This window comes from Acipenser ruthenus, chromosome 4 (assembly GCF_902713425.1).
Source record: "Acipenser ruthenus chromosome 4, fAciRut3.2 maternal haplotype, whole genome shotgun sequence".
Lineage (NCBI taxonomy): Eukaryota > Metazoa > Chordata > Actinopteri > Acipenseriformes > Acipenseridae > Acipenser > Acipenser ruthenus.
Genome location: NC_081192.1, coordinates 81,154,201 through 81,436,784, shown reverse-complemented (window position 1 = coordinate 81,436,784; position 282,584 = coordinate 81,154,201). Strand labels below are relative to the sequence as shown.

The 282,584-nt window shown below is 37.9% G+C and overlaps 4 protein-coding genes across 9 annotated transcripts; 3 read left to right on the top strand and 1 right to left on the bottom strand.

The window, feature by feature from the left end:
• Window positions 1-23,927: 23,927 nt before the first annotated feature.
• Window positions 23,928-29,676, bottom strand: LOC131736953 (zinc finger and SCAN domain-containing protein 29-like). Its single transcript, XM_059022930.1, has 2 exons — window positions 27,992-29,676; window positions 23,928-24,212 (listed from the first exon to the last, which is right to left on the bottom strand). The coding sequence occupies exons 1-2, from the start codon at window positions 28,977-28,979 to the stop codon at window positions 24,202-24,204; spliced, it is 999 nt and encodes a 332-aa protein (XP_058878913.1). The 5' UTR covers window positions 28,980-29,676; the 3' UTR covers window positions 23,928-24,201.
• A 55,892-nt stretch (window positions 29,677-85,568) lies between these two features.
• LOC117399530 (ubiquitin-conjugating enzyme E2 E2) lies at window positions 85,569-218,195 on the top strand. Of its 4 annotated transcripts, XM_033998788.3 has the most exons (7): window positions 85,569-85,769; window positions 86,162-86,262; window positions 88,175-88,357; window positions 90,102-90,152; window positions 200,990-201,122; window positions 209,972-210,119; window positions 217,489-218,195. In XM_033998788.3, the coding sequence occupies exons 3-7, from the start codon at window positions 88,182-88,184 to the stop codon at window positions 217,584-217,586; spliced, it is 606 nt and encodes a 201-aa protein (XP_033854679.1). In that variant the 5' UTR covers window positions 85,569-85,769; window positions 86,162-86,262; window positions 88,175-88,181; the 3' UTR covers window positions 217,587-218,195. The 4 variants fall into 4 exon arrangements, with proteins under 4 accessions (XP_033854679.1, XP_058878911.1, XP_058878912.1 ...); XM_059022928.1 differs by lacking the exon at window positions 86,162-86,262 and having other exon boundaries at window positions 85,569-85,819; XM_033998787.3 differs by lacking the exon at window positions 86,162-86,262 and having other exon boundaries at window positions 85,572-85,769.
• A 6,446-nt stretch (window positions 218,196-224,641) lies between these two features.
• Window positions 224,642-259,101, top strand: LOC117400440 (ubiquitin-conjugating enzyme E2 E1). 3 transcript variants are annotated; one of them, XM_034000414.3, is made up of 6 exons: window positions 224,642-224,786; window positions 225,647-225,824; window positions 226,437-226,487; window positions 251,768-251,900; window positions 253,797-253,944; window positions 258,651-259,101. In XM_034000414.3, exons 2-6 carry the CDS (start codon window positions 225,673-225,675, stop codon window positions 258,746-258,748), a joined length of 582 nt encoding a protein of 193 aa, XP_033856305.1. In that variant the 5' UTR covers window positions 224,642-224,786; window positions 225,647-225,672; the 3' UTR covers window positions 258,749-259,101. The 3 variants fall into 3 exon arrangements, with proteins under 3 accessions (XP_033856305.1, XP_033856307.1, XP_033856306.1); XM_034000415.3 differs by lacking the exon at window positions 224,642-224,786 and adding an exon at window positions 224,974-225,103; XM_034000416.3 differs by lacking the exon at window positions 226,437-226,487.
• Window positions 259,102-268,209: 9,108 nt separating this feature from the next.
• On the top strand, window positions 268,210-275,761 carry LOC117400519 (large ribosomal subunit protein eL15). Its single transcript, XM_034916175.2, has 4 exons — window positions 268,210-268,292; window positions 269,243-269,424; window positions 269,876-270,012; window positions 275,403-275,761. Exons 2-4 carry the CDS (start codon window positions 269,253-269,255, stop codon window positions 275,706-275,708), a joined length of 615 nt encoding a protein of 204 aa, XP_034772066.1. The 5' UTR covers window positions 268,210-268,292; window positions 269,243-269,252; the 3' UTR covers window positions 275,709-275,761.
• Window positions 275,762-282,584: the final 6,823 nt, after the last annotated feature.

Sequence of the window (282,584 nt, the reverse complement as noted above, 5' to 3'; positions counted from 1 at the left end):
ACAAAGCTATTGTTTGGTACCTTGTCATGTTACAAATGTACCCAGGTTTGAAGTGTCGTTTCGTGTTGCGGGTCGTTTATGACCTACATACGTTAGCAGAAGGGCTGTAGCGAGAGAACGTGCATGCGAGACCAGATTGTTTTACTTGTTGAAATACATTTGGATGGTTTAGCAATGATTTATGCATCAATATGGGTGATAATCATGAACAGGAGACGAGACCTTGTGATGAACCCTCTCCAATTTTCTCACCATATCGGCTGCAGCATATGTCTGAATGCTCATGAGATAATCAAACAATTTGCCCTGAGGCACTCTAGGCTATATTGGGAGCTGTAAGTGCATGTCATGTCTGAGCAGAAAGCGGCAATTGCTATTTCTTGTGGAATTTGAAAAGCAGGGTACGTTTCTAACATGCCTAGGTACTAAATGATAGCTTCATCTAAACCAGGGTACACTTCGGTATATCGAAATGTACCCAATCTGCTTAACTTTACCTACAATCTGAACTGTAAGAAAGTACAGTACCCACATTTTGAATGTCTCTGATAACTGAAACCAACACAAATAAGTTTTTTAGTAGGTTGTGAATCCAGTTCTGCTTCTTACAGTAGTGGTACGCAGATGTAGACATTTAAAAGGATATGCTTTTGCCATTTGTTTAAAATACATTTTCACGGTAAAACCACCCATAAAAGAGGAATGATAAACTACAATAAAAGATCAAAAGAAAACAAACATTGTGCCAACACCACCATGTTTGTTTTTTTTTTTTAATATATTTTTTTTATAACTGCTTGGTTTTGCTGTTGCTAAGGGTCAAAATACTAACATTTCTATTGTGTAACATAAACTCCTGTCAAGCTGTAATGAAAATTCAGCCAAATTCAGCCTGAAGACTTAATTAAAGACAGATCGAATAAAGTTTTACACCAATGTGCACAGTATTTATGTGAAAAGAAACGGGCAAAGTTTTTTAAATGGTTATATTGGTGTTCCTGATTTATTTAGAACTGTGGGGTGCTTAAACGTCTGAAAAAACATCAGTATTTGATCAAGTGAAAATAATCAAAAGTGAAATACACTGCTAATGATCACTCTTCTTTCCTGTTTGAAGATTACAATTTTATATATGAGCCTAATGCTTCTGGCAGAGGATGACAATAACAACATGTACATTTAGGTAGCAAAATAGCTGAATCACATCATACAATTAACAGTTTCTAACGTTAATTAAAAATCTCACACAACTCAAAAGTAATTCATTACATTTTAAATGAGAGTAGAAAATTCAACATTTTCCCTTTACAAGGACATGCATTGTACATTCAGCTTTAAACTCAAGAGAGAAAACTGACAAAGCAATTGCAGAATGTTGGTTTTAATTGGAATGATTGGAAAGAAAAGGAAGGGGAAGAGGGGATGGGAAGGGGAGCCTGCCATCAAAAAAACAACAGAGTACCAATGTCATATAAACACAGAGGCATAAGAGAAAGAAAGTGTTTAACACTACATGGTGCGATCTCCTTGTGACTACACTCAACAGAAAAAATAATCCGACTTGCAGTTCAACACTAAGGCTATTACCTTTAAACCTGTACATCTCTCTGTTTAGTTTATTAGAAAATACATAAACTATAAACGCCTGAATAAATAATGGGAAACTGTTGTATGCCTTTGCAAGGCAGTGACTGATACTGACTGGAGATCATCTACAGTAAGGGTTTTTTTTTATGTATTTTTTTTTGCTTACAATGGCTACACCCTTTGTTTCACTTTGACTGTAAATGTATCAACCTAAATATTTAAAAGTGGTTGATACTTTTCAATCGGTGCTTATAACAATTACGCAGCTAAATTGAAAAAGGAGACTTCGCTGTGATGGCCAAACAAATATCATCAACAATAAGCAAGCACAAATAGTGTCTCTCTAAAACAATGAAAGAAAGGTTTTACAGAACCAAAGGCTATGCACTTCTTTAGTGTGACGTCACATCCGCGGTGATTGTTGCTAGGTGGTTACAAACAAACAGGCTAGTCTATAGTAACAGTAATTAGTGCGTTTTAAAACATCTGTACAACTGTATAGTAGAGGTTGTTTTTTTTAATATAAATCAAATTATAGCTAGTAAACAGCATGGTGCAGTGTTTTGCGGCAGACTGCAACCACCATTTACAAAGAAAGAACTGAAAACAGCCTTGTCCTCTGGCAGCCATATCTGTAAAACATTTAACAATTCAAGGATGAAAATAAGATGCCCATTTCATAGCAATATGAGCCATTCAAGATTGTATGGTAACCTTAACCATTCATACACAATTAAGTTTGTTACTAATTAATGTATCTATTATTCAGGTCTGTTCTTCGCAATAGACTATTGTAAATCTGCTTCACGAAAACAAGAATATCAATTTAACAAAGGTTTTCCACTCAAAACATGTTAATAGCATTACTTTCACTATGGGGCAACTAAAATACCTGTCCTAACCCAGTTTCCCAGGATATTTTCAACATGAGCTTAAACGGTAACCACTTTATGGGGCACTACTACACCTTTAATTAAAAACATATTTCAACTTTCGCATAAAAAAGGATTTTGCTTTTTATTTAAACAAAATACAGAACATTTATTTACAATATTCTGAAGTAATGTGTCTATATGGAGAACAACGAAGTGAAACTGCTAAAATGTATAGCAGACTAATAATTCGATGTCAGCTATTGCACGTCTTTTTCATTATCTACGACTATTATTATTCTTGTTTAAAAATTGTTTTTTAAATAATTTTATATCAAACGATAAAGTCTGTCAATTTAAGCAGGAAATTTACCTCAACATTGTAAGTTTTAGCCTTCATACTGGCATTAACTTTGGCTTTCAAGACACCAAGTGTACCATCATTTAAGAGTTTTCTCACTTTTTAATTAGTTGTTCTTCCCTTTAAAAAAAGTGAATGCCGAAAATAGTGCCATGTTGTTTGGAACCAGGTAGCAACCATCTCTAAGGAAGCGAGTGACGAAAGCACTAAAAGAGCCATATTATTGCTATGGCTACAGATATCATGTTATACCAAGCAACAATTTCTATAAACAGCATCATTATATTATTTACATTTTTATGCTATCAGTATTGCATTCTGTACAACATACTGTAAATGGGTACATTTATGAGATGTTAAATCGAATTTTACACCTCATTTAATTGAAGTAAATTAGCTCTTAAGCAGTTAGCAGCTTTCCTACCTAGAATAAAGCAAGCAGAGACATTATAGAGTCAAAGCCCTTCAAGGAACAATCTGATATGAAACTATATATTACATAGCATAGTAAACCCATCTTTTAGCACAGCCTCTCAACTATTTATTTGCTAAAAACTCTCAACATTTTATTTTCATTATTAGTAAGCACAAGTTCTAAGTCCTACTTTTATAAGTGAAAAATACAGTATTGCATATGTCTCTCTTTTTTAAGACTTAAGTATGTAATAGAAGTATATCTCCTTTGAAACACTATTACTTTTGATTTCAGTAAGCCAGGTTTCTTCTTTCTCTAACCTTGATTTCCTAGTGTTCTGTATATACAGTACTGTGCAAAAGTTTTAGGCAGGTGTGAAAAAATGCTGTAAAATAAGAATGCTTTCAAAAATAGACATGTTAATAGTTTATATTTATCAATTAACAAAATGCAAAGTGAGTGAACAGAAGAAAAATCTACATCAAATCAATATTTGGTGTGGCCACCCTTTGCCTTCAAAACAGCATCAATTCTTCTAGGTACACTTGCACACAGTTTTTGAAGGAACTCGGCAGGTAGGTTGGCCCAAACATCTTGGAGAACTAACCACAGTTCTTCTGTGGATTTAGGCAGCCTCAGTTGCTTCTCTCTCTTCATGTAATCCCAGACAGACGTCGATGATGTTGAGATCAGGGCTCTGTGGGGGCCAAACCATCACTTCCAGGACTCCTTGTTCTTCTTTACGCAGAAGATAGTTCTTAATGACTTTCGCTGTATGTTTGGGGTCATTGTCATGCTGCAGAATAAATTTGGGGCCAATCAGATGCCTCCCTGATGGGATTACATAATGGATAAGTATCTGCCTGTACTTCTCAGCATTGAGGAGACCATTAATTCTGACCAAATCCCCAACTCCATTTGCAGAAATGCAGCCCCAAACTTGCAAGGAACCTCCACCATGCTTCACTGTTGCCTGCAGACACTCATTCGTGTACTGCTCTCCAGCCCTTCGGCGAACAAACTGCCTTCTGCTACAGCCAAATATTTCAAATTTTGACTCATCAGTCCAGAGCACCGGCCGCAAGTCTTCCATGAAGGCCACTTCTGACCAGACTTCTCCGGACAGTAGTTGGGTGTACCAGGGTCCCACTGTTTTCTGCCAATTCTGAGCTGATGGCACTGCTGGACATCTTCCAATTGTGAAGGGAAGTAAGCATGATGTGTCTTTCATCTGCTGCAGTAAGTTTCCTTGGCCGACCACTGCGTCTACGGTCCTCAGCGTTGCCCGTTTCTTTGTGCTTCTTCAAAAGAGCTTGGACAGCACATCTGGAAACCCCTGTCTGCCTTGAAATTTCTGCCTGGGAGAGACCTTGCTGATGCAGTATAACTACCTTGTGTCTTGTTGTTGTGCTCAGTCTTGCCATGGTGTATGACTTTTGACAGTAAACTGTCTTCAGCAACCTCACCTTGTTAGCTGAGTTTGGCTGTTCCTCACCCAGTTTTATTCCTCCTACACAGCTGTTTCTGTTTCAGTTAATGATTGTGTTTCAACCTACATATTGAATTGATGATCATTAGCACCTGTTTGGTATAATTGTTTAATCATACACCTGACTATATGCCTACAAAATCCCTGACTTTGTGCAAGTGTACCTAGAAGAATTGATGCTGTTTTGAAGGCAAAGGGTGGTCACACCAAATATGGATTTGATTTAGATTTTTCTTCTGTTCACTCACTTTGCATTTAGTTAATTGATAAATATAATCTATTAACATGTCTATTTTTTAAAGCATTCTTACTTTACAGCATTTTTTCACACCTGCCTAAAACTTTTGCACAGTACTGTATATATATATATATATATATATATATATATATATATATATATATATATATATTGTAACCCGACCGGCACTCACGGTCGTTGGTTTGCCCCTTTAAAAGCAGACCCAGGACACAGGAAATTGAGTTTCAAGCACGGTTGCACTATTTTTAATAAACACAAAAATAAACACAAACACAAAACAAAACCTAACTCTGTTTTGGAGTACTTACTAAACGGGTTATTCCCTGACTAACTTGCAGGACGGCTAAGCCGTTTACCTGGCACCACGGAACATAAACCAAAACCACACAGGTTTAACACAGCACGTACTTCTTTTCTGACTGCTCGGAAGCAGAGCACCTCTCTTCTGCTTCCTTCTACTCAGCAGCCCCGTGCAGACTGACTGCACATCTTAAATACCCCTACACCTAGTACTAATTGATAATAACTACCAGGTGCGGGTGATAATTAAACAAATAAAACAATTAATTTAAACAAAATGTGCATTTGCACATTTTTTTGGCAGGGAAGATTTTAACCCCCTCCCTGCCGTGTTACTATATATATATATATATATATATATATATATATATATATATATATATATATATATATATATATATAATTTTACCAGCAAAAGCCAAAGATTTCAATAAGTAGTTTTCCCAAAAATCTAATTTAGCAGAGCACTTCATTGAGAGAGTAGCTGTTTGCAAATGACCAATTTCAGAAGACAATGCACCTGTCCACTGGGCTACACATGGGGAGAGGTTTGAAGAGCATGATACCATCTGAACTCACTCACGTCTCCTGACTTAAACCCTATTGATGTTTGGAGTATGTTAGGGTATGCTGACATCACTTTTTTGACAGTCATTAGGATGAACCATATACCGTATGACAATAGTGGTGTCCCAGAAGTACATGCATACTGTCCATGCAGCATATAATGCAATGGGCTAAATTATCAAGGCTCTTATCCCTGTTGTTATTATCACAATATATCCGTGAAAGAAAAAAATAAATTACAGTTCTAAAACTAAAGCCTGTAAACTGAACACATCTTATCAGTGTATGTAGTGAATAAACAGTTTATAAAGAGCCTCTACTATAATGGTATCAATTCTAATGCTGTACTATTATATCCTTAAGGAATGGTAACTGTTCATACAAAAAACAGCAGCAACAAAATAATAATATTGATAATTTGCTAAAGAACTTTTAAACAGCAAATGTGTATTTTTGTTCACAAACACAAACTACCTCCCATGTGGTGACATGATATATTACAAACCAGAAAGCACCGGTAGATAATTCTTGCTGAATTGAACAAATTACTACTTCAATTGAAAAAAATTACTGCTTAACTAGTCAAAATGTAATTGTTCCAAGTCTTTAGAAATTGATGATTAAGGGTTACCTATAAAACCTGTTGGATTGTGGCGCTCCAGGACCAGGGTTGCCCACCCCTGGTTTAATCAAAACGTATTCATAAAAAATAAGCGACAAATCGCAGACTTCGAACACAATCACAAAATGCTTCGTCAACATTACACCATGTCACCTTACATATGTTAGGCTTTGTTGACATGAATGGAGGTCACATTGTACAAAAAGATATAGAGAATTCTATGTCCCCAGCTACCTTATTACTAGATCCTACAGTACACTGATTTGGAAAAGATCAGATATTACACTGTTTCCAAAAAAAGACAATGAGAGCTGCAGAAAAAAAAAAAACATTTTGAAAGGTACAGTGACAAACATTGTGCTTCCCCAGGGATAGTTGTTGCAACATTATTACTTGAAAAAGGGTTAGAAAGAGAATAAAAGAGAATGTTGTTGCGGAGGGGTCTTTAGGTTACTAAAGGCAGTGCAGCATTTTGCCTGTGGCTGGTGAAAAAGTGTAAAGAGTTTCCAAGATATAAACATTGAAACAAACAGTTAGCTGAAAACAACATGTGAGTAAATAACATTGTATTTTTGCACCTCTTTGTTCCACAGAATCCAATTAGGACTCATCTTGGACTGCCTAATATCGTCTTAGGATAGGAAGTACAAGATTAGTGCTAATTGTGGTCTGTGAAACCACCTGCTAGTGTTTAGTGTTTACGATTGTTTAAAACAACTTGACGTTCTTTGAAGTTATACTAGGAATGGAATTCATTCTAAATCTCAGTAATCAAATTAATTAGAATTATGAAATGTGTTGACAAATTATAGTCAACCTTGGTGGAGAAATTGCAGTTTGTTTAAAAACCTCTAAACAAACATGCTTTATAAACACAGTCCATTACATCAGACATATTTTCATTTATGAGATGAATCCTTTGTCACTAAATTATACGCATTATGAACTGTGAAACTGTGATCTGAAGAAGCATGTATGAGGTAATCACTTGACCTTGGTTTTCTTTCATTATGTGGCAACACTGGCTTTTCATTTTCCCTTTAGGACCAAAAACAGCACAATGAGAACATCATATTTACCTACTGTGACTGATCTAGGGCACTTGCTATCTAATTGACCTGGCAAGAATGACTGGTCAATGCACCTTGGAGCAAGTGAGTACATATTATACTCTTTTACATCAATATTTGTTTTTATTTCTGTACTTTTTCCTTAACTGTGAACCTGTCACATTTATTATCTATGTTTCAATGTCACTATAAGTTGGTGTGATACCCGAATTAGGGATGGAAAATATTTACCTGCTAACACTGTTGTTATATTATTGGTAAAATATGTGACTGACCCATTTAAATAAATAATTTATTATTGTTATACCATATAATTCACTTAAAGAGTAAGTATCGCGGTTCCGAAGAATATAGCGTTACACGTCCCCACATTACTTCAAAGTCTGTTTCAAAGATTTTTTCAAAATGTCCGCTCTAGTGCACTGATAGTGTTTTTTTTGTTTTTCTATCGCTCTTCCTGCAGTGATTCAGAGGACAGATCTCAAACCCCTGTGCACTACAGCAGACATTTTGAAAAGAGCTTTGAAACAGACTTTGAAGTTATGAGTGTAAAAAGTTGTCAGGATGTTAACAATGAAAAGAAAAATGACATGTATGTTATTTATACAGTTGTAGCAACATGTGGGGACGTATAATGTTATATTTCTGAGAACCCGGCTACTTACTCTTTAAGCTATGTTATTTAAAAAAAAAAATTGCAACTAAAGTTGACAATTAGTTATTGGGTAAAAATGGTGGATACATCTACACAATGATATACCAAAAACTGTAAGAGATTATCACACAATATATGTAAACCTTCCCAATGGTTTTCTATTTTCTATTTCTATTTATGACCTGATGTACAGCAAGAGACAGTCCGGTCAGATTGAATTAACTATAAAACTGCATCAGCAACACATTAGAAAAGGGTGACAGACATGTACACTGCTTAGATTTGATATATATACTGTGTAATTATATATATATATATATATATATAAGCAATAAGACCTGACACAGAGGGAATTATAATGCCAATGCCCAACGTCGTATAATGCCTGGTAATGCCCGATGTGGAGGCTCTTATTGCTTATATACTTCAATGTTACAGCACAATTATCTATAATTTTTATTGATTTTAACTGAATTTATTTAAGTTTTCCTTTTTTTTCTTTACTTATTCTTCCACATAAGCACTCTAAAATGAATGTTCTATAAATATAGTCCTCCACAACAACAATCTTCTCTATAAAATGACTGTCCAAAAAAAACGGTATACTTTTATTTGAATAAACAGAGAACAAAAGATTGTGAAAAAATGTATTATTATTATTATTATTATTATTATTATTATTATTATTATTATTATTATTATTATTATTATTATTACTACTACTACTAGTACGCGGTTCTTAAAATGCTTCTGTGAAAATAAACTGAGGATAAAGTTTTAAAAAAAAGTTAAAAAAAAAAAAAAATTGTGCAATTGTAATAATAGTAATAATAATAATAATAATTAGTTCCTTGGCAATTGATTTGAATATTTCAGCTCTCAAAGAAATATAACTCGACATACCGTACTGTTGTCCCTACAGTTGCATAAAATTCTCTGATATTCATTTAAACTCTGGCAAGTGTTTTCCTCAAAATTTGTGTTTTTATTATTTTCCTTTAACCAATCTCAAAAAACATTAATTGCCCAAGCTGTTTGTTTTCTGGTATTTTTTTCAGTTATTTCTATTTCAATTAAAGCAAGTCACTGTTGGGCAACGCTCCCATGTCTAGCACTACTAGTAGTACTGATGGTTTTTCAGTTTGTCCGACAGTACTTCTCTCTATACTACTTACAGTGACTAGGTGCTAGTATTTTCCGTGATGTTTTGATTTAGCCATTCCTCAATTGACATCTTATTAAAAAGGCTGAATTTACTTTACATTTTGTTAATAGCTGACGGAGTGATCTTGTTTGATTTGTTTTTGTGATACGGTTACAAAGATTCTAAGGGCATATATCAGGGATTATATCCCTCTAGCTCACCCGTATTTAGAATGCATGGATCTTTCCATTGGGAGGTCTAGATTGGCTGGGGGCTGTGCCCCGGGACACTGCGTGCAGCTCAAGAAATGTCTGTGCCACAGCTCGGGGCGACTGCACCACAATGCTACACAGACGGGCACTTTGTTTACATAGAGGAGGAGAGTGTCCGCTCTGTAGGATAACTACTACGGAACATAAGAAAGTTTACAAATAAGAGGAGGCCATTCTCGTTTGGTTGTTAGTAGCTTATTGTTCCCAAGGGTGTCAGCTTCAACAACATTACTGGGGAGTTGGTTCCAGACTCCCACGATTCTCTGTGTAAAAATGTGCCTCCTATTTTCTGTTCTGAATGCCCCTTTATCTAATCTCCATTTGTGACCCCTTGTTTCTTTTTTCAGGTCGAAAAAGTCCCTTGGGTCGACATTGTCAATACCTTTTAGAATTTGGAATGCTTGAATCAGATCGCCTCATAGTCTTCTTTGTTCAAGATTGAATAGATTACATTTTTTAGCCTGTCTGCATATGACATGCCTTTTAAACCCAGAATAATGCTGGTCGCTCTTTTTTGCACTCTTTCTAGAGCAGTAATATCCTTTTTGTAGCGAGGTGACCAGAACTGAACACAATATTCTAGATGAGGTCTTACTAATGCATTGTAATGTTTTAACATTACTTCCCTTGATTTAAATTCAACACTTTCAACTATATATCCGATCATTTTGTTGGCCTTTTTTTTATAGCTTGCCCACATTGTCTAGATGAAGACAATTCTGAGTCAACTGAATACTTTCTGTTTTCTACATGTTAACCACTCCCTAATCCATGTGCATGCATTTCCTTGAATCTGTTCAGTTTGAGAATTAATCTTTTATGCAGGACTTTGTCAAAAGCTTTCTGGAAATCTAAATAAACCATGTGTTTTGCAATTATCCATTGTCGATGTTGCAGTCTCAAAAAAATCAAGCAGGTTAGTTAGACATGATCTCCCTTTCCTAAAACCATCACAGGATACTGTTAACATATAGGTAATTTTCCATTTTGGATCTTATTATAGTTTCCATAAGTTTACATATAATAGAAGTCAGGCTTATTGGTTTGTAGTTACCTAGTTCGGTTTAGTCTCCCTTTTTGTGGATCGGTATTACGTTTGCAATTTTCCAGTCTGTCGGTACAACCCCTGTGTTAAGAGACTGTTGCATGATCTTGGTTGGTGGCTTGTAAATAACTTCTTTAATTTCTTAATCTCTTATCCGGCCCAGGGGATTTGTTTATTTTAACACTTCTGCCTCTGTTATGCTAAAGTTATTTAAAACTGGATAGGAACAGGTCGACATGTGGGGCATGTTGTCCATATCCTCCTTTGTAAAAACTTGTGAAAAGTAATTATTTAGTATATTTACTATTTTTTTCTCTTCATCTATGATTTTGCCATTTGCATCTCTTAGACCTTTTACCTCCTCTTTGAATGTTCTCTTGCTGTTATAATATTGGAAAAACTTTTTGGAATTGGTTTTAGCCCCCTTAGCAATGCTCATTTCTATCTCTTCTTGGCCTTTCTAACTTCCTTTTTGATTTGAGTTTGCAGTTCCAAGTACTCTTTCAGTGTACTTTGTTGTTGGTCCCTTTTAAACACTCTGTAAAGTGCCTTTTTTTCTCTGAATATTTTTTTAATTGATCTATTAAACCATTTTGGCCATTTTGTTTTAGATTTTGATTTGTCTACTTTTGGGGTGTAATTGTTTTGAAAAATAGCCATCCTTTTTCTGTGGATGTTTTCTCTATTTTACTCCAGTCTACTTCTGTTAATCTCTGTTTCATTCCTTCAAAGTTTGTCTTTTTATAATTGTAAACCTTAGCTTTAGTTGTTACTTTTGGGGTTTTAAAAAGCACTTCAAATGAGACCATGTTGTGATCTGAGTTTGCCAATGGTTTCTCTGGCCTCTGTTGTAGTTATTCTGTATTCATTATTTGAAAAGACTAAATCAAGGCATGCCTCCCCTCTAGTTGGTGCCTTGACAAATTGTGTTAGGAAGCAGTCATTTGTCATTTCTACCATTTCAATTTTGTCTATCGTGCTCCCCACCGGGTTTTCTCATTTTATACGGAGGAAGTTGAAATCCCCCATGAATATGACTTCTCCTTTGCTGCACACATTTCTAATGTCATTGTATAACAGATTATTTTGCTTAGTGTCTGAATTTGGTCGTCTATAGCATGCCCCTATTATTATGCCCTTTGAATTTTTGTCCATTATTCTGACCAATATTTATTCTGGGCTTCAAGACTATTTTTGATGTATAGCGCTACCCCTCCACCTCTTCTGTCCTGCCTGTCTTTCTTATACAGTGTATACCCACTAATATTATATTCGTCTCCATCACTCTCGGTTAACCAAGTTTCTGTAACACCTATCACATCGTAGTTACTTGTTAGTGCAGTAGCTTCAAGTTCTAACATTTTGTTTTTTGAGACTTCTACTATTTAGATAAATACATTTAATGGCTATCTTACCTGAGTTGTTGCCCTTGTTTTGATGTAGTCTCCCGTCTGTTTTTTTTGTTGATTCCCCCCCCCCCCTTCCTTTCTAGTTTAAATGCTTCTGAACATCCTTGAGGATCCTTTCTCCGAGTTCTTTTTTTGTTTAAGTGCAGTCCATCCTGCCTATATAGATAGTCCTTTTTGTAGAATGTGGACCAATGTTCAAGGAAGGTGAAGCCTTCCTGTGTGCACCATGATTTCAGCCAAGCATTTAGCTTATTTATTTCCAGCTGTCCATATGGTCCTTTGCAAGGTGAGACAGTATCCCAGAAAATACCACAGTTTTGGTCTTGTTTTTTAATTTCCTTCCTAGATCTCTGAATTTGTTTTGCAGGGATTTTGGTCTGTCTCTGCAATGTTGTTTATACCGATGTGGACGACTACTACCGGGTTGTCTCCTGTTCGTTATAGGAGCCTGTCCACATTCTCAGTGATGTGCGTGACAGAGGCCCCTGGAAGGCAGCAGACTGTTGTAGTAAACTGAACTTGCTTTGTTTCTCAATATGGAGTCCCCAACAATAATGACCTCCCTTCTTTTTGCTGCCTGTATATTCATTTTTTTAATTTTCCTTGTTATTTTATTTGAGATCCAGCATATGATTTAATTTTGTACTAACCGGTACAGGTATACACAAAGAAAACACTTAAGCTGCGTGCTTGTAAAATAACTAATAACCCTGCTTTTAATTTACTTTGCATATACAAGCTATTATCTGTTTTGCATTAACTTTTAAGAAGACATATTCTTTATGGCAAAGAAATGTTCTATGAGTTGTATCAAACGTTTTTTTTTCCCCCCCATGAGTTCTGTGCGTTGTTTAATGGGCCATATATTGTTTCATCAGAGATGCATCGAATATCACTTTCCAGAGTTTTAGGAAAGCATGTGTGTTTGTGCATCTTTGAGGCTGCAGGTTCAATAAGCAGACATAAGCCTAATTGTAAGAAATAGTCTTCTTTTTTTGTGCATAAGCACTTATCCATCACACTAAATATGTAAAATCCCGAAATAATACTAAAATAATAAATGGTATGTCTTGCAGATGTGTTGTCATCTCTGATTGATCACATCATACTTATCTGGTCCCATCATACTATGTATGTACTGTACACAAGCTGATTTCTCTAATTAGGATCATTTGGACATTTTCACACTTTATCACACCAAACTCTTGTATAATAATGTGAACCAAAACAAATTTAATTATTGACCATAATGAGAAAGGCTTCTAGTCAAAACAAGTTTCTTTTGACATTATTATAGTCTTCAAGACATACACTGCAGTTATAAGGTCAGTTGGCAACAACACACTACTGTTGTGGAGTAAAACATTAATGGAAATTATCTCATAATTTTATAACTTTCAGAGGCATTGTTAAAGCAAATTGGCCTGTGTTGAATGAAAAATAAAAAAGATTCAACACACCTAGGACACAAGAATGCCAAGTCATAGCTAACAGCCTGCAAGTGACAAATAAATAAATAAATAAAAACGCTACATATTCTATCTAATTTCACCACAGTAATGGCATTCTGCCAAAACAGCACCAAAGTACAAAACTTTACAGAGATGACTTTTAGAACATATTTGCGTATCAGCAATTTTATCAGGAAACATATTTCCATCATCTGGCACACTTATCTATTCTGTGTCATACACACTGGAATTAATTTAGCAGCAGATTGCATTCCTGTAGTTTGACAGCGATTTTATACAGTTTGAAGGCTTATGGATATGGTCTCTTACATCCCAAGTTTTCAAGGCTATCACCGATACCAATGCTACCACCTACAGGCATCACTACAGGGGTGCACTGTGGACAATATCAACCATTATCCCATGTTCTGTATGCTTAAAATATTCTATACAAGCTGTAAATGGTAGAATTCCCATGTACTCATAAAGAGCAATGGAAGAGATCCAGAGACATTATTAGCGAGAAGGAGTAGATTTTTATTGACTAGATGGACTCAAACTACACTTTTAATGACCTCCATGAATCCCTGAAAAGACATTTTAATGATCAGACTGGATGATCTATCGACATTGTTTGGACATAGATTCAATTTATATATAAAAGAAGTGGATTGGAATACAATTCCCATTAACCTGGACAGGCTCAGAAAGGACTATGACAAATAAATGTCACTGAATGCCTGCAATATTTATAAGGTCATCTGGGCTTGAGTCCTAATGGTAAAGATAATAGCTTAGTTCCATATTACTTTTTAAGTTCAGGTCAGTTCTTGGTCTGAAATCTAATGCTGTAAGCATGTAAAATCACAACTGATTGTATTTATCAGAGATTTACAATAAAAAGAATATCTGGTAGTTAGCTAGAATTTACTCTAAAACTGCAGGGGATTTATTATTATTATTATTATTATTATTATTATTATTATTATTATTATTATTATTATTATTATTATTATTAAAGTTCTAACTTAGGTTAGGTATTCACACATAGGACTCAATTTTCAAAAGGGGTTTCATTTTCAGTGGAAATGGCAAAATCTGCAGAATCTTTCCACCTGTTAATCCATTTAAAAATATCTGCCTATTTTCTAACGTATTCCCTCGTTTTATTCGCCGAATTAGAAACCCCCTGAATCCTATGGATGAAGCGTTGGTAAGTAAGGATAGATCATGAGGGACTGAGATGAAATCATTGTAGAATAATGAGAGGCCGTTCCAGTGCTGCAGCAAGGTTGACCACATTTTTATATCTTTTCCTGCTTCTGAGGAGATTTTTACATGAGAATCCAGGTTTCTTGCAGTTGAGACGAGAGCGAGAAGGCAAGATATGAATGTCTTGCTTTGGGGAGTAATGCGAATTGCAAAATTGAAGTGGCCGAGGAGAGATAACAGGTTGCCTTTGGAAAATGATATTGATACTTGGAAGTTGTTAATGAGTTGATGAATGCGCTCCAGTTTGTCGAGTGGGAGGCTGGCTTCAAATTTAACGGTGTCCAGGGTGATTCAGAGGAATTCTAGTCGGGTTGCTGGGCCGATGGTTTTATCTTCAGAGAGTGAGACTCCTACTGAAGAAAACAGGGATCGCAGATTGGAGATTGCTTGAGCAGGGGGGTCCAAAGTGGGGGATATAAGAAGAAAGTCGTCTAGGAGATGGAGAAGGAAAGGCACTCGGTACGTGTTGAGAAGAATCCAGCAGAGGGCTTCAGACAAGGTGTCAAATATTTTAGGGCTGCTGTGGCAGCCGAAGGTAAGTTGGGTGGCAAAATAGTATTTAGCCTCCCAGCAGATCCTGAACAGGTGGCGGAGGGAGGGATGAATGGGCATGACTTTAAAAGTGTCTGAAATATCCGCTTTTGAGAGCCAGGCACCTTGGCCTGCTGTTTTAATGGATTTAATAGCGTCAGAAACCGTAATGTAATGAAGGGAGAATTGGACGTGGGAAATTAGGGCGTTGAGACTGGAAGTGGAAGTGCCTCTTGGGGAGGAAAGAGTGGTGATGAGGCGCTTTTTTCCCGATATTTTGCGGGCCCCTATTCCGATGGGGCTAATCCTGAAGAGGGGGAAAGGAGCTGGGAAGGAGCCAGCCATGAATCCTTTGTCCACTTCGGTTTGGAGTAGAGACTGTGATTTTGGGCTCGGAGGAAACTGAACGAAGATTTTTGCATATGAATGGGACAGAGGGGAGATTAGAAAGGCCGGTGGAGAAACCAAACTGCAGGCCATCAATTAGATAAGCAACGAATTGCCTATATGGGTGGTGTTGAAGTGCATTGGCTAGAGCTGGGGTGTTCATTTATTTGCCTTCAGATCAACGGGGAAAGGGCGTGACGTCGGATAGTTGATTGGGAGCCTGAAGTAAACACTGTAGCCATGTTGTACTCTGGGATGCTGATAGATGGGTAGATGGGACCGGGGCTGGGGCTGAAGCTGCCTGGGCTGAGGCGAACAAGGGAGCCGCTGAAACAGAACATGAGAACATAAGAAAGTTTACAAACGAGAGGAGGCCATTCAGCCCATCTTGCTCGTTTGGTTGTTAGTAGCTTCTTGATCTCAGAATCTCATCATCAGCTTCTTGAAGGATCCCAGGGTGTCAGCTTCAACAACATTACTGGGGAGTTGGTTCCAGACCCTCACAATTCTCTAAAAAAGTGCCTCCTATTTTCTGTTCTGAATACCCCTTTATCTAATTTCCATTTGTGACCCCTGGTCCTTGTTTCTTTTTTCAGGTCAAAAAAGTCCCCTGGGTCAACACTGTCTATACCTTTTAGGATTTTGAATGTTTGAATCAGATCGCCGCGTAGTCTTCTTTGTTCAAGAGTGAATAGATTCAATTCTTTAAACCCGGGATAATTCTGGTTGCTCTTCTTTGCACTCTTTCTAGAGCAGTGATATCCTTTTTGTAACAAGGTGACCAGAACTGGTCTTACTAATGCATTGTAAAGTTTTAACATTACTTCCCTTGATTTAAATTCAACACTTCTCACAATATATCCAAGCATCTTGTTGGCCTTTTTTATAGCTTCCCCACATTGTCTAGATGAAGACAGAAGATGCGGTGAAGGTGGGGGCGGAGATTGGCACGCGAGGCAGAAGGAGAAAATGCAACGGTGGTGGAGCTATTGTCGATTTGGATCCCTTTTCAAATAAGGTTTTTAATAATATGGCGACGGGCCAGTCCTTAAAGAAGAGCTGGGCAGGGAAGTAATCCTTCCACCATTTCCTTTTGGAACAGTAAGGCTGGGAAACCTCTGGGTGAAGGGCTGAAGAAATGGATGCCGCTGGAGGGATCAGGATGTTCCATGGATTCTCGGGGTCGGAAGAAGAAGAGGTAGGTAAATCCATGTTCAGTGTCGGGTCCGGTCTTGGTTCGATAATCAGTCGGGTAGTTGTGTTGCAAGGTCAAAAGTCAAATCATGAAGTCGTATGAAATAGGGTCAAAGCCGGATCGGGTAGTCAAAGGTTCAGGAGTCGAAAATGGAATTGGGGAAGTCAGACAGGCAACGTTTCATTCACGATAATCAATTTAATTTTCTCTCTCTCTCTCTCTCTCTCTCTATTGTCAAAAAGCAAACTCAATATATGTAAGGTATAAACCACAATGGGCCGTGCAGTTCCCATGATATATACCACGCCTGGGGTGGTGGCCTTTAACCACCCCAGAAGTGGTATATATCATCGGAACCGCACGGCCCAAAATGGTTTATACTGCTTATAACACAGCTACCTGTCATTTGTGGGAAGACAAATAATTAAAATAATTAAAACACATTTAAATTAAGACAAAACCAGAAACTTTTATTTAATTGAATTTAATTAATTGTTAATTTAATTAAATTCAATTGAATTTAATTAATTGTTCACTTATTAAAAATAAATTGCACATTTATTGTTCATTTATTGTGAATTTCTGCATCGAAAGTGCCATCTCACCAGAAACTAGAGGACTGAGCACAGGCTGTGATGATGAGCGGAGTTTCAAATGACACTAAGGAAGTAAGGAGAGCAGCTGCGATGGAGACCGAAGCCGGATCTTGAGGTGAGTTTGTGTCCTCGTTATATGCGAGGCACACATATTCTGGTAAGTTTTCATCCTTTTGGACCTCAAAATATGTTTTTCTTAGTTGTCGGACACCCTTGCGTCCAAGTCGTGCCAGATTAAGTTGACGATCGAACCAGACTTTACGCACCAATACGACCGCGGTGACGGGAAAATACCTCAGTTTCCCGGAGACACTGGCCGGTATCCAGGCCAGTAATTCGGGGGGTGGTGTCTGGCCTTGTCTTTACCTGCTTTTCTAAGAGTTTTCCTGACTGACAGGAATACATTATTGCTGGTTTTAAACTCGCTGTCAACAGAGATGTTAAAACTTCTACTGTTAAAATATGTATTTAGTCCAGCTCAGCGTTATAAAACTGGAGACTGAATACTGGTCCCCAGTTGAACTTCTTGCACTGGCATGAAATTCCCTTAATGTTGTTGAGATTTTTTGGACTTATTTTCATAAAATGAATATCCTTTTTTTTTCTTTAAGTACATTAACCAGCCCATGCTGTATTTGTTTTGTGTGTGTTTTTTTCAATCTTTGTTTTCTTCTATTTAATTTAGCTTTCCTCATCTACTGTTATGTGTCTACTGTTGCTGGTGCACTTATTTTATTTATTTATTTTTTTCAGATGGACTGCTGTCTTCACTCAGAAAGTTGGTGTTGTACCAGTTATGTGGAGTGTCATCCCCAATATATTAAAGGAAATAAGTCAAATGCCACTCATTTTTGGCTGTGGTTTTGTAACTAATAACAAATAAAATGGCAGTTTGTCATGGAATTTAGAATGTAGTGGTGCGTAGTGATTTATTCAGTGTGAAGTGGCTTATTAGAATGCAAGTCATGCTATACGTAGTATATACGCACGGTCATGTGATGCTGTTTAACCAATCATAGGTCGTTATTTTTCCAAGCCGTGTTATAATATCGCTTAAGCCAATTTACATAAATATATATATTTTTTCAGCAGTTCAAAGGTTACAGTCTGACTATAGTTTCAACCTGTACGCATGCATGATTTCGATTGAGTGGTTCCACTTTGATATTAGGGTGGGTGAAGTAGGCGTCTGCCAATTCTGCCCTTGGAGAGCTAGGCTCAGAGGTCTTTGTGCTACTCAATCAACTTATTGCATATTTGAATACTAATCAGAGAAGCACAATCGACCTGCATTTTAGGCACAGCTGCATTTTAGTAACAGTAATAGCGGCTGGTTGAATTTGTTTTTGGTGTTTGGTACAGTATTGTACATCTAGATTATCCTGTGTATCATTTCTTGAGTCAAAATTTGATACATTTCTTACTTGCAAAAGAAAAAGGAAGGAAGAAAATGCAAAAGAGTCTACAGAAATTGAAAAACAATGGAATGTTATACTAAGTCACCTTGAATAATTTATATGTTGGCTTTATAAAAAAGTTATTACAGTTTTTACTTCAGGTTAATGTTTTTGATGTTGTAATGGCACACAATTATGCTGAGATGGGAAGTAAATGGTAACATTTTAAACATTTACAGTGCAGACTATTTTAGATTATTAATAACAACTTTGCCGAATAGAAAGTGAATATGTATGTTTCTGAAGAGATTCCCAAATACTGCCTTTTGATTCTGTGCATAATTTAAAGTTTTTAGAATGTTTGGTATTCTGTCCTAAACCAGCAGTTTGTCTGTCCCAAACTGTTGTGACATAAATTGTATATTAAATAAACGGGGGGGAAATGAACTTGTTAATCAGATTATTCTACCTTTTATAACAACTGTGGTAACGTTTAGTAGAGTGAAAATTGTAAAGGGGTACTTGAGCTGAAACCTCCAGAAAGAAGGGGTACAGTTTTAATTGACAATGCGGTCTGGCAAGGTCTATTTCTTGTATTGGTAGACTGGGGACCAACATACATTTTTTGTCCTGGACTGCTTTTCACAAGTCACTTGACTATTGATCCTTCTACTTAGCGCTGCTCATTGACTGAACCTGATTTCACAGAACAGCTCACATGCTGCTTCAGCAAACTCACTGCCAATTCCACTGCTGTGCAGTTTCACACACAGAGGCACTGAACCCTTTTCTCTCACCTTTCTCCAATGCTCTTTTCATGGTCCTTTCCTTTATAGAATACTATTGCCCTAAGGTTTAGAGTAAACACTAAGACATTGGGCCCGATTTTCGAAAGGGGGTTCATTTTCGGTGGAAACTGCAATTTTTTCCAGGTTAATCTGTTAAAAAATATTTTCTAACATGATCCTCCATTTTATCTGCTAACGGATCACATTTCATGCAGAATTTTCGGAGGTTCTAAATTAATAAGTAATGAGCATTTAAGCAGTTTTATCCGCTAATATAATACTTCCGGTTCAATTGTGTTAGCAGATGCTATATAAACGCAATAGAAAATTGTACCAAACCAGCGGCAAAATTAGTCAAAAAGCAAATGTGAACACAAGGGCAAATTCTTATTTCCATTCAGTCTTACCAAGCGCTTGTTTAATTAGGACAACATAAAACAAACAAACAGTTTGAAAGGGGGTATAACTGCAGTGTACAAAAATGAAAATTAATGAAAACTTTGTGTTTTTTGGATGTACACAAAAGGTTTAAATTATTATTATTAATTTCTTAGCAGACGCCCTTATCCAGGGCGACTTACAATTGTTACAAGATATCACATTATACATTATTTCACATTATACAGATATCACATTATTTTACATACAGTTACCCATTTTTACAGTTGGGTTTTTTACTGGAGCAATCTAGGTAAAGTACCTTGCTCAAGGGTACAACAGCAGTGTCCCCCACTGGGGATTGAACCCACAACCCTCCGGTCAAGAGTCCAGAGCCCTAACCACTACTCCACACTGCTGCCCTGTAAATGTATCATTTATCATTTATTTCTGGACGCTTAATTGTTTCTCTCTACACAGATGAAGATGAGCTTTAGTCTAATACGTCCAGAAATACAGAATTTTTTTAATCATGTAAACTTTTGTTTTTTTCATTTCTATGTTATGATTTCAATACGACCCCATCGGGTTCAACCCCATCGTCTTGAGGACCGTTCATTGACATTTTTAGAAAGCCGAATCGTATTCGTCTTGTGAAGACAATTTTCTTTACCCAAAGCCGACCTGAATAAGAACAAATACCAGAACAAGATCTGACCACCCGGTTGTGTCAAAGTGAGACTAGTTTGAATTATTTTCCAGGGCAGCTAAATGTGTCAGACTATACATTGGAAATAAAAATGATGTAATGTTTGATTGTTAAGTCAATATTGCAACAAGCATAATATCAAAACATTCAAAAATTATAAATATGCACTAAAAAAAGGAACAGTGCTAAAACAAAATGGTACAGCAAGTAGTGTATATGCATTGAAATACTGAATACTGTATTGTTAAACTGAAGACGGTCCCTGAAGAGAAATGAAAGCTAACTTACTTTAAGGAATGTATGGTATTTATTGTATGTTCATCCACAACTTTAAACACCCAATTATAAATCCTACTTAAAACTAAACAGCAACAGGAAAAGTCAATTTAACAAACCATTCTGTTGTAAAGTCACCTGTCCATGTTTACTACTTTATTCTGCACTGTACAGAAAGCACATTTTCCTTGTTGAAGTTTTTATTTCTACTTTTCAAAGGTAAGCCCCACGTATATCTGAAGTGCAAAGCAATGTGTACACTGTATCATTGTTGAACATCAATCTCTACCCTTAAATAACATTTTTGTTCCGTAGTATGTTGATAGACCTTATAGTTTCCTCCAGAATGGTTTGTTAAATTGACTTTTTCTTGTTCAGGTCTGTGTGAGTACGCTATATTAAATGGGGAAAGCACGAAACTGGATTATTAGACAAGATAACAAACTAAAGCAAATTCCATATTAGACAGGGAAGAATACATATGGATAAGAAGCTGGCCAAATAAGAAGCCAACTTCAGCATCATCCCATTAACGTTTTTTTTGTTTTTTTTTAAGTTTGTGCGTTTTTTTAAATTTTGTAACACATTTGGTGCTACCCTGGAGAATAATTCAAATTAGTCTCACTTTGACATGAAGGGATGGTTGGATCTTCTTCAGATCAGCTTGAGGTAAAGAGAATTGTGTGCATTGCAATGGGATTGTGTTTAGAAAATACTGAATCGATGGGAAAAACAGGGGTGCAGAAAAAAAAACGGTTGAAATAATGCGATCCTCTAGCAGATCTCCTTTGAAATGAACCTCCAAAATGTCTAAAGTGGAAGTCTACAAGCATTTTTGTCCACTGCTGGTTACTTTTCTACAGTTGTGGTTTATGTGGTTGTGGCAGGGCATGGCTCTGCTTCTAAGAAAACCTTCAATAAGTCCCTTGACTATCCCTGAGAGGAAATAACATTTCACAAAAATGTTAAACTAAAGCCTATATTTGTGTAAGTCAGGAAGCACCAAGCTATGTCCTTTATCACGGTTCTTAAATTTAAAAGTGTCTTACCCAGTCAACATATACCAGCATAATTGGTATCAAATACAATATAATGCAAAATTGAAATCCAACTTCCACTTCTGGGGTGATTATGTAATTCTGATATTTGTAAAACCTGACTGTAAAACCTAAAAGAGTGGATCACTATTTATTTAAACCTCTGCTCTTATGTTGTTTAGCCCTGTCACTGTGTTTGTGGCAAAAGTTCAATTACACACTATTTATTATCAGTCTGTTTCAGATAAGCTCTAAATGTTTATTGTCAGAGGAAACATGCTTGAAACTGTAAGATGCTGTAATCAAGTAATAATCACTCTGAGCCACTTCCAGATGAATTCTCAGTAGTAATTTAGATTAACTGTCATAGCTCAATCCAACCCCTTGACAGCACCACGTTTAACAAGTCCAAGTCTTCAAAGCTAGAGAAAATGCATCTGACATATTATAGAGGAAAAGATATTTATGCACACACCCAGCTCACAGGAAATTATCAATAGCATGGAATAGGTAGGAGCTCCTTACAAGAACTGATTTTTGAAGACAAAAACAAAACTAGACTAAAACTAGAATGAAAATGAAGAAACATTACAAAAACTATATAAAAATGTCACAACAACTTTTAAATAAATAGTTTTCGTCGCTTGTCTAGCTTTGCCAAATCATTATTTAACTGTAGCTGTACAGAACGTCAGATAGTCTTTTCTACCATTAATGAGTGTGAAATAGACTGATACCGGTATGAAAAATGGGAAATTTCAATGACTAATGTGTCACCGATGCTCAATTTCAAACCAGGTGGGCGTCCTAGAACCAGCAGTAAGCAGGGAGCTCGTTAAAACATGCATGACTCCCTCTATCTCCTCCACACCACCACTTTGTAGGAAAGTGAATTTAAGGGGTTAAACGTTATGGGCTAATATTATTGCACATATGTTCTCTCTTCTCTGTTTATCTGTCAGCAAAATAAGCTTGAGATAGCAGTGCCTAGTAACCAACTCCCTAAACAGGAATGTAAGATAACTAGAGGGGGATGTGAAACAATTGCACCCTGTCTCAGGAAAATAGATGTTTAATCACAGATACTATCAACAATGTTCTGAGGAAATAGGGTGGAGGACTGTAAAATAGATTGTTAAAATAAGATGTAAATAAGTTGTAAAGTAAGCTGAAAAATGAGTTTAGGTCATGAAGTTACATAGTGATAGGGTATATAAGAAGTGAGTTAGGAATAGATTAGTGAGCAGTGATAGAAGGTCCATCTGTTCGTGCCTCCTATGTGACCCCGCCCTCGCCGAGAAAGTTAACTGCATTTGTTTTCTCTGTACTAGATTGCTGATGCATGTACATTCTATAGCCCCTTTCACACTGGTATGCTCTACAATGGTTGGAACCTACCCGGGTCACGACCTGGTGTCATACGGGTCAGCTACGTGAGTTCACACTGCGTTTTGATAACGCAGGGTTGACCTGGGTGACAGACGCAAGAACACAATGAAAATAAATATATATATATATTTTTAAATATGTACTTTCAGATATAATTTATAAAACATTGAAATGCTAAATCTTTATTTAAAATATATATATATATATATATATATATATATATATATATATATATATTGTGACAAAGTGGGGGGAAGTTTTGTCACATACTTCCTGTCGAACCACGGTCTTCTAGTGTAAATAATTGATTCCTTTGACAACGCAAGTTTGGTTGAACGAGACGGCGCTCGTATGTTTATTATTAGTCTTTGTTTTGGCAGGTTGTTCAAACACTGACATACATATGTGTGATCAGGTGCAGTGGTGCAGTAAATAAATCCAGTCCACACAATCCTTTTCTCCCAAAACAGTCTGTGGACTTTAATAATAATAAAAATAATAACAACAAACACAAAATAAGTCCACCCCTTTACCAGCGATGGTATTGGGGGGGGTACACGGCAGCTTTTCTAAAAATAAACAAAAACGGGACTTTGTCCGTCCCCGCGTTCTCTGTGCGCGCAGTGCTCTCGCTCCAGAGAAGCGTGGTGCCGTGAGTGGTGCTGTGCTGTGCTGTGCTGTGCTGTGCAGTGCAAGGACGTGCTCTTTATCAATCGCCGGTCCGCGGCTCACTCCTCCTCTGCAACACAAAACACACGTAATCCAAACTCATAAAAACAATACAGGCTCCGGCCGTTTGCATTTCATTCTCAGCGCAAGGGGAGGTTTTGACATAGCTGCTTCCCCTTTGTACCCAGCAAACTCCTCCCTGCAGCCAACGCGTCGCCATGATTTCTCCAATAGAGGGCTGCCCCGCAGCTGACTGCAATGGAATCGTCCTGAGTACTTGCAGCTACGCGCCCCTCCTAATATGGTCACCTTCCGGTTTCCACCTACCACCGAGGTGGCAGATCTAGGCGGCAGCTTACCTTCCCCCTTACACAGCGCCCTTTCTAATCGGGAGGGAGATTTGCAGCATCGATCCTTTCTGTCTCTATCACATATCTCACCCCTCAGAGTGATGCCGAAGGAACACTCGGCCAACACTACATTCCCCAATGGTCCCCCCTCCCTTGAAAAAAAATCTGCATTTTGATGCTCCTTACCCGCACGATGTTTCACTGTATAGTGGAAGGGTTGCAGCGCCAGATACCACCGAGTTATCCGAGCGTTATTGTCCTTCATCGTGTGTAACCACCTTAAAGGAGCATGATCAGTGACAAGAGAGAAAGAACGCCCCAACAAGTAATAGCGAAGAGCATGAGTAGCCCATTTGATGGCTAAACACTCCTTCTCAATGACAGAGTAGTTAATTTCCCTAGGAGCCATTTTTTTGCTCAAATAAATGATAGGGTGTTCCACTCCGTCAACTTGTTGGGACAGGACCGCCCCCAGACCAATGTGGGAGGCATCAGTCTGAAGGATGAACTCTTTGCTGAAATCTGGTGAAATCAGAGCGGGAGCTTGACAGAGTCGCTTCTTAATCATATCAAATGCTTCCTGACACTGCCCTGTCCATTTAACTAATTTTGGAGCAGCCTTTCGGGTGAGATCGACCAGGGGGTTGACTATGGTGGCATACTCGGGGATAAAACGGCGATAATAGCCGGCTAACCCCAGTAGTGATCTCACCTGTGACTTGGTTCTCGGGATCGCCGTCTCCACCAGCGCCTGGACTTTGGAGGCGATAGGCTTTACCCGGCCATTACCCATAATATAGCCAAGATACTGGGTCTCCTGTTTGCCAAATGCACACTTGCCCAGCTTGGCTGTTAGCCCAGCCCCCCTTAGAGACTGTAGGACGGCTGAAAGCCTAATAATATGCTCCTTCCAGGTGGAGCTAAAAATCACTACATCATCGATGTATGCGGCTGCGTACTGATGATGAGGAGCCAAGACCTGGTCCATCAGTCTCTGAAAGGTGGCGGGAGCTCCATGCAACCCGAAGGGCATGGTCCGGAAATGGAACAAGCCATCTGGGGTAGAGAAAGCAGTTTTCTCTTTTGAGCTCTGAGTGAGTGGAATCTGCCAGTACCCCTTCGTCAGATCCAAAGTCGAAATTAACCGCGCCTTACCCAGTCGGTCGAGGAGCTCGTCCACTCGGGGCATTGGATACGCATCAAACTTAGAGATGGCATTGACCTTCCGGAAATCCACACAGAACCGAGTGGAGCCGTCCTTTTTGCCCACCATCACGATAGGACTGCACCACTCGCTCCGGGAAGGCTCAATGACTCCAAGCCTGAGCATATCCTCCACCTCCTCGTGAACGGGACCCCTGCGACTCTCCGGGATCCGGTACGGTCTCTCTCGGACCCTGACACCTGGCGGAGTAATAATAGCATGAGAAATAACATTAGTCCTGCCGGGCAAATCAGAAAAAACATCACTAAACCTTTCCACCAACTGGAAGAGCTCACGTTCCTGATCCGGAAGTAACTGTTCTCCCATCGGAATGTTAGTTGCAGCTAATGGATTGACAGTGGGACCAAAATCCTCTTCTAAACTGTCACCAGCTATAAACAGGGCCTCCCTTTCATTCCAGGGTTTTAGCAAGTTAATGTGATAAATTTCTGTCTTATTTCGGCGATTGGGTTGTCTAATTTCATAATTCACATTACCAATTCCCCGTATCACCTCATATGGCCCCTGCCATTTAGCATACAACTTAGACTCTGATGAAGGAAGTAGCAGCAGTACTTTATCACCTGGCCGAAAAGTCCGAATTCTTGCTTGTTTGTTGTACTGCTGCTCTTGGCGATGCTGAGCTAGTTTTAGGTTTTCTTGTGCCAAACGACCAACCAATTCCAGGCGGTCTCTTAACAGGATTACGTATTTGACTATGTTTTTGGAAGTTTTTGTTTGCTCCTCCCACCCTTCTTTCACAAGATCCAGAATGCCCCGTGGTTGCCTCCCATACAGCAGCTCAAAGGGAGAGAACCCAGTCGAGCTCTGAGGCACCTCTCTCACTGCAAACATCAGGTAGGGGAGGAGTTTAGCCCAATGTTTCTGCTCTTGGGTGACAAACCGCTTCAGCATCTGTTTTAAAGTCTGATTAAAACGTTCCACCAAACCGTCCGTCTGCGGGTGATAAACAGAGGTTCGAATGGACTTAATTTGCAACAATTTATACAATTCTTTCAAACACTGTGACATGAAGTTCGTTCCGTGATCAGTGAGGATTTCTTTTGGAATCCCTACTCTCGTTATAATCTGTACTAACTCTCGAGCAACTGCTGCGGCACTAGTAGATCTCAATGGTACTGCCTCTGGATATCTGGTCGCGTAGTCCACCACTACCAAAATGTGCGTGTATCCAGAGTCAGACTGGCTCAAGGGACCCACTATGTCCATAGCAATGCGTTCAAAGGGAACTGAGATCAGGGGCAGTGGGACCAGCGGGGCCGGGCGAACCCGCCCCGGCGCTACTTGCTGGCATTCCGGACACCCCGCTACATATCGCGTCACCTCACTATAGACTCCCATCCAATAAAATCGAGCCAATATTCGTTCCCGAGTCTTATCGCTACCTAAATGGCCCGAACATGGGACATCGTGAGCCAACCGCATGATCTCACGTCGAAAAGACTGAGGAACGAGTAATTGTGTTACAATCTGGCTTGTGCTCGTGGCTTGGGATACCCTATACAGCAAATGCCCGACAATAATGTGGTGAGGATATGTAAGCGGCCGGTTATCCTCTACATCCTTCCCCTCGATAGACCGAACCTGCCCCCAGATGTGTGCCAGCGAAGGATCATTCTTTTGTTCCAACGCTAGGTCCACATCTCGGTCCCAGAACTTCGGGATATCGAGCGGAGCTACAGTAGCTTCAGCACTGGGGGCCCCAGTAACCTGCCCCCGCAGGTCACACTGAGTCCCAATCCCCTTTCCCTTACATTTAACAGACTCTGAAGTTTCCCCCACCAAACCCCAGCCTTGTCTTATTGACATTCCTTCCCATTTTTCGACCCTTCGCTCTTTTTTTTGTTTTTTTCGGGCGAAATCGGGAATAGAACAAATCAGCTTGCAGCGGGAATATTTTCCCAATAGTTTCCCCCGCTGCTCCCATGGTCTTACCGGAGACTGGCGTTACCGTTTTATTAATCATTGTTTCAAAATATGGCCAGTCTCGACCTAAAATAACTGGATATGGCAACTTTGCAGCCACTGCCACGATTACGCGGCGGGAATGACATCCAATCGTCACATCTAATTTAGTGAGGGGGTAGTCCTTGTTATCCCCGTGAATACAGGAAATGACCACGACCCCGCGTGACCACCAAGGTACCCCCGCCAACAGAGCTTCTTCAATTAAAGTCTGCCCACATCCTGAGTCCACTAACGCGTGGGTACTCACATCACCAACCCGTACATCAACAATGCAAGGCCCCTCCCAATCATTACCCCTGGACTTACCTGGTGCTGTTGGTAGGTAATGGGAGGCCGCACCACATTCCATCGCCGCCGGACAATTCCGCGCAAGGTGGCCGACCTCATGGCACCGGTAACACGTGGGGTGAAAGGGCGCCCACGGAGCTTGCGTGTCCCGCTGCCGGTTCGGCAGTGGGGAGGGGTTCTCTGCTCTCACCCCGCTGGGGGTCGACCTCGCCCTCCATTGGGGTGGAGGAAGGCCACCCGTGGGGTGCCGATGAGAAGTAGCCCCGTGGGGGGAGGGGGTGAAGTGCTGTGGGGGTCCTGTCCTTGGAGTCGGTCCTGTCCGGGGTCGGTTGGAGGGAGGAGCGGGGGTAACGACCACAGGAGCTGATGCCAAGGCATCCTCATACCCCTCAGCCAATCGGACTGCTGCCTCTAGCGTGGTGGGTCGATGCCTGGTGACCCAGTTCTGGGTGTCCGGCCCCAGCACCTTCACGAACTGCTCTATGGCAATCAGCTCGGTGATCTTTTCTGCATCGTTGGTGCCGGGGCAGAGCCACCGGGTCACATGATCCACTAGTTGCTGGGCCACCACGCGGGGTCGCAGTCCTGGGGGGCGCTGGTACTCCCGGAACCGGCGGCGATGTGTCTCCTCTGTGATGTCCAGCCGCTGGAGAATGGCCTGCTTCACCTGGTCGTACACCAGGGCTTGCTCATGTGTCAAGGCTTGGTAGGCTGCCTGGGCCTCTCCGATCAAATTGGGGCCCAACTGGGTAGCCCACCACTCCCGAGGCCACTGAGCTGCTGTTGCCTGCCTTTCAAAGGCAACTAAGTAAGCCTCAGGGTCATCCTCCAGCGACATCTTCACTACCCTTACCCTTGGTAGGGGTACTGCTGGTTGAACCGCCGGTTCCCTCCCCCGATTGGCCTCCAGGAACAAGCCATGCATCCTTTCCATCATGGCCGTCAATGATTCCTGATGCCTCCGCTCCTGCGCCTCCAACAGCGCTGCCAATGCGGTTGGGTCCATTTATAATCCCACTTCTTGACACCAAGTGTGATCAGGTGCAGTGGTGCAGTAAATAAATCCAGTCCACACAATCCTTTTCTCCCAAAACAGTCTGTGGACTTTAATAATAATAAAAATAATAACAACAAACACAAAATAAGTCCACCCCTTTACCAGCGATGGTATTGGGGGGGGTACACGGCAGCTTTTCTAAAAATAAACAAAAACGGGACTTTGTCCGTCCCCGCGTTCTCTGTGCGCGCAGTGCTCTCGCTCCAGAGAAGCGTGGTGCCGTGAGTGGTGCTGTGCTGTGCTGTGCTGTGCTGTGCAGTGCAAGGACGTGCTCTTTATCAATCGCCGGTCCGCGGCTCACTCCTCCTCTGCAACACAAAACACACGTAATCCAAACTCATAAAAACAATACAGGCTCCGGCCGTTTGCATTTCATTCTCAGCGCAAGGGGAGGTTTTGACATAGCTGCTTCCCCTTTGTACCCAGCAAACTCCTCCCTGCAGCCAACGCGTCGCCATGATTTCTCCAATAGAGGGCTGCCCCGCAGCTGACTGCAATGGAATCGTCCTGAGTACTTGCAGCTACGCGCCCCTCCTAATATGGTCACCTTCCGGTTTCCACCTACCACCGAGGTGGCAGATCTAGGCGGCAGCTTACCTTCCCCCTTACACAGCGCCCTTTCTAATCGGGAGGGAGATTTGCAGCATCGATCCTTTCTCTCTCTATCACAATATGACTTTTCCAAACAAAATAAATTCAAACAAAACAAACACCTACCTCCTTCATGGAGGTCTACCTAAACTTGTTAGAGACTAAACTGAGTTCTCGGACGGCTAAGCCGTTTACCGAGTCATAAACCTAGTGTTTCTACAAGAGAATTACAATCGAAAACAATACTTTCCTCAGCAACACGCCACGTCTGTGTGCAGGACTGAGCCTTGTCAAAAAGCCCCGCCTTGTTGCTTCAGCCCAGTATAAATACCTGTGCTAATTGCCAACAGGTGCCTAATCAAATCTGGCACTTGTTCAATTAGAACCTGTCTTTCAACCTGGGAAGTGTAGTTCAGTAGGCCACGGACACTGAACTACATTTCTCTTAGAATCCAGGGTTAAATTGTACAAATCCGGGCCGAATGTATATCCCATCCATTACCTTGCCCTGTACTTTGTTACAATATGTATATATATATATATATATATATATATATATATATATATATATATATATATATATATTGTAAAAGATCTCACCCACTCGGGTTCGTTGCCCCTTTAAAAATAGACCCAATACACAGAAATGGATTTTTTTTTAAGTGCGGTTGCACAATTTTTAATAAACACAAAAATAAAATACAAAATACAAAACAACACCTAGCTCCTTTGGAGCGCTAACTAAACCTCAGGAACACCCTGACTATACAGTGGGACGGCTAAGCCGTTTCCCCACAACAGAAAACACATACACACAGTATTTTTTCCAAAATCCTTACTTTTCCCGTGGCTGCTTGGACACAGAACCCTCTACCTGTCTCCTTCTATAGAGCAGCCCTGTGCAGACTGACTGCACCTCTTATATAACCTGCACCTGGTCCTAATTTACAATCACTACCAGGTGCAGGGGATCATTAACAATAAACCAATTAACAAATTAAATTAAACAATTAACCAAACTAAAAGGTTTTTCCCTCTGGGAGACGTAGTCCCATTCCCCCAGGACTACACTACCTTACAATATATATATATATATATATATAATTTTAAAAAATAAATATATATCTATATTAAAAAATAAATATATATATATTTTTTTCTTATTAAATATTTATTTTGAACTTAAATACTGCATTTAACTAAATCTTAAATCTCTTAACAAGATATAACATTTACCTAAATATTTAACTGGGCAGCTAAATCTGAAGTTTGTATGCAAATGAGGTCCGCCGCTTTGTGCTTTACGTCAGCATTCTTAGGAGGGGCAGATGAAATACTGTATATCCACAGTCTTCGGTCAGGTTCACGTTCAGACAGACATCATGGCCGATTCCAATAATTTACATGAAATTATCGAGCGTGCAGTTGCTGCTGGTGTAAAGGCCATCATACACGACACATGGCACCCCATACTTTTTAAGAACAGTGTATCACTTTTATGTTGACTATAAACATTAAAATAAATATTTTTATGGGGTGGAATGCGAAGACGGCTGCAGACTGTGACTCATGGGCAAATATTTTTGCATTGGATGCTATGCAGAGCTATCACTTTCAATTATATTTATAATCTTTGAGAATCTTTGTAATAATGAAGAATGTTATAACTTGTTGTAAGCTAACAGTATCAAGTGAGACCATGCAGGCTTCACATGATTTGTATTCCACGGTTGCAATGGGCACATTTTCTAAAAGGAATACAAAAAATATACCAGTGTACAGTAAACTAGAGATGAATTCTTCAAAAAAGTTAACGTTACCCTTGTACTCATTGCTAAATAAGAGTCCTCTATCTATCCTTGAGGACCACAACTTTTCTTGATCTCCAGTACTAGCTACTAGGAACCCTTTGAGCATAGATTGGTCAACTGGTCTCCTCTCGTTTTGTAAATGATTTTATGTTCAGTTTTCAGTTTACTAGCTTCCTCTCCCTATTCATCTCCTGTGTTCCTGGAGACACGTACCTGTCCAAACATTGTTTCCAATGTACAGTATGGTTTCCTATGCTGTAAAGGTATATTAAATGGTATTATATATTTAAAGTACAGCAGTAGTCAAATAACCTTCTATGTCCACATTGTCTATCAGCTCTGGAATATACCAAGAAAAAGAACAGCATTAAAATGCACAGTCGTTATTGCCTTGGAACTTTACCTTGGGGCTACTTAAAATTGATGACAGTGGGTGATTGTGACGAATCATATTCAAGTGCTCAAAATGAAGATTTAGCTGTTGATACCTACAATTTTGAAGTACTAACCTTGTGAATTAAAAATGTATATTGCTTCATTGAACTTCATCTTTCGTTTTTACGGATTCTGATTTTCAGTGGGAATGGAAAACGCAGTGCATTAAAAAAAGAAGCCAGATATGTGAAAAATGGATGAGATAGAGGCACAACTTGCCAAGCTACAAATATAACTGGAAAAACACTGCAGGTTGTTTGAAACCTCTTTAATGTTTGGAGATTAAGAAAAATGACTATCTATCAGAAAAAAAAATCATTAACTATAAAATAGCCTTGAAAATTAGCTTGCTTAAAGAAAATCCTATTAAATATAAATCACAAAATTCAAGAGCGAATCTGTTACAATACATTGCACTGAAGCAGGTGATTTGAAAATGTGCATTATCACAGCAACAGAACTCTACTCCCCTTTTCTGTATCATAATACAGACTGCAAAATTACATTGGCTTAGTTTACATGAAAAAATATAAATAATTCTCACCTTTCTGCCACACTATTTTGATAGTATCCTTTCAGCGATTTAGGTTAACATGTAGTTTTCTTTTATGAAAATAAATTGCCCTTCAAAATACAAATGGCCCAAATAAATTGAAGCGTATATTTAAATGTGTCTGGTGTCTAGAAAAGTGTTGAATTTAAATCAAGGGAAGTAATGTTAAAACTTTACAATGCATTAATAAGACATCTAGAATATTGTGTTCAGTTATGGTCATCGCACTATAAAAAGGATATTGCTGCTCTAGAAAGAGTGCAAAGAAGAACGACCAGAATTATTCCTGGTTTAAAATGCATGTCATATGTAGACAGGCTAAAAGAATTGAATCTATTCAGTCTTGAACAAAGAAGACTATGCAGCGATCTGATTCAAGCATTCAAAATTCTAAAAGGTATTGACAGTGCCAACCCACGGGACTTTTTCTACCTGAACAATGACACAAGGACCAGGGGTCACAAATGGGGATTAGATAAAGGGGCATTCAGAAGAGAAATTAAGAGGCACTTTTCTACATAGAGAGTTATGGGAGTCTGGAACCAACTCCCCAGTAATGTTGTTGAGGCTGACACTTGGGATCCTTCAAGAAGCTGTTTGATGAGATTCTGGGATCAATAAGCTACTAACAACCAAATGAGCAAGATGGGCCGAATGTTCTTTGTGGGACGAGGTGGTGGTCACGTGCTCCAACCTTACTGGGACCCACTGGACTGGGAGGCAGAACAGGAGCAGTGTAGGACTGAAGGTCCCCCTTTTGCGGCATGTGTGGAGATTTTGGGCACGACCAGGAGGACTTCCCCTACGGAGACCCTTCCTTCAAGGAGGCGTGGAACAAGGGCCTAATTGGGGACACTGCACAGTCGGTCTGGGCTGTAAATCAGACCCGCCATCCTCAGCACCCAAGAGGAGGAGTTGATGCTCCACCCCCTGAAATTTTTTTTTGGGGGGGGGAGAAGGACAACCCACATTAAACCCTCAGAGGCCACTGAAGGCGCTACTGAGGGAAACAGAAAAAAAGAGTCTATAATCCCGAGAGCCAGAAAAGGAGGAGCTGCCTGACCAAGGGCCACAGAAGGAGAAACTATCTGCCCCAGAGCCACAGAGGGAGGAGTTGCCGTCCTACCTGTTAAAGAGGGAGGGGTTGCCGTCCTTTGTGCCCAAGGGGGAGGATAGCCAGAGTGACAGGAGCCGCCATCTGTAGGAGCAGTGGCGCTCTCAGCAGCCCCTGCACATGATGCTGAGGGGAGCACGACTGAAGCCAGTCATGCCAACGCCCATAGCATCTACACATCCAGAGGGGACAGTGCCGCTGCCGGACCCACCTGTCCATCTCAAGGACTATCTTAAGTAGACATGAATCAGGTGTATCAGAATAATCTCCAGATAGTCTACCCTAGTCACCATAGGTGACATGTTCATACAGTAGTTCATACAGTAGTCCGTTGCGTATCCAACTGCGAATATGTATTTAGTACAGTCTCAGTTTATTATAGAAAACTTCTCATGTACACATTGGATGCAGATGTGCAAAATACAAACAGACAGTTTCAAACAGTTTAGATTTATAAATGTATGCATACTGACATACCTAATTATTTTGCACATTGTTTATAAGAATGCTGTAAAAAGCAAAGACTGCACATAAGTCTATTATGGAATTAGTAGTAAACAATGTGCATCTGTTATTTGTATTTTAGCGTAACATTTACCATTATATTGTGCTTTAAACACATCTTCATATTGATTGCACTTTCTTTCATGGTTTAGAGATAATCAAAGAACCACTGGTCATAATTGTTCAAATTGAAAAAAGATAAATAGGTAGGCCTATACCTTTTTATATTGCTTCTAATGGGAACTTTTAATAAATCCAGTAAACCAAAAAGAGACTTATTAATTAAATCTGCTGTCGACATCATCATGAGTAATGTTTTTTCCTATTATCACAAGGCACAGAGGACATTTTTCAAATAATGCTTAATGCAAAACTGTCTTTAATGACTGCAAAGCTGATGGGATGCTGTATCTTGCTGAAGACCTCCTCCGTATTCAAAACCACAACTGTTCACAGTTGTATAAAAACAAAGAGCTGTCATTAGCAATTGGTGAATTGTCAGATGAGTTGGATTTGCCATTTATCAAAAGAATGAGATTTTGTCTGATTAATTCACAAACAATGGTTGCAGTTAAAGGTGTATAGAATATGGCTTAATTCTCCTCCACTTTCAGCTGTTAGTATTAACGTTCTGTAGCGCTGAGTCAAACGCAACCAAAGACTGGAACTTTGTGTGTTCTGTGTTGAACTTGAGGGGGGAATGGGATCATCATTTCTGTGAGTAGGTTATTTTACTGTTATATATGAATGAGCTGTACTGCCTGTATTTTTGTGAATAACGCCCTGCTGCTGATTCTATGGGTGCTCCGCCCACGGCGGGCTTACTGTGCGTGTGAATGGTGGGAGGTTATGTAAATTAGTCACTGTAAATACCAGCCAATGAGCAGTAAGAAGGAATCTATAGAAACACGGCCTGCGCGCTGCATGTGTGTGTGTGTGATACCAAGGAGTGTACTAGAAGGAGTCACTAGAAGCAAGGAGCTGAAACTAGAGATACTACTAGATCTGGAACTCGAGGAAAGAGCTGACTACTGAGTCCCTTTAAGGGCTCTGAAGAGGCGGTTTGGAGAGACCGAGTCCTACCTCTTACTTCAGGACCAGTTGCAGAGCTGAAGACGAACACCTGGAGAGCAATTGGGAGCGCTGGGAGCAGACATTGCCCGCCTAGCAAGGAAGGCGTACAGCAACGAGGACAGCAGCTTCATCCACCGCATTGCACTAGATGCCTTCTCCCAGAGCTACATTACCAAGTTCGGCTTACAGCACCGACATCCCTGGACGTGGCAATTGACCGTATTACAGCCATTGAAGCAGTGTTTCCTGACCAACCTGCAGCAGGCCGCCCGGTCAACCATCCATTTCCTGGACCAGACCGCTGAACCACGAGAGGGCGCGGGAAACAGAGAGAATCTGCTGTCGCTGTGGGACCCCGGGGCACCTTATGGCTAACTGCTGCCAGCTGGAATCCAATATTGATAATTGCCAGCCTATGGGAAACAAGAGTAGGTCCACATAGAGAGGGAGATTCGGACCCCATCTAATGATCCCCAAGACGCCACTTTGTCACCCCCGCCTGCCGCTATAGGGCGCACAGGAGAGGGAGTACCGTGCACGGCTCTTATCGATACAAGCTCTTCAATCGCGATCGTCCGTTCCGACCTCATCTACCAAGCCAACACTGACTGGAGAGTAAGTGTGGCCGACACCCAAGTAGAGCTTTGGACTGTGACTGGCGATCTACCCCCCATGAAAGTGTGAGGCTGGTTAAAGATCGAGCATGGCAGTCACCGTCCTAGACCCATGCATCCTTGGCCTAGACTTCCTACAGTATGCAGGCTCACTGTTAGATCTGAACCAAGGACACATGGCACTGGCGATTTGGTCCCACAGATGTTCTATTGGACTCAGGTCAGGAGAAAAAATTGGTCACGGCAAGACCTCGACATTGTTTTCTTGAAGTCGTGCAATTGTAATCCTAGCACTGTGTGGTCTTGTATTGTCCTGCTGAAAAATCAACACATCCGGATTGGCTTGTAGGAACGGAAAAACTGTTGCCTCAAGAACTTCGTCAATGTATCGTTGAGCAGTAAGGTTTCACTCAACCTGCACCAAAGGCGTTCTTGCGTTAAAGGAGATTCCTCTCCATATCATCACACTTCCATTGCCCCACCAACGCAACAGTCAGCATAACAGTCCTGGGCCGGAGTGGTGACCCTCTGCTTTCCAGGACATGGCCTGTCCCTCACAGAGCTGGTTTCCTGGTTTCTCTGAACTAGTCTGCTGATTGTTGAAGGAGAAAATCACATTCTTCGGGCAACTTCTCTCACAGACAGGCTGTCTTCAATCATGCCGATAGCAACCAGGCGATCTTCATTACTCAAGCGGGGCATGGTTGTATCTTTCGCTGTTCTTGTGTTAATTAAAATCTATTTATACAGATTCTTAATCAACTCATTTTGACAATTTTAACTCAACTCAAATACCAAACACTGAGCACCTGGCATTTTTATGAAATCACATGACTTGAGCTCAGTATTTTGTTATCCCAAGGATAATACTACTCAAACAATCAACAAACCTATCTGCTCACTATTTAAAATGTAAATAACATTATGTATGTGCCCAATGAGCTATTGATGTAAAATTTACACTATTGTGTTTTCATTGTGCGTCGGTGTATGTAACAAGTGACTCCTTCTAGTCACTTGTTACATGGTGTATCCATAATTTGCTTCAAGGAAATGCATTCACATGGATTAGGGAGTGGTTAACAGGTAGAAAACAGAAAGTACTGATTAGAGGAGAAACCTCAAAATGCAGCGAGGTAACCAGTGGTGTACCATAGGGATCAGTATTAGGTCCTCTGCTATTCATAATCTATATTAATGATTTAGATTCTGGTATAGTAAGCAAACTCGTTAAATTTGCAGACGACACAAAAATAGGAGGAGTGGCAAACACTGTTGCAGCAGCAAAGGTCATTCAAAATGATCTAGACAGCATTCAGAACTGGGCAGACACATGGCAAATGACATTTAATAGAGGAAAGTGTAAGGTACTGCATGCAGGCAATACAAATGTGCATTAGAAATATCAGATGGGAGATTCTGAAATTGAAGAAGGAATCTATGAAAAAGACCTAGGAGTTTATGTTGACTCAGAAATGTCTTCATCTAGACAATGTGGGGAAGCTATAAAAAAGGCCAACAAGATGCTCGGATATATTGTGAGAAGAATTTAAATCAAGGGAAGTAATGTTAAAACTTTACAATACATTATTAAGACCTCACCTAGAATATTCTGTTCAGTTCTGGTCACCTCGTTACAAAAATTATATTGCTGCTCTAGAAAGAGTGCAAAGAAGAGCAACCAGAATTATCCCGGGTTTAAAAGGCATGTCATATGCAGACAGGCTAAAATAATTGAATCTATTCAGTCTTGAACAAAGAAGACTATGCGGTGATCTGATTCAAGCATTCAATACCCTAAAAGGTATAGACAATGTCGACCCAGGGGACTTTTTTGACCTGAAAAAAGAAACAAGGACCAGGGGTCACAAATGGAGATTAGATAAAGGGGCATTCAGAACAGAAAATAGGAGGCACTTTTTTACACAGAGAATTGTGAGGGTCTGGAACCAACTCCCCAGTAATGTTGTTGAAGCTGACACCCTGGGATCCTTCAAGAAGCTGTTTGATGAGACTCTGGGATCAATAAGCTACTAACAACCAAACAAGCAAGATGGGCTGAATGGCCTCCTCTCGTTTGTAAACTTCTTATGTTCTTAAATACCGCCTACACACTAGAAACACCCTAGGATAGCCTATTATACTGAAAGAGCCCCTTCTGTGTGTTAATAGTCAAGTACTGCTTACTCACATCACTCAACTCCACTTGCTGATAAGCCTGCACTAGATGCAACTTACTGAACTGTTTACCATTAGCCAGTTGTGCAAACAGATCTTGAGCTCTAGGGATTGGATAAGAATCCATCTCTAACCATGGGTTAATGGTGACTTTATAGTCACCACAGATATGGACACTCCCATCGGTTTTGGGTACACATACTATTGGCATTGCCCACTCTGACAGAATGCCCTGATGCACCAAATCATCCCATTGTTTATCTACTGCTTCTCGTAACGCATATGGAACAGGTCTAGCCTTGCAAAATTTTGTGACAGCTTGTTCCGCTACATACAGTTTTGCTTTAATATCTTTTACTAAACCTATTCCCCCTTCAAAATGGCAGTGTACTTGTTGCATACACTTTCTATGGGATCAGTTATTTTGTGTACTTTTGACCAGTCTAGCTGCAAGTACTGTATGTGATCCAGTTACGCCCTAACAAGGAACACTCTTGACCATGAACTACCAGAAACATCAGGGGTATCACATTACCGTTATTCTCAACTTTTACATCCAACCTTCCCAAAACTTTCAAGTTTTCAGTAGTGTAAGTCTGCAACATTACCTCAGTAGGTTGCAATTTAAACCTTTTAAATTTGCTGTTGTACAACTTCTCTGAAATTATCGACATTGCAGCTCCAGTAGCAATTTGCATCTTAATTTTAACTGTGTTAACCTTAAGCAACACATTATACGGTTTTACACAGTCACATTGCTCATTCTGTACCACAAACAACACATGATTTTTATTCAGAGTAGTCCCGGCTTTATTCTCAGTCCCTTTATGGTGTTGACGACTAGAACTTGAGTGCATTGAAACACCGTGGAACTTCAAGCTGGAACTTGGGTACGTTGCAATATCTTCTTGCTGTAACGGGACCATGCTGTGACTACTGGGCGCCGCCATGTTGTTTACATTTGTTACAGTCACGTTGTCTTCTGCTGTCCTGATGCAGTGTAGTTTCTGGCCCTCGGTCTGCATGGCTGGGGTGCCTTGACCTTGTGTGCGTTGGGTTGACGCACCGCCTACGTCACTGAGTGAAATATTCTCACTCCAGCAAGCCTTCCCAGGTGTCCCGCCTTTACGCAAACTAGGCAATAGTACTCCTTGAAACACAATTCCCACGCTTCATGTGTTGTTCCGCAGCATCGGAAACAAACAGCCTGAGACTTGCCGTTCTTGGGATCGGCGTGGCCTGTCTTTGACTTTGAGCCGAGGCTGCCAGTGCTGTAAGCCAACATCGACTGAATTTGTTTTAAACTTTCAAAATCTTTACACATGTCCATGGTTTTATTCGTTTATTTAGCAGACATTTTCTCCCAGGTAAGTGTTTCCACATAAGCAGCCCCTAACAGACAACTTCTCAATTCTCTGTTGGTTATTCCGACGATCAGTTGGTCCCTTAACTACTCGTTTAAAGTAGTACCAAACTGACATGGTTCAGCAAGTCCCTTTAGCGCCACTATGTACTGTGACACGGACTCCGACTGCATTTGCTTACGGCTACAAAATGCATATCGATCCGCCACTACATTCCTCTTTGGCTCAAAATGTCCCCGTAGCACCTCCAACAACTCATCTAGTGTCAAATCCTTGGTACTTTTTGGAGTTATTAAGTCTTTTAACAAGGCAAAGTTTTTCGTGCCGTTTACAGTGAGAAAAACGACCTTCTTCCTTCTGTGGCGATTTAATTCTTCTACAAAGAAATTATCTAGACATTCCTCAAAATTTGTAAACCGTCAAATTCCAGAGTCGAGGCTGTATTTCCGAGGTATGCCATTTTCTTCACTTCGATCCAATTTATATTCCGGGTTATTAACAGACCTTTCGCGTAGATCCCATTGTCGTCACCAATTTCTGTTGCGTCTCTGAGTGCACAGATTTAAGAAAACTTCTAAGCATAAGGCTGTTAGGAAGCTGGTTTCTTTAGAATAATAACTCCAGGAAAACCAATTGTAATTTAAAAAGGATGACACTTTTATTAGCAAAATAATACAGCATAACATCACTCGCTCCGCTCCCAATCCACTCTGCCTGCTTCTTGCACGGTTTGACCTTATCTGGTGTCCCGGCCAACCATCGCCTTTCAGAACAATTGGCACAGTTTATTCCTAATATGGAACTAATGTCATTTATTAGTACTTTTTCTAATATCCCACATTAACCACTGTACAAAAGGCAGATTTTAACCTCGCCTCACCTTCAGCTGGGTCATAAATCTAAGTACCAGTGCATCATACAATATTGCCTGTTCCACTGACTGGGTTTATATTTGGAAATGTATTTAATACAACATCTGGGAATGTGAAAAACTGTTTGATGTTTTTTCACATTCTTTCAAAAGGATCTATCTACAATATTTCCAAAATAAATAGATTATCCAATATGTATAGCTATTTTTCAGAGTTAGAATTAGTACCATTTTCCTTGACTTCACAAAGTGTAGCAGAGAATAACATTGCTCTCTAGCCTTTTTCACACAGATCCATTTTGTTAAAAGTTCTTTTTTTAGTTTTTGTGAGTCACCAGACTGTAGGCACTGTTGACTTTGTCACCCTTCAAACTGATTAAATACTGTTTTGTCACTTTTCTTTTTTAGGAGTGCTGCAAAAACTGACACCTCTATGACATGCTTCTTTCACTGCTGGTGCTAACAAATTACATGTGTTTCAGTAACTCCCTGCTTCTATTCAATAGTTATTTCTATGGTATTTATAAAGGTTAGCTTTCAATGCCAAGGAAACCTTTTTGTACAATGAAAACATAGTTAATATAATTGAACAAATTAAAAAGTGTAGCTACATAGTTGATGGACTAGGATGAAGGATATTGTGATGAAGCTGATAAGTGGCAGTACAGTGCACCTCATTCATGTCAATGGGAAATTAGGGGAGAATATTGGTTTGCTCCTGGATCAGGATGCACATGGGTGCTGTTTTTTTTTAGTATTTGGGGAGCTAAGAGGGGCAGAACCGGGTTTGGGGGTTGCAATTAGCAGGATACATAGGCCCAGCATTGGGTGGGGAATTGGTAGCATGCAGGGGGGTGTTTTGCTTGTTGTTTGGCAGTGTCCCCCGTTGTACCATTGAGTCCTGGTCGGGTCTTTGTTGTGTAGCAGCCTGTAAATAAAGCAGTTATCTAAAACAAGACTGACATTTCCTAGTGTATTATTACATCACCAACACACTACAGTATATATTAGCATAACACCTGGTTAGAAAGACTGAATCATTGTATATTCTGTTTAGTATCGAGATATGTTGATGTTTTTGTAGAGTTGAGGTTTGACTGTGTTTCCTTAATGTAGGTGTTCCTTTTGTTTGACCCCTTTTGTGTATAATGGTGGGATGTTGGGGGCCTAATAGAGGTAGGGTTTAGAACACAAATGTTATGAAAGCTAATGGATGTTACTGTCTGCCACAATAAAATTGGTTGTTTGCTGAGGCAGGATCCTGGTGTAATTCACTATCTTCTGCAATCTGAAATGATGTCTGAAAAAAAACAGCACAGTTTGTACAATGTAGCACAGATCTAATGAATCTTAATGGTTTTCTGCAGCCGCCTCTGAATTCTGCACCCTTGTGTGAATTCAGCATTGATTTCTTTAATTGCAAAACTATGCAATCACACAATGTTCTGTTTCACTTTAACCATATATTGTAAATTATTATTCATTCCACTGCAGCATTATCATTATCTCATAGCAAGCAATAGTCTCCGTTTGATGAGTATGTCAAGAATGGACTACTTGAAGGTGCAGAAAGTACTTTGCTGTGACTATGAACAGGTATTGTATTGTTTTTAAGGGCTGTGTTTTTGCAGCAGCAACTGGCAAAGAAAGAGTTGAGATGTTATTCCTGATCATCAGCATGTGATTAAAATGAAGTAGTGCAAGTATATTATTTAGGATAGAAAGCAACAAAACAGATCATCAAAATTCCTGCATGAACAACATATTGATTTGCATTTAAAACAGTCAAAGACCTAGCAGACTTGCAAATTAAAACTGTCAAAATAAGAACTTGGTACATTTTGTGATTGGCTATCTATCTCTTGTAAAAGATCATTAATTTTTTTTTTTATGATTACACACCATATTAAAGCAGCAGAGACTGTGTTATAAGACTGCATATTCCGTGATTCTCTAGTGAAGGCCAAATTTGATTGTGGGTATTGTATAAGAACAATTAAGCCTTTTATGGCAGTAATTATGTAAGTTCATACTAAAGGTGTGGGTGACCTTGACCAATGAGCTAATATGACTGTATGTTATTGTAGCACCCGGGAGGGGCACTCGTTCTTTTCGATCGGGGTGGGATTAGTCAGGCACAATACCAGAAGGAAATAAACTAAGACCACAACAACACGCAGGGCAATGAACATCGTTTTATTAAATACAGGTGGTTAACTATATTTAAACAAATAGGACAAGTCTGGAATGCACTGTCATGGAATGGGGTTTGCACTGTTCAATAAAAACAATACATGGTTCATTATAATTAAAAACAAAATGCGGTGCTGCTCGAAACAATCGCGGAGACGGGCCTTACTAAAAACAACAATAAAATCAATACTTTAAAAACTCCCCGTCTCCCTATGCAGGAGTATTACATTTGGCAGTCAAGGCCCTTTTGGTTTTGCTAATAAAAATGTACAGTTAAACTTGGCCATAGCAATGACACGGATCGCTCTTGTTCACAATCCATTTTACTTAATAGTAACAAACCATTCAATTGTCATTCCCCATTCAATTACAGATGCCATTATGCTTTCTGAAACTGCCCTTTCTGTGAAATATGCTCATGTCACTCTTATAAGTGACATGTATGTACACTTACATTTTTACATATATCTAGAGAATGGCTTGTCCAATGGAGTTGAAACTTGCTAAGATCCTTATTTAGCTCAAGCAGTCTATCATACTCTATCATAATTTGGGGGTGTATGCTGTCTGTCTGTCTGACTGCTAGTTTGACTGCCTATCTCTATGTCACACTTCATTTTTTAATTTGTTAAATTCTTATGAAACTTGCTATAGACCAGAGATGGGCTATTGGCTGCCAGCGGGCCGTATCCGGCCCACCAATTTATTTGATGTGGCCCGCCAACAGTTAACAGATTATTCATTCTGCCACTACATTTTTATTTTGCTGTGATAAACATACATCACTGCGAGTATAAAGTGACTGTTTCAATGTGGAAGAACAATTAGGGGGAGGGGTTGTGTGTATGCTGAATACAGCAAGGAAATTCAACACCTTAAAATGTTAGGTCTATATCTGCTGTGCCACGAATGAGGCGGGAAGCAGCGCATTGACAATCATGTGGTGGATTCTTCTTCCATTACACTTACAGTTTCATCATGAGTAAAAGAAAGGTAGACCGAAAAAAACAGTGTCTTTTATTATTTTATTATTATTTATTTCTTAGCAGACGCCCTTATCCAGGGCGACTTACAATCGTAAGCAAATACATTTCAAGTGTTACAATACAAGTAATACAATAAGAGCAAGAAATACAATAGCTTTTGTACAAGTACAAGTGTGACAAACCACAATTCAATAATACAGCAGATAATAGTGATAGTTACATCAGGATGTGATTAAATACAAAGTACTAAAGGTTAAACACTTGGCAGATTACAGTATTCTGAAGTACAGGATTAAATGCAGTAAAATAGGGGGCAGATAAGAGCAAAATAAAGCACATTTACATGAAGGGTGATAGTGTCCCAGGATACAAACAGAGGAGTTCTACAGGTGCTCTTTGAAGAGGTGAGTCTTGAGGAGGCGCCGGAATGTGGTCAGGGACTGGGCAGTCCTGACAATGTACAGCAGCGTGAATATCTTTTTTACTGAATATGGAGGCAAGTCCCAAAGGAATATAACTTGAACCATCACTACAGTACCAATCACAAAGCAAAGTACGACAAATATACTGGCGACCAGCCTTCTGAACTGCAATCCTAAATCTGAGAGAGTGGGCACTGAAATGATATTCTATGTTTGGGAACACTTACCTTTGTGAAAGTAAGTTCTCTGCACTGACTCATTTGAAGTCAAAGGAAAGGAATCGACTGACAGTTGAAACCATCTTATGTAGGTTGGATGCACTAAAATTGACATAGATGTGCTCTTCGTATTGCACAAGCAGGCTCACCCTCAAGTTTCAAACTGACTGGCAATATACTGTAACGATGAAAAGCAGGAGAGAAAAAAAGACGTTAAAAATAATTTTTTTGTTATTTTAATGCATTAATCTCCTGCTCTTCTGCACATTGAAAAAGGTTTGTAAAATATGTCTATTTAAACTGCTTTGTTGTTGTTGTTTTGTATTTGAAGGCTGTACAGTTAGGGCTTTTGTATTTTAAGAGCACTTCAGTTTTACACTGTTAATAGACAGTTTATTATCTTTTAACATGCTGTATTGTAGCAAACACTTCTCAGTTACGAATATGTAGCCTCAAAGAAATGTGCAGCCTGTTAAAGGGTTTTAGTGGATTTTGTGGCCCTCTGTAATCTGGGGGTATATGGAGGCTGTCTGTCCGGCTGTCACACACAGTTTTTACATTATTTAGAGAAGCACTTACTCAGTTATGAGGAACCTGGGACTGCACATACTTTAGCACAATATCTCTTTCTACAGAAGATATCTATTTTTTTTCTTTATTTAAATATGAGCTCCACATCACCATGAACTCTTTTTGCCTGTCCTACTTTGCTAAATAAACAGTATGGGGGTATTCACCAGGTTAACCCTATTAAAATGAGATGACATAGTCTGTTCACTGTGGAGACATTAAACATGTCATTTGTAAATAAGAAAATCCTATTAAATCGTCAACTGTACTGCTTTGCTCTGAGCTGCTGCTGACGGCTTTAGTTCATTCTGTGGTCTACAAGATATAGATAATGAACTGTGCGTGTCAAGTGAAATCATGTATAATCATATTTTCCTATTAATGTATGACTTTTTGCTGCAGTTTTATGTCTTACATTTTAACATAATAATACTACAAGCAATTTACAGTAAAATGTTTATTATTGTATTCTTTATGCAGGGACTGTATGTGCAGTGTTGTATTTTAGTTTTAAAGCCAGAAATATACTGTAAGCAAAAAAAAGCTTTTGTTTAAACACATTGGGCCCAATTTTGATGAACACTAAAAAAATAGATGGCAATGTTCAAACTAATGAATACATGCAATGTGTTCTAAAAATATCCCTCATGTTGTGATTTTGAACAGAGCAAACTGGATACTGGCTTTGATTGGCCAATCCATGGAAAGTGGGAGGCAGAAAGGGTTAGCAAATCAGGAGAAAGTGACTTCCCCTTTAATACCGTATGAAATATTTCTTACTGTGTATGCGCTTTCTTTTATTTCATTTTTTTAGATTTTTTTTTTTCTTTAGTTAGGAAGCTGAAATTTGACTCCATCGGTATTATGTTGACCCCATCATCTTGGGGTTGATTGACATTTTTATAAACCTGAAATCTTTTCGTGTTTGGCTTGTCTTGAGTATAACCCCATTGTGATGCAGAAAATTCATTTTACCCGAAGCCAATCTGAAGAAGAAGATCCGACCATCCCATTATGTCAAAGTGAGACTACTTTGAATTACCAATATGAGTTTTCATCCATTCGTGTGAAAATGAGACGTTTGAATTATTCTTGAGGTAGCCCCAAATATGTCAAACTCGGCTACTTTGGAAATAAAAGGAAACAAACAAAAATGTTAATGTGGTAATAAATAGATTGCAGGCCTATGCTTTTAAATAAATGTATCAAACCATCTGATGGTTTATGTATTAATATTGTATGAAACTGAAGGTGATCCTGTATGAAGAGAAATGAAAGGAACGTACTGTATTGTATATTCATCCACAACTTTAACACTCAATTATAAATCTTACATAGAACTATAAAAAAAAATGTACAATTCTTCACATAGACCATGTTTATTTAGTTTTCATCCCTTCTTGTAAAAGCGAGACTAGTTGGAATTATTCTCCAGGGTAGCCCCAATTGTGTCAAACTATTTGGAAATATAGTTTTACGTAAGATTTATAATTGAGTGTTTAAAGTTGTCAATTAATCCCATGCCGATGGGGTCGACCCGATTCCAATGGGGTTGTATTTCAGCTTGGGGTCCTAACATATACAATATGAAACGAGACAGACACAGATATATAAACTAGTTACAAAAAACAAACACAAACAAAAACAAAAAGGATGGAGAAGCTAAAAAATGTCAGAATAAATTCATTATAGCAGTGGAAGCGGTTGTTCAAGCCCTCCCTGTCTTAGCACTGGCATTGTGCAATCTGGCTGTCGTTCACTCCAGAAGGACAATATCTCCAAAGAACTGTAAAATAACCATCTTGGCTACAGACAAACTAGCCAACAAAAGGTTACGCACACTAAAGGTCAGATGGAGCTAGCAGTCATTGTTAATCAACTCGCATTTCTAATAATAAAATACACATTCATTATGTCCATTCTAGTAAACATCTCCCCATGGGAGGTTTTTTATTGTGTACAGTGCAGAAACTGTATCTTTACGCAATAAATGTTATTGTTGCTGTTATTATTGTATGAAACTAAATAATTTTATTTAGAAATAAACACTTCATACTTCATAATTACTAGAAGTAATTTATTGTTAAGCATTTTAATTGTGAAAAACAGTTTTTATTTTAATGTTTGATTTTTCAGAATCTCCACACAACCCAAGAAATTGTGAGAATTACTTCACACAAGTGAGTATGGGCTTTATATAATTTTGTGGCAAAGTGGTTTGCAGTGCGCAGGTGTAGAGGTGATGCAGTGCTCAAGACAATGACAAACAACAAAGTACTGGTGAAATGGTGGTTTATTTGTAATTCAAACGTCACTTGACAACAGTAAATAAATGGAGGACTGGCAATACACAATGATCAATGATGTGTATTGTACAGTTAAATAAACACGGGGTTCAGTCCCAAAATAATAGACATGGTATTTAAACACACACAGAACACAAACACGATCACAAGTCCAGAGTGAGTGCTGCAGTGCAAGTGGTGAAATACAATTTATTCAGTGAGAACAAGTGCAGTGAAGTCCAGGTTGGGTGCTGGCCTTAAGCGACTGCTCCTAGATGTGTTAGCTGTCTATAAATCACAAACAGTACAATTAACATGGCAAAGAAAACAAACATGAAACACACACGGTACATACACGGTCCTTCAGCGGTTCGTCGAAAACCATAACAATCCGAGGTTGCCACATCGCTTCCCTTCCGGGTCGATGACTTGGTGTACGTAGCTCCACCCCCTTTCTAGATGGCCGACTACTACCTAACCTGGGAATTAATTGTCAGGTCATCCAGTCCGGAGCACCCTGTTCCCTTTATACAGCGCCCTCACAGGTCAGTAGGGAGATTTATAACCAAGATTCATTCTTTCTCTGTCACATATCCCACCGCTCAGAGTGGAACTGAAGGAACACTTGGCTGAATCTACTTTTCCGATTACTCCCCCCTCCCGGGAAAAATAATTTTGATGGTCTTTCCTTGCACGGTGTATCATGTGATACATGTAGGGCTGCAACGCTAGATACCACCGAGTTATCCAGGCATTGCTGTCCTTCATTGTGCTTACCCATCTGAGTGGGGCGTGGTCTGTGACGAGATCGAATGAATGTCCCAGTAGGTAGTATCGTAAAGAGTGAGTAGCCTATTTGATGGCCAAACACCCCTTTTCGACTACGGAGTAGTTGCGCTCCCAAGGGAGTCTTTTTACTAATGTACAGGATGGGGTGTTCTACTCCATCTACCTGTTGAGACAAGACCTCCCCCAGACCAACATCTGAAGTGTTGGTGTGGAGGATGAATCATTTGTTAAAATCTGGTGAGATAAGGGCAGTGGCCTGGCATAGTCTCTGCTTAATAGTATCAAACGCTCCCTGACATTCTCCTGCCCATTTAATTAAATTTGGTGTGGTTTACTAGTGGGTCGACCACTGTAGCATACTCTGGTATAAATCTTCGGTAATAACCAGCCATTCCCAATAGAGACCTCACCTGGGACTTGGTTTGGGGGATTGCCGCATCCATCAAAGCCTGGACTTTGGTGGCTACGGGTTTCACCTGCCCATTTCCCATAATAAATCCTAAATATTGAGTTTCTAATTTGGCAAATGCAGATTTACTCAAGTTGGCTGTCAGCCGGGCTACCCTTAGAGACTGTAGGACGGCTGCGATCCTAACCAGATGCTCTCGCCAGGTGGAGCTGTAAATAACCACATCGTCAATATACGCTGCTGCATACTCACAATGTGGTTGTAAAACCTGGAAAAATCAGTCTCTGAAAGGCAGCGGGCACACCATGTAGCCAAAACGGCATGGTTATGAAATAGAACAGACCATCAGGAGTAGAAAATGCATTTTTCTCAAGTGAATTGCGGGTTAAAGGGATCTGCCAGCATCCCATCATCAGGTCCAAAGTCAAGATGATCCTCGTCGTTCCCACTCTGTCGAGAAGATTGTCGACCCAAGGCATGGGGTAGGCATCAAACTTTTCAATAGCATTTACCTTACCGAAATTAACGCAGAAGCGGTTGGTGCCGTCCTTTTTGGCGACTATCACAATCGGACTGCACCACTTACTTCTGGAAGGCTCAATCACCCCAAGTTCGAGCATTGCCCGCACGTCTTTGCTAACACCACCTCGTCGACTTTCTGGGATCCGGTAAGGTCTCTCTCGAACCGTGATACCTGTGGGTGTGTTAATAGCATATTCAACAAGGTTAGTTGCTAGGTCCAAATCCGTGCATTTTTATTGTAATTCTGCTGTTGCCGGTGCTGAGCTGATTTGAGATTGTCCTGGGCCAAACAACCGACCAGATCCAGGCAATCTCTGAGTAGGAGCACATGCTGCACTACATTTTTGGACAAGCCTTTGTGCTCTTCCCACCTCCCTCTCAACAGATTGAGGATGCTGCGAGGCTGTCTGCCGTACAAGTGCTCAAAGGGGGAGAACCCTGTTGAACTCTGCGGCACCTCACTGCAAAAAGGAGGTAGGGGAGAAGCGATGCCCAATGTTTTTGCTCTTGGCTCACAAATCGTCTCAGCATCTGCTTTAGGGTCTGATTAAAGTGCTCCACCAAACCATCTGTCTGTGGACGATAAACAGATGTCCTGATGGGATGATATATATATATTTTTTTTTCAAAATGTAGTCGTTGCCAATTATTTTTTTTATTATTTTCTCCCAATTTGGAAATGGTCAATTATTTTTAGGCTCACCGCTACCACCCCTGCGCTGACTCGGGAGGGCGAAGATGAACACATGCTGTCCTCCGAAGCGTGTGCCGTCAGCCGACCACTTTTTTTCACACTGCGGACTCACCATGCAGCCACCCAAGAGCTACAGCGTCGGAGGACAACACAGCTCTTGGGCAGCTTACAGGCAAGCCCGCAGGCACCCGGCCAGACTACAGGGGTCGCTGGTGCGCGGTGAGCCAAGGACACCCTGGCCAACCTAAAAAAGGTCGGTAGTCTGGGAGGTCTCGGTCCTGTCACCGGTGGGATCGTTGTAGAGGAGGGAGCTGATCTTTTATTGTCCCGGGGTGAAGGAGAGGTCAGTAGGCTGGCCTTGGAGGATAGAAGGGAGTCCTCGAAATCTTTCGCCAGTTAAACTGCCCGTCTGGGTTGTGGCGCCGTATCCATGCTCTGGTTTCGGCGCCGACCACATGGCAAAACTGCTCGGTAACCATAGCTTCGCCTACCTGTACCCCCGTCTTTTGAGCGGGGTTGAACCAGTGTACCATGTGGTCGCACAAACGCTTGTGTCTGGTGGCTAACTCTTACTCAGCTCCTCCTACATGGCACAAGGCAACCCCAGCTCAACGGAGGAAGCTGGTAGTCAAGGTGTTAAAACCAAGCCTCGCCCAGGACAACTGGAAACTGCTAGAGACTGGAAAATGCTGGCAGATGTTGGTCAACGGCTTATTTTTCCACCTGAGATTGCCACCACTAACCTTCGACCAGACATTGTCTTGTGGTCTGGATCAGCACACCTTATTCATCTGGTAGAGTTAACAGTGCCAAATCATATCAGTTCAAATCAGCATGAAGTTTTAACATCTACTGTCATGTAATGGAAATCATTAGTAGTACAACACTACAGTTACTATGAAACACCTACAGCTATTCTGTAGCGATTTACATCAGAAGTTGCCTGTGATAAAATCCAATAAAGTAAATAAAGTAAATTGCATTTTCACAAAGTCATAACATTTATTTTAGTACAAGTGGATAGAAGTTGTTTTAATATTGTAAGGACATGTGAAACTAAGGTGAGAGAGTGAGATTAATTTGATTATTAGTCTCAGCTTCAACACCTGTGCGAGTTGCCCTGTCTCACCTTAGCCTTATTAGCAGCAGCAATTAACTCAACTAGCCCATCACAACACAATGATCAGTAGGGCAGCTGGCACAGGGGTTGCAGCTGAGACTAATAATCAAATTAGTCTCAATCTACCTTTAATCTCACATTGATGACCCTTATAGCCCTTCTCCACTGGCACATCCAACCTGCAAGGGCTCGGTACGGTACGGGTACAGGTGGCTCTCCACTGGCTATTTGTCAAGCTGAGCGAGAACCAAACTGTGAAACTCACAAGACATGGCCTCACAAGACATCTGAAAGCTGGGCGGGGTTAAGGATTTTCGTCATTACGTTGCATCAGTGAGTACACTCCAGAAAGACAAACAACATGGCGGGCAGCGAGTGTGATGAGAGAAAAGTACAGCCTTGGGACGCTGAGGAAGTTCAGGCTCTAGTTTTCCAATGGGCAGATAGAAGTGTTCAGGAAGATCTAGAGAAAGTTTATTCCCAAATTTCTGACGATTTGAAGCAAATGGACATAAACCGTGGGTACGGTACACTTAACTCACAAACTCAAAAACACAATTCTACCAAATTTCTCATCTTTGACCTTTATTATGTTAATATAAAGAAAACAATTCTAAACTTATTTACAAAAACATAGTTAAACAGAATACAGCTGTACCATACATATAAAATACAGCTGTACCATACATTCAACTACGGCTCTCCTTGTGCGTGCGCAGCTTCTTTTTTAAAGCACCTAAACAAAAAAAAAAAACATCCTTAAACGGGATATCTTTGGCAACTCATATTTTTAAAACCTTCTTTTTTCCCCTTCAGCAGCTACCCGGTCACAGTGGTAAATAAGACATACAGTAGATGTCATCAGGCAAACACATGGGGTGTTATTATCAACTACTTGTGTTCTCAAGATACATGTAAAACTGTAATTGTAACAAATAGACAGATTACAGACAAAGAGACACCTCCATAAATCCCCACAATCTAATATGCCTTATAACTTACATTAAATAATGTCAATACCAGGTTTTGTCACAATTTAGTAAGTGTAAAAAATAATTATTAGGTGTAAATAGATGTGACAAACAGTGTATCATCAGACATCCGCAGTACTTGATGAAAAATGTTAATGTGTTCTATAACACTGTATTGTGGACATCAGTTTATTAACTTTCAATAAGCAATACTTCCTGATGTGTGTTTATATCAGTACTGTAGCTGTACATTAACCTATGATCTTGCAATAAATTCAGCCAAAAGAGAAGTAATTCCAGTCAACAATCATCATAGGAATTTCAGCCAGGTGTCAGCATCTATCTGCAGTACCTGTGATGGGAGGAAATATACTGTATATATATTTTATATATCTGATTTATTTCTACTTGTAATTATTTTTTTTTTTACCTTCTTACAAAAGTTTTTGATTATTATTTTATATCTGACAGAGAAAAAATAAAATATTCAAAGAGACAAATACAGTACTGGATGCTTTTCATTTATCACAAGATAAAAGCATTAGAAGTACTTGTGTGTGCGTGTGCTTTTTTTTTTTTAAATGCAGGAAGAGCAAACGGATATTGCAGTCCCGGAGAGACATACATAATCAGGAATTAAATTCTATTTTATGGTACCATTTGATCTTACATATATGTGTTCTTTCAGATATCTAAATTCTCCGCTCTCTTAAGTACATTCCAGTAAAAAAATGCATCTTTCTTTGATAAGGTATATACATGTTCTCTGTGACTAACACTGAGTAAAGAAAATCATTTTGAAAGGATAAGTAGAAGATATGATATTGTACTCCTGAGATGGGATGTTAAATCAAGGTCTGATACAATAAATACTATATTACCCAATTTGTTTTTCAAAATTCCCCAACAGTTAATAAATTACAATCATGTTATGCAGCTAGATAACTGTAAAATAATTTGGGCCTACGGAAAAGGACAAATACATCTACTAACTTGGCAATGGCAGTCATGGGGAACACCTTTCTTTTAATATGAAGTCATGCTTCAATTTGTTTCACTTCACAGGAGTAATACCTCAATAAAATCTGCTATTCCTGCTATCTCAGCGATGCAGAGGCCACCGGGGGAAGATTCTAAATTGAGAATTTGTACTTTTGTATAACATACAACATTCAGCAGGGATTTCGGTTTAAAATACCACACGTGTTTCGATGGAAGTAATTCAAGCATGTATCAGTTTCTTTCTACTTTTTTTTTTCCTTTAGATGTGAAGCCCTCCTCTTGATAAAGAAACATTAAAAAGAAAATGTTTTTGCAACTCCGAAGAGGCTGCCTTTTTCAGCATGACTGAGCTTTCCATTTGCTGCTCTATTTCATAATAACAGGTCAGACAAATCTGATATATGGTAAGATGCAGAAGACTTACATGTTTCTTTTTTGGCGACTTGTCCACATGGATGCCTTCTCTTCAAACCAAGTGGGATTGCCTTAAATTATACCCAATTGACAAATACTATTCTATTCCCTAAGCTATGCCTTGCACAACCTTTATCAATTCAGTGTCATTTAAGAGTATAACAATATATTCCTTTCCAAAAGCCAGCCACTGATTGTTCTGCTTTTTAAATAAGACTCAGTTATGACATTGTATTACAGGATTAAGAACTAATAAACTCTGACTTACACCTAAATCGTGTCATTCTGATAATACGATTGTGGCAGAGCAGGGCTCTGCCCTTGTAAATATTGGCAGGGATGGGGTTAAATTCCCCTCCCTGCCCAGGTTTATTGTGTCAGGTGACTGGGGGTTGATTGGAGTAATTAACAACCAATCGGCACCCAGCCACCTGACAAAAGGAGGCTGCAGCTCCTCATTAGAGAGAGGTAGCTGAGGAAGCAAGCTGGTATTCTGTGTTGCTTGCTGGTTTTTTTCTTTGTGTGCTGTTTTTTTTTAATTTTTGCAGTCCAATGAAGGCAAAGCGCAGCCTGGAAGATTTATTTTCTATAAGTTTTACTTTGTGTTTATTGTTTGTGTTTTTAAAAACCTTTTGTTTGGCCCTCGTGCCTGTTTATTTTGTGTCTTTTATTTAGTAAAAGTCTTTTGTTTGAACTGCAGTCTGTCTCTGGGCCTCATCCCTTGCGCCACCCTGTCACAATGATATAGCAGGGCAAAAGCCCTGCTTGTGTAAATAGTGTGTATCAGAATGTAAGCGCTGTCCTGTCACAGGCGGTGTTAGCAGTGAGATAGCGCTGAGGCCCAAGATGTTACCGGCAGGAATTAGAGACTCCGAGGCAGAAGCTGCAATGAAGCGCTGCTGTGCACATTTATTCACACAATAAACAGAACAGGGCACGGGGCCAAAACAAAGATTCAAACAAAACAAGCAAACGTAGGATGGGCATTCACCTACGCTGCTAACAAAACACAGTTACACTCACCTAACTCCCTTCTCCCAAACAGGATTTCTCCCTGCTTTTACACAGGTGTCCATTCTGCAATTAGCACTCAATTACCTAATTGGAGAATGGCCACACCTGTGATTGCTGGCAGGGACAGAATTAACCCCATCCCTGCCAACCTTACAATCTCACACACACACACACACACTATTTACAGCAGCAGGGCTTCTGCCCTGCCACATACTATCTCACTGTTTTTCAAAAATAGAGCCTTTGCAGTTTTTATTTGAGTAATACACATTTTCATTCATGTACAAATCATAGGACTTAACAACATCTGACTCGCTGAACCATTTAACATACTACTGTTAGTAACTATTTTATAATTAGTTGAATCATTAGGTGTAAATACCTGAGGCATTTGTTCTGATTCTGTTGTACCCTTGAGCAAGGTACTTTACCTAGATTGCTCCAGTAAAAACCCAACTGTATAAATGGGTAATTGTATGTAACAATTGTAAGTCGCCCTGGATAAGGGCGTCTGCTAAGAAATGTAATAATAATAATAATCAATGAAGCTAAGGCAGCCATGTTTTTGAAACCTAAACATGACGATATTTGGATATTGTATTGAAGAAACTGTTCTTTTGAATGACTGGGCTGCATGAACAATTCTCTTGGCTATATACAGAAAATCTAACAAAATAATAATAATAAAAAAACATTTTAACACAGTGTTCAAATTACATTATCAAATATTTTACAGTATTTAATCTAAACAAAATCTTGGATGGCCAAGCTGCCTCATGTTGGTTGATGTGACACATGACACAAGCCTATTCCAAAACAGATTTATTTGGGGATTTATTAAATTTGTCTTAAATACAGAAATAAACAATAACTTATTTACAGTTAAATAGTTACATTGTTCAGTCCTGCTTGGAAAAGGAACCCATCCGTATAATAATGTATTTAATTGCTTACAACATATATAGCAAAACTGTTTTAATCAAAGCTATTTTCACGCTAAATAATATGACGTTTAGCACTTACAAAAGGCCATTATAATAGCATTGCTTTTATAGAAACTTGCAGTTTATAAGTTTTACTTGTGTATGTCTTTGACCTTCTCAATGTATTAATATTTATATTAGGAATACAGTTTGAATGTTATTATTATTTATTTATTTATTTGGCAGGTGCCTTTATCCAAGGCGACTTGCAGATGTTACAGGGCAGTACAGGGTTACAATGCAAGCTAAATATATAATACAGTATAGTTTACAGTAAGTTCAAATAATACTACTAAAATACAATATGAAATAGGATGCAGCAAGTTAGGATTACAACAATTATATCAGCGATTACATAATAGTAGTGCGATAGTGTAAGGATAGTGTATTAGCTGAGGATCCAGTAACATGGTGCGTAGATCAGGGAAGTCCAGTGCATAGCAGGAAGAGAGCAGTCTAAATAGGTGGGTCTTGAGGAGGCGGCGCAAGGCAGTGAGAGGCAGAGCAATCCTGAAGTTCTCCGGTAGCTGGTTGTACCACAGAGGGACTAGGGAAGAGAAGGAGTGGGCACGGGAGGATGGAGAGTGAAGGAAAGGCATGACCATTCGTCCAGTAGAGGAGGAGCGGAGAGGGCGAGAGGGGGTGTAGAGAGACAATAGGTAAAAAATAAGCACAGAAAAATGAAATTTGAAAACCAAAAAACAGCAGCCCTTTTTATAATTAGCAGCACCAAATAACGCTAGCCCCAGTTAAAATACTAAAACAAACAATAAAATACTAAAATTTACAAGACGCCCCTCTAAAAACCCAATCCTATAAAATTATAAAATTAACTAAAAGCAGGCAAATCAGAAAAGTTTCAAAGTCTAAAATTATGAAACCTTTTGTAAAAAAAAAAAAAAAAAAAAAAAAAAAAACATCATCAGCAATACTTAAATACTTAACCCTTTCCGGTCCATTGTCGGACCCTGTCCGACATCATCAAAAAAACGCAAAAAACTGGTTTCTAGTCGTTTTTTCTCCGGAAAAAGACGAGAAAACCATTCAATGGCCGAGTGGGAGCAACAGGAGCCGAGACAAGCCGATAAAAAAAAAATAAAAAAAAGTGTATCTCATGATTAGTCATACTTGCCCCTGGCATCACATAGGGGCAGTCATAAGGAAACAAGCTGGCTGTTACTGTATCAGCACACAGAGACTATCACAGACATTTGCAGAGCTTTTTTGAGATGTTATAGTAATAAAATAATGACTTGGATTGCATTATTGAGGAGTTTGGTGATAAAACGAGTGATCAGGAGATGATTGATCGGTATGTACGACTATTATTATTATTATTATTTATTTCTTAGCATATGTGAAAGCGATAGCGAAAGAAAGGGTGGGGCGGGGCTGGAGATGCCTAGTGAGTGCTTTGTTGATATGCAGGGCCTTTTAAACCTGTTTGACTGTGGAAAAAATACTTTTAAACAGCGCGTCTAAAATTAACTGCACGTGTGAAAATAAATTGGACCTGACGCGCACTTAATAAATGGACTGCAAAAGGTTAATACTTAATAGCTCTAAGTACTTAGCCGGGTAGATATGTAACTGGAACTTCAGTATGTTCGGATTCAGCAACCACTTCAGTAAGCCCCGAATTCAGCCAGAGTAGGGTGTCCAAGGAAAAACACACAAGAGAGGGCGTCTTCCGAGACTAGCTGTGAGAGTTGGTTGATGAGCGGGAGACGGAGATCGAAGTCAGAGCGGAGTGCAGAGGGAGAGACCAGCGGCGACCAGCAAGACCCAAGTGGTCAGCAAAGAACAAGTGAGAAGTCGAGAGAACAGCCAGGTGGAATAAAGATCCCGGGATTCGCTGGCACCAGCAGCTGGGAAGCCTTCGCAGTGCAGCTGGAGACACTGGCCAAGCTGCATGGCTGGAGCAAGGCAGAGAAGATGAGCCAACAGGACCAGCTGGGTATCGCCAACAGCACTGAGGGGCAATACCCAACTGGTCCTGTTAAACCTTCCCCCGACAGCCTGGGAGAATACACGGCTCTGAGCAAGGCTCTCGCGTGTCGCTTCGGTAGTCTGGTTGATCCAGAGGGGCTCAAGTTGAGGCTGCGACACCGTTAGCGGTGGCAGAAGGAGAGCCTGGCCAGTCTTGTGCCGAGCCAGGCTACAATTCACAGAGGCACTCTGGAGCAGAGAGCTGCTCAAACATCTGTGACTGCAATGCCCTCAGACCCAGCAGGCTGCACTCCGACTGGCAGAGGAGTGGGAGGAAGTGGAGGAGGAATCAATAAGGAGCAAGCCCAGCTTAGCGAAGGGGAACCCGACAGCGGTACGCCTACACCCCCCTTGCTCCCCAAAGTCGACGCCCTTGTGCAGGCGCTTACCACCAGTGGCCGCCAGCATTCCAGCTCTCAGATCCAGCTCTGGACTCTGGGTTTGCATAGTTGGGAGACTGCAGACCCGGCTACAGCGCACCCCTAGAAACAGCTGACAGCAGACTTGCACACCACATCCAGACACCACAACCAGGAGGGGCCCAGCAGTACAACCGGCGGAGTGACGGCCAGCTCCCCCCAGAAGTAGCTGATGGCAAGCCCGCAACCAACACCAACCTGTCAGGCCCAGCCGTAGTCATGGGGAGGACGACTGTGGGAGACTGTGACAAGGAAAGCTTGTGGTGACGTCAGACCAGGAAGAGAGACACAGTCAGTACTGTGAGGTATGAAGCACTGTTGCACGTGTTTATTAAAAATAAAGTATTTAAACAAACAAAACAAAACACTTTGGAAAAGCACGGTGGCCAAAACAGACAGATAAAACACTGAGCAAACAAGTATCGTGCTGGTCCAAATCCAGCACAATTAGCAGTTGTTTACGTTTCACACGCGTCTCTCTCCTGTTCTTTCTCCCTGAACACCCAACCCAGAGTGAGAGATCTCCACCTCTTTTATGCAGTTGTGCTTGGGCTCAATTGCTTGTTAATCATTCAATCGAGCCCAGGCGGTTTGCACGTGAACTGCTTTGGCAGGAAAGGCAATTAACCCTTCCCTGCTGACCTTAAACACCCATGCACAAATACATACATTTTAAACAATAATTACACTTAACACAAAACATAAAGTACGCACAGGTATGACACTGGTGCAGCCCGATATCTGCCAGCAGACCACTGGGAGTCAGCAGCACCGCTTGGACCCCACCGCCGATGAGAGGGAAGCAGGCCATGAAGATCCAGGTTAGGGGCCTTACATGAGGTCTGGGTTACGGCAGTGCAGGACCCTTGTATCCAGGCGGTGGCCAGCTGGACCTACAGAAGGGGTTTCTTTGGTTCCAGGGAGGCCCGAACTTTGCGCTAACTATCGTTCAGCATGCTAGCAGTCGCTGCTTACTGAAGGGCCCGGTCGCTGCGGTGGGCAAACTGGTGGAATCGGCAAAACCCCCAGGACGACACCACAGAGACTGGCAAGCTCGATAACCAGCCGTTTCCCACCCACGGTCAGCCCGACCTCAGCTAGCGACTCATCAGCCTGCCAGTCCGTTTGCGGCTTAGTCATCTGCCCACCAGGATGCTGCTTCAGTGGCAGTGAACACAGTCTGGCGCCATAGCTGTGAGGGTCTTAGCCCAGAGCAGCAGGTTCAGCTGTGGGAACTGTTGCTGGAGTACAAAAATACCTTTGCAAACAGTCCTGAGGGAACAGGCCATACTCACCTAGTGCAACACGCTCTTCTCCCCATAATTTGCATAGACTAATGGTGATGGGTATGACTCATACCACTTTAATGTATTAGGGCTATAGGGATTCACTGTTGCATGATTCTAACAGTGGAACAGTATTTCCAGAAAAAGACCATTGGCCGTGAGTGTACTCATGAGTAAATAAAGTTGACATCCTGATATAATGTAATAGGGCAGCCATCCCAACTGGAAGAGTAGCCCAAAAGAGTTTCCTAGGAAATAATAGATGAGAAAGAAAACAGGGACCACAGTTGGATTAAAGAGTAGAAAATGTACCAAAAAATGTTGTATGTTATTTTAGAAGTTAACGTTACTACAAAAATGGATTGTATTAGTTTTATACGCTATTTTACACTATTTTCCAGCAGTGGTTAATTATTTCCCAGCAATGCCTATGTAACTGCTAATTTCCTGTCATTTCCTGGACTGTCCAAATATATGAAAGAATGAATTAGCTATGAGGAAAACAACCGCATTCTGCACAATGCATCGCATTGCGTATATTGTGATTAAATAAGCAATATGCAAAGCAGAGGCTTGTACCCTGCCAATACATTATTATAACAGATTGTCCCACCATCTATAGCCACCCCACACACACTCACTGATTCTGACATTGTCTAATAACCTAGTAGACATAATTTGTTGATCAAGCAAAAATATTTCAGACCTATTCCCTGGAGCATACACCACATGTTGATTTGTATTGATCAGGGCACTATAAGCATAACATTAGTACCTTTCTATAAAACTGATGAAAATCCACTCAGTTTAATCTTTGCTGAGAAGGCTTTTTATACACAGAAGTTCCAGTCAATTATAGCCAAACAATGTAGTCCCATTCCCTTAACCCACTTGCATGCCAACATCATTATATAAAAGTGCAAAGCACTAGTGGTTTAGAATTGGAATGGAAATTACAGTCCAGATAAATATTTACTGTATGCAAACATAGAAGCGGGAGCAAAGCTTGGTTGAAATACCCTTCCAATAACTGAAGGTCACCTGAATGCTTGCTTTCTTACCTGAAATTTGTTCAGATATTTTTTGTTTCAAGCATGCGGTAATTTATATTTATGAAAATATTAGAATGAATGAGGTATCCACCATCATCTTTAAATTTCATTTCAGGACTGTGAACAGGATGACTTGTGGGTGACATCAGACCAGGAAATAGACAAACTATGGGTACTACGGCTATGAAGTGCTGATGCTCGTATTTAATAAATAATAATAAATAAACAAACACTAGACAGAACACAGAACAAAAACCATTAACAAAATAACCAGCGCAAGGGTCAGAATAAAAGGACTATACAAAACACTCACAGACGTAAATAATACACGACGAACGGCACAGCACAAAATACGAAAAACACTCACTACTGTAGGGGGTAAAATAATCCAACAACACATGGAGATCTTTTTATTTCAAAGCACAGCAAATCAGCATGAAAAACAGCGATCTGGGAGGCAAGTTATCTCAGAGTTTTAAACAAAAATTACAATTTATATTTCATTTGCAAACACACCCACAACCAACCCCTTGTAAGTTCGTCCCCTTGTTTTACCCAATTACGTTAAACAGCACCATATTAACCCACACCTTTAGCCTGCCTCTCAACTAGCAGTGTCAGTACTGCAGATTTATAAACCCAATCATAAACCAACATACAGTATATTGTTCAGCAACATTTAGTGACCTTCTTAGGCATCTTACGTTTTGTACTGACTCTCTAAGGGAGGTTTTGTTCTAATCTCACAGCTGCAGACATTGCAAGGTTGAGAAAAGTTTTTCTACCAAGTTTTCTTTTCACACCCCAGTTGCAAGCAGTTTCTAGCGAGCTATTATTTATAATTAAAAATTTAACCCTTCACCACATACCTCTAACACCAACATTACCTCAAACACACTAACCATTTCAGCACCCGTGGTCAACTTGTTTATACACCAGTGGCTGGAGCCTTATTTAATCATTTAAACATGTATTTTAATCATTTAATTAATCATTTAAACATGTGTTTTCAGGGAGGATTTTAACTCCCTCCCTGCCACCCAATACTTTCCACATATACAACACTGCCACAAGGACAAACTACTGAAACTGTAGGCATACAATAATTCATCATACATGTTGCTCTGCCCATTTGTACCAGTGTTCAATCAAGAACTGGTCTGATTAGGAAGGGGGATCCAACAAGGTCTCATTTCAGTGGCTGATATGCAGTAAAGCACTGTTTCCTTAGTAGATTTGATATTAGTACTAAAACAGTAAAGTTTTAACTGAGTAGGGAGGGGTATAAGCTGCCCCATAACCAAAAACGTACAGTGTGTGCAGTATATGCAGTACAGTACGAGACAAGGGTGTGTATGATGAGATGAAGGTATGGCATAGTTGTTTTCATCATGCTGACATTTTGCTTAGTACGGTACTGACTTTACGTGTTCTCTCTGTTGCTTGAAGATAATGGTATAATCTATTCTATCATACCATTCTATGCCATCTATGTCAGCAGGAATCAACAACATTTATACATGTTTAAATTTTCGGCGCATTAATAGTTAGTGACAGCAGCATTGTGGTATTTTCTATTCTTTTCATTAAACTCACTTCTCCCACTTCTAAAGATTATTCATCTCTCTGTCATCTCTAAACAGTATAATTCCCAAGATTCTATGATACATCATTTATTGTGTAAATGCAACTTATGAAAAATCCCTGTTAAGTGAATGTGATGGGGTGCTAGCTCGCCCCTATAAATTTGTGTTTTGTTATTGTTGTTGTTTTTACTGTTTTCATTATGGTTTTTGTGATTCTTGGTTTGTTTTGGATTGGCAGGGAGGGGGTTAAATTCCTCCCTGTAAAATGCATGTGAGAATGTGGCTGGAGCCTTAAGTGTATAATTGTTAATTATTAGTTAATTGGGCTCCAGCCACAGACTATAAAAGACAGCTGAAACCCTTTGTTAGAGAGAGGAGTTTTGGGTGAGTTTGTTTGTTGGTGTGCTGTGCTGTTTAGTTTTGGTAAAGAAACTGTAGTGAAGGCTAATGCCCAGCCTACATTTCTGTATTTTGTTTAAACCTTTTGTTTGGGCCCTTGTGCCTATTTATTTGATTATTTTTGTTTAATAAAGATCATTATTTTGCCTCTTCCACTGTCTCTGAGCCTCAAACCTCTGTCATCCTGCCACAGTGAAATATACATTTTTGCATTTACTTGTAAACAAATAGATCTTACATGGAATAAGGTTATGATATACAGTATAATACGATCTTTTTTTTTAATGAAATTAGTATATTAAACTTCTATTTTTCACCTGATTATTTTTCTTTTTAACAGTTTTATTTATAATCTCAGATGGGGAATCTAAATCATACTATTTTTAAAGCAATGTAAGTACCACATTTGATACAGAATCATGCAGGCAAATAATGAGCATAACACATCATTAGTTGGAATATATTACCCCTGCTGTTATTTTTAAGATAATTTTATAGTTCAAGATAAATGCCTTATGGCATTCCTAAATCCATCAATCAATCAACTGACAAATCTGACTAATCCTCTCAATATAGAAGGTTCTCAGCATTCCTTTCTTCCCTGCATCTCTTAAAATGTGTTGTAACCAGAAAACAGTAACAAAAAAAATGGAAAACATAAATCAGAACTGCTAATTATGTGTTAATATGTATCTGTGCCATTGACCTCAGCAAACAACATTGGAACCTGCCATGGCATCTGCCCCACAGACAAAACAAAGTATTTTGTTGATTGCCTTAAAGCAAAATTGCCACCCGATTGTGATCTGTCTTGTACCACACCGTCATGCCTCATCACAAGCCTTCTCCTGTCTCCATCATTCACATCGTCGTATCCATCTCTTCTTTCCACTACTTCAATATGGCAATATTGTTCATGCCTTGACTGCTTAGCCTTGTGATTTAAGTTGTTGAGGATCACACAAGCTGAATAGGGTCCTGTGACAGAGAGCAAATTAATCCTAGTCAACAATCTCCCTCCCGACCTGTGAGGGCGCTGTATAACAGGAACAGTGTGCCTCGTACTGGATGTTCTGGCAGTTCATTCCAGGGTCAGTCGGAAGCCAGCCATCCAGGAAGGGGGCGGAGTCACAATGCCCGAACTCATCACCCTAATGCGGTATGCGATGTGTCAGTCATGGATTGGAGGAGACGTGATTGAACTAGCTATCGCAGGGGGGCGTGACTAAGGCTATAACTGGGGGTGTGACGACGTAATCTGTTCCTTCGTTATGGTTACTGAGAGGACCCGTTTAGGAAATGGAAGTAATTAAGTATCGTGAGAGTTTCATGTTTTGTTTGTTTGATTGTGTTAGCTGTTTGTCTTTTGTCACTGTTAGTTGGCTAACACAAACCGGGAGCTGTCACTACTAGCCAGCACCAAAACCCGGACTACACTGCACCACTGCTTCACAAACTATTGTATTTCACCCCATCTGCACTCGAACACTCACTGTCTGGAGAAGTAATCGTGTCTGTGTTTGGTGTTGTTATAAAGTGTTGTATTACTTCGGGACTGAAAACCTTGTTTTGCATGGAGCGATACACATGGCTGTGTAGAGCCTGTGCTTATTATTTAAGTGTTGTTGACACGCAACTCAGCCAAATAAAGGAGCTGTTTTATTGAACTGTCACTGTCTTGTGTGTGTTATTCCTGAGCACTGCACCAACTACACCTGTGCACTGCAAGCCACAGGTCCTTAATCAAAAAGGACAAATTGGACACAATGTATGATTTATTTCAACTTAGAGTAAACATACAGCTGTACTTTCATTAAAAATGTAGTATCAGTTTAGACTATTTCAGCCTTTAATTTTCTAGTATAAATATATATTTTGCCAGTGTGCTATAAAATTAGTCTATGTATTCAATGAAATGAAGAGTTATTTTAAAAAGAAAAATAAAGTATGTATTATTATATGTGCTAATGTAACACTGGTTACTGGCTGTGATGTAATGTGACCTCCCTACCTAAAGGGGGTGCACCCTTTAGTCCAACCACACCACTTCCGCATATAGGACGGAAGACCTCCAAATAATATAAAGTTTCCTGCTAGGTTCTTTATTAGGCAAAACAGGTCTGTGTCTGTGTTCCCCTCCCCCACAATGCACCAGGCAAGAGACAGATTCCAAAAATAACAATATTGTATTATTATAAAGTAAGAGACAAATTATTAGCAGGTGCTATACACCAGCTCTTCTGTACTTCCTTATCCAAGAAGATAAGGGCAAAAAATGAAGCATATAGGTCTTTACTTTTACTGCAATTCAATTAATCAAAAGGAAATCTAACAATAAAATATTAGCTTTAAACAGGTGCACCTATTCACTAAAGAATATAAAATACCATACAATTAAAAAGACAGTAAAATTGTTTCTACCAGCAACACGGAAGCAAGAGGATTTACAATACAAACAGGCAGCACAAGGACCACAACATTGCAAAAGTTATTAGACTGCGTATATACGGTACCTATTTAACAAATCTCATGACGGTTGCCTCAAATCAGCAGGCAGGTATCTTACAAACCCAGAGCCGTTCAAAGGCTGTACCAGATTCTATTTCAAAGCTACAAACTCACACTCTACAGTGGAATGGCTCTGAAGCCGACGCTTGCTTGCGTGCTTGTTGGTGCTCCTTGTGCTGCACTGTGAGACCCTCTCTGCTTGTCGAGGTGAGTGACCGTGGACTATTTATCAGGGAACGCTTCAGCTGGAAATGAGAGACAGAGGTAATGAGGAACAGGTGCTGTTGATTACTTAAACCGGAGCGTTGTGACGATACAAAATGTAAGTAATTAAACAAGCCAAGTGAAAATTAAGAAAGTATTAAACAAGTAAAACACACGTTAGTTATACAACAATTAAACTAAATAAATAAGCACACATTATTATAATCATCAACTTGAATAAACACACTCGTTACACTAACAGTCATTCTTTATCATAATATTTCTTCCCCTTAATTAATGCAGTGACTGAAATTAGCTTATTTCATATCAAATAGACAGGGAAATATTTATTTGTCCTCCCTGTTTGAAGCAAGAGGCACCATATTGTAGGAAAAAGGCACATTAGGCAGAGTTCAATGGAGCGCTGACTTTTTAAAGATAAAATACAAATTGCCTTTGTTTGTTAGTTGACCTTTCTTAATGGTTAACAGAGAATAAGCTGGGATGGGGTGAGTTCATTATTTTAACCTAAAGGTATCCGGCGGCTCACAAACCGCAAACCTGGGGCCAAAAGGACACTGGTGGCTGGCAGACCTTTTTACCAACATTCACAGTTCCAGCAAAATACGAAAGAATGGAAAACCGCCATGGTCATAGCCATCCTTGAGCCGGGAAAGAAGGTTGACGACCCCAAAAGCTACCTGCCAATATTGTTTCTCAACACTTGTTCCAATCTGGAGTGACTTCTAGACTTCTAGCCAATCCTAGAGCAAGTTATCCCAAAAGAACAAACTGGTTTCAGAGCCAGTCATAACTGTTGTGATCAGGTTCTGGCCTTGACATGCCATATAGAAGCTAGCTACCACGTAACTTGAAAACAGCATTTCCTTTCATTGATGTTTCTTCGACCTACGACACTCTATGGCGCAAGGGCCTGTTGCTGAAGTTGTCAATGGCCCTCAAGTGCTGACCTACCATTAGGTTAATCAACAGCATGCTGAGCAACCAAACCAGCCACACAACAGACTCCCACAAAAATCCATTCTCATACCAGCACTCTTTAATCTCTACACCAGTGAAATTCCACCCACATCTTGCAAATTAAGCTATGCAGACAACATTGTGCTGGCAGCACAAGCACCTTCTACTGTAGCGACAGAACGGACCCTCAAAGTGGACCTCCGAAAACTGGAGTACTTCAAGGCCTGGTAATTTTCCACATGAACAATTTTGAGGCCACAGAACCACTCAATGTGGTGTTCTGTGGTGCTCTGTTTGTGCACAACTACAAACCAAGGTATTTAGGAGTCACTCTCGATCGAACCCTCAGCTACCCATCACTTCGAATATTTTAGCAACAAGACCAAATCTAGAGTCAACAACATCCACAAACTTGCAGGGACTTCCTGGGGTTGCAATGCTCATACCCTCCGGACATCAACACAAGCATTGGTCCTAATGACAGCTGAGTATTGCTCGCCCGTCTGGTGCAGAAAGGTTTGTCGACATACAAACCAGCACTGCTCTGAGATTGGTCAGTGGTGCACTTCAATCAACACCACTACTGTGACTACCAGTACTCTCCAATATCCTGGCATCGAACATCAGGCGAGATGCTGCCATACTCTGAGAGTACAATAAGATTATAGCCGACCCGGACCTACCGACACATCAAGACATCAAATAGCCTTCACCCAGCCATCTAAAGTCTAGGAACCCTTTTTGGACCTATGCCTCGGTGCTTCTGTCAGCCAGGAAAGACACCGACACAGGGCTAGATATGTGGTCAGCCTGCAATGTCCCTAACAAGATACTTATTGAAGATCCAATGAAGGAACTACCTGACTTCTCCTTGTCTCAAAGATACTGGACTGCACTTAACTATGTTAGAACAACACATAGGAGGTGCATCTCCCTCCTCCATAAATGGGGAAGGAGTCACCTAATGGTGACTATGGTGAAGGGAAATCACTTGTATCATCGATCACTGCCCAATACAAGTTTTTACAAGAGGTTTCCAAACAGCATTTTGGCATTAACTGAACAGTTTTAGCACACTGGAGTCTATTTATTGTGGTGGATCCATTTTTAAATCTAAATTCACCCCCAGTGTATTCCCCCAATTACCCCCTTATTAACATCACTAAAGACAATAAAAATTGAGTAGGTTTATACACCTGCCTTTTTTTGATGAGGTGTCTTAAATATTTTTTGAGGACCACAAATATTAAGTTGGACTCGAAGATACTGTACTCAATAAAGACATATATTAATATATATGGATTTTAGAGGTTAAAGGACAGGTATACAGAGTGTCGAAGCTGGATGCACAGCTGATTTAAAGTGTAGATCCCAGAGGGGTTCACCAGCCCTTCACAGGTTGTCAGAAAGAGCAGCATTCCTTCTGGACAGAGTATGTTTGAGCTCCCTGACCCCTGTAGAGATACCCTAAGTGTTGCTATCCATCCTGATGGGTTTGGTCAATAGTTCAAGAGTTAATGTGAACAGCCCTTCTTGTGCCTGACCTTCACTTTATAAGACATCAATTGGTAAAAAAAAAAAGGCAATTGGAATTATTTGACAAACTTAATGCTGGAGTTAAGAAGGCTGGTCTAGATTGTGGATGCTGATTCATTATAAGTCACATCCCCATTGATAGCTATTAGCAGCAACTACACTTACAGTTTCACTGAGTGCAGATCTAGCACTCAAAATGCCAGTGACAAAGCTGAATATATAAACCACCACAGGTCATATATAATAAGATTAAATACAAATTGTCTCATGCACTCTTTGTATGACAGGTCAAAGTTTAAACATACAGTAAAGAGGACCAAGAATTCTTATTATTATTATGGAATTCATTACAAGTATAATAAACTTGTTTTATGACATATAATAGACTGTTGAGGATCTTTCAACCAATCAGAGGGCATGTTTTGCTCACTGTATTCCACAACACATTACAAAGAAACACCTTTCATGATATCCACCATACCATATTGGATTTCTGTCGTGCTTTATTCCCTCATACACAGCTGTTTGCAGTCTTATAACCCTATATTACCCAATCCAAGATGGGTCCTCTTGGCCTCTGATTGTGTGCACCAGACAGAGCTCACATTACATATCACCGCACTAATGTCTAACAATATGGTCTACTATTCCAGCCTCTAATAAAGAATGCAAGAATGCAAGGGAGTCTACTTTCCACAATTGATGTCAACTGTCTTTGATTTTGAATGGAGGAAGCACAATTGAAGCAGTTGGATCTTGGCTGTGCCTGTGTTAAGTGTGTCTGCTTTTTCTCAAGCTTCAGATGACATCCAAACCCAATGGAAAAGACAACTAATGGAAAGCCATAGAATAAACTAATTGAATTTTGTTCAGTTCAAGTATGATGTACTTTTTCCATATTGCTGAAGGGATGCTCACACAGTATAAAACGTTTGATCAGATGTGCTTAAGAAAACACAATAATAAAGTCTTACATTTAAAGAAGCTTTTATGATAGGCTTGCAGGTGAAGAGATACGGCTGAATTATAAGAAACTAAGTCAATTAGACAGTTCCAGCTTGTGCCTTCTTCAGTGTACCAGACTACTCAAGAAGTCACTAGTTGATACTTTTGTTGTTGTTTTTTTTTGTATAGTTTTACCTTAGAATTCTGATTGGTCTAGAGGTAGGATCACTTAAAAGCTATATATATAGTGATGGGGTGTGGGGCACTGTGGTTGAGGGCCGGTATTTTGGGCCACGGATTTTGCGCAGTCTGTACCCTTTTTAAGGAAATGTAGTCCTGTTGGTCTGGCGCAACAGGACTTCAATTCCCAGGAGGCCATGGGACTGATGGGCAGCCATTTTAGATGGCATAATTATAAAATAGGTGATTGGGTAATTGATTCAACCGCTGCCTTCAATTAAACAATTGGGAGCCTTTTAAAAAGGGCAGGGTCAACCTGTTGGTAGAGGAGAGTTGGAGAATGAGCTGTGAGTTGTGTGAAAATGGAAACAAGAACCGAGTCTTTTGTGCAAGGTAGGACTTAAAAGTCCTGGTGTTTTGGAGCCGGTAAGCAGCTTAGCTGCCTGGACTGTTATTTAGGGATACTTGCTTGTTTAGTTAGAAATCAATAAAGGAGTTAGGCTTTTGTTTGTTTATCTTCAATGTTTTTATTTTAAGCACTGTAAATAATAAACGCACAGGTGCCGACCTGTTTGAACCACATTCCTGGAAGTTTGACTTTCTTTTATGCTAGAGGACAGTGTAAAAGGTCCGGAGGAAGTGACAAACATAACACACATTTTCAGAGTTGTCACTATATATATATATATATATATATATATATATATATATATATATATATATATATATATATAATCATAGGTGTTTTGCATCACACAAGAACATTTAACATTGGTCCCTATTTCAATAAGCAGTACATTGGGCAAATCATAAAATAAACACTGTCTAAAAGATGCAACGAAGCGGAAACGTTTTATAGTAAATGGTTCTGCCAACCACTAAGTTGATTTCAGGCACATACAGTGGAGAGAAAGTTTGTGAACCCCAATGATAATTATGGAAATTCCATAGTTTTACCATGATAGCCTTTTTGAATCAAAATAGGGTTAGGGTCCAATAGGGTTTATATTAACAATTTCCATGTCTTTTGAAACAAAATGATGTATGAATTAGACAAACAATTAGTAATTAAGATTCAGGGTATGTGAAAAAGTAAGTGAACCCCTGGTTTTATCAGCTCAATTAAGGGGATAATTAGAATCAGGTGTTTAAATAATTAGATAGATCTTCAGGGGTGAGTATGGGAGGCCCCACCCTACATAAAGATCAGAAACTTTGTGAGTTTGGTCTTCACCATACAGGTGTGTGGAAACACGTCATGCCACGATAAAAAGAAATCTGAGGACCTCAGAAAAACAGTTATTGATGCTCATCAGTCTTGAAAGGGTTACAAAACCATTTCTGAGGATTTGGGGCTCCACCAATCCACTGTCAGACAGATAGTCTACAAATGGAGAAAGTTCAAGACCACAGTCACTCAACCCAGGAGTTCCCAGGGGTTCACAAACTTTTTCTCGGCACTGTACATGTTTGTGCATTTGGAAAGTATTAAAATTGGAAGGTATTAACAGCGTGTAAAATTGAATTGTTATAGTCTAATCTGTTCCTAGTACTGCACTACTGACGGTTTATAGTTTTGAAATCACTGACTGTGCTTTTAACACTTCCTTATGAAGAGCTTCAGACAAAAGCTAAATCAGTCCTTTTATCACCACTGTTGGTCCTCTTCACAGCCCACTCCATTAGCATCCTCTAAATAGCATGGCTCTGCGATTTATCCTCCAATATCTCCACACCCTAATTAACTACTTCACAGACCAACCTTCAATGACAATAGATCCCAAACTCTCCCCACAAAACATGCGGACACAAGAGTGAAACCCAAAGCAACCCATAAAATCACAAAGCAAATCATGCCACAACAATCATGCAAGTCTAACAAACACCTTGAATCCCATCCTATCCCATCCCCCCCCTCCGCCCCCCCCCCCCCCCCCCCCCTCCAGGGCCTTATAAAAGATAAATGTACCTTTTATCTGGCAATGGGTTCATGTTCCACATCTGTAATCCTGAAATGAAAGTCACTCAATCTAATTACACCGTCTTGACATGTTATATCATATGATTGATGTCTAATAATTGTCATCAATAGAATACCCACAACTTCACTTGGACTGCATTCATAGACTGCACAACTAACTTCAAAATAGATTGGCCTGCTTCCGATTGTAAAATATTAGATTTTCTCCAGAAGGCAAAGACAGCTGTACAGGAGTGTTCATAAGGGAATTTTACCACAGATCGGTCTGTCTTCCAAAAAACACAGATTAGCTAACCAGAAACAACCTTGCTAGCTGGATGCATTAACAGCCTCACTCCACACTATGGATTTCATTAATCAGACCAATGACTTGTTTCAATGTAAATCTTCAAAAAAACATTTAAAGTGTAAGTTTAACACAACATGGAGAAGGGCAGATGTCATTGATAAGATGTATTTGAACTGGTTTCAAATACCGAATTAAAGAACATAAAACTATATAATTCACAGCTATACAATTACATTTGTGTTGTTGTATGTCCTGTATCACTACTGTACTATATGTATCACATACATTTTTCATACTAAATTATAAAGTACCTTCTGTTAAAGGTGAACTGGTAAGGTGTCTATTTAGATAAGAAGAAATCTGCTGAAATGGTATTTTATGACAGTTTGAATCTCTGTATATTAATGTTAACTAGAGCATAATTGGTTTGTCAACAAAGGGTGACTCAAAAGGGACATTTTCTACTGAATTAAATCATGCTACCCTCAGGGTGGACAATGCTACATTCAACTGGAGGGTTGTTAAGTGAAGTGTGACAGTACATGTATTAATTTAAATAGCAGTTTTATCTAATTATTGACCAGATTCTGTATAGCTCCAGCTTAAATTCTTCTATTTTGGCCCTACATCCCCTCCACTACTTACCTGGATTCTACGTTACCTGAAAAGTAAAACGCTACTATTATGTCATATATAATATATCATGTTTGTCAATCATTTTGTGAGCCTAGTTACTCGATAGGCTGTAAATATATACATTTTGCATTGTAGAGGGTTGGGCAGCATGCTCTGGGCCTTTCCCACCTACTTACAAATTTAAGCTGTAGCAAAGGCTTGGCACTGCCTGTGCCACCTAAACATGAGAAAGTGGACCAATAACTCTGCCATAGGGTCCTGTTCACTAAGCTTGTTTCTCCTCATAACGCTAAAGCGAACCCTGCAGGACTGGCCTTTGTCCTCCGGAGGTCAGTAGGCACACTAAATAAAAATACAAACAAAAATGTAAAGCTACGATAACAGACTGTACATTGCCTCAGCAATATTGAGTGCATGGTGTACTAACAAATTCCATAACTGTTAACTCTCCTTGCATTGGCTGACTACAACTTTAGTTATGTAAGCAATAACACACAAGTGATGTAGTGATGCAGCTGAGTGCATTCAACCAACTGAGAAGTGGTGCCTTCACGTGTGTTATTGTGCTAGATTTTAAACTTTGGCTGTAGAGGGCTACTAACTAGAATAACTTTTCAATGCTGAATTAATTGTTAATTTACTTTGTATATATGCAAATGTGTTTACTTATTTACTTAATACAGCATTTATCTATCTTTATTCTCGGATATAGTAGCCTTCTTCCTTATTCTGTGAAAGTGATTCTTATCTAACTGGACAACAAAGGGAACTGCTGACAATACAAACGTTATCCCAGCTCACTGTGCTAAGGATGGTGTAATCGCCTTTTAGCATTGATTTTCTAATGAAAAGTGATTTTCTGGCAGGCTGAAGAAAAGCCTGCCTAAATAAATCAAGCCAGTTGCTTTATTTACAGATAATTGGTTTCAGATAATACTCATGGAAAAGTACCAGAAAAAAAACGAAATGTGGCTAAGTGTCCTTTATAGATGTTAGACAAATTAGAAACGTGATGGACATGGCAAACATTTGATAAAAGCAATGACTCACTAAGTCAAATTTACTGTATGGTTCTGCTACATAAAGAGCAGCAATAGCAATTTTAATTTGATTCAGGTATTTGACATATAACTCTTATCAGACCACAGCAATTTAACCATGGGGGGGGGGGGGGGGATTCTAAGATTTTAACAAAAAAATAAATAATAACTGCACAAAATACCATAAAGAAATAACAGTTGTAATTCACTATACTATTTGAACAGTTTTACTACACCATCATATTATTAAACTATAAAAACTATAGTTTTGACAGTATTTCATGGCCAGTTTATAAAGTCATTTGAAAAAAAAAAAAAAAAGGCTCTGAAATGGTAAAGCCCTCTTTTGGACAACACTTTTGTCCCTCAGGAAAGAAAAAAAAAGAAAGTTAAACCTGATATATCTCTCTTTGCTGAAGGAGAATTAGATTAGCTTTATTGATCAAACAGCAGTAGCAGGTTATGTAAAACTGGATGTATACTGTATCCAGCACCACCAGTCTGAACTGCTGACAGAGCTGTTATTCTGATCAGGGTGAGTTAAAGTCACCAGAGTCTATCTGCAAGGGGAGATAATATTTCTTGAATCAGAAAAAAAAAAAAAAAAAATTCCAATTAAAAGGAACTATTAGAATATTATTGGGATATATTTAAATATGTCTGACCCGCTTACCCATTAATAAGTGATATAATTGTAAATGTTATGAATAAATATATTTAGGTTAGTTAGATATTTACAGATATAATGTTTCTCATCCTATGATTAAGGATTACAAATTCTAGATTGTAGTTAAATTGTTGTTATTACGAAATAATGAGTTCAAAAGCTGTACCATTTTCTGGGGGGGTCAATTGATTATTGTAAATAGTTATTTTATTTATTCAAAATATTTAATTGTTTGGTTGTAAACTTTTAAATGAAGGATTAAAAAAAAAATCACATGCATTTCTTATGTTTCTCATTTATACTAACGTTATAGAAAAATAAAATATGATCTGATCCCAATGATTTAATATAATACAAGTCCATTTCATGTCTGTAAAAATATGTAAAACATCAGGGAGGGTCCCATTATTGATTTGAGACGGCTTAAATCAATCAAATAGACATGTAAAAATAAATAAATTAAAAGGACCACTTATCAAAAGTGACCAGTTTATATATATATATATATATATATATATATATATATATATATATATATATATATATATACACACACACACACACACATACATACATATACACACACACTGTGTTTCCATGATAAATCCTTAGAAATATAGACTTTTTGCTTATACCAATGTGTCCATATAGCCATCACTGTGTCATCTTTCAGTCATCATCTATCACCATTGACGTTACTGCAGTAATTGTACTTAAAACCTCCCCTGTTTAAGAAAACAAGGTCAGTAGTCGTTATGATGACATCCAAGATACATGAGCATATAGTCTCCCAATTAACTAGGATACATTGCCACCTGGTGTCTAATGTTATATCACACTATAAACTTTCTTGAACGTGGTTTGGGAAATTTCTGGAAAATTCTTCACTGTAACCAGTTTTTATGGGATAACCTGCATGTAGGGTTTATGATTATGGTTTTTGGTACTGTATAAATGTACACAAATAAATACAAATAATCCCAAATAGTTTTTTGTCTAATGTAACACTAATAACACTTTTGAGAATGCAGGAGTGGAACTGTGCCCATGACAAAATGCATTACACTTAATCTAACACCCTTTTACAATGATCAGTTTATAGTAGAACCTGTGTGTATGAAAGCCTAAGCATTTGAAATTGTATCTGTGCATTTGCAAATATTGAACACTGGCTCCCTCTTGCGGCCAATCTGAGATCAGTCTAAATGAAACAGACACATGAAGGTGTCTCATTGTAATTTGGTTAGCAAAACATTTGCTTGCTTGTGAATTGATTTATTCCTGATTTTATGTCTTCCCCATGTACCCAATGGTCACTCATTCCTACCTGCAAGTAAAGTCCGAGTGGAATTTATGAATGACAGAGACACGCTAAAGTAGTAGCCTCAAAAATACATTTAACTGACTTAACTTTTCAGTTACCAGTTTACGCTTGTAGTTAAATTCCAGTCAGCTACCATTTAACATTTATGTTACATTCACAGTGTTTTGCAGTGCGTCAAAAAGCCATTGTATTAGTTGATGTAGTTCACATTAAAACATGTATATGATGTCACCCGTTGATCTTTTGATTTATTAATTCTATGAATATTCTAACTAAAAGTGGCTGAGTGGCTGAAGAGAAGTGGCGTGCGTGGCAGATATAATGTTGATTAACGAATCGACAGAAAACTGTTGATTCATCAACAAAACCAGTCGGAACAATTCAACAGAAAAAACGATACCATTTTTATTTCGCAACAATCTTTTAAACAATTATATTACACATTTCAAACATCACACTTAGTAAAGGGCTTGCGATTTCAGTTTAGCATTTAATATTGTTTGCTAAAAGTATTATACAATTATACATTATACATTTTCATAAAATTACAAACTGTAACAAAGCTTATTTATAACTTTGAACACAGCACTGGGTTCCTAACACTGTCTTCGGTGGATAAAGCACTCTAACAAAGGATGGTTTTATTTGTTATGAGGCGTCGTTTGGGACATGATTCACCCACTGATATTCACATACACTATGTACTGAAATGCATACACTGTATACTGAGACACATACACTCTATACTACTGAGACGCATACACTGTATACTGAAATGCATACACTATATACTGAGATTACTTGCTCATACACTCTATACGGAGATCAGTCATGCGAGTTGTACTTCGTTGTACTTTAGAAAATTGCTTGCTGCACATGCGCTATTTTAATGATTACAGGCGCGACGACAGGTAGAAGTGCGTATTTTTCTTGACGAGAGTTCTTTTCAAATATGAAGTTTCATTCTCTATTATTTTTATTTGTTTTTATTGCTAATCCTTTTGTTCAATTCAACGATGAGGATATCACTGAATATGTTGTTCAAGGTCGTTATAATTGAATAAATACATATGTGTAAAATCTGTTTAAAATCAAGTTTATCAGATTACACCCAAACACAACTTTTAATGTCTTAAAGGTCTCAAGGAATCTAAAAGTCTATATGATAACATTTGTCACCATGTAGCATGACAGACATTTTGAATGAGGACCCCGATTATGAAAGGATCTGACTATTTTGACATAGACATTGTAGTAAAAGATACAGCTACTTATTTTGCAAATACAAGTCAATTGAATAAAAATGCTAAAAATCAATGACATGATAAATGTGTATATCTGATCATTTAAAATATTGTTTTAACTGTATTCCTTTAAATGTCAAACAGCCATAACATCTGACTTAATTAGTTAGTAAAAATTAACTGATGGCTAAGTTTAACATCCAACTGCGCCGTTTCAAACCTCAGGCTCCCTTACAAGCCATATATATTCATGAAAAAAGCCACATCATAAACTGGCTTCAGTTGACTACAGTCAAATATAGGTCATGGTTTGTTTGCTCAAGAGGATGGTAATAAATGTACTCTTAAATGCTCTTATGTGTCACACACATTTTATGCCTGAAGCACAGTGCCAACTCCAGTATTGAACAACTGACTCCCAAAAGCCATGTTGTGGTTATTAAACGTTTTATTCTTGCACTGATACACTATCTCAAATGCTGTTCAAAGTTATGAATTACTGTACTGACAATTATTCTAGGAATGTAAAGCCATTTTCGACCATGCCAATTTATTAAAGGGGGCGATTTATAATTATTTATTACATTTAGTATTCAAAGCCACTAGTACCTCTTATTAGATTTACATGCTAGAAAAGTTTCATTTTGGTACTACTAGGTATCAAAAGCCCTCCCAACCCCTCTACTCAAAAACATTTTCAAGGAGACTGCACAGAAAACACTATTTGGCATGTGTCAGGAAAAATGCTACATAGAGATGCATTTGGCATTACAATTGGACAGCTGATGGAAAGCTACTGTTTCATACTGATTTGTACGAGAGGTGCTAGTTCTTTGTTTTTCAGCACTTTCACAAGGCTCATTCTTTTGAATCTGATTATAGTAATCAAATAACTTCTCCAAACATATTTTTGAACTAATACGGTATATCAGAGGTAGAACCAACTGTGTGAACAAAGCCAAATCTACACTAACTGGACACTTTATTAGGACCAGTCTACCCAAATGGATTTGGAATCACCCTGGTGTGGTCCTTGTTCTCCTGTTATACTCTGGATTACTGGAGGACTGAACAAACGCTGTTGTTTACTTAAGTATCGTTGTGGATCTCAAGTTTACCCATCAATGCTACACTTAAGAACATAAGAAAGTTTACAAACGAGAGGAGGCCATTTGGCCCATCAGCTTCTTGAAGGATCCCAGGGTGTCAGCTTCAACAACATTACTGGAGTTGGTTCCAGACTCCCACAATTATATTCTGTTCTGAATGCCCTTTTATCTAATCTCCATTTGTGAGACCTGGTCCTTGTTTTTTTTTTAGGTCGAAAAACTCTTGGGTTGACATTGTCAATACCTTTTAGAACTTTTAGAATTTTGAATGCTTGTGTGAATGGGTTGAGGATAATGACAGCAACTTCTTCAATGGCCACCACAATCCCTGGATCTCAATCCAACTGAGTATGTTTGAATGAACTTGAATGACCTGTGTGTACAAATAAATATTTATGTCAATGAATTAACATGCCTAGTGTATGTACTGTATGTGAGTGACTTTTGTTGAGGGACGTCAAACAGAAAAATGGAGGACATGCAGATGTAGTATAAATAAAAAAATATTTAGTGTATTTCCACCAAAATCCAATCCCCAGTTGATTGTAAACATTTCTGTGTTGCCTAGTGAACTCGGGTGATGCAAGCTGCATTTTCTTTTGATTGGTGCGTTTTGGTCACGTCATCACCTCTGCACCCCTCAGTCAGTTGTGCTCTCGGCTGAGTGGAGGAAATAAAAAGGGCCAGAAAAACGTGGAAGCTGCCAATCGGCAGTGGACTGTCTCAGTGTCCCTTACTGAGCAATGTAACTCAGCTGGTCTAGCATGGGCAGGGAAACATGTCACCACACCTTATAACACAATCCAGAGTTGCATAGAAGTGGTAACCAGCACAGAGAGGAGTGCTGGCTTGCACAGACAGATGCAGACAAAAAATGATGATGTAACAATTGAATTCAGTGATTTTAATACAACATTAAGTCTGAGTCATAAAGCTTCCCTTTTATGTGTCAGTTAACTAGCTTTAGCGTTCATGCTAGCTAGTTTGTAGAAGTAAAAATAAACACAAAAATATACCAACTCAGTAGTTTACAATGGACTCACTGGCATGATAATTTTGTTTCTTCTTTTGACTGTACATGAAAATGCTTTTTAAACATGAATAGACCACAATAATTTACTTTTGTGATAACATTTATGTTGCCAAGCACTAAAAGGTGATGGATTAACAGCACTGTTAACTGAAGCACTCTAATTATAGTAGACAAAGTATCTGAAATGATTCAATCTGACCTGACCTAAGTATATTCTGCATCAGAAAGGTGATCTAAATCTGTATTCTCCCCTTGGTTCCTTGAAAAGACCTGTTTCAATCATGGTCTCATAACTTATTGTACATGTTCAATCTTTCCCCACAATAACAGTAGAAACCTAGTATATGTATTGTATAGTAGCCTAAGCTATTAAATCCAGCTGCCAAGGCAACCATGAAACAGAACTAAATAAATCATTTATTGTACAAATAATTAAATTCCACCATTGAATCACAATTCAATTGTAAAATGTCTTAATCATATCTAATTTAGAGAGTTCTGTTCACATATCACAATGGTGCCACCGATGGTATGAAACAGGCTATCCGGGGAACACGACTTACTTATTTTTTTACTGGCAAAAAGTGGCAGATCTGTGCTGTAGGTTTCTTTCTGCTGTCAAATGTAAAAACACCTTTTTTTTTTTTACTAAAATGGAAGCACTGTTTACAATAGTCAGAACAACGATTAATTCTGTATTATACAATTATGTTATCACGGCAGGTGCTCTTAGCATTTTCTTAACTGAATCTTAGTAAACGAGGTATACCATTTTTAGAACAGTTGCAACAACAAAAAGTTAGTTTTGTTTTATATTCGTAATAATCATCTCCAAATGGGTCAGTTTATATTAAGGCATTGAATGACAAATCATTGGGCACTTAAGTTATTGTATGATACACTGAAGTTTTTTGAAGGTGCAATTTTATCAAAGTAATGATTGTCTTGTTTGATGTATAACATGACTTTTCAGTGACTTTAATACATCTAACTATCAGCCTTTGGAACCACACTCCTGATAAAAGCGCCTATATTAGAAAACATGGTGATAGTAACATGTTCAATATGTAGTTGATCATTAGCATGTATTGCCTTTGTTCTAGTTCTATTCAATAGACAAAAGAGAAACTAATTATGGTTACATGACAGATAAAAGCTAATAATTTTGGCATAAAAAAGATTATACTGCTAGTGTAAAATGAAAAATGTTATGGACCTTGTGTAAATCAACATATTGTATGTTATGACAAAATGCACATGTCATAATGCATATTATTCTATATTGCTATTCAAGTGCAAATTAGGTCAAAAGTAGAAGCACTAAACTCGTGGTGATTCTAAAATGACAGAGGAAACCACAAAAGCCACCTGCACCAGATACAGCAATAAACTGTGCCTTGTGATATTCTCACTAATGTTGCACAAGCCAAACATGCACTATTAGTTTCCATGAAGGAGAATGCTTCTTTAGGGTTAGGTCACAAGTTACTATTATGTTTTATGTAGAAAATGAATAGATCATTTAGAGCAATTACAATGTACAATGGAGATGGAAAAACTATGATAATTTATGGTACCCTTTTAAATCTCTCCCTGTATGAATTTGCTGGTAAGTGACCTGCAGTGCATTGTTACATTTGGTTTATGTTCATTGAAAAGCAGACATAATATTTCTGGCTATAAATAAATGGTTTAAGTCAGTAATACCAAGTCAAATCCAGTGACTATCACTCATGTCTTACCAACAAACTACTGTATTTCAGTGCCAGTGTAGTGCATCTGTAAGTGAATTTATTTTATTCATAAGAAACATAGCTGCATGTGTACTATCCTTGTATTTTAGGTTCCTTGTTACTTTAACCTTACTGATCATTTTTTTATTTGCGTAAAAAAAAAAAAAAAACATTTTCAGTATATATGTAAAGGATAACACACTATGTAGTGTATTGATGATTTATTAATCGAACTGTGCTGCGGCAAAAGTAAGTTCCGCCATGCATTGTACTATTTAACTGCACTGTAAAAAAAAAAGTCAATTAGCGTGCAGCATTCAAACATTCCGTTTATATATACAGTCACCTCAAATTATTGGCACCCTTGATAAAGATGAGCAAAAAAGGCTGTATGAAATAAACACAGGTAATTAGCCATATTTTATGCTCAACTATATGGGAAAACCATATTATTTTATTCTAGTACAATTGCTCAGAGAAAAAGTTTATTAACAAGTAATAAAAAATGTTCTCAAAAAGATAGGTGTCAGAATTATTGGCACCCCTTCTTATAAATAAAATCAAACAAAATTAAATCTGCATTAACATTCTACTTCTTTAAGTTCATCTCAGTCTTAAGGAACTGTATTGTGGCCTTCCATGGCTTCCTGTTTCACTGGGGTATAAAAATGAGGTAAAGGCAAAGAACTCACAAATGAAAAGAAACAAGTGGTTGTTGACCTTCATAAATTAGGCAATGGGTACAAAACAATAGCTAAAAAACTAAATATACCACTTACCAATATTGTGGAAATAATTAAGAAGTTCAGAACCACTGGAACAGTGGTAAACTTGCCTGGTAGAGGACGCAAGTGTATCTTGCCCACACGCACAGTGAGGCAGATGGTTCAGGAGGCAAAGGGAAATCCAAGGGCCACAGGTGGAGAATTTGGTTGCATCTTGGGGTCACCAAGTCTCCAAATCTACAATTAGACGCCACCTCCATGCCAATAGGCTATTTGGAAAGGTTGCCCAAAAAAAACCTTTATTGAGAGCAACCAACAAAATGTAAGTGCCTGGAGTTTGCTAAATGGCATTGGCACTTCGATTGGAACCGGGTGCTATGGTCAGATGAGACGAAAATAGAGCTCTTTGGCCACGTACACCAGCGGTGGGTTTGGCGTCGAAAGAAGGATGCATGTGCAGAAAAGAACCTCATACCTACTGTAAAATATGGTGGTGGATCTTTGATGTTATGGGGCTGTTTTGCTTCCACTGGTCCTGGGGCCCTTGTTAACGTCAAAGGCATCATGAACTCTACCCAGTACCAGGACATTTTAGCCAAAAACCTGGTTGCCTCTGCCAGGAGGCTGAAACTTGGCCGCAAGTGGATCTTGCAGCAAGACAGTAACCCCAAGCACACATCAAAATTCACAAAGAAATGGTTAATTGACCACAAAATCAACATTTTGCAATGGTCATCTCAGTCTCCGGACTTGAACCCCATTGAAAACCTGTGGTTTCAATTGAAGAGGACAGTCCATAAGCGCAGACCGAAGGATATCAAGGATCTGGAAAGATTCTGTATGGAGGAATGGTCTAAGATGGTCTAAGAATGTGTTCTCCAATCTCATTAAACATTATAGAAAAAACAATATAGCTCAGTACTGGTATTATTTATTTTATAAGTCTTTTTTGATCATCTTTTTCAAGGGTGCCAATAATTTTGACTATATATATACACACACACACATTTTAAAAAGGTAGCAGGTAGGTGTGTTTGATTTTTGAACTTTGGAATTAGGTGGGTTGTTCTGTGCACAGGGTTGGTTGTAATTCTCTATGTTTGTGACCTATAAATTGTTTGATAACTTTAAGACTTTGACAACTATTCAATAAATGTAAAAGATACTTTTGACAACTCGCATCAATTGACCTTCCTAAAATACCAGTTTTACATTGTATTATACAGTGTGTCAACAGGTTGAGAAAACGTGACTATCTTTAAAGAATGAGTGATAAGCCTGCACAGTCCTGGTGTTCCATCTGTGAATGCACAAACATGCCTACAGGGTCAGTATGTCCAGGCCATTGGGTTGAAGTTGGGACAAAGTAAATCGAGTAACCACTACCAGGAGTGGAATAACCTATTATTATTGTATATCATATTCTTATGTTGAAGGGAAGACAGTTTCTCTTTCTAAATATAGCACCTAGTTTAGAATTACACTGAAAGAAATATGGTCACCATAGAGACAGGTTCCTCCAAAGAAACGCAAAATGCAGTACATGGTTAAAAGCACAGTAAACTACAAAAAATTACAGTCTTAGCAGTACTCCAGTGTCAGCAAAAGGTCAAGTAAGGTTTCCTGATTAAAACATATGCTTAAAGGGTGATTTAAAGTTCTGTCTGACATGTTTTTGGCAACAATTTTGTATTCTAGAATTGCCAAAGCTTTGGAATGCATAGATTAAATTATTTAAATACCTTGAATAAGGCAGAATCAGGCCAGGGCATATTAATCTTACAGAAGCAAGGTATGAAGGCCACATTAACTGGCAATTACAGATTTGTTATTCTGGTTGCAGTGGCAGCATTGCATTTCCTTTACATTGTGCAACCCCTAATTAGTCTTTGACATGAAAGAGAATCTCCTGAAGGAGGATGTTTTGGTTTATAGAGGGCTAAGGAGTTAAGGCTCTTTTGCTAACACTTTACAAGCAAAAGGGGGGAAATAAAAAAAACACAACTATTAAAAGTAACATTTGGTCACCAGTTCCAAAAAGGCCCAAAACTCTAAAGTGGTAATAACCAAGTCCTTAAAATCAAATTAACAAAAGCATAACATTTTTACAAATCCCTTCTTTGTTTCATGCTTGATCTTTTCACAATTAAATACACTTTGATTATCCTGCCACAATTCTACAAGTTTAATGAAATAACTCTCCTTTCAGTTATGTGATAATTTATGTGTCTATTATTTATTGAAACTGAGTGATTATTAAGCACTTTGACAAATCTGTGTATAGAAAGCCAATTTGAAAGCAACTTTTTTTTTTAGTTCTGAGGGAATTAATTGCATTCCATTAGTACTCGTATTATTATCGAGGAATTCCAGGGCTGGAATGTGTTGGTTCAATATCAGAATGACCTGAACAAGGCAGACTCATTCACACTACTGCATATTTACATATAAGCAGGAAATGAAAGTAACTGGTAATTATAGATTTATTAACTGGTGGTGAAAACAGTCTGGAAAACATCAATATAAAGCCTATGCAAATGAAAGATAGGAAAACAAAATGTGTCCCGCTAACCTATCAGCCCACTAAGGCAACAAATAATTTTTATAAGCATACCATTTTTTATTTTTTTTAGTGTATTGGGTGTATAGAGCTGTGTGTATTTGCAAGTGTAAACATTGATACTTTAACTTACAATATTTAAATACATTGAGAAAGTGCCGCTTTTATTTTACTTAAATCAGCAGCCCTCACAAATACCATGTTCATTATATAGGACACGAGGCAGCAGGTAAACTGAAAACACAGTAGCATGTCTTTATTATTTACAAAAACAAACAAACAGAAAAAACAAATCAAAACTTTACCCTTTTTCAGATCCTAACTAAACTGTAATTGAGTTGTCTCGTCTCGTCTCTTCTCTTCTCTTCTCGTCTCTTCTCGTCTCTTCTCGTCTCGTCTTGTCTCTTCTTGTCTCTTCTCTTCTCGTCTCGTTTTTCAATTCAAATACCAGTAAGGTCAGGGGTTTTTAAAACCTGAGTCTCCATTGTACATATTCGTCAAGGCCTTTATGCCAGACTGTCATTTGCACCATTTGTGTTGTGAATGTAATAACTAACTCAGAGTGTGCCTAAGTTTGTATTTGTTCAATAAACAATTGTGCAAATTACATTGGAATTATTAAAACTATTTTTTTTGGCATTTTTTTAGCAATTACTTTGCCCCTGGGTTTCTGACGGCCCTCAGCCAGGATCAGCAGCTCAGCATTTGAGCGTTTGGGTGAGACACTGGGGACCTTCTATCACATCTAATTATTAGTAACATATTGATTGTGAACAATAAGCAGCATACACATCTTTAGAAAGGTTACACATGCACAGAACGCTAATAATACAGTACACTAATAACACAATGGATTTACCTGTGCTTGCCATAACATATTTATTTTTATAATAGATCTGTAGTAAAGTTATTTCTTATGAAAAACGGTAATAAAATAAATATTTTGTATCAAAATAAATCTAGAAATATATACTTGGCACTTGATGGTGAGCCTATATCTTTGTGGTTAGTGACCTAGTAGGCTGATTTAATATGGGTCCTTTTAATAGAACACATCCTTGACACAAATGGTTGGCCATTAATAAACACTGCACTGTTTTGCAAAATGTTAGCTTACATCACATACAAAAGGCATTGATATAAGTTATATAGAATTTTTTGAAGCAAATATTTGGACTGGAATGCCTCTTCTGCACTACATTAAAATGGGAATACACTGCATTAGATTTTATATTCGGAAGGCCTTTTCAAGAAAGGGTCAAAATAAGATCTAGCCCACTAAATATTATTTTTAAAATCTAATTTAGGTAACTAATATCTTGTTTCACATTCCTTGATTAGCAGACATCTTAAACCCCAAAGCTATCATTTTCAACAGGAAAATGTTTGTATTGGAGTCTGTTGAAAATTATATTATTAAGGCACACACCTTTTGTTTAACTATTGATGTCTGGTTAATAAAAGCAATTTATAACTTGTTTTTGTCACATTTATAGAAGAAAAATCCACAAAAACAATCCTTTTTTCTCATAATTGGAGACACCTGATCGAAAACACTCAATAATTCTCTGCTTTTATACTCCACCTTTTGTGTTTGCTAAAGTTCTTGAAAACTACTGTGTTATTTTAATTCACACTGGATGTACCTCCCCTTAGAAAACACTAATTTTAAATTACTTCAGGGGCCTGCGTGGCGTTGCAGACCTACTCTTAAGCCCCTAATGCTTTTCAGAACTCAGGTTCGAGCTGTTCACATTTTGGCAACATGTCTCTGCAGCCAGTGCCATTTAATGCTGTTGAAGCTGACCCCCTGGGATCCTTCAAGAAGCTGCTTGATCAGATTCTGGGATCAATAAGCTACTAACAACCAAACGAGCAAGATGGGCTGAATGGCCTCCTCTCGTTTGTAAACTTTCTTATCTTCTTATGTTCTTATAATCTTTCATCAGCACCAAATTCTCAAACAATTGCAATTGCTAATGTTGTTCCTGACAGGGAGTTTTGATTCATTCATCCATGTGAAAATGTTGCAGAAATAAAGTCATTGATTTTTGAACATGTGCTGCTGATTACACCTCGATGTCATAAAGATGGCAAGTACAAAACTGAAGCATAGTGCACTTTAAGGTCAACATCTTTTCTACATCTGGACAAACCACTTGCAAACCACGTGTGCAAAGCAATGGCATAGTTTTCAAAGATAGTGGACAGATGATTAAATCACCCATTAATTATTTTGCAGCTACCTCATTAACCAGGAAATCCCTTTGTTTATGCTAGAGCCTAAATAATATAGCAATACTATATAACTGTAACACTAATTCAGCTAATGCTACCTTTCATTAATTGTAATGTATCTACAAGGTATCTATAAATATAGCAATCAACGTGGCTATAATTATAAACAGATGAACTGTGTCGCTTTATATTTGCAGGCTTCAAGACATCATCCATCTAATCCTGTACCTTATAGGGTTTATATACTGGCTGCAGGTGTATGGGATTGCAAACTGGAGGCTATGGTAAAAATACACCTGGCTGAGTGGGATGTAATTATTTTAGGTAGGTGGCTGCTGTGATGATGTATGTGTGGAGATCAATTGCACATGTACAGTGGGCTTAGAGGGGTCTGCATGAAACAAAATATAAACATATGTGTTGAGTGGCACCCCTATAACCTGAATTTCTTGGACACCCTTGGTCACTGGACAGGGCTCTTCCTGCTGCCCTTGAGGCATAATTTTTTTTAGCACAGTTTACATTTTATCTACCTGATTTTATATACATGAGCAACGGGTAACAAGCTATGGAAACATGCCCCACTTCCTACATATAAATCAACCACAGTTGCTGTTATTGTTAAGGGACCACAGCAGCACAAGGCAGCTATAGTGATAGAAGACTGAATACCACAGTGGTAACATTTTAATATAATGACATAGCAGTATTATCAAAATAAGATGAACCAAATATACAGTGGTAATCATTCTCCACCTTTTGGTTTCCAACAACACCAGAAAGGCAGCCTATCTTGCCAACTATATTTCAACCAATAGAATCATATGTTAACAAAATCATTCATTTAAACGTAGTCCTTATTGTTTTAAACACATCTTCATTAGAACAAAATAACTACATTTATTAATTTGTTGTTCATAAAAACAAGTACATACAGTATTGCTTAGCAAAGTGTCCCTAGCGATGACTCGGTATGTTGTGACTTGGAAATCCCCGTTTTCGCACGTTGCTGACATGCTCCCTGTCAAAACCTTCTCACACACTCAGGTAGGCTCTTCACGTATAGGTACAAGACGCGCTCCTGTAGCCCCCTGTTTATTTTTAAAGATACAGATTTTTTTTAATGTATTCTCAGTATTTTCTGTACTCAACATTCCCGCCTCTCGCACGGCAGAATGCGGAGCGCGCTGCGCGCACCCTATCCATGTCTCCGGAACGCGCACGGAGGCGGTCCGGTTGCTTCAGTTTCTCTCGGCTGTTTCTGTCTGTGTACGTTCCAGTACCGAAAGAGAGTGAGAGATACGGGGATACTTAACATCAGGGTTAACAACGGCGAATTTTAGCACGGACAACCACATACCCCGATACTGACAGGTAAATTCATCAGCTTTACTTCGTGGCTCCGCTTTGAAACTGCCTAAAAAGTAAGGAAATGTCCCGTGAAAGTGACAGTTTTTTTTAGGGGGGGGGGGGGATGTGTTTAGTGTCTTTGTGCTGAAGCAGCTCTGCCTGTGGTCACTGTAGAAACCTTGCATATTTCACACATTTACAAGCAGCTCCTTTTGGTGCTGACTTACAGACAATTCCTTATTTAGAGTTCACGTTTCTGAAAAGAGGACAATCTTGTAAAAGAATAAGGCAAAGAGGGTTCACTGCATTTTTTCACGGGCATGTAAGGCCTCTTTAAGGCATCATTATTGACTATATTACTGCACTAACTGGAGCTGATTTTGTGCAGTTACGATATTCCTCTCGGTGTATGACAGGTTTGCCAGAAAAAAAGGCATTTATTTACTCAACAAAGAGGCAACATTCTGTTCCATAATTCTGTTTAAAGACCAGACGTTGACGGACGCTGTGGCCAAAGGTAAAATACACCATCCTGTTATTAAATAGTACTGATATCACTCCGTTTGTATGAATTACATAATCTTGTCTTGTTTGATTTTTTTCTTCTTACTAAAAAAAATGCAATGAACCACTACTACCATTGTTAAATTTAATATGCATGACTTTGTTCTAAGGTTACATTGTAACATGTGACAGTATATAATTGTAACATTTTCTTTCGAAGTTATTTACTTTATTAGCCAGCATTTGATTGCTTTTGCGCGATGATGAATTCGCAATAAGAAGAGCTGTAGTATTTTATTTAGGAAGTACTGTATATGCATGATTGAGTAAGCATCATATAAATCAATTTCTTCAAGTGCGGTAAGTAAAACTAACATTGTGGATGAAAAACACAAAACATTACACACAATAAACAATAAATAATGGTGCCTTGTACCGTAATAAAGAAATGCAATTTTGAGAAACCAAGTATTGCAGGTATATAGAATTTCAAATCTGTAATTTCAAGACAGCACGAAATGAAATTGTGATTATTACTGATCGAGTTTATCCATAATTAAACGTGAAAAATGTCCTTCACATATTTAAAAGTACCCTGCATATTTATCGTTTTATTTTCCCCATATTCTATAAGCCTTAGTTTTATTGCTTCATTTACTGTATGTGAAGAGAATGCCTATTTTAACACTTGCCATTTACAGCCTGCTATGTAGCCGTAATCATCTGCACATTGCAGTAATTAAACACATTTCTTGGTAGAACGGTTTTAATTGTAACAGTTTTTTTTAACACCCTATGTTTTTATTCACTAATCTAAAATGTTATTTTCAATGAAAACCCGTTGTTTTAAAACGTACATATGTATGTTTGTTTCTACCATTGTCTTTTTTTTTAGGGACGATGTTTATTACATTTTTAAAAATCATAACTATTTTGCACAACCCGTCACATTTATCAAATTTCAAAACAAAAATAACATTAAGCCTCCAGGCTAGTAAATGTAGACATCAAATATTAAGATACCTACCTGGTATTATTTGTCTGCAGTCTAAGGCGTGGTTTGCTAATTTTCTTTAGAAAGAAAGTCAATTAAAGTTATCCATAGCTTTAGCAGCTCTATATGAAACCAGACTCCTATTTTACATCAAACTGAGTTCGTATTCTTTGCTTTTGTCACCTCAGTTATTTGGCTGGACACTTGAGTTTGACATAAGGTGTAAAGTTAAATGTGGCTGTACTCTGACATCAAAGAGGGAAGTGTGTAAACATGGTTCACATGATTCCCTTATTGTAAGCATGTAAAGTAACTCCTGCCTATTAGAGAGAGAATCACAGCAGATTAGAACATTTTAAGACATGATTGGGATTTTAAACTACTGTAGATTGTATCTAGAATAAAACCCACCTTTAGGCTGCACTCTGCAATTTATATCGTTTTAATTTGATTAAAAATACTGGGTATAAGGTTTGCAAAGACCTGTTAAGTACATACTTTTGTAAAGCTTTTAAAATGTTAACCAATACCTTAACAAACAAAACAATATGATGGTAATGGTCAAAAGAATAAAATTGATTTTTAAGAATTATTGTGATACCAGAACTTGACTTGGACCACAATGAAAACATCACATTCACTGGTATCTGCTAGTTTAAACTGTTATGATAACTGGTTCTTCTATTCTAAATTAGACCTCCACAAGTCTGTGGTTGTTGACAAGGTCTCAGTTGAAATGCCTTAAATTAGACAGTGGACTGAACAATGTTTCCATTTCTTTCAAGGATATGATGAGTACTAGTTATGCTGAATTGCATTATTTTACTGGACCTCGAGGCTGAATGGCACAAGCCAGGGTGGTCACGTTTGAGAACTGATAATAGTGTAATAGCAACAGCTATCAAACTGGGTTTTGTTTTGTGATTCTTAGGACCAAGATGTCCAGTGAAGTGCAAAGACCTGACGACAGCCCCAGTACAAGTGGGGGGAGCTCTGATCTAGATCAGCGGGACAGTGTTCAACAAGAACAAGAAAGAGAACAAACGCAGCCGAAGAAAAAAGAGACAAAAATCTCAAGCAAAACCGCTGCAAAGCTTTCAACAAGCGCCAAAAGGTAAAAAAATTAAAATTCCTAAAGTGCCTGTATTTTACTCTGTAATCTGTTTTTATGTTAAAATGTGATGAAAGTATTCGTGTAATACTCATTAAGTGAAAATATAATTATCAAATAATGATAACCTTAAGGGTTGCATATCATTGCTTGTAATCTAAAATAGTTGTAATCATTATAGCTTAGTGCATAGAGATGAAGACTGGGAGCCAGATCTGAAATCCCAGCTGCACGATTGACTTGCGGTGATGTACTGTACAGTCCTGGATGACCTTGGACTGAATATATATGTGACTCAGTCCCTGCCAGCTGTAAAAGTGGACATGCTTTATAGCACCTCTGTTGGGCAATCCTGGGGAAAATGCAGTAATAACATTATGAGAGAATATATTATGGCTCATCTAGTCTCAAATATTATGTTGAGGAAATGAAATAGGCCTAACAGTAATTGAAACTGATTTTGTTTTACATTTCTAAATGTGTATCATTCCTTAAAATAGATGACACTTTCTAATTAGTTCTCCGGGAGGATTTTTCGAAAGCTTAATTAATTCTTTAATTGCATGAGTGCCAAGGGTTGTGCACCTTTTTTTTTTTTTGCAGATTATTAAAATGTTATTTGACTTTTTTTACATTTAACAATGAGATTTAGGAGTTGGGCATATTAAAGCTGCAGTGTACACGAAAATTGAATTCCTTGGGTCGGTTTACTACATTTGCCCATACTTTAGTCTTCTGTCCACTACAGTATTGGAGCCGATATATCTTTACACACAAATTTAAGCAGAAAATATTAAGGGACATATTAAATAAAAGGAGGATGGCTATTACGTGCATTAGGCTACATTGCAGAATAATTCATAACACATAGCATTTAATAGACAGATGTTTTATTAACTGTGTACTGAAATGCTGTACTTAACAAACTAAAGAGATGTGGGGGAGTACAGAAACAAGCCTCCTAATATTGATCTATTTCGCGCAATTAACAATAATTGGAATCAACGTTTATATTCCTCCAGTTATAAAGTGAAGTGAAATGAAATGAAACAAATGAAAACCACATTGTTATTTGAACCCCTCTGGAAAAAGAAATTCAGGATTTCTCAGTCTTGTGATAGTGAATGGAGAAGGTAATTTAGTATTTTAAGAATATCTCCTTTTCTTTTTTAGAATAACAAACAAATCCTACCCAAAGTATGTCAAGGATACCCAAGACCATTTCACTCCAGGTTTAATTGATACAATCAGTTAAAACAAGTAAATTCTTCAGGGCCTGGATAGAGTTATATTTGGCATAATTAAACCATTTAGAATATGCCTGGAATAAAGATGAAATGGAAGGCCTAGTATTCCACCCTTGACGTACGAACTGTACCACTATACGCCTGTCTCCAAGTCAGATTAAGTGATAAATTACCAGTCCGAAAGCAGAGACTTGACAGTGTTAAACCCCAGCTGAAACATAATTTGATGTTAATCTTGTGAATTGGCAGCTGATTACATATTACTTCAGGCTTTTTATACAGTAATTGTAAATAGATTTCCATTACACCAGATAAAACTGGTCTTGGTGAAAGCTTTCCTATTAAACCAGAACTGGGTAACAATACTTAATGGAAATCACAAAGTTTACTTGACTTTTATTTATTGATTTACTGCATTTTTTGCAAAAAGTTAGAATAAAATGGTACACTGTGCTGCATATATTTCAGTATTTACCGAAAATATTTCCCTTTATCTTTAGGATTCAAAAAGAGCTAGCAGAAATAACACTGGACCCTCCTCCTAATTGCAGGTAATTTCCTTCTTATAACAACTGCTGTTTGGGTGATTAAAAGATCTGAAAAGTTTAAAAATAAGTTTTAAGTCCAGGAATGGCATATTGCCTGGGGGTTGGCAATTGCAGTCCTAGAGAACGTACCACTCCAGATGTAAAATGTACAATGAACTAATACCTAATTAAAGACTTAGATAGAGGTTTAATTGCTTCAATTAATCCATTTAGAATGTGGTTGGAACTAGGGCTGTGTGCGAAGGTTCGTTCACTGGCCAGGGATTCGAAGATTGTTTTAAACCTTTGAAGGAAACTGTTTGACAATGTGTGGATACTATAAATCACACATTAAATGTCACTCACATGCAAAACAAATTATGTTGTTAAAATCCGCTACCAAATTGTTATACGTAGCAACTCTAGCGCCGCTGCCGTGTATGGAGCAGGGTATAGTATCTAGTACCTCTAGTGGCTGTATTGCTTCAGTAAAATATGTACTGAATGCCTAGTGCACGGTAGAATATGTTTGAAACATACAAAATATATGCTAACACTAATCATTTTAATTTAGAAAACTGAGCACCGCCCGCCCCTCCATGAACCAGCTTGTGTTATCCAGAGGCAAACCTTTAATTTCTTCATTCACCATCTCGACAGCAAAGAGTTGTATAGCGTAAGGCGTAAGCTGTATTGAAAGAAATGTCTCGAAACCCCTCTGCTGTTTGGGGTTGTAAATGCCCAGATGACCAAAAAACAAGTTGAATGCAAACAGTGCAAGTGACTCGTATCATGGAGGCATAACTAATCTCTGGGGTCACTTGACAAGCGTAAATTCATATTATTAGTAGTTTTATTAATATTTTTAGTAGTAGTAAAATGTAACTGATAACCAGCTTGAAACGGTGACTGTTAAATAAAGTTTTAACAGCTGGTGCTGCTGCAATGCAAGCTTATTGTATATATCGCAAGCAGGCTCAGTTATGTGTAAATAAACAACTTATATTCTTATTTAAATTATAAAAACATGATTACTGTTCTATATAACATATTTTTAAACTACATGTGAATGTGTTTTATTCCATTGTATATGGATTACCTGTAAAATAATAGGATTCATATTAGAAATATAAACAAGTAGCTGCGGTGACGTCACCAATAAACTATGCAAATGAGTACCATCGAAGATTCGAACCTTCCTTCGGTAATGTGTTCCGAACCTTTGAAGGTCAAAATGTACCCTTCGTTGCAGCCCTAGTTGGAACAAAGATCTAGACTGGAAGGACCAACTTTGCCCCAGGGCCATCATTTACAGGACTTCTGTTGGTTCTTCAAGTCCAAGTGTCTGCACCAGACCTGATCAAAATAGTTATTTAAACTAATAAAACTTGTGGCTGCTCATGGTATTTGATTGCCCTGGTGCATTTTGATGCAACATCTTTCTGATCTACATTAACCATTTTGTATTGGTCTTCAGCAGATGGTAACAAAGCCTATGGATTTAATTGATCTGGCTTTGTTTTATGTGTATTCAAGGTGATATGTGTGCTTACAGGAAAGAGGAAGTAGTGTTTTAGGTGGTACCATGTCTATTATTGGAGTTGAATCTGGATTACTTGAACAGTTCAGTTGTTGTATCATGACATGGTTACAGAAGATCAAAAGTGCTGTGTCTTTTAGAAGCATGCACACGTTTATGCAGGTAGTGGATAGGTATTACACAATACCGTGCACCTTAAAATGACTGTAATTAAACTCAACAATATGATTACAATAGAGAACTGAATGGATGTGAGTTTGTAGGTTATAATGTGTTAATACTTTTTGTTTTTTGCTTCTGTGCTGTAGCCTAGAATAAGCTCACCCCAATTAATTTTAATTTTGTGTAAATCTATTAATATTATTAATTGCAGTAAATATTTGTACTTGTTACATGATTGATTTATAATGAACAGTAATCCCAAGGTGGTATAAAATAATTGTCCTCCCACTGTATCAGTCAGCTCTAGATCTGTACAAGCATAGAGTGTTTTTTTCTTAATGTTTTCTGTGTCAGTATAAATTGAAAAACAACTTGCTGATGGGTTGTGGGTTGTTTATTGTTTTGAATACTTTATAAGAAATGCAAATTTGCTCCACTTTTGCTAGACACTGATTACAATGATATTAGGATATTTGTGTGCAGCTTGTGGTGTTCAGTATAATTGTATTCGATTTGAGCATGTATACAATTATTTTTGATGACTGTAGATAACATTTTTTTAGTCAATTACGTATTGACATGATAAGAGTGCAGCAGGAGAGAAGCAGAGCCATTCCATAAAGTAGACGGAACTTAACGAATCTCTTCTGCAAAAGTGATTTGGAACAGCGGAGGTGAAACCAACAAAACATTTACCTTGACCAGTGGCAATTCAGCACCCTTCAGAAGTGGAGTTGAATTTCTATTGTAAACCAGGACAATTATTTGACAGCAGGATTCTCTAACATTGTTCTACGGATTTGAGAACTTGGGCGTCTTGCATCTCACTGTCAGCATGCTTGATGAATGACCAAGGTTTGGATCATCTAATCTTTTTATTTCTGAAAACAGACGGTGTGAGTGTGTGTGTGTGAATTAGTGCCTTTAACTCATCAAATCTATAGTGCATATTTATGTGAAAGGATACCAACTTATTTGATATTCTTAACATACAATATAATATTGGGTCATTGGTACTCAAGATAGCCCTGTACGTTTTCATGAGATGTTAAAATCTATCCCCATTTAGAAAATGTTATGCTATTTGGGATCCCAAATGTTGCTGGTCAATCACTTGAACATTGGTTTTAACTTAACCATCAGAAACAATTTGAAAAGAATCCGTCAAAACTATTTAAACTACTAGAAATAAACACTACCTGCTTTACTGGCAGAAGGCTCCCATTCCTAAAAGCAGAAGGTTCCAAATGGAATAACACATGTGAAATCTACAGAACAGGGGCCATTGTAAGTGGATTAATGACCTGTTTATATTGCTGCAGGCCTGTGGGTGTCGTGACATTTCTCTCTCTCTCTCTCTCTCTCTCTCTCTCTCTCTCTCTCTCTCTCTCTCTCTCTCTCTCTCTCTCTCTCTCTCTCTCCCTCCCTCTTTCCCCCTCCACTACTTTCCATGGACTTAATATTCCTTTTACTAACATTAAAGGCCTTCTACTTCCACATTGCATATAACTGTTTCTTGTAAAATATGTAAACAATGTGTGTAGCCTATCATAGGAAAGGTCCTGTGTCAAACATGGTCAGCAGAAAACAGTGGTTGTGCTGCTATTCAGATTTATCGCTACCTTATTGTGGTCACATTAACCCCACTATGTCCAAAACCTTTTAAGCATCTTTACTGTAGTTTGCTGATCAATAACCTTTTTTGTTTGATTCTCTTTATTCGATACAAAAGTCTGCTCCAATGTAGCTCCTGTGCAAGTTTTTGCCCCTTGACTGTACCATAAAATTTTACATGCAGAATTTGCTATTTGGAAGTTAATGGCACAGTAACTACAGCATCTGCAAGCATTTCAAGAGTTTTAATGCAAATATTCCAGCAGTATCACAAATTCAGTTGTGGTAGGCAAAATGTTTATGGTATGTTTGCCATTTGTCATACCTCACACTGATAGTCCTTCGGATGAGACGTAAAACCAAGGTCCTATTGTAAGTGACTCTGCAGCAGCAATTGTGATGCATAGTTCACCTGCTAGTCTCTGTAAGTTGCTTTGGATAGAAACAACTGCTAAATGACTAATTCAGAGGAAACACACATACACACATCATTCTGTATATTCTACTATTCTAGATTTGCAACACCAATTTTCATTGTAGAAACCATTTAAGAAATGTTGCTGATCCATGTATTAAAAATACACTGAAATGAGGTCCGTGAAATAATAGGTTTTCAATTTGAGTGGTACGGTAGTATTAAAATCGGTCACTGTTTAGTTCATAAAATAGATCCCATAGTGTTGTTGACATTTTTAACTCCAGATGTATGTTGTTAAAGGTAAAGAAAGCATATCAGATCTCCTTGAGTTGGTCATGTATTAGACAACCAAAGCTTGTTGTTTGTAAGTAATGAGATTTCTCACATGTTTCAGAACATTTAATGATGTGATGATATACTCCATGTGTGAGTAAATGACAGAATGGCATGTTCTTGGCTGTTAAACCTTAGAAAATGACTTAAGCTCTTTGGATCAGGTTTTTTTTTTTCAGTGTGCAGGAAAGCTCTCATTGAAATAAGCAGTTTATTATTAGAAGCACAGTTTACAATGCTGTAATTTACTTATAATGACTACTGTATCTGTTGGTGTGAGGGGCATAAATAAGATTTAAAAGTTGCCTACCCTGATAGTTATAAAAAGCATTACCAGCAGGAGGATGGAGCATGTAAATAATTGCTTTAGAAGATAAAAAATGCTTCTGGTGTTATTTATACTTTTGCCAAGTCTGGGAAGCGTGGGTGAAATACAATTTAGCTCTCTTTCTGCCTCTGCATAGTGTTTTTTTTTTTTTTTAAAAACCTTGCTCCAGTGTATTGTAATTCTCAGTTTCAAAGTCTTTGTTTTTATAGTGACTGTGGAATTCACAAAATCCTTCCAAATTAAATCCTAAAAAAAAAACCTTTAGCAGAAGCAGATTATGCATCATTACCTTTTTGGTTTAAGATACCTTATTCTATTTAGACAGGATAGAAAAAGCGCTCCAAGGCAGCAAGATTGTACAAGTTTTCTTTTGCTTGCAAACAAACCTTAAAGCTTTCTGCACATTCATGTATAGATCGAGGAATGGAGTAGGGGTGGGAATTTCGAATAATAAGATATTCGAGTATACCAGTAATAAAAATGTTGAGGGCCCGAATACTCGACCTGTAATTATTCATAACAGTAAAAGGTCCTTAGAATGTATTTGCAGTAACCACAGGCACACATTAGATAAATACATCAGCAGTAACAGCGAAGAAACATCTGAGGCATCTAATGTAGTAAAACTAAAAAAACTATTTACTATAAGACATAAGACTACACATCAGAGGGGTTTTAACTATAAAACTTTATAAAAAGGACCTTCAGAACTTTCAGGTGCATTTTTAACACCCTTTCACAAGTCATATAAAACGCACATTACTGCTTACTAACAAAGCACAACAAAATATGTTTGCTCAGGAACATCTATGTTATGAAATATAACATAAAAACAGAGATGTACTGTATGGCTGATTCCGCAGTCAAGCCGATATCAGTAGGAGATCGATAACGGCAGAACTCAAACAACAAAAGCATTATCCAGCTAGTTTGCAGTCAAAACACCTGTTTTTTTCAGCCTGAGACGCATCACATCGCCGACCACTGCGCACAGTAAAAGATGCAATGCTTGTTTGTTTTTTGACAAATTCTGTGTTTTCTTCCAAAGTAGCAGATGGGTGCTTTAATGTTAGATGATTGAGATTTGAACACGTTGATTTATGATACAAAATACTTGTGCTGCAGAGATTACATTGCACGTGGTCTTGTTTAACTTTTTAAAATACTTCCACGCGTTGCTTTTTTTTCAAAATACCATTTTGATACTGTGTAGGAACACTGCTCATGTACTCCCTTAGCCAATAGCAGAGCTAGGTTATGAATTGCACCTGCCTCCCTGTCAATTATCAGTGAGGTGAGAATTGTAGTGGCTGACCACTTTTAACTTCCTCCTCTCTTAAAAATACCGTGGCAAGTTTTTTTGGGTGGAATTAGCGCATTTTTCCATTTGTTTTAGAAATGAATGAATATTCATTCTAAAACAAATGGAAAAATGCGCTAATTCCATCCAAAAAAACAAGAGGAAAACTTTACCCATGAATTTGGTGCAGTCCGGTACTGGTTTAAATCAAGCTTTAAAATAAGCTTTAAATTCAGCTTTACAATAAGTATTTACCTAAAGCATTTGAAAATGATTTGAAACACATTGCCATAATGGTGGCTGGTGATACAAAACTGGCTATTACCATTGATGAAAGCCCAGCGATTCATGGTGATCCAGCTGTAAGTATCCTGTTTACTTTCCACTATGAACATAACAAAAATTGAAGGGTTACGGCAATGGCTGATCTTGAAGTTGTGCAAGTGTGCAGTTCTGTTTCTTTAGCAGCACTGCTTGGAACAGTTCTGCACAAATTTGGGAAGTCATGGGCCAATGTATTGTGCTTATGTTCAGATTCTGCAAGCTACTTGGTTTAGCTGCATAGTGATCTGAAAGCAACTTATCCTGATTTTAGTGAATACATTCATGGGACCCCTGCCACTTTAGATACAGTTATGTAAGCTGGACTCGATTCAGATTCTTTTAAAGATCTTATTGATTTTGTAATTCATGCTGTTACTTTCTGCAAGTACACACGAGAGATAAAGCAGGCTTACTTTTTTTACACCAAAAGTGATCCCCTCTGTCACCATGTCCCATTGATTCTCTTTCACTGAAGCTGCTGAGAGTTCAGTACAATACTGGAGACCACTGACTACATTTCTGCCGAGCAATGAGGAAAATTTGTTTTTTATTTTGCCAGTTCGTAACAGAAAATGTCACCCCACTGATTGAGTCAATCAAAATTTTATAAAGTGAAGCGATACATGTTCACCAGGTTTATGCCATCCTCATATCCTCCAACTGTACCGATTTGACCGGTACAATACCAACTTATTTTGGTACTGGAACCTCACAACTTAATAGTGTGCACTGAATTTTGAAATCCACTCTGTCCTGTTTAGAACATTACAAACCCTAGAAAGATATCTAATTTTCTTTTATATTTCTTGTATGTTCCCTTGAGAGGGACAATATTAATACATTTAGTAATTTAGGATCCTGTTTGTTTTTAGAATTGGATTTTATATAATAAGTGTTATTTCAGATTTTTTTTTTTTTTTTTTAAATAATTGGTGGTGCACAGCTGTTACTGACAATCATTAGGTATAATAGAAAGTGTTTCTGTAAACACAAGATAAGATTGTTTTGCATTGATATGGAATAAAACTAATAAAGCGTTTTAATATGAATTGGCATGCATCCAGTTTCTGCTGTGTTTATGTGGTTAACCAATATTAATGATGTATAGAGATTAAGGCTGTGAACGAGGGGGAAGGGACTAAACAGTGTTTCAGCTTCACCTCTTTAGCAACTTACAAACATTCTAAAAGCACTATTATGACATTTCAGCTGGCATTACTTTTAAAGTTAGCACTGCAAAAGAACAAATGCGTCATTTAAAAAAAAAAACACTTGAACTGTAGCTGATTTGCAGTGAGTGAATTACCCAAATTGCAAACTTTCTGGATTTTTTTTTACCACAACACAACACACAGGGAAGCCCCTCTTGTAGAAGATTTGTGTTGGTCCAGACCACTGGTACTAACTTGTGGCTCTCTTCAATCCATTCTAGTTCAGGACCTTGTTACAACAATGTCCTTAATTATTGAATTGAGTAGTCCAGAGCTCTGCTCCTACTAATGTTGTTTTTTTTTGTTTTTTTTTAATTAAGCAATTATGGACCAGATTGGAACAGTGCACTGATTTGGAATGGACTGAAAGAGCCACAAATCAGTTCAATTGGTCTTGACTTTCTATGGGGAAATACTGTCTGAGGTTGCTGTGGTGAATCAAATAGTGCAGGAAATTGGTATTGGTTTCATAATGTGCAAGCCATTACACTGCCTGCCCATTTGTCAATTTTAGGTCCAGAAATTAGGATGAGACCACCGGAATGCATACAGTTAACTGTACCTTTGAACCGGGCTGTATGAACTTCACATATCCCATTGCCAGACAGCAAAGAGAAGTTCCCAGTATACCTTGCTTTCCTTTATAATAACAGGCACTGCCTTTAGATTCCACTTAAGTCATTGTTGTTTGGATTTATTATTCAGATAATGCAGATCAGGGGACGTATTACAAAAGCATCCTAAGTGGCATTTCTTATCTTCAGAGATAGAATGTCCTAACTACACATTTAGGAGAGTTTATATTACAGAAAATGCTCACCTAACTTATTTTCCTATCTTAATTTAAGATAGAAAATAGCATATGACAGAACGTTCCTAATTTGGTCATTTCCTAAGTTTCTTTCCTAACATTTAGGACTCGGGAGGGAACCTTTCCTATCTGTCGGTTAGAAAAAGAAAATTGTTAGAGTGCAAGATCAGAACAAGATAGGGGGAGACACTTAGGAAATTGTAGACACTGCTGACTTAGGAAATGCTTTTGTAATACCAATTTAGGAAAAATCCTATCCTAGCCATGAAAGGAGATAGGTAAGCAAGTTAGGAAATTTGTTCTGTAATACAGCTCCTGGTTTGTATATCTAACATCTAATTATGTGAAACTGCTGAATAGAGCCCAGTTACTGTAGTTCTTTTTGCGGTGTGTGGGCTTAAATAAATTGAAGTAAAAGAATGCCGCCTTCCATGATATGTTTTAGCTGTCTCGCCACAAAATTTACAACACAATTGAAAGTATATCTTATCTACATTTTAACAGTTGTTCTGATATGACTTGAATGAATAATTAAGTATGTGGCTTGCCTGGTGTAACTGAAAGAATCCAAATTAGTAGGCTTTGTTATAAATATAGCATATTGCATTGAGTATGGGCCTACATACTGTGTGGTGCTCGTTTTAACCCTATCAGGAAAATATAAAAGAGCTGCTGGAGTTTGTGACAGGTGCGAGTGGTGTGGTGAACAAACATATTGTACTCCCAAAAATGTCTGTGTTTATTAAGGCGACAGAAAAGGACTGCCCCTCTACCAGCAATGGTATCGGGGGACAGTAATAACAAGTAATCCCCAATCCACAGTCCCATGCACGAAAGTGTGCTTTCCAGTCCGCGGAGTGGTGGTGAGTGCTGATATTGTGAGGTGAGTGTAGTGCTCAGTCGTTTGGGCTGGCTCCGTGGCTGCAGCCCCTGGCTCCTTACTCCTCCTTTACAAAACAAACAACACATAACAAAACAAACAACACATAACAAAACAAACAAACACTCAGGCCGTAGGTTCACATCTCAGCGCAAGGGGCTGTACTGACATAGGTGCTTCCCCTTTGTACCCACAAACTCCTCCCTGCAATCAACCCGTCACCATGGTTTCTCCAATAGAGGGCTGTCCCGCAGCTGATTGCAATGGAGTCCTTTCGGGTACATGCAACTACGCACTCCCCCTAATATGGTCACCTTCCGGTTTCCACCTACCATCAAGGTCCATCTAGAAGGCAGTATACAACCATCCTTACACAGCGCCCTTTCTGGTCGGGAGCGAGATTTACAACATTGATCCTTTCTCTCTTTATCACACAGTTGGATCATGGTTATTGTATTCGGTCCTGAAAGTTTCAAATAGAGCTCAGAGAGATGCTTTTGATACAAATAGATTTTGCTGTAAGGGCATATAGATTTTGCTTTAAGGGCATATAGATTTTCCATTGACTTCTACTATTTTGTGGTACTAATGGCTCTAGATATGTATTTATAGTCTTTGGTGGGGGGTGTACAGTACCATATGTTCCTATGCTTGTTTAATTTCAAGCCAAGCCTAACATAATAAAGCTGCATGAAGGGCAGCCCGCTGGTTTGCTAATGTTCTATTTAGCAAAGTATATGAGCGTGGAACTACTCTCCTCCTAGACAGAAAACATGAATATATTTTATTTAAAATGTTTTGCCAAAATTCTGGCTTAAATATTATTCACCACCTCAGTCAAAAAAAGTACAGTCTAGAATTTTAAAACATTTTAAATATATATTTTCAAAGATTCAATTTAATACAAAAATCAGTTTTCTTTTACAGTCAGCACTCGGATATCCGTCGCCTAGATACAGTGCCTATAGAAAGTCTACACCCCCTTTCAAAATGTTCATCTTTTGTTGCCTAATAGCCTGGAATTAAAATGCATTAAAATTGTTTTTTTCATTTATCTACACATCCTACCCCACAACTTCCAAGTGAAAAAAATATTCTAGAGATTTGTAGAAATTTAATTAAAAATAAAAACTGAAATAGCTTGGTTGGATAAGTGTCCACCCCCCCTGTAATAGCAATCCTAAATTAGCTCAGGTGTAACCAATCGCCTTCAAAATCACACACCAAGTTAAGTGGCCTCCACCTGTGTTAAATTGTAGTGATTCACATGATTTCAGGATAAATTCAGCAGTTCCTGTAGGTTCCCTCTGCTGGGTAGTGCATTTGAAAGCAAAGACTCAACCATGAGCACCAAGGTGCTTTCAAAAGAACTCTGGGACAAAGTTGTTGAAAGGCACAGATCAGGGGATGGGTATAAAAAAAATATCAAAGGCCTTGAATATCCCTTGGAGCACGTTCAAGACGATTATTAAGAAGTGGAAGGTGTATGGCACCACCAAGACCCTGTCTAGATCAGGCCCTCCCTCCAAACTGGATGACTGAGCAAGAAGGAGACTGATCAGAGAGGCTACCAAGAGGCCATTGGCGTTTATGGCCAAGACTGGTCAAAGTGTGCATGTGACAACAATATCCCAAGCACTCCACAAATCTGGCCTGTATGTTAGGGTGGCAAGAAGGAAGCCATTACTCAAGAAAGCCCATCTTGAAACCCGTTTGAAGTATGCAAAAAAAACTCAGGAGATTCTGTAGCCATGTGGCAAAAGGTTTTGTGGTCTGACGAAACTAAAATTCAACTTTTTGGCCTAAATTCAAAGCGTTATGTTTGGCGCAAACCCAACACAGCGCATCACCCAAAGAACACCATCCCTACTGTGAAGCATGTTGGTGGCAGCATCATGTTATGGGATGTTTCTCATCGGCAGGGACTGGGGCACTTGTCAGGATAGAAGGGAAAATGAATGGAGCAAAGTACAGAGAAGTCCTTGAGGAAAACCTCCTGCCCTCTGCAAGAAAGCTGAAACTGGGACGGAAGTTCACCTTTCAGCATGACAACGGCCCAAAGCACACAGCCAAAGCTACACTGGAATGGCTAAGAAACAAAAAGGTAAATGTCCTTGAGTGGCCCAGTCAGAGCCCCAATCCAAAATCCAATCGAAAATTTGTGGCATGACTTGAGGATTGCTGTCCATCAACGCTCCCCAAGGAACTTGACAGAGCTTGAACAGTTTTGTAAAGAATGGTCAAATATTGCCAAATCTAGATGTGCAAAGTTGGTAGAGACCAATCCCAACAGACTCACAGCTGTAATTGCTGCCAAAGGTGCTTCCACCAAGTATCATCTCAGGGGGGTGGAGACTTATCCAGTTATGATCTTTCAGTTTTGTATTTTTAATATATAATTTTTTTTCTCAATAAAACCTTTTTCCCCTTAATAGTGTGGAGTATGGTGTGTAGATAAGTGGGGGAAAAAAATCCTCATTTAAATGCGTGAAACTCTGAGGCACTGACACAACAAAATGCGAAAAAAGTTAAATGGGGGTGTAGACTTTCTATAGGCACTGTACACGTCAGTTAGCGTTTTACTGCCCTTGTATTAAGAATAAAATCAATCCCCATTATATTTACAGTATACGTAACAAATTAATGCACTTACCCGTCACGCGCGATTTCCACCTATCTCTCCAATGTTACAATGTACTTCTTTATCCGTCACAGCCTGCAATTGTTTTTTAATCGTATGCCAAATCAGTCTGTCTTGATTGTGCAGTTACACAGCGCTTGCTCTAATTTCACATGACGAAAATGCAGCAAAAAGAAAGTGAATGAGACAAGGCACGGTGATGTAAAAGTGAATCATTAAACAGTTTTAGGTACTGTGATGAATTTTTCTTAAATCTGTGATCTTTAGTTACTTTTGTGCATTTTTATTTGTAAGTGAACTGTGACATTAGGGCCTTATCGAGCACTATATTCTGCAATTTTGAATACTGACTTTGGATACTGTTTTAATTCTGGAAACTGGTGTTGTTTTTTCAAACTTTGAATAAATTGCATTGCCTTTACATTTACGCAGTTCTGTGCATGGGTAACATTTTGATTTCATTTTGCTGTTGTTGTTAATGGGGAATTTTACATACTGATAAAATACGTACCAGATTTAAAAGTATGTACTGTATTACAGTACTCACAGTCGTCTCTTTTGGCAAGTGATATTTTCAGAATCATATCGTTCTGAATTAAAATACTACTTCTGTTGAAAATATAGTACTGTACCAACAACACCATCTACAGTACATCTAAAATAAAAAGGAGGTAGGTTTGTTAAGATGGTCTGCCAAAATATAATTCTTACTTCTAGAACGTGAAAATATGTTGTGCGCTTGTGTGAAGAAAATATAAAAATGATATAGAAAGTTACAGGTCATTGGTTTTGATTACAATATAACCAAGGTCTCACAACAGGATGTGGCTAGAGATAGAGAGACTTTGGTAAGAAGTTGTTCTTTACCACCAACTCCTCTTGGGGGTGAGTGACATCAACCCTCTCTGAATGAATGACCCACCCGCAGATTACAAAACTGTGGTCATTGATTAATCCACGACACCAGGCCTCGGTCATTGATTAACTACAGTAAATAAACTGCAGGCATTTATTAAAGATGAAAGGAAGGGTTTGTCCTTCAGGGTGTGGGCGTCTAACCAACTCAAATGAATGAAATGCAGAACATTTCACTGTTAGCTGGTTAATCTTACAATAAAATGTAATGCAAATGTAACACGGTCAATTTACATTACCATATATTTGAATTCAGGACAAAAGGTATTATCCTGTATGTTTCAAATACTGTTATTAATGATGAAGACTTACAGTTGAAACATATGTCATTGAATTTAAGTTTATTTAATGTTATAAATTACCTGTTCCATTAATAGGTCATACAAACCCTCTTCCTCGCACTGAAAAAAATAATAATAATTTGACTGCTTTTTAAAATGCAACAATTGAATAGTTTATTTTTTTTGTTCAATTAATGTTGGCATCTAGCATGCAAATGATGGTTGATTATTGCCAGCAACAAACAAACATTTGATTTAAATTTCCTTTCCTCAAGTATTTGCAATCATCTTTCTTAATTAAGTACACCCTTTATTTTGTATTCAGTTTGGCAGTGTATACATTCACCTAAATAAAAGGAGTATGATTAACAATTTGGCTTTCTGTGTTCTACTTTTATTTCCACTAAACCTACAAAATGTAACAAATAGTTTAATAAACCAATTTGCATACCTCCCAATTAAAGGGCACATAAGGACCTTTTTATTTTACTGTTACCATGTGTTGTTACAACAGTTTACATAAGGTGTGTTTTTTTTTTTTTTTTTGGTCACTTTTTTTAACTTTTACATTGCATTCCCTGCCTCAAGATGGCTTCCCATGTACCCACATGGACCTACATTTCCATTCATCCTCCTGCTCACATATGTAACTGAAATGGATTTACCAGTGAGCAGGAGGATGATGGGAAATGTAGTTCTGAGAGGTCCATGCGGTTACACGGGAAGCCATCTTGAGGTAGGGAGTGCAATTTAAAAGTTTTTTAAAAAAGTGGTCAATGTAAAAAAAAAAACAACAATACACACACCTTACGTAAACAGTTGTAGTAACACATGGGAACATGTAACAAAATAAACTAAAAAAAAAAAATCCTTATGTGCCCTTTAAGATTCAATGTTCAATTTTGCCGGCACAGGAACAGATGTGGTTGAGATGCCCAGCATGGCATTTATTATTCACCTTGAGGCCTACAGACACCATGAATTTGTGTGTTAATGAATCAGCAATATTTAAAGAAGGAATACTGTATACAAGTCACAATTCCCAACCATCCATTTTTTTACTTAATTAATTTTTTAAACTTAGATTTACCATTAAGAACTGCCCCATACTGCGTATTGCAGAAATTCATTCCTATCCCTCCCACTACCCCATCTACACCTTTGTACTATAGCTATCCCTCTATTATGGTGGGGTCTACTGCTGGTGGGTCCTCAACAGTAGATGATGGGAAGGTTTGTGGATGTTAATTGAAAAGACCCTGCTAAGTGAAAGATCACTTGTGTACTGTGGCTTTATGTTCAATAATATGCTGATGTTTCCTATTCATTTAAATCATGAACCCAGCAGTTTATCGTAGAGCTGTTGTACAATGTGGTCAATCAGGATTGTTCAAATAGAACTGCAGGGTACTGTACTGTACATTATTATTATTATTTATTTCTTAGCAGACGCCCTTATCCAGGGCGACTTACAATCGTAAGCAAATACATTTCAAGTGTTACAATACAAGTAATACAATAAGAGCAAGAAATACAATAACTTTTGTTCAAGCAGAGTACAAGTGTGACAAACCACAATTCAATAATACAGCAGATAATAGTGATAGTTACATCAGGATATGATTAAATACAAAATACTACAGGTTAAACACTTGGCAGATTACAGTATTCTGAAGTACAGAATTAAATGCAGTAAAATAGGGGGCAGATAAGAACAAAATAAAGCACATTTAAATGAAGGGTGATAGTGTCCCAGGATACAAACAGAGGAGTTCTACAGGTGCTGTTTGAAGAGGTGAGTCTTAAGGAGGCACCCTAATGTGGTCAGGGACTGGGCAGTCCTGACATCTGTAGGAAGGTCATTCCACCACTGCGGAGCAAGGGTGGAGAAGGAGCGGGCTCTGGAGGCAGGGGAGCGTAGCGGAGGTAGAGCCAGTCTTCTAGTGCAGGCGGAGCGGAGAGGTCAAGTGGGGGTGTAGGGAGAGATGAGGGTCTGAAGGTAGCTGGGTGCAGTCTGGTCAAGGCATCTGTAGGCTAGTACAAGAGTCTTGAACTGGATGCGAGCGGTGATCGGGAGCCAGTGGAGTGAGCGGTGTAGTGGAGTAGCGTGGGCGAAGCGAGGCAGAGAGAACACCAGGCGGGCAGCAGAGTTCTGGATGAGCTGGAGCGGACGGGTGGCGGACGCAGGGAGGCCAGCCAGGAGGGAGTTGCAGTAGTCTAGGCGAGAGAGTACCAGGGCCTGGACCAGGAGCTGGGTAGCGTAGTTGGTGAGGAAGGGTCGGATTCTTCAGATGTTGCTCAGGAAGAATCGGCAAGTGCGTGCCAGAGTGGAGATGTGCTGGGAATAAGAGACGCAGGGGTCCAGGGTGACTCCGAGGTTCTTAGCGGAGGAAGAGGGAGAGAGTGTGGTAGATTCCAGAGGAACAGAGATAGAGAGATCAGAGGAGGGGGAGGAGGAGGGAAAGAAAAGGAGGTCAGATTTAGAGAGGTTGAGTTTGAGGTGATGCGAGTGCATCCAGGACGAAATATCAGACAGACAGGTAGAGATACGGGAGGAGATGGTGGAGTCAGAGGTGGGGAAGGAGAGGAAAATCTGAGCATCATCAGCATAGAAATGGTATGAGAAACCATAGGATGCGATGAGGGGGCCCAGGGAGCGGGTGTAGAGAGAGAATAGGAGAGGACCCAAGACTGACCCTTGGGGGACTCCAGTTAAGAGAGGGTGAGGTGTGGAGGTTGCTCCACGCCAGGTTACCTGGTAAGTGCGGTTGGAGAGGTAGGAGGAGAACCAGGCCAGAGCAGTGCCAGAGATCCCCAGGTCATGTGATTATGTGATTAGAATACAGTTTGCACCCTCCTTGTTTTTTTTGTTCTTTCTTTGTAGATGTAAGTGTGTTCATAAAATACTCAAGGCTGATTTTTCTATGTGTTGCTGTGAGTCTAAGTAAAGTAACCCGAGGATGTGAAGCACATTGCTTTATTTGTGTGTTCATTGAACAAAAGTTATTGTATTTCTTGCTCTTATTGTATTACTTGTATTGTAACACTTGAAATGTATTTGCTTACGATTGTAAGTCGCCCTGGATAAGGGCGTCTGCTAAGAAATAAATAATAATAATAATAATAATAATAATAATAATTGAAGGCTCTTGTGATATAGAATCAGTGAGCTGTCAAGACTACTCAGCAGTCATTAAGAAGTTAGTTTAGTTGGTGCAGCAGGGAGGCGTGGATGCTGCTTGTAGTCAACAGTTCTGTAATGCTTTGTCATTGTTGGTAGTTTGTTAATCATTTCTTTGTCAGGCCTTTTGAATTCTTGTTCTTCTTGCTCTACTGGAAACTGGGAGTTCAGAGGCCTGAAAAGATATCCTAAGATATTGTAACTGAAGAAAATAAGCAATTACAGTGATATATGGACAATTCCAGAGTTATGGATGTGACATTTGTACACAAAATGTAAATTTGTTAACATACATAAGGACTCCTATAATGAATTAAAGAAACATTATAGACTATTTAGATAAAGTGCTTTTTAAACTGTGTCCTGTTAATTCCATGGCTCAAAGTCTCACAAAAAAAAAAATATGTTGTTGCCCAAAGAAATTCACGTTATGGATGTGGAGAATGGACAAGCATTTTGTAAGAAAGACTTGGCTGCTCCCCAAAATCTCATGAAATATAAAGAAAAAATATGATCACTTGATTTAGTTTGTATTATGTACACACTACATTTCGCACATGGGACACAGACAAGATGATAAGGTTTCAGTGAAAAAACTGTCTGGTAATTCAGTCAGTAGGACTAACAAGATTAATAAACATTGTATTGTATTATTTAATATTAATAATTAAGAATATAAATAAAATATACCTCTAATGAGGTTTTCTTAACAATGTTGAATGTAGAAGGATCTTCTGTGTAAGAATGCCGTATTCTCTGAAAACTTTCTGAACTGCTGATAAATTACCACATAACCTGTCAGCAATGACGGAGTGAGAGACAGAAAAACTAAAACAGGAAGGCTTTATTTTATTTATTTTTTATTTTTTAACTCTGCGGCCAATCAGATTACAACACGCACCTTTCCCCCTTCGTTAGCTGTGAACATCAGTTCAGACAAAAACAAAGTGGACACGTGCTACAAGTAGTTAAAAACTAAGACAAAACTTGAATTATTAAATAAAAACATGTAAACTGATAAATAAATAATACAAAAAAGCCAATAAACTTTTTGAAGTGCGTCCTGAATTGTTATAATAACGAATGAATTGACTGAACGAACACCCTGATGTCACTTCAGTTTAAAGGTACGTGTATTTGGGTGATCTTAAATCAATTAAAATGATAGAACATTTAAAAGTAAACTTTGCATATAGTTACAGTATACACGTATTTTTAGCACATTGCCCCTAACTTTGTCAATTTAACTAGCGGCACTGCACAGTGCTGGACATTTTACTAAGGAGGAGCGCTAACATGAACTGAAAAATGTAAGGGCACTAGATGAAAGAAAACACTTTAATCCCCATTAAAATGACCGACACATTTTTTTGGTATTGTGATCTGTTTATATAGTCTCATGGCAACGTGCTATGGTGCCCTTTAGTGATTACAATTAACATTTTGCTTGTGCATGATAAGACATGTGATTTCTTTGCAGTCTCATCAAGCTTACTACCAGTCATCCATAACTGTCATGTCCATAACGCTAATTTGGGCACTTATTATTAGAAAAATGTCAACATTTTTATTCCATAACATACATTTTAAAAAGTTAGCTTTGCAGAGAAAGTTTGAAAAAAAATATAATGTAGTGTACAACTTTTATAAAAACTTTACCAAGAAAATGTTGTGTATTTCACCTTGTACTGTAACAAAGCTAAAGAAAGAAACAGTCATCCATGGCTATAAAATGTGTGACATATCTAGTACATTTATTGAAGATTTAATTTTTTTAAAAATCCATTTTAAAGCAGGGGATTCCTATCAGATGCGTCTTAAATAAGTAGAGTCAATGCTTCCACCTACACCATGTAAAACTCAATCCCACCTCTTTCCAACATCGAACTGGGACTGGTGCCCTTTCTATCTGCAATCCTATAATCCAATCGGCAACCAGTTGTTACACAAAGGTCAAATGTGGTATATGTTTAAGTAAATTCACTACTCTAACATTTCCCCTGTATTATCATTTACAGCCCTCTGTTCTGTGTATAAATTTTTTTCTGCAGTCCCAGGCCTTGTGCATCCTTTGCAGTGGACGCACCAGCAGTCCAGATAAGATGTATGCCTGCCATTTTTATGCATTAAAAAAATCTGAAATTCGCACTAAATTTAAATTTCATGCGTAAAAATATGCATAGCAAAGCAAAAATATGCATAGCAAAGCTTGTCTACCTCCCCTAAAACTTCCACTAACAACTAGATCTCCCAGAATACAATGTCTTCAGTTACTAGGAAACTGTACACAAGAAAAAGCAACCCAACAAACATTAGCCAATCTCTGGTTAGCCCTGTTGTTTTTGCAGCCAGTCACAGTAAGAATAAGAGAAATTTGAAGCTACACGGATTGAAGCGTAAACACCCCAGTCCAGCTACAAATCCAACTGGAACCATCGTCAGAGGCAACCGCTAAAAAAAGGTGCTTATAATATTAAACTAACTGTTTTATAACTTATTATTGCATTTCCTTATGTTATTTATCTGTATGGCTTTATGTTGATGTTTTAAGATGTTCACTGAGTTTAAGAATTTAATTTTAAAATTAAAATATAATTTGCAAAGTCAGTGTGATACATCGAAAAAATGCATAGAACACATGTGTGGTTGTATAGTACTACAAGATAACACTGCAGTTAAAGCCGACCCCATTATTAATATTATTATTATTATTATTATTTATTTCTTAGCAGACGCCCTTATCCAGGGCGACTTACAATTGTTACAAGATATCACATTATTTTTACATACAATTACATTATTATTATATATATATATATTTTTTTTTTACACATTATTTTTACATACAATTACCCATTTATACAGTTGGGTTTTTACTTTAGATTGTACATTATTTAGCGGGATTACTCACAAATTCAAGGTAATGTTGCATTTCACCCCCTAAAAATACGTTTTACACTCTGTGTTAAAATTAGATGGTAAGTGGGCTCCCGAGTGGCACACCTAGTAACGGCACTCTGCGTGGAGTGCAGGATGTGCCCTATAGCTTGGAGGCCGCTGGTTCAGGTCCAGGCTATTCCACTGCTGGCCGTGGACAGGAGTTCCCAAGGGGCAGCGCCCGGAGTGGGGAGGGCTTAGGTCGGCCAGGGTGTCATCGGCTCACCGCGCACCAGCGACCCCTGTAGACTGGCCGGGCGCCTGCTGGCCTGCCTGCATGCTGCCCAGAATTGCGTTGTCCTCCGACGCTGTAGCTCTGAAGGAAGCTGCGTGGCGGGCCTGCAGAGTGAAAAGAAACTGGGGTAAAAAACAACTGGCGATTCCAAATAAAAAATAAATGAGGGTAAGTTACTCCCAGACCCCAAACCTTATCTGGAGCACTGGGACACATATTAAGTGTGCAATATGGAGAGTTTTGCCAGACCGCAATCCTAACTGAGGCTTACCAAGACCCAGTTAAAAATGGTTTGATCGTGCTCTGCAGCTGATGGAAAAGAGCAAATTTCAAATTCCTTTCAAGTTAGTGTTAGATTGGTTGATGACCATTTATTCATGACCATATCTTTGGCTATTTTCTATAATGTTTTGACATTTGCTGTTCTCCATTCTGTGAGACTGAAAGCTCTAATGTATTGTTTATATTTGTGGGCAATATGTATGTTTACTGAAATACTTTGTTATTTTCATGTTTAAAAATTGGGCCTTTTTTTAGCTTTTGTCAACAGTGCGGTCTTAAATTCAATTTTAAAGCTTACTAGAAAAAAGGTATTCTCTTTACAGTGTGACCCCAAGGGTATTTACCCTCATAACACAGAGTAAAGCTGTTTATGAAAGTTTTGTCTACTTGATTTTGTGCATGGCTTTTACCTTGAGGAAAATATCTAAGATTTGTCATTTACTGTAAGCATTGCCAGTTAAATACATTGTAAGTGACAGAAATGACACTGCTCACAAAAAGTTTAAACATATTGCGTTTTCTTAGATTCTCGGATATTCAAATAAAAAAATGGCAAGTAATTTAAAGATTCTGTACTGTCCTTGCTATAAGGTCATTGCCCTTCTGACCATGTTCGGTGCACGTGTTCCCATTTACTGTCAAGTGAAGGCCCTTGAGGCAGAATGATCTGCACAGGAAAATGACATTGAATGTGTAAATGTAGTTACTGTATAAAATGTCTGTTCACTCCAGTCTGACACCACAAATCAGAATGGGTGAGCAAAGGAGACTCTCAGGAGAGGATCAAATGCCATGTGGGCACCATGTTAGAAATACTAAGCACTAAGCAAGCTGTTGCAGCACAGACTTTGGGCATTGCGCAGTCAATGGTTAGCAGATTGTGGGCGAAGTACAGGCAGTTGGACAGTCAATAGTTCTCTGTGGAAGGACTAAGTGATCAATGGCAGACAGGATAGAAGACTGTCGATCTAGCCCTGAGAAATAACAGTAGTAAGTAGGGGTGGGCACCAATATTGATATTTAGATAACATATCGATATCGTTTGATAACAATGATAATTTCCATATCGCGATATCGTGGGATTAAAAAAAAAAAATTCACGTACGCTCACAGTCATACTTTTTATTGCTACTACTGATAAAAATACAAACGCAGTATAAACAAGTTTATTTTATATTAAGATCCAAGAAACCCTATACATACCAGTCATTGTTAGTCTCATAGGCAAACACCACACATTATTTAACCCTTTTATTCCATTGGCAGTTTTCTTTTTCAAAGAACCCGATTTAATAAATGTTTTTCAAACATTCAATAGCTATAAAGCAAGAAAAACAACAAATCCACAAACTGTCACAAACTGTACCCTTGTATGCTCTACTCCCGTTTCTTCACCTGTTTCCTCTCACCGGCCAGTCCCTTACCAAAAACTATATCATGTTTTCAAAGATTGTGCGTATCAACTAATTAAGAAACAGGATAATCTTTTTTTAAAGGGGTACACACCTAAAAACAAACTTAACACAAAAAAACAAAATAAACTGGAAAATCGGCTTAAATAAACACAGCAATCAAGCTATATATATATATATATATATATATATATATATATATATATATATATATATATATATATATATATATATATAATATATATATTTGCTACTGATTCTTCATTATCCTTTTAGATCTTTAAATGTGAGCAGTTCATTAATAGAAAGGTGAAACACTCCATATTCCAAAACAAGAGTAGTTTTATTGTTTAAAAAAATCATCGCCGTAGCAACGCATTTCGGCACAATGTGTCACATTCCTTGTCGAAACTGGTTGCTACGCTGATGATGATTTTTAAAGATCTAAAAGGATAAAGAAAAATCCTTTGGGTGTGTGGCCAAACCTGTTCTTTGCAGTTGCTATAATTTTGATAATTATACCACTGCTGATCAATTTTTGCTAATGCAGAGACACTTGTTTAAACATTAAGTACCTTTTGGCCAGCACAGAACGTGTTTTGCCTGACCAGGCATATATTGCTGTTCAAATTAAAAACAGCAGGTGGAACATTTATGGTTCCACATTATGTGGCACTTGAAGGTACCAAATGCAATTTGCATGCTGCATTAAGCACTTTTGGCAATATTTTGAGATATGTGCATGTGTCAGTGGTTCATTTTGTTCGTGTGATTACTTACACTATTAAAGTATTTTTAAAATGTGACTTTCGGTGTTATAAATGAGATGTACTTTTAAAACATCAAAACACATCTCAAAATATAGCAAAATTCAGCATGACACTTTTAGAGGTGTCGTGAGTCAGGATTTATACGCAGAGAAGATTCAATTACTTCCAGATTAGCTAGTCTGTGCGCAGTGAAGTATAGAAATATTTAGGTTTTGAGGTGACTGATGATGGAATAGTAAGACAGTATAACAAGACCTTGTTTTTCTCCATGGATATTGTGAAGCACCACTAAGTTAAAGTAAGTTATTGCTTTTCATATGTAAATATTTAATATATATGTTTCATATTGCAATTGTGTTGTATTATATTTTATGTTTTGGAAGACTTCGATACTATAGATATTGATATCAAAGTATGTGCATGATATCAATATACAATTTTCATATTGTTGGCCATCCTTACTAGTAATTAGGCCCTATATATTTATTTATTATTTATATATTTATTATATATTTATTTATAGCGCCTTTTCATTCAACAAGATCTCAAAACGCTTTACAAGTCAATAAAAACAAATTACAATAAAATGAAATAAAACAATTACAAAATATGAACATGAAAAAGATAAAGCAAAACACACAAAACATCAATATTAATAGATAAATAAAAAAAGAAAAAACACTTCACATTTTGTATAAAATGATAGTCTAAAAAGTGAGTTTTTAATCTCGATTTAAAAATATTAAGTGACTCTGTCACTTCTGTAATATCAGATGGTAGTTTATTCCATAATCTGGGAGCATTGCAACTAAAAGCTCTTTCTCCTTTCCTTTTTGTCTTAATCTTTGGGAGGGACAGAACACCAGAACCAGCCGACCTTAAAGCACTTCTAGGTACCTATAGGGACAAATGCTCTTTTAGATAATCAGGTGCCAGGTCATGAAGTGTTTAAGTCAAAAGTAGGATCTTATAATCAACTCTAAATCGTACTGGAAGCCAGAACCTAGAAATGCAATTTAACTCTGTTAAGATGCTGCCAATCAGAAATCGTCTACACAGCCATGGTTTGTGTGCATGACGCCCCTACATTCCAATGAGGAATCACCAACATCGGGCTCTACCATCTGGGATGGACAGCAGCAAACTGGGCCAAGGTCTTGTGGTCTGATGAATCAGAGTTTCCTCTCGGAAACGTCACACTGACTGCAACATGGTAGGCCACAACAGGTATGGAAGAGGGTCGGTTATGGTGTGGGCTGGGATCGCCACGACTAGTAAAACTGAGCTGCACATCCTGGAAGGGAGAGTCACAGGCTAGGCCTACCTTGACAACATCATCAGATGAGTAGTCTCATTTGAGCAGCATCATGGATTTGGTTTCATCCTCATGGATGACAACGCTAGACCATGTCGGGCTCAGGTGGGGACTGATTTCCTCCAGCAGCACCTAATCAATCATTTACCTTGACCTTGAATGTCCCCCGACCTACCTCTACAGAACTCCTGTGGGACTCCGTTGGTAGACATCTTTAGGACAATTTGATCCCAACTCTGTTGAGATTCTATGTGAAATACAGAAGAAGCATTCCTTTCAGTTAATTCACTACAAAACATTACAAATTAAATTGGGTTTTAACATGTACTCTTTTGGTTTTGATTAGGGATGCACAGAATCCAGGATTCAGTTTCGGATTCGGCCTGAACACCTACTTTTTGAGCAGGGTTTGGATTAGGCTGGATACTTAGGGTTCAGTAAACTGAATCAGAATCCTATATCCGCCCAGACGCGCATCCATTTTAATACATCCCTCCAATATGTGCAGCTCTTCTGTAAATAAGACACAAATCCAGTATTGAACGTAACTGTTGTATTTAATAACAAGAACACATTTGTTGAACTCTGTCACAGCTCTGCTGTTGAATGCAAACATACCCCCGTATCCAACAGCACATTCACATCACACTTTTCATAGAGTAAAGTTATGCAGTAAACCTGTAATATATAGTAACGCAAACTGTTGTAGACTTTTGTGCTTTGTTGCTTTGTCTGTCAACCGTGTTCTAGATATTATACTGAGATTTAAAAAAAAAAAATCATCAGTGCACAGAAATTTTTTTTTTTTTTGTAACTTTACAACTGTCAGATGTGCAAGACGTTGTTGAACAATATGCTTTAGTAAATTAAATTACGTTATTGCAATGTGCCAATACAAGTTGAACCATTTGGGAACTGCTGTGTTTTATAAAAATTAATTTTTAAACTATTTCATAGCCTATTTGATATGTGTTACACACATGGTGCATTTAAATCAACATGGGTTTTATTTCGCAGGGAGATTCAGGTCACTCATCACGGTAATTTTTTCCTCATAGCTCTCAGATAGGGTTGTCAACAGGCTCCACAATCTCAGGACACTTTCAGGCAGGTCAGGTTTTTTAACTCGCCTTTCTAAACTGCAATGTATTCGAAATGTAAAGTGAGTGTGAATTGCTTGAGCAGTTTAGTAAATGTATTTAATTGTATAATTGTGGTGGCGATTCTATCCGGAGAGCCTCATAACAACGAGTAATTGTATTGTTTGATTTTTTTTATACAGTAAACAATATCTATCAAAATAGCGCAACACAATTATTATAGATAGCTTTGCACTCACCTGCACTCTTTGATTTAACATTGTGGCAGCAGGTAAAGTTTCTATTTGTTTAATATTTCTTGCTTCACACAGTCTCATTCAGTTAGAGACTCAGAAAGCCAGTCAGCTGCAGTATAGATCTGATTGATGGAAACGATCCTCGCAGGCAGGTGTGTGCTTTTGGTAACAATTAAGTAAAACAATTCAATTTAATTTAGCTACAGTTCACACAATTCACACTCACTTTACTGAATACATTGCAGTTTATAGAGGTGAGTTACAAAACCTGACCTGCCTTAGTGTCCCAAGATTTTGGAGCCTGTAGGCAACCATACTCTCAGATCAGATGACACAGTTTGAAACGTCATTAAAGAAAATGGTGGGTTATGGCAAAGATGCAGCTCTCCTTTCTTGTAAAGGTAAAGTAAACGGTTCTGTATTTTGACGTTTTTGTTGCGGGGGGAGGGGGCTAGTGGTAAATTGTGTAAGTTTCAAACTGAAATCTTATTCAGGCATATACAGTGCCTTGCAAAAGTATTCAGACCCCTGACCAATTATCTCATATTACTGAATTACAAATGGTACATTGAAATTTTGTTCTGTTTGATATTTTATTTTAAAACACTGAAACTCAAAATCAATTATTGTAAGGTGACATTGGTTTTATGTTGGGAAATATTTTTAAGAAAAATAAAAAACTGAAATATCTTGCTTGCATAAGTATTCAACCCCCACACTTTAATATTTGGTAGAGCCACCTTTCGCTGCAATAACAGCTTTAAGTCTTTTGGGGTAAGTATGTACCAGCTTTGCACACAGTGTCGGAGTGATTTTGGCCCATTCTTCTTGGCAGATTTGCTCCAGGTTGTTCAGGTTGGTTGGACGACGCTTGTGAACTGCAATTTTCAAATAGTGCCACAGATTCTCAATGCAATTGAGATCAGGACTTTGACTGGGCCACTGTAGGACGTTCACCTTTTTGTTCTTGAGCCACTCCAATGTTGCTTTGGCCTTGTGCTTGGGATCATTGTCCTGCTGAAAGGTGAATTTCCTCCCAAGCTTCAGTTTTTTAGCGGACTGAAGCAGGTTCTCTTGCAGTATTTCCCTGTATTTTGCTCCATCCATTCTTCCTTCAATTTTAACAAGATGCCCAGTCCCTGCTGATGAGAAGCATCCCCACAGCATGATGCTGCCACCACCATACTTCACTGTAGGGATGGTGTGTCTTGAGACATGGGCAGTGTTAGGTTTGCGCCACACATAGCGCTTTGGGTTTTGGCCAAAAAGCTCTATCTTGGTCTCATCTGACCACAAAACCTTTTCCCACATCGCAGCTGGGTCACTCTCATGCTTTCTGGCAAACTCCAGACGTGCTTTCAGATGGTACTTTTTGAGTAACGGCTTCTTTCTTGCCACCCTCCCATACAGGCCAGTGTTATGCAGAGCTCTTGATATGGTTGACTGGTGCACCATTACTCCACTCCCAGCCACTGAACTCTGTAGCTCCTTCAAAGTGATTGTTGGCCTCTCTGGCTTCTCTCATAAGTCTCCTTCTTGTCTGAGCGCTGCGTTTTGAGGGACGGCCTTTTCTTGGCAGCGCCTGGGTGGTGTGATGCAGCTTCCACTTCCTGATTATTGATCCAACTGGGATGCTCACTGGGATATCCAAACACTTGGATATTATTTTGTACCCTTTCCCTAATCTATGCGTTTGTATTACTTTATCTCTAACTTCTGTAGAATGCTCTTTGGTCTTCATTTTCCTTCAGATTCACAGCCTGACCAATGATCCTTCAACAGTGGGGTTTTTATCCAGAAAATGTGACAGCACTGTATTTCCATTAGGTAATAAAAATACTATTAACTAAAATGCTCAAAACTATAGATTGTGAGCATCCCTTGTTAGTAGCTGCCAGTCTGTTTTTCATTCAACAGTTTCCTTCAGTTTTCTTTTCCTTTATAGTTTCGGTATTCGACCAAATCTTTTGAGATGGATTCGGTATTCGGCCAAATCCCCAAAATTTGGATTCGCTGCACCCTAGTTTTGATTATGCTTTTTTGTGAGCAGTATAATTATGCCTATTATTTCTGCTTCCACTGACAGTAATGTTTGTCAATATTTTAATTGTTCATAGTACCTACAAATGTATTGTATTTTAAAATGATACAGTTACTCACATACCTGTCTGTCAAAATGTCCTTATCACAAAACTACAGTAGTTTGGTTTCAAGTACAATTTAGTTGTGTTTGAATAATTAACAATTAACAGTTTAGCCTTGAAGCTCCAGTGTAACAGCAATACAGTTCTAGCAAGCAGGGAAATCTGTTTATTTGTTTGTTTGTTTGTTTATTTATTTATTGTTATTATTAAATCATGATTTTTCTTATTCCTACCATAATTTCTTGGTGTTTATGGATTATTGAGAGTTAAGAAAGACCTACCACCAGACCTCACTGGAAACCTTTTTTGGACAAACCACTTGAATGAATGAATGAATGAATGAATGAAAGAAAGAAAGAAAGAATAAAATAGTGTACAGTACTCCCAGACAGACATAGGCCTATTACAAGAATCAGCTGTAAATAGTGTACTGTATACTGTAGATTCATCAAAGCATACAGGACAGCAGGGTTTCTTTTCAGTCACAGTTTATAATTCGATCCATCAAATAGCCCAAATGTCTCTTAAGCAATCTCAAGTTGTTTGTAACATTAATGTAAATTGTTTTCTTTCAGAAAATAAATTAATTGAAGACTGAAGTAAACATTTTGAAAATATGCCCCATTATTTTTTTTTATTTTTATTTTTATATTTGACTGAACTTGTTAAGGAATTTAGAACATATTAACATTCCATTATTTATAAGAGTACATATGAATGAACAGAGTATTAAAATAAACAGCCTAAACTGTATTGTTACACTGCATTCTATAAAAAACAGGGATCTGTCTGGGAGCAGCTGGAAAGACTGCCCCCAACATTGTGGTGCCACTTGTACACACAGAATAGCTGATAAACTGCATAGTCTATTGAGTCTGAACAGTTAACAACAGTGTATTTTGACTGTACAACTTTCCTCTTTATAAAAAATACTTACCAGTATATAAGCCGACAAAGTTCAGGAATGCAACAGAAATGGAAAATGATGTGTGTCGGCTAAGGAGAGAATTTCTTGTAGATCAATGAGATAATTTAGTAAAGTAGACCAATGTAATAATGTGTATGAATCCTCAACATGGTATTCAGCTTTCATGTGACTTAGCTGTTTTAGCTTGTATCCATGATAATGGTATATGTTACAAATGTATAATAAGGCCCACTAAATATGTAATGTTTTGTTTTATATTAATAATCTAAACCACCTCCCACAAGCAGCCAGCAGCAGTGAAGATATGTGCATGCCTTACTGTCACTCAGCGTGGGTGCCAGGTTATGTGCCAGTTGTTGGAAGCGTGCCAGGCACTGTCTTGCTTTGCACACTCAGACTTTCATTACATTAGCGGTCGTTTATATTTTAGAAATGTCATACTGTGTAGATACAGGGGGCCATATTTTCAAAGCGTTTACTCCAGTCTTTAATTAACTCCTGTCTTTTGAAAGGAGAAAATTCCATGTTCAGTGATATAAAGCTGAGAAGCAAACAGGCTTGTGTATAAAAGGCCATGAATAGCAGTACTTAAGTTGTTTGGTTCTAGTTTTATAAAATCAGCAGCTTTTTTCTTCAAGTAAATAGGAGTTAATTAAAAACTGGAGTAAACGCTTTTGAAAATAAAGCCCAGTTTCTTATCAGTAAGCACATTTACCTTGATGTTTTTTTTTTTTTTTTTACTGAATTTGTATTTATTTTTTATATATAAATAAGAGTAGTAACCACTTCCTATGTCGGTTCTTCTTTTGTTGGGAAGCAATTTATGCGCTGTACATGTAATCCATTCAACAAATGGATTATTTTACAATATGTAATCATTTTATAATTTTAAATAATTCAAATCGATCAATTACCACAGCTCTTCATTAACTTCTGTTAGGTGAAATTCTCCCTCAGAGCAGCCATCCTCAGTGACATTACTTTGTTCTATTGACTGTGTCATTATTACATATTTGTTGAGAGAAAATAAAGAATACCACCTAGGGCAGATCTATTACCCACCATTTATGGTTAGTTGCTCATACTTAGCATTTCTCTACCATAAATCAATTGATTGCTGATGGCAATGGCTCTGACAAGTGATACAATTCTATTATTGTATTAGTCTAAATAAACAGAAAATCTCGGCTACCCATAAATATAATGGATCATTTAATTAAATGCACCTCATATTAATACTTAAGTTTATCTTCAGCTTGGTTATTAAACTTTATACAAACACCCTCCCCCCCACACCAGTACATTGATATACAATATATTTGTCTAAAAGCTAGCAAGCAAGAAAGCCTTATAATAAAAATCTAATTATGACACTAGAATACCAAGACAGACATTTACTGGAAGATATATTTATGACTGTTGCTTTTAAAATATAATGGCATTACTTACATACCTTGCACTAATTTACCACCTCACCAGGAGCCATATTTATCAATCATGCGTAAAACCGTTACTGAAATTGTTTGTATGCACAGCAGTTGTTTGTGTGCACTCTTTGTCCGGTTATGTCTTGGATATTCCACCACAAACTCCGGCACTGCTAGCTCAATAAATTGAATATATTTCAATTTATGTCGACTTCAAATGTTCATCTAACTCTTTCTCCGGTGATCAATTGGGGCTAAGTTAGAGATTTGATTACAAGTACTTTTAGGATTTTAGACATCTTACGCAGCGGACTCCCACACCAAGGGAAACACTAGAATAGTTATCTCGTATTAGAGTGTCTGAAAACGGTATCTCTGTAACAGCTAGCTGCAGGCTGGATCTCCAGATTGTCACAGTTCAAACACTTGTTTGTGTATCAGAACCTTGGATTTCGTGTCAGGAGCCCTGTTTGAGTGTCGCACTCATACTTTTGTAATTATTTGTTTATTTAGCAGACGCCTTTATCCAAGGCGACTTACAGAGACTAGGGTGTGTGAACTATGCATCAGCTGCACAGTCACTTACAATTACATCTCACCCGAAAGACGGAGCACAAGGAGGTTAAGTGACTTGCTCAGGGTCACACAATGAGTCAGTGGCTGAGGTGGGATTTGAACCGGGGACCTTCTGGTTATAAGCCCGTTTCTTTAACCACTGGACCACACAGCCTCCTTGTTCACAGGGGTAATGTTCTCTTTACCCCTGTGATTGGATAGTTTGGTTATTTTGGGCGATGCCTAAGTCCACGTGGAGTGTTTAATCATTGGTGGTTCTCCCTTGTTCTCCATTGGTCCGCTATTCAGCCCCCTGTCGGCTGGATTTATGAGATGGACTGGTTTCCTGTCTTAGGTGTCAAAGCACCCAGAACTGTCTGGGTTGAGGCGCCAATGGAGTTATTCAGCGATCGTGAAGATGAGCCATTTATTCAGCAGTTAGTTTATGACTCTATTTAAAAGCATTCTTTGTCAGTGGGAGAGTTTGTGACCAAAAACCAAGAAGACACAGAGAATGGTTTAAGATTCTCCTCTGCATATTTCAATTCTGTTACTTTCACACACAGAATGATATTATGACCCACTCTGACGCTATAACAGCAATATCCTTTTTGTAGCGAAGTGACCAGAACTGAACACAGTATTCTAGATGAGGTCTTACTAATGCATTATAAAGTTTTAACATTACTTCCCTTGATTTATATTCAACACTTCTCACAATATATCCCAACATCTTGTTGGCCTTTTTTATAGCTTCCCCACTTTGTCTAGATGAAGACATTTCTGATAAACTCTGAGGTCTTTTTCATAGATTCCTTCTTCAATTCAAGTATCTCCCATATGGTATTTATAATGCACATTTTTATTGCCTGCGTGCAGTACCTTACACTTTTCTCTCTTAAATGTCATTTACCATGTGTCTGCCCAGTTCTGAATACTGTTTAGATCTTTTTGGATGACCTTTGCTGATTAATGTAGATTAGGAATAGCAGATGACCTAATACTGATCCCTTTGGTACACTGCTGGTTACCTAGCTCCATTCGAGCACTAATCCATGTGCAGCATTTCCTTGAATCCCCACTTCGTTCAGTTTGAGAATTAATCTTTTATGCAGGACTTTGTCAAAAGCTTTCTGGAAGTCTAAATAAACCATGTCATATGCTTTGCAATTATCGAAGGTTGCATCCTTAAATAAATCAAGCAGGTTAGTTAGACATGCTCTCTCTTTCCTAAAACCATGCTGACTGTCTCCCAGGATACTGTTACCTATAGGTAATTTTCCATTTTAGATCTTATTATAGTTTCCATAAGTTTACATATAATAGAAGTCAGGCTTATTGGTCTGTAGCTACCTGGCTCTGTTTTGTCTCCCTTTTTGTGGATCGGTATTACGTTTGCAATTTTCCAGGGTCAGTACAACCCCTGTGTCAAGAGACTGTTGCATGATCTTGGTTTGTGGTTTGTAAATAACTTCTTTCATTTCCTTGAGTACTATTGGGAGGATCTCATCCGGCTTAGGGGATTTGTTTATTTTTAGAGCTCCTAGTCCCTTTAACACTTCTGCCTCTGTTTGTTAAAGTTATTTAAAACTAGATAGGAACAGGTTGACATGTGGGGCATGTTGTCCATATCCTCCTTTGTAAAAACTTGTGAAAAGTAATCATTTAATATATTTGCTTTTTTTTTTCTTCGTCTATGATTTTGCCATTTGCATCTCTTATACATTTAACCTCCTCTTTGAATGTTCTCTTGCTGTTATAATGTTGGAAAAACATTTTGGAATTGGTTTTAGCCCCCTTAGCAATGTTCATTTCTATCTCTGTCTTGGCCTTTCTAACTTACTTTTTGACTTGCGTTTGCAGTTCCAAGTACTCTTTCTGTGTATTTTGTTTTTGGTCCCTTTTGAATGCTCTGTAAAGTGCCTTTTTTTGCTGAATATATTTTTTTAATTGATCTATTAAACCATTTTGGCCATTTTGTTTTAGATTTAGATTTGTCTACTTTTGGGATGTAATTGTTTTGCGCCTCCAGTACTAAATGCATACTTCTTTACTCCTGGGGTATTTTTCTACTTTAATGTGTTGCATAGTGTAACGTCTTCTTGTAAAATAAAGGCACACATACCCCTGCCCCTGCTGCTATCATGTCTCTGCCTGCGTTCTGAGCAATGTAATGGCTTTTATTACTTTTTAAAAAATGAACGAACATCCGAACGAATATTTAAATTATGAGCGAATATCTGAACATGAACACCCTGTGTTCGTCCCAGCACACACACACACACACACACACACACACATATATATATATATATATATATATATATATATATATATATATATAGATATATATATATATATAGATATATATATTAAACATGTCACGCAGCTGCTGAATGTAAACAGACCCCCCTCGTATGCAACACAGCACAGTCACATCACACTTTTCAGTAAAGTTATGCAGTATTTTGGTTCCAAATTGACAGACAGGAAGTTTATTGTAAAGCAGGTTTGAAGGGCTCCGCTTCCTCCAGTACTGTGTCCCAGGTTACAAACCTACGCCTTCATTGGGATGCAACTCCATTAACTACTTCCTGCAGTGCTATTCTGTATGGGTACAATGCAAGAAGAGGTTTCAGTATTCTATAGCTGTTCACATGTGTAGTGTAAAGCTGCCTAACATGATGGCTGAGATTAGACTGATGCCACTCAAGCAGTGGATGAATTCATGAGCATAAGCATAAACATATTGAATAGAGTATATTATGGAATTTCTGCTGTTTCAGTATATCTACCATCAAAGATATATTTTATTATAATAGATAGGTCAGAATGGAGACAACAGGTCAAAAAACCTCGGTCCTTAAAGCATCAATAATATTTTAGTTTAACATTTTGCTGTTGTCGCATTGTCATGCCTGGATTGTGCCTTTTGTAAATTTGATGTGTAAGTTCAATTCAAAATGGTATAGTACAAGATCCATATTGAGCTACAGTATGTACAGATTGAATCAACATAAATTATAATAAAAAAGTGGCATCATTTTTGTGTTATACGACCTAGAGATGGACAGAAATAATTTTTCGTAATCACTATTATTTAAAAAATTGGGTGAAAAAATCTCTATTTTCTGCTAATCTTAAGTGTAAACTTGTAATCTGTTTGTCACACTATAAAGTAGCACCCACCATTAGAAAGACAGAACTATATAGATCACATTTTAATTTCATTATTAGGATATGTTACATTAAGTAGAAGGTGTTAGTTGGCAATATATTAGTGAAAAAGGTGTAACAAGGTGAAAAATACTGGTATGCTAAGTCTTAAATACAGGGGCGTCATTTGCTATGGGGCAGGCGTTGATTAATATTGCTTCTACCCAAGTCAAATTATTTCTACTCTAAAGAAAGGGTACCATAGATTTGAAAATGGGATTTAGGCTCATGTGTAGGGCTGCACTGTGCACTTTTGGATTTCAATTTGACCCTATTTGTGATTATAGATTCTTGTAATTTCTTTAAATTCTGTCTTTCTCATTCATGATGCTATTTGGGGACAGAGAATGTTCAATGCTGACACAACCTCCCCCCCCCCGAATTTAAGTATTGTATAACAAACATATTCTAATCCTGATGGCACATGAGCTCAAGTCATGGTACATCACTTTTCAGCATATTAATGTTACACTTTATTATCCTTTTAAAATACATTTTGAATGAGTGATATTGGCACCACACGGTGTTCACACAGTAAGGAATCATTTATTTGGCTGCCATTCCTGGCAATAATGCTACTAATCATAATGCAAAAAAAAGACAAAAATAGCTTCAAAGAAGCAGACAGATGTTTGACAGACTGCCAAAAAGAATGTACATGTATTTGAAAATAGCAGAGATAGAAAAGGAAGTAGCAAACAAAAAGCATTTTAGTAATAATCTAGTTGCTGGATTTTAAAACATATGTATTGTGGCTTTGAATTTTCCTGGGCTCTGCACTACTGTTAAATTTCATGCTGCTCAAACACCTCTGGAAAAGAATCAGCAGACAAACCACTTTAGACTTAAATTAACAACATGAATTAGGTGGCAAAGAAATTGCCATCATGTTGGAAAAGTCAGTTTTATCCATTGAAAGGTATGTGGTATAAACAAAAAGCTTTGAAGAGGCCTCAGAAATAATTTGGGGTTTTAGTAACTTGCTATGGCTGTTCTGAAGTGAACCTGGCATAAATAACATGGATACATGCAGCACACTAGTTTACACAGCAGGAGTTTTTGCTGTCTCACCTTTCAGTAATATTGTATTGTTTAATATCTATTTGTATTCAGGTCCTGTCTGTGTCTTAAAAAAAAAGGTAATACAATGTTGTTACTTATTAGTGAATAAAAAAGTAGCGTGTTATAGTACTCGTTACCTTTCTTTCTCTTGTCTTGTCCTGCGAAATATTTGTTGTGGCTATTCCTTACTTTTTAACCATACATCTGGCAATTCATTTATTAAATGTGTCAAACAGGTTTTTAAAATGTGTGTAGTGTAACAAACAACTCTTAGTAATTTATTGGATACTGCAAATAGTAAATTGTAATTATTACAATACATGCAACTTTGCAGAAGTATAACTGTGCTTTCTGAAATTGGTCTTGGTAGTTATTGGAAGGAAAATCACATTTGACACATCATTTAAATATCGTATTTGCTTTTTTTTTTGCGTTTTAGAAACTGAAATTTACTTTGACTTTAAAAAAAGAAAAGACCACTAATGTAGGTGTACAACAGAGAAAATGTCACAAGACAGGCTTGTTTCTTTTTTGCAGAAAAAAATATTACTCCCATTAAAAATGGAATTACCTCGTTATTGACAAAAGTAATATTATTACAGTAATGCTTTACTTAAGTAATGTGTTACCCCCAGCTGTCACATTTTATAATAACAGTTATTACTGCAATCAATAATGCACCTATTTATATTGCAAAATATAATTCCTATCCTTTGAATTGCTTTGGGCATGGCTGTACTATGCACATGGAATTACACATCCAATACACATCTTATTTCAGTTTTACTGACTACATAAACACGGAATCAAGCAAATAGTTCAAGAAAATGACAGTGGCTGGATATATTTTGACAGTGAATGTAGTCTCTTGCACAAATAGGGAAAGTACAATTACAGTCCAACTCATTAGAAAACTTCCTTTATGAACTTTCAGACGTTTTCCTTGTCACTGTGGGCTTTAAGTTGCTTTTATTTAAGTCCTTATCATTACTTGGTGAGAGTTCTAATTGCCACACCATGGTTAATGATGAGTTCTGATGATGTGTCAACACAGCCAGCTGTATTTGTTTTAGACTCACAAATAGTTTCCATATTCTTGTTTTTTTATTTGCTTTCCTACAGAATGTTGGTGAATGCATCTGGCTTAGGAGCTACAGTAGACACAGATTTATTTTGCTAGATTTATCTCTTGGAGGCCATGCAAGGAGGACTTGCATTATACTGAACATTTTGTCAAATAAATATCTGGATATTCTTTTTATTGTATTATTTTTTTTAATTAATTGTGTACCCAAACGACAAAATGAAAGATGTTATTAGGATTATATATGCACTTTTCCATCCCCACACAGGATGTATTACTCAAACCTATTCTTCTTTTCAAGCCCTTAGATCTTAGAAATAGACTGTCTTGTCTTGTGGCAAGAGTATGACAGAAGCATTTCTTTGATTCCCATCAGATAGAAAAATGCATTATATCTGCAGTGCAGACCTATTAGTGAATTTACATGTGTGCTCCCTTGTAAGTTACTACACTCATTTTGCAGTTTACTGTATGTCTTTTATCATGTCAGGCTATTTGCTATGCTTTAACCCTTTAAGGTAAAAGGGACATACTGTATCTGTCCCACAAATAAAAAATATGTTAACTTTCTTATTTTTGCAATGAGGTGCCCGAAACCGGGTTTAAAATATACTGACAGGTTGGATCTGGTCATCCAAATTGCCAGTTTCCTTGTTATGCTTGAGTCACACTTAATTGTATTTTAAGAAGAAACTGTTTTTGGACAACCGCTCAATTCCTTGTGTACCTTAAGGGGTTAATATGGTTAACCATATTATGCAGTTACCACGCTGTACATGTCTATGATTTTATAATGTGCTTCACCAATTTACTATGCTTTTACTGTGGCATACTGTACTAAACCTTTGTGAGAGGTTTTGAAATTAAATTAAAAACAGTAAATAAAATATTTGATGTTGCAACAAACCTACAGCTGGGGAAATGCTGAATGCCACATTCTGATTCATAACTCAAAGCTGAAAACAATAACTGGACATTGATCACTTAGGTCTTTTGGGGAATTTATTTAATGTCTATTCTTGCTTTGTTCCTTCCATGGAATGTACTCTAATAGAAAAGAAACATGATGACTAGTTTGTAATTTCATGTCTTATTTGATCATTGTGTGCAGAAAAAGATGCAATTGATAACTGGAATGTACCATACTTGCTTTGCATTATTTTCATACATTATATGTTTTCAGTTGTCAGTGATACAGTATGCTGCAAATACTATAGTCTTTCACTCTGTGCTGTCTGTGTTCTACTGCATATTTGTGGTTGATTAATCTACTATACTTGGGTAAACTGGCTGTAGTTTGCATAGCTGAAACATAAACATGTCAGAAAAAAATTAATGGCTCAAAGGTCCAATAAATGGAAACCATAATACACTTTCATAAAGCATTCTTGTAGCACTAGGTTTCTTAGGGAATGTTATCATGGCTCAGCTGCTGTAGTGCCCACTAAGGAAATACTTAGGTAGATGGATTTGTTATTTTTTTATAACTGTTTTGGATCTCTGAATACAATTTCATTAACACTTTTTTCTAACTTACTATTTAATTACTACTACTATTCAGGTACATAAGATAAAGATTCCAAATAAATACACAAGTTGCTTCTATAAGTTTATTGCCACAGGCTTCAGTGAAAATTTAACCCATTGTTGGTCAATTCATTGAGGCTCTAGACACCTGTTTATACAATTCCTCAACCAATCCATATTTTTGTGTAATTGCCATTAATTTTAGCATGATATGTGCTACTGTGTGTAGGCCCAATTACACATCACTTACAATTGTACATAATATTTCCGTATCTCGGAAAGCAAACTGTATAATTTAAATAAGATCAAAGTCAAAGTTTCATGGCCAGTTTTGATTAGGTTAAAGAAATATAGTCTTGTACACAAAAGAATGAACTCTGTGTCAGTATCAGAAATAGTCATACAAACATTGAACAGAATGGATTCCTAAAAGAGCCCTGTTCTTTAAGATTACTAGTTCAGTACACCTAACTCTACACAGGCTTAACTCTACACAAGCTTAACATTCTCCACATACAAACTGCTTCCTGCTTTAGGCTTGTCTATTTTCGAGACTTCAAAACCAAGTGACAGCCTATTTTGATACAGACACCAAAACAAATTTCCTGTCCAACCCTCAGAGACAGCTAGCAGCTAGACATGTGGATGAGTGTCACTCACAATTGAGCAAGATGTTCAAACCTAGAACAGGTTACATATAACGTTTCTTTCGAATTGTACTTCTGTTACTTTCAAGCAACAGTAATGTGAAACCATATAATTGTATGCTGTGCATGATTTTCTGTGACTACATTTTTTTTATCTCACTAAACAAATAAGTAAATTATAAAAAAAAAATTACATTACATTATTAAATATTATTAAAAGTTGAGGCACAGAGAAAATGTACATCTGAGATCAGCATTCAAACAATTTAACACTACAGTAAATTTTTTTGTTGTACTACCTGTATATTAAAATGAAGGTAAGTAATACAGCAGCGTGTATTACTTAATTTATAATCCCCGGGTTTGCCCTGCAAATAATAGTCCTGTTTTTATTATACACCCACACAAAACACATACACAAGTCAGTTAGTGCGTGAATTAGTGCTAGTGGTGTAAAATACAGTTTTATAGTGATACGAGTGCAGTGCTGTTCCGTGTTTGTGCTGGCCTCTGGCGACAGCTCCGGAACATGTTAGGTGTCTAGTACTATATAACAAAAACACAGACAGTTACTAAACAGACACGAACAAACAAACAAAACACTCACAAATATTTTCCCGTACGCTTTCTCTGCGTCTCACGCAGTCCTTCCAGTCTCTCAATAAAAACCAAGCGAAGGAACTGATTACGAGTCTCCATCGCCTTTTTATGCTGTCACGCATGACCCCTTGGTAAACGAATGCAGCTGCCTTTACAATCAGCGGCTGCTACATTGTTTACCTTCTGGGTCAATACGTTATTTCCCGGGTCGCGGAGTCTCGCCTTCTTCCAGACTGGCCGACTCCGCGACCCGCGAAATAACTGTCAGTTCAGCCCGTCAAAAGAACTCTGTCCTCGCTGCTTAGTGCCCTCACAGTGTTTTTGTGCCCTGTTGGGTAGTTTTGTCTTGATCTGGCTTTCAGGCACTCTCATTAAAACATATCTGAAGAGATTATTAATATAAAATTACATTTGGAATTCAAAGAAGAAAACACTTACTGTCAAGGAGAGAAATCATTTGAAAATCTGGATTGCAGAAAATAAATGCTGTTGGTCAAAAAAATAACTGTGAAGGGGAGGGGGGGGTGGACAGATTTAAAACGAAAAAAATAAAGAAAAGTTAGCTGGCAAATCTGCTTGGATGCCTACAGGCTTACTCACTAGTACATGTAAATGGGATTAAAATGTAATAAATTACGCACTGGGCGCCTTAATGTAGCCTAATTATTTCATCATATATATTGTTTTACACGTGTAGTCTAATTAGCTAATCAATTCCATACATTATTTCAGACATTACCAGATTAATCTGTCATTGCAACATAAACAGAATAATTTACGTGACAGGCCAATCTGATAGCCAGACCAAACATTGAAATCAGGTCGGAAGGCCTTAGAAGCTTTCTGCAAGATTCCTACAGGATTCTTCTTCTTCTTCTTCTTCGACGCCCTTACCCAGGGCGACTTACAGTCGTAAACAAAAAATACATTTCAAGAATCACAGTACAAGTATTAATACAATTAAGAACAAGATAAAATACAATGACTTAAGTTCTAGTAAGTACAAGTATATGAGAAAATACGATTCAATATCGGAGCAGATAAGTGTCAGAGATTGTTACATCAGGATACGATTAAATGCAAAATACTACAGATTGAATAACACTTGTGGCAGATTACAGTACTATGTAAAGTACAGGATTAAATGCAGTAAAATAGGGAGCAGATAAGTGCAAGTAAAGCACAATAAGGAAGAGTGATAGTGTCCAGGGAGAAAAGAGTTCTACAGGTGCTGTCTGAAGAGGTGAGTCTTGAGGAGGCGCCAGAAGGTGGTCAGGGACTGGGCAGTCCTGACATCTGTAGGAAGGTCATTCCACCACTGCGGGGCAAGGGTGGAGAAGGAGCAGGCTTTGGAGGTAGGGAAGCGTAGAAGAGGTACAGCCAGTCTTCTAGTGCAGGAGAAGTGGAGAGGTAGAGTGGGTGTGTAGGGAGAGATGAGGGTCTGGAGGTAGCTGAGTGCAGTCTGGTCAAGGCATCTGTAGGCGAGTACAAGAGTCTTTGACTGGATGCGAGCGGTGATAGGGAGCCAGTGGAGTTGCGTGGGAGAAGCGAGGCAGCAGAGTTCTGGATGAGCTGGAGCGGATGGGTGGCGGACGCAGGGAGGCCAGCCAGGAGGGAGTTGCAGTAGTCTAGACGGGAGAGTACCAGGGCCTGGACAAGGAGCTGGATGGCGTAGTTGGCGAGGAAGGGTCGGATTCTTCGTATGTTGATCAGAAAGAATCGGCAAGTGCGTGCCAGAGTGGAGATGTGCTGGGAATACGAGAGGTAGGGGTCCAGGGTGACTCCAGGTTATTAGCTGAGGAGGAGGGAGAGAGTGTGGTAGATTCCAGAGGAATGGAGATAGAGAGAGAGATCAGAGGAGGGGGAGGAGGGAAAGAAAAGGAGGTCAGATTTAGAGAGGTTGAGTTTGAGGTGATACGAGTGCATCCAGGAGGAGATAGCAGACAGACAGGTAGAGATACGGGAGGGGATGGTGCCTAGTGTGTGAGGCTAAACCTTTTAGCAAACATGTCATCTGGAAAAGTCTACATTTGGTCGGGATCTGATATGGGGCAAACAGCATTCCCCTGCCTAGTTCTTGCCCTCTGACGCCTTCTATGTAACCAAAGAGTGGCAGACATCTCCCTTTCATGCCTGTGCATAAGAATGAGATTAATATCCATTTAGAAGGTGCTAACAGGTGTCTTACACCTTTGTGGCTTGCACAGATTATACAATTTAATATGGGAATGGCCCAAATGCGGTTGCAAAGCGCTATTAAGAAAAGCTGTTCATTGCACTAATTCAGGCATACAGAGTGATGTTTGTGGGTTAGACCATTTGCTGAAGAAGGTTATTAGCACTGATATCAAGACAGAAATGATACTAACACCAATAAAACATTCTGTAAATTATGCCCTTTGTGTCACAATCAAAGGTCAACACACTGTACTGCCCAGACTTACTGTAACTGATAAAAATGATAGCGTTTTGTTAAAAAGTAATGTAAACTCCTCTGGAATAAGATAGACTGTAAATGCCACTGACACTATCTGCAGAAAACAATTATCTACTGTAAGATTTTACAGTGCAGGAAACATTTTTCCAATATAATTGGAATTGCTACCTATTTAGTATGGTTAAGTGGGTTTAATTGTGCTTGAATAATAGGGTTAATAAGAGTAGTACAGCTATGAATACAAGGACGTATGTATAGTCCTATACTGTAAGTAGTTTAAAGCCAAAAGATTAATATTCAGACATTTAAAAATACAGGAATGTCTTTCCATGTATTGGCAAAACTACTGAATTAAATCAGCTGTATGCAGCATGATTAATAAACAACACAATAAAATGTTCTGTGAAAATGTTTTTTTGTTTTATTCTGCATTGTTTATGTATACTGTATCCTCCATTATTACTACTATCTCAATCATAACTTGTCAGATAAAGTATAGAGTCTGCTTTGTCTACAAAGGAAGCCCAATGCATTTACTGAAAGTTTTATAATTGATGAAACTATGTGTGATAAGGTGTGTGAGATAGTTTTAGGCATGCAAGTAAAGTGATTCCATTACAGTAACTAGCTTCACAATACAAATCAGAATCTCTCATCTTCCATCCCATAGTCCTTGTCATTGCAGTAATTAGAGAACTAATAAAATGGGAAACATGGTAAAGTATATCTATAGAGGACATTTGATCATGTTATAGCTTTAACCAGGCAAATATACCATTTAATTTACCGTTTGTATCATAGCACTATGGCTGTACATTAGGACAACAAGCAAAATCAGGCATGTAATGAAAATGTGAACTGTCTGACCTTTCTTTTGCTATGGGACTATACATTAGTAAACCCTATTGATTTCATATTATGTGTGCAAGATTGCTGAACATTGCAAATTCTTGTTTGGATGTTTAAACCTTATGATGTTTCCAAAACTACAGGTAGAATGTACAGATGAACCCGCTTTCTATCATAATTGCCGTGCAGGTATAATTCGTGATATAAAGTGGGTCATGATATAAACCGGGTTTCACGTTTGCCTATGACACCACATTATGAGTGTGAGAAAAAAAGAAAGAAAACTAACGGTGAATTAAAGAATTAAAGGGCAGTGTTTTAATACTGTAGTTGTTCTTTACATTTAAACAAATCCATATCGTTTAGTATAGGACAAATGCGGTTTGTATCATTAACTGGAACGAAACAGTGTCTTTATCTAAAAAAGGCGACTGGTGAGAGCTATCAATTAAGTGCATTGCACTCAGTGGTTTTGTGTGTATTTGTATAAGACTGACTGTTAAAGAGAAATGTGGTGACATTGGTGTTTTGCAACAGAACTGTATCCCGTTAAGACCGCCCACGTAGCATTTGACAAGCTGCACAAAATGTCAGTTTGTCAGCCAAGATGATTATTGGTTGTTAGTTGTGTTGTAAATTAATTATATCCTGTGGTTACTTAGTAAAGCCCGGGCCACACAGAATTTGACATGTTGCACAAAACGTGACAAGCGGGTTTGTGAGATGATATTAAGAGAGGTAATTTCTCAAAGAATGGTGCATGGCGAGTGGTGTTTGATAAATTGTGATGATAAATGGGCTATGATATTGCTATGTATTCACAGCCTCCCAGCTAAGGCTCATTTGCACAGTTTAAAATAGCAGACACAGACACAGGTACTTTTTAAGCACTTTTCGTGCACTTATATTATTTACAGAAATAAAACAGTAACACAAAACAAAAACCTAACTCCATCTGGAGTGCTAAACTAAACTTTTCTTTAGTCTTAACTAACACACTGGATGGCTAAACCGTTTTCCAGCCAAAATACTTGTTTCATACACAGTTTACAAGTTAGGTTCACACAGTACCTTTGCTTTAGATCACACAGGTCTTTGGTCCTTGCACACAGACCTCAGCTTTACACAGACAGCTCAGTCTACAGGGTTTAATCCAGGGCTTAATCAGCCTCAGGTGCTTCACATTAAAATGGAGCCAGGTGATTCCTCAATGGCTCCTGGTAACCCTGTTGCATTCTGGGAAATGTAGTCCTGCAGCACCCTCCTGGACTACATCTTTTCTCCTTACCCTACCAAGAAGACGACCTCCAGAAAGATGGCAAGATGAAATTAGGAAGCACGCCGGAGCAACATGGATGAGAGACGCAGCAGAATCTTGGGTAGGCCTCCAGCAGTGGATTGAAAAAGGATGATGATGATGAGAATAGATAGATATATTAAAGGTCGGCATGGATACCCGTTGGGTTTTAAATTACGTGACACTATCCGGGTCTCTTTTTACAACGCGGGTTTCAATTTATTAATTTGAGAATTTAAAGAAAATATGACAATGCAGTTGTAAGAGCGGGTTTCTGGCCGGCGTAATAAAGACAATGTTAAAACAAGCTTTTGCGTTAAGCCTTTTCTTAACTGACAAGATATCAATGTTTTACAGAAAACAGTAACACACAGCGAGCGGCAAGTACACCTCAATAATAATAACTGCGGCGACTGTTCTTCTCAGGAACTAAATCAGAAACAAAACAACATAACAACATCCTGTTGGATTTATGTCAGTGATAACTCTGTGATCAATTAATAATAACCATGTGGCTTCCAATACAGAATTCTTTATCTACAGTTGCGCAGATATAGTTTCTTAGCAAAAAGATAAAATAAGTAGCCTTTATTTAAAAATAAATAAGCAAATAAATAAAATAATGTGGAGCACATTAAGTTAGTATGCTTCCTCTTTGAATGAAATATTTCCTTGGCAGAGTTTGCAAATTCCGTGTTTTTCCTGCTTGGTAAAGAAATTCTATATATATATACACTATTTCTGTTACAATTTATGGTATGTCAGCAATAATTCTGAAATTGACTGATTTGGCTTAACTATTTCAGTCTTTCAGCAAGGTCATATCATATCTTTACACTACATAGTTTTGAAAAAATCATTACAAATCTACTTTTCAGAAATAATTTCTTAGTTTACTCATTTAAGAACTGTAAGATTTAGGCCTAACAATACATAAAATGTACCTACTGCACCTACCCCATTCTAGAGAGCGGAAAGCTCCACAAGTAGATTCCTTGGTGGAATATCCCACTCTGTCCTAATGCATTGGTATTCCTTAAACCTTTTTCTTTACTGTATCTCTAGTTTATTGATAATAATGTGTGTACTTCTGAAGAATTACAGTGTTCACTTTCACCTCTCGGATTTAGAGACTGTTTTGTAATTTACTGATTGCAAGAACAGGGCTGCATATCACTTAGATCAGTATTGCATGAATCATCATAGCCAGCTGTACTGCACACAATTAAACCACTTCCTGCATCCAGTACTTGTGGTAGCTTTGTAATCTCAAAAGGCTTACTATAGTGTTTAAGATGTACAATAAATTAACTTTTTATTAAGCTAGTTTCAATGATGCTGATGGTGAAAGTATATTAACTAACTGGGCTTTTTTTTATATCTAACGGTAGTTCTGCTTTCTGAAATGCCCAGTTCAGGCACAACACTTGTAATGTAATGGGCTGAATAGAAGACCTGCAAAACAACAATACTGACTGGGGAAAAATACAAACCAGTTGTGTATAGCCTACTTTAAAAAATCTGCTGTATAATATGCAGAAATGCAAAACATTGTGCTCTTTCTAAAAACCTTGCCAAACGTACTAGCTAGATTTACAGTATATTGTGGACTCCATTCAATAAATAAGAATGTGTTAGCTTTTGGATTATATATATATATATATATATATATATATATATATATATATATATATATATATATATATATATATATATAATTGATTATAAAAGGGCTTATTTAGAGCTCTTTTGTTAGACCAGAGGAAGATGAGAAGACTGCAACACTCTTTATCCCAGAAATTGGTAATTATGCTTTTTCATATTGCATGGTGTTCTGTAAGTCTAATGAAATATTAGTATTAAAGTAATTGTTGTATTGAGCAAATCCTTTTTTGTTAATCCACACAATAAGACTCACACCAGTGAGCCTGTTAACACCCTGCAAGGCCCGCGAAACACATTTATTATTTTAAATGTTATTTTTAGGTTAAATAATGAAAAGAAAAAGGGACATATCCTGAATATATTAATTGACAGTATGTATATAACTCTCAAAAATGAGAGTTACATACAAGAGTAAGCTCTCCTGCTGACATTAAGCTAATGTCAGTCACTTAGTAAATTCAAATAATAATGTTTTAACCTCAACCTGGTACAAGGTAAAGAGGTACATCTTTTTGTGTGTCCACGGAGCTTATCACACCACTTAGCTTTATGCTTGTAGATCTGTCAAACCACAGTGGGGTAGGTAGTTTTGAGGAACACTTTATAACAATCTCCGATTTGTGTATGTTCTGTTGTACTGATTTTCTATCCAACAGTCCAAAAGACATCCATTCAAGATAATGTTTGCAATATAAAAATAGTATGGGACAGATTTATCAAGATCCTGACACCAAAATGAAATTAAAAAAAAAAAAATGTATGTGAAAGGAAAATTAAACTGTTTGTCACAAAACTAATAGCAAAGGATAGTTTAGTTTGAAGATTTAAAGGCATTTTAAATGTTTTATTTTACATTTTTAAAAAATAGTGCAAATTGTATTTTTACCTTGAAGGCCTTGAAAAATGTAACTTGAAATTAACCTGACAAACATTTTAGATGCTCCTAGGCAGGTATGGTTTGCTGTTGCAGCTGTTTTGGATTAAGCTGATTGACATTGATCATGGACATGAATAGTACCTTGCACTGTGTTACAGTTGATTGTGACTCAAACACACAACCACAAACACAGGAGTATAAATAAAAGCCAGGTGACTTGATGATATAAGTACCATATGTTATATTCTTTCTCTGACAATTGGCTCCTGAGGATGGTCAACATATAACTAGCGAAGGAAGCCAACTATGCTAACATATATTACACTTCTCTGTCTAGAAATACTTCAAAGTTAAGGAGAATTGCATTTATAAAGTAAACAATCATTAATTTCAAAGGCAAAGCCTAATATTGTTTTGTATTGTAACCTTGTATTTCCCTGTAACACTTGGATAAAGGCATCTGTCAAATAAATAAATACAAATAATTTGTATTTGCTTTTCATGTGTAAATAGAAAGCAGGGATTTGGCAGGTGAACGAATGCCCTATAAAGTAAACACATTTCTTGAGTAAAACACCTGAAATGATTTTGAACATATTAACCCTGTTTACATAATTTCCTACTGGTAACATGTACTTTTATAATCATTTACCAGGACTGTTAGGTTAGGCTGCCTTGTATAAAGGACAGTAACAAAGAAGTAGAGCTTTTCTGTTAACTGGGTTTATCTGTTATTTTCAGGTTATCCTTTGTGTTTTCAAAAAGATATGGCCTATTTTAGAAAACAGATAACAGAAGGAGCTTGCCTACTGGTAGTAACATGATAAAGGAATGCCTGTGGTGTTGTAGCCTATATTACTGTAGAATCCCCCCCCACAAATTTAAAAATGGGAATTTATATTTCATAAAATGTTTACAATCCAAGTAACCTGTACAAGTACGGCAGTACTTAAAGTGAATATTGACAGATATAAAAGTTTACTTTTGTTGTACTTCTGTTTTGTTTTGTGCACGTTTCACCTTTTCTCAGATGTAATGTTTAGTCTCTTACTTGTCGTTTGTACATTTAAAATCATTATACATCTCCCTTGCATCCAAACACCTCAGTTTTTTAACTAACTAGACAGTTTTTTCCTCATAGCAGAGCACGTTCTGTCTAGACTTGACTGACATGTGGAGCCCTGCTAGTATGCATCCAGTTTGCCAAAAAATGTAAGCACTGATATATCACTATTGCTGAATAAATAGCACTTTGATATAGTCATTTTTTCCATATGGTGTCATTTTAAGATCATTATTATGGAATTTATTAGCTAGACATGCAAGTATATTTTATTATTTTATTAGATTGTTTTGGTCTGGCTTTCCCCCACTCCCTCCATAAATAAAGTTACTTGTGGCCACTAACTTATAACCAGTGGGTCCTCATAATTGCAAAAGTAAGAACATGAGAGAGTGTCTGTAATGGTTAATGTTTGTATTATCTTAGCCAGATCAATTAGAAATGTTTTACATGAGGTTAGGAGTGTATGATAAAAGTTTGGTAAATATTTCTGCAAAATGAAGCCAGTTATTGTGTTCACCATGTAGAGTGTGGTAGGCAGAGATAGAAGGACAGACGCAATTAGGCAAAATTGTGAAAGAGAAAGACTGACGTGACATTTCCAGTACAAGTATGATTCCGTCAAAAAGCAACGTTACAGTTACCACAAGCAGTTCAAATTGCCCTTCCTATAGCAGTATTGTTGTTGTTACCAGTATTTTTTAATGACGATAAAAATGTCGTCACAAGTAAATTATATCGTTCCTTTTTTTTTTTTTTGGTCAACCCTTGTGCATGACGCAAACTGAAAGTATTAAGCTTTGGACGGATCCATTTGAACGTCATAGGGGAGGTCAGTAGGTAGTACAGATTAATATTTGTATTGCAATTATTTCAATTTTTTATTCCATAACTCGTATTTTATTGAATGTCAAGTCAGCCATTTACTCAATCAGGTGTCAATTTACACTTTTAAAGAGGTCAATTTTTAATTATGCCTGGTATATATGATTTATTGCCATATATGTTGAAATACCGTCAGAGAAGAAAGTCCTAATTTCCACATCATGTTGACGAATATGTACCAGCTTTATAAAAAACGTTTGTAATTCTGTATGGTTACTGCAAAATCACCTGATTGAAGGAGAATAAATTGTGTGCTTTTATCTGCACTGATTTCTGGTTGTTTTGAATCCCTTAGCAACAATTGCTCAAGGTAATGTTGAAATTACCTTACAACTAGTGTTGTTTTGTGTTGTGTTGTGTTGTGTTTTTATTGTTTGTTTGTTTTTAACTCCAAGGTGGGAGGTAATACGTCAGAGGTAATTTGTGTTGGCCCCTCCCAGTCCTCCAAGGTCCTGAGGTTGAATAGGTTCACTATGCAAGAGCAGGGTGATGTGTTATCGTTTTAATGTTCAAACTACATCCAAAAAGCAGTGCAGTGCATCGGAGCAAGTGAAAACTTGTACGCAATGATGTTAAACTTCTTTTTTTGTTGAACTTTAAAACCTATAAATATTGCCTTTTAATGTACCAAAACAAGATCTTATTACCTTCATCATGCCTGCTAACAGTACACCGGGCTCTCTGAGGGATTCTGTAGAGTGCCATGGCATATCTGTGTGCTAACAGTACACCGGGCTCTCTGAGGGATTCTGTAGAGTGCCATGGCAGATCTGTGTGCTAACAGTACACCGGGCTCTCTGAGGGATTCTGTAGAGTGCCATGGCAGATCTGTGTGCTAACAGTACACCGGGCTCTCTGAGGGATTCTGTAGAGTGCCATGGCAGATCTGTGTGCTAACAGTACACCGGGCTCTCTGAGGGATTCTGTAGAGTGCCATGGCAGATCTGTGTGCTAACAGTACACCGGGCTCTCTGAGGGATTCTGTAGAGTGCCATGGCAGATCTGTGTGCTAACAGTACACCGGGCTCTCTGAGGGATTCTGTAGAGTGCCATGGCAGATCTGTGTGCTAACAGTACACCGGGCTCTCTGAGGGATTCTGTAGAGTGCCATGGCAGATCTGTGTGCTAACAGTACACCGGGCTCTCTGAGGGATTCTGTAGAGTGCCATGGCAGATCTGTGTGCTAACAGTACACCGGGCTCTCTCAGGGATTCCGTAGAGTGCCATGGCAGATCTGAGATTATTCTTCTTGTCAGCATTACAGTGAGGCCCAATAAACACTGCCTTAATTTACAGCAGATTTCCGACAGATATATAACAGCTTTGAATATTTACATTCAGTTTTGTTTGTTGTGTACAGTACTCTAAAACTGCTGGGGTAGATATCAACTTGTCCCCGTACGTTGTTGTTGTTGTTGTTGTTATTATTATTGTTATTATTATTATTATTATTATTATTATTATTATTATTACACCGTGTAACAAATTTTTTTGTTTGTTTTTTGGTTCCTGGGTAGTAAGTGTTATTTCCTAATTGCTTATGCCTCAAAAGTATAGAAAATGGCTATTATTCCCCACAAACTTTGCTTTTGTGACCAGGACAGTGATATTTTGAAATTTACCTATTTTCCAGAACATTCCAGATAGATTCAGTGCTGAGTAAACTTGGAGTAACTTCTAGAACTTTCCAGTAATATAAATAGTAGTATAAGTACAGGGGCCTTAAGCCCACCAGTTCAGTTTAGTTCCAGCTGCCTAAGTGGATACATATCTGCATTTTTCTGAGATGGCATCAAGGTCATAGGAGACTTCAAAATGGTGGCATTCCTGATGGGTCGCCAAGGCGGTTTTACCAAGTTTCCCTGCTATCTTTGCCTTTGGGACAGCAGGGACCCCAAGGCGCACTACCACAGGCGGGACTGGCCACAGCGGACCGAGTTCTCTGTGGGGAGGAACAACGTCAAGTGGGAGCCACTGGTGGACCCCCGGAAGGTGCTGATGCCACCACTGCACATCAAATTGGGCCTTATAATTATAATTTGTCAGAGCTCTAGATAAGGAGTCGGCAGCCTTCAAGTACCTTCAAGACTTCTTCCCTAAGCTGTCTGAGGCAAAGGTCAAAGCCGGTGTCTTCGTCGGACCACAGATAAAGAAGATCCTGGAGTGCAATGAATTCCCCAAGAAGCTCACTAGTAAGAAGAAAGCGGCTTGGAACAGCTTTGTTGTAGTGGTTCGGGGCTTCCTGGGCAATCACAAGGCCGAAAACTATGTGGAGCTGGTTGAGACTCTGGTGAAGAACTACGGCACAATGGGCTGTAGGATGTCCCTCAAAGTCCATATCCTTGATGCTCATCTTGATAAATTCAAGGAGAACATGGGAGCGTACTCGGAGGAGCAAGGCGAGCGCTTCCACCAGGATATACTGGACTTTGAAGGCTGCTACCAAGGACAGTATAACGAGAACATGATGGGAGACTACATTTGGGGGCTGATTCGTGAAAGTGATTTACAGTATAATCGTAAATCTCGAAAAACTACTCACTTCTAAATCTTTTGTAGTCATTTTTGTATTACTTTAGTATAAATACATGTTAATTTGGATTCATATGTTGTTTTTTTCTGACTTTATGTGAACGAAAAGACACAAATTCGCCCGTTTTCTTTGGAAATAGGTAAATTTCAAAATATCACTGTCCTGGTCACAAAAGCAAAGTTTGTGGGGAATAATAGCCATTTTCTATACTTTTGAGGCATAAGCAATTAGGAAATAACACTTACTACCCAGGAACAAAAATTGTGTTACATAGTGTTATTATTATTATTTTGTCTGCCTACTGAAAAAAAAATCTGCTTAAAAAAACACTTGTAAGTCGCCCTGGATAAGGGCGTCTGCTAAGAAATAAATAATAATAATAATAATAATAATAATCAAACAAAATTACTAGCACACACACACACACACACACTGCATCCCCGGTCATGCCCTCAAAATCTGTGTTTTCAGCCAGTAGTTGATGTTAGGTCCTGGAATGGATATTGTTCAATAAAATAACACCTTTGTGCACTGTGATTCAAAACAGGTTATCCCAATTCTAAGCATAACAATGCAGAAAAGTATTGACTGATTATTTTCTGTGTATATGCTCTTGTTAAATTGAATTGAAATTAAGTGTTTCCCCATATCGCCCCAAAAAGACATCTGCTGGCTATTAATTGATCTATATGATCATAATCACTTTTGTGCACACAGTGGTGTGGTGTGATTTGCAATTCTAGGCTAAGTTTGTTGCAGTTCTAAATAATTCACAAACAAAAGACTGCACTTCGAAACCCCCAAAAACAAGGGAAAGTCCATCACATCCGAGGTGTGTAATTGCAGAAACAAAACATCAAAATGAAATAATCGGCAAATGAAGAATATCTTTATTGAGGAGTCACAGTACAAATCTGTGTTGTTTTCAAGGGAATTCTCCTTCAGCTGCAAATAATGGTGTCCTGAACCATTAGCTGAAGTTGCTACAGTCTATTATCTCTTGAATTTGTCCCCTTCCCACTCTAGCCGCAGATTTTCAAATTGTCTTGGAATAGAAAAAAAAGTTATAATTAGTAATACTGATGAACGATGTTGTGGGGAAAAAATGGATCAGTCTGTCAATGGAATATATTAAGAGATAATAAACACTACGGGAGGCTTGCTCTCTACTCAAGGGCAACAGGAAATTGAGGGCCTCAGCTGTGCCCTCCTTGAACAAGACAGTCCAGATAGTCCTGTTCAGTGTGGTGGCTGGCTTTGACAATAATGATCAAATGATAACACATAAACACAGTGAAAGGTTTGAGAACCTGCACCGTGAATTTTAATAGTTGTGAACTTGGATTATGAGCCTTTACTTGGGCTAATAGGCCTTTCGTTACGAGTGGGATTTTTATGACCTTGACTGTTGGCAATAACAGTACCAGATAATAAAGTTACATTTCATAATAGATGTATTTTGGTCTATGTGATGCATCATATGCATTTATTTCAATATGTTCAATATCTATTTGTATATTTATCTGTTTAATTATTTATTGAGATTTAAGCTGTCTTGTTTTTACTTGTGTCTGGAAAAACAGAATGTAAAAGCACATTAAAGATTACACTAAAGAACATAAGAAAGTTCACAAACAAGAGGAGGCCATTCGGTCCATCTTGCTTGCTTGGTCATTAGTAGCTTATTGATCCCAGAATCTCATCAAGCAGCTTCTTGAAGGATCCCAGGGTGTCAGCTTCAACAACATTACTGGGGAGTTGGTTCCAGAGTCCCACAATTCTCTGCGTACAGAAGTGCCTCCTGTTTTCTGTTCTGAATGTCCTTTTATCTAATCTCCATTTGTGACCCCTGGTCCTTGTTTTTTTTTTCAGGTCGTAAAAGTCCCCTGGGTCGACATTGTCTATACCTTTTAGAATTTTGAATGCTTGAATCAGATCACCGCATAGTCTTCTTTGTTCAAGACTGAAGAAATTAAATTTTTTTTAGCCTGTCTGCATGCCTTTTAAACCTGGGATAATTCTAGTTGCTCTTCTTTGCACTCTTTCTAGAGCAGCAATATCCGTTTTGTAACGAGGTGACCAGAACTGAACACAATATTCTAGACATTTTACTAATGAATTGTACAGTTTTAACATTACTTCCCTTGATTTAAATTCAACACTTGTCATTATATATTTGAGCATTTTGTTGACATTTTTGTAGCTTCCCCACATTATCTAGGTGAAGACATTTCTGACTCAACATAAACTCCTAGATCTTTTTCATAGATTCCTTCTTCAATTTCAGTATCTCCCATATGATATTTATAATGTACATTTTTATTGCCTGCCTGCAGTACCTTACACTTTTCTATATTAAATGTCATTTGTCATGTGTCTGCCCAGTTCTGAATGCTGTCTAGATCATTTTGAATGACCTTTGCTGCAATGGCAGCAGTGTGGAGTAGTGGTTAGGGCTCTGGACTCTTGACCGGAGGTTTGTGGGTTCAATCCCCAGTGGGGGACACTGCTGTTGTACCCTTGAGCAAGGTACTTTACCTAGATTGCTCCCGTAAAAACCCAACTGTATAAATGGGTAATTGTATGTAAAATAATGTGATATCTGTATAATGTGAAATAATGTATAATGTGATATCTTGTAACAATTGTAAGTCGCCCTGGATAAGGGCGTCTGCTAAGAAATAAATAATAATAATAATAATAATAATGGTGTTTGCCACTCCTATTTTTGTGTTGTCTGCAAATTTAGTTTGCTTACTATACCAGAATCTAAGTCATTAATGTAGATTAGGAAGAGCAGAGGGCCTAATACTGATCCCTGTGGTAATCCACTGGTTGCCTTGCTCCATTTTGAGGCTTGTCCTGTATTATTATTTATTTCTTAGCAGACACCCTTATCCAGGGCGACTTACAATCGTAAACAAAAATACATTTCAAGAATCACAGTACAAGTATTAATACAATTGAGAGCAAGATTAAAATACAATGACTTCGGTTCTAGCAAGTACAAGTATATGACAAAATACAATTCAATAACAGAGCAGATAAGTGTCACTGATAGTTACATCAGGATATAATTAAATACAAAATACTACAGATTAAATGACACTTGACAGATTACAGTACTCTAAGGTACAGGATTAAATGCAGTAAAATAGGGAGCAGATAAGAGCAACTAAAGTGCATTTAAGGAAGAGTGATAAGTGTCCAGATGGAAAAGAGGAGTTTTTACAGGTGCTGTCTGAAGAGGTGAGTCTTGAGGAGGTGCCGGAAGATGGTCAGGGACTGGGTAGTCCTGACATCTGTAGGAAGGTCATTCCACCACTGCGGGGCGAGGGTGGAGAAGGAGCGGGCTTTGGAGGCAGGGGAGTGTAGAGAAGGTAGAGCCAGTCTTCTAGTGCAGGAGGAGCGGAGAGGTCGAGTGGGGGTGTAGGGAGAGATGAGGGTCTGGAGGTAGCTGGGTGCAGTCTGGTTAAGGCATCTGTAGGCGAGTACAAGAGTCTTGAACTGGGTGCGAGCGGTGATCGGGAGCCAGTGGAGTGAGCGGAGCAGTGGAGTTGCGTGGGAGAAGTGAGGCAGAGAGAACACCAGACGAGCAGCAGAGTTCTGGATGAGCTGGAGCGGACGGGTGGCGGACGCAGGGAGGCCAGCCAGGAGGGAGTTGCAGTAGTCTAGGCGAGAGAGTACCAGGGCCTGGACCAGGAGCTGAGGTTTCTACCAGTGCCATAAAATGTGAAAAGGTTGTTTGTGAAAGGGATATTACTCATTTAACAGAATATAAATAGAAACATTATTACTGAAAATGCACACAAATTAATTCCATTGTGATTATGAATATTTAAAATATTATTCCCCCAGTGTGCAAAGTGGATTAATGGCTTTTGAGTAAGCAGTGCAGAGACCTGGGGATTTGGAATGAACAACCCTTGCAACTGGCTTGGTATGGCACTTTGTGCCCTGGGGGTAACACTGTAAATTTGCAGGGGAAAAAAATGTATGTTAAACTGTGATTTGGTGGTGGAGGAATGAGGTGCCAGTGTACTGGTATGTGTGTCCATGTTTTGCCCGTCTCCCTGTTCTTGGTCTGACAGACAATACTACATCAGTACTGTATGTCAGTAACATTTCCTGTCCCAGGTGTAATTATAACATTAGAGCTGTCAGTATCATGAAAAAGCAGATCGTCTACGGACAGGGGCCATAGTTTATAAACTTCAAACAAAGAAGTTTAATCACAACCGGATTTGCAGTGTGACATATGTATCTACTGTATAAACAGGCGGATAGACACCTCTCTATATATTTCTTATAGTTTAATTTTAAAAGATTACCAAGGATTTTCTTTTCTTTTTTTTTTACATGAAAAGGGTTGCACTGGAGATAATTCTTTAAATATGGCATGTAGGCCTAAATAAGTGTGTGAGTGCTATGGATTTTTTCTGTGATCTTTTCCTATTCCTTTCCAGATCATGAAGTATGTTTATACAACAGTGGGACCACAAATCATGGTGCATTTTCCTGCTGTGTGATAACTAGATTGCTGAAATTTGATCGTTTAGTCTGTCACAGCATAGCCTGAGCTGGGAGCAAGCCAGGGCTTCAATATAGATGAGCTGCTTCAGTACATTAGTCGTTTTTTTACCTCCAGCTTTAGTGTACTGTGTAAATCATCTTGAATTGAAAGGGCTGTATTTGCTGTCATATATATATATATATATATACACACACAGTGCCATGAAAAAAATATTTGCTTCCTGTCTGATTTTCCGCATTTTTGCACATTTTTCACATTGTATTTGGTCAGATTTTTTTGTGGGTTGTAGTAGTATATAGAGGGAGTCTGAGAGAAAAAATGACACCAAAGTTTGGTGCTTCTTTCATTTGTTTGATGTGCAAGGTAATCAAACATGCAATCTTCAGGTGTGAAAAAGTTATTGCCCCACCCCCCCAGTTAACTCAACCCAATTAAAGGGATAATTATGGTCAGCTGTTTGAGTACTTTGGTTAACAACCAGGCCTGATTTGGGCCAGCCCTGCCCAATATAAATCTGACCAACTTTGGCCCTTACCATCAGAGTGAAGTTGTCAGCACACAGGTTCTAGAGGCACATTATGCCACGAACAAAAGAAATTCCTGAAGACCTCCGGAAAAAAGTTGTTGATGCCATATTGTCCAAATGGAGAAAGTTTGGGACAGTAGTGAATCTTCCCAGGAGTGGCCGTCCTGCCAAAATCTCTCCAAGAGCAAGGCGTAAAATTGTCCAGGAAGTCACCAACGCTCAAGCATGGTGGTGGTAGTGTCATGGTTTGGGGATGCTTTGCTGCATCAGGACCTGGACGCCTTGCCATCATTGAAGGAACTATGAATTCTGCTCTGTATCAGAGAATTCTACAGGAGAATGTCAGGCCATAAGTCAGTGAGCTGAAGCTGAAGCACAGCTGGGTCATGCAGCAAGACAGTGATCCGAAACACACAAGCAAGTCTACATCAGAATGGTTGAAGAACAAGAAATGTCACTGAGTTGTAGCAGTTCTGCATGGAGAAGTGGGCCAAAATTCCTCCACGGCGCTGTGAGAGACTAATCAATAACTACAGGAAGCGTTTGGTTGCAGTTATTGCTGCTAAAGGTGGCGTAACCAGTTATTGAGTCTAAGGGGGCATTTACTTTTTCACATGGGGGCATTGGGAGTTGCATAACTTTCTTTAATAAATAAATGAAATATGTATCAAATTGTTGTGTTATTTGTTCACTCAGGGTCCCTTTTATCTAATATTAGGTTTTGGTTGAAGATCTGATAACATGCAGTGTCAAAAATATGCAAAAATGCAGAAAATCAGAGAGAGAAAGAGAGATTGTACTTGGCTTTGTACATAATTAGGGACTTTGGGGGGGGGGGATGGGGGGGGGGGGTCGAGTGCTGATCTGTAAAATGGAAGCTGTCTAGTTTGCATCAAAAACTGGAAAAAATAATGTATTTATAGGGTGTTGAGTCAATCAGTACCATTTCACCCACTCCCCCCCTACTGTCTTATGGTTCACAAGATCACCTGCATTGCTTGAAGAAATCTGGTAGCTTTTGTTTAATCGACCCCCGCCGTGGCACTGTGAGATTATAAACAAAGTAGGAGAAGTGTGATGTGTTCTCATGTGTCAAGGATTAAAATATTTTTAAGTGTCTGGGAAACCCCCAGAAATCTGACTGTCCACTTTTGAGTCAGAGCATCAACCACACATCCTGTGAAATCTGAAAAGCTTTAAGAACTCCAGGCTACTAGATCATTAACAACAATATACCTCACCCGGTCCGATCTAGAAATCTAATGCACTCCTTTTTGAAATCGCTTACTTTTATACATTTCATTAGGTGAGTGTGACAAATTATTTATTCTCCTGTACGTATTTGTGTACAGAAGTATTAATTGAGGAATCCTTTGTTGCATCTTGCACCCCAGAACAGTGACATACATTTTTTATTTTCTCTCTCTGAACATGAGTGCTAAAGATTTATTCAGGAACTTTGTCTAAAAAAAATTCACACAGATCCCCACAAACTAAAGGGAAAAAACAAACAAAAAATCTAAATGTCAAAATTAAGTCTTTCGATTGTAAGCACTGACATTTTTCCCATTTAAGTATTCTGTACATGCATTTTTATGTATTTAAACTGTTAGCAAGTATTGGGACAATCGGACACACAGCAGGATTGTACATTTAAATGAAAGACTTGCCACAAGTTTTCCCATAGTGAAGACTACATTTTGCCAAGTAGTATATCTCAGTGAAGCAAAATGAACCTGTACAGTATATTAGTATTTAAGATAACGTTTATCCATTATATAAACTGTGATATTCTTTTGTCTATCATATGATGACATATTGTATGTCAATGGCCAATTCTAAAATACATTGTGCTGTACAACACAACAGTACAAAAGCCAGAAAAAGTCTGCCAGAAATTCTCAAGGGTTATAGCAAATGTCTTGAGCTCATTATCATGTTACAGTACAGTCAGGAACAGTTGGCCATTGGACATAAATAATCCAATACATTTCCCTGTGCTGCTGGGCAATGTCCCGCCTTCCTGACTTGTATTTATCATTGATTAGTTCTGAATACTTTAAACCTGCCCTACTTATTGACAGCACATTCCTACATTTCTATTGGAGACTCCGCTTGCGAGATTTAAAACGAGATTACAATCAGGATGGAGGCTTTTAGCGGGATTTAAAGCTGTATTACAGTTAAGACACAGAGGATTTAAAACAGTATTGTGGCGAAATGTACAAAAATGCCTACACACAAAAACCCCAGAACAATGTGCCCATGACCATAGGGATTTCGTTGTGGAAGACCGCAAAGGAAAGAAGGTACAACTTAAGTGTGCAAGTACTGTTGAGTTACTATACATATTTTGACACACACGCACACAAAAACGCTCAAGTATTTTGGAAAGTAACCGAAAACACTAATTTCATACAGTATATCAAAAACGAAAGCCACGAAAAAAAACGATTTACATAACACTCGAAAATAGCTAAAAAATAAGCACCGAAAAATACAATTAATAAAACCCCAAAAAACAGGAGCCCTAATTATAACTACCATCTCCTTAGTTATTTTATATATACATTGACCGCTGAGCTGGTAAATCTACACATATATACTGACTTTGCACGTGAACCGTAACTACATACCCCTCTGCCAGATGCTACCCTATAAAGTTGACTTTGGCTTGGGAAATCTATGTCACCGTGATCAGTTGTCTAGCAAGTAACAACCACTTTGTCGGATATTAAAGCTGAATTAGTGACAGAGTGGATCAGAACTGGCCTGTATTCCAATCTAAATTCAAATTACCCTCAGTGCTTTACACCCTCAGCGCCTCCCACATCACCTAAATGCCTCTCCTATGCAGTACTCACTGGAGCCAATGAATATAAATTACCTTGGTTCAATTTTGTCAAAGCTGAGCAAAGAGGTGTGACTATCAAATAGATACAAGCCATTCAAAAAGATATACTGCTGTTCATATTCTTACCAATGCTGGGCTTTAAACACTGAAAATAATATCCATAATTGGTCACAAAAAATGAGGCATTCATCAGAAGCTACTGGCAAGCGAGCCATAAAGAAAGAAATATCCAATATCCTTACTGGCAGTGGCAACGAACCATCCAAATTCAAACAGTCCATGCTGGAAATGACCCAGAGCAATAAAAACAGGGACTAACTCTTCCCTCAATGCTAACATCTGCACCACCCTGTTTCAATAACAGTAATGGACAGAAATAGTATTTTTAGCAACGGTTGCATTAACAATAATATTCAAAGTTCAGAAAAAGGGCAATTTATATAAAAAAAAATGTCTGTTACCTATCACGTTCTTAATAAGCGATCTGATAATCTCTAGTACATTTAAAATCTATTAAACACACAGGGCAGAAATAGTTATTCATTTGATTACTCTCTCACTCACACCCACAGAGCACTGGTTTCAGATCTTTATGTACTTTATATATTTATGCATAAAAAAAAAACTGACTGAATCAAGAAAGGTACATTGGTTTATGTCATATTGACCTGGACACTGAACATATAGCACTTATTGGAATCTATTATTATTATTATTATTATTATTATTTATACAGCAGAAAGACACACCAAACTAGTTACAGATTTCCGTTACATGAGAGTAGCTTGACAACTAATACTGATAAATGCTGATTTATAACAGAATTATGGTATTCCAAGATGTTGTGACATGCTGTAATATCACAATGGTGGGTGGTTAGATACGTATGTTCTCAAAGACTCAACACTAAGAGCATTTTGTCTAGTTATTGAATGATTTAATGGTGTGCATGTGCATCTATAGCTGTTGTAGTAGGTGTTATTTCAAGACTGCACTGGCATTGGCTTGCTATAGTTGATGTAATATACACCCAAAGTTAATCAGAATATTTAATAAAGTAGATAAGAAGTCAAGCAAGGATTGGGTAATTGGGTTTTACTTAATTCCCAACCCTTTATTTGACATGATAATCATAAGGTAATGACTATTGCTTTATTTCTTGGCAGTACCCTACAGCTAATTCCACTGGGATACAGGTTTTGCAAAACGTTCTTGACTCCTGCTCTGATCAGTCCATATAACTTAATGTTTCATTACAACTGCATGCTGAGCCTTGGAGTTTGTTCAACAATCACTCCATTTAGCTCCCCTGTCTATAAGGGGAGTGTAACAGGGCGATGTTACCTGCTTGGGTAGTCATTGAATAATAATGAGTCAGACATAGCATTGGGTGTTGACATGGCTCAGGTGCGCAGATTTAGTACAACACTAGGGTAGCAGCAATGGCAGCCCTATTGTCAGATTTAATAAAGAAAAGAAAAGCTAAAAATAAAAGTTTGTCAAACAAGGCGAGTGCTAGCCTCACTAAGAGACGTCACTGCTCCAGGAACCTACCCTACAAAACCCTTGCTATACTGTTGTTGGGATCAAATCCCCTAAACTAACCTACTGCTGTTGTTCCCAAAGTCCCAGCCTCCTGGCGACCTGGGTCTTTCCGACGGTCCTGGCTGGGCAGTGCCTTCACAGGTCCCGTCTTGTAGTTGAAGGGTTCCGTAGTAAATTATGCTGCCCAGCGGACGCTCTCCTCCTCTATGTAAACAAAGCATGCTTTCGCTCAGCACCCGTCTGTGTATCCATGGACACACAGTAGCCTCGAACGCTGCCGCTGCTGTGTTCTTAAACAGGCTTAAGCTCCTCGGGCATGCCCCCCCCCCCCCTCCTCCAGGCAATCAGGCCCCCCCCCCCTCCTCCAGGTAATCAGGCCCTCCCGATCAGCTCAGCTCCGGGGAAGCCTTCCTGTTTACTAAGCAGCAGCGCAGCTGAACCAGCGACAGGGTCCTCCCTGTCACAGGGAGCTAATATTGTATTTTTTTTATAATCCACTTCTGTTTCTTTATGTCATAAGTAGTTTGAGATGTGGACTTTTTATGTGATTTTATTTTCTTTTTTTCTGGATGAAGAATATAATGTACTTTGATTCCCCAGGTCAAGTTTGGTCATGGGTATCTTACTAGAAAATGTAACTGTTTACAAAGTTTTTTTACAAAGGTGCCGTCACAGCAATTGTAGTGGCCTAACGTCTGCAAGGTTATGCTCTACACTGCATGTTAAATGAATTATCTGACTTTGTAATTGGCCCAATATGGCTGCCATAATTAGGTCATGATGTGACTTCACATAATAATTACAAACAATGGAATCAGATATGCTTTTATGTCCCAAAGGATAGATTGCTTTTGTTCACAAAAAAACCTAATGCTCTGCATTAACCATACTTATTAGCTTTTTTTCAAATTAATATAACTTTTTAAAGCTCCCAGTAAACTACAATTTCACTGAGTAGAATGACCACTGAACTTTGTACATAGGAAGTAGTACATCACTCTAGAACAAAGTACTGTAGTAGCTGAAACAAGGAACTTGTCACAGAGGGTTGAAAAGGTTGCACTGGTGAACAGAGACTGTAGATTGGACTAGCCAGGATTCTACTTTTCTAATCAGCGTTTCCATTAGTATAATTAATATCATCTGACACAAAGCCCATTGCCATCTGGTGCATGTAGAAACTGTGAAAGGAAACAGATTTCAATAATGTCAAGCAGTGGTTACTGGGGCTGTTCACCCACACAGTTATTTGCTATACTAACCACCGACTTAATATATTGTGTAATAAAAATAATAGTAATTGTTGTTGTTATAATTATTGATTCCAAGAGCTGCTACAGTGTATGTTCAGTGTCGAGGTCAATACGACACAAACCAATGTACCTTCCTTTATTCAATTTTTTGTTGTTTGATGTGTTTGTTTCCAACAAAATAGAAATATGCATATATATATATATAAAGTAAACAAAGAACTCAAACCTATTTTGATTTAGTAATTCACTGTTTCAGGGCTTGGGCTATACCGTGACTGATTTTGACTTGGTCGGCATGGATATTTTAGCCAAGTGTTTCCTTAGGTAGCCTTTGTTTCTTAGGTAGACTTGGATAATGCTGCACTGTGATTTCTGAGCAGGCAAAACCACATGCTAACAGCGGTAGACAGCACTAATGGGTTTCAGCTGCTACTGAGGTAATTGATCATTTTCTCTGTAAAACGTGCCTCTTACAGAAAGCAGTTACTCTGTAGTTGACATAGTTGTCAATTTGAATAAATTCCAATGTTGTTAGCCTTGTAAAAAAATAAATAAATAAATAAAATAAAAAAATAATAATAATAATAATAATAATGGCTGCCATAACTCCATGCTTTGTGCTACTATGCTGTAGTTAGAAGGAAACATATTAAATGTTCATCATTTAGTTTTTATTTATGCAAACAACGGTTGCAACAGCGAAGAACAGTTTAACATTATTAAGCTGCCAGACTGAATTTGTTTTGATAAGGCAAGGTATTATTTTAAACTGCTTAAGTGGGATATTATTACTCACACTAAAAAAAAAAGTACAATACCAGACTAGGGCAGGTGTCTACAAGCAGTAAGACTTAAACAATGCACAATGCAGACAAGAAAAGGTAAAAATCATTGGTAAGTACTTAATAGTATGGTGAAAAGATGTGTACTTTAGTTTGTGAATAATAGATGATCCAGAGCAATCTGCCTGATACATGAGACAATACTCATTTTTCTTATTTGGTCTCAGTTAATTATCACATATTAACAGAAAATGTATTGGTTGGGAATAGAGATGTTCTCTCATTTTAACGCTGTAATCATCCCCCTTTAACATGCCATTTCATTAATAGAATACCATCATAAAAGGTAATGACTTCAAGTACAAGCTTTAATATTGGTTATGCAAAATTCATAATTTAATTATTGTCTGATAATATTTGTTTAATTATTCTTCTGCTGTGCTGTGGCTGTTCTGTTCCACCTAGAAAGAAAAAGGCACTTCCCGGGTTGCCCTGAGGCTTCTAACTACATACAGTATAAATCTACATGCTATTGCATGCTGTGTATGTTTTCCAACCAAGTAAAGAGTCTATTTTAGTGCAGTGTTGTGTAGTTTAGGTTTGTAATCAAAATAGGAGAACAATGTAAAAGTTATTTGATTCTGAACATTACAGTGCAGAACAGACCCCTTTTAAACATACATTTTTTAACTTTCATCAAATCCTTTTCCATCAGTGCCCAAAGAAAAGGACTGTAAATGGTTTCAAAACACATACTGCATTTGCTAATATAGGCATTCTCATCAATCTACTCTTGCCCTGTAACTACTATGATGGTATTTGTATATTTCATATAAATAAATGTCAATGACAAAATCTTCAGCAATAATAGTAGAAATAGTTTAGACAAATTATTTGAATAAATTATCTTCAGTGTTTTTGGTATTTTTAATGTAAAGTACTGTATATTATATTAGGCACAAAAAACAGAGTTTGATTAGGTGAAGCCATGCAAAAATATGTAAGGATCTTTGTTATTCTGGTGTAGTAATGTTCTAAACAAATTTAACTCATTACACTATGAATAAGAAAGAAATGCAGTATATTTATTGAACATACTTGTATCCACTTGGCTGAAATACTCCAGGGGTATTATAGCCAACCTTGAATATACTATAATAATTGTTTACAAGGTGATTGGCTGTATTGTAAAATGTGAATGATCTAAAGTAGATAGTGTACCAAAGTATGAAAATCGAACATCTAACAGTGCATGTAATTCTCTCTAGAGTAATCGTGTCTGATATAATAAACATCGGGAATGGTCTTAGTGTTATGATTTAAACAGCTATATTTAGATCTGCTAGATCAACTGAAATTTCTACTTCTGAAGAAATTGTTCACTTCTGAAATGCATTACAATTGTCCTGTGTGGTGCTGACATTTTTTTCAAGTTGTTACTGCTAGGTTTATCAGATAGTGATTATGGATGGGATTTTTGTGAGATGCAGCAGTGCATTCCACAATGTACAGCATATTTTGGAGGCTGTGTGGTCCAGTGGTTAAAGAAAAGGGCTTGTAACCAGGAGGTTCCCGGTTCAAATCCCACCTCAGCCACTGACTCACTGTGTGACCCTGAGCAAGTCTCTTAACCTCCTTGTGCTCCGTCTTTCGGGTGACACGTAGTTGTAAGTGACTCTGCAGCTGATGCATAGTTCACACACCCTAGTCTCTGTAAGTCGCCTTGGGTAAAGGCGTCTGCTAAATAAACAAATATAAATAAACAAATATTTTGACATTGATATGACATACTGTAACCACAGTACAATACAGTCTCACTAATCCGAACCCCACTAAAACTAGATATAATTCTGTGACGTGGAAATCAATTATAGCTGCCTCTGTGTTTTTTTTCAAAGCTGTATTACTAATTTTTGATGCAATTAAAAAAAAAATATTAACAAGACATTTTTAGTATGGTACAAATCACAAATCTGAAGAGGGTCCAGTCCCAATTGGTTTCGATTAGCCAGATTCTGCTGTACTGGAATGTATCATTATTGTCTTTCTACAATACTGTATGTTTTCCAGTATTCGCTAAATGCATATACAAATGCAGAATTCATCTTATAATGTTTGTTCATATCTCAAGCCTACCTTGGCATGACCACACTTGATGAGGGGATGTACATTTTTCATGGCATTCTAATTTAAGATCTCCTCTTTAGAGACCTAAGGTGCTCAGTTCCAGTTATGTTACCGGTATGTCCTTTGTGATGTGGGTACATGCCATTGAGTCTATAGAGTAATATTCTGCAAAGACTTTACCTTATCAAATCCAGGTGGGTCGGAGAATGAAATGTCACTGTACAGGGATGGAAATAAGACTCCCATTGTATAGTAGTTTGATCCATTCCTGGTTTTACTATGAGTTTAATAAGACACATCTGAGCTGTTACCTGCACACCTGTGGTGAAGCAAGCTCATAGTAAAACCTGGAATGGTCTGCGTATGTTGTTACATTGACAAGCGCACTGACTGTAGGTGGTCACACGTAATGAATGCTGCTTAATATACAGGGTTGTGTGCACATGAATAGAAGATCCTTGTATTTTGATTGGGTGCATCGAGTCACACCTAATGCACAGGGTGTAGGAAAATCCCTTGCATGCATAATGAGAGACCGTTGCTCTTTGCAAGATTATGTGGGTTAATGACACTTTTTTTATGCCCTAAATTTAGGACTGATGTGTTTTGAATATTTACTTAGTAACTTATCTGAGACCTGTGCAATACTTTTTATACTTGTCTGAGTAATATAAAAACAAAAGAACGCTTGGGTGTTTCCACTGACTGAGTTATTTTGAAATACTGTATTCCTTCGAATTTAAGATGCACATTTTAAACCAGTTTTTTTCTTCTCAAAAATGGCCTGTGTCTTGAATTCAAGTATGGTAATGCATGTATTAAAATTAGCAACAAAACATGTGACTGCCCAAACAGGAGCGTGACTGACTACCCGAGAAAAGACAAACAAAAACGTTATGGCCCGATCTCCAATCATCCATGACATTACAGGCAGCCATTTTCAAAGTAGCGTCATTAGCTTCCTGAGGAATTCGAAGAGATTACGATTTCAGCGTTTCATTATTGGGCTCAGTTTTAAGAAGCAATACTAACTTGGACAGATCGGAAATGCTGATTAGACCCCCATATTTTTCGGCATGCCAAGCAATGCCGCAGTTCAGAAACAGGGAGAAAAAAACATCTGCAAGTAATCACAACTGGAAATGAGAAGCAGCGCATAACTGTAATGCTGTGTGATAGCAGACGGCCGCAAACTGCCTCCATACGTCATTTTCTTAAATGCGTAATTGAGGTTGTATCTTTGTAAATGCATCTTTTATTTCATGCTTTATTTTTTCCTCAAACTGAGGGTGGTAAATTTGGGCTGCGTCTTAAATCCGAGGGAATACGGTACTTGATATTTCATACTGAATCTATTGTACTTTAGAGATACGGTTTAAATATTGAAAGTTTCATGGCATTACGCCAAATTATAGTGCGCCGCCCTCAAAGGAGGGTAGCCAAGGAGATCCCAAAGCCACAGGCAAAGAGACCGCCCCTGGTTATCACTATAAATTTAATTATTATTATTATTTATTATTATTATTATTATTATTTATTACTTAGCAGACGCCCTTATCCAGGGTGACTTACAATTGTTACAAGATATCACATTATACATTATTTCACATTATACAGATATCACATTATTTTACATCCAATTACCCATTTATACAGTTGGGTTTTTACTGGAGCAATCTAGGTAAAGTACCTTGCTCAAGGGTACAACAGCAGTGTCCCCCACTGGGGATTGAACCCACAACCCTCCGGTCAAGAGTCCAGAGCCCTAACCACTACTCCACATTATTTTAAATTACCAATTAAGTAGGTTTAATGATTACACCAATTTGAAATGAAATTAGCTTCAAATAAATAACAGGTTCTTTAAAATCAAGAAAGGCAAGTGTATAAAGCGAGGGAGATACCAACGTAAAAAGTAACAAAGATTTTATTTGGACAGAGTGACAATTAACACATTAAAAAAAAAACAGTCTGTAATTTTAGCACTTAATTTCCATCCACAAATACACTTAGCAGTAAAACAATAGTTATCACTCAGCAACTTGATAGTGAAAACCATACAGATCTTCACATATAGCAGCAGACTTTAAATATAACAGAAAACAATGGTCAACAAGAGCAATTCAAATCAGACCCAAAGTACTATAGTGTTTTAAATAGTGAGCTTCACACAAACACCTAAAAAAGATAGTGATTTTCACAAGCACAATTCAAAAAGCTTTGTACGCTTTTAAATAACACACTTCAAAAACAAGCAACAAGCAGTGATCTTCGTAGAAACGATACAAACAGCAATAAAGCACCATGCAACTCCAAGTACTACACTTCAAAATAGCAGTAAATTGTGACTGGCAGTGTTACCTTTTGCATACAGAACCCATCCAGTACTGTGACTGTACTGCTTGCTGTTATTACTGCACAGAATTCACCAAAAAAATTAACAGAAGTGTTAGGGGTAAATGATTTAGCTTTGTTAATGTAATGATATACAATAGTGCTGAGAGGTGTATGGTTTGAGAAGGCTCCCTAGTTACCATGAAATGCAATGAATGTATCAATTCAGTTGTATTTCGAGAGGTATTTATAACATGTTGTTCTTTAACACTTTTGAACTGTTTCTGGGTATTTGAAAGCATGTTAACAAGGATGCATCTGTCATGTAAACATTGACAGATCAAAAACATCTCTGTTATTGAATCTCATTGCATGACCTTTTACGCATCTCAATTCTGCTATTCTACATGTCCTGTAGAGAAAATCTGAATTACATCAATTCATTTGCTGCGTGGATAGGTTCATTTCTGTCAACAGACTGGAAGTGTTTGATTGTCTCCCTGTATGACTCAAATTCAAGACCTTATATTTAAAGTACTTTGATGCTGTTATTGAATTTCAAGATGCCTTAGACTCTACAGAGCAATCATTATGCAGATTCTCTTTTATCCCAACACCTGAATTGATGGTATTATTAAATGATGTGGCTGTGTGAAAAAAATTCATTGGATGTTAAGAGATCAGTCTGTGTAATGCCCACTCATCATCGTTCCTTTGTGTGAGAGTGCAGGAAGGAAATGCTAATAATATGCTGAAGATACGTGCTCCAGTTTTCAACACCATTTTCCATCGCGGCCAAGGAAGACCATTGAAGTAAACATATGTGGAGATTTTCTTCTGAATATATTGAATGTTGTGCTTGTATTCTGTGTTTCTGTAATTAAGGGAGTAAAAGCAGTGGTTTTGTTTCATTGTCCTGGTAGCACACGTTCAAGCAGGTTTCTAAGAACATGTGCAATTTCGGTGCATTCATTATGCCTGCAGGTATACACTAAATATCATTTTTATTAGCTGACAGATAGACATCATGAAAAGAGTCTGTTGTCTCTTAAAACAATAATAGACTCTTACTGTAGCAAATAGTTTCTTTACAAGATCTGATACTTTGTGAATTCCGTTTACATTGTTATATTTTTTTGTGACGCAGAAGTTGTTTGCTTTGTGAATTATTTACTTATTTATTTTATTTGACTTTTGTTGTTATGTTTTATTTAATTTTTGTTTCACTTTAAATAAATTGAACGTGTTTTTCTACCCAATATTAAATTGCCCAACTTGCATGTCACCTGTCCACTGAACTCTAATACCAGTCTCCTGACTAGACTCTGTCAGGTCTTGTTTGAAGCATGACCAGAAAGGGTCTATGAAGCACAATGAGTTGAACTATCCCAGCAGATTTCCCTTTCTTACCCAATGCAGCGCTCCTTGTGGGCTCCCAGCCAAGACTGGCAACTTGATGTGGACAGGTTTTAAAACATGCTTGAATTGTTTGTATCCTGTATTGCCTTATTTATATTAAATATGTTGCATGACTTTTAGCAGGAAACACAAGAATACAAGTGACCTGTGGTACTGTTGGTTGTGGCTTGTAAATTGAATTTGCTGTCTTAAGCATACTAAGGTATCATCTGTTTGACAACCATTGTATCGTACAGGGACAAGAGTCTTAAATAACCCTGTCAGCTGCCGACAGAGCTAAAGATATCACTGTGCAATGCTGAGCTGTACTGCAGGCACAAGTGTATAATTGTTTCATAATACATTGTGGAGCATAACAACAGCTGTTTATTGATTTGAGCTGTTTTGTGTATTTAATATCCTTGGATTGGGCCCTTGATTTGTCACAGTTACACTATGGTAAATTTGACAAATCTAATATAATTAAAATTATATAGAGGCTGTTACTGCAGAACTGGAAGAAATAAATAAATACCCCACTCGCTGGCTATACTGAAAACTGAGATATTTCAACAGCAGAAAATCAGTTTGGAGTCATGTTAATCCATCGATTTTTAATATAAGTAAAATGGCCAGAATAAAATATAAATAAATAACATTGTACTTGTAGTTATGTAGGTCTAGAATAAAGCAAAATGTATTCTATTAAGGCCCAAACTGTGTAAAGGGATTTATTTGTTTCAGCACCATGTAATCAACGGTATAACTGATTTACTAGCTACTCAAACTAAACACAAACACTGTTATTTTGTGTAAGAAGATGACACATTGCAATTCAGGTATTCTTTGGTCATTTTTTTTTTTTTTCTCAAATCTTATGGTCTACTATTATCATGTTCCTCTAGGCTGTTTTGTCATAACACAAGTCTCACTGGAATTTGACTGCTTGCAGCATTACTGTGGTATGTGCAAAGAATAACCCATCTAATGATAGTCATTTCAAAGGACTACTAGCCTATGTGTTTTTGTCTTTTGGCATTCCTGGCCAGACCACAGCCAGGGAACTGTTTACCTAATTGCAATTAATTCAGGCTTTCAACCAACAGATTCGCTGAATAGCCCATAAGTTGGTAAAACATGTCCGAAATAAATAAATGAACACAGTGAATCTATCAATTAACAACAACTTCAATACATCACTCTTCTGCCCATTTTGACATATTGTAGTTGCATACTATTAAATTACAATTCCTGTAGTAATGATGAACCTTGTAAAGCAGTGTTTCCCACCAATGTTTAAGATTTATGTTCGCCTTTATCAGTTTCTAAAGAATAGCTTGGTCTGAGGCTAGGAGGCTGTGTGGTCCAGTGGTTAAAGAAACAGGCTTGTAACCAGAAGGTCCCTAGTTCAAATCCCACCTCAGCCACTGACTCATTGTGTGACCCTGAGCAAGTCACTTAACCTTGTGCTCCGTCTTTCGGGTGAGACGTAATTGTAAGTGACTCTGCAGCTGATGCATAGTTCACACACCCTAGTCTCTGTAAGTCGCCTTGGATAAAGGTGTCTGCTAAATAAACAAATAATAATAATGAAGGCTGAACAAATGAGAACTTTAAATGCACTGTTAGAGTTGAAAATAAAAGGGCTCTGTGGAAGGGTGTGGGTATTCACTGACACGGGAGACAGAAGGGTGAACTTGAAACACCGCACAGGTGCCCAGTTTTATTTATGACTTTTGGTTTGTTTTTCTTTTATTTTCAAGTGCTTGTTTAGCCCGCAGAGGGCGCAGTTGTCCGTGGCCTGAATACCAGTGATGGTAGACAGGACCACAGAAATACCCACAGGTAAACAGTCCCGCTGACGCACTCGCAGGTGCTCTAAAATAATAATAATAATAAAAGGTGAAACACAGTAATCAAAAACTACAAAGAAAAGGTGCTGCACTCGGCAGCGTTACCCCGACCGTCGCTACCCGCACGGCCCGGGTCCCCGACCTACACTTCACCGCTCCCTCAGCCTGCTTTTTATGCACTTGTGGAGTCTGCCCAAGGTTTCCCCACTACCAGTATTTTTATTTTCTTCTCTTTGGGTTTCTTTTCGTTTTTTTTTTTCATTTTCCGACTGTTCTTGGTCCTGTAGCAGAGCTTCTGCTAGCTCGTTGTATCGTCTTACAGGGGCAGAGCTGAGGGAACAACAGAACATTATTTTATAGGGCCAGCAATCCCCCCCCCCCCCCCCCAAGGCCCGCCACTCAGCCACTCAGAGAGAGGGAAAGCCCACACACGCTCTCTCCCACCTCTCTGTGTCACTGCCATGACTGACAGGCAGATATTGCAAGGCTACTGCCCTCTTCCTGCAGCACTATGAACACACCAGAAGAGTCAGCACAGATCTCCCCTCTGTTACAGGCTCCTTTCATGGATGTGCTGTTATGAAGTCCTTGGATCCTTGAAAGCAAAGCCAAATAACAAATGAGATACAATAAGAAAGCAATACAAGCTAATACACCTTGAACCAATATGTGCATTTTTATCACCTTAAGAACTTAAAATACATTCTTTATCTGCAGAAAGCAAACTTACCTATTGATTTTAGAGCCATGAATGATGTTTCGGAGCAGTACTGCAATTTACAACCATTGAGTGAACATTTCAGAAGTTCATGTTCACCTTGATCTTGGGTGGCAGAAGAATACTGTCATACATCTGGGTGGTCTCCTTATTTGAGTGCACCTTGATTGAAATAATAAAAGCCCATATTGGTTATCCCTGGCTTTTAACCTGTAAATACTAATAGAATATTCTCTCAGATACAAGTGGTGCAATGGTGGCTGGGCAGGGGGGTTCCGAAATATTTAGTGTGGTAGGCTTAGCAAGGTATACAGTAGAAACAAGATAAAGAACAAGCAAGGATAGTAAGACATGGCCAAAACCAAAAGTATGGTAAATAGCAAAATTACCTTGAAAAGCTTTTTTTTTTAGTTGCTATTGTCAAGCAGATTTACTGTATTTTCAAGCTCTTAAGATTCCCAGCAGCGCCTATATTTTCTCTGACATCCAAATAAACATAATTCAAAGAAATTATTTTCTAAAAGAGAAGACTGGCTAGGTGTACCCTTAAGTTTCTGAATTTTTATAATTCTCAGGGCCCGAAAAGAGGTAAATGCAAACGTAAGGGTGACGTGCTTTACGTTTGTGCTGGATTGTGCCGTCCCCTTAATGTTGTGAATTTGAAGGGAGTTTGAGCTGGGCACTGGCAGAATTATGTTAGCGCTGACCAATGAAGAAAGTGGGAGTCAGAAGCTGCTAGCAAATCAGGAGCAACTGACATTCCCTTTAAGAAAACAATAGCCCCAGTGATTGTCTTTGCTGTGATTTATATTAACAAAAAGCTGTTCTTTATTCCATAGCACAATTTGTTCATGAAGTATTTTGAAATATTTACAGTCATTGAACAATTTTGGCATATGTGACTACAATGTTTCATTATGTTTATAAACATTAATTATTTGTATACTTGTAGCTTTGCAATAAAGAACTTGTTTAAGATTTATATGGGAACGTGGCTTCATTAACTGGTGTATTTAAAAATATTTAAAAATATTGAATGATCTGGAATAAATTACTAAACACAGGTATGAAATATGGGCTATATATTATTTAAGAAAACCGTTTTTGTTTTTTAAAAAACATAAAAAAAAACATTTAAAAAAACTACATGTTCTAAATAAATGTACGGTAAATTAACTATGCATTTTCTACGTAGGGGCTAGTCATTTTACAGTAGTACCTACGTAGGGGCTGATCATTTTAGTCATGCAGCGTAATTAAAAAATGTTCAATTTCAGAAATGAAATATTCTTTAAAATAAAATAAAATCAAGAATAAGGAGAATTGCAAATCATGGTGGAGAGATTTTCTTCTACGGTGCAAATATAAATTTGCTGAGTGCTGCCAACTTGACAATGTTGACCGTGACACGGTTCAGTTCGTATTAACAATGTACACAATCGTTTTTTTTTTATTTATTTTCTAATTACATGTATTTCAGTTTTCTACTAAAATATTGAGTTACTATAACTAGTATTAGATTCAATGTCAGATCTTTCAACACTTGTTTAAAATTACATATTAGTTACAGTGGGGTTACCATGGAATTAAAGCGATTTCTAAGGCTTTGGAACCGCCAGTTGATGTTCTGGGTCTATCCATCTTTATGCCAAGTTCATATACCGCAACGAATTGGACGGGAATGGCAGATGTAAGGCAACTTTTATTTGGATAATTGATTCCATATACTATTTTCTTTAAATTCATTGGTTCTTGTTTCATTTTCAGCATTGGCCAAATTAGTACACATCATAATTTAGAATTGCAACACGTACAAAAGTCAAATGAGAACATGTACTAAATAACATGTTTTTGACCTGGCCTTCCATACTTTCAATACACAACACGTTTCACAAAACTCCCCTGAAACCAACGATAATTTCTCTCTTCACAATTACAGCACACCAACACGTACCTTCACCGTTACTAACACTGACATCAATTCTCAAAACTAATTCTCCATTACCACCCGTGAACACCTATTTTATACACCTGTGACTGGAGCCTAATTAATCATTTAATCACTTTATTCACTTGTCGGCTCCAGCGACATTCCCACTTGTTTTGACAAAGAGAAAGTTAACCCCCCTCCCTCCATTCATTTGATCTTGTCATAGACCACGCCCCACTCAAGTGGTTAAGCACAATGAAGGACAGCAATGCCCGGATAATTTGGTGGTAACTGACGTTGCAGCCCTTCATATACCACATAGTACACCGTGCGGGGAAAGACCACCAAAATGCAGATTTTTTTTTCCCAGGAGGGGGGAGTAATAGGAAAGGTAAATTCAGCCGAGTGTTCCTTCGGCTCCACTCTGAGTGGTGGGATATGTGACAGAAATACAGTGATTCTTGGTAGTAAATCAGAGTACCTTGGACGGGCTGGCCCGACAGTTCTTTCCCAGGGTTCAAGCGAAGTCGGCCAGCTAGAAAGGGGGCAGAACTCTGGTACATTAACTCGTTGACCTGGAAGGGAAACGATGTGGCAGTCGAGGATAGGAGGGGCAGCTGCACTCGTTTACCAAGGGGTCATGTGTGACGGCATAAAAGGGGACGGAGAGACGCAATGTGACGCTTTGGTTTGTGTTATTGAACCTGAAAGGACCCGTGAGAGACCCAGTGATAAAACATATTGCGAGTGTTTTGTTTGTTTGTCTATAATTGGCTTGTTTGTTATTATTAGACGGCTAACACTTTCCGGAGCTGTCGCCAAGGGCCAGCACAAAACCCAGAACAGCACTGCACTACTGTCACTTATAAACCTGTATCACCCACCATGAGCACTACTGCACGCACCCAGGACTGGTGACCATGTTAGTATATTGTGGGACGGATATTTGTGTTTATTATTTGAGACTGCAACCCTGTTGTTATTTACTCCGTGCACTACACTTTGTTGTGTATTGCCAAGGATTATTATTTGGTTACCAGACCTGGAAATATAATAAACCTTTTTCCAAACTGGATTACAAACCTCTCTGTCTGCTTAATTACGCACTGCATCACTCCTGCACCTGTACCCAATCAACCACTTTGCCACAAGCAGACATAAGACTCAGAGGAGTTTAATTTGACCTTGACGGGATAGTAGATGAGAATAAGTATACTGCTGTGTCTGTCTGAGCTGCAGCTTACATCAAGTGTATTTTGTTCTCATCAGTGACACTTTAAGGGATGCAAGTCATACTTTCATTATGTCTCATATGCGCATAAAGAGAAATATAATAATTTTAGTGGTACAAAACTAGCAAGAAACTATGCAGAACAATAAGTGAACAGCTGCTTCCTGCAACTAAGTTTTATTGTTTCATTGGTCAGTGAAAAAGCAATATAATTGGTTGATTTAGTGAGATTTTTGCAAATGCAGCATTTAATGTGAAAAACACATTTGTCAGACAAGGTTTTAGGTAGGTGTGAAATTTACTTTTTTTAAATGTTGGAATTGAAAGTGTTATGTAACACTGAAAGGACTAAAAAAAATTACAAGAGAAGCCAATAAAACCTTAGAGGACTGTTTTTTTAATTTAATAATCAATACATTAATACTACTGTATTATTCTGGACGTTAATTACATTTTCACAGAAGATTGCAAATGTGTTGAAATAAGAGTCAGCTAATAATATTGTGGCTTTAAATATTGGGGTTATATTTATTGAGTCTGAAGATGGTATCCAACTTTAAGATGTATTGTACACTATAATGTGATGTGTGGTTACATTTTGTGACAAAAAAGCGAATATAAATTTAACATTCTACATTTTAGAAAATAAATGCAGGTGGTAAATATCATTGCTCCTACCTTCTCAAGAGCTCAGAAAACCTGAATTTCTTCATTGAGTTCCTGTTCCAAAATCTCAAGGTTTATCTGAACTAATGTGGCTGCATACATAATATTCAGTGCTGGATGAATAATTATATAATTTCAAAATAGGTACAGGGAGAAAATTAGATAATTTAAAGATAGTATAACCAAAAGCCGATGGGGGTGACATTTCTTTAGCTTGCGCTGTCGAACCTATTTTAAAACCACCTGTATAACAGGTATAACAGGACCGTGTTCAATCTCCTGTAGGACCCATGTAAATCCAACCCAGGATTCAAATCAGCAAATATTTGATCACATTACTCATCTGTCCTAGGAAGCTTTCAGAGTTGACACAGGGGGACAAATATCAGACCCTATACTTTTCCAATATTAAATTATCTCTCCAAATACCACTTTTGGATGGTCTCTTGACCAGTCTTTGTGAGATTAGACTATATGCATAATATATTGGTCTTTTTTTACAATATAGAAAAAAACTTTTTTTCATTTTTATGTGTACATGCAGGAGTCTGGATTTGTGTTTTTAGTAGCTGTGCCTGATGTACAGCTATGGCCAAAAGTTTTGCATCACCCTATAGAATTTAACAAATGTTGCTTCATAGTCAAATGAAACCTGTTGTAAATATTACGTTAGCATATTGAATTACGTACAGCTTTGTAGTTTTCCATATACTTAGTGAAATACTGACTCTATTAACATTAATTTAATTTTTTTATTTATGTCTAAATCCTAACATTTTTGGTGATGCAAAACTTTTGGCCATAGCTGTGTATGTTCAGTATTTCAGCTTCATTTCATGATGGGCCAAACTTTCCAGCTGGCTGAAAGAAGCATTGGGCTGTGTTTTAAGCCAGACAGATTTTCAGTCTTTCTTTGCCACAGGTCATACTTATTTCATCTTTCAAATTCAAGTCTTGGTTTGCAAGGACACACTTTACCTTTGAGCATCTGTAGTGCAACATTTCACCCCTGGGCTGGTTTATAGACTTATCTGAATAAAATGACAAAATAAATGCCTGGTTTAACATGGTAAGGTTATTATAGGCACAACTCTCTTAACTGTAATGTCATCCACTAAGCATTACATTCCAAGTTTTTGTGCAAGGTTACTTGGTGCAGCACCAAGTGTATTCCTTATTTTATGCTGTATTAATACATAAATGACCACATCTAAAAACACAGCAACCTTTGCCTAAATTGAGAGCCTTTCATCCATTTACAGTACAGTTGTTTTTATTTGAGGGTGAGGTGACAGATGGATTTGCACATTTTAAGGTGTGTAGTATTTTTTAAAACACTGTGGAACGTGTAGCGTGCTGCTTAGAAGTTGTTTGCTGCCTGCTGGTGCACATGTGACATGGTGTGTTACCCATCATGTGACATGGTGGGTTACCCATCAATGGTATTGTCAAACTCCTAGCACGTAAAGTCCAAACTCAGCACTTTTTATGACCGTAACTTTCACCAAATTTACTCCAAACATTGTACTACAAAATAGACTGCATTTTTCACAGAATTCTTAGGAGAGCCCAATAAAAGGCAATGGGGTAGGTTTACTAAAGTGTTGTGCCTGTTGCAATAGTTGCAAACGAGTCTTGGGTGAAATGTACGAAACAGGTGCAATGCTATTTGCGACTTTTTAAGGAATGCTTTGCGGCAGCAGTTTGTAGTTATGGGTGTTCCTGCATAAATTCGCAGAAAAGGGGGTGTAGTGCAAATGAGGGTTCTCAAATATTGTAACGAGATGCACGTTATATGTTATATATATATGTTCATTAACATATTTTCTCTTGGTACATACGACAAAATGTTCACTTTAAGTGTCGCAACGAAAATGCAAATTGTGGTATGTTTGCACTGCAACTGGCCCATCTTAGTACATCAATGTGTCTTGCTGACCGTTCAGTTTGTAAGTGAGAGGTTGGTTACTTTGAGGTTCAAATGTACAACTGTACAGCATATATGTATAACAATCACTTTTTTTTTTGGTTTGTTTTGATAAAATCTAGTTTTAATAGATTCTGACCCCAGTAGCATAATACAGAAATCCTGAGCCATCACCCAGATAAAGTATTGTACTGTATAAGACTGATAGCTTATGGGATTAGTGTAGTAAGTTTGTTTTATGGCTTGTTTTCTTTTTAGCTGTGAAAGCAATAAGGTACACAGTGACATTGTTGCTTCTGTATCAACAATGGACAGATTTGTATTTAAGGCAAGTGAAGCCATTAGTTCAAGTAAGCTATACAGTCTGTCATCTCAAGTCCTGCAAGTAAATGGCTTAAACGGTAGCTGAAGTGTCATGTGTCAAGACAAAAACCCCTCGAAGTAGTGCTGATGGTAACTAGTGGGGGGATTCAATCACAAAATACAGCACTGTTTAATGGCCAGGGCTATTTCGCTGTTGTATGGCACTATTGAAACTAACTTAGACAGACATACTGTAGGACACCCACCTAATACACAGCATTGGCAAAAGCACTGGTTATGAAAATTAATTGCCACATGAAACAAGTAATTCAAAAGCATTTAGATTATTATCTCTATTAACTGCTCACAGCTCCAGATGTTTGACTTACAGTTTGTATAGTGTCTGTCTCGGGGATTTTGGTTCACAGTGGCTGAGGCTGACAGCTGTTCTTTGTTTTCGCAAAGCAGTGAAGCGAAGCTGCTAAACATAAACAGTCACCGCAAGGCTTCTATTGTAGGAAGGGGACAAGCAAGTGTTAGTGTTGTCAGATTACTAATGTTGTCCCCAGTTTTAAATCATTAGCAACTGAAAACAGTTTACATCATTAGCGTCTCCTGAAGATGTTACTCTGGAAATGTATAATGAACTTTAAAATGGTGTTTTGAAAATGAAACAAACAAACAAAAAATAAACTCCACAGGAAGTCCATTTATTGAAACTGTTGCTTATTAGATCTCATCAGTCGTGGTCTGCGGGGCCAATTTAAAAATATGAAATTATAATTATAAGTAAATTTTAAGTCTCTTCTTATTACAGTCTTGACCTCTTTTTATTACAGTCTCCCAGAGAGGACTAATTTATGCAGCATGTTGACTAAGGCTGTACATCTATGTTTAATACGTTAAGGGCAGGATTTTAATGAACACATTTCTCATTAAAAAGCTTAATTGTCGCTGGTCACATAAATCATATCCTGTCTCAATGACTAAATAAGGGGAACTCTAGGCAAAATGCATGTTAATGAGAGGAAGAAAAATTAATGGAAGCATAATTCGCTGTTATGGAAACTGCTAGCGTACACCGAGACGGCTCTCCCACCAGCGAGCAGCAGCCAAATGGAAATAAAAAATGTTGGGAATATCTATTTTGTGTATAATTTGTAAACTTCATTTAAAATAGTGCATTTTGTCGTGCAGAATGTACATTTACCGTATTACTTCAATTTGGCACCGCAGCGTTTATTTTAAATTGATCAAAATGACTGCGGCCCTTAAACGAGGGCGGCGATTATACGAGGGCAGCCTTTATTAATAATACTATGCTTTACAAACGCTGCAATATTTTATTACATGATTTAAGGCATTTTAGAAGCAGCGCTGTGAGAGGCTCCGATCTGCAGCACTATACTCTTGGGTGTTTTTGGTGCTTGAATACAGTACATTTACTGGCAGTTAATGAGAGCTTATTAGGTGGGAGTTGGGAGGTCAGGGGAGTACTGTACCAGCGAATCAGGAGTGTGTATTGGTTGCTATGGGGCGGGACAAGAAGAGGAGAGAGAACAGTAGTTGAGTGTGATGCAGTTGTTTTTCTTAACGAAAAATATTACCTCTGAATATTGGTTTGATTTCTGTTAAAACTAAAATATATCCTACTCTTTTTTTTCTCACTGTAATTTACCTGCTTGTTTGTAATTTCTCTGAGAAACCAACATTTTTTATATATACAGTGCCTTGCAAAAGTATTCAGACCCCTGACCAATTCTTTCATATTACTGAATTACAAATGGTACATTGAAATTTCGTTCTGTTTGATATTTTATTTTAAAACACTGAAGCTCAAAATCAATTATTGTAAGGTGACATTGGTTTTATGTTGGGAAATATTTTTAAGAAAAATAAAAAATTGAAATATCTTTGGCTGCAGTCTCTTCGGGGGCATCACATGTACATAGCCAGAGTTCCGCATTTCTTTATTTATTTTTTGAGCAGGGGTAGAAAATACCTTTACGCTTCTTTATTGAGAGCGGCGTTTATTCGAGGGAGGCGTCTATTAAAAAGCTGATATCTGAGTGAGGAGTTAATTTGAGGGTGGTTTTAATTTGAGGGTGGCATTAATTAGAAGCAACATGGTATTTAGAAAACTTCACATATAAAATGCTGATTTACAATTACAAGTCCGGAGTGAGTGCTAACATGCAAGTGGTGAAATACAATTTATTTGTGTACAGTTGTGAAGTGTTGTCTGGGTTGGTGCTGGCCTTAAGCGACTTTTAGCCTTTTACACGTGTTAGCCTTCCAATAACAACAAACGAATATAAACAAACACTAAACACTCTTGGTATGTTTTGGTTTTCCTTTTAGAGGTTTGCTCGCAACCATAACAAAGGAACATATCACCTAGCCATGTCCCCTTTTGTACCATCAGTCACGTCCCCTTAGTTAGCGAGTGCAACCGTTTCTCCTCCAATCCGCGGTTGCCACACTGCTTCTTTTCTGTAGCTCCGCCCCCTTTCTAGATGGCCGACTTCTACCTTTCCCTGGAATGAATTGTCAGACCATCCAGTCCAGGGCACACTGTTCCCTTTACACAGCGCCCTCACAGGTCGGGAGGGAGATTTATAACCAAGATTCATTTTTTCTGTCACAGGGGCTTTTCAGAAAATATAGGCACGGACATTATATACAAACGAATGGTATACCGTGTGTGTGTGTGTGTGTATTTAATAGAGAGAGAGAGAGAGAATACATGCATGTCTCCAGTCATATGTGGTTTTCACGATCACGTCGCTTTAAGTTCTAGCTAAAATTGTAGATATTTATTAGTACTGCCATAGCCTTATCTTTTCACCTATTGATTCGCCCCATTGCCACTGTACTTTATGCATCACTTCCTGCGATTTCATCGGGCAGTATGTTCCGTTCTTAAGGTTACAAATTGTTAAAACAAGTGAATAAATCTCATGCATAACCACAAGTATATACAAGTCTAATATATTACATAATATAACTACAAATATTGAATTATCTAGGTAGTCGTGGTCTGTTAAATTTCTGTTTCAAGGTGAGTGTCTTTACTTAATTAAAACCCTCCTTTTCCAAGTGCAAATTAACTCCTGATAAATTATGACACACAGATTTGCTTTAAAATTCGCTTTAAAATTCGCAACACTAACAAAAGAAATAGTCGTAAGAAGAAGTGCTCATTAAAATATTAACATTATTTAGTAAATCAACATAATTTCGGAAATCACGTTACCATGATTATTTAATAACGAGATAAGCATAACGACCGCTTGTAAATGCCAAAATCAATGCTACATACAGATTTGTTGAATTAACACTGGAGTTATCATTTACGACCTTTTGAAAATCCTGCCCTAAACATTTGTATCTTACTTGTATATAAATGGTCATGTCAAATCTTGATCATGGTGATATTAATGTGTTCTAAACAAAAGAACAGTCCAATTGGTTGTGTTTAATACCCTCAAACCCTTTGGCCCACAATTCATTACAACAGTAGCTATAACAGAAACATCTCCCGTGAAAAAATAGGAGGGTAAACAGTAGTTCAGGGATTTTTTGAAAGTATACAAAGTATTTTTTATAATCTTAGTTGAAATGACCAAACTGTGTGGAATAACAACTTTAATGCGTTGTTTTTTGAATGAAACTTTATTCTCTATGATACCCATAGAGAATGGCTATTCTTTTTCTTCCAAACAGTATGCCAAATACATTACACTGTACTTATACTGCAGGTAAGCAAAGAGCAATGTTTTAAATATTTTACCCCTGAACGATTCCATTGCATTCATGATGAAAGTGGACTTCACCTGACCTTGTGGTGCTCAAAATCTCCCCTAACATGTGATTTTAACTGGCTAGCAGCAGACCACTGAAACATCTTAATTCACTATTTAACAAGTATACTGTGAACACTGACAGCCGCTAGACCTTGACTCTCTCTGGTACCATATTCATCTTTTTTTTAATAAGAAACACAGTGTGGCAGAAGATTTTACTGTTAATGGATGAGGGTTCTCATACCTGCTATATTCACGTTGTAAACAATCCTAAACCTCAGTAAACATTAAACTAGTGTAATGTTAGATACATCTAGTGAATGAAAGTGCAGAGACTGAGTAAAAAAAATAAAAATAAACAAACAGCTTACTGGCTGCTGTGAGGCAAGTAATCAAGAATAACAATCAAACCTAATGCTTTCCCCCCGGAGCACACGGTCAAATTAGGTGTCAATGCATTCTATGTACTGTATGCATTTCAGAAGGAATGTTGCAAAGAGAATGTTTCACCATCCAGGGCTCTGCTTTAGATTTTTAACTACTGGCCCCTTGGGCCACTGAGCTTGTGTTTTTATTGGTCAGGATCAGTTTTATCTGGCCCAATATATTTTAGCTATATATTTTTTGTCATGATGGCTTTTATTTTCACTGTGTTTCTAACTGTGTAGGGTAACCAAAGATAGCCCACGTCTCTCAAAAGAAAAAGAAAGTGAAGCCTTTCAATATACGTTATTTCAGCCATTTAACATGCACATGTTTGTGTGCTGATCAGAAAATGAAAATACTATTAAGATTTCAAATTGTATGCTTACAAATGATACTCATTTTTTCACAAGCAAACCCGTAACCGAGCTGTTACCATATGGTCACAGCAACACTAAAACTGAATTATAATAATCCTATTCAGGGATATTAGTGGAATACACGATTACACGAAAATGAAAATAAAAAAATATTCGAATAGCATATTACATATTCGAGTACACACAAAAATGTGTGAACTGAAATAAAATAAATGCATATCAGAAATCAAACTTGGGAAACATCGAAATTAGAAAGGTAATTTAACGTTATGATGAATATAAAACTAAATGTTAAGCAGAACAACGCAGTGACTAATAAGAAAAAGCAAGATACTTGGGAGTTGGTTATTTTTTTAACTCTGGACTGCAGTTCTCAATGTAAAACATCTACTGTTGACATTTTGTGAATGGATAGTAATGTCAACATTTGCATTGACCATTAAAAGTACAACCAGGAATTGTCCTTGTTTTAAATTACTTACAGGTTATTGAATAAACAAAGTAACTTGACTTAGATTAATCTGAGGTCAGTACTTAATGGCTAGTTGTAATTGGTAGAAATGTTATGCTATTGTAATGTTGGAATGTATTTTCTATTGTTTTGGCCAGGTTGCAATATTTGCACTATTCAGATTGTTTTAAAAATGTTATTATTTATTAGAATTAAACAGATGTAGAATAGTTAGGCTGTTATATGATAAGTGTTATTTTATTCTGAATACAGCAAAAAATTGGGTTATTTGTGCAACATTATGCTACTGTTGCTTTAATTGGAAGAGATATGCTCTGTGACGTTGCTGCTCATTGTGATCTGTATTTTAATTCAGTAAACAAAAGGAAATAGAGTATTGAACAAAGAAATATCGTGTTAGATATTTGTACACTTTGTGCTTGTAGTGTGAGCGCTTCCTACCAACACAGCACAAGTAGTCTCAGATTCTGACGGTACAACAAACATGACGTGCAGCGGGAACATTCGGATGAGTTCAATTACGTCGTTATCAGAGGGGGCGGGGGATTGGTTTGTGAATTTTAGTTTTTGCAGCTTTTTGACACACTGGTCCATTTTCCTCGATTCTTGAAACAGAAACCTGTGCACTACACTTATATATTAGTAAAAAAAATTTAACTGGCCCAGTCGGGCCTGTGGTGCTTCATAACTACAGGCCAAAATGCGATCTCTACCGCCCCCGGGCCGCCGAGCCATGGTTAATGTCGAATCCTGACCATGTTTTGACACCCAGAGGTCAGCAATTTATGAATGCAATATTTGCATTATTAATACACTTCATGAACAGAAATAAGTGCTACAGTACATGCCCTAAACCTAAATACCTTCCCAAGACCAACACATTCGTAATTTTGGGGGGAATTTTGGTACTTGCTCTTTGATTTGGTTGATACTGCTCTTAGTAAGTTGTCTACTAACATAAGTAAAGTACAGAACATCATACCGTATATTAATTTACAACACTGGTTATCCAGCGAGAATACATGTTGATTTTCAATCATATGGTTTAAGAAGGCTATCATAATAAATCATCTTAACCCTTTAATTATATAATTGTGGCTGTCTTGGCCAGCTGTAACTACATTATACATCTAAAATAGTAATGTAACACATCGGTAATTAATTGTCAGTCAACATTCAATGTTAGTGACTGCGATAGTCAGAAGTGCCATTCAGAGTATTGTAGGTTAGAGTAGCACAGCAGTGGTGGCAGATAATTCCATTAGAAAGGGCTTGATGTTGTTGTTGTTGTTGTTGTTGATGTTGTTGTGTTTTTTTGTAGATGCTTTAAAGTAACTACTACACAAACTATTGAGGACAAAACTGCATCTTTTGTCATGAGATAACTATTGTTCGGAACTATCATTTCCTTACCTTCTGCAATAGTTGAATATATGTTAAATGTTGTATTTTTGTTTTGCTTCATCTGAGAAGAGATGGATTCAGATGGGCTAATTTAGATTCTTTGTAGGTGCAACTTGATATGGGTATGAAATATCAGAGTTATTTTAACTGGTGCACCCTATTTGTTTTGTTTCTAGATTCACTTTACGTCCTTTTTGTTTCAGCCATCATTTGGTGACTTTTTAAAACTCCCCTTTAGCCTAAATAGCTCTCGCAATCATATTAAAAAAGAAAAAAAAAACATCTGGTACACCCATTACCTGCCTCCATGCAAGACTGATGCTAGTGGATTTAACAAATACAACATTTGTCCTAAGAGTAAGAAATTAGACATTTATTACAAGTTCTCTAATGGCCACAAGGGTGCTTCCAACTTTAAGAAAATGTCAGCAGGATGTGACTGAAACTGATTTTAAAAGATTTTTAAATCCTAGTAAAATAACTTAACAAACCGATTCCATTATTTAGCCTCTATGTTTTCAGTATTGTACTGCAAAGCATGTAATGTATTTTTAGATGCAGTTGACATTGCATGTGTTTTAAAGTTAAATAAGAGTGGAGATAAAATGAGATTAGGTCTGTTTGTGAACTTAATAGGATTTATTGAATGTGGTGCTGGTTTCACTCCTTGACCTTGATATTTCTGCTTAGCAACTGAGATGATTAAAGCTAGCTCTAACTTAACCTTATTTGATAAAAATTCAAACATGCAACATTTTAGATGCTCTTCAAAACCATTAGTTCAGCTGTTTAACCCCCCCCCCCCCCCCAAAAAAAAAAAAAAAAAATTGGTAACTAGTTAATTACAGTATGTTGCATGTATCTGCCTCTCATTTAAGGGAGATTTGTTTTTGTTAAGGGAGCGAAAGGAGTATTATGGTGACCTGATATTAAAGGGTTTTTTTGAGAAGGGACAGATGTAAAAATCTGGTCCATGAAAAGGACTGTGGAAAAATACGACTCACTATGTGCCTCTTTTTCATGCAAAGCAGACATAGGATTGCGCTAGGAGATGTGCATATAAGTGGAGCAGGGAGTAACATCAAATAAGTTTATGCTAATAATAAATGCTGCATGCCAAAATATGGTGTTCTGTAAGAGCTGCAATTTAGACACTGCCCTGTGAAATTGTCATGGTCAGCAAATGGTGTGTTAAGATAAGGAATGGATTGAAAAAAACATTCTGTATGTGTTTATATTCTTATACTACAGGTAGACAGTAGACACCAGGCATCATATATTGGTGTTGTTGAGACAAAGCCACAAGGCAGTGGGAGGAATATCAGACATTTGCTCTTTAGGGCTGTTTGTAGAAATCATTGTTCGGTACTTTATGAAAGTCATTTTCCTAGACATGAGCAATGGAAAAGCGTCCAGGTCTGCACTCCCCCAGAGGAGATGTTTAATTGGATAAAGGCTACATTGAGGCAGGCTGCCAAAATCTATTAGTTTTTGAGTGAAGTACAAAAAAAGCATAGTGTATATGCTGCTTGATTGTCTTGGAATGTTATAACCTACAAGTAATTAAACAATAATGTTTATTGCCCTCATCACAAGTTGACTATTTAGGAACTGTGTACTGTCATTAATACCAAAGTAAACTGTGCCTGCAGACAGCAGTTTCCTTTTCCAGTGGGAAGTCAAAAGAAGGCAAGCAGATAGATGTAAAGGGAAAACCTGTTAGTTCCAAAGCCAAGATAAGCCAAAAATGGTTTTGAGGGAATGGAATGGATTACATATAAAAAAAAATCATTTCTAACATAATGCCACTACATAGTATAGTATTATTTAATTGTTTATTTTGTAAGAAAGTGAAATCCTGAAAGTAAACTCCAGTTCAGTCATTGATTTCATTATTTAAAGTTTTCACTGGTTGAACTAGCTGCCGGTGACAGATGACTTTACCAGTCGAAGTCCCAAACAATGAGTGTAGCAAAAGTAAAAAAGAAAGTTCTGATAAAATACATGTGTTTTTATTGAATATGATTGGTGGTGGCATTCTGAAGTGATTTTATTCATAGCTGCTTATACCTTAAATATGGGTGTTTTAACCAAAAATAAATGTTGATGTAAAGGAAAATCAATCAACAGACCTTAAAAGGAAACATAGTATAATCGTTGACAGTCAAGGGGTTAAAACACCCAGACGTCAAAAACAAGGAATCTTTTTTTTTTTCCCTCCATATTTTTCACATCAAAATAGAATACACCAGTCTTACTGTTCAGTGAGTGATTGCTACTAACCTTTTTCACGTCCCCTGTGGTAAATGTAATGGAAGTGTCTGTAGTATGTCACACTGTCACATTTTAATCTACTGTATTGAGAGAACCTTTGTACTAAAATTCCACAGCACAGATTCTGAGTAGTATAGAATTTAAGATCAGTTGGGTTAATGAAGGCTGCATCTTCAGAGCCTCTTGCCTGAATCTGAAATATTTCATATTCCACATACTGACAAACAATTGGTTGAGCTATTCAAGGCAATAATTTGGGAAGCACTCAGTATTGAGTACTATAGTGAATGTATAGATGCTAAACAGCATTGATTAGACATCAATTTGAAACTGGATGATTAATATTTAAATGCCAGAATAACAAATTAATCAGTCACGTGAGGATATAGCTCATTTACACAAAAAATATGTGTTACATATTTTGTGTTAAGTATTTCTTGTCCAACCCCTGTAGATCACTGCAACCTCACAGTGCTGAATCTTGTTTGGATGAGATATTGAAGTCTATTGGCCTATATATTAGAAAACATTTGATCTGTTTGTTAGTGTGCTATATATGATCTGTAACATCTGCCATCAGATTAGCTGATATTTAGCTTTAAACTGTTTTAAAACTGCAGCCTTATAAGACAATTTAACAAACATGTAAAAAAAAAAAGAGAAAGCTTTTCCAAAGCTCTATGAAATAATCACTACATTGGAAACTGTACTACAAATGTAAAGCAAATTCTGAAACCAAGGATGAAACCTTCAAGGTAACATTCTATAGATCAATGCATAGGCTTTAACAAAAGGTCTTGACAGTCATTTCTGAATTGTGGGATAGAATGCTTAATCTGAAGAAGCCTGGGTAAGAAAGAGAATCTTTTTAGGTTTTAAATTGAATTTGAAGGAAGTTTATTATGTAACAATTCTGTAGACCTGCTCTAATTCAGAAGGGTTTTTATAACATTGATTCACTGTAAATATGATACTTTTTACTCTGGACTCTTTACAGTATAATTCACTGCTGGTGATTATCAGATGGTGTGTCATTGATCGCCAAACCACCGCATAGCTTTTATGAAAAGATAAGCGTTGCTTAGAACTACTTAAGTTTCCATGGAATCAAACTCTGTTGAAACCCTGAGCAGCCATTATTGTTTGTCACTTTATATGTTAATGTGACATAACTGACGTGAAGTAAAGCACCGTGAGTAAATATTCAACATTTTAATCGATGATGATTTAAAGTGACAAGAAAACAGCATTTGAATGGTTGCCTTTTACACATGCAGATAAACTACTTGTTTATTTTGTATTTGTTCCTGTCCTGTACCATTACTTATGGCATTCTACAGCTCAGATGATACATGGAATGAACTGCAAAAAATTGTATCTGACTTTAAGGCTGGAAACTCTTAGCAAAAGGAGACTTAATTGTGTGTGGAAATTATTACTGCCTAACAATATTTTAGTACCTAGTACATAACCCTCTAGTGGCTGGGTACCTTTTTTTTTGTCTGGCATGGTCAATTTAAAATACTGCATCTCTTGAAAGCACCAGAATCAAGTTTGGTAGTTCCTCATAACGTCTTGGTTCTAAATCTGTTCCCTCGCTGATCTCACGTTCCATTAGTAGAGTATGATGTTACCCATGTTTATGTTATTGTCAGGTTACACGTGATTACTGTGTGTGTTATATTGAAAAGTATAGTCAGCAGAGGTTCAGTTTACTGGACTGGCATGAAGTATTCTCAAATGGATTTGATCGGTTTCAAGCCAGTATAAATACTGTGCAATACGTTTTAGCAACCCTTTGATGGTGAGCTGCCTGACAAGCCCAGACGGATAATTCCCTGGATTCAGTGGTTTGGTAATAACACCCTGGCTTGTGTTCTGTGGGTAAAAAGAAGCAATTGGAACAGGAACAGAGGTGACTGGTGATCTTCAGTCCTCCTCAGTGTATGGGTTCAGCGCCATTCGAATTTTAATCTGGTTAGAAAAAACAGTAAAATTGATCAAAATTATAAAAAAAGAAACATGACACTCAGATAAGGAACTTTCAAAATATTGAAAACCAAAGTAACTGACATGACTGAAACCAGCTGTTTTAAATGTTGCATACAAATCCAGTGCAGCAGTTGCGGTGTTGCAGTGCAGTGTTGCAGTGATCCAGCAGTGCATCGTGTGCTTCTTCCTAACAGCTCCCTCTGTCATGAACACTTGCTTGTAGCAGTGCTTCTGTAGTGATTTTAAAGGATTTTGACTATCAGTTGAGTATTATCCCTGCCACAACATTAGCTGAATTATCTTTAGTGCCCTTTTGATTTAGTATTAGGTGGCAGATGATCACTGCAGGAGGGCGGTTTATCCAGGCTCCTGCGGTTTGTTTTCAGAGGTTATACATTAGTTCTGTTTTTAATTCATTGGTATTTTATGTTCCTTTTCTGTCAATAAGATTGCCATCAAAAATTGCAGAACAGGACTAGGCTCCAGTAACGTTAGAGTTGAGTGAATAGCAGTATATTTTTGCAGACCTGATAAATCTACACAGGTGTAAATAGCTCTGCCATTGTCACTTCATACACCATGTTATCCACATCTTTCTCTCCCTAACTTTGGTTATATTCACAGTTTAGATGTTGGATAACAGTAAACTGCTTATAATATACAAAGAAGAAACAGTGGATCTATGTATTCTAGGTAAGAATAAGCCTGTCAACCTAAGCACCACTGTACTGCAGTTTGTGTGTGGCCATTACCTCAATACATTTTACACAAAAAAAAAAAAAAAAAATTGTGTTAATAATTTGCACAGTTGAGTGTAATACAATATAAAAAAATGCAGCAGTTCCACTACATCCAAGATTATTTACCGGAAGGTACATATAAGGTCATTGTTTTTAATTATAAAGTAATTCCAGACTTCATCAATTAATTCTCATACAACTCATAACATTGTTTTATTTTAATACAGTTTTAATATTGCCTTTCCTTTACAGTCTAGCAGTTTAGTTTTCATTTTGTACCTGTGTTTTTATTCTCTACAGTGCTCAGATATCTAGGATTACTGCTGTATGGTTCTTAGGCAGATCACCATGCATGTGTTAGTTTTGTTTTAGGCTACACAGTTTTTTTTTTTTTCTTTCTTTGTCATTGTTAGAGGGAATGTCATGCATTCATCATTTGAAAAGAGAATGATTGGGGAAGTTATCATATTACTTGTGTTTTATGTTTTTTGTGAAATTGACATTGCCAAAACCATCAGTACGTTTACATGGCACAAGCATTCCAAATATTAAGTATTTGGAATACTAGAATATTCCGAATGCTCTGTACACATGCAGATGGAATTCTCTTATTCCTTTCATATTCTGCGTTTACATGGTAAATGGAATATTCAAGGACGGTTTACTTGGCGTCATGACCAGGTGCTGGCCTTAGCATTGGAAGACAAGTGCAGCATGACCAGCAGGGTGCCACCAATTCCAGCAATATATGACACACAAAGAACAACATTCCTCCGTAATGGGGAGCAACCACAAAGAAAAGGTATTAAAACCAAAACTTGTCTAGCACACTGGAAAATGCTAGCAGATGTTGGACAACGGCTTATTTTTCCATCTGAGATTGCCACCACGAACCTTCAACCTGATATTGTCTTATGGTCTGGATCAGCACGCCTTGTTCACCTGGTAGAGTTAACAGTACCATGGGAGGATGCTGTGGATGAGGCGTATGAGAGGAAGAAACTTTGGTACGCTCAACTAGCTGCTTAAGCGGAACAGTGAGGGTGGCAAGTCCAAGTTTACCCAGTGGAGGTGGGTGGTTGAGGATTTGTGGCACGTTCCACAACCCGGTTTCTCAGAGACATCGGATTCAGTGGTCAAGAGTTGCGACGCATAGTGAAGAACTTATCTGATGCACTAGGTAGGCCGCACTGAGCCAGCATCGCAGCTGTTGTGTGTACTGATGCACTAGGCAGGCAAATAAGCTGATCCCTGGAGCCAGCATTACACTTCAGCCATCAATACCAGGCAGAAGGATATCTACATCATCAGATGGAAGGAAACACAGATGGATCACATTAGTTTATAGTATAAGAAGCTGTGTCTTTAGTTGGTGCTTATCTTGGCGAGAGCTGAGTCCAATATCAGCATGAAGTTTTAACACCTACTCTCATGTAATGGAAATCATATAATTATGTCATCACATGAATAGTTGCTTTTTCAAAGAGCATTTGATTGAATTTCTGTTATTGACAGCTGTAATTGTATGTAAATAAATACATGTATGCTGTTCTTTTAAATTTAGATGTATATTTGCAGATCTGGCATGTATTGATATTTGTTTTCTGTATATTCTTTTGTACTCAAATTGTAAGAGCATGTTAAACTGTATCTATACCACGCCCCGATACCTACTAGTAAGTGGCGCTTTAGAAATTATGAAAAATAAATAAAGGAATAGATAATATAGATGTGATGGCTAATATATTATAATGTGATGACATATTGATAGAATTATTTTCTTCATCAAACCCGATGCCCACACCACACTGGTGCGAAAGTGCACCTCTTACATAATAAATACATGTTTCCTTTTGTTTTGTAATTTTTGCTTTTTACTAGTTATATACAGCAATACACTTAATAAAACATTGACTACAACACCTAGTTTTTTATACACTTATTGTCAATTTTGTAATATGAGTAAAAAGTTGTGCGAATAAACACACCTACAGCTAAAGCACAGATGTGGGAAAAGCTTGCAAAGAGGAAAATTTACAATATGTGCTGCTGCTGCTGCTGCTTCTAGTTTTAGAATGTTAAATTCAAGTTTTCTTCCATCATCTCCCCTTACACCGCATGACGTGCACATGTTAAAGGCACACTGCTGCGCTGAAGGGGTGCACCATCTCACAGGATGCACTTTTGCATGCTACACCAGGTCCGTGAAGACAAAGGTCAATTACCCAGTATGTCGTTCATAAGGTTGAAGTAATGAAAAAAATGAAAATTGCTTTATAGTACTGTGCTTTTAAAACTTTACATCGATGACCAACTTGATCCACAGTTCTCTCAAATCCCTCCTGCGGTTTACTTGGCTTTATATTCCACTAGTATTACACATACTAGTGGAATATGCCATCTCCGATATTCTGTATATGCAGAGGTGGAACATTCCTCTTCATATTCCGAATATGCTGTTTACGTGGCGGAATATATATTCAGATTATTCAGTATTCCAAATATTACTGGCCATGTAAACGTGCTGCATGACTTTTTTAGTAGAGGGTAATACAAGAAAACACTTTAAATTGCTTAGCTCAGTACTATTGGTGTGCAGCTGATATTGTTAGGAAATTCAATTGTGTGTTTTGGTAGACTCGTCTGCAATGTTTGTTCACTATTTTTGTAACGAACATAACGACTGGAAATGAGCAGTTGATCAGTTTGGGTCTGGAGTAAGCTAGATGGTGCATCATTACCTGTGCCTCAGAAATGCATTTTATCCAAAGCCAAGCCCAAATTCTATGGGTAATACAAATTAGACAGGATTTCAATTGCAATTGAACAGCACAATTAAGCAGTGACTCAACTACTCCTCTGCCCTTTTATATTTTCACTAATAAAATTTCCAGCAACTTCTGTTTATTCGAGGAGTACACTTATTAGACGCATTTAATTGGGTGTAACAAATTCCACTATCTGTTCCAATATTAAGCTTTTTTTTTTTTCCAAAAGCAAAACATTAAGCAGATGTGGGCTGTCACAGCAAAATAATTAGTGTCATGTATAAATCTAATCTGTTTGTAAGTTTCAAAAAACAAGAAAAACACAACTGTGCTATGAAATACTGTAACTACAGTACGTACTGCCCTGTTTCTGTTGTTCCTGCTAGAAAGGGATGTTCCAGGCAAACACAGGTCAGACGTTTGTACACTGCAATACTGGATAAACTGCCTTGCCTTCAGGCTTGTGTGGGATGCGATTTGTGAAAGCCACCTATTTAATGAATTGGCATTCATTGACTGTACGTGGGTGTATTGCTTTTCCTTTATGGAACAAGCAGCAAAAATTGTGTGTCCTAACAGTAATCATTTCTTGTGCTAAAACATCTGGATTTAAAGTATGTAGCAAGAGCATGAGAATGAGACAATCCTTTAGTGCAATAAAAATGTCATATGCTTGGCCCATTTTTAAAATGGTCCACTGGTCCATTGCAGTACTTCTTTATAATTGATCTGTGTCATTTAGAACTAGCTTGACCTCAAGCAGTAGAATGCACTAGAATTACATTAATTTACTTTAAACAAGTCCTAAAGCTACTGGTCAGATTGTTTGCCAAATATCACCAAAGCACAACTCACACAGTTCCCTAGCAGGAACTAGATAGAAAGACTGTCAAATTGGAATTAAACTAAAACTGGTAATATAATGTAAAATGAAGTATTTGTATTGTATTGTATTGTATTGTTTTGCCAATCATGGTTGGCTGTTGCTCATTGTGTTGTAATTGTATGCTATGTAAATTGGTGTTCACAACATAGATGTACTGAACTCTATTTTCAGTGTCCTTTTTTTTATCAAAAGATAAAAGGTTGAATGCTTGTTAGTAGCAAAACCTAATGTTTTTCCAATGGGTTTGTTAATAGTAGGTTGAATAGCTCATCAACTTGATGGCCAGTTCTCAAATTTGAAAGTAAAATGTCCTTTTTGGACTACTGGTATTGTGTTGATGGTAAAGGACAATACACTTTAACTAAGGTTTGAAAGGTTGAGCCCTTGTGGCTTGACCCGACCTCTACCCCAATGATCTCCAACCTGTTTTAAAGTCTTTCTACCACATTGATCGGCTTGTAGCAAGCAACATCACAGGATCGAATTTTTGACAATCCACAGCAAATCAACTTGGTTTCAGTTTTTTTACTTTGTCACAAGATTGCTGCTGGCAGCTTTTTGGTAATTGTTTTTATTACTCATGAAAGCTCTACAAAAGGTTACACTAGCTTGAAATGAAAGGTTTTCTAAAACGATTCAACCATCCAATGAACTGTAAAATGTGTTTACTGGACATAACAAAAGTAAGTTGTTAAAAACCTCAGTAACCAGACTAACCAAGTGTAAAATGGTATACTAAATAAAAGTTGTTTAGTGGATTATTACAGTGCAACTACAATATACTGTTTGTAAACAGGATAGCAGTAAACAATTAATAGGTGGTTTAATTCTTAATGTCTCTTTTTTGATTATTTTTTATTTATTTTATTTTTTTTGCTGCAAAGTACACTTTGGAATACAAATGTGATAATAGACCCCTAAACTCCTCTAAAATGATTCACTCAAAACTATTACCAGTAATTTTAATATATTGAACCTGTGTTATTGATTAAGCAAAAGGATGTTATATAAATACATTTTCAAATTCTCTTTGGCCCCCCTGCTGGGTGGTTGTTCTGTAACTTTACGCTGAGCATGTGGATTCTTATGACTGACGACAGTCAGGATTCTATTCCGCAGCGGTTAATAGTGTTAATAGTGAGGTCGACTGATACTTGTGAAGCAGCTGGGCAGCTGTTCATGACAGTCTGGGCATTTCAGGGTGAACTGGAATTCCAAAGTCCTCCTTCCACACATGATAAGCAGACCTCCAAACCATACCCTATGTTGTGGATGACATTTTTACAGTATTTAATAGCAATAACCACATTCTCAAAGTGCAAACTAAATAGACTTGCAAGGTATTCACCAATTGTTGTGCTCCCATCCTGCAAATAGAAGACAAGAACAGTAAATGGGAAATTAGGTCATATCAGCTGGCAATGCAGTTACATTGCAGCTGTTGGTAGAATAATTACTAATTACTTTCAGATTAATCTAGTAAGCCAGGGTCTCTCCAGTACACAGGAGCACAAATATGATACAATAGTGTGTCTGGCTAAGCAATCGCTGGCTCATTATAAGATCCGTGATGTTATGATGTCGTTATCATAGCAAGAAATTAGTCACAAGCGATTCCTGAGCCATTAAGAAGTTGGCCCACTTTAATTAATCCATCTGACTTTTATCAAACCTCATGATGATGTAAATGTCTCACATCAGTGTCCTCATGTGATAAAAACTATCATGATGTACATGTCCTGACTCGGTAGCATAGTCTGCTGAGAGATCTGTCGCAAGGTTAGCAAGTGAATGCAAAGCCATTTGATGGAGGTGCAGTTTGATAGGGAAATGGGATGCTGCTGTGAAAAAGTTATATTCTTAAGATGACATTGTCCCTAATGCCTAATAAGGCCCTTTTTAACCGAAATAAAACCCAAACGTGCATTGGTATGTTTGTACTGGAAGATTTGTATAGTAAGCATTTTCGCGTGTACTAGCTTCTATCACGCATGCTGCTGTTACTGAGATTTGTGTGCATGTATTTGCTTTTATGAAACTGTGACTTACGAATAACGTTTAGATTGATTTGAAAACTTGCATACGTCATCGCAAAGGTGGGAAATTGCAAAATGGCAGATTGTTACAAAGCCCTTTCCCAAAACACTGAAAACACCTACCCACTAGAGTACTGTACGAGCATAATCATCTTACAGAGCACATTGGTGTTAATCAAACACCCTTCTAGTTATTCAAGCAATAACTAAAGGGTGTAGAAAATTGTAAATGGATCAACGCATGCTTTCTCTTTGTTTACAATTTTGTTTTGCTTTTCTGAAACCGCTAAAACTAAGCTTACATATACCACTCATACTGTACCCCCCATTGCTGCAATTTAAATAGGAGGATGACTGCTTAGTTTGTTTAGTTTGTCAGAGTGGCTGTGGGAGGGTGTGGAAATTCACTGGACACAAAACAGAACTGTAGTTGAAAACGCCACTTGGCGCACAGATTTATTTACACCACAAGGTGGCACTGTAGCACAACCCAATACCAGCAATGGTAAAAGGTTAGCCATTCACTGGTGGTGCACACGCAGGTGCTCAAAATACTATTATAAACAAAAGGGCGAAAGTAAAAAGGAAAATAAAACACAGTAACAAAACTACAAATAAAAGGTGCTGCTCTTGCAGCGTTCCCCCACCGTCGCTACCTGCACGGCTCGGGTCTTTAGCCTGCGCTTTGCTTGTTTTATATTATTTATGTAATTGTTTAATTACTGTTTGTGTTGAGAAAGTCTTTTCTCATTGTGGTGTTTCTGTTTTACCGATACTACGTGCAGGCCTGTCTGCAACATGGTGTTCAGCACATGTGCAGCAAAAGCAGCTGCTGGGCTCAGAGGACTGCGCAGGACGAAGATACTCGCTTTGGTTGTTGTTGCTTGCAACTTCAACCCCAGTATCTTGATGCCGTTTTGGTGACAGCTTTTTAGCATCACCATTTTGAATGCCGACCCGGTAACGAACTGGGGCCGAAGTTACCACAAAGTCACCGAACTGACCCGTTACTGTCCCAGTACCGACCTGGTACTAAACTCCATCGAACCGGTCCCAAAGAGTACCAAAGCTACCAAACCGGTACCGAACCGGCCTGGTGCCAACCAGGTACCAACCCAGTTCTAGCCTGCTACCGACCAGTGCTGAGGTCACCAGTCCGATACCGAACTGGTCCCACTCTGGTCTTGACCCACCCGGTCGATATGTATAAGCAGATTGAGGCAGGAACTGTACAACTGTATCTGTACATTGCATTGCTTGCTCCTTGCATGCCCTATTGAGGACAAGCATGGCAGGTGCTCTTCCTGCCTGGGGCCAGAGCATGCCAAGGAGGTAGGGATGTGCATTTTGGTACATCTTTATGAACGTTTAAATGCTATGTAGTGTCAGCATTTAAACGTTTAAACCATATCTACATACACACACACACACACTCTTTATATTACATTCTGATGTATACTGACAGCCCTGGTTAGTACTTTCTAACAAAGAAGCCCTAAAGAAGCAAATAGCATTTTAACATCGTAAAGTCGTTTTAATTTTTTTTTTAAAACACGTACTCACCAAAAGAGCCTATTCAGTCGGGGTGTTCACCATACGGCTAGGGAACTACAATAGCATCCTGGTAGCCTACCAGTTGCATTTGCTGCGGTCCCTCTCTGAGAGCCACAGGCCCTCATCGAGTAGGCAGCTTTGGCTTTCCCAGGCACACGTGCCTGACGGGGATAAAGCACCGCTGTTGGACGCCCCAATCACTCCAGGGCATACGTTTGGTCTATTTTTGGCAATCAGGGTTATGATAATAACTTAACTTTTTTTCTTTCTAGCTGCTTTGTCTAGCCCATCCACAGGCTTTAAACTGAAACACAAACTTGAAACTGATGCCACAGAGAACTGATGGCTAAAACCCCCCATCATTGAATAACAGGTTGAATTCCAAAAGGGGAAGAGTGGCTGTGCTGAAGCGCGTGTCATCTCGTTATGTCTGCCAAGCCGTCAAAGCCATGTGACCTGGTGTTGTGTCAGTGGGGGTCTCTCAAGCATTAAATTAATTTACACGTCCACTATTGGGTTGCCAGGCAACTGAGATGGCTGTTGGCTTACCATTTACTTAAGAGGTCCCAGGAGCTACAGAGTGGTCCTGATATGAGAAGTGTTTTCTGCCAACTTGCACTGGACCTCATTATACGTCTGGCATCTCAGAGCAGTTGGGATTCATTTTTATGCATTGTCCCTTTTTTGTATAAATTAGGCTTACAAAGGCTGGCACGAAAGTGCTAAACAAGCCTTTTCATTTTCAGAACAAAGGCTAAAAAACCTATTGACCTTTCATTGATCATCCTGAAGACTGAGGCTTTTCTTTCTTGTTTTTGTTTGTTTGTTTTTTTTTTTCAAAACTTACTAGTTCAGCAGGCTCAGTAGCTACTACATTTTGACTGTTATTAGATGAGAAAAAAGTCACATTTAAAATCTAGTAATTACACCCTATCAATAGTATGAAAAACCACCATGCATTCTTTGTTGTGTTGCAACTCTAACTGCTTCTGTATCAAACTATCTCAGATTCATTACAGACAAACACAAACAGTGAAATAGCACTAGGGGGTTCACAGTCGACTTGTCCCCAAACCAGGTCGGACGTGCACTGTTGCACGTGCGTCAAATCAGACATACGTTAACTCGGATTACGGTGAAATTAGAGAGAAATCTGGTCAGACTATTGGTAAAAAATAACCAGAATAATATTTTCACTAACCTTTACTTTACAAAGACAGCTAGCAAATTGAGAGACAGGCTATTTATGTGTTGTTGCACTTCATAAGTCAAAACTGCTTCTGATGATGATGATGATAATAATAATAATAATAATAATAATAATAATAATAATAATAATGCATGTTTAAGATGTGTCTCAATATTGTTAAGCTTGGATAGTATTTTAAATATAGGAACTGTATCCATCACGTTTCAAATTGTTAATCGTTATATTATCCAAGCATAAGGAAATCCAGTTATGTTATTTTTTAAATTAAGACACGTTTGACAGTATTTTGACATTCAAAAGCCTATGGCTTTATTTTATCTAAAACACAACATAGATTATTATTATTATTATTACTGATATGGTTGTTATCAGCAGTAGTGGTAGTATGCAGTATCCTACAATTCACCTGTTATACAATGATTTGAAACGTGATTTGATATAAAATACCAAGCATACCGAAAATGAGATACATAAAAAAAGTTAAAACCTGAGGATGTATTATTATTATTATTATTATTATTATTATTATTATTATTATTATTATTATTATTAATACAGTTGTTTTTAGGGCTGTGCATTGGCAGTGTCTTTACAAATCGTATCACGATACTAGGATCATGAGACAATACATATTGTCCCATTTGATAGTGCAAATGTTTGGAATAAAACAAGTTTTATTCAAATAAGATTCACAGCCTGCTTTGCTTTTGTTTTGTGATTCATCTTTAAAATAAAATGATTCAAAATTGGAAATACGCTAAATAATATTAATAATACAAATCATTATAATTATAAACATGCTGGCACACAGGTCAAATTTCACTGTGTTTCCTTCTATCATTAAATTAACTGCTATGATCGACAGTAACCCGCCTCCACTTAGCTCTCTATTTCGGGCTTGACAAAAACATAATTTACACAAAGTGATTATTAAAAAGTTGGAGCGAGGCTGCTAGAGTACTTACTAATAAAGACACTAAAACTAAATCTATGCATGACATCACTGTTTGCAGAACACTGAGATTTTGTTTCACTTCCAAATTCGAGTAAAAAAAAGTAGTTTAAGGAATTTATGCTGGTGGCTTACTTCTCATTTATCACGCTCATGTATGAGACGATCTGTCTTAATCAGGACATGTTTTCATTTCTGTACGGTTTGGTAAGGTGAGTGACCCCAGACCTGATCTGGCTAACTTGTCTAGAAACAAGTTATTGTGCTTTTGTTTATTTTAAACATGTGAGAAAGTTAAAGAACCTTACAGGGCAACACTTGAATGTTATGGCAGATAAGGTCACAGATGTTCATATTCTTGTATGAGTTATCTAGGAAAGAAAGTCTTGCAGTGTCAGTACTTAAATTCATTTAGTTGGATTATGCCAATAAAATGTACATGGGAGTTTACATGGAAAGGTCATGTTTTTGAGATTTGTTAACCAGTGCAATGGTAGTTGGAGTTACCTGAGATGCAACCCTTAAACGACTCTGTTTGTAATTCTTATACTCTCCTTTTGTTTGTATTATTTCACATTGCCCGCCTGTAGTTTTGCACTAGAAAAGAGGGTGTTGGTTTCTGGGATACAACTGTTCTATTTAGTAAGACATGAAACCAACTTTAACTGTATGGGTATCTAGGATAAAAAGGGGTTAAATAAGTACAAACGCTGTTATGTGTGGACAATCCAGCAGTGTGCTGCTAGGGTATCATCATCAATAGTATTTCACACTTTCATGCTAAGCCTGTTTGTGAATGATGTGTGACAGAAAGTGGGATATCCAGTTATACATTGCATGCTAAACTAACTATCTCTGGGCTATTTATGCATAAACATCTCTCACTTACAACAATACAGGAATCCCTTTTGGCAGTACCTGTACACTCTTGGGTTTTATCGCTTGAGATGTTTTGTACAGTACAATATAGTATTTTCTAGCTTAAAACATATAGACTACTCTAGTAGTATTTTAAGCAAAATGGAATAAGTATGCATGAAAGCTGATTGTTAAATATTTGCCCGTTTACAAAAATGCTTCACTAAACCACAGTATCCAAAACCCACGGACTGAATGATATTTTAAGGTTTTAAAGGCTCCATTCACCAGGAGCTTATGTAAATGGACCCTCATTTAATAATAAGTGTTCAGCATGGCTGAGCGCTGCCCGGGTAGGGAGGGCTTAGGTCGGCAGGGGAATCCACGGCTCACCGCGCATCAGCGACCCCTGTGGCCAATAGGGCGCCTGTGGCTCTGCAGTGGAGCCGCCAGATCTGTGTTGTCCTCCGGCACTATAGGTCTGGTGGCATTGCTGTGGATCTGCAGTGCGAAAAATGACGACTTGGCAGGAGCACGTTTCGGAGGACGCGTGTTCCAGCCTCCGTTTCCCGAGTCGGCGAGGGGGTTGCGAGCGGTGAGCCGAGGATACAGATAATAATTGGGCATGCTAAATTGGGGTGAAAACCGGGGTAAAATAATTGGCGACAACTAAATTTTTTAAATTTAAAAAAATAAATAAATAAAATAAAAAATAAAAAAAAAGTGTTCAGCAGGGTCAGTTTAAAACCAATGGCTACGAAAAAAACACACAGTAACCTTATTAAAAATTGTATTTTAATTTATTGCAAAAGCTTATATTAGCAATTTTTTATTGTTAGGGCACTCTGTTTAACACAGTACATAATGCTGCTGTGATTTGAACTGATGTTTTTCAACGACATTACTGTTTACTTGCTGTAAAATAAACAAAAGCAATGGAAATACTGTGGGGTCTACCGATACCTTGCTTGACTGTAGCATGCAACATTGTCCCATACGCACTAAACTAACCCATATTTAATGTTCTGGTTACGTTCATGTTTATGGTTAAATATACAAAATATATTGTACAGTAGCTGTCTCTTAACACAGACAGCGTTTGTTGTATGGTAGATTTTGCATTTTTGCATTTGACTGCTAATCCTTTTGTTTGGGTTTATGCCTCTACGCTTCATACAGGAATAAGCAGCTAATGATTACAAGGAATTACCTTAGCAAATCCTGGTTTAATTAGAGTATATTTGAATGTATTTTCTCTTTCCTCTATAGTTACCTTTACTGAGCCTGGTTATACATCAGCCTTTTTATTATAATTGAATAAAAAAGCATTTGTGGGAAATGCAATGCTGTAATAGTTCTTTGTGAACCACTTCTATAGCTAGGTATTGACACAAAAGGAAACAGCTTGCTTTGTAATCTATATTTACAAAGCTCAATTAAATCTACAAAAGGAAGATTGGGGTGCCTTACTGAGTATGTGGCTACATCTAAATCTAGGCTATTGGTGTCACCATTTTCGAACAGTTTGAAAAACATACTGTTGGTGCATTTTTGCAAACATTTTAAATACACATGGGTGAGTCTGAAAAATACATTTATTTTCACATACACAGGGGAGAACACTTGATAAATGATTTAAGCATTTATTTATCTTTTTTGTGTTGCCTGAAAGTGAACATTTTTCCTGAAACAGGAGCCTAAGAAGAAAACAAAGCATGAAAATATAGCTAATATGAGTTTGGTTGGGTCATGCGACTAGTCCAGAATGAGAAACTATCATCATCTATGGTTGCTAAGGAATAAAAAAAAATAATAATAATTAACCATTAATGACTGCCGAGGAGTGGTATAGTTGTTTTGGTTTTTTTTTGTCATGCATTATCAAGAACGACAATACAATACAACACAGTAAACTGTATTTTGTAATCGTTATTTAACCCTATTTACACAAGGCATATTTTTTAACCATGCATGTTTCCCTATAGACAGGGCTTTAAAAAACAGTTGCCAAAAGATTCCTTAAAACAGTCCTTGAGGTTTTGTTGTTCATGCCCATTATTTGCTATCTGAGCTCTTCCACTACAGACCAAGAATAATCTACTCTACAAAGGACAATCGGCAGAAGTTATAAAATGAGCTAATTTGACGATTTAAGGGAATATTCCACTGTAACTGATACAGTACATTATTTTTCCTACTGTGCCCCTTTTTACTGCCAAATGAGTGCTGTATATATAACTATTCACTGTATAGTACACAGTGTAGTTTGAAGTTCACCAGCTTCCATGCATTACCATGCTATGCCAGCTGTCGTTTGCAATGCAGTGTATGTAGTCATTACAGCCAAAATACTGTGGTACACAATATCCTATATTTTGCAGATATTTATAGTGTGTTTAGCCACAAGGGAGAATGAATTGTATTTATTTTAGTTTATACATGATCAGAAAATGATAGCTGCAGTATCAACAACATGAACTAATAACATCTTCTCAGTCTAATAGAGAAAACCTTGGCTGGCAATATAAGTGATGTAAGGTCAATTGTCACCAGTGTAGCTGTGAAGAAGACATGTTCCTATAAAATAATTACAAACATTTTTTAAATAGTTTGTTGCCTGAATACAGCATTTGTCAATATAGTGTCAAGCAATAAGGGGATATATTTGAACAAATCAAATAAATGCACCAGAGCAAATTGGATATTCAAATTACATTTGATTGTCCATAAAACAAAAGTATATATTTTATAAGGCCATAAAGTAAAGAGTACATTTTGATTTAGAAACAACACAGAACACCTTTTGTGAGCGGTGTGTGGGTTCTGTAATACATTTTGAACATGGAATTACTCTGTATCAGTGAGACTTTGTTTGTTTGTTTGTTTGTTATTCTTGGTTCTCCGCACAGGATTTGGTCCCAAATTAAAACTGGCAGTTCACCAGTAAGGAGAAAACAAGCGTCTAACAGTGAGGAGGAAGTTTCCTATGGGGTGCAGTATTTGCAGTGGTGGAATCCACTGAAACCAGCTGAACTAACACAGCACCTTTCAATATACCTTTTGTAACAAAAACAAAAAAAACATTATTACTTTTTGTGACACCAACAAGCAATTGTCCAAGTTATTTTGAGACTGTGTTAATGGCTAATAAATGTTTCAGCTTTACTAATACAGTGTTTTGATTGTCACTGCTTGATTTATAGTTAGTGAGATGTATGAGAGAGTAGGTGTTAAAACTTCAGCTCTCGCCAAGATAAGACATAGCTTCTTTTACTGTAAACTAATGCGATCCATCTGCGTTTCCTTCCATCTGATGATGTAGATGTCCTTCTGCCTGGTGTTGATGTCTGAAGTGTAATGCTGGCTCCAGGGATCAGCTTATTTTGCCTCCCTGGCGTATCAGCATACACAACGGCTGCGATGCTGGCTCCAGGGATCAACCACAGTGCAGCCTCCCTAGCGCATCAGCATGACAACAGTCTGGACTGAGCTGAGTAGGGTACTTCTCTGGGGTCTTCAAGTGGGCACCTTCCATCCTTGGTGTTTTGTCGACTAGCCTACGACAGGGCTCGACAGTGATTCTGGCGTACCAGCATCGCCCCCTGCCACCCCCCACTCAGCTAAGCCCAGCTTACTTACCTTCCTTTACATCAAAGTTTTTTTTTTTATTTCTACTGTGCTTGAGGTCCCTAACTCTTGACCACTGAATCCGATGTCTCTGAGAAACCGGGTTGTGGAGTGTGCCACAAATCCTCGACAACCCACCTCCACTGGGTAAACCTCGACTCTCCGTCCTCGCTGTTCCGCTTCAGTAGCTAGTTCAGCGTACCGAAGTTTCTTCCTTTCATACGCCTCATCCACAGCATCCTCCCATGGCACTGTTAACTCTACCTAGGTGAACAAGGCTTGCTGATCCAGTCAGACCACAAGACAATATCAGGTCGAAGGTTAGTGTTAGCAGTTTCAGATGGGAAAATAAGCCGTTGTCCAACCTCTGCCAGCATTTTCTCTAGCAGCTTCCATTTGTCCTGATGGAGGAATGTTGTTCTTTGTGTGTCAGATATTGCTGGCATTGGTGGCAACATGTTGGTCATGCTGTGTATTTATTTTTATATATATATATATATATATATATATATATATATATATATATATATATATATGTTGTGTATTATATGTGTAATATATTTTTAATGCAGTTGGTGCATTTTTTTTACTGCTCAGTTTAAAGCAACATATATGCATTCCATTTAGTGATGGGAATAGGTGGGTGAAATCAGCCTCTATATTATCACACCTTCAGCGACTGATGAGCAATTTTGTTCATATATTAATAGGTTTATCTATATCTGTAATCGTTTGTTGAACCAGAAACAACAGATAAATCTCGTCATCGGTGCATCACTAATTCCATTACAATGTGTTATTTCTTTAGTCAACAGAGCTTTGAAAATCGGTTATAAAGATCTGTAATGTGGAGATGTAAAGTGTTTGTGCTAGCAAAATAACTCATTGTAAAGATCTTACATGTTGTGGCACTTCCATATGTCTCAAATTAGAAGTTTTGAAATACACATGTATTTTTTTATTATTTAAGTTAAGTGGTTCCTACACTAGGTTAAGGATTTCTCAGTTTCCGTTTCTTATTCTGAGGAAGTCTGGTACTGATTTACTTTTTATGTAATTTCACCCAAGCATGCCATCTAGGTCAAAGCATATTACTGGCTGGAAGCATGCCAGTCAATAGAGGAAACAGCTGGTTGGGTAATGATAAGAATGGGTGAGGACCGTTTCACACTCCAGTTCAAATGGTAAAGGAAGTGCAACTCTAACTTAAAGCATAGCTTGCAAACTTAGTTTTGTTTTTATTAGTGTAGTAGATATATTTTTGTAAAAATATGTGTAACAATCTGATAAAATGATTTCTGAGTTATTTTTAGTTCCAGTATCATCATGTATTCATCATGTAACTAACATGTTACATCTGCATCCGAGTTGCTATCCTAACATAGTCCTTTGGTTTGTGTTCCAAAGTATAAGTGTCCTGATCAGGATACGTGTGTCCACCCCTGGATTAGCAATTAAAGGATGTATCTGAAGTTCTGCTTGCCAGTTCTGAGGAAATTAAGTATTTGCTATAAATTTGCTATGAAAAGCACCGACAGATAGGTATGGAAAAAAAAAAACATCATTACCATTGTAAAAGATGCCAAATGCCATGGTTGGTAAATACATGGTAGAAGTATATTAAAAGTGAACTGCAAAACCATGCAAAGTTACTTTGGTAAACTTTTAATAGGGTAATGCTAATTAAATGTGTAATGTGTTATTTATATACATGGAGAGTAAAAAAGATAGAGAGTAAATGCCAGATCTGTGTGTGTAACAGGGCCTATTTCTGGAAAAAGCCCACAACAGCCTAAATACATTCTTGGCAATAGCCCATCATATAATCACCATAATTCAAAGCAAATAATTAAAATACCATAAAACAAAGTCTCCTGTTTTGTATTTTAATCTTGTCTCTTGCCAAGATAGTAAAATCTTAAGTTATTCACATGCACCGTTCAAAGGTTCTGTCAAAATAAGTTTGCCTTTTTTTTTTTTTTTTTTTACACTGGTGAAATAACCAGTAGCAAGCCATGTAGCCGTAACATCCAGTTTTGTTGAATGCTCCACTTTTTTCTTTATGCTTACAATAATTCCAACATTTAAGAATTAGCACAGAGTTTGTTTTCAGAATTCAAACTTCCTATTCCGCGTTTTAATTTCTTTCCCTTTTGGTTTGCTTGCTGCCCTGCAGCCCAGTTGATTGTGGAAGCTGAGTCTCTAGTTGACTTTTCCAGAATCCTAGTGAAACAGTCTGCGACAGGCAGCTGTCGTGGGAAATCTCTCACAGCTGCTCACAATGGTACTCTCCCACCACATGTCTCTGGGATTCCAAAAAGTAAAAATTGCCCATACAATAAAACTGCAGCTTACATTTACTATCTTGTGAATTAAAAGCAGATTGTGGATTCTGCCAGACATTGTACACTTGTTAGTTTCCTTTGGAATAAAAGGGTTTAATATAAATTATGGAGCATGGAAATTTTTTAAATCATGTTTGGCTTTTTTAATCTTGCATATTATTATGTAAAAACATCATAAGCCCTATGGTGTTAGGTTAAGTTTAGGTAAAACACCACATGTTGATGTTCATTCTCCTCTGTCTCTATTATTATTATTATTATTATTATTATTATTATTATTATTTATTTCTTAGGAGACGCCCTTATCCAGGGCGACTTACAATTGTTACAAGATATCACATTATTTTTACATACAATTACCCATTTATACAGTTGGGTTTTTACTGGAGCAATCTAGGTAAAGTACCTTGCTCAAGGGTACAGCAGCAGTGTCCCCCACCTGGGATTGAACCCACGACCCTCCGGTCAAGAGTCCAGAGCCCTAATCACTACTCCACACTGCTGCCCTCATACTATAGATATGTCACAATTCTTCATGCGTGTAATTACACCCTGTGTATACAGTAGTTGTCTTTAATAATGCACACCTCACAGAACTCCTACTGTAGAAGTAACAAATAATGTAATTTCAGTAAGATTTATGGTGCTGCTCTCACGCACGTGCTGTTTCGTTGCATCTTACTACCATACCTGGATGATTCTAGCCAAGGCACAAGTTGTTTATTGAGTCGGAGTGTGGTGGAGATGAGAAAGTTGTGACTTCTGTGATGCTGTGCAAATTTCAAGAGGGTCTGAGTGCTTCCAAAAGCAACTGTTTTGCTTATCATGAACAGAAAGGAGCAGAACACCATGCAAAAAAAAGAGACACCCTGTGGCTAGTACTTATCTCTGAATGATAACTATGAAAATAAAGGAACTGTAACAGAACAAAGATGGCTGGATGTGATACAGTAGGGTTATCTGTAGAACTAGGGTGGACAGAACGGATAGGAAGGTTTGGTTATGTACATCCCTGCAGTGGACAGATAACAGATAACACCGTGTAACAATTATTATTATTTTTTTGGTTCCTGGGTAGTAAGTGTTATTTCCTAATTGCTTATGCCTCAAAAGTATAGAAAATGGCTATTATTCCCCACAAACTTTGCTTTTGAGACCAGGACAGTGATATTTTGAAATTTACCTATTTTCCAGAACATTCCAGATAGATTCAGTGCTGAGTAAACTTGGAGTAACTTCTAGAACTTTCCAGTAATATAAATAGTAGTATAAATACAGGGGCCTTAAGCCCAGCAGTTCAGTTTAGTTCCAGCTGCTTTTTCCAGCTTCTTCACCTGTCAAGATGGGCTCTGCTTCTGCCACAATGTGACCAGTCTGTTCGAGGCAATCGGAATCGCCTGTAACCAGAATGAGTGGCGCCTCTTCATTGACAGCTCATCCAGGAGCCTCAAAGCCGTGCTGCTCCATAATGGTAACAAGTACCCGTCTCTTCCCCTGGCTCACTCGGTGCACCTCAAAGAGGATTACAACAGCATCAAGACCTTGCTGGACGCCTTGAAGTATGATGAGTACGGCTGGGAGGTCATAGGAGTCTTCAAAATGGTGGCATTCCTGATGGGTCTCCAAGGCAGTTTTACCAAGTTTCCCTGCTATTTTTGCCTTTGGGACAGCAGGGACACCAAGGCGCACTACCACAGGCGGGACTGGCCACAGTGGACCGAGTTCTCTGTGGGGAGGAACAACGTCAAGTGGGAGCCACTGGTGGACCCCCGGAAGGTGCTGATGCCACCACTGCACAAAAATTGGGCCTTATGAAACAATTTGTCAGAGCTCTAGATAAGGAGTCGGCAGCCTTCAAGTACCTTCAAGACTTCTTCCCTAAGCTGTCTGAGGCAAAGGTCAAAGCCGGTGTCTTCGTCGGACCACAGATAAAGAAGATCCTGGAGTGCAATGAATTCCCCAAGAAGCTCACTAGTAAGGAGAAAGCGGCTTGGAACAGCTTTGTCGCAGTGGTTCGGGGCTTCCTGGGCAATCACGGCCGAAAACTATGTGGAGCTGGTTGAGACTGGTGAAGAACTACGGCACAATGGGCTGTAGGATGTCCCTCAAAGTCCATATCCTTGATGCTCATCTTGATAAATTCAAGGAGAACATGGGGAGCGTACTCGGAGGAGCAAGGCGAGCGCTTCCACCAGGATATACTGGACTTTGAACGCCGCTACCAAGGACAGTATAACGAGAACATGATGGGAGACTACATTTGGGGGCTGATTCGTGAAAGTGATTTACAGTATAATCGTAAATCTCGAAAAACTACTCACTTCTAAATCTTTTGTAGTCATTTTTGTATTACTTTAGTATAAATACATGTTAATTTGGATTCATATGTTGTTTTTTTCTGACTTTATGTGAACGAAAAGACACAAATTCGCCCGTTTTCTCATTGGAAATAGGTACATTTCAAAATATCACTGGTCACAAAAGCAAAGTTTGTGGGGAATAATAGCCATTTTCTATACTTTTGAGGCATAAGCAATTAGGAAATAACACTTACTACCCAGGAACAAAAATGGTGTTACATAGTGTAATGATACTAATTGATGTATATTCAGTTGATCTAAACAGCCATGGATTTAATGCTGCCAATATTTAAATAAATAAAATAGAATTCTTTGGGTTCCAAAGGTTATGTAAATCCAACATTTAATCCTAAACACAAGTCTATTTTGTGTATGTGACAGTGAACAGGAAGTTTCCTATGGGTGCAGTATTTGCAGTGGTGGAAGCTGTGACTTTTAAATATGGAAACATCATTTTTCCACTGAAACCACCAGAGCTAGTACAGCATCTTTCAACATACATTTTGTGGAAAAAAGCCCTTATTAGTTTTGTTTACACTTTTTGTGACACTGACTAGCAATTTTCAAAGTTATTTTGAGACTGTAGTAATGGCTAATAAATGACTATACTGTTTTGATTTGCAACTCCTCGTCAGAGATTTATGTAAATTAAATAATATATTTAATTTACAAGTCTTTTTTGTGTATTTCTCTCTGTAAACAATTGTAAAACATGAGCTACAGTAGATCAATTAGGCTTTAAAGTACTGTAGTAAATTGTTTGCATTTTTTCACAAATTAAATTCTTATGAAGTGCATGCTAAGATCACAGTTGTATCTTTTAGTGTTTGAGAAAAATAAAGTCCATTCTGACTATATTGGTGTTGTTTTAAAGAACAATTTGATTGAAAACTGATGAGACTGAGAGGGTCTATTTGTTAAATGACAGCAGTATTTACACAGCATTAAGATTAGGACTTTATACAGTATTTAACGTAGTTATTCTCTGGCGGTGGTTGTTTGTTTTTGTAAAGGAAAGACACTCCAGAACCAGAGTGGCCAACTGCAGCTGCAGAGTGGAATGTAGTCAAGCTATTGTAATGTTTTGCAAGTGAGATTTAACAATTCATTACAGCCTAGAGTTATTATTATTATTATTTGTTGTGCTTTTGATTCATCAAGGGAAGCTGGCACAGTGATTTATTATGGCTGTAGACTGGAAGCCAACACAGTCAGCTTATTTACCAGGCATGTTGCTTCACCTCTTATGGCCTCTGGTTGTAATACTAGATACAGATTAAATTCTTCTTTTTGTATTTGCAAGAAACCAGGCCTACGGTATAAGTTAACAAATAATCTAATATGCCAATTGCTAAGTGTTTGTTCTGCCCATGAGCAAATATGCCTATTCTATGTGTATTCAAGATTCAGGGTTGAAGTGGCCTCACCTTTGTTTTCATGGCTACAATTAGTTCCTTAATGCTAACTTGAGTCCCCAAAAGCCTTGCCAAAAGCCTGGGATCGCTCTCTATTTTTGTGCGTGGGCCATGGAAATGTTATTAATTACTCGCTCGCTTCTCTTATTTTCCCTGACAGCAGCCTCAGCTGCACTTTATTATTCAAAGGTTAATGTAAACTGAGAAGTGGGCAAATTAAAATTCTTAGGGCTGCTTTCAAGCTGATGCAGTGTGACCTTCAATGGAATGATTGGGTATACGTTTATAGACTCAACAATCATGTTCATCTGAAAATGCATATGTATTTGGCAGTCACACATGCTCATAGGCGCTTTTTTTTACAAATCTAATTTGCAGGGACGTATCTCTTGAAATCTTGTAACAAATCCTTTAACTACACGTGAGTGTACCAGTGCCATAAGCAATAGATGCCAAAGGGATACTCATTGTATATTATGAAAGAAGCACAGCCTGATGTTGTTTTTGGGTCACACTCCTGTGGGCATAAAAACTGTCATGGCTATATGCAAAGTAATATATTGGTAGGTTAGCTTTTGCAGTAGCAGCATACCACTATATGAAATCAAACCTGCAATAAAAGCAGTGTTGGGCAGCAGTGTGGAATAGTGGTTAGGGCTCTGGACTCTTGACCGGAGGGTCGTTGGTTCAATCCCAAATGGGGGACACTGCTGCTGTACCCTTGAGCAAGGTACTTTACCTAGATTGCTCCAGTAAAAAACAGTATAAACTGGGTAATTGTATGTAAAAAAAAAATAATGTAATTGTAAGTCGCCCAGGATAAGGGCGTCTGCTAAGAAATAAATAATAATAAATATAATAATAATAATAAATGTCTTAAACAGCTGGTATCATCATAATGCTTCACATATAGCATTTCTGAAGACAACAACGATTTCTATCCTAACGGTCAATCAGAGAGAATACACATCCAAAATCTTTCTTCGAAAATGTCAAATTAAATCCATTTCAATAGGATTGTCGGTTGATAAATGTGCATTTACCTGGCTAAATAAATAGCATTTATCAGGAGTTACAGTAGCACTGAAATCAAGTTTCAATTACAGTACAATGAAAAGTATTATAAATTTAAAAGTACTGTGCAATTTTTTTGCATTGCAAGTATGCATTGCAACTTGAAATCTGCTTGTCGCATTCTGATCACAGGCATTTTTACTACAAAAGCAAGGCGTCCTCAACATCGGGGTATTGAGAAAATCGGAAACGCTGACGACTTGCATCCACAGTTTGCTGTTCATAGACCTGTATTATTGTATCCTGTTTTCTCAGAATGGTTGAGAAAATGTTTGCATTTCTTTTTCTTGTACAGTGGTGCATTATCCACCACATTCAACACCTCCACTTTTTTGTATGCAAGGATAATGCCCTGGTCAGTTAATACATTTCCCAATATCCTTTATGTAACAGGTTCAAAATGAATATGCACTGTTCCTTTAAATTTGTTATAAATAATTTGGGGATTTAATAATTTTCTCATTTTTATTTATATGGTGGTGGTGTTAAATTTGTTAAAAATGTATGTCATGGCAATTTCTAAAATTAATTATTTGTTTTGTTAAATTATAAAAAACATTTAATGACGTAAAGGTCAAGGCCAGTTGCCTATATGTGCGGGAGCAAGTCACTGCAGGCTTGCTATTTTCAGGTGAGGATGCATATCTGTGTTGCTCCGTATTATTACTGTCTATTTTGTTTAATGACTGCACAATTCCTTAAATGTTTAAATAAATGTATTGTATTTGGAAAGATGTAATAGATTCTTAACCACTGTCGTAAGAATTGATTGAGAATGAAAAAGCGTGTTTACCGCATGTCTGTGATTAAGGCCCTGTCCACACTACATAACCGATCTCGAGAACCGTACTCGAAACCGCTCTAATCAATACAGCTCAAAGCATCCACACTGAAGTACCGTTTCATGTTTAGTCAGACTTATTGCGTTCACACACCATTAGAATAGTTCAGTTACAATTCCCAGCAGCACAACGAACCGTGGAAATTAATACGATAGTATCCCGCCATGCACTGTATTTTATTTTAAAATAATGTGTTATGCCCCATATTAACAGAGGTCCATATTGCATAAATGAAATATAACAAGTATTGCAGAAAAAGTAAATCCGAACACACACACACACACACAAGTAGGGCTTGAAGTTTTCAGGTTTTATTTTTAATCAGGTGAAGTCCCTTTAAACAAATTTAACTGATTCTGTTTCATAATTAAACTCAGAAAAAGCTGTTAATTACAAAACAATCTTTGTTTTTACCTTCATGTCTTGCCTGAGCCTAATTCTGGTCCTCTTAATTTTATTTCAAACAGAGCTGACAAATTACGTAATTTGTTCATCCCCGATCCTACTTTTAACTCGCATTTCATTTTTCCAGTCGCCTAATTTAACGTTGTGTTTTTGTTATTTTCACCACTAGTTTAACAGAGATGTCCTGACAGATTTTTTGAAGCATAAAAATGAATACCTAGTGTGGAATGTACACTGATAGCAAGTCCTTCAGGCGCCTGCTCTGAGTATTTCGCCACACATACCACAAAGCATTTTGGGATATTGGAGGATACACAAAAAATATAGTTTGGTATTACAGCGTCCACACTTCTGATAAACCGCACTACCTGATGCGATCTAATTAGAACCGGACTCGAGACTACCTCCTGAGGTGGTCTTGAGTCCGGTTCTCGAGTACGGTATTAAATGCTGCGTAGTGTGGTCGCAAACCGTATTTAGCACTTTTAAGCCGGTTTAAATGCAACTAATACGGTTTAAAGGCATAGTGTGGACAGGGCCTAAATGTAACAGAGGGTTATATGAATGCATTTGTAATAATTCTCGAGTTATTTTTTTTGTAATTTAATGCTGTTTATTTTAATGACTCTGGGCTTGCTATTTTCAGATCCCAAAGCTGAATTTGTCAGAGCAATAAAACAAGTCCTGAACCATGAAACCTGTCTCCAGTCTGCTTTGTATGGGGCTTGCAGTGCGAGAAGGGGTCACACACACAGTTAAAAGAAAAAAGTTCAACACAGAGTACAGAAAAGAGAGGGTTATAGTTACACTCAGCTGTTTGAACTAGGGCAATTCATTGTATTCAATTTTTTCTTCCCTGTGGGGGTTCCAAAATTTGGGATTATAATTTGTATTATAAGAAGTCTTTTACAATAAGCGATTTGACCGGGACCATGTAGAAAATTTGTAGTATCAGGAAATGAGTTTAATCCAAGTTTGTCTTTAGTGAGAATTGACTGCATATTGTTGAAAACAGCTTCCAAGAACTAGAGCTGTGGTACTGAACTTCATTGCATACTCTTTTGCTCTTTTGTACAATTTGCACCAGATTGTAAAGGGAACAAAAACTGTTAGTGTTGCACCTAAGGTATTTTCTACATGTTTTGTATTAACAAACTTGTCAGCGTTTAGTTTTTTTTTTTTTTTTTTTTTAATCAGTGCAGGTTTAGCATTAAAGTGTCAACTTTGTACAAAGAACTATACATTTGAAAGCACATAGATTGACCAGATTAATCTACAGCAGCTGTGAATGTTGTTGTAAACAGGAGAATTACAGTTCCTGATACCAATGCCTTCACAGCAGGCATTAAATATTTCTGCTGAATTGCTGTTTACCTCCCAGTTAGTGATAGCTTGTGTCAAAAGGTACCATTAATGATGCCAATAGTAAATGCACAAATAGATTGATAGATTAGATGAATAACACTAAACATGACAGTATTATATTAAGGCACTGGAGTGGTTACATGTTATGGGGTAATTTAGCCATAATTGTTGTGGCTATTAAATGTCAAAACATATCTAAGTGAAAGCATGTGATTATGGAGGTGTTTACTTTAAATGGATTAGCTTCCCTTGAGCTACATGACACTGTAATTATGGATATGGCTAAATTGTAATCTCCCTGCACTGTTTAGTTTTGCTTGTAGTAATATATATATATATATATATATATATATATATATATATATATATATATATATATATATATATATATATATATATATATATTATGCTTTAAGCATTAATAAATATCAGGCTTACAATTTGTATCTTTTGTTCTGTACTCATTTTTGTAGATAATTTAACAACCTTAGTTTACAGTAACCAATGGGAATTTGCTTGTTTTAGTGTCCAACTTTTTGTCAGGCTTTTTATACAAAATATGGATATGCAGTGTATCTATTTGGTCTATCTCTGAATTGACAACTTCATTACTATTTTGGTTCAATTAAAATAACTCCACCATATAATTGATTTGTTGTCTGTATTGCAGTGCTGGTCCTAAGGGAGATAACATCTATGAATGGAGGTCAACAATCCTGGGACCCCCTGGGTCAGTGTACGAGGGAGGCGTCTTCTTCCTGGACATCACGTTTTCACCTGACTACCCTTTCAAACCTCCCAAGGTAAGTGAAATGCAATACATCTAAATATACCTTCTTGCAGAATTATATTAGTGAACAGCCAGGGTGCAAAAGGTGTTGGAACAAAACTCTTCATTTGGACCACATACGTCCGCGTGGAAACTTTTTTAGGTTGTATAAAATGTAATGACACTGGAAAAATCACACTGAAGATGTAACACTGGCAGCTGTATTCTAGATGAGAATTAATTTTTATGGTCCTCATTCTAAAAATGGGGACCCTTAAACACTGAAAATGTCCGTCTGTCACGCTCTGCATGGCAAACACAACAACAACTGATTTTGCACCAATCTTCACCAATCTTTTTTTGAGAGAAAAAAAATTCAAAGGTTTTCCCCCAGACTTATGGCCTATGTAACATTACACCATAGTCGCAGAATTGATGAGAGACTCCACGTGAAAAACATATACAGTGCATACCTGTTTGTCTAAAAGCTGTGTATTGTCTGTGTATTGCACAATGTGTCAATATATGGTACCAGTAAGTCTAACTGATACGTTTCTTGTAACATCTAATTTTCACCGCTTTATTAACAGTAGTATTAACTGTTCCTTTGGTTATTCTGCTAAGAGTAAAACATATTTATCATAGTAGTTACTATGCCCTTAATTAAAATGCATTGTTATTGACACAGACAGGTACTACGGGTGAAAAGCCCGCTGGTGCGCCATTTTTATTCAAAACAAAAATAAAATAAATATTGAAACAAAAACACAGAGCAAAAATAAAAGGTTTAACAAAACAAATCACGAACACATACCACAGAATCGTGTTGGTCTGCAATTGCTTGCTTGATTTTTACTTTTGGTTTCTCCTCACTCTCACTGGCTCTCACAAACACGTTTCTCCTCTTTTAAACGCCCACCCGGAACAACAAAAGCTGCAGGCTTTTATACCTCCGAATTAACACAAAATTATTGAATACGAAGATGGTCACATTCTACATGAGTTTCAGTTTGCATGGCCGGCAGTCAGTAATCTCAGACTGCTGACCATGCATTCACACGAGCTGTCTGGCAGAGATGAGCTGCTAACACCGCCTCTGCCAGACCACATTCAAATCAATAACAACAAAGAAAAACATTGTATTTGAAATCAAACACAAAATACATTCAAATCATACAATACATTTCTTTTAAAAATACAATACACCACCAACCATTAATTAAATACACCTGGTCCAAAATAAACAAACAACACACCACAATACAGTATTTGCAAGCAGGCTTTGCCCTGCCCCCTCTAATTATGTGCAGGGCTTTTCCTCTGCCCTGCCACAGGACCCTTATGCGCTGACTGTGTCTGTGTGGGGCTATCTGTTGCACTCTGCTGTACATGTTGAACTCGGTAACTGCCTTGATACATTTTCTATTTGAAAAATATAGCAGTTATAAACTTTCCGGTACTGACAAATTCATGAGGACCCTCTGAAGAGGCTCATTGGTTGTCTGGTCTCACCTGTAATTGGTGTGAAGCTTTGCAAGTGTTCTATTGTATAATTTACTCATAATCATTGAAGCAATAGGTCCTGGTAATTTCAAAGCTACACATTCCTTAATTGATATTGGCATTATGGTTTGTTTGACTTCATTCATTTTTATTTAAATGATGTGAAACCAATTTCCAGTGATGTGCCAGGTGCAAAATGGCTTAATTCAGTGAACACTGCAGACCTGTAAATAGGTCTAGGAAAGATAAGTCAACTGAAACTCCAGACCATTATTATACAAATAGTATACAAAAGATAGCAGACCAGTCCATATGTAAGGCATAGCTTTTATATTCCAATTTGTATATTTTAGACAAATAATATAACATAATGTGTCTAGTTTTGTGTAGGCAAAAACACACCCCTTGTTCCAAGTGACAGTAGCGCTGTGAGTTGCAGGAAATAAAATCTTGGCAGGATAGTTGCTGCATCATCATTGTTTAAACATTTAAATGAAAACACAGCTGTGCTAGACTCTACATAACACATACTGTATGTTAAAGGCTTTTGATAAAGGTCTATCTGCGAATGAAAAGTGACTAAAAAGTTGACAGACCGCTTTTTATAGGGCCTGCTTATAAAGGGTCCTATAAAGTAGCTTGCAGTAAATAAAAAACACACATAAAAGCAATTTATAAATCTATATCAATGTAGGCAAGCACATAAAATACTAGATTATCTCAAGATAATGACACTGAAATAACTCAGGCAGATGGCAAGGATCTCAAGGTTCAGAAGTTGGATACGTGTTCCGGTCATCTGGTGACTAATGGGAAAGGGATTGATTCATTATCCTGATACTTTGAGGGGGGAGGTGTGTATTGGATAGGTGTTTGACGGGATAAATGTATGGCAAATCTTTAACAAATGAAGTATTTCCTCCTGTGTGGTTTAAACTAAAACACAGTGAATACAGGTTATCTGTATGCATCACAAAAATTAACATTATTGTGTTTGAGGAGTTTCTATGAAGTTGTTATATCCAGCCCATTTGTATGTCCCAATAGGCCTATTGGGTATTATTGCTTGTGATGTAAATGAACCTGTAACATGTTGCTGAACCTGAACCCACAATGGGACTTGGTGAAGTGAATGGAAGCATTCCCAAAAAAGCTTGCGTGTGTTTTCATTGTTTTATTACCTGCTATGTCTTTGACATGCTCTGTAGCGTACAGTGTTGTAAGAGGGGCTGTCTAATTGTAATGAAACTTGCTAAGAACATTTTAGCTAAAGCTATTGAGTGTTCATAATATTGTAGTATATGGAGGTTTTTCAGATTGACTGTGTGTTTGATACCCTTCCATTTTTTACATCTACTGTATCTAGTAACTTGAAAAGGACATTTTTTAGCTCAGAGCTGTCAGAATAGAGGTTTCCTTCTGTATGTTACCTATAAAGAGAAGCGCTTATTCATTTGTCATACTTTTGCACAGGCTGTTGAGATGATCCAGAATCTGGGGGTGTAGGAAGGCATTTCTCACTTTATCTGTCAAATTTACATTTTTACATGTGCATGCAGTGGATATACTATACATCATGGGGAGCTACGTTTTCCTTTTACTGAAAGGATCCTTGGGAAGATGTCAAATATTGAAATCCCAATTTGGCCAAAATACATCAGAAATAATTGGAAAAATAGGAAACGGTTAAAAAAATGAAAATAGATTTGTTCAAGCTCCTGTTCTTACAAAGCTGTGGTTTGCATGATACTTTATGTATGTATAAAGCAATTCCAAGTCATGATAATACAAGTAACAACATTTCCTCCAAAACTGAAATGTTCTATCTTGTCATGCCCAATTCATGACTCACCAAGCTCATGCGTTCTCATGCCTGTAGCTCTTTTTGTATATGAAAGCTGCAAAGATATGAAATGCCACTATAGTAGAATTAAAACAATCTCCTAGCTCTTTTATCAAAGAAAAAGCTTCAAACCATGCTGGGAACACCACAGTCCACTATTGCTACTGAGATTTACTGATACAGTACAAAGGGCCTTATTTATCAATGTCTTTGTATTAAAATGCCATTTGCACAACCTTTTGTGAAAGGAAAATGAAACACTTACAAAGCTATTAACAAGGTGATTCAATTAAAGTGCTTACCATTTTTATAACATGAACAGTTTGATTTTCATTTCACCAAAAAATTGTGCAAATTGCATTTTGGTTTTATTGATAAATCAGGGCCTTCGTACGGTATCAGTAAAATCACAATAGTAATAGCAGCTTGGCTTGAAGCTTTCTCATTGACAGACAAGCTAGGAAATTATTTTCATTCTACTGTAGTGGCATTGCATGTTTCTGCAGCTTTCATATACATAGAGCTGCAGGCATGAGAACGTATGAGCTTGATGAATTAGATAAAACATTTATATGAAAACAAAATGTAGTCAAGATGTAGAAAGTTATTATGTTTTGGTTTGTCATATTTCTTGCTACGTACATTATAAAAGCATATATGTAATCACATAAAAAAAAAACTTAAGTGACAGAGCAAGTAAGAGAAGTAAAGCTCTAATAAATTACTGGTATTTTTGACCAAAGAGACCTCTTTTGGGTTGACGTGTTGTCAGGTGCCATAACTGCAGTTTGATTCATAGCTTTCCACTGCTGTCAGTTACAGTAAATGGGTTAAATTAGTGTTGACTGCGCTATACAGTGCAACAATGTAATAAACAGCTACTGTACAGATCAATCAGAGAAAACAAAAAAGGGTTGTGTAGAAAGGGGAGGATGCAGCTCCCTTTGTAGGAATACTGCTATAGAGTCTGCAGCAGATTGAGAGGTTGAATTCATTTGAGTGTCAAGTTAATGATTTGAATTTTGATTTTTAAAAACAAAACACAAGAAACTACTGTATTGCAAGTTTACAAAGAATTACAGGTAACGGGATAGTGTCGTTGATGGAGGTGCTGATAAGCCAGCTCTTTACAAATATGACACAACTGCCCTGAGATTTGGTATTCCAAATGTCAATGAGTAAACTGCAGTTTTGTTAAGAACATGTCAGTATTAATGGGAACAGGTATAAGAAGCCTTATTTACTATTTCACTTTTCTACGTGCATGTACAACGGTACCATGGCTCCCACCGATTTGAGGTGAAGGACATTTGCTTTCTCAACAGGCCTTTTGAAGTCCAGTTCAATTATGTTATACTCTCTATTTGGTTAGTCAGACAGGATCAAACTTTTCTTAATCCATATTGCCTGTCTCCAATAATGTTGTTACTCTAACAATCACCTAATCATATGATTGATTCCCTGATTTTAACAGGTTATGGAGGATAGGCTGATGGGTCAGTAGTTCCTGGTTCCGTCAGATCTCTTTTCCTAAATGAACAACATAGAAAACTGGGGAGACAATCTATCTTCATCTCCATGCAGTCAAAGTCATACAAGCTATCAATTCTAGATTACATATACTTAACAATGTCAAGATCTGCACTGCACTGACACCTTGTGACAGAAATAGAATGATCTTTGGTGGTAAATCTCCCTCCCGACCTGTGAGGGCGCAAAGTAACAGAAACAGAGTACCCTGGACTGTTTGGCCTGACAATTCATTCCCAGGGTTAAAAGGATGCCGGTCATCTAGAAAGGGGGCAGAGCTTCGGTGCACTAACTCATCGACCCGGAAGGGAAATGATGTGGCAGCCACGGATTGGAGGAGAGGCTGCAATCGTTTACCAAGGGGCCATGTGTGACTGTACAAGAAGGGGACGAAGTGACGTAATCTGTTCCTTCGTTTTGGTTAAGGAATCGACCGGAAGGACCTGTGTTATATCGTGCATGAGTGTTTTGTTTGTTACTTTTACTTGTTATTTAGTAGACGGCTAAACACATCCAGTGCTGTCCCCAGAGGCCAGCACAAACCCGGACATCACTGCACTTGTTACCACGATTTAATTGTATTTTGCACCACAAGCACTACAGCACTCGCCCAGGACTGGTGACTGTGTTTGTGTATTGTGCGTGTACTATTGACTGTGTTTATTATTTGGGACTGCAACCTGTTTATTTATTCCAGTGCATTACACATTGTTGTGCATTGCCTGGAATTATTGTTTGGTCACCAGACCAGGATTATAATTAAAAACCAATTCTGAGTGGATTACAGTTGTCTGTCTCCTGATTACGCACTGCATAACTCCTGCACCTGTACACTGCAAGCCACTTTGCAATAATCCTTTAATCAATTAACCATTTACTGTGATTGCACAACTTTCACTATTCCTTTCTATCAGAAAACAACAGTGGCTATATTCAAGTCTTTGTTCAGATTTAATATGATCATAGCAAAAAGACCTTGTGTAACACTCTTAGCAGTGTTTTAAGTGGGCAATTCCATCACTTAGTACCACCTTAACCTTGTTTTAGAAAATGGTTAGAAAGCACGTTTATGACAAACAACAAATCTCATTTGCAATTGCTTTTGAGATTATTATACACCTCCTATTTACAGTTGTCTAGAGATTATTGTAATGGAGTAGTTTACAGAGCAGTGGGGGGCTAGATAGCAGAAAGCTCAGGGACCACTGTTAATATACAACAGGGGAAGCCCCAGGGAGCATTGCAAGATAAAGTCTCCTGTGACCTGAGGCTATGGCCCTGCTCTTCCTGATGTCAATCAGGCCCTGAGTTTTTAAAAGCACAGTATATATGTGAAGATCTCTTCTCGCCCTTCTCGACTGAGCCTAAATATTACAAACCTAGCAATGTTGTGGTTTGGATGTCAGACTTTCCAAAAAAGATTTTCAGCTGCTAATGAACAAGTCAAGTCCAAGGTGAAATGTAAGCACAGACTTGTTCACAGGTTGTTGACTAAATTATCTTTTATTCGTGTACAAAAGCTTGAGTGTTAGGTCAGGTTGAGGCAAAAATTGTTACACATTATGACATTATTAGCATTACACTTTTGCAGCAAAGTCATTACAGTGTTATTAAAATAAAGAAGCGTTCAGTACACCACCACTTTAACACAGAACAGTAAATATCTACAATGAGTTACACTCCTTTTTGTCAGCCATTTCCCTTTATGATGGAATTGGGTTTGTATTCCTTGTGCTCTTCAATAGACTATTTATTGTTTACTTAAGGCACAGTGCTTTAATAATAGATTTTTATAAATCCTCGGCATTGGCACTGTTTTGTGTAAAATATGTTTTTTCTTTAGTATTTAACACAAACCTTAAATATTTTATTGATATAGTCAGTTATAACTGTAAATAGCACAAATGTATGAAATCTAATGTAAACGAGACCCTCAGTTACAGAAGAGCACGGCTTAAATCTAATACATCAATAAAATACGTAATTCAAATGGTGTTTAAAAGCTATGCTTGGTATAATGATAGAAGCACAAATAACTAAAAGCCATGAGATCCCTCTATTGGTTATAAGTCAGCCACATATTACTTAGGTAAAAGCAGTCAAATTGTGCACCTAAGGACTTAACTGAGAAACCGACAAACGTTTTGGCTAATGCCTTTGTTAGTAAAGTCAGAAACAGGATATAGATTTATTAGGCTTCTTTTTATTATATGAAGCTTTTAAATTATGTGACTGTAATTAAGAGCTGAAAAGTTTGGTTGTAGACCCACAAGTCCCAAGCTTCATCCTCAAAGCAGTTGCCCGTGCATGTAAACAATTAGCCAAGCAAGACCTTTTTAAGCAGATGGCATTATCTGCTTCGCCTGCTTCTTGTGCAGTTTAGCCCACACTAGGGCTCAGAGCACTCCCTCCCAGAAGCATGACTCTGGCTACCTGCTTTCAGGGCCAGAGCACAAGGATTAAATATTAGCAGAGGGACACCATCAAGAGACCCATTGGACTCCTGGCATTAAACTCAGCTTGTCACATCACCACACTATATAGATTGTCAGGACCGTCTGTCAGCTTTGTGCTTTATTATATACATTGTCATTTTAAGGAAGCTAGAGTTGTAAAAGTTATATAGGTTATGGGGAGGGGGAGGGGAAAATGCTGAGCTTTGTTCGGCATGTTAAACAAGCACAGATCTGTCTTCCTACTGTTTTCCACCAGAGCCCCCTTCTTCTGTCTGCATTCCCCTTCTCAGGTTTGAAATGTAAGCTGAGATCACATTTCCGCTGTGATATTTTGTTGGCAATGTCAGTCTGGGATTTAGTGAGGATGGTTTCTCCTGGAGTCTGTATTGTTAATTACTTTTTTTCCTTTTGAATTGTAATGCCTGCCTGATTCATTTAGTCAGTATGTAGTCCCAGGGTTGTCTACAAAGAGCAAAGCATTTTTTTTTTTGTTTTTTAAATGTGTAGCACCATGATGGCAACAATTCTTGCTGTCAGTGAAAATGTACAGTGCAATGTCACTTTAGTTTTGCATATTGTCATTTTAACACGCTACTGCTGATATTGTTTAAGAACATATTTTGAAGTTGGAAAATGAATATGCTTTTCCCAAACCTCTTATCTTTTTGACACAATGGTGTGACCGGATGACGACATATACTGCTCTGTAATATAAAACTGCACAGTCAAACATAAAATAATTGACATCAAAGCAGATAAGAATTGTTCATCTTGTCTTACAAATGACATTTGACAGGCCTGCTTCGGAAATATTTTCTTTTTAAAACAGTTAAATTACAGTCAAACAATGCTTACACATTGTTCTACTGCACAAGAAAGACAAAATGTCTTTGTTGTCAAAACTCCAGGGAGAAGGAGTCTTATAATACTACATCAGTGTTTCATTGATGAATATTACTGAAATGTAACCAGTTAGGCCCTATCTTATTGACCTAATGTTATTGCTATTAACACTGAAATAACACATCTTTTAATGGTGCCTTCTTTACACTGTATTTAATTTTTTACGTTAAGACGCAACTTTCAATTCTTTTAGTGATTTAATGAATTCATTTTTTGTTTTAATGACAAACGGCTTGTTCTATTCACAGAGGTATAACTGCTTCTTTACAAGGGGACCTCTGTGACCAGATATCTCTAACTCTCTAACCACAGTCACTAATGAAAAACAAAAAGGCCACAGGAACAACAGCTCCAAAAATACCCTAAAAGTACAGGCATTGCAACATCAGTCTTCACAGTTGGTTTTGACAGCCATAATTATTAGAATATGCTGTTTCTCTGTTTAGTGGGTCTGATTTGGCCCTGGGATTACAGGCGGGTTCCTCCTCATTTGTCTCATATCAGCATATTCTGAAATACCAAGCCGCAAATGAAGGTTCATGACAGACTATAGATTAGCCTTCAGTGAAGGCTGCTACAGGTGGCTTGCTTTCAGGTATTAAATTGTTATTTTTTTTCAGAATTTTTATATTGTTTTTTATGTCATAGGTGACTTTCCGGACGAGAATCTACCACTGTAATATTAACAGCCAGGGAGTGATCTGCCTGGATATCCTAAAAGACAACTGGAGCCCAGCACTGACCATCTCCAAGGTTCTCTTATCTATCTGCTCGCTCCTTACAGACTGTAACCCTGGTAAGTAAAAATCTAACGTATTATTAATAATTCTGACTTTTTGCCTACCTAAAATGTTCTGTAATTACTGTAGAACTTCTATAGGTTCTTCTAAAATATCTGTAAAGACAACATGCGACAGGTCACGGCAGTAACTAAATAGTGAAATTGAGTGGCGGAGTGGTTGTTGCCGGACTTTCGATAGAAGTTGTTTCCAAGGGAAAATGTTTCAACTAATGTGGTGTAAAATTCTAAGTAGTTTATTTTGTGTATAAAAAAAAGAAGATTTGTGTTTTTGTGTTTCTTTATACCCTGCTTTGTTTGTTTGGAATGATCAGTCAGATTAAATCAACCTTGTTCTACACTATGCAAGTCACTGGTAATTACCTTGGCACAGTGACTCTGTCTCAGTTCTTAGGAGCAGCTGTCAGCTGTGCCATTGTCCTATGACTGCGTGGTGAACTGGGGTGATGATATTGGTCTGCTCTACTTGACTGTGTGATTTATTAGCATTCATTGATGACCATTCTTGTCTATAAACTATTTGTAAATCTTGCTGTACTTTAAACTCTATAATGTTAGTTTAATAATAAGCTAATTTATAGTTCAACTGTATGCCATTAATGTCAGCAGTGTGGAGTAGTGGTTAGGGCTCTGGACTCTTGACCGGAGGGTTGTGGGTTCAATCCCCAGTGGGGACACTGCTGCTGTACCCTTGAGCAAGGTACTTTACCTAGATTGCTCCAGTAAAAACCCAACTGTATAAATGGGTAATTGTATGTAAAAATAATGTGATATCTTGTAACAATTGTAAGTCGCCCTGGATAAGGGCGTCTGCTAAGAAATAAATAATAATAATAATAATAATAATAATAATAATGTAGGTCCTGGTTTCAATTTTTTTTTTTTTTTTTTTTTTTTTACTTTAGACCCTTTTATTTTGATTGTCTTATCTATTGACTGCTATTTGTGAAACTTTTATATATAACTATTAATTGAATATTAGCAGATGAGCTTATAATGTATTGCTGTTATTCTGTGAAAACTAAAATAAAATAGATAATTGCTATGCTTTTACAGAGGTTGCTTTATGGGAGTCAGTGTTCACACATCAACAATAAGCCGGTCCCTACACAAAGCCGGCCTGTATGGACCGGTGGCAAGAAAGAAGCCATTACTCAAAAAGCCTCATCTTAAAGGATGTATGGAGTTTGCGAAAAAGCATGTAGATGTACTGCAGACATGTGGAAAAAGGTTTTGTGGTCAGATGAGACAAAAATCAAACTTTTCGGTCTAAATTCCAAGCGTTACTTCTGGCGCAAGCCCAACACTGCACATCACCCAGTCAACACCATCCCAATCATGTTATGGGGATGCTTTCTCTTCAGCAGGGACTGGGAAGCTTGTCAGGATAGAGGGGAGAATGGATGGTGCAAAGTACAGGTGAATCCTTGGGGAAAACCTGTTTGAGTCAGCCAAGACTCTGAAACTGGGGAGGAAATTCATATTTCAGCAGGACAATGACCCGAAGCACAAAGCCAAAGCCAAAGCCACACTGGAGTGGTTAAACAAGAAGAGAATTAATGTTCTTGACTGGCCCAGTCAAAGTCCTGACTTGAATCCAATCGAAAATTAATGGTGAGACTTTATGAAGATCCCCAACAAGCTTATCAGAACTGGAGCAATGTTCCTGTGAAGAATGGGCAAAAAGTTCATCGCAGTAATTGCTGCAAAGGGTGCTTACGTACTGACTTAAGGGGCTGAATATTTATGCAACCAGTAAATTTCATTTTGTACATTTTCTTTGCAAGTTTTGCTGACATTTAACCTCCTCCTCATATAACAGTGTTCAGTTTAACCACTACAGCTTTGAATAAAAAAAGTTAAAGTTGTTTGAAAAGCTGTACATACATTATTTGTAATTCAACAAAATGTGACATTATTGGTATAACCACTGTATGTATGTATGTATGTATGTATGTGTGTCTTTGTGCGTTGTTGTCTTTGTGCATTGCTGCCTAATTGATTTACAACACAGCTGTACCCACTCGGGTTCGTTGCCTCTTTAAAAATACGACCAGGACACTGAAATTGATTTTTAAAGCGCTGACGCACTATATTTTAATGAACACAAAATAAAACAAATACAAAATAAACACCTAGCTCCTCTTGGAGCACTAACTAACACACAGGAACACCCTGTCTACCACAGGACAGCTAAGCTGTTTTCCCGTCCTTTCAAAACCCCCGGTTTTACACCACACTTACTTTTTCTCTTCCTTTGGCTACTCGGAGACAGCGCACCTCTTCTGCCTCCTTCTACTCAGCAGCCTCGAGCAGACTGCCTGCTCTCCTTTTAAACCCCGCACCTGGGTCCAATTCCCCAATAATGCCCAGGTGCGGATGATAATTAATAATAAAACAATTAAACTAAACAATAATACAATTAAGAAATCAATTAGAAAATTAAATGAAACAATAAAGCAACACAATACAAAACGGTGCATTTCTCTCGCAGGGAGGTTTTAACCCCCTCCCTGCTGTCTCTCACAACCCGCTATCTTACAATATATATATATATATATATATATATATATATATATATATATATATATATATATATATATATATATAATATACAAATACATATATATACACACACACACACACACACACAAAATCAACATGTCAAATAATTGTTTTTTATGGGCCACTAAGTGGCGCATCTAGTAAAGGCACTCCACCCTATAGCTTGGAGATCGCCAGTTCAAATCCAGGCTATGCTACTGCCGACTGCAGACAGGAGTTCCCAGGTGGGGAGGGTTTAGATTGGCTGGGGAATCCTTGGCTCACCGCGCACCAGCTGTAGTTCTGTAATGGCTTCACGGTGGGCTTGCAGTGCGAAAAAAAGCAGATGGCTGACAGCACACGTTTCGGAGGACGCGAGTGCTCGTCCTCGTCTCTCCCGAGTTAGTGTGGGGGTTGCAGCGGTGAGACGGGTTGAATAATTGGGAATTCCAAATTTGGAAAAAATCTGGGGTAAAATAATTGGTGATTCCAAATTTAAAAAAAATAAATAAATAAAAATGTTATTACCGTGTTCAAATGAAACGGTATATATTTTTTCTTCAGTAATAAGAACAAGACATTTAAATTGGTTGTTTCTGAGTAGCTACAGAGCAGATTTGAAAAGTCAAATCACACAGGCAGGCACCATGTCCAGGAAACGGGGCATCACATAGATTAGAAAAAAGACTACAAAACAGATAGACCTCTCGTTTTATCTACAGTTTGCAGGAAATAAAAAAAGATGTTTAACAGCAGACTGAAGTATTTTGTTTAGCAATGTTTGAGAAAGCGAGTACTTGGGTGCACTACATTGTATGAAAAAAAGAAATAAAATGTAAATATTAATTAATATTAAAAAAAAAAAATTAACAAGCACTGTATGTATGTGAAGATCACAACTGAGTGTTAACAGTAACATCCAATCTGTGTTCATGTACATAATACAAATCTCATTCACTGATCTACACATTAGTGCTGTGTGCATACACAACCAAACAATTTACAGAGATACTCGCATATTTCTATTTTCAGTGCATAACATACTGCATTTTTAAAGGAAGTGCCTAACAGACTTCTGTTCAAATTCCCGATTTTCACGATTTCCATGACCTCCGTGACAAAATCGTAGCCTTAGCTATCAGTACCTCCCAACAACTGGGGTTGCACAGGCAACCATTACACATTTTTTAATGTAAATTATCTTCTGTAGCGTTGTTTAATTCACTTGTGTCCTTTGCTGATGTATTTTTTAAATATTCACTTAAACATTATTTTATTTAAAAGTGTTACTCATGAACTTACATTATCTGTGTTTTATGTATATGTTTTTTAGACAGTTATTCAAACATTATTATTTATTTATTTATTTATTTATTTATTTGTTTACTTATTTTCTTTTAAATATCCAGATTTTACTCTGAAATAGATACAGACAAAGAACATGCAAGGTAGATGAGAACTGAGCCTGTATTTTTTTACCCCTTTAGACAGATGTGTTATTTTAGACCACTTATAGACAACTTTGTTGATCACCCTTGCATTCATTAAAGGGAGAGGGGAATGGTTCAATATTGGAGGGGATACAGTAGATGATTTGTACCTTTAATTAAAACACGTAAATAAAGGGTGTGGGGATTTAAATGATATTGAACAATTTAATGATGTCATAAGTGTAATGCGGAGTGGAGTGATTGACCGGGACACAAAGATTTTGTATAACGTTATAATTGGTCTAGAGATCCTGTTTATTTCTGAACACACAAAATACAAGTGAGAAAAAATATTGCACACACCTGCCATTGTATTTTAATGATAAAAAAAAAAACTAGGCTGATCCTTATATGCTGCCCTGCAAACTGTAAACGGGATGGTGATATTAACATCAAGCGTTGTTTGTATTGTTAGTGATCTCTCTGGTGTATTATTCTTGAGAAGGCTATGTACCTACCTACTACTGAAGGGTAATGCAATGTCATTGCTATTTCATTCCAAGTTTCACAAAGTAGCTTGCATGATGTGCAAAGTAATTTACCAAACTGACACATTGAGATTGAAATTACGGTAATTTTACTTATATACTCCTTAGTAGATTTTAATAGCCTATTCAGGTTTATTGATTTTTTTTTTTTGGTTGTGCAGCATAGTGATGACTAATCAGAATACACTATTTTCCTAGGATACACGTCACATTGCATCTTCAGTCGAGTCAATGGCCACATGACAAAACCCCCAAACTCCACCTTGTCTCCATCCTCTCTGCTATGCCTTCATCCACTCTGTCCGTTCAAATTACACAACATGTTGTCAGAGTCTATTGATTTTCACTTACATTTCCTGTGATTTTTACCATTACACTATGTAACACAATTTTTGTTCCAGGGTAGCAAGTGTTATTTCCTAATTGCTTATGCCTCAAAAGTATAGAAAATGGCTATTATTCCCCACAAACTTTGCTTTTGTGACCAGGACAGTGATGAGTGAAATTTACCTATTTCCAATGAGAAAACGGGCAAATTTGTGTCTTTTCGTTCACATAAAGTCAGAAAAAAACAACATATGAATCCAAATTAACATGTATTTATACTAAAGTAATACAAAAATGACTACAAAAGATTTAGAAGTGAGTAGTTTTTCGAGATTTACGATTATACTGTAAATCACTTTCACGAATCAGCCCCCAAATGTAGTCTCCCATCATGTTCTCGTTATACTGTCCTTCATTGACAGCTCATCCAGGAGCCTCAAAGCCGTGTTGCTCCATAATGGTAACAAGTACCTGTCTCTTCCCCTGGCTCACTCGGTGCACCTCAAAGAGGATTACAACAGCATCAAGACCTTGCTGGACGCCTTGAAGTATGATGAGTATGGCTGGGACCCCCGGAAGGTGCTGATGCCACCACTGCACATCAAATTGGGCATGAAACAATTTGTCAGAGCTCTAGATAAGGAGTCGGCAGCCTTCAAGTACCTTCAAGACTTCTTCCCTAAGCTGTCTTAGGCAAAGGTCAAAGCCGGTGTCTTCGTCGGACCACAGATAAAGAAGATCCTGGAGTGCAATAAATTCCCCAAGAAGCTCACTAGTAAGGAGAAAGCAACTTGGAACAGCTTTGTCGCAGTGGTTCGGGGCTTCCTGGGCAATCACAAGGCCGAAAACTATGTGGAGCTGGTTGAGACTCTGGTGAAGAACTACGGCACAATGGGCTGGAGGATGTCCCTCAAAGTCCATATCCTTGATGCTCATCTTGATAAATTCAAGGAGAACATGGGAGCGTACTCGGAGGAGCAAGGCGAGTGCTTCCACCAGGATATACTGGACTTTGAACGCCGCTACCAAGGACAGTATAACAAGAACATGATGGGAGACTACATTTGGGGACTGATTCGTGAAAGTGATTTACAGTATAATCGTAAATCTCGAAAAACTACTCACTTCTAAATCTTTTGTAGTCATTTTTGTATTACTTTAGTATAAATACATGTTAATTTGGATTCATATGTTGTTTTTTTCTGACTTTATGTGAACGAAAAGACACAAATTCGCCCGTTTTCTCATTGGAAATAGGTAAATTTCAAAATATCACTGTCCTGGTCACAAAAGCAAAGTTTGTGGGGAATAATAGCCATTTTCTATTCTTTTGAGGCATAAGCAATTAGGAAATAACACTTACTACCCAGGAACCAAAAAAAAAAAAAAATTGTTACACTGTGTTATCTTTCGTTAATTAAGGATCATGCAGAACTAACTATATTTCTGAGTGCCTTGGGCTTGATTGACATAATGTGGTAGGGATATTGTAGATTGTATTGTTATGATTCAGTACAGAGAATCCGCAATGTGGATGATTTGAATTGCAACTGAACAGACAATTTAATGACGGATGATGAATTTGGCCAGAGACCTTGTCCATGGGTGCTGACAGCTGTCCGCAATGTTGGCCGGCTAGCGAAAACACGATGACATCATGTAGTCTAGTGCCGCGGAAAGGAAGTGGCTCACAGGGCCGCCTCCTCTCTAAAAAGACAAGGCTGCCAAAACCATGACTGGAAAAAAGAAAATGATGAATGGTTAATGCAACGACTGCAGTGGCGCAATGCCATCTGCCCCCAAAAATAGGAAAAGGATGAATGAAAAGTAAGCAGCTGAAACACGGGCCCGCCCCACGCGCATGAAATGCACTGAGGGAGAACCCGGCTCTCCGGCCTGCCACGCACCCTGCAGAAACTAAATACGAACCGCTCGGCACTCAGGTAAGGAAATCCCCCCTACTCGCTGGTAGGAGGGAACCTTAGGGAATCCATGGCTGAGGGTAGCCCTTCCTCCGGGCTCTAAGGACGGTCATCTCCCTGTTTGGCCTTGCCACGCGTGTCTGAGAGGCCAAACAAAAAGAAGCGACACGAATGAAAGCTACAGTGTTTTTATGGCGCTTGGATATGACGTGTTGATTAGTGGGCAGATTCTCCTTCCAGAAATACAACCAAGTTTTTCCAGGACTGCAGAATTGAAATGAACATTGACATTCTGTTTTTGGCTCCTGTCCAGGTTTCTGCAGTATCATGTTCATTGGTTTTGCGTGGCATAAAAAAAAAACATATAAGCCATATTCTGCTTCAGAGCTTTAAACAACCTCTTCCTTTTACTGAACTGACCTACACACATGTTTTGTAAATCCCCTATAACCGTGGTTTTAAAAACCAAACTATGCCAACACAGTTTTCAGTGTTCTAGTGTTTGTACCTCTGGTTTTTGCTATGAACTGCACAGAAAATAGTTTGTTGGGTAAATAAGACCTTAACTTTATCTCGTTTGTTGTTTTTTTTTCAGCTGATCCACTCGTCGGAAGCATTGCCACTCAGTATCTCACCAACAGAGCAGAGCATGACAGAATAGCCAGGCAGTGGACCAAGAGATATGCCACATAAGAATCCACTACGGAACGTTCGTTAAACTGTAAAAGCACATTCACTAAGTGCAACCGTAGACCATCCCTTTACCTTGTACCTTTTGTTTACCTTTTTGTGAAAAAAAACTGTCCTTTGTTCCTTGCTGACTTGAAAGCTTCTTTTTTTTATATACAAAGAGTAGATGGGGATTTTTGTTTTTTAATTCATTGACTGTTGGAAATGTTATAGAAAAAAAAGCATTATTATTACCCAGCCATGTATATGTGTTGTTTTTCTTTTAATTGGTCCCTGGAACAAATTCAGATTATATCTTGTTTCTACTTCAAAGTAGTGTTTAGAATAATGTTTTTGTACTTAAGTCATTAATGGTGGGTGCATGTTAACAGGATGAAGATTGGTATTTACCTTAAAACAGTAATCACTGTGCATCTCACAAACTGTGTTCATCATCTACCTTTTGATTTTTAAAAAAGGTTGTTGATGTAAGTAAGGAATTATGTATTTTTAAGATCTACATAAAAATGTGGTTGTAAATTTCCTAGTTACCTGCCACTTCTGACTGTGGATCAGTTTGATGTACACTTGTATTATTAAATCACTGAATAAAACACTGTGGCTGAAAATAAATCCCTTTGTACATGTTTACTGATTCTTTTGTATACTTTTTCATTCGAGTTTGCAGTGGAAACTCTGAGTGTATGCTGATTATACCATACTGTGAATGGGGGATTTTATATATGTTACGCACTTCTAGTCTCGCAACAGAAGCTTACCACTTCCTTAAATCACTTCCTTTTAAACCACACTCCGAAATGTGCTCTTACTACTGTATTGGGTTTCTTATCAAGCTGTTGGGTGGATATCCTTTTGGTGAGATATAATACAGGGGCCACATCTCCGTTGTAAATTCACCTGAAGAATACCAGCTCAGGACACAGTATACACAATACACATTGGGGTCTATTCAGCTGATGTAAACAGCAGTGGATCTAAATAACACCCATGCTTCAATCCTTGAGAAAGGGGCAATTGTATTGTTGTCTTTACCCCAATATCTTGGCTGTCTCAAGCTCATACCCATGTGTGTGCATTGCAATGGTACAATTTTGTTTTGGCTACATTTGTGTAAAGAAGAATATGTTAATAGCCACATAAAATGCCTGTAGTTTTATATTTGTTTTTTAAGCATAATATTTAGTTATGCTTGATGGAGTCATTCGTTATGTGTAATGATGAAACAGTGATATTATCTGGGATGCAAGCATACATTTATTTATTTCAAATTGTTTTACTAGAAAAAAAAAACTAATTGAGATTTAACATCTTATTTTCAGTGTTGTCCTGAGGGGACAAAACAGAAGATGTTCAAATACAATTATTATACATCACACAATTACATTATGCAGTGAACAAGACAAAAATTATTAAAGCATGCAAAATAAATAAAACTAAGTCAAGCACTTGGGGTCTGCATCCAGATGACACAGTCTAAATGAAACTGCAAGAAAAAAAGAAGTCTCATTTCAATTTAATGGTGGCGCTCTGTAAAATTTTGTATCAAACCATTCTGCCCCCAAAAAATGTTGCCCTTCAAAATGCCATTATGTGGAAAATAGTAGTACATTCAGATTCACTACACCAGCTTGATATAGTTAATATGGGAATATTCCGATTACGTATTGCGTCAGTATTTGGAGGTAATGTTTCCTACTTCTTTCCTTTAACCTTTGATCAGCAATTGTTTATCAGTATTTTACTTCTCATAGAATTAGATGGGCAAGAGATGAAGGGACCACTTCAGAATATAGGTATGGGAACAAAAAGCATTGAATTCACGTCACATTAAGAAACAAAAAATGAACCAATCAAATTTTTAATGAATTCTGAAAGCTCGATTAGATGGAACCCTATAAATGATCAGGTTAAGTTTGTTGTCTAACCTGAATTTTGACAAATCTTAAAAAAAAAACAGAACTGTATATGGAGGTTCCTCCTCCCTTCCAGTTCAGGGTCCAGATGAGCAGTTTTAAACATAGAAGTATTTGCAATTCATCTCTCCATTATCTGCCATTCGCACTGGCTGACAGCACAGATGCATTCCAACAGTTAAGCCATGTCATGCTGTATGAGATAAGGGGTTGAATATTAGCACATTTATCAGTGTTATTGCTGTTTTTATTTGCTTCACTCTCATTCCATTGCTCTCTACATCCGTACAGACTTGCTTCATTACGTGTAATTCACTTTACCACTCGGCTTATAGGTATTCTCTAGTGGCTTGTTATGTTACCTGCGTCATACAGTATTTAAAAGATACAAACTGTTCTGCCTTTACAATAAAATAAATAAATAATCAGAGTACCATTAAAGATAAATATATCAACACTTTCTATGTTGTGAAAGTACTGTAATACCATACACAGCCTGCACAGGAAGACTATCTGGCTTACAACAGCTTAGTATAACAGGTTTGACAGTGTACAGTGTTACAGGAGTGTTTTAACACTAAATCATTTCCCACCTCAATTTGTTACTCATATTTCTTGTCGTGGACATTTCAGTTCCTCTCTTTCTAAGCATGTTCATAAGATTAGGCGCTTGGAGTAAATTTAACTTAAAGCATGACTTCACACTGTTTTAAATAGAAATGATAAAAAATCTGTTATGATAAGGGACTCAAACTAATGTCGAAAAAATGCTTATATTTTCTTCAGATCTTCAGATTTATTATTGTCACTGTGATATTTGTATTTTCATTTTAAGTCATTTCTTGTTAAACTTAGATGATAATTCATTTTAAAAAAATAAGCCATTACTGTTGAAATATCAGTAGCAATAAAAAAAATAACACACATTATACAAATTAATCTTTCATCTGCTCTTCACATTTAATAGTTTTTAGAATGTTTTATTAAACTGCATGTATAGTGTAATTGGCCAGCAGCAAAGGCAAACTAAGAATAATCTCTTGTATAATGGGATTGTGACATTAAGAATGAATAATAAAAACAAAATAATCAAAAGGAATGTCAGTGTACAGCTGTATTAAAGAAATGGCTTTGCTCTTAATAAATGTGTGTGTGCTTTATTTTTGGTTTCTCATGCACAACATTCCAAGGCTGTGAAAATAAACGTAGTCGAGTTACTATATGTAATGTGTATGCTATTGATTTGCCAATATGTTGATTTGCTACTTTGAACATTATTGTTTGATTGAGTTTATCTTTGTGATAACTCCATATCTCATCAATACACCAAGAAGATACCTTAATAATTGACATAATAGAATGGAAAAGAAATAGGGGGCAAATATAGAACTACTCTGACCAATTCACTTGACAAACAACACCATTACTGGACCACATTTGAACATGTGTGTATTATTGCTTTCCTACCATTTTGTATGCACTGTATATTATTGATATGTAGACCAGTATTGTGTCTAGTTATTTGTATTGGAAAGTTCTGGTAAGAAGTAGACCTGTGTAAGGTATTACCTTATTTTGATCACATTGTTATGTAATTCAGAGTAACAGTGCAGGTCAGGATCAGCCGCTAGGATTCAAGGAAGTGAACCAGAATGTCTTAGAGAGCACTATACCTCTATAAAGATAAGGAATTGCAAAAATAATAATAAAGCGTTACTTCTTTTACCTTACTTTGAATTACTGTTACTGGAAATCAACATTAATCTTTTTCTTCACCAGTACTGACTACAACAACCTACAACATCCATAATAAAAACATGTCTTTAAAATGGAGTGTTACGATTATTCTTGAAGATATACAGGGTGTGGCTACTTTATAAGGAAGGGGGTTCTAATATGGCCACACTCTCTGGATGATTTCCTGTGTCCCTCCCTGCATACTGTTCAGTTTAGGGTCACAGTGCATATTGATTGATACCATACTCCTCAGTCACCTGGCATTCACCAGTTGCTTTTGACATTACATTGAGTGATCAGTGGTTGTATTCCGGTACTAGTCAGATCAGACACATGCTATGAACCTCTGATACATTTAAACCATTTTAGGCTAGGGGACTTGTTAAAAGAAGGGGTCTTTGTGAAAACCACCATCTGTCCCTTTAGTCTATGTTTGTCTTTGAGAGTCAGTAAAATGTCAGGTTTGGTCCTATTTTTATATTTAAACAGTGGTGATGTTTAGATCAATGGAATAGATGCCAATAAGTGTCACCCTTATAAATGTAAAACACACATCTCATCATCTTGCAATATAATTAGTTCTATAAATATTTATAAGGGGATTTGACAGCACTTTTTCTGTAACGGACAATACACCTAATCTACATTTGCTGCAGGTTTCTGAATTCCCATCGAAAAGTGTTTTATCTTCGGTAATATAACACAAAAATTGTACATTTTGGGTAAACAAAAATCATAAAGGGGCTATAGTAACACATCTAATGTAGTGTACATTGTGTCTGTTATATTATATTTATAGTTCCCCCAAAAAAACTGTTGTGTAGAATGGGAAAGAGAGAAATGGGGAAAAAAAATGAGGAATGGTCCTTTCAACTCATTTTGTTATTCTTTCTTTTTTTATTAATTCTGGAATGGTTTTAGTCTCTATAAGTGAAATAAATTAAAGAAGTGAGATTATTTATAAATCCTGGCAGTATGTGATCAAAGGGGAACGTCTATCAGCTCTGTCTTTCTACATTGCTTGAATTTAATCTTTTGAATCTGCACAAAACTTGGTTAATCCAGGTAATTCATCCTTCTGCATAAGCACCATCAAGTCGTCACAGCTGAATACAATACTTAACCTTGGCCTGCGGATGTAGCAAGGACCGCTAAATCTGCTCTTTTCATTTGTTGGACATTTTATCCATTATCCTGTCTTTGCAATTTGCCTGTGTGACAGAGTTACGTGGAAAGGGCTCAGAATATAAACACTGGTAGTTTAAACATTTTTAATGGGCAATGCACTTAATTCTATGTAAGATTTAAATCGAATTTCATTTGCATCGTTAGGGAGAATTGGATATTTAATTGGGTTAACAGGGTATTAGGCTTATGTAAATCTGACCTTTTCAAACAAACATACTAAAGAGGTATTTCGCAGTACTTCACTTGTCGTAAGTTAAAGATCAGTAGTGCCAGGAGGATACCAAACAGGTCAGCACCTAGTAATTTCAAACAAAGGGGTTTAATTCGGTTGGATGAAGGGCTAGTGTGCATTTCTAACCCTACTATTGTCCTTTTCTTTTAAATGCACAAGCACCGAGCATAACAGAAAAAAGAAACAAGCTGGGAGAATTTAGATGTGATAAAGAGAATGTGTAATGGACTGAGAAGACTAGTGATGAGTTGCAGGTAGAAAAAATTAAAATAATTCTTGCAACATGTTCCATCATAGATTTATCTTGCACAAAAGTGAAGAGACACTGTTTGGTGATAATGTAAAAAGATTTTGTCTTCTTAGTTCTGCAGCACTGTCACAGCATTGTCTCTTAAAGATGCTTATCATTGATCTCCCTAATCATAACAAATATTCAGTATTCAGCCTTAACCAAGATTTGGGTTTTATCCTCTACTTTTTTGCTTGTCTTTTTGCTTGTTACTTCATGCTGATTGGTTCTATTAATAGGTGGTGTTGACAACTGGAGCCGCTATGTCTAAAACATGGGACCATGTTTTGGCAAATGATGGATTTGCCCCCCTCCCCCCCGGGCATAAAAGTAAGGACCCTGGAGAGTGTTAATTGGAAAAATGAACCCAAGAGAGAATGAGTCTGGGACTTTGTCTTCAAAAGAAAACTTGATCTACAAAATCAAGTAGACCAGTCAAAATGGACTGGAACTGACAAACCTCTGTCTTTTGTGTTTCATCACTTTTGCCCTGTCTTAGAGCAACTGTGGCTTTGTGTTCAAACCGCTAGCCTGTGAATTTGGATACAATAACAATCTCATAGACTCCTGCTGGTGATTGCAGTTGGAAAAGGCGAAGATACAGAGGTGCACAGACAACCTCAACACTGTTCCTTGCTCCAATTAAAAGGACCTAATCCTCAACTAACTTCTAAGGAACTGGTTTGAGGAGTATAAAACAAGTTCACATAACATTACCAGAGCCTGGTGTACTCTAAGACATTAAACTAATTGATTGGTTGATTTAACCCTTTGATTATTTGTACTGTTCGATTACATTCATTGACTTTGTGAGCTGCATAACTGAATTGCTTCTTTATTTACCTAGTATTATGTATTCAATAAACTGCTCCACTTTACCAGAGTTATTATATATCTTATTGATACACCTTTGTGATGGATTTGAACTTTTGAAGTATTCGGGTTGGATTTCCCAGGTAATTTGAGGTAATTTCAGTTTAAGGGATGATGGTCTTAAATAATGGAACACCTTGAAACTTCACAACAGATCCACTGGTGAACATATTCCATGCCGGAAGATTCCCAGAATGCATTAATTTGTCTGTCAAGATGGTCCCATGCTGTGCTTCTGATGCAGTGGGTGATGCAACTAGTACACCCTGGTAAGAAGACGAAGAGTAAGAAACCTGGAAAAGAACATTCCCTGTCCTCCACACATTACATAGCTGTGTATTGATTTTTGCATAATTTACCCACCAGTTATGGAAATGCTTATTCTGGGTTTAGTTACCATCACAAAGAAGTCGATTGTTTACATTTGAGCCCCTTCATTATAACCTAAAAAATACTGGGGGTGAAAGCAGTTTTTCTTGTGGTTTGGTTTGTTCACGTTTCTGTACAGTTTCATGTTTTGTTGTTTTTTTCATTGTTGCTTTTTATGAGCAAGGTGAATTATTTGTTTGCATTATTCTGAATATGCCACGAGTGATATGAAGCTTTGTATTAATTATTTAACAAAAATGTTGATGCCGTTGCCCAGCCCTTCAAAACCACATGCTTGGAAAGTAACATGTACTTGCACTATTTCTATGTTGACGACAAAAAGGAGATGTACATTCACTCGTACACACACGTTTAAGAAGACAGGTTACAAATAATACTGTAAAACATTTTCTGAAGAGGAATAATCGTACCTACAAGTAATCTAGCCACCTCTTAGATATTTATTCCTCGGTAATATCATTTTTGACTGTGCTCCCTGGTGATAGAACTCCATTTGCCTACCGCTGCCTCTGCAGCAGCACTTCCGCTCCGCAAGAGGGGAGAGACACGAGTCTAAGAAGCAGTCACAGACACAAAGAGAGGTACCGTTTTAAACACAAATTTATTATTTAACGCCTCGAAATGATATTTCCAAAGGTCCTTGGATGTATTATTGTATCTACAAAGGGTCGTTCTTGGAAGTTTGGGAGGTTAACGAGGAATATGGAATGTCAGAAAACAGAAAGAAGAAATATGCGAGAAAATGATCTGAGCGAGGAATGTAGCTGAATAGACAACGATCAATCGCAATAGAGAGAAAGGAGAGACGCTGTGTTGAGGACGGGGGTTTAAATGTGAAGTGTGACATATCAAATACATTGCTGATAGATTATTTTGTAATGTGCCCCTCGGTATATTGGTAGGTAATGATTTGATAAGGGGAAACTATTATGAATTTGGTAAAGGAAGGCTTAGCTTAATAATGTTTTCAGAATGGCTGCGACGTTGTTCAAATCTTTTCTTTTAGTAATCATGGAAACTTTTTTCTTCCCTGTCTTTTAAATTGTAACTGTCTCTCTTTCCTTCTCCTCGCTCTGAATTTATTGCTGTTTTCGGGGTGGTTTAAACTGTTGTGATGGATTAGATTAAATAGCAATTGGCGCTGGGTAAACAAATTATAATGTTTTTCAAAAAAAAAAAAATTTTTAAAACTGTATTAAATAAATAAATAAATAAATAAATAAATAAATAAATAAAACAACCAGTATTACTTCTGGGAATCGTGTCATGATGTGACAACTTAAGTCATACCACGGTTTGTTGCTGGTAATGAATGGGTGTCAGGCAATCTTGTTAATCTCATCAGTCATATGGGTGGTGTTCTAGGTATTTTGTTCTAGTCGTGTGGCAAACAATGCCTTCCACCATGAAGCTGTACACATTTGTTTGTTTTTGATTCCAGGTTTGCTTTTTCTTTTTCTGGTCGGTATGTCGGATGACGATTCGAGGGCCAGCACAAGCTCTTCTTCATCCTCGACCTCAAATCAACACCAAAAGGAGAAAGAAACTGTCACGAAGAAAAAGGAAAGTAAAGTCAGCATGAGCAAAACCTCCAAACTGCTCTCTACCAGCGCAAAGAGGTGAGGAAAAATTACATCCTTACTGAAGAACGTTTAAAAACAGTACATTTTAGAATATTGTTGGTGGGTGGGCTGGCTGGCTACCTTCGTGTGAGCTGGTAGACTTTACTTTGGTATCTTGGTGTTACAATTGCAAAAGAGAAACCCATAAAGAACGTGCCTGCTTGCGATGTCTAACCTTAACTTAAAGGTATAGGAAGAAGGAAAACAAGATCATAATGGGTGTGTTTCTCCTTTAAGAGATCTCACAACAAGCCCTGCTATGCTGTTTCAATGGGGAACCAGCTAATTTGCATATTAGCTTACCCAGTTTATTACGAAAATCAGGCTTAAAAGATCGCAGCAGTGATTTCAAATATTGGTTCTAAAGTAGATATTTTTTTATTTTGTGAAAAAAAAATTGATATTTTTTTTGAAAAAGGGGTGAATTTTATATTTGAAAAATTAGTGAATACGATCTACTGGGAGCGGCCATGTTTGTTTCACAGACAGAGGTCAGCAGAGTGTGTGTGTGTGTGTGTGTGTGTGTGTGTGTGTGTGTGTGTGTGTGTGTCCGCACTGCTATAATCGGTCATTCATCAAGTTTCAAGTTGTGTATTTTGTTTTCGTTAGAATCCAGAAGGAGTTGGCCGATATCACATTGGACCCGCCGCCCAACTGCAGGTATTGTGGGTGTTTTAAATATCGCAGTTAATTTATCGATCTGGTTCTTTTCTTAAAGGCGCAGGCTTGGTTTTATTATTTTATTAGTTTTTGTTGACATAATTGAGAATTTGTTTTAACAACATAGATGGTAAAAATACATCAGTAGTGAAATGCTGTGCACGTTTGTTTTTGTTATTATTATTATTAATAATAATAAAGCAAACGCTTCTGACTTTTTCGTTTCGGGGGGGGGGGGGGGGGTCAGGGTCTTATGCGTTTTCAAAGTTTGATATATTAGTTCAGTAACTAGTGCCCTTTCTGAAATATTTAATTGTTAATAAAAAAAAAAAAAAAAAAAAAAAAACACTGGTGCAGCATTATGTGGAACCAAATGATTACTTCAGTCTAGTAGGTACATTTTGCAGTCTATAACTGACATTCAGCGCCTGAAGTTTTAAAGGCTAAGCAGAGGAGGGTTAAGTGCAATTTTGAAGTCTGTCAGTTAACAGAAACTGCACATTTGCAACATTTAAACGAATTGTATGTGTGTTCATAAGATGCCTTCCTTACCTATAAACCTGTATTTGTTTATTTTTTGTATTAAAATACCTTACCCGTTTGTCTATTGTTTGTTGAACTGTACTGTACACCTAGCGATTGGTCAAAATATGTAAAGTACAGGTAAAGTAGAACACATCTAGAGGCCAAAATGTGTGTTTCAACAAGAAACCTACAATAATTAAAGGTTGCATGAAAACACCCTTTTGGTATCTCATTTGTCTACCGTCAGACTCAGTTTTGAGGTAAGCTGAAAAGCGCTGTGTTAGTTTTGCTAGGTGCAGATTTTCTTATTGTATCCCGATAGTGCTGTATAAACTGTTTCTGGATGTCGTAACGGTCTGAAGTGTAGGTGTACAGTTGTTTCTGCCTGTTGGTCTGCATAGTTAGTTGGCAGAGCATCCTGTGTTTTTACAAGCTGTTCATTACCTTGTCCCTTTCTACCAGAGCTTAACCCCATTATGTACATTGGCTGTCATGGTTTCTTATCCCAAGAATCGGATGTTCTGAGTTTTTCTCTGCCAGGCTCTTTTAGTTGACATGCCCTCCCTACCATAGAACTAGAGAAATGTCCTGGTATTTTATGGAGTGCAGAGGTAGTACGCATTATTAAAGTCAGACAAATCTCTCTTTGGTTTCAGTTTAGCTTATTTTAGGTGTTAATCACACTCAAGTGGCTGCAAATGAATGACACTTTTTAAATGTTTATGATATGGTAACTGATCAAACTTGCACAACTGTTGTATCACATAGTATTTTGTATGGTATTCGCAGGATTGCAGATACACAGTACATTACTAGTGGGACTAAGTAAGATAAGTTCAGTGTTTTTTTTATTCCACAATGGTCACTATGATGTAAACAGTATATAAAAAAAGTTAAATGAATGTTTAACTGATTTTTACATATTTGTTGACTGACACATGGCATGTTTTTAATATAAAACATGACCGAAGCACTTGAAAAGAACAAATGAAACTATGCTGTAGATGTATAAAACTAACTAGACAATATCACAACTTTGTATTGTAGTGTACTGTTTGTTTTAACATGGGTGGAAAATATGTACACAGTGTGACATTTCTAATATTGACAGATCTGAGGGCAATACAGGGAAGTGTGTCTGTCATTGTAAATATATATATATATATATATATATATATATATATAGTTTGAATTGTACATCTGCTGAGTAGTCAAAATATGTATTTATTTTTTGTGGAAATTGTTGAAAATAGCAAGAATGCCAGGTGAATTTAGGAAAGTGAAGAGCAACTAGACTGCTTTTCTAGAACTAGTCGTTTGCTGCAGGTTTGCTGTTTGAGTAGTTGTGTGTTTTTTCTTTTTAATTTTCATAAATGCACTTCCTCATAAAATGACATGGATTTGGTATGGTGGGGGAATGCGTGTCAATGTATTGCTTGAACATAAGGGTAATATTAACCTTTGTAAGGAGGAGCAGTCAGTTTGCATTTGTGAAGGTCGCTGTGTTATTTCTGTACAAAGTCAACACCTACATGCCATAAAACCCTATAAATCAGATCCATTTGTGGTGTGTCAGTTATTTGAAGCTGATTCTTCCCTTTAAGTTAAATTCAGGTGTTTTAAAAGGAAGAAAGCAGCTCTTTCATCAAAGTACAACTCTTATACTGTCTTGAGTGGAATTCTTTTCTATACTAAAGTGGTCTTCAGTAGGTAGGTAAGAGTTAGTTACACGTGGGGATCTGCTGTTTTTCATATGTGATCGTTTCACTGTTATCCTCAATGTGAACAAGTTGCAACAAATATCAGAATGTGAAAGCTCATGGTCCTGTGACACAACGATGAAGTCATTTGCACAAACACTGATCTGATCGGCTTTTCCTAACACTGGGGGGGGGGGGGTTGCTTTGTGTACTACTGATACAGATTTTGAAAAGTAATTCAGATATGGATGCTGTGTGGTCCGGTGGTTAAAGAAAAGGTCTTGTAACCAGGCGGTCCCCGGTTCAAATCCCAGCTCCCTCCCTGACTCGCTGTGTGACCTTGAGCAAGTCACTTTACCTTCTTGTGCTCCGTCTGTCGGGTGAGACATTGTCGTAAGTGACTCTGCAGCTGATGTATAGTTCACACACCCTAGCCTCTGTAAGTCGCCTTGGATAAAGTCGTCTGCTAAATAAACAAATAACAATAATATAGCCTGTGGTTTTAAAATAGTATTTTGAAGCCTGCCTATTGCATGAGTTACTTCAAGACACTGGTAGACGCTGTATCATTAAGGTAAAAAAATAATAATTGATTCACATTTGTGGAAGAGGTATTATATCACATTTTTGTAATTGACGGATTAATTTACCTGATCGAAACCAGTTGGATCAAAACACCTTTTACAAATCTCGCCCACAAACAGGTTTCCAGTTGGAATGAAGTGCTTCAATTTGCCTAAGCAACCAGTAGCTTTACACTAACAATACATTTGTTATCTGGGCCACTGGAACTGTACTACAGTATTTTGACAGGGTTATTGACAATTCTGAAATACCAGTGCATCATTAAGCCTGCAGGGGTTAGCAGGGCTTCAGTATGCTTGTGCAGTGATGTGCCCTGGCTATTATATGGGCCCTTATATCTTGATTAAGTGAACACTGCAACCATACAAGTCAGACTCTCAGCTGTGCTTGGTGTTTTAGCATGACAATGCTGTCAAACATATTGAGCTTTGCAGCATTATTAAACAAACGTCTACAATTTGACACAGTTTTGTGTACGAGCTTAAGGAAACCAGCCTTGGAAAGAACATTTGTTTAATTTCTGCCACAACATGCATCCCCCCCCCATAATATTAGTTCTAATAGAAATCGTCATTGAGTTCCCAATCGTCTGTACGTATCACACAAACACATACAAACGCTTAGACAAGAATAAATACAATGATCTGCTACTGTACTGTATGTTAAAGATAGTCAGCCAAGAAACTGATCCTGAGCTCCAGGATCATTAGAATTGGTTTGATTTAAATTCCTTTAAAATCAGAAAATAAAGATATCTGTTCAGTTTGGCCCCATAAAAAGGAATGTCAGACACGACTCATTCGTTTTTGTCTTCATGTAATAATTATACAAGTAAATACATTGGTTCAAAAACTGTCAGCAAACGTTGAATTGTTTGTCATTTAAAGCTGTGACTGCACAACTTGCTATTGTTGCCTTCTCAAGAATCATTTATCACTTGGTATTGTAATTCACTGCACAGTTATATTTTTACATTTTATACTTGTTAGGGTCAACAAAGTGTACATTTTGACCTTCGAAGGTTGGAACCTTCGATGGTACTCATTTGCATAATTTACTGGTGACGTCACCATAGCTACTTGTTTATATTTGATTGAAAATCCTATTTTACGGGTAATCCATATAAATGGAATAAAACATTCACATGTAGTTTAAAAATACGTTATATAGAACAGTAATCATGTTTTTAAAATTTAAATACAAATAAAAATACACGTTGTTTATTTACACGTAATTGAAGATGTTTGCGATACATACAGTAAGCTTGCATTGCACAACTGCAGAGGACTGAGGCAAAACAAAGCTTTATTTAACAGTCACCGTTCCAAGCAGGTCATCAGTCACATTTTACTACTACTAAAAATATTAATACTAATAATAATAATATGAATTTACGCTTGTCAAGTGAACCCAGAGATTAGTTATGCCTCAATGATACGAGTCACTTGCACAGTTTGCATTCAACTATTTTTTGGTCTGGGCATTTAACAGAAAAATCCCAAACAGCTGAGGGGTTTCGAGACATTTCTTTCACTACTATTTATGCTATACAACACTTTGATGTCGAGATGGAGAATGAAGAAATTAAAGGTTTGCTTCTGGATAATACGAGCTGGAGGGGGGCGGACGGTGCTCAGTTTTTTAAATAAAGATTATTAAGTTTATCGTATATTTTGTAACATTTTCAAACATATTCTACCATAGCACTTCTCTTACACTGTCTTGTACACTAGATATTCAGTACATATTTTACTGAAGCACTACAATCGTACCGCCCCAGTGCATTGGATACTATACCCTGCTCCATACACGGCAGTGGCACCATATGGAGTTGCTACGTATAATTTGGTAGCAGGTTTTAATTCAACAACTTTTGTTTATGTGATGTGCACTTTTTTGACATTTAATGTGTGATTTATAGTATATATTGTCAAACAGTTTTTGTTAACAGGAAGAAAAAACAAAACACAGTGCGTCAATGGCGTCTGATGAACCTTCGAAGGTTTAAAAAAATCTTTGAATCCCTTGTAGTGAATTAGGTATGTAATTTATTTAAATATATAAATATAGGCGCCCTGTTTAAAAACGTCCAAATGTTAATAACTGAGACATACCATTATAGTTCAGTGGGATCATGTAGAACGCGGATTACCTTAGACGATAACAGACATTCACACAACATGGCAGAAATATAAAACAGTTTATTTAAGAATAAAAAGGGGTGCACAACTAATCTAATATTACAGAAAGGAAAGGCTATTGGTTAGAGATATGCGTCAGGTGTACAGTTCATTGATTCCATAGTCAAACGATTACAACGACCATGACATCATTAGAATACATGGTTAATATACTAATATTAAATATGGCTTATCACACAGTGTCTACTTTGCATTAGTATTTTCAATACCCGTTTCTCATTGTAATCGATCATGTCAATATGCACGAGAATTAATTCAACTTCCCATTTAAAATGGAGTCCAACATTCCAGTACCTAATTTAGCAAATTAGTTTTACCGTGTTAATTTATTTAGTTTAGACGTGATGTACCAAACTAATAATATGTTATCAACCTCAGTTGATTATATATTCAGATTAACTCAGAAATTCTCTGCATTTACGAGGCAACTCCTTTGACCTTTTCACATTTCAACAAACAAAATACATTTCTTACACACACTAAAACAAGAAGTTATATTCTATTTTTAGAACAGTTTATCTACTAACTTGATAGCATTTACTACAGTTACTTTCTTGAGTCATAAAGTATTTAATATTAGAGATGTTGAATACTTATCGATTTCCATATAAAGAAGTCAATCTGTGTTGATGAACACTGCAGCTCTTTGGATCTGAAGTTCCAATGAAGACGGTACTTTGCAGTACACATTGTATTGCGTAGGCTCACAATAAACAAATAGTTCTTTTCGAATGGAGATAGGCTTGTTGATCTCCAAGTCTTGCAGTATTATAGTTGTTGTTGGCAGTTTTCCAACTGGAAATAGTTCCGTTGATCAGACGTAACTCAGTTCAGATAATGCGTTGCAATTGAAGAGTTATGTAGTTCATAGAAGTGTTCTTGTTGCAATTCTTCTGTATGGCTAGTACATGACCTTAGGTCCAGCTGCTGGCTATGCTTTACTGTTTCAGTCTCTCGTAGGGCAAAGAGCTATGGCTCTCTTCAAAGCTGATTTTAGCCATTCTTCAGAACATTGGTTCTTCCTTGCCTTCCGTGAATTCAAGCACTTACGCTCCCGTGATTCAGAAACTTTCTTCAGAGCAGTTTAGCTTCCATTTCGTTCCTCCGAACTCCAAGCCACTTCTAGCGGGTGAAGCTCACTTCTTTCTCTTGCCTGGAGCGCTGTTCCTTCTGTGGGGCACACTTCTAGTGTGGGGAGCTCACGAGAAGCTCTCTCATGGTCAAACTCCAGCATGGGAAAACTCCACCTCTCTCATGGGCAAATTCGAGTGTTTCTGAAAGTCGCACGGCTGGTTTTGTCGTCCTGACTTCCACCCTGTGATTGGTTAATTTGGGCTGTGCCCAAGTCCACGTGGGGTGTTTCTCATTGGTTGTTCTCGTTCAGAGACAGCCCATTGTTCTCAATTGGTCTGTGGCTTCGCCCCCTGTTGGCTGGATTTATGAGATGGACTGGTTCCTGTCTTAGGTGTCAAAGCACCCAGAACTGTCTGGCTTGCGGAGCCAAAATTGTCATTCAGCAATCGTGAAGATAAGCCATTTGTTCAGCAGTTAGTTTATGACTCTTTCTAAAAGCATTCTTTGTCAGTGAGTGAGTCTGTGACCAGAAACCAAGAAGACATAGAGAATGGTTTAAGATTCCCCTCTGTATATTTCAATTCTGTTACTTTCATACACTATGATATTATGACCCCCTCTGACGCTACACCCTGGCTAGAGAATTAACCTTCGAACACAGCCCTATTAGGACCCCTTTTATATATATATTGCAATATATTGCACAATTTACATTGCAATTCTGAAATCTTATACTATTTTATTCCTAGTAACTCCCGTTTCAGCGTTGAAAAGGTCTCTGTTTAAATATAAACCCATTGTTTAGAAAGATACTCAGTAGGCCTATTAGTGCACTACTAATATTGTCGGGTAATTTACAAGTGCATTGCAGGTTTACAATAAAACAAACAAATATACAGGTTGTTTTCATTTGCTCAAATAAATTTAAAAGACTAAAACTGAAGAGTAGAACACAGAAGTTAAATTGCACACAACTGTACTTGTGCTTACATTATGCGTTGGAGCGTTTCGTTGTTTACTTCCAAAGAATGGCGGCACCCGTCCAACTTTTTTTTATCTCGATGTAGACTTTTTTTATATGTGTCACAGCAGCGCTCTTACCAATTCTGAAATCGCATGCTATTTTATACCTGTTAACGCCCTTTTCAGCAGTGAAAACAGTGAATTTAAAAAAAAAAATTGTAAACACACTTGCTGTAGCCTTTTGCATTGGCATGGTCCACATGACTGACATTGATGAAACTTTTGATGATAATTTAAGATCCTTTTAATCTAGGGGTGGGCAACTCCAGTCGTAAATGACCATTCACGCCTGCTCTAATCACTTGATATCAGTACTGATTGGGTACATCCATACACAGTGAAGACTCTGGCCTATTTAGGTATAAATCTCAATTCCCAAATAATCAGCCCTTCATGGTTTTGGGCCTTCTTTCCAGACTTTCCTTGATCACAGGTAGCTAATCTATTGGTGATTCAGAAATGCTGTTTAAAATCAGCTGATACAAGCTTATTTGCCTTGGCATGAAGAGCACTGCATTAAAATGTATTATTATTATTTATTTCTTAGCAGACTCCCTTATCCAGGGCGACTTACCATTGTTACAAGATATCACATTATTTTTACATACAATTACCCATTTATACAGATGGGTTTTTACTGGAGCAATCTAGGTAAAGTACCTTTCTCAAGGGTACAGCAGCAGTGTCCCCCACCTGGGATTGAACCCACAACCCTCTGGTCAAGAGTCCAGAGCCCTAACCACTACTCCACACTGCTGCCCATGTATACTGTGTGTACTGTATTTCACACGGTCTGTTTTTGATTAACCTGTATATTGGCCTTTTGTTGTGAGATTGTGATGAGGTATTCTGTGGATGTAGAATGCAGTGACATATTTTTTCATTGTGCTGACTGGTAGTAAATTACAGTTTATTGACAAAAGTATAAAAAAGCTCCACATTTAGTTTTGTCTCCTGGCTTGCACTTGGTAAAACACTAAGCACTGTACGCATTAATAATGATAAAGGAATGCCTCCTGTTCCTAGGGTTACTTGCTTTGCAGGGGAGAATGCCTCTGAGGAATGTACTGCAAGCTACACAGGATTCCTGAGATTCCCTATATAAGTGTCATCACAACATGTGTGACCTAAGTGCCTTTGGATGCTAGAAATGTTAATTACTGCACCCCCAGTGTTAATTTGTAAGATAAAAAAGCAAAGGCATCTTCTGTAAGAAGCAGAAGTGCCTTTTGTTCAGGTTTTTGAAATCCTTATCTGGTGGATTTGGGTCAAACAGTCACTAAGAAAACAATAAGTAATAGTCCATAGCCTTAGATTTTTAGATGGTGAATAGTGATCCCTGGTGTAGACTATTTTTGATAACTTTAAAATGAATCCAATAACTGTGTGGTTGATTGTTAAAGCAAAGTAATGAAGGCAAACTAGCGGTTTTGTGTTTGTCAAAAGTTGCAGTTGAGTTAAAGGTGCAGCAGAGCGGTGAATCAAATAAGTTCGGTCAGCAATGATGCTGTACTGTTCATATTTGGAGATTGTGTTTTGCATTGCAACCAGAAATGTATGTTAATAGACATTTTATCAAAGGGCATACATTTTGCCTTTTTGAGATGACAAAGTGGGACAATAAAGTGCAAGCAATGCCTGTGCATTTGGTCCATTCGGCTGTTGGTAATGTCATCCCGCGGATGTAATTAGGCTTTCATTCAGCACCTATAGGCATAGTATGACTGTGCACCTCTGCTGCTACTGTACCAGAAAAATGACATATTTGCCACACTTCATTGACAAATGAGTATGCTTTTCAGTTGGCATATGAGAACTGGTAAAGTGAAGTTCAAGAATGTTATTTACATATTTAGGCTAGTTGTTTGAAAAACATTATGGACTGTCTGAGTGTGTTTGCAAAATGTTATTTATTTGAATTCTATTAAATATCTGCTTTCCAATCAAATAATAATGGGTTGAATAAGGCTGTACATCAGTTTCCAAAAACATTTAGTCTATTAAACAGTTTACCATTTAAACAGATTTTCAGTGACAACGTCAACTTCACTTTTTTCAGTGTTTTCTTACTGATTTTCATGAACACTTTTCAATTACAACAGTGTGCAGCTGTCAAGATATTAACGCTTTAATGTGATGTAATTGTCGGTTAAACAGTTTGTGTGTTATTTGGGATCTAAATTTTTGTTTAAACATTTTAACACTCTACTGGCTTTGGATTAATATAACCCCTGCTATTTATACGCTCGACAACAGGAATTCATTTTGAGGAAGTGAGACATTTCATTCTCTGAAGAACCTGACCTAATTTGACTCAATAAAGTAGTATTGCTGAAAAACTAGGCATTTTCTGAAATGTGAGCCTTTTCTTTTTAAACTACTTTTTTGCAATAAAAAGGAAGGAACTCCTACAACTTTTAAGCTTCAAATGAATAGTATTTCTGTCTGCTCAAAATGCTCCTGGTGATTTTAGTTTTAACGTGTAAACAGCTTCTACCACAAAATTGTGTGTGTGTGGTGTGTTCCCTTTTATGGTGGTGTTTTGAGGATGTAGTGCTCCTGAGACTAATATCACTGGCAGTTATCCAGTCTGCTGGGGGCTGTATTTATGCTTCCCCACAAAGCTCCTCAGTTTTCATCTAATGAACTGAGGTTCAGTGCTAGGCCTCTCCCAGGTGGACCGTACCTTGCTTTGGAATTGTAATGTGGACTGTTGCTCAATGTGAACTCTGCTGAGACCACCATGCACTTATCACTTGGGGTCCATACCAGCTCTCCAAAGCTAGAACACTTTGCACTGCAGAGGAAATATGTTATACACATTGTTTTCATGTGGATTAGCCATAGTTAATTGATGCCAAATATTGCGAAAGGATATTGTTCAATGTTTGATCCAGCATCCCCCCCCCCCCCCCAGGTTCTTCGACATATATAAAAAAAGTCCATGTTTTTGTTTTATTTAGTATTTCAAATGTTCTGTTCTTGTGAAGAAACAATCATTCTTCCAGATGGTTAGCGCACAGCTTGCCTGAGTTAACAACCACTTTAACCACTGCTAATTCATTCCAGTTATTAGTAGAAGTTGTCTGTGTGCTGTGCATTATAATGGCTGAAATTTGTAGTATATATGCAGGGCATTTTTGCTCTCATCTATCAAAGTGGAGTTTCTCTTTAAATTGTAGTTCTCCGAGATTCCCTTTTAATTGTTTGTTGGAAAATGATGCTATCCCGATTTTATTACCATGATAAATTATCATGTGGACATTTTTTTCTTTTAGATCATTTTAAAGAAAGGAACAGTTAGTTGTATTATTTAACAATACCAGTATAGAATACAATTGCATAGAATGAACGTGTAATAAGTTTCTATTAATTATCTAATACACCCCTTGGTGTGTAGTGAATGTATTAAGAAAAAAAAAATCTAAAACCCAAATAAATGTGCAAAAACTCACAGCCCTAGCTGTCATGACTATGGTACAAGTCCTTACTTTTCCCTTTTATACACACAATCTCATATTACTATCAAACTTTTAATTTTTAAAATGGAAAAGTGTTTGAGTGGGTTTTTGTAAAAATATTCTTTAATCAGAAACATGGGGCGGCATAAACATAAATCTCAGGTATCACGAAAGTCCCTCAGTTGGAAACACACGCTCGTCACTCCCCTGGGGAGTGTCCTACACGTCACATGACACACAAAGGTCCTTTCCTCTGAAGGGTACTAGACGCAACCATAAGCCCTTCACATTTTTAACTGACAAGTAAGGAAAGCTTCCAAGTGTGGATTGCTATATGGTGCTACATATCTCTGACTTACTAACATCAACTACGCCGTTAACCTGTAATATATCGCGGTAATTGATTTGACAGACGATACAAATGATACCAATTTCTGTATCGCAATAGAACGGTATTACCAATGTATCACTGCAACCTTACAGGCAGCACAGTTTAATGGTTACCTGTGGAGATCCTCCACTTTGTCCTCCTTGCATTCAAAAGGCCTCTTGCTAATTTTAAATGTCTTTCAGAACCATTGACACCTTTTTAACGCAAGTTGCAGTTACTATAGCATGAAGAGGTTAATCCATCGCATTGTATTTCATGTCTTTTTTGAGCTGTGTGTTTGAAATTGCTTCTTAAATAGGTATATTTGCTTTCTGTGTACTGGGAATGCACAGATTATCGGATCAAAAAAACACAATCTGTAATCTGCGTTTCCCTGTCATTATTTATTATTATTATTATTATTATTATTATTATTATTATAATAATAATAATAATAATAATAATAATAATAATAATAATAATAATAATAATAATATCTGTCCTGTTCATTGATGCAGCAACGTTGTAGCCAAGCTGTAGTAAACATGCTTAGAGGAGATACTTTAAAACAAAAGATTCCAATGAATTTCAAATTCAAAAGCTCCATGTCAGGTCTAGTGTATGATGTTATACTTATCACAGTGGGGGGGGGGGGGGGGTATACGCATCATACACATGGGAGGGGTCATAAGCAAAAAACACTATCATATAATAATAGACGTATCCCCTCAACTCAACACCACACGACCAGCATGACAGTAAACATAGACACAGTGAAGCGTTCTTCCCTTTGTATCAGCAGATGTGTCAGCTGCACAAAGAGCACAGCGTGTGGTTTTCACTAACTTTACTGTGCAGAATAAATGATTTTTTTTCTATGTGTAAATATCAGGACTTTCTTCCTATGCATCGGGATGTGGGACATTTGCTAGGAAATAGGGACTGTCCCGACCATATAGGGACTGTGTTTGAAGCAAGTATGTTGGATGCACATTATTATTTAGCTTATTGTTGTACAATAGCAATATTGCAATACAATTAAAAAAAAAAAAGCAATGTTGAGTTTGTAAAATGCTGGATTTAGTGTAGTGCTACCTCAAAATACCACACATTTTGTTAATCCCCCCCATCAGTGGATGTATATATTAAGTTATATTTCAGTAAACCTGTCGTATGCTATTTGATTTACCAGTGTGTTGCTTCATCCTTTCCCAGGACAGCTGAGGCGGATTTCCAGATTACCTTCGGGTGTTGCCTAGTTCTGTAATGCAGTGTTGCATCGCTTGCTAACAAAACACATTTTATCAAACAAGGATATTCTGTGCTAATTTTTAAGAATTCCCAGTTAAACTTGAATTGATGCCCATTGGTTATTGAGGTTTCTGTTAAAGACCAGTTCAAGGTGCTGGTTTATGCAGTAACACGTTTCGGGTGTTAGGGTTCATTTCATTTTTCAATGCTTATTTTTAGCTATTTTTGAGTTTTATATCTTTTTTTTTTGGGGGGGGGGGGGGGCTTTTGTTTTTTATATGCTGTATGAAATGAGCGTACTTTTTTTCTGTCAAAATATGTATAGTAGTAACTCAACAGTACTTGCACACTTAAGTTGTACATTCTTTCCTTTGCTGTCTTCCACAATGAAATCCCTATGGTCACGGGCACATTCTTCCTGGGTTTTTGTGTGTAAGCATTTTTTTTTGTTTTACATTTCGCCACACTTTGCAATTCTGTTTTAAATCCTCTGTATCTTAACTGTAATACAGATTTAAATCCAGCGAACAAGCCTCCATTCCTAATTGTAATCTCATTTTTAAATCTCCAATGTCTTGTATGTGTTTGGAAGAAAAGTGAAATATATATATATATAATGGCTCATGTATATTTGGGAGGAAATGGATATGTGAATAAGCTTCATCTCCAAACACATTTCATTCACAGTGTAGAAGGTGCACAAGAGCAGTGAAAAGGGAAACTGTGGCTATCCTCAATCAAGGTTTTTTTTTTTCATTTTACAAAATGTTTGAAAACTATAAAATATCAATAGGAATGAAAAGATTTTATTTTAAAGTCAGTCATTTATGTTCAAATTTAAAACAGAAATAGTAGTATAGCATCTAGAAATTAGAAATGTGTAACTAAACTGTTTCTTCATCCTACTGTATGAGGATCCCGATTTAAAAAATAAATAAATAAACATCTGGCCTTAAATTTAACTTACTTTTATTAAATAGTTCTGTTCTCCCCTTTGAACCTGCCCCTCTTTTTTTATGCAGACACTGTTGTCTCAGCCAGACGTTGTAGTGAATTGTCTAGAGAGCACTGCTTTTAGGAAGTGTTTACACACATGCTTTTTTTTCTTTTTCAATGTTTGTTTAGCTCAGATTACATTTTGAGCCTAGACTTCCTTGCCATTGAAACAAGGATGAACAGAAGCTTAGTGCATCCTCCTTAGGCTAGTCATTAGCCTAATTTACACAACTATAGCACTTTGATATGATTTATAAATGTAAATAAAACTGCAACGCAACTTGTAACATGCCTGAAATGAAGATCTAAGGCATGCCAAACCTAATCTAAAATCTCCTGATAAGCAAGTGGTGACCATAAAGCACTCCTCATTTTGTCTCATGAATATGCATGAGCCAATCCAGAACAAGGCTAGTAGGATTATTATTATTATTATTATTATTATTATTATTTATTTCTTAGCAGACGCCCTTATCCAGGACGACTTACAGTCGTAAACAAATACATTTCAAGAATCACAGTGCAAGTAATAATACAATTAAGAGCAAGATAAATACAATGATGAATACAATGACTTTGGTTCAAGCAAGTACAAGTGTGACAAAATACAATTCAATAATACAGCAGATAAGTGTCAGTAATAGTTACATCAGGATATAATTAAATACAAAATACTACAGATTAAACACATGGCAGATTATAGTACTCTGAAGTACAGGATTAAATGCAGTAAAATAGGGGTCAGATAAGAGCAAGTAAAGCGCATTTAAGGAAGGGTGATATGTGTCCCAGGGGAAAAACAGAGGAGTTCTACAGGTGCATTCTGAAGAGGTGAGTCTTGAGGAGGCGCCGGAATGTGGTCAGGGACTGGGCAGTCCTGACATCTGTAGGAAGGTCATTCCACCACTGCGGGGCGAGGGTGGAGAAGGAGCGGGCTCTAGAGGCAGGGGAGCGTAGAGGAGGTAGAGCCAGTCTTCTAGTGCAAGCGGAGCGGAGAGGTCGAGTGGGGGTGTAGGGAGAGATGAGGGTCTGGAGGTAGCTGGGTGCAGTCTGGTCAAGGCACTGTAGGCAAGTACAAGGGTCTTGAACCGGATGCAAGCGGTGATCAAAACAATCATGGCGGCTAACGTTAGTTACAGTGGTCGCAGTCTTTTGTGCCAGATTTAACATGTTCAACAGTGGAAACTTACATTAAAACTAAATCTAAGAACTCGGGACAAAAGCATGTTACCAAGTATTACATGGAGGCCTATGTACATGCAATTTAACACATCTGAGCAGCGTGCATTTCTCACACTTGGTTGCGGTTTGTGTAGACACTACAATGTGAAAGTAATCATGTAAAAAGTCACTATCAACTCTAAGTGCCATTCTTTTGTAAACAGTATTCATATGCTATAAAGAGTGCTCGAATTGTAAACTTTTAACAAGGGGAACTGCACAGTTCTACATTTTGTGACCCCCTCCCCTCCCCTTGCAGTGACATTTTCATCAGGACATTCCCCTTTGTTATCACTCAAAAAAAAAAAAAAAGATTTAACACGGGGTAGTTTGATTGTATTTTAACAACTGTATTGGCAGGGAATAGTAAATTTGAATAGGGTATACTGATAGGGTTGCCATCTGTTTTGCCAGATTACTGGTGAAAAGATTTAATGTGGCATTTTTTGATCATACTGGGATGGATAGGCTTACATTTTTTTGTTTTAATTCTTGCTTGTGTATGTTAAAGATTTAAAGCTTTTAAAGCAGCAATCAACTGCCATGAAGTCTATTCCATTCCCTGTTTAACGTAGTTATGTATATCTATAGCGGAAGGAGTTCATGGCGGGATGGTGTAAAAACCGGGATGAGATGAAACGGCCCGGAACCGCATTTTAATTAATAAAATACTAATGGCATAAAAAAAAAAAAAACAGCGAAGAAAGTGACACGCACTTGAGAAGAATATTTTAGCAATGGCAAGCAATTAATAATTAATCTGTTCTCGTTCCCAAAATAGTATTAAGTGTATGTAACTTTCTCAGCTGTTTTCAAATGCAATATAATTAATTATAATGCCTTTATGTGTCCGGCTCGTTTCAACTTGGAGTTAAAAGCCGGATGTAAAATATAAACTTAGGCTTGAAATTGTATGTCTTATGTGTATCGCCATCAAAGGCTCATTGCAGCTACAAAGTAAAAACAATTTAACTTGACTACAGTATCTTAAAAATTATGTCACACTCACAATAGCACGTGTTAAATTGGTACACACAGAGGTAACCACTGTTGGTGCGGCCTGGCACTGAACACGCAGCATAAACCGTGTAGTCAAGGCATATTTGTTTGCTTGTCTGCAATTCTCCATCTTTTGTTTACTTTTTATCCCTCTTAAGCCTCGGACACACATGAGCGGCACGGCACCGCTAGCGGGGAGCGGCAAAATGCTGCACATATCGCTTACCTTTTATTTCAATTAGAGTGAACATACATTGACAAAAAAATGACATTGCAGAAAAATGTCGCAGCGGCAGAATTTTACAAGGGCAAAATATTGCTCGACTGCTTCAAACATTTTCCCGCAGCGGCAAATCTGGGTTTAGCCAATCAGGTCCATGGAGTGGGATACGTCATGTCTTGATGAACTCGAATATCCATCAACATGGAGGAGCTACTGATAGCTGAAGTTTCTCAGCATCCCGAGCTATAAGAATTTCAAGGATGATCCAAAATAAATACTAACCGCGTACACCCAGCATTAATCCAGTTACTTGCCAACCTGTATCATTTGTACACGTCAAGTAATTAACCAGTTGCCAGCCGACTGATTTATTGTGTATATAATTGCGAAAAATGTGATCCCTTTTTTCATTAATAGCAGCTCCTGTACAATGTATAACACAGCACCACAGTCCAGTCTTGTTAAGTGCGGTGCTGGATATATAATCGCTGTGTCTTTGTAGAAAAAGGCTTTCACATTGTATCCCAAAATAAATATCATATTTTACATACATATCCTTAGGTTAATAAAAGGCAAATATTTCTGAGTGGTGTTCTGATATGGGAACTTTATAATGTTACATCCTGATAAAAATGCCTGGAGATGGACAGGGTCGTTCACTCTGGGTTCAACAATTGTGTTGTTGTACAGTGCTGGGAGGTGGTGGGCGATCTTTCTTTTTTTTTTTTATCGCTGCTTCACAACGTTGATGTGTGTCCACCAAGCAAAGCAGTATTGCCGCGCGCCGCCCTGCTTCGCTCCCCGCAAGCGGTGCCGCGCCGCTCATGTGTGTCTTAGGCTTTAGCCTCGCTTTGGGGAATGGAATATGAGGCATGCATACTATTTGAATGGGTCCTATTGGCCATTATAAACACAGAGCAAATGAAAGGAGCTGCGTCAACATGCATTTTGAGGTATATGTTGCACCTGTTTTCATAGTAAACCTTGAAAAGCATAATCTTTTTGGTTGTGTCATTCTGGAAGGTTTTTCTTGTGTCTGATGAATGTGCCACTTGGTGTTTTCTGGAGTATGAGAATTGTTTCATTTAATGGAAGCCGTAAAATAAAAGAACAGGAACTAGCGGCCATGGTTTTTTTGATTTAAGAATTTGGCTGCATACATTTTTGATAAGTGAATAATTAAACATTTTTAGGGTATGGATATGCTACCAATTCATCTTCATTTGGAAGTTTTATGGGCTGCTTTGAAAGATCCTGATTTAGTATTAATCTTGGACTACCTTACTTAAGGTAACATTATGTAGTCCAAGATTAGTGTTCGTCAGGTTCAGTCCTTCCTGTTTGTTGACAGTGTGATTGTGAAACAATACTAAAATCACGGCCCACTCTTGTAGTTTACTCAGGGAAACAACACATTTTTTAAACAACGGGAATCTGTATTCAAACAGTGTGTTTCATTACCAGTTAATCGTGCTGCTCGAGGAGTTTTACATGCAGAACCAGAATTTTCGGTTCAACAAAAGCAGAGGTTCGATACATATTATAAAGTGATTGTACAGTAGCTTCATAAGTTGTACTGTTGGGTATTTCATTTCTGTATCTCAAATGTCCACATCTGAAAGAAACATGTTCTAGTAAACATGTATTTTTATTTTAAGACGTTATATAGTCTACGGTACTACACTAGAAGAAATCTGCATGCAACCCGCTTTTAGTTAGTGTGCTTGCGGTGTTCCCACCCCTTCAGTAGCTTCTTTCCCATCCAAACCCACCAGCTGCCTTCCCTATTGACTGACATGCTTTCAGCCAGTAACATGCTTAGGTGAACACCGATGAGGTGAAATTATGCAGGAAGTGCAAGTGTAATGGATATTTAACCCAATGTTTAAGTGAAAAATAGGCCTACATGTTGCTACAGTATTTTTAAAAAACTGCACATTTGAGACCTATGTAGCTTATTATTATTATTATTATTATTATTATTATTATTATTATTATTATTATTATTATTATTATTATTATTATTATTATTTATTTCTTAGCAGGCTCCCTTATCCAGGGCGACTTACAATTGTTACAAGATATCACATTATTTTTACATACAATTACCCATTTATACAGTTGGGTTTTTACTGGAGCAATCTAGGTAAAGTACCTTGCTCAAGGGTACAGCAGCAGTGTCCCCCACCAGTGCAAAATGTGTGAGATTTATGAAAATATTCTGTTAGCTTCAATTACTTTTAACAGTGAATTTCTTTTGTAATTATACTGTATGCTATACTACACTATAAGGCTCTGGATTTTGAATGTAGCCTATATCTTTGTTGCCATTTTGTCCATTTCATATCTGCAGGGGTCGGCAAGATGACCTGAAGTATTTGTATTGTCTAAGTACATTTTGAGGGTTTAACTCCAGTCTAAATGAACAGCTGCATGTAATTGGTCTAAAGAGGTGACATTTTGTAGTGAATGTTTCCTTAACTGTATAATGTATATTACCAGGGGGTCTAATAGAAACCTGATACTCAGCTTTTTGTAATGGTTGCCAGTTCCAGATAGTTGTGGTCTGAATATGAATAACCAGCCCACCTGTCCCTGGTAGCAAGTTTTCATTTGTAATATTTTAAAATCACTCTAATATAGCTGTTCCCTGTACAGTATGTTGAAGAGTGATTTGAGAACAGTCTCGCGAGACAATTCACAAAACACTAAGGCTATGTCCATACCAGGGCTCCCAAACTTTTTTTCTATTGAGGGTCCAGGACTCTCAACTAAAAAAACTGAAGGTCCCAGAGGAAATGTTGGGGGCCCCAGTAAAGTCTTAATGTTATGGTACACATTTTTTTTTTCTTTTTTCTTAATTCATCAGTTTTGTAAATCACAAGCAGATTAAAAGTATTTTTGTATTCTCCATTCATGCAGTCCGTGAGGAAGTATCATGGCTATTTCAGCCATACCCTCCAGGCAACAGGTTCCGATCATCTCGACCTCAAAGATCCAGACCATTCCCAAACAGACTTGCAAGAGACCAAAGACCCTATACCTGGAGACATACTTTCTGCTGTTTAAGCAGCAGAGATACGATGCATACCATCGTTGAAAAAAATAACTTGCGTGAAGCTGGTCTTGGGCTTGCACGAATAGCATTTAATGGTAGGCATTTATTTCTACTAAAAAACATACTTTTATATATATTGTTACATCTTTTGTACATAGTTGTACAAAACATTTTGTACATCCTTTGTACATAGTTAGAGATGATGGGAACCTGTTGCTTGGAGGGTATGGCTGAAATAGCCGTGATGCTTCCTCACAGACTGCATGTATGGAGAATAAAAAAATACTTTTTTTTTCTTTCATTGTATTATTATTATTTATTTCTTAGCAGACGCCCTTTGTAATACAAAACTTCACATGACTCCATACAAACACACTCTGAAACAATCAAATGAGAAGGATTTATTTATTTACCTGACGCTGATCCAGTCCCCCCACTGCCGGTAGAGGAACCCAGTCTTGAATTGAGCGTGTTATTTGATCCGGATGATCTTGACTCCAGTCTAAAAAGGGTGGATGCTGGCGATGGAGCAGGATTTAATGGCTCTCCAGCAGCATTATTCTGTGGCGGGCTTAATATACGTATTGCTTCTTCGAGAAGATTAGCAACTCTGCCTCGATCTCAATCAATTTGATGTGCTTTGATCATAAAATAATAATAATTAAAAAAAGAGGCTATTTACATCAACCTTAAACTAAGGCAGGGTTAGGTTAAAAAAAAAATCTGATCCCATCATTTTAATGATTATTTAGAATGGTATGAAGATTAACACTAGAACCGCCATGCAGGTCAATGTGACCCATTTTGGATTTAAAATTATTATTATTATTATTATTATTATTTATTTCTTAGCAGACACCCTTATCCAGGGCGACTTACAATTGTTACAAGATATCACATTATACATTATTTCACATTATACAGATAGCACATTATTTTACAAAGAATTACCCATTTATACAGTTGGGTTTTTACTGGAGCAATCTAGGTAAAGTACCTTGCTCAAGGGTACAACAGCAGTGTCCCCCACTGGGGATTGAACCCACAACCCTCCGGTCAAGAGTCCAGAGCCCTAACCACTACTCCACACTGCTGCCCAATGTTATCTCGCGTTGTGAATCGCATGTGCATGTTCATTCTTGACTTTTCCTAAATATATGACTTTAATATCCTGACGGCATTGGAGCGCCAGATTTGCAAAAAATAAAAACTATAGAGACTATAGTTATGTTTTTGAAAAATAAGAAACTGTTTAATTTTCACTCTAAATACGGTGTTTCTGCTATGAAAATGTTAGGTATGATGTTCGTAAAAAAAAAAAAAAAAAAAAAAAAATCAGTTGCATCAGATTGTTTCTCATTTTCATAACAAAGCAGTTTAAATATGTATCCGGCGGTTCTAGTGTTAAGGATACACCCGCTACAATATATTGCATTTTTGTTTACCGTCTTACTTTGGCTATTTCTAACAATATATTAAACAGATTTATTAAAATTGGATTTGGCCCAAAAACTTGTACACCTACTTTCCGTAAACCCCCAAACCCTCAATCAGTCTGTTGAGAGTCAGTTTTGGGTTCCAACTAAAGTTAGCTGTGATTGGCTGAACGTGTTGGCAGACAGCAAGAGCTAACACAGATTTCCTCGATTGAAATGGGCAGTGCGGGGGAGAATGAATGACACTTTGTGCTTGCACACAATTCAACTAGACTAAATCGTGCTTCAACAAAACGAAACACCACTCGACTAAGTAACTGTGCACCCTATTGGTTTTTGTCATTCAATGCTGTTTTATTTATTTGATTCGTTTTTTGTCTATTTGATGAGGTTTTGGTTAAATAGATTTTTTGTAATTTGATTAGTTTTCTTTGTTATTTACTTTTTGTCACTTTCACCTCTCATACAGACACACAAAAACACATTAGCTTTGCGTTTGGTACAGTTGGTCAAATAAATAAGTATTTATTGGTCCACTCATTGTTGAATCTACAATTTTCTGTTCTTACTACAGTAGCTAGAGTAGAGAGAGCCATGTTATAGCAACATGAGTAAACTAAAAATCACTCTGAGTATGCAGTATTATTAAGGAGTTAATGATAAAGTAATAAGTTATAAAAGTTTTATAAATTTATAAAATTATTTATTTTCTCCCAATTATTTTATTATGCTCAGCTCACCGTTACCACCCCTGCGCTGACTCGGGAGGGCGAAGTCGAACACACTCCTCCAAAGCGTGTGCCGTCAGCCGACCGCATTTTTTCACACTGCAGACTCACCATGCAGCCACCCAAGAGTTGGAGGGTCGGAGGACAACGCAGCTCTCGGGCAGCTTACAGGCAAGCCCGCAGGCGCCCGGCCAAACTACAGGGGTCGCTGGTGCGCAGTGAGCCGAGGACACCCTGGCCAACCTAACCCTCCCTCCCCCCTGGAAGCTCTCGTCCTCGGTCGGCAAAGGAATAGCCTGGACTCGAACTTGCGACCTCCAGACTATAGGGCTCATCCTGCACTCCACGCCACTCGGGAGCCCACTGATTATTTTTTATAGGAGAATAACAGCCGTAAAAGACTTTGAGGAGTTTTTTTTTATATATATATATATATATATAAAGGTGCAGTTGCAAAGCAGAATTCCATTTCCAAAATGCCAGTTCTGTTCCCAATGCCTAATTGCGCGATTCCGTCCGTGATTCCACGATCGTGGAAAATCAGTAGCCCTATTAGTGAAATTCAAAGGTGTTAACAGAGAGTGAGGAGAGGTCAGAGGAGACAGAAAAGAGTAAGGAGGGAGAGAGGAGAAGACCAGTCCCACCTCCCCGACCAGTGAGACGCGGAGTATGGGACAGGACATAAAGAGAGGACAAGGCAGCAGGAGGTACAGTTTTATCAGGAGAGAGCCAGTTTTAAGTAAGATAGAGGTGGGAGGCAAAGGCAGAGATGAAATCAGCTTTGTTAGTGACCGTTAAAGGGCACCACAGAGAGTGTGGGAGGGGACAGAGTGTGGGGGGGGGGGGGGGGGGGGGGGGGGGGGGGGGGGGGAGGCAGAGGGATGAGGACAGAGGATGGGCGTGAGAGGACAGAATAACAGGGATGTGAGAGACAGTCATAGCAGGACAGGTGAGACAGATAGGTAGTAGTGGGAGCAGGAGCGGTGGGGGGAGGGTACAGACCTGTCTAATAGTTTTCTAGAGCGCTGCTAGGTTCAGATCTTCTCCAACAGCTTCTCCTCGCTAGACTCCCGGCTCTTTGGTAGAGGCTCTTCGGTTGGCTGGCGCTTCGTGATGGCACACAAATAGGCTAGCTGTCTATTATACTAGCTAGATGGATAATAGCTGTGTGTAAACCAATCAAATTGCAAATCAACCTCTATTCAATTTAACCACTTTCACCTAGTACTAATCACAAACAATAGTTCACCTAATTAAAACAACACCACCTTTTATAATGTTACTTAAATAGAGCTAATGTTAATTACTTGAAGCATGGTCACTTACCTGTCTGCCTCTGACTCTGGTTACCAGTGGACTGACCACTAGTAGATTCACTCAGCTTAAGTAGGCTCCACCCTCACTTTGCAAGGGAACTGGTTAACAGCTGCTAAACTGCGCTAAGGACAATACATAAGCAATACAGTAGTTTCAATACACTTCAATGAGATCACACAACTGCAAAACGCTGTGTGGAAACCAATCAAATTGCAAATCAAGCTCTATTCAATTTAACCACACTCACCTGGTACTAATCACAAACAGTAGATCACCTAATTAAAACAACACCACCTTTGTAATATTACTTTAATACAACTAATGTTAATTACTTGAAGCAGGATCACTTGCCTATCTGCCTCTGGTTACCTGTAGACTGAGAGCCTTGGTCGACACTACATAACCGATCTCAAGAACCGTACTCAAATGTTCTAATTAATCCAGCTCGAAGCGCCCACGCAAGTATCATTTTCATGATTAGTTGGGCTTCATGTGTACAAACACTACTAAAATTGTTCAGTTACAGTTCCTTGCAGCGGTGATGATACACAAAAAATGTTGTTCAATATTGCACCGTCCACACTTCTGACAAACCGCACTACCTGATGTGATCTAATTTAGAACCAGACTCGAGACTCCCTCCTGAGGGGGTCTTGAGTACGATATTAAACACTCTGTAGTGTAGATGCTAACCGTATTTAGCACTTTTAAAACTGTTTAAATGTATAGTGTGGACAAGGCCCAAGGGATTAAACTACCTAAACTATCTATACTACTATATTGTAGCAGTAATGTTTGTGAATGTATTGCAGGTGGATTGAGGATTACTGTTGTGAATTGAAACACTCCACTCTTGTTCCTTTTTCCACCACCCTACTGTACTCAGCAGCCATCCATTAGTACTTAAACATTATTGTGATCTATGTTTTGACTTCAGCTACTGTTTGATAGACAAGAACATGTTCAATAAAAGTATGACATTATTTTGTTGTAAGGAGAGAACAACATTCTCATTTGAGACTTTCATTATTGAATAAGACGGTAATGAAAATAGAAAGTGATAGACTGTAGCTATAGGCACCTGTCATGTTTGCTTTTTTTTGTGGTCTGTTCTTGCACAGCATAATGATGTCATTTAGTTTCCTGTGGTCTTTTGTCTAATGCAGGGAAACTAGAGTTTTGTTTACAGTAAGTATTTTTACTGTACAGTGGCTGACCCACATGCTGTTGGTCTATTAAGAAAACATTCTCTGTTATGAGTAAAACCAGTTATCTATATGAGACATCTAGCAAGCTGATTTTTTGATAAGCATTCTAGGATTGATCCTGTTAGTTTAATCCCAGCTAACAGCATATAAATCAAACCAACCTGCAATGTGTAACATTTTTTGTAGTAATGTAGGCCATGGTGACACACTTTTGCATTAACTTTTGGATACTGATCAACTGGGCTTTATAAGGCTACAGTATATCTTCATTTGTATTTTCTTCAACCTAATCTGAATATTGGTTATAGCAACCTTTTCACAGCAATGCCTTCTGAACTAGACTGAAGAAGTCTGCATGACCTGATGAAATCTAAGCATCTCCACTCCAACTCGCAGCCGTCCATAGCCTGCCAGATAACTCAAATTAAGTAGATTTGCATAGTTTTAGTGTCTTGTATGGAAAAATAAATACTGTATTTTTCACATTGTGTATGCATTAATGTTTTATGGTCAATTTTTAATATATATATATATATATATATATATATATATATATATATATATATTATACAGAGAGAGAGAGAGAGATCAAAATCAAATTTGTACTTTTTTAGATACTGTATATCACTTCATTTTTTGTCAAAGTAAAACACTAGATTTGTTATAAATAAACTTAAATGTTTTAGGAAAATGAACACCAAAACATTGCTCGTAGTTCACGTGTGACTGATTTTGGATACAGTGCGGAACACGGTCCAAAGTAACTGATTTGTTAATAAAAACAACTTGATAATCAAATATAAATTAAAATGAAATTAATTTGTGTTGCTCCTAATAAGCTGCTGTTACAAACGGGCATGTCTAACAGCCTGGCCCCATACATTTGAATATGTGCAAATGATATGGTGTGGCAGTTCCTCTAGCAGTTACTGTGAAGTGAGAGTTTTACATTCAGTTTTTAAATGTGGGATTATGAGCAGTGATGTTCTTTTGAAAAGATGGATGATGATCTGTTCAATGCAGGATAATTAAGTCTTTTCTTTTTTCTGTAAAAGAGGGGTGTTTTAATAAATAAATAAACCATGAATTTTATTCCAGAAGCATAGCTAGGCAATGATGAGGGGCATGTCTGGTAGTTTGCATCAGCTTTGTTTGTGCAGTCGTGTTGGAATCCACTTAGTGAATTGCAACAACACTGTCAGAAAGATTGTCAAACAGCAGTTTAGAGTCCAAATGCTAGGCCAGTTTTGTTGCAAGTCATGTTTTAGAATATTTAACAACACTGTCAAAAAGATTGTCAAACAGCAGTTTAGAGTCCAAATGCTAGGCCAGTTTTGTTGCAAGTCATGTTTAGAATATTTTTGCCAATTGTTGTTGTTCTATTTGTACTCCAGTGGGTGTATGCATGTGTTTGTGTTTGTAGAATATTTCAGTAGCAGCTATTTTCTGCTTATTGGTTGCAAGTCCTGTCTGTATTGCTAAACTACAAATCTCTATCAAATCTTTCTTGCTTTCTCTGTATCTTTATTTTCTCAGATTCTTGGCTGCCATTATGTGGTCAGCCTGGTCACTCTGCTGCCAGCTCTTAATGCAAGGTGTCTACATGTAGCTCACTTCCATTCACTTCTCTTGACTTTTTACAATTCCATCAGACACTAAATTCTCTCTGGCTCCACATGGCATACACCTTTCAAATTGGCTTTGAACAATTTCTGAACTTTAAATTGTCACCCAAATCGGAACCACTAGCCTCAATCATTTAAAGGGCAGGCATTTTGCATTTCTTGTCATTCCTCCTTTTGTGACATATTAGTTACTTGTGAGACACCTCGCTGTGGTGCTTCGGATTTTGCTCATGTTGGTGTTACCTGCATCTAGTTTTTGTTTTTGTTTTTGTTGCCTAGTGCTGGTCCTAAGGGAGATAACATCTATGAATGGAGGTCGACAATCCTGGGACCCCCTGGGTCAGTGTACGAGGGAGGCGTCTTCTTCCTGGACATCACGTTTTCACCTGACTACCCTTTCAAACCTCCCAAGGTAAGAACCTTTCCAGTGCTTTAGTTTGCTTTCCAACACCCTTAATTGCACTTTTCTGCATAACATGAAGCACGTGGTTAGAAGTGTTATGGGATGACAACGACCATTTTAACACTGGTTCCTAAACTCTGTAGTCGATTAATCAACCTAGACAATATGCAAACAATTGAGGTGGTGTGATTCCAGTTCAGGAGGGCCAACCCATTATCTCAACGATTTAAAACGACACCAACATTTTTATTTTTTTTTTAGATCAAAGAATTTAGGTTTAGTTCACGAGAGTGGGTATTTTAACCAGCTTGACACATTCTCGCCAATTGGGGCTTGAGTTACACAGGTTTGTTGTGTCATCACAACACCTACCCTGGAACCCTTCACTCCATCACAAGTGATTCTATGTATCAACAACAAGGTCTTGATCTTGAGTTTTGCAACCGTGCTAAATAAGTACCTTCTCCATGATGGATTACCATATTCTGTGGGCAATGACGGATAATAATGGGGGGCTCTAACAGTATACTGTGTCTCTATAGCACCCATTTAATGAGACCCACTGGTACTGTGTAATCCTGTAAATAAACCAGAAATAACTTAATGTCTGTTCTGTAAAAATTTTTTGATGCTGCCTGTTTTTGTTACTGCTTGTCAGCCCTGATGGGCGATAAGCCTGAGATCACCTCATTTATGTTCTCTTCAAATAATCTGTAGACCCAGTGCTTGTAAGGAATCCATTTGCTTATTTAAATATGTATACTGTATTTCTCATGTGAGGAGCCCTGTGGAGCCTGTCCTACATGTTGTAAATGGCTTGAGACTTTAAAGAAGTGTATTTTCATTTCTTGATGTCAAACAGTATTGCTTTTGTCAAATTTACCCTCCTGCTTTACGACACTGCTGGAAAGGCCTGTCTCCTAAGAACATTTGTGCAATGAAGAGTATTGAGGCTTATAATCGACAGAACACACACAAGTAGGATTGATAATGGAGGGTTCTACTATGAGTAATCCCCTCTCACCAAATTGCATAAATGCTTTTTAGTTGGCATTTCTTTAGATTACACACAGCCTGACTCAAAGTAGCAGTTAATTGTAAACTATCTTCTGATTATTTAAAAAATCTAGTTCACCAGACTTTAAGATGGCAAATTTTTATCATCATAGTTAGTAATTGATTCATCAGCATTCAACCCTCCACGTAACATCACTGGCTGAAGAATGGGACAGGATCCCTCAAAAAAGTCACCTGCTGCCTGATTAGAAACCTGCACTGTGGATGTATAGATTGCATCAACATACTGAAACCTTCATTACTGGACCATTTTCAAACTATGAAACATTTTGAAATGTATTATGATGTTGCTGTTAACTAAATATACAATTTGTTTTATACCTAAAGTAAAAAATAGTTAAGATTGGTGTATGTTTTAAAGTTTAAAAATGTAGTTCTAGTTCATCGGTTTTACTAAGTATCTGTGACCTTGACATTCACCAATATGGCTGACTTAGATTTCCTAATGATTTAGTATTTTATGAGGCATATTGGTCAGTGTCCAACAGAAATGACCAATTTGTGCCAACATCTGTTTTAACATCAGACCATATCTCATACCTTTGCAAATCAATCTTAATACTTGTTTCGTCAAATAAGTCTCAAGCAAAATGTGTCGGTGACCCTGAGCTCTAACCTAATATGACTTCCAATAGACACGGAGGAAAGTGGGGGGGGGGGATGTTTAATACTACAGCCATTGATATATAATTGCTTTTGTTTTTGTTTTTTCCCCATTTCCATATAATATAATTACTGTATTCTATGATTCTCTATCAAATTTGCTTAAGGAAATCATCCTCCATATACACGGATAAGTGTGTAATAATTATCTGTGGATTTCTCCAGGTGACCTTCAGGACTAGAATCTACCACTGTAATATTAACAGCCAGGGAGTGATCTGCCTGGATATCCTAAAAGACAACTGGAGCCCAGCACTGACAATCGCCAAGGTTCTCTTATCTATCTGCTCGCTCCTTACAGACTGTAACCCTGGTAAGAATTACACAAAACTGAAGTCCTACACTCCTGAATATATCATCCTTTTAATTGGTGGTGTCCATACCAATTTTAGGAGCAAAAAGGGAAATTGTGTGAAAGGTCCCCATTTGCTTTCATGTCTGTGGATAAATGCTTATTTACCGTAGGAAATGCAAATCTAAATAACGTTTTTACATCCCTTAAACTGCCCTTTGCAGTGGGAGTGGGGTGATGGCACACACAGATGAAGGGCCTTTCCTCATTCTCACCTGTGTGTTGGTGGTTAACAGCCATTTGAAAGTGGCTCCTTCCTCATCCAGACAAGGCACAGCAGCTTGTGTGTGCTCATTGCTGGGCTTCCTCCCAAGTTTGCTCTTGTGTAGCTCTCAACTTGAACATGGATGAAAGGACACCAAGTTGTTGAGAAACCGTGGAAGAAAGGGGAAGCCAAATGCTTTCTAACCTGGCCCTTGTAGAGACAGACTTCGGTTACAGCCCTATTCCCTCATGCACATTTAAATTGAAGAATACATTAGGAAGTTGTAGTTTGTACTTCAATTTGAAATGTGCAGATATCTCATGACAACACTATAGATGAAAAGTTGATGCTGCTTCTTGACATCTAATCAATTAATGTGACCTACAGCAAGGCACCAACATGCCACTGAATACAGGATATGTAATTAATACAAATACTGATTAAAACGTTATACTAAAAGATTCTCAAGGAAGAGGAGAGGTGTGGGTGACTAGTACATGGGTGAACGTTTTCCATCAAAATGGCCTCTTTTTTTTATCTAACCCTAAAATGTTTTTTTCTACACCCTACAAGAACATTGGTTTGACTCATAGTTCACACTGCACTATTTACAACAGCTAATGTTCACAGCACTGTGACTGCAACAAAAGATGCTGAGCAGTTTGTGGAGATTACAAAACATGATTAATTAAATATAGGCTAGGTTTGTTAGTTTAGTTTGTTTTTTATTCTGTATTCAATTATATGCATTGGGGGGAAAAAAAGAGCACAAACCGGGCGGTTATTTATTTATTTATTTATTTTTAAATAAGGAAGTTAGTAGGTTCATGTTGATGCGGGGCCATGAACAGGTTTAAGTTCAATAACAACTAAATAAAATGTTGTTACTGTTATTAAGCACTAGTAATAATCTCAAGCAGTGGTATTTCAAAATAAAAGAAACCCATTTTTACTTCAGTGAAGTAGGCTAGAATCTTTTCATTAAACTTGTCGTTCTTTATTGAAATACATTTTCAGCTTTCATATTGATACGTGTGGTGTACTACTCATTCAATCAAAGCAAGTAGCAATTTGCTTGCTTCGTTTAAGATGTTTTTCAAGTCAAGTAAGTGTATAAAAAAGACAAGTGTTAGTCCTTTTGAAACCAGTGTCATCTTAATTTTAAAGGCACATATCTGAAGTCGTAAGGTAATTGACATATATTTGCTTATTATTATGATTATTAACTAGTCATTTAGCAGACACTTTTATCCAAAGCGACTTGGAGACTAGGGGGTGAACTATGTATCACTTACAATAGGATCTCAGGTTTTACGTCTCATCCGAAGGACAAAACACAAGGATGTTCCCTGTCAAGTATGTAACCGTTGCCTTGTGGGTATTTAGCTTAAAGACCCTGAAACCTAAATAAGATGTATCAAAGCTGCATGTCAGAGTCTGTGACGCAGTCGTGCCCTCCCCTGAGGGCATAACTGGACTGCACACACACATCTCATCATTTTTTCTTTCATCCAAACCTGATGGGAGAGACTACGAAAAATTATATAATTAATGGTAATTGTGTTACTGTTTTGTGTGAGTTTTTGTTTCTCTTGTGTGTTTTTTTTAGTTTTTCACAGAAACACAAACACAGCTGCTGGACTCAGCAGTCCTGCATTTGACTGAGACGTGCGCTTCAGTTTAGACTGCTTGCAGTTTGTCCCACAGTGTCTCGTTGCCACATTGACAGAATTATTGCGGAGGCTGTTAGGGCTCCAACAGCAGGCTTCCCTCAGTTATCAGACTGTTTGGGTTGGCCACAAGCGCTATAGGTGGGCATCGCTCTAGATCGTTCCCATGGTAATTGTAGGTCCAGACCTGCTCCTGTTCCTTGCCGGTACACTGTACAGTGAACAAGGTTACCATCCCAATTCACTAGCAGTTGCTGGGCTCAGCTCTGTATTGGGTCTGACTTCTCGCAGTCCCTCCCGCAGTGTTTTGTTGCCACCTTGGTCCCAGTAAACGAGATTACCGCACTGAGTGTACCACTGAACCATACCGAGTGTACCACCACCGGTTGTGCCACTGAACTGTACCGTACTGTTTGTTACAAGTACTGTATACTGCACCAGCCCTATTACAGTAAGTACTGTATACAGGAGCTGCAGCCTGAGCAAACTGAGGCAGCAGTTTTTACAGTACCGTACACTGCACCTGACCTGTTGCACAGCGGCGTTGCTGCTTCAACAACAGTAATGGTGTTGTACCGACCCGGTGCTACAGGTACGGAACCGGTACCAAACCGACCCAATACCATTCCAGTATAGCCCTGGTTCCAACCTGCTACCGACCAGGGTTTTACAATCCCCAATATGGTACCAAGCAGGCTTTGTTGGCAGTCCAGTTGCTGTTTTTAGCAAGCTGAGGCAGTAACTGTACATTCTTACGGTACATTGCTTGCTATTTGCATAATGACTGGGTTTTATCCCTGTGACACATGCAAGGCCAGCCTGCTTGTGGAGAAGCACATGTGCTTCCTGTCCGAGGCAGCAGCACGCTCAGTCAGGCACGGGGGACCTTATGGCATTCCCACCCATCAAGCCTGTAGCTCTGGTCTGGCCCTTGAACAACTGCATTGAGCCATCTGGGTCTGTCCAATAGGGTTTCTGACACCTTGCAAAATGCCACAGTAGCATCCACACGTTCCCAGTACGGGTACAAGTGGAGCATCTTACAGATGTGGTGTCTGCCTCGTGGTTTCGACCCCACGACAATCCCTTGCATCTCTGGCTGCTTGATTCTGGGATCTGAGATCAGTAAGCTAGTAACAACCAAATGAGCAAGATGGGCTGAATGGCCTCCTCTCGTTTGTAACCTTTCTTATGTTCTTAATTTCCATCTACATTAAAGGTCTATCTGGTAGCCATTCAGCTTGCCATGTAAAATTGACTCGGTCTCCACAGGAGCTCGGCTCCCTGACGGGGCAAAATTGAAAGTGGTTCGCTGTTATCAGCCGCCAATAAAGGACATTGTTCCTCGCTGGAGGTTAAATGTGGTGCTCAATGCACTCTTGAAGCCTCCATTTGAGCCCACGCATGAGCTGAGCTGTGGCGGCCCTCATTAAAGGTGCTATACAAAAATAAAGATCGATTTGAAATGTTGTAGCTCAAGTGATTGCTTGCTTGCTGTCACCTTTGCAGGGTTTCTCCTTAGTGAGGACCTGCTTTAATTTTTACAGAGGCCAGGACAAGGGTTACACTCCATACCGATCCTGCCTTTTGCCAAACATTATCTCGGCATTCCATGTCAACCAGTCTATGGATTTAGAGGCTTCCACCTCCTGCCAGTCTGACAGGGAGCTACAGTTCCATATGCTCTGCCCAGTGCGGGCCCTGGTGTGCTAGCTGATGGGACAAAATGTTGGAGGCAGTCCAGATGATCTGTTGCCTACTCTGGGACAAAGTCCCATGGTCAAGCCGTCTAGGACATTCTAGAACTGCCTATGAGCTGGCCAACTTGCCCCTCCAAAAAGCTCACTGCCCATTCCTTCAGTTGGCATGGCAACTTAGTTGGCTTTTTTCCAGGGTGTATCTGTCAATGACATTTGCAATGCAGCGGTGTGGGCTACTACCCATACCTTTACTAGGTTCTACAGACTTAGGTAGTGGATCCACAAAAACCCTGGCTTTGGAACTAGAGTATTAAGGATGACTTCCGGCTCAACCCTTACAAATAGACATAGAGGTGAATTTCTCCCTCAATTGTTAGCCCTAACTACTTGTACTGGGGTTCCTCATGGTAATGCGCAAAGTGGCCTTGGCCTAGCCTTGTGGCATTCCAGTTGGTCTACGGTATTGCCTTGACAGCTTTGGTATTTCTACCCATGAGGTAATGGTTACATTTCGTACTTGATGGGGAACGTTAGGTTATTATCATAACCCTGCTTCTCTGAAATAGAAATGTAACCGTTAACCTTCAAGGTCACTGCATCCATGATTGCAGCAGTCTTGAAGGAAAAATCATGACGATGTCTGTGTCTGCAGTCCAGTTATTCCCTCGGGGGGCGGGCACGACTGTGTCACAGGCTCTCACATGCAGCTTTGATATATCTTATTCAGGTTTCAGGGTCTTTAGGATAAATACACAGGAGACAATAGTTACATTTCTATTTCAGGGAACCAGGGTTATGATAATAACTTAATGTTAAGTTCAAGGTCCTTGAAATTGGTGAGCCCTAGAGCTGAAGTAATACTACTAAAAAAAAACTGGGTTTGTGTACTCCAGCTAACGAACGTGGTTAATCTCTATAAAGCAAATATAGCAAATTCTCAAACGTGGTCATTCTTGGAATGCATCATCCAGCTTTGCCATATGTAGCCCCTGCAGGACCTGTGCTAAGCTGAACAAAATGCTTTATAATAGTCCCCTCATGAGGCAGTTAACATTGAGTGTCTAATTCCAACTTTTCTTTGATTCTTTACAGCTGATCCTCTCGTTGGAAGCATTGCTACTCAATACATGACCAACAGAGCAGAGCACGACCGAATAGCCAGACAGTGGACCAAGAGATATGCCACATAATTTATAGCTGTATGTTCCTGTGTTACTTGTAATGAATGAGGCTGCTTAGATTTTGATTGGGGATGGGGATGGGGGGCAGGGGCTTATAGGAGTTGGGGTGGATATTTCGGTCTTTTTATTTCCTGAGATGTGTTGCTGTTGTAAGTTAAGGTGTCTTGGTACAGGTAGAAAAAAAAGAAATGGCAATAAGTATCTTAAGTGTTTTTGTTTTGTTTTTAATGGTTATTGTTATTTTTTGGCTGCAATATTACCATTCTACATTATTTCAACTGCTTGTAAAAGGTAAATCGCATGTTTTCCCCTAAAGCTTCAGTTTTCAATGTGAAACTTCAATAAAGTCTCTTGACACCAAACCCTCTTGTGCTATGGTTTTTTTTTTGTTTTTTTTTTGGGGGGGGGGGAACAGGCTGTCGGACAGAGTTGTTGACGCAGAGACTATCGGATCCTTCAAGCATAGACTGGATGCTGTCATGAACAATACTGTATAACGCTCTCTATGACCCATAATAAGACCTTTAGCTAGCCGTCTGGAGGAAGGGTGGTCCATTTAGCCATGGATTCCCAGAGGTTTCATCATTTCCCCTGCTAACCTGGTTAGGGGGGGATGTTTTTCCTCTCCTCTAAGTGCTAACAGAACACGCTTGCATCAAAACGAGCGCACATAGGTGAGCCGAATTGCCATTTCTCATTCTAGAATTTCTTATGTAATAAATAATGAAAAAATAAATACTGTACCTTTGCAATTAGTCATAGTTTCTTTTGATTTTGTTTGATGTGTTTGGGTAGCTACTGAAGTAACATTTGTTTTTTTCAGTTTGTAGGCATTTGCAAATTGTTTCCTTAAGAGGGTGTATGTGTGAACTGGTTATTTATACAAGATCAAGCGCTTGTTTGACCATTGTCACTGTCACGCACTTGACATTGGGTACCGCTACTCTGAAAAATAACATTCACCAATATGTTCTGTATATAAACATATACAATATTTATAAATAACCAGTTCACACAAACACCCTCTAAGGAAACAATTAGCAAATGCCTACAAACTGAAAAAGACGAATGTTACTTCAGTAGCTACCCAGACACATCAAACAACAATCAACAGAAACGATGACTAATAGCCATGGTACAGTATAATAATAATAATAATAATAATGTACCACATCATGGATTGTTACTGTGTTACCTGTTTGACAATGTGGGCAATAATCCTTACACTGTCAGTGCAGCGGACGCTTTGAAACAGATTTTAAAGTTATAAGTGTAAAAAGTTGTCAGGATGTTAACAATGAAAAGAGAAATGACAGGTCCGTTATAACAGTTGTAGCAACACGTGGGGACATGGAACGTCGTATTTTTCGGAACCTCGCTACTTTTTAATGCTAAAAACAAAGCCATTTATTACACAGGAAATATATACATCATAAAAAAGAAAATATTCAGTTTTACATTTTGATATCAAAAATAGAAACTCAAAGATGGCTTTCTTTGGTTTTTCACATTTTTCTTCCCATTCTTACCCCAAAAATGCTTTTTAGGCTTTATTCCTCAAATAAATTAAGAATAATTTACAGACCAATATTACTCAGAAGCTGAATCTGTGTACAGACTACTGCAGTTATGGGTTTTATCAGAAGCATAAAGCACTGCAACTGAAAGCTGCTTACTGAAGAGGGGGTGTTTTTTTTATCTTTTATGGTATTACTTGGATGTCTGTTAACAAGACTAATTCAAAATATGTATAAACAAATGACTGATAGGCACACACAAATAAGTTTAAAAAAAGAAACAATGTACAATGGCTAGACAAATAATTAGAAACATCTGTTATATCACTGACAATAGGATGTAGAATATATTGGGGTGTATTGGGATAAATGATTGTTACCACTACCAATTCCTTCAGGGAAGTTGGGGCTGGAAATCTACGTCCATTTTCTGTAAATGAACCTGGTATTTTGAAATTTATTTGAGATTTCAAAAGATCTTAAAGTTATATTTTGTATTCATTTGAGTGTTCTTTTTAAAGCTCAGTATGTAGGCACATGTCAACCTAACACTTTTATTAGGCCTCTATAAAAGTCTATCAGAACTGTTGTCTTCCGTGAAACTAACTTGTAACAGGGAGGAAGTTTTTATATATTATACACGACAGGGATTTGATTTGCCAGTCATGTGAAAGACAGCTCAATTAAACAAAAAACTTGTGTGCTACAGGTCCGTTTTTTCCAGTTTGTCTATTCCCTGTATATTCTGCATTGCTGTGAGTTGAGATACTGTATATTTCAGATATCTGTATTAATTACAGCTCAACAAACCCTACAAAGTAATCGGTGTGTATAATATATATATATATACAGTACTGTGCAAAAGTTTTAGGCAGGTGTGAAAAAATGTTGTAAAGTAAGAATGCTTTCAAAAATAGACATGTCAATAGATTATATTTATCAATTAACAAAATGCAAAGTGAGTGAACAGAAGAAGAATCTACATCAAATCCATATTTGGTGTGACCACCCTTTGCCTTCAAAACAGCATCAATTCTTCTAGGTACACTTGCACACAGTTTTTGAAGGAACTCGGCAGGTAGGTTGGCCCAAACATCTTGGAGAACTAACCACAGTTCTTCTGTGGATTTAGGCAGCCTCAGTTGCTTCTCTCTCTTCATGTAATCCCAGACAGACTCGATGATGTTGAGATCAAGGCTCTGTGGGGGCCATACCATCACTTCCAGGACTCCTTGTTCTTCTTTACGCTGAAGATAGTTCTTAATGACTTTCGCTGTATGTTTGGGGTCGTTGTCATGCTGCAGAATAAATTTGGGGCCAATCAGATGCCTCCCTGATGGTATTGCATGATGGATAAGTATCTGCCTGTACTTCTCAGCATTGAGGAGACCATTAATTCTGACCAAATCCCCAACTCCATTTGCAGAAATGCAGCCCCAAACTTGCAAGGAACCTCCACCATGCTTCACTGTTGCCTGCAGACACTCATTCGTGTACCACTCTCCAGCCCTTCGGCGAACAAACTGCCTTCTGCTACAGCCAAATATTTCAAATTTTGACTCATCAGTCCAGTACTGTGTATGTGTATATATATATATATATATATATATATATATATATATATATATATATACACACACACACACACACATATATATATATATATATATATATATATATATATATATATATATATATATACAGTACTGTGCAAAAGTTTTAGGCAGGTGTGAAAAAATGCTGTAAAGTAAGAATGCTTTCAAAAATAGACATGCTAATAGATTATATTTATCAATTAACTAAATGCAAAGTGAGTGAACAGAAGAAAAATCTAAATCAAATCCTTATTTGGTGTGACCACCCTTTGCCTTCAAAACAGCATCAATTCTTCTAGGTACACTTGCACAAAGTCAGGGATTTTGTAGGCATATAGTCAGGTGTATGATTAAATAATTATACCAAACAGGTGCTAATGATCATCAATTCAATATGTAGGTTGAAACACAATCATTAACTGAAACAGAAACAGCTGTATAGGAGGAATAAAACTGGGTGAGGAACAGCCAAACTCAGCTAACAAGGTGAGGTTGCTGAAGACAGTTTACTGTCAAAAGTCATACACCATGGCAAGACTGAGCACAGCAACAAGACACAAGGTAGTTATACTGCATCAGCAAGGTCTCTCCCAGGCAGAAATTTCAAGGCAGACAGGGGTTTCCAGATGTGCTGTCCAAGCTCTTTTGAAGAAGCACAAAGAAACGGGCAACAATGAGGACCGTAGACGCAGTGGTCGGCCAGCGAAACTTACTGCAGCAGATGAAAGACACATCATGCTTACTTCCCTTCGCAATCGGAAGATGTCCAGCAGTGCCATCAGCTCAGAATTGGCAGAAAACAGTGGGACCCTGGTACACCCATCTACTGTCTGGTCAGAAGTGGCCTTCATGGAAGACTTGCGGCCAAAAAGCCATACCTCCGACGTGGAACCAAGGCCAAGCGACTCAACTATGCACGAAAACACAGGAACTGGGGTGCAGAAAAATGGCAGCAGGTGCTCTGGACTGATGAGTCAAAATTTGTAATATTTGGCTGTAGCAGAAGGCAGTTTGTTCGCCGAAGGGCTGGAGAGCGGTACACGAATGAGTGTCTGCAGGCAACAGTGAAGCATGGTGGAGGTTCCTTGCAAGTTTGGGGCTGCATTTCTGCAAATGGAGTTGGGAATTTGGTCAGAATTAATGGTCTCCTCAATGCTGAGAAGTACAGGCAGATACTTATCCATCATGCAATACCATCAGGGAGGCATCTGATTGGCCCCAAATTTATTCTGCAGCATGACAACGACCCCAAACATACAGCGAAAGTCATTAAGAACTATCTTCAGCGTAAAGAAGAACAAGGAGTCCTGGAAGTGATGGTATGGCCCCCACAGAGCCTTGATCTCAACATCATCGAGTCTGTCTGGGATTACATGAAGAGAGAGAAGCAACTGAGGCTGCCTAAATCCACAGAAGAACTGTGGTTAGTTCTCCAAGATGTTTGGGCCAACCTACCTGCCGAGTTCCTTCAAAAACTGTGTGCAAGTGTACCTAGAAGAATTGATGCTGTTTTGAGGGCAAAGGGTGGTCACACCAAATATTGATTTGATGTAGATTTTTCTTCTGTTCACTCACTTTGCATTTTGTTAATTGATAAATATAAACTATTAACATGTCTGTTTTTGAAAGCATTCTTACTTTACAGCATTTTTTCACACCTGCCTAAAACTTTTGCCTTGCATAAGTATTCACCCCCCTTGGACTTTTCCACATTTTGTAGTGTTACAACCTGGAATTAAAATGGATTTAAATAGGATTTTTTGTCACTGATCTACACGAAATAGTCCATAATGTCAAAGTGGGGAAAAAAATCTACATATTCTTCAAAATTACTTACAAATAAAAAACTGAAAAGTCTTGATTGCATAAGTATTCACCCCCATTGCTGTGACACCCCTAAATAAGCTCTGGTGCAACCAATTGCCTTCAGAAGTCACATAATTAGTTGAATGAAGTCCACCTGTGTGCAATTAGTGTCACATGAGCTCAGATTAAATACACCTGTTTCTGGAAGGCCCCAGAGTTTGTTAGAGAGCATTTCTAAACAAACAGCATCCTGAAGACCAAGGAGCTATCAAAACATGACAGAGCTTGAGCAATTTTGCCAAGAACAATGGGCAGAAATTGCAGGTTCCAGATGTGCAAAGCTGGTAGAGACTTACCCAAAAGGACTCACAGCTGTAATTGCTGCCAAAGGTGCTTCTACCAAGTATTGACTCGGGGGTGAATATTTATGCAACCAACAAATGTCTTTTTTTTGTTTAATTAACTTTTGTGTCACAATAAAAAATAATTTGCACCTTCAAAGTGTTAAGCATGTTGTGTAAATCAAATGGTAAAAATCCCAATTAAATCCATTTTAATTCCAGGTTGTAACACTACAAAATGTGGAAAAGTCCAAGGGGGGTGAATACTTATGCAAGGCACTGTATATATATATATATATATATATATATATATATATATATATATATATATATATATATATTTACACACACACACTGCTGTGCAAAAGTCTTAAACATTTTGCATTTTTCTACTCTGATGCATTATGAGCATCAACAATTTACTCAAAGCCTCCACTAGTGTTTTCTACTGTTATAACAACCTTGACTTGCATAAAGAAGAAAAAACATTGAGTGAAAAAGCTTGCATCACTTGATTTTCAAGGTGTGGTATCCAAAGCATAATCAAGTACAGAGAAACATCATCTGTAATTGACAAACCCAGGACTGGAAGACCCAAAAAGCTGTCTAACAAGGATGCGCAATATCCTTGAAGGTAATATCCTTAAGGAATAGAAAGAAGACAAGCGTTGAATTGACAACAGAACTGCCACAAGGCACAGGTGTCATTGTCGATCCATCAACAGTCCAAAGCACCTTTGACCACCATAGTCCAATTTCTGTGTTCTTGTGCATATTTTAGCCTTTTAGTCTTGTTCCCCTTTCTTAACAGAGGTATTCTTACTGTAACACATCCTTTAAGTCCTGATTTCAAGAGTGACCTTTGCACTGTTGATTTGATCAACAAGGCATAATTATTATTATTTTTTTTTAATATCTCGACCCCTTTGAAAGACTCCAGGCTGCCACGCTGTAGACCAGCACAAAACCATCGGCAAAGGAGAAATAATGTTTTGGTAGTTCAGAACCATCTTGTAGCCCTCTAGTGTCATAAAGACGCAACTGCTCCTTCACTCGATCTGTTTCCACTGATGCTACATAGACGCCTTCCAAGTGCTTCATTAGATTCAGATGTTTCAGGACGGAAAAAAAGATGTGAAAAAAGTATATTTGCGGTACTTTGTTTATCACATGACTACACATTTGTATAAACTGTAGAAAATACGATTCTCTAATTTTACTACATTCCTGGCATTGGTGAGCGACAGGCTTTTCGGCAACGGGTCAGCTGAGAGAATTCGAATACTGATCAATTTAAATCACTTTAGTCAAACAAATGTAGAACAGTTTGACATTGGCCCATATGCCACATTATCTTTTTGGTCAGTCAGTGCAGATTTAACTCAATCGGTACTAAACATGATTTTATTTTATTTTTTTTCTCAGTACTAACTAGGGTCTTCAGTTAGTACAATACAGTTCATTGCACAAAACAATCGATAATCCATAATGTATTCTATATATACGACGACCTGATGACAATAAATAGTGCAAATGCTAGTAAACAAACCGATGCGTGTTTTGTTACATCTGGATACTCATCTAACATTCTCTCGTAGTCGGGAGATGCAATATCTTAATACTTTGCATTATAGTACGGAATACCATAATTTAACTTGTGCTAGAAACCATACTTAATTGCTATGCTATCTATACTATAAATTACAGGTGTCTGATTCAGGGAGCTTGTTTTACTGTAAATAATCATCCATTCACCATTATTCAAAACATTAATCAAACTTCTGATGATTTGCATAAAATAACCAAAAATCTTTTAAAATATTCGCTACCAATTCATGTTCATAACGTCATTCTCTTTAAATGTTTTTTTTTCCTGTGCAGATGCACATATAAATTGAGAGCAAAAAAAAAAAAAAAAAAGATATTACCCGAAAGCAGCACCTATCCTGTCTATGTTTAACAATTCAAGATTTCTGTTTGTTTAGGAAATACTGGTCCTACTACTTTTAAAAGTAGTATGTTGTGTTATACACAGGTTCTAGAGGCACATCATGCCACGAACAAAAGAAATTCCTGAAGACCTCCGGGAAAAAAAATTGTTGATCAGTCTGGAAAGGGTTACAAAGCCAATTTCTAAGGCTCTGAGGCTCCACTGAACCACAGTCAGAGCCATATTGTCCAAATGGAGAAAGTTTGGGACAGTAGTGAATCTTCCCAGGAGTGGCCGTCCTGCCAAAATCTCTCCAAGAGCAAGGCGTAAAATCGTCCAGGAAGTCACAAAGAACCCTAGAACAACATCCAGGGATCTGCAGGCCTCTCTCGCCTCGGCTAAGGTCAGTGTTGTTGACTCCACCATCAGAAAGACACTGGGCAAAAATGGGATTCATGGCAGAGTAGCAAGATGGAAACCATTGCTCACTAAGAAGAACATGAATGCTCGTCTCAAGTTTGCAAAAAAGCACCTAGATGATCCTCAAGAGTTCTGGAACAATGTTCTACGGACAGATGAGTCAAAAGTGGAACTTTTTGGCCGACATGGGCCCCGTTATGTCTGGCGAAAACCAAACATTGCATTCCACAGTAAGAACCTCATACCAACGGTCAAGCGTGGTGGTGGTAGTGTCATGGTTTGGGGATGCTTTGCTGCATCAGGACCTGGACCCCTTGCCATCACTGAAGGAACCATGAATTCTGCTCTGTATCAGAGAATTCTACAGGAGAATGTCAGGCCATCCGTCCGTGAGCTGAAGCTGAAGCGCAGCTGGGTCATGCAGCAAGACAATGATCTGAAACACACAAGCAAGTCTACATTAGAATGGTTGAAGAACAAGAAATTTAAAGTTTTGGAATGGCCTCATCAAAGTCCAGACCTAAACCCCATTGAGATGCTGTGGCAGGACCTGAAACGAGCAGTTCATGCTCGAAAACCCACAAATGTCACTGAGTTGAAGCAGTTCTGCATGGAGGAGTGGGCCAAAATTCCTCCACGGCGCTGTGAGAGACTAATCAATAACTACAGGAAGCGTTTGGTTGCAGTTATTGCTGCTAAAGGTGGCGTAACCAGTTATTGAGTCTAAGGGGGCGATTACTTTTTTACACGGAGGCATTGGGAGTTGCATAACTTTCTTTAATAAATAAATGAAATATGTATCACATTTTAGTGTTATTTGTTCACTCAGGGCCCCTTTTTATCTAATATTAGGTTTTGGTTGAAGATCAGATAACATTCAGTGTCAAAAATATGCAGAAAATCAGACGGGGCAAATACTTTTTCACGGCACTGTATAGTGCCAATAGAAAGTCTACATCTCCTTGAACTTTTTTCACATTTTGTTGTGTCAGTGCCTCAGAGTTTCATGCATTTAAATGAGGATTTGTTTCCACTTATCTACACACCATACTCCACACTGTTAAGGGGAAAAAAGTTATATATTAAAAATACAAAACTGAAAGATCAGCATGACAACGACACCAAAGCACACAGCCAAAGCTACACTGGAGTGGCTAAGGAACAAAAAGGTTAATGTCCTTGAATGGCCCAGTCAGAGCCCCGACCTAAATCCAATCAAAAATTTGTGGCATGACTTGAAGATTGCTGTCCATCAACGCTCCCCAAGGAACTTGAAAGAGCTTGAACAATTTTGTAAAGAAGAATGGTCAAATATTGCCAAATCTAGGTGTGCAAAGTTGGTAGAGACCTATCCCAACAAACTCACAGCTGTAATTGCTGCCAAGGGTGCTTCCACCAAGTATTAACTCAGGGGGGGTGGAGACTTATCCAATTATGATCTTTCAGTTTTGTATTTTTAATATATAATTTTTTTCTCAATGAAAAACATTTTTCCGCTTAACAGTGTGGAGTATGGTGTGTAGATAAGTGGAATACAATCCTCATTTAAATGCATGAAACTCTGTTGTGTCCATGGCCGTAACTAGCTATGAGGACACTGAGTTCGTGTCCTCAGTTGTTTTTATGCATCATCAATGCTGATGCTTATGTAAAAATGCTCGTAAAGTACAAAAGACTTCTTCTTTCTCTGTTGGTCTGCCGTGTAACATAGATTTGGAAGTTGAAAAGTACATACCAAGCAGTCATATAAATACTGCCAGCTATAGCTCAAAACCTAAGTTTGACGCTGGTTGTATCACATTTTCGATTGATTTATCACTACAGTACCAGACTTCACTACATTTCCCAGCTACGTTCTCGTTGTCCCCAGGAAGTTACGTCAGGGCGCTGTGATAAAGCATGTTGGGAATTCTGCTACTTTCTTTCCGGCTGGTACGCCATCACGTAAGCCAGTTTTTGTTTTTTGTGCTGTGTGTGTAATCCTAATAACATCTTTATAAAATGGTACCATCTAGACATGGTCAGTTTGGTATTACAAAGTGCACACTTTAAATACACAGATACAACTTGCATTTATTGTATAATTTTAGTACGTGAGAGAAATACAGTGGTTTAAAGCTGGACGGGGCACAGTAAAGAGTTTACTGAATGACAATCTATTAATGGTCACTTCACAGTAAAATTACTGTACAATGTAGCGTTTTGTCAGATATGCTAGCTTTCTAAGGACCAATGTAGTCGGAGTTAGGTGTGTTTTTTTTCAGTGTTCACAACAAGGTTTATTTTTACGTTTTGTAGGTATTTTTGTGGTGTGGGCCTGAATTGCGGCGTGGTTTAGCCAATGGCATGTTTTGTGAATGAGCGTGAATCATTGGGAACGATTCTGATACATTCATGTAATGGGTCTTCATTATTTTGGCATCTTTCTACATGCCTTTATCAGTATCATTTGTAACCTGCAGTTGGCTTAATGTTTCCAGTTGATACGAGTTCAAGGAGGCCTTGCCTAAACATTCCTATTTAGCATCACTGCATCGGAAATGCAATGGGGCTAGCTTTAGAAAGTGTTGGTTCGGGCTGGATTTCTGTAGGTGAAGTCTCTATTCATACTTGAATTGCTCTCAACGTGCTAGAAAGTGTGTGCATAATGTTTGCAATCAAGTCGCATGTTGGCTACCGAATGGAGTGCATCATTTAAATCTGGCCGAGTTGTGCAGTAATCCACGCTGTTAAATATAAACACGTGCTTAAAACAAACAAGCCCCTTCAAAATGTTTGGGCCTTTTTACAAGGACCGTTTTTGTAACTAGTGTTAATGCTTGTGCTTAATTTAATTAAGGCTTCAGCATACAGGTTTAAAGCTAAAATGTATATCGATCTTGCGTCTATCACAGATAAACCAACATGGGAGCGTACAAGTACATGCAGGAGCTATGGAGGAAGAAGCAGTCAGATGTGATGCGATTTCTGCTCCGTGTCCGCTGTTGGCAGTATCGCCAACTCTCGAACCTCCACCGAGCTCCTAGACCTACCAGACCCGACAAGGCTCGCAGGCTTGGATACAAAGCAAAGCAAGGTACGTGTTTTAAAACGATACACTTGGCAGGCATTTTCATTGTGGTGGTAATTTGGCACTCGCTCATTGAGTAAAATGATCGTGACTCAAACAGTGGTCTTCAACAAATTAGTTATCTAGAATAGGACAGCTGCCATGAGGATTTTTCAGAATTACGCTGTTTTTAAATACATTTTCACAATGTCACAAGGATTCAGTAAATTAATTGGGAGACTATCAGTTTTGATATTAGCAGTGGTGAATGTATATAGTCATTTGGACATTAAAATACACGTACTATATTTACATGTTTCAAATCCATATTTAGCTTACACAATATATTCTGGTCAAAACAGGACATGGGTACATGTAATAGACACCAGGTAGCAGAGCTCAGGCCTATGATCATGACATAATATACCCATCTATGCATGTCTTTGTGCTGAACTTACAAACTTAATCATGTTTGCAGGTTACGTTATCTATCGTGTGCGTGTGCGCCGTGGTGGTCGCAAACGCCCCGTCCCCAAGGGTGCCACTTACGGTAAACCCGTGAACCATGGAATCAACGAGATCAAGTTTGCCCGCAGTCTGCAGTCTGTGGCTGAGGTAAGTTTAATTTATTAGTCTTCTCAATTGAACTTATGCTTTCAAAATAAAGGGTCTGCATTATTTAACCATGTATATTACCACTGGTAATATACCTGGTATAGTAAGCAAACTCGTTAAATTTGCAGAAGACACAAAAATAGGAGTGGCAAACACTGTTGCAGCAGCAAAGGTCATTCAAAATGATCTAGACAGCATTCAGAACTGGGCAGACACATGGCAAATGACATTTAATAGAGAAAAGTGTAAGGTACTGCATGCAGGCAATACAAATGTGCATTATAAATATCATATGGGAGATGCTGAAATTGAAGAAGGAATCTATGAAAAAGACCTACGCGTTTATGTTGACTCGGAAATGTCTTCATCTAGACAATGTGGGGAAGCTATAAAAAAGGCCAACAAGATTCTCGGATATATTGTAAAACGTGTTGAATTTAAATCAAGGGAAGTAATGTTAAAACTTTACAATGCATTAGTAAGACCGCATCTAGAATACTGCGTTCAGTTCTGGTCACCTTGTTACAAAAAGGATATTGCTGCTCTAGAAAGAGTGCAAAGAAAAGCAACCAAAATCATCCCGGGTTTAAAAGGCATGTCGTATGCAGACAGGCTAAAATAATTGAATCTATTTAGTCTTGAACAAAGAAGACTACGCGGTGATCTGATTCAAGCATTCCAAATTCTAAAAGGTATTGACAATGTCGACCCAAGGGACTTTCAACCTGAAAAAATAAACAAGGACCAGGGGTCACAAATGGAGATTGGATAAAGGGGCATTTAGAACAGAAAATAGGATGCACTTTTTTTTTTTTACACAGAAAATTGTGAGGGTCTGGAACCAACTCCCCAGTAATGTTGTTGAAGCCGACACCCTGGGATCCTTCAAGAAGCTGCTTGATGAGATTCTGGGATCAATAAGCTACTAACAACCAAACTAGCAAGATTGGCTGAATGGCCTCCTCTCATTTGTATATGTTCTTATGTATATGTTATAAAGAAATATAACGTGCAAACCGGGCCCTTACGAAATCTGCTGGCTAGAGAAGTGGTGTTACTTTAATGGTTGTCTAGATCGTGTTCCCAAACGTCTTTGGCTCAAGGCCCCTCCTGTCATTAGGCATCGTGACTGAGGACCTCCACCTGGAATTGAGACCCTTAGTGAGGTTGTTTGCTTTTACTGTTTCATCAAGTGTCATCTCAGACATTTGAGAAAGCACTCCATATTCACTGTACTCCGTTGTACATTGTCTGACCGCAAAGGTAAGCAGGAGCGGTATGTTTTATTTTTTGGGGGGTTGGGGGGCCAAGAGTGCTTGTTTTGTTCTTCTGATAGTCACCCCCTTTTTGTTGTATACTGTTGGCATGGGCACAACCTAACATTTTTCCGTTAAATAAACCCAAGCACCTAACAGTAGCGTTCATGTAGATTAATGATCCCTATTCTGAGGAACATTGCATTGTCAGGGTCATTTGAGAGAGAATTTTATTGTATGTGCTATGGGCCCCTGAAACCACCTCTCAGCCCCCAGTGTGGGAACCCCTGGACTAGATATCTCCTTGTATAAAGTTTATTACTAGTTGTATACCACAGGGCTTGGGGCAGGAATTTCCAACTGCTGTTGTATGTAATTAAACTTATCAGGTACATGAAACAACTTTGACCTAACATGGCGTTCTAGTCAAGGATACATGCTGGTCTGTGCAGCTTTTAACATTGGAGTTGATAGTGTGTGTGTGTAATGTCTATCTATCTCGCTATCTGTCTCTTACACGCACACAGTCTAACTTCATTATAACGAACCCCCCTGAGACCTGGAGAAATGTTCGTTATATTGGTTTGTTCAATGTAGTAGGGTTTGGCAATTTGCTGTATCAGAATAATGAAATGTCAATTAAATTGGACATCTTTATACAGTAGTTCTTTCAAGACAACTTCGCATTGATCAACATTTAAATGGTATATTGAAAAGAAAACAAAGAGATGAGAAATAAAAAGTACTTGCATGCTGAATACAGTCATTACGTGCCCTTTCTCTTGACAAAAAATATCCAATGTAGATTGCTTCATATTTTTCGTGCTTTTTGTCACACACTGCTTCAATCTTGTTTCCTCCTCACGCCTGTTGCCATGGTTGCAGTGGTTGCATACATCACATGATTCGCTCTACAATCTATGAATCCGCCTTCTCTTCGAATTAGCCTTCCAAGGTCTTTGTTTTTCACAGAGAAACACATTCACATTGGAGAGTTCATTGTCCGTCACTACTGAGATTGATTTATCTGGGTAGATTTTGTAAAAGTGATCGTTCAAATAGGGCTAATTTCAGTTGAAAAAAATGGCTTTCTGCTTGGATCATTAAAGGGGGTTTGTTATAGTGAAGTTAGACTGTATATGTAATTTATGTGTGTGTTACGGTTCATGTGTAAAATCAGTAAATCTATCATTTAACCGGTAAATGTGTAGGTTTACCAGCTCAACGGTCAGTGTATAAAATAACTGAGGAGATGGTAGTTTATAATGCTACAGCATTTGAGGTGAATTCGGAAATAAAGTAACATCAGGGAGCTTAATGCAAAAAAAAATATTTCTAAGATCTTTTAGGTACTGTAGTTGGGTAAATTAACTTCACTGCACCCCTTTCAATATTTATTAGTACTATAATAAGTTTTTTAGCAGAGACCATGTATTAATGTTTTGTCCTATATACAGACATGATTAGAGACGCGTTGTCAAAAAAATGCACTTATTTTAATTTTAAAATTGACACAGGGCAAACATTACATCTCCTCTTCAGCAAAACTCATGCCTCTACTAAGTGTGATTATAGTATGAAGTTGAACTCATTTATAAAAAACCATAACCTAAATGCGCACCGGTTTTGCATTTTGGTAAAAATCATAAAGTATGCTACGTCATTTTGCTGGCAAAACATTTTGTATTGTGAGTTGTTGTTGCCAGATAGTGGATGTAAGTAATAGATAGTTTACTACCATCTTAGGGATGGGAATTATAAATGTATAAACTCTAAAGAAGCGGTTAAACATTTAATAATATGCTAGACATATAACCGGTCATGTGACAAATGTCACCAAAAGCATTTTTTATGCATTCATTTTAGTAATTTGTCTTCAGTAGTCTGTCACGTATGAGACTGCTCTAGTGCCAAAGTAAGTAGCTTTTCTAATTGGTGCAACAGAAAGGTTGACACTGGGGCGGATTTTATTCTCGGTTGATCTGGTGCTTCATTGGTGCACTGTGTGTGTGTGTTTGTGCCTGTAGTTGGCCTGGTATGCTTTCAATTCCACAATGTGGTAATAATGTTAATGACAAGTGTTTTTTCTGAGTTTGTTCTATATTTAAAATGGCATCTCTAAACAAAGGAATTGTGGTATGTAAATAATTGCCAGACAAAATTGCTGTACCACAGAAACACAAGTTCAATTCTTCACAATTTGAAACCGTTCAGAGTTCTTGTGGATGGAGCTACTGATGGAAATAAAAAGCAAACATCCATAGCAACATTTTGCTATAGATTTGGCCGAACAGGGCGTGATCACGTTATCCCCTAGGAGGACAGTGTGTGTGAATTGTGAATGCTGCAGTTTTTAAATTGATGTAAGATACCCACCCATAGGTGGAAGGCTTTTTTCACTTGAAATTGTTCTTTAAGCTTTTGGACCAAACGTCTTTTTGTTTAGTACAATTTTTATTTGTATGTGAATGGAACTACTGCACTAAAGTAAGGGACCTCTGAGACCACACTTCAAACAGGAAGGCCAGGCAACAAACAAAGTAAACAAACCAGATAGTGCGCGCGCACACAGTGATCTCTATGGAAAGCCATCTGGGACAAAATGTGTTGTGCTGCTTGGAGCGAGACGGAATCTCATCTCACGGACCGTGAAGCTGTGATAAGGACCGTGAATAACTGGTCTCTACTGATTGGTAGACAACGGGCATCTGGGGCAGGTTTAGTATGACCTACAGATCTCGACTGGTAGTACAATCAGGCGAATCAAATTAGACCTCAATTTTAAAATGAGCGTCCAAAATCAAAGTGCTACAATCGTTACTGCAGTGGATCATGTAAAATAATTCAGAAGCCATATATATATACCAAGTAGTAGTATTCGCAGAAAAATACATTAAAAGCACTGCAGGACAAAAAATATAAATGTCAGTAATTTCAGAGACTTCATGTTATATATTTTTTAGCCTCTGGATATGTTGTCCAGCTACAGACCTGTCCCTAGCTCGGCGCTGTCTGTCAATTCCAACTAACTCTGTGGATGCAGAGAGCGCTGTGTCTAAATACGGACAGGTATTTACACCGCAGACAGGGATTGAAGAAAAACAGCATTTCAGAATAGTTTGAGTTACTGTTGCGTACAATGTTTAAAACCAGAACATTTTTTTACTAACAAACGCATTATTCATAGAGCAATCCTCCTGGATTGTTCTTTTTCTTTAAGCATTTGTACTTTGTTAGTCACATACTTTTAGTCACATTCTTTTGTGAACTTCAGGGCTTGTTTATATTTTGCTGTTTTTAACTACATGTTCATACTTTCTTACACAACCATTACATAGCTGAAACCATGAAATGTAAGATTTTTGATATGGTATGACCATATCATTTATTAAAATATACTGTGAATTTGGTAGGGCCCTATTCATGGGACAGAAAGAAGGCAAGCGCACGTCATTCTGAAATGCCTCGCTTAAACAGTACCCAACTTCCTGAAAATGTTGTGTAGTGATTTTTATATAGATTGTATATTATATATTTTTTGTGGCGACCTATGTGGAATGTAATAAACGAGAACCAAAAGTTTTGTTTTTTTTTTCCCATTCACTTTACAATGCCATTTCCACATTTTGTTTTATTTGAAGTGTTTCAAGTTAAATTTTCATTTGCTTGCTCAGCTACAAAAAGGCACAAGTAAACCTGAAATGTTATACTTTACAATGTGATACTTTTATACTGTGATTTTTCTAACAATAGTAAGTTGCCCTGGATAAGGGTGTCAGCTAAGAAAAGACAAAATCAATACTAACTGGTGAGGATTTGTGGGTTTAAATTTTGCACAGTTTTTATTTTCAGGAAAAAGGAAGCTTTTGTTTGTAGTTTCCATACAATTTCTGGCAAAAATAGATTTTTCTGTAAGATTCCTGAAGGTGATTGCAAAATGGGCAAATTTATTGATGTCCAATTAAGTGTTTAAATGGTCAACAACCCACTGCAGGCAAATTAATTTGTGAGCCAGTGTATAAACAGAAAAAAAATCACAGCTGATTTTAAGACTTCAGTTAAGGTTGCTGTGGGTATTTCGCTTCATACAGTTGGAAATGATGGTCCCTAACAAGATTTCATTTTTGTTCGTAGGAGCGTGCTGGCCGTCACTGCGGTGGCCTCAGAGTACTGAACTCCTACTGGGTGGGTGAAGATGCCACATACAAGTTCTTTGAGGTGATCCTCATTGACCCATTCCACAAGGCCATCAGACGCAATCCCGATATCCAGTGGCTCACAAAGCCTGTCCACAAGCACAGAGAGATGCGTGGGCTTACGTCAGCTGGCAAGAAGAGCCGTGGTCTGGGCAAGGGCCACAAGTTCCACCTTACCATTGGTGGCTCTCGCCGCGCTTGCTGGAGAAGACGCAACACCCTGCAACTGCGCCGCTACCGTTAATCACTGTAGTGCTTGTATATTTCAAGTGCTAATAAATATTTCTTTGGATGGTACTGGCTTGTGTTGCTGCTTATAAAAAAATTGACAAATTATGGGAACCTGTATGCGAAAAGTAGAGTTATAATGGGGGGGAAATAGCATTTGTTTATATTGGTGCACATCAGTTCAGAAGGAATATATAACGGCTGGCGAGGGTAGCATTAAAAGGAGGAGGTATAACGAGGGAGACTAAATGCACGATCCAGGGTATTTTAAGTAATGTCGTCACCCCCCCTAGAAAAAATGCAGAAAAATGTATGTTCATCAAATTGAGCTAACCTGAATAATAAAATCCAGTAAGTGTAGTGGCACCTTTATACGATATTGATGCAGCTGAATAAGTACTTTCTTATCAAGAGAGGTTTTATATACATGAATTACATTTTTTTTTTTTTTGCAGTCACTGTCAATCCTGTTTTGGGACATTCTTTACCATAAATAGTCAATCTCGCAGTGGTACTCAACTCTGACCCTCGAGATCCATTCCAGTCCTGATCTTTATTCCAGCCAGGTCATAAATTAGTTAATTACTTATTGGCTGCTTCAATTAACTACATTAAAACCTGCTTGGAGTAAAAGCCTGGAATGGATTAGATCTTGAGGGCCATAGTTGAGTACCACTGAATTAGGGGCTTCCACCAAGACCATTCAAGTGGGTGGGTGTGTTTGTAGCCAGTAGGTGCAAAACATAATTCCCCTCCCCCTGTGCAGTAGGTCCTTGAACATGGTATTTAGGTAAAACCACAGCCCTGGTTTGAACAGTACTGAAGATTAATATATGCATTACGGTTCATATGAAAAATCTGTAAATCTATAGATCAGCCAGGTCAGCGGTACATTTTTTATAGATTAACCAGTAAATGTGTACTTATTTTATATATTGACCGCTAAGCTAGTATATCTACTCATGTACCGGTTAATTCGAAAGATTTTACCAATTTTACACATGAACCATAACATATGCGTCAGTATGGACAAAACTGATTTGAATTAATTTTAACCTGTAGTCAACTCCACTTGAGCAGAGTTCATGGCTGTCTGGAAGGATATTCCACAAACTACTTCTGCTGTTAGTTTAATATGCCTCTGTTACTCTGTTTATTGACATGTTAAGCTTACAGATGTGATGAGGGGAGTATACTACCTTGAGATTTTTTATCTCTCTCTCTCTCTCTCTCTCTCCTAGAGATGTGTCTGAGATGAAGTTTAAAATGTAGGGAGCCATCATAATTATTGCGTACGTTGTCCCATTTTTTTTATACTTGTCAATTTGATTAATTAATTGATCTGATGGTGTCAGCAGCACATAAAGAAATGATCCTGACAAAGCAAAGGGGTTTCCTTTTATTTTTTACACAATTGCAACCCCCCCCCCTTTTTAACATAAGTTACAATGCTTATGTTGCCAGTGTACCTTTATACAACATAAGAAGGTGATTGTAAGGAGATCACATTTCAAGTATTCATTTGGAGGGAGTTATCTTGTGTGATGTCGTGGGGGTGTACCTGAGATGACAACTGTATAGATCGAAGGTTGTGCTTCTAGATTGTATGAAATCTCAATTCTGCCCAAAAGTCTTTGTGACAAAAAGCAGTTTTGCCTTTTCAAACAGTTCCATACCACCCAAACTATTTTCTCAAATATTTTGGGGGATAAAATATAGGCCTTACTACTGGTATGGTGACATGTACCTTCAATTAAGATACAAGTTTTTTATATAAAAAAAACAAAAACATTTTAATTACTTATTCCCTGTTCACATGAATGTCAGAATATGATACGTCTAACAGTTTGTGTTAAAAAATGTCTACTTTTGCGAGGTCGGGATAGTGTTAAGTTTTTATTTGAGGCAAATCAAACATTTGCATTATTAAGAGTGATGTGTGTGTGGTTGGTTGTTTTTTTTTGTTTTTTTTTTAAAACAGTATTGATTTATTTTGTTCAGAAGCAGCTTCAGCTACTTGCTGTCTGTACAGTATAAATCTGATTTTGTTCATTCTGTTCATATTTAAATAGCCTAAGCCTTAATTCCCAGTGTGTTGTATAAATCCAACATTACAAATATTGTCTCCTTTTTTTAAATAGTTATTTGAGACTGAAGCATAATAAACAATAATTAATAAATAGGTGGGTTCCCTTGGATAAAGGCATCAGCTAAACAAGTCAAGTTACCCATTACAATATGCAACAAGTAATAATATGCAACTAAATTGAGGAATACCACTAACATTTATGAATAGCTTCAGTATTAAAAGATAAATGATATAGAAAGGATAATCTGAAAGACTTTAAACTTGTTGATTATATATGGATGTTTACTGCATTCTTCCATAGTTCAGCTATCTGCACTCAACTTCTTTTGAGTGGAGACTTTGCTTACATTCCAGTTTGTTTAGAACTTCCAAGGTAAGTTGTGTAGTTTTCCAAAATTCCCAGTGAGAAAATGCGCCTCTATGACATTGGTACCACACTACTACCTTGTAAGTGCCACATACTTCAAAACTAATTAAAAACCCTGAACTTTATCACACCCCTTTCCTGATATATATCTGATTAATAATGATATATCTGATAATCCATTGAAGACTTAACTATTATGCCTATTAATTATAAGAGGATGACTCCTACCTCAGTAAGAGAAAGATAAATTTTAATATTTTTTTTATTTTAAAAAACTATATTGTGCTGTTTATTTTAGACTTTACCTCGCGCCAGTGGTCTGTGAAGGATGAGCCTTGTTTTCCACTAATTGTGTGAAAAATGCTTTCAGAATAAGGGCATGCCTCTTCAGCAGTTTTTAAAGATCTCAATCAGGTTTTTAGATCTACCCCTGTAAATGGAGGTTAAATATGCCTTTAAATATGACACAGTGCTACTATATTAATATATTTATGCACACTAATACACAATTGTCCTGATAATGCTGTCTTGGGTTTTGGGACATAGGCAGAATTGCTGTAAGTGGGGCCCCATTGTATCCCACTTGGACCCCTCCTAACTAAATATATTTGTATGCCTAATACAGTAGAACCTCTGAGTTATGAACACCTTGGGAAAGGAGGTTGTGAGCCTGTAACTCTGCAAATGAGTTTTCAATAGTATTAATACACGTGTACACCTGCAAGCTACAGCCTTAATCTGGCAAATAATACAATACCCTTGCAATACTCCTCATATTCTTATTGATTGCCTACTTCCGGCTGAAAGTGGGGTGTTTGGTAAAGCGGTCAGTTCATAAGTTTGGTGTTTGTAACAGGTTGTACTGTATCATCACCTTTTAAAAGCACATTAGCTTAATATAAAATCCATCACACAAGTCCAGTGGTCCCCCAGTTTGTTAGGGTGTTTTCTCTTTATTTTCCCCCCAAAAAACACTTTCTGTGAATTTATACCTTTTTCAAGTTTTAATGAGATTCCATGACACCTGCATATATAGAGAGAGAGAGAGAGCTATAGGGTGGATGTTAGCAGTTCATGTGACAGTATACCTAATTACTAAAATATTTTCCTGTTAATTTAAATATCTGGCAGCTGATTAGTCTCACAGACATCGTTACAGGTGCAAAATAAGGCAACCGGATAATGAAAATGTTTTGAAATAATAAAAAATATATTCCCCAGGAGTCTCAGTTTATTGGGTTTTGCAATGCTGAGGTGCTCCTTGATGACAGCAGGAATTGACAAAGTAATGGAAAAGGTGATCATTACACCCCTGTGGCAAGGGACATGTAGATCAAAAAATCCTGCTGGATTATGATCTGCTTGACAAAATGAAGTAATCCCTTCATGCAGGCTAGTATATGTACACATTTTGAGTTTCTGGTAGCTAATTAAAACATTTTCAAGAAAGTCTACTGTAAGGCTGTCTTACTCCTGTGTCAGCTGGTGTTACACTATATTGTGCCAGTAGCTGTTTACAAAGAACAAGAAAGGAAGGAATTTTGCCTAAAAGTCACACCCAATTGTCACATTCTTCATTTTTTCATGCATATCAAATCCTATCTAGGCCCACTTGTGCACATTTGCTAGTTTTAAGGTTGTTTTTCTTTGCACCCATTTGTTACTGTTAGCGCCATCTTTAGACAACTTCAATCTACACTATGTTTAGCATTACGAGATGTGGTAAATATTGTTATGTATGTGTTCCAGGTTTTGTAAAGATTGGAGGTGATTCCCAGTAAATAGAACAAATAACTCTTTATGCATGTGTTAATAAAAAACGGGCCTCTGTGCCTTTAAATCAGATAGTTCTTTTGGAGATATGGGGCTCTTTCAGTAGCAACAGCTAAAAGTTCTAATGAAAGACTGACTACATGAATGAAAGCAACAGCTTCTCTGTAACTGAAAACTCTCATTGAGCAGGCTTCTTATGTAGCCTCAGCAGAGTGGGTGTGGAATTTCTGGAATCAGGTCACATGCACTGCCTGGTGCCTCTTGTACTGTCTATTGCAGGGTGTCAAACTCCAGTCCTCTAAAGGCGTTAGGGTCCTCCGGTTTTCATTGCAACTTAAGCTCTCAATTAACTTAACTGATCTAATTGTTTGTTCAATTGGACATTTTTTAATATTTTTTCAAGGTATTTTACAGTTGATTTTAAAAATGCACTTCATTCAAACTACACTACCTATAAAACTTTTTGAGGCCCGGAGAAGTGTTAAATTTGTCCAATTTATCAAATAATTAGACCAATTAAGTAATTGAGAGCTTGGGTGGAAAGAAAGCCACTTGAGCTCTCCTGGAACTGAGTCTGACACCCCTGGGTTCTGGCCATTTTTAATATTAACAAATAGACAAAATGTTAAGTCTATTACATAAAAGAGGCACGGAAAGATCAGTTACGGGAAAATGTAATATAATACAAGTAATAGCAAAACACAGGCAATCCAAAATATTTCTAGATATTTTCAATTATTACTATAATAATATTGTTTAAAGATGGTGCTCACATGAAAAATGTAAATTTAAATGAGGAAAATGTACTTGAAATGAATTAATTACTGCAAATATACCCATTAGAGGTGAAACAACATCCATAGAAGATATTTCATCCTTTGTAGGCAAAATTCCCATATTATTTGCCGCAATATTTTTTAACATTTTTTAGACTCAAGGCCAACCACTCTTGGAAACAGTCACTCAACTGAAACCCCCAAAAGCATCTCCATGGTGATGTACCCACGCACCAGGATTAACATTGCATGCCAACCTCCCACTCGCCACCTTTCTAAAATATGCTTTAATCTAATTGTTGACAGATGTAAATAACTTAACTCCATGAAAACCACTTTTTTAAGTGTAAGTCCTGCATCCTGAAGGAGGCACATTCATTTTTTTAGACCTAAGATACTATTACTCTGAAATGAATGATGCATTAAAAGTCACAGGTCTTAAAAAAAAAAAAAGAAAAAAAAATCAGTCATGATAAAACATACAGTATATTGAGCTGTTGTATTTTATTTTAATTGTTGCAAGTTTATTTGCTCTGATAATGTGCACAAATGACTTTGCTCTTATTTGTTTACAAAATAGATTTAGAATAAAGTAAAATTTACCCTTTTGATTCTACGAATGACACCCAATCTTCTAAAGACATGCATAAATAAAAGGTTGGGGATTTAATTGCATATGCAGATATGGAATGTGAATTAAACTTGGAACATTTACAAAAAAAAGTTATTTAAATTTTATTAATTTAAAAGTAACATGAGCCATAAATCCTGGGTTCCCAAACCTGGAAACCCCCACCTGATGAATCCAGAGGAAATGGTGTTTTCCGTGCAATCATTACCTTTTGTTGTATAAAGGTAAATATGGTTAGCATAGGCATTGGAGAATGACATTCGAAATAAACCCAAGGATCTAACAACCATATTCATAGAAATAAATTAAACCTTGCTTTGTCAGTTGTCAGGGTAATTCTGGAGCTAATATTTCTGTATGTGCTGCAACCTCATTTGAGAAGATCTGGAATAGATTAAATAGCAGATACTATGCTGGGATATAGTGATCAAGTAGAAACATAATTCACAAACTCAGTGGAACCCAAACTGGGGACCAGGGACCCCTGGGAGGCAGTGAGGTGGTTTTGATGGGGCCATAGCACATAATGACCTTGACACCTGATGAAGCAATGTTCCCCAGGCCAGGGAATGAATTGAATTGATCAATTTACACAAGAGCTGTCATTTTGTGCCTTGAAAAACATATTTTTATTATGTATATACTGCACGTCAAAACATCACTTTTCTAAAACTTCCTTTGCAACTGGTGCAGACAGATAGTTATTTTAATGTAAAAAATGTATTAAAAGTTAATAATAATAATAATAATAATAATAATAATAATAATAATAATGATGGTGATAGAGAACACCACATATAATTAGCACCACAATTTTGCCCAGCAACTAAGAATATTAGGTAACAATAGGTAACATTAGATCTCTTTGGGCCTTACTTGACATTTTTGTTTAGTAACCAGTTTTCTGCATTTAGTCTTACATTTTCAGCATTAAAAAGGGTCATATTGTAAGACTTATTTAACCTGATACTTAAACTTTGCAGTTCATTTCACAGTTAGACAAAACACATTTACAAATGCTTATCATTGAAACATTTGTTAATTTTAAGCATCTTCTTGGTATTACTGTTTATTGTATTGGCCTAATGTTGTACATGTAAATTCTTCATGAAAATGCAAGGCCAAACATTGATATCTGCTGCTATGACATGGACTGACCAAGTACTAAAGCAGTAGTCCAGCAGTCTACCTGAAGTCCAATTACATTACACTGCTGTTAAATCATAGTTCTTTCTTAATATGGGTGTACTTGTATG

Coding starts and splice junctions, on each gene's coding strand:
- LOC131736953 (XM_059022930.1), bottom strand. CDS start 28,979: ATGGACCCAACCGCATTGGCAGCGCTGTTGGAGGCGCAGGAGCGGAGG.
- LOC117399530 (XM_033998788.3), top strand. CDS start 88,182: ATGTCCAGTGAAGTGCAAAGACCTGACGACAGCCCCAGTACAAGTGGG. Junction 201,123..209,971: donor ACCCTTTCAAACCTCCCAAG/GTAAGTGAAATG, acceptor TTTATGTCATAG/GTGACTTTCCGGACGAGAAT. Junction 210,120..217,488: donor CCTTACAGACTGTAACCCTG/GTAAGTAAAAAT, acceptor TTTTTTTTTCAG/CTGATCCACTCGTCGGAAGC.
- LOC117400440 (XM_034000414.3), top strand. CDS start 225,673: ATGTCGGATGACGATTCGAGGGCCAGCACAAGCTCTTCTTCATCCTCG. Junction 225,825..226,436: donor CTCTCTACCAGCGCAAAGAG/GTGAGGAAAAAT, acceptor TGTTTTCGTTAG/AATCCAGAAGGAGTTGGCCG. Junction 253,945..258,650: donor CCTTACAGACTGTAACCCTG/GTAAGAATTACA, acceptor GATTCTTTACAG/CTGATCCTCTCGTTGGAAGC.
- LOC117400519 (XM_034916175.2), top strand. CDS start 269,253: ATGGGAGCGTACAAGTACATGCAGGAGCTATGGAGGAAGAAGCAGTCA. Junction 269,425..269,875: donor TGGATACAAAGCAAAGCAAG/GTACGTGTTTTA, acceptor TCATGTTTGCAG/GTTACGTTATCTATCGTGTG. Junction 270,013..275,402: donor GTCTGCAGTCTGTGGCTGAG/GTAAGTTTAATT, acceptor TTTTGTTCGTAG/GAGCGTGCTGGCCGTCACTG.